We start from the raw sequence: 288,358 nt of genomic DNA, 5'->3' as shown, positions 1-288,358 counted from the left end.
ACGACGCACTGCACCGAATACCATTTCCTCGTTTTCTTTGTTTTATATCACGCTACAAAGCAGGACCTTAAAGCTCTTGACCTAAAGTTAGTAGGCAGCCATGTAGAAGCCCTGATTATCCCATAGTGATATCCACAAACAGAAAACAAAACAAGATTGCGTCTTTCTTTTACAGGGAGCGAGTCACTGCATGTTTCAGAGCATGCACACTCATGCGAATATAATTCAGGCGACGTGTGCATGCTTCTCTTGCGAGAATGTCGTGACCGTAAAAGCTTACTTACTTATTCTACATACTTAAAAAATGGATGAGTCAGCCTCGAATGAACGGTTCGGGAACTCTTGCCGTGAAGTCACTGGGTGAGCTCTTTGCGGATGGGTAAGCAGGCAACCTTACAAGAACTCGTCGCCGTACCCTGTACGTCTCACAGATTCATCCAACACGCATTCGCATACCCTCACTACACGCAGATAAGAGGTAGAGCCACGTGACATTCGTAGCATCATTGTTCGTATTTTTTTTCATCTCCTTCTTTTCTGGTGTTCGATCGCAGTGACCTGGCTTAAACTTGGGGGTGCGTTGCCGTCTGTATATCATTTATTTCACTCTGCATCACACCTTTCTTCCAAGCGTTGCAAGTTCTTCGGAATATGAATGATTTGCCGTAACGAGCAAGGAGGCAAGGTATTGTGCTCTTGCAGACGACACTTCTATCACAGATATACTTTCTTGGCACTTTGATTTATTTCAGGCACTAAGTATTCGCGGTGACGTTTACACTTGAATCAGCGCAGTTTAGCACATGGTGAACTTATTTGATTGCTTCGTTTTTTTTTTCAAAACAAAAAAAAAGAAATCTGCAGATTCCAAGGATGAATCTCAGCTTGCTGCAAACCTCACGTCACGTTCGTCATCTGCATCGCTTGAACGAGACAGGTAGTCCTGATGTTATCAGTCACTTTGGCACTACTGTGATAGGTCCGCTTAAAAAAAAAGGGGGGGGGGGGGACTGGAAACTGTTATTACCATGTTCAACTTGTGCTGCTTTACTGAAATCTAACCCTCGAAAATTCTTGTTCTCTGTCAACCACAATAGAACCGATACTTTTCTTTATTATAGATGGCGTGGCTGTTTCAGATCCGTTTGAGATAGCTAATGCGTTCAATATCTGTTTTCAATCATATTTCATGCGTGACAATAATGCCCTCCCTTTGTTCAGAAGTTCTAATTACGAGCTGTCAGTTGATGATCTGGTAATTAACACAGATGGTGTCCTGAACTTGATTCTTAAGATAGATACGAAAAAGTGTACTGGCCCAGATAGTATTTCAAATAGCTTTCTGGGGTGGTACGTTTTCTGGTCCTCACGTTATTTGACCATCATTTTAAACAAATCTTCGTCCTCATATACAGTGCCTGAGCCCTGGAAGTTAGCCAAGGTCCTGCCTCTGCATAAGTCAGGAAACAGACAGCTCCTCTTAAATTATACACCCAAATCACTCTCTTTAAATACCTGAAAGCTGCTCGAATACATCATTCATAAAGACATAACTAAGTTTCTTGAAGCAAATAACCATTTCACCAGCATATAACATGAATTTCGTCACGGCTTCAGCACAGTAACGCAGTTTGTAAAATTTTCACTTCATATTATCAGTAATTTAAACATTGGTTATCAGATTGATGCCTATATATATATATATTTGTCCAATGTGTTCAGAACCGTTATAGACAGCTATTTTTTGGATAAACTAGAACTAATTTGAAATAATCCACAATTCGTGGACTGGATACCAAGCTCTATAATGTCACGCTCTCAAATCATTTCATTCAGTTCCAAGCCGTTCTCAGCCGTAAAAGTCACATCTGGTGTCCCACAAGGCTTCATTTTGGGTCCTTTGTTACGTTTAATTTTTATAAATGATCTTCCCATCAATATTTGATCCGTAGTTTGTCTCTGCGCCAACGATTGTGTACTTTATCTGGTAATCACTACTCCTAATGATCATATGATACTTCAAGATTTTTTCTCGAATTTTTTTAGTGGTGCTTGAATTGGCAGATGCACATAAACGTAAAAACATAGTTTTGTCATTCACTAACCGCCATCTTTTCATCATAGATACCGCTTCAATATCGCCGTTCCCCGGGCCCAGCCACACAAATATCTTGGCGTTATGTTCAAACACAACATGCAAGGGCCGCACCACATAGACTACATTACATCTAAAGCTATAAAAATATAGGTTACTTAAGACGTACGTCAGCTACATCTCCAAAATCCACCAAATTACTAATGTACAAAACATTGATTCATCCCATATTAGAGAACGCTTCTTGCGCATAGAATCTATATGAAGTGTGTGATGTAGATAAAGTTGCTTCTGTGCAAAGAAATCTGTTCGTTTCATTTTTCATCGCTATGACTATGATTTTGCTACGTAATCTGCAATGAAACTTTTAAAGTTATCCCCATTGTGTACTAGGCGTGATATCCGCTCATCGAAGCTATTGCGCTCTTTCGTTCATTCATTATGCTGGTTATCTAATGACAATTACGTCGTGCATGCTAGTGCTCTTCCAATGAGAATCGGTAAGAATCTTAGCAGTAAGCCATTTTTTTACACGTACTTACATCTCCAAAGACAGTTATTTTTTTTTTTTTTGCAAGGGCACTTGTTTACTGGAACGATTCATCTGGTTCCGTTCGTAAAATGAATATATCAGATTTTATAGAGTCATATGAGTGGCGTTAATATTTCCCCTCTCATTCTATAGCCGGTTGTGCTTAAGAGGTGATGATACTTGCACCGTAAGGAACATGTTGTGATGTTGTTGTAATTTTTTACTGCTGTACTTCTGTACCCAACTCCTGCAGAGGCCCTAAATTTGACTGGAATGTTTTAAAATAAACATAAATAAGTACATAGATACATAAAACACAACTTAACACACATAACAGCCAAGAGTGGCATACTTTCGGAAACCGGTCTTCCACGCAGCAGCGCAGTGCACGCGAGCGCATTGTTATTTTTATTTTGAACATTTGGATGTGCGCTCGACAGCACATGCCATGGTAATAATAAGGAGTATATACCTGGGATTATTGTATTACAAGTAAAGAGGAAATTCGTGCGATGCCACTACGACCCCTTGCTCACCTGAACTTTTCTGTAGGGCCGCCTGAAATGGATTCGGTCAGGGTTTCATAAAGATGAAAAAAAAAAAACGAACGACCGCGGAAATGGGGACGACGCATTCTCGCGCAAACTCCCCTTGTTCGGCGGCGCGAACTCAAGCGTGAAAAAATAGAGACGCAGATATAGAGGATAGATCGCAGCTGTTGAACACCGCATGTGCCCGAACATTGCAGAAATACCATCATCACTCTGCCAATGCGAGATGCAACGCGTGCGCGTCCAGACGACTTACTATATGCGTTCGGCTCAACGAGCGAGCTTGACAAAGGAAATACGCGAACTTTTTGTGCACACATAATGAAGTGAAGTTGGTGCGGCACAGTTTTAGAATTTTGACAGAAGATTGTGAAATAATAAAGAAATTATAAACTAGGAGCCTAAACGTTCGTAGACGTGAACTCCATTGTTCGATTTAGGTGGAAGTTGCCTTGACAAAAATCTGTGTGCTGCACTTAAAATTACGGGCAACGTTACACAAGATGCTGAAGAAAAAAAACCACAATTGAAGAAGAATAACCACCATTGCCCGACGAGCGACGGGGACGGTGCTACAGTCTCGCACGCCCACACATATGCAACACACCTTTCCCTTCTTCCTTCCTCTTTTCTCTCTTTTATACTTCTACTTCTCTCTCCTCTTCCCAAAGCCTGTGGTAGAAAATCGGTTTCTGGTTAACCTCACAACCTTCTGCCTTTCCACTGTTTCCCTGTGCTCCTTTAGAGCGAAAGCTATTAATAATATCATGGGTATAACGTCTCAAACCTCGTATATGTGATTAAGAAGGACGTCATAGAGAGGGCTGCGGAAATTTCGACTATCTAGTATTTCTGAACGTGCACTGACATGACACCGTAAAGGTGCCTCCAACATTTCGGTCCTATTGAAATGCGACCGCCGCGGCGATTGATGGTGGAGGTAGCGACCTATGGGCTATCCTGGCCAAGCACACGCATTGTTACCCTGACATCCAGATGAAAGTACATGCCATTTGAGTAGATATATAAGATTGGAACTGTACGGTTTTGTTAACCAGTGTTATGTAGCTGCAGAGGAGCATAACATGGCTATAACGCTGAGTTGCTTCAAGTGCATTGGTCCTTGGCGTATATATTTCTGTCTCAGGCAAATGGGCATATTATTACGAATATCTGAGAACTATACCTTTAAGGCGCAGTTGACCTATTTTCTTTTGATGGTGTTACGCCTTATAAATGTTTTAAAAAAAACTATGGAATGGCTAGCTGCTTTAACGTGTTGCTAAAGCTAGTTGTGCAGGCCAATTGGTAAAGGTAACGACCTGAGCGATAAACAAGCAACCGGTTGAGGTGCCATACTTCGTTTTCTGCGCGGTACCTCGTAATTTACGGAAGTGATGGCAAGCATGAGGAATTCGGTCATCTGGTGACGTCGAAAAAAAAATACGTCATACCTCGAGGAAGGGTGAGAGAAATTCTCGAAAGAGCTCAAACGAGAATCGTAGAAAAAGCCCAAATGCCCACACAAGCTCAAGTATGTCAAAATGCCAAGAGATTTAGTCGGCGTTATCAGTGTTCATACGTTGTCTTTCGTACGCCTGCAATAAATAATTGGCACGTTCGCAGCACTGTGTTCACCGTGATTGTAAACCAGTCCGGATGGGGATAACCCGTTACGCGGCGGGAATCAAAATCGCGACCCCGAACGCTGGGCCGGCCAGTTGGCTGTATACACAAGCATTCTCCATCGTGGGCCCCGCCGCAGTGTTGCCGCGCGTGCAGTAAAGTGGTAAGCGCGTTTCGTGACGTCAGAAACGCCGCCATGACATACCCCCGGCCGATACCTCGCGCACGCAATGGCAGTGGTGTATCGAAGGGCACAGATGCGTCAACGTAGCAGCCGGGCCACCTTGGCGTCGGAGAGAAAAAAAGAAACAAACAAACAAAGAGTAAACAAGTGAAAGTCGGTGCATGGCCATGGCACAGAAAGAAATGAGTAGTCTTGGTGAGGCAGGAAAGCAAGAAAGCTTGCCGAGCAAGCTCCTAAAAACAAAAAAAAAAAACGCCGATGGTCCGCCCCCTGTGGCATCGTCAGGCAAACCGCGTTACGCCATGGGAAAAGTGAGCGCGTGTTTTGCGAGTTAATCTGCCACCTCGCGAAGCCGCCGGGGCTTTTTCACCCTTTCTTTTCCGGCTGAGGAGGAGTAGCGACTTCGCAGAAGCTGCCCCCTTGACGATGACGACTAGGGCGACGTCGACGTCGAGAAATCGCTAGACAACATTTCGCAACTCCCGCCGGGGGGAAACTGCCGGTCGCCAGCGCTGTACGCGCGATTTTTTAACGTCCCGTGCCAGAGGGCGCACACACGCACGCGTTAAAGAGTCTCGAAGTCAGCGTGGACGAACTGTACCGACGCGACGCGTCGCGCACCTTCGCTTATGTACAAGGTGTGAAGAAGAGCAGCGATTCTGCAGGATTAACTTTCCCGAGAAGAGGTGAGTGACAGCCTGTATATACGGTGTCACCCAAGTGATATTGAAAAGCGTGCGCTCTTGTGCTTCCTCCTCCGTGACTGTATTCTTCGCCGTTTTTATGATCACCTGCATTGTCCTTATTGTTACGTTTAGCCTTTTATTTTCACTATGGTTAGCCACTTATTAGCTTTTTCTCATAAAATTTGCTTGTCCATTCGGCATAAAATGTATGTTCTGACTGATTCCCATGAACCGTCCTCAGCATTCCTTATATAGCCACAGAAATCACTGATTTCCATTGGTTCTGACCCTTTCTTGTATCTATAGGCCATGTGAATGCATCTGTCTGGTTGATTGGTGCACAGGAAGATGAACACATAAATTTATCGGTAGTGTTTGATAAACAGATGGCTTATCCGTGACCACATATTTTTACCCGGGCAACTGTCAAGACGTTACGCTTGAGATGAAGCTTACTTTTTTTCGGTGAACACTGAAAACTCCCGGATAATATTTCTGTCCATCACACTTGGGGGCTTCGTCATCTTTGTGTGGAGGTTGTTGGCAAGCCTAAGGCACTCGGTTGCTGACCCGCAGGTCGCGGGATCGATACCCGGCTCCAGCGGATGCACTTTCGATGTAGGCGAAAATGCTGTAGGCCCATGTGCTCAGATTGGGGTGCACGTTAAAGAACCCCTGGTGGTCAAAAGTTCCGGAGCTCTTCACTACGGCGTCTCTCATAATCATACAGTGGTTTGGGGACGTTAAACCCCACATATCAGTCAATGAGGTCATTAGAAAGCACAATTAGCACACAGCTCACTCAGCTCGAAGCGCACTGCAAATTCTGGATATCTTGGAGCCAATCCTCGCAAGCCTTGTTTAACGTCATGGATTGCAGTGTACTTCGTCTAAGACAGTCGAAATCAACCCGTACTGGGTCACAGTTCACAGTTTCACGTCTTTCTGGACATGCGCTGTAAACGATGCTATAGGCATGCTTTACCTCTCTTTCCTTGCATGTTCTTTTTCTCCACTTTACCATTTTCCTCTTGTAGGGCAGCAAACCGGGTCCAACCTGGTTAACCCCCGAGCTTTTCTTTTGCTTTTTTTTCTCTCTCTCTGGGGCTGTTCATCTCTTTGTTCTATAAATGTGGGGCTAATGTCAGACGGGTCTGAAGATGCAAAGTTTGCCACGAGTACGGGATGAGAATCAATAGAGTATCTATTGCGTGATATTAGTACCAGGTTTTACGAGGAAGCTGTTGCGAAGTGCCTCTACACAACACACTCGAAGGAAAACGTGAACGTACAAGCCTCTTGGTGCTTCGCTGGAACACGCCTCCTGCTAGTTTCCGTCGCTTAGAACATGTGGAAGCAGTTGGATATTGCAGGATAGACTATTCTGCACAGGGGTACTGCTAGCTTTGTTTCGTAGAAGAAAAGAAAGACAAGTGGTCATCAGAACTCACGTACGTCTGCACGTTTGACGCGTGCTGCGAAAAAGTTCCAGGATGCTCTTGCTGTGAGTAAACTTGCAATAGTGTGATGGAAGTGATTTTCGGCTGATGTTTCGAGTAATGCTACCCAACGTTGCTCTGGTTGTTATAAAAGGAGCACCATTAGTTAGACGTTTCATTTCACTGAGTAAAGATTTCAGAGTTGGTATCTGAGGAAAACAAGACAGAAAAGGAAATTAGGCTATGAAACACAGAAATGAAAGTACACCTGATAACAGTAATGTGATCTGAAGTTTTATATGGCAAAATCGTGGTATGATTATGAGGCACATGAAGGGCTTAGGAAATTTGATCATCTGGTGTTCTTTACCGTAAACTAACAGTTAAAACGCTTGAACGGGAGACAGATAATTTGGTGGGCCGAAGAAATCGAGAAGTGTGTAGGTATAGCATGGCAACAGAAAGGAACAGAACCGGTTTGATTGGTAGAACATAACTGGTAGAACCCGCCAACTGCAGGTCTTCGCCCGGCAGTGGGTGTAGTTCAAATGCTATTGATGATAATGATGAGGATGACGTCTCGCAGTAGACAGACCTCTAGCATTTCATCTACATCAAAATACGACAAACGCGGCCGCGATCGAAGCCGTTAATTTCGCATCACTAGCTGCGGCCACAGAAAGCACTGTGCCACTGAAATGGACGAGTATACCTTCCTGCCACCTCACCCGAGTTTTATCGCTTGTAGACTAGTTCTCAGTGATCTAGACATAAATCTTCATTCCTATATAATACGATCAGTTCTCCACTATTACCGAATACCTCGCGAGGCTCTAAATTAGCGCTGTGTGCCAAAAAAATTACCAACAAATGGTGGACTTCATTTATACCGGCGAACGTCCAGTTTCGTCATCTTTGACGTCATTGTGTGCATAGTCCCTTTATGACGTTCTAAAATTAAAACTTAAGCAGGTAACGCGTAAAATAGAATTGAGTTACTCTAGTCGTTGGAACACATTTTTAAGACTGCATGCGTCCTGTTGTACTTCCACTTTAAAGTTCATTCTCGCCAGTGAACTCTATTGAATACGATTCATACTTTCTTTCATTCTTTTAGTGTTTAATTGTTAAAAATGTTGCTAAAGACTGAAATTGTTTTCTGCAACATCTAGAAACCCAAAGAATGGATAAGTACGGCTGGCACAGAAATTCCAATAGCGTCAGCGGCCTTCGCGGTAACCAGGTTTGTTTACAAGGACACGAACTTGGGCGCGTGAGCGGGTTTAACAAGTAGCTCTGAAAGTCTTTAACCTATGGCCGCATTTTATTCTCCTTACGCCGGGTACACTGATTGCTGGTTCTTTTCGCAAAGTGGTCCGCAGATGAGGCGACTAAAGCTGAAGTCTAAGGCACTGTACAGAGGTGAATGAGTCATAACTATCCAAGATTCTCTGAAACTCTTCAGGGAAAATCAAGGATAGCACCTTCTTTTGCTATTTAATTTTCCCTCTGCAATGCAAGATAAAGGACCTTATAAACTTGGAAATGTCATTGCGGCATAAAAGCGAAACTTCTACAAACACAGCTAATATTAGAGTATATTACTCGATAACCTTGTGGCCGAAGCTGAATATATCTGGGGTTTTACGTCTGTAAATCATAACGTGGATATGATACGCGCCGTAGTGTAGGTATTCGGAAATATCGACGACCTGGTGTTATTTAATTTGTACTGGAATCGCACAGTACGCAGATCGTTACGATTTAGCCTCCACCAAAATGTTACCACCACGGCCGGTATCGAAACAATGACGAGCAGCCGAGCACCCTAGCTACTGATCGCCGTGGCAGACGTAGCAAATGATGGAACCTTAAAATATGTTCACATATATTAAATAAGCTTTCAAAGGAATTCCGTCAGATTCTGACTTCACTCCTCGCGTGTTAGTACAATCAGGAATCTGTGCAGCATGCTTTGGAAAGTAGTAGACAAATCTGCACCCTTCGACGGTTAAGGCTTCTATACCTTGCGAAAAGAAAGAGTTCCAAGAAATACACGTGTCATAGTTTTAAAGGATGAAAAATCCTTGAACAGGGGGCGTCGCTTGAGCTAATGTTTCGGCAAGTATATTTGCCTGTGTCAAGGCAGGGCCTCACATAATTTACTTGCAGCGTTGATGGTTTCCAAGCGCTGCTATTGTCCACACACTGCGGAAACCTATATGCAAAGAGGTGCAAAGAAGGCACAGTACTGAGCTTGCTGACTTTTTTTAGCATTGTTTGATTTTTCTTCTATTTGGAAACGCTTATCGATATTCGCTGTTAGAAGCTCTAATTAACATACAACAATTCTCTTTTTATAGAAACTTAGAGAAAAACTTGCTGCTTCAATATTGAAGATTTCAGAGCTTCAGCTTTGACAGATTTTTTCCTTCGTCGGTAATGCCTGAAGAAGTGCAACCAACAATGGCCGAATTCCAGCACTAATAATTCATGAACTATCCATTAGAACGCAAAACAACTTCGCGTAGACATCACGTATACATTTTAACATTCAAACCAATTTATTACTGTTCTTCTAAAAAAACTAAAAAGTAATTTACTCATAAACTTACATTGTATTGCTCACTTTTATTAGAGCCTACATCTTGTTATAATTGCTCTACTTGCAATATCTCTTCACAGAAACCTTGCATAACGGTTCATTAGGAGTCTCGGCAAATTTTATTTGGTGATGAACACCTTTGCCGCACTGACAACGAGGGCTTGTACAGCAAAAACGCTATTTGTTGTTCATACTGTTTTTAGTGCTGTGCATACGGCTGCCAGCCAGGCTACAATACTAGCTGTCATTAGAAAGTGAACGAAGTAAGCTTTCTGATGCAATATTAGAGGAGCACAGTAAGCGTAGCGCGTCATCAAAGAATGACTAAAATGTGGTGCAGGTACCACCGGAGTGGGACCTCCACTCTAGGTTGAAAAGCTCAATGCACTCTTGAGCCTTAAAACTGCGTGTTAGATTACCTGAGACGCCAGTCAAACGAGCACTGCCGAGCATGATAGAAACAATGTAGCTCGGCGCCGTTAAAAACGCAACTTACAAGCAATCTGGATTTTTTTTATACTTTGTGCTCCAGCATGCATTTCTCGCTCGAAAGCTGCCTTTGTCTTCTCGAAAACTTGCCTGCCTATAGGTATCAAAATAAAGAAAGCCCACTCAATGGTTCGTTGGAATGTTTCTTGTTTCTGAATGCTAATTTCCGTGTAATGCCCATTCGTGAACTCTGGCTTCAACTGTAGCTGTAGTGAATAACAAGTAGGTATTTCTTCGCGTTCCCACCCGGCACCCTCACGAGTAAGTGAGACCCCGCTGTCTGTGTCAGATTTTATAGATTTCTCTACGACGTCAAATGTTTCTCACAGCATTCTTTTACAACTGGCTCATTTTACTTGATTTGCAAATAGATTATGGCAATCAAAACCACATACAATCCACCTCCTTTCGTTATTAATGTTCATTTGTTTTTTTAACTGTTCTTCTTAGTGGGTCTTTTAACTATATTCCTGGCAGCCTCTGACAAACGACTATCGAAGCATGCTTGGCACTTATGAGTCCTACCAGCGTTGTTAGTAATTAAACTTTTGTGGGGCCTCATGTGAGTGAGCCAAGACACTTGAGCTGAGATTGGTAAATAAAATAAAAAAATGTCACCACCATGACAAGTGCGCTTAATACCTAGCAAAAGTTGTGCTGACATAGCCGCTTAGATAACTGATTCTGGCAGAACTACTGCGTCTAAATCCAAGAACATCTGTTATGGTAATGTTACGTCCTTTCCTCGCCTCTTGCAGGGATCCTTTGCCTCTTTCAAGAATTCTAGAGTAATAACGTTCAGTCAATGAGTACGGAGGAGGTGAAGCACTACATGGATAGACAGAGATGCTATGGTCAGTAGAGTAAACTGGCGGCTACCATACGCTGGGAAAAAGAAGGAAATGAATAAAAGACATTATAGAAGGCGACACACACACACACACACAGAGAGAGAGAGAGAGAGAGAGAGAGAGAGAGCAAGAGAGAAGAACTGTACGAGGTATGAATGAATGTGTCGCACATGACACATTAATGTTTGTCCTGAAAGCCACTTGCCTGCAAAACGTGCCTGAACGCCCGCTTAATGCTGTTAGCACTCAGGAATGCTAGGGCCAGCATCTGGGTATTGGTTTTCTCAATAAACAGCGACTGTGAAGTTCATCTAAAGAACTTGAAATTTGTAGTATGCTTATAGATGTATAGCGTTAGCATATCTGCCTTCGCGAAGAAGCATGGCTGCTTTGTCTTTCTCTCTCTGTTTCTCTTTTTCTTTTTTGCAGTCCCCTTTCCGTTAGCAAAATAACACGCACGCACTATCAATGCGAAATCACTATTTGGGCAGGTTGCCAGCTGGCGTCCGCCGAATCCGTTTCCGTAAAGCATATGTCACCCATACCACAGGAACTTACGCCAACACCAACAGCTGCCGCAGCAGCCACTTGCAGCCGCGGAGTAGGAGAGGGTAATCTCGAAGAAGACAGGGTAGTCCGCAATCTAAAGGAGTACGTCCTTTTCCGCCGTATCAGTCGGCCTTCAACCTCTGCGAAGGCAGTGTCGCAGCAGCATGCATAGTGACGCAACAACTAGTTGTAATCCGTTGTCGACGTTGTTGATGCATACACAGTGCCTCAACTACGGAAAGGACGTGTAAAGCTTTGTTAAAACCGCTTCAATTGTACCGAATCCGGTAAGTTAACACAATCAGACCCCTCGCATTGCATGAGTCTCTATAGCGCGACTCGGCAGCACCAATGTGCATTGCATCTTCGGCACTGCTTTAACTCCGACACAAAAACCAAGCCAAAGAAAAGCTTTCGTGTACGTATAAAATAAAAAAATACTTAAGGAACCACTGTAACAGTTTCAACATCACATCAACTTTCTCATTTGTTATCCCCTCAACTGGCCGACCCATATAATTAAGTACATGGGTGATCTCCAAGCAACAGAGTTAATCAGCGATGCCCATATCTGTGAATAAGATGCCAAGTGTGCTACAACCAACAGTGTCAGCAGTCATTGTTCCATGACGACAGGATGAAAGTATCTAAAAGGTCAAAACTATTTTCCTGTGATCCATGAGGACATTCCAGTCGTTAACGGCCTTTTGTCACTCTTCCACGACTCCACCATAACAAACGTCCTTAGCGGCTGCAAAACGGGCTGCCTGTAAACACTACACTGTTGTATGCAAACGAGGCGGCAGCTTCGCTTATACGTTAAACACAGCCGCAACAATCGAAGAACACACGTGGCAGCAGGAGAACAGTCCTTGAGAGCGCGTTGATTGTTATCCTGTGCCGTGACGCGCTGGTGGCCGTAGGCCAAGGAGAAGCTGAGAATAACACATAGGATTTCACCTTGAAAACCAGCTCGCGAGTAGGTTCCTTTTTTACGCCGCACTATGCAGACGCGAGTTGCAGCGGCGCGCGTGATCTTTACTTAGTAGGAAAGAAAACGGCCTACAAAAACCAAAAAAAATACAGCAAACAATGCAAAATGTGCAAAATGAGACTGCGCTTCTGAACAGAGAGAAAAATGTAGGATGGATGATGATGATATGTGGGATTTAACGTCCCAAAACCAACATATGATTATGAGAGACGCCGTAGTGGAGGACTCCGGTAATTTCTACCACCCCTGGAGTTCTTTACCATGCACCCAAATCTGAGCACACGGGCCTACAGCATTTTCGCTTCCATCGCAAATGCAGCCGCTGCAGCCGGGATTCGATCCCGCGACCTGCGGGTCAGCAGCTGAGTACCTTAGCCACTAGACCACCACGACAGGGTGGTGTAGGATGGAATTGGATGAATTTACGGATGATAGCATTTGATTGGCTGCCGCAGGCTTGGACAAAAGATACCCCGGAGTCTTCCATTAACCGGAGTCTTCCACTACGGCGTCTCTCATAATCATATGGTGGTTTTAAGACGTGAAACCCCACATATCAATAAATCAATTGAAAAAGAGAGCACCGCCCTAGAAAGGAAAGACACAGAGTGAGTGAGTGATTGATTGATTCAGTGAGTGAGTGAGTGAGTGAGTGAGTGAGTGAACTGTGAAAGCATCACGGTGCAGTGATACAATATGCGCCTTTCTGGATGTTCAGAAATCAAAGGGTGTCATGATCATTCACGCTTAATCTGCGTATAGCTTGCGGGGCGAGGAGAAATTTTCCAAATGGAAATGCAGGATACAACGGCGACTATTTGTACCATATATAGTGCTCCCTGTTGAAGTAAAGGCAGTAATTCCCATGTCCAGGCACAACGAACAATAAATCACCTCAGATACACTGCGAAGTGTTCAGCTGTATTGTGTGACTATCATACACGAAGCGCTGACACCGTGAAATGAGAGCAGCAATAGAAGGAAAGACGCACACATTTCGTACATGAAAACACTGGTGGCGAAATCTAGGTGTGAAAGTATGTGAAAAAAACGAATAACCAGATTAGCGTACGTACGTTTCCTCGAAGGCTGCCACGCAGCGCCCAGCGTGCTACGCATAATCAAAGCGCTTTGTCCAGTGAAGTCAATGTGCCTCATCAATCACACGTTCCCTATTCCCAATGTGCAGGTACTAGAGCAACGAGCATGCGCACTGGGCTACTGGGCGCAGTGGTAGTGATCTCCCTTGCGAGCACAGCAACGGTCACTGGAGACAACTCGACCATTCTCGTGCGGTCCAAGAGGCAAGGTAAGCGAGGAAGATATACGCAGACGTCTATACCATGCAGTCAACTGCTTATGATAGAGGCTCGAATAAAGCGATGTTACGTTTACTGAAATTCAGCTTTGCGCGTTGAGCAAATGCACTAATGGTACGCTGCGGCATTTTGCCAAAGGAAGATCATTACGGCTCAGCCATTCCTCCTTGGGCTCACAATGTTCTGGTAGCAGGAATATCAATTCCCGAGAAAGACCATTTTTGAATAATTTCAGTCAGTACATCCAGAAAACACAGGTGACTATGCTGCGTTCTGATTGTTGAAAATAGTTGATACTAACCCGATGTTCTTGCAGATCTTGCTTCGCGAAAATTCCAGTGTCGGCCACACCGTCGGAGTCAGTGTCGTTGGTTGTGAGAGAAATGCTATTATTCCTTCCGCGACCAAAAGAAGCAAGAAAGCTGCAAATGAAACAATAAAACACCTACAGGTTATAATCGAACCCAGGCAACGTTCGTAGCCAACAGGTGTTGTACCACAGAGCCATGCTTAATGCTTCAATGTGCTCCGGAAAATAAAAGCATTGTGTGAACGGTCTTGTTGTGGAAGCAGTGCCCTTGAATGTAATACTATGTGCCGGAAGCGTATAATCACGCCATCACGCCAGACGCCATAACATGTGAATTGCGCAACGAATGAGTCCTTCGCTGATTCGCTAGCGAATGAAACACGGCATAGAATCCACTTAACAAGTGTACTTGTAGTAGGCAATGCTGTAGTGTAATTTGAAATGCCAATCTTATACGTGCACAGTCACTTGCTACCTTTCGGAACGCTAAGGTTTCGGTACGCTAAGTTTAGCTTTATCACCTCTTTTTCTTGCCGTATACGGCAAGAAAAACGCGGTGACAAACCCAAACTTCATTGCACTCACGTATGAAGTGCGGCTTCTGAAGGCGGAAACCTCCGGGTCGGGTGGTGCCCACGAGGTGGTGTCTACCGATTGCAAATACGTAGGTGAGGCATAAAGGGGGCCACACAAATAATAAAAAAAATCTCCGCATCTCTACGATGTGAATCATGGCGAATGAGCTAAGCTGTGGATATCCTATATATGTGAGCGACCGTACGTCACCCGAGCGTTGCCCCGCATAATGTAAATTAAGTGACATAAAGTATACATAGCAATGTTAATTTATTTCACCTTCATGTCGTCTTAGGCAATTCAATGAGGATTTAGAAAATTGCTGGAATGGATATGCCTCGAAATTTAATCCAAGAAACTGTGATTAAGATACCGTTTTATTTTGGGTAATTTGTTCGGACATATAGTGTTCGACGTGTGCCTTTGTGTTAAAGGTTTCGTTCAAAAGTCTCGATATTTAGGCACGTTTTAGGAGAGATCAGTTCATCAATGCTCTTCTTGAGGGATTATTTTCCCCGGGAACAGTGCTCTCTTACCTTGAAACTACCCTATGCCTACGTCTAGGTCTATTTTAAAACATCTATATGTGTGTGTCTCACACATGTTTCGACTATAGCAGCGGTTCTATACCATGACCTTAACGAAAGACAAGACTAGGTCTTAAAGAGCTTTGCCGCTAAAAAATAAAACAGCATCCAGTTCTCTCACTACCCTGCTCAAGGCATCCGTACAAACACTTTCTTTGTCCCTCGCTGCTACTGCACGTATCCCTGCTTACATTTTTGCTGTATCCGCGCAGCTGCACATTCAGTGGCAAACCACATATATACTTTTCGTACATACCCTCCTTAAATTACGTTTCATCAGGGAGTATTAGGTCAACGGTAAATGGCATTAGTCATATTTCATTCAACGCCCCGCCGCGGTGGTATAGTGGCTAAGGTACTCGGATGCTGCCCCGTAGGTCGCGGGATCGAATCCCAGCTGCGGCGGCTGCATTTCCGATGGAGGCAGAAATGTTGTAGGCCCGCGTGCTCAGATTTAGGTACATGTTAAAAAACACCAGGTGGTCGAAATTTGCTGAGCCCTTCACTACGGCCTGTCATAATCATATGGTGGTTTAGGGACCTTAAACCCCAGATATCAATCATGATTTAGTCCATACTAGTTAATTTTAGCCACGAATAGCCGGTATTTACTATTATTTACCGAACGCCAGTCAGCATTACTCACAATTTGTTCAACACTAACGAAAATTGGGCATAATCAGCAACATCTGAAATTCTTGTAAACCACCAATTTTTAGTTGCTCATATACTGTTACTTTGATTATAAGTATGCATAGTATTCTATGGATATCTAATAGAAATTTGTGGTTATAAGTTGTTGCTTTTTGTATAGAATATTATAGTAACGTACACAGTGTGTTGTTTTTCCCCCAACTGCATGATTCAGTAGGCAGCTGCAGTGGGCAGACGTGCTGTCCCTGAAACAAATCTGTCATGGGACGTGCGTAGCGATCTCCTCGCCATCCCAGCACTGCATTATCTCCGGGACTGGTGGCTCAGCGTTAAGGACGTAGGGAATAGTCACATTTTTTTTCTACGGGGAGCACGCCCTGTACATACAGCTTACGCATGAAAACACACACACACACACACACACACACACACACACACACACACACACACACACACACGCACACACACACACGCACACACACGCACACACACACACACACACACACACACACACACACACACACACACACACACACACACACACCAAGTTGGTCGACGTGCAGCTTCTCGACGAAAGCTGCTTCTCCCTTCTACCAGGCGCCAGAACGGTGGCGAACATCGGAAATGCGCACCATGATTCACTGGTAGCCTCCATGCTTGTGTTTTCAACGTGGCCTTCGTAGCAGGGAAAAACCTGGCGCATATGCATATAGAAGACGCGCCCGTATAGGCGGGTAGGCGACCTCACACATACAAGCACTCCACATACGCCAGAGAGATGCATTGGAAATCCATGCACGGCGACGGAATCTCCGGAGAATGTCAATGCTCTGCGGCTTGCATTCTACACGCCGCTGCTCCGCTACTGCGCTGTCACGTACAGCGCAAACGCAAATTGCACGTATTGCTTGTCTCTGTATGCGACATTTATTATCAGGTACTCGTTACGCTTTATAGAACCAAGCTTTTCTCCTTATCGAAGCGTAGTGCCTCCATCACAACGTTCCATAGCCTCAAAATACTTGGTGCTTGACAGTTCTTTGAATGATTAGTTCAAGAGGAAAGTTACGATGCTTTGATGAAAACGCAGTAAAATAAAAGAAGTGAATACGTGAAATAAGTTTGATGGAATGTTTGCCAAAAAGTTAGTTTCGCATATAAATAAGGTCGTTTGAATCGCTATGTTCTCGCATGAACATGTTATCATATTGTAATAATGGAACTCCCTTGCATAAACTCTTTTTTGATGAACTTATCCAACTATTCACACTGTATTTATGACGACACTTTTTATACAGGGTTTGTCATTTGCCTCCTGGAACGACCGTGATCTCCCTTAGTTGAATACGAAATAACCTGAGTCGTAAAATAATTTTTTTTCTAAACACACTTTCACATTTTCGCTCTCTTTACACCAGGTATTTTAGGATCACTGTTCAAGCCTGTTCTCGATGCTGGTAGGCCAAAGCGGCAGCAACAACCACCTCAGGGCACCGAGCACCCTCATGGAGCGCCTATTCAAGACAAGAATGTCGTGAACCAGTTCCTGGAGAATCTTCAGAGGTCAAAGTACAACTTCAACGTCCCGAGAAGGCGCTCTTCCTTCTTCGGGCCGGCTATCAATGCTCTCAGACAGTTTCAAATATGCACCACGCCACTCACAACGCCTGGGAAATGCCGATACGTCAGAGAATGTGTGCTTCCCGCGTTTCTGGAAAACTTTGACCTGTTTCTCAGTTACTCATGTGTAGTCAGCAATCGTCACCTCGGTGTGTGCTGTCCCGACGAGTTCTTCGGCAGTTTCCTGAGTCCACGCAAACCTTTGTTCCCCATCCTGAGTGGCATTCTTAACATCGGCAAGAAACCGCCTAGTCCGCCACCCGTGCAAAATCCCGACTACGAAGATGGCCCCGGTGGGCCCCAATTTCCCAACGTTGATCAGCCGCTAACGCCCAACGAGCCAGTGGACGGCCATGGAGGTGTACCTCCCCAAAACCAGCCCGTGCCGCCCCAGCCTCAGCCACCGGTGGAACCTCAGCCACAGCCACAGCCACAGCCGCAGCCACAGCCACAACCTAGTCCAGCGACAAGACCTCCTCCAGTACAACCCCCACCAGTGCAGCCTCCACCAGTGCAACCTCCACCTGTGCAACCTCCACCTGTGCAACCTCCACCGGCACTGCCTACACCATCGCGGCCACCCATCGTGCAGCCTCCGAGACCTCCGCCTAGCAACTCACCAACAGTCAATGCACCCATCCACTTTCCAGATGACGATGAGGAAGAGGCGGAAGCGCATGATGCGTCCGCGCATCCGCAGAGGCCTCCGTCTCAACCACAGCCTAGCGGTGGGCAGACTAGTAAACGGCAGAAGCCGCTTCCTCCAATGCCTCCTGGACTGGCTCAGTTAACGACATGTGAGTGACAGTTCTTGATTATAGAAGGCGTGCATTGATAGCCGACTGTTTTGACGACTGGGCACGTACTGCTGGGCTTTATTTTAGTTCATATTTCTATAATATGTAAGGATGCATCATAGTTGGACATTTTCATTAAATTTGTTTATTTGTATACGATCAGGGCAGAAGCAATAAACATGGGAGTGAGATTTCAATTATGGCGTTTACATGCAAGCCCTGCTCTTACGTGCTACTATAAGGGCTCATATAACCCGTCACGTTTAATTGCGGAAAGCTGTAGAGATAAAATAAATCCTAGCAGCAAATCATTGCAGTCGCCACTGACTTCGCTGGCAGTCGCTTGATTCGCTCATATTTACGGTGTCCGGTAGTTTGAGTGTAGGTGCGAACAAATAATAATGAAGGAAGTCGTTGAAGAATGTGCAGCGTTGAAGGAGCGAATGTCAGTTAAAAAAAAGTAAATAGTTACACTTTGTTGCTTTACCTAATTCCTTTCGTCTCTGTCACAAAAGGTGTTTTGTTTGTGCATGATGTGGTGACTTTCTTTGTGCAATGTTTATAGCTTGCGGCTTGAACTTCAAGACGAGAATTGTGGGAGGCACTATCGCCAAGCCGGATGACTGGACATGGATGGTGAGAACTTTTTTTCATTATCGTATTACTGATTCATTTGGGTTTCTATTTTGAAATTGAACAAAACAACAGTGAGCATAAGTAGCGCCGAGTCACTGGCGGTGTCGGGTCACACTATATACATGATCGTAAGTTATATCTATCTTGCACAATTTCTTTGACCTTCTGAATATGTTTTTCTGCGGCTTTCTCAATGGCATCTAATATCATTTTGTGCATGGGGGCTTGTCTTTTATCAAATCCCACTCGACTGATTTGGTAAATATCATTACGTAGCCAAATAACAAAACTTTAGTCTCGTTAGTATTGCTTCGAAATAACACTCAGGATTGATGCTCGTTGTGGTTGGACCAGCATAACAGCTGCCTACGGCGTCATTGGGTGACGAATGCTCAGCGGCCGCCTCAGCGAGGAAGTGGAAACAGTTATATTTTGGCTATAAAACTTAATACTCAAAGAACTTAATACTCATGAAAGACATAATTCTTAGCTTGCAATTTATGAGAATACCAAAAAAACTTCACGCTAACTATAATATTGTGCAGCCTCGAAAAGCGGAAGGGTCATTAGCACTTGTTCTTTTCCTCATTATCTTCATTATGGTGGTTATCGTCATATTCATGCTTTTCTTGCTTTGCGTACGCAAAAGCATCACCTTTGCTAATTTATTCGTTAGCACTTTAAGAATGGGTCCGTAGGCATGCGCCAAGGTTCGCTTCGGTGGCAGGGGAGGGGGAGGGGAAGTTCGTCGAATCAGCCTCTCTCAATTGTGTTAATGTATGGTGCTGAGTTCGCACCCCCTCTTCTTGAGTGACCAGGAGGGAGGTGGGCGTCCGCACGCCTATGAATTTGTCTGAGCTGAGCTGAAAAGGAAAAGCGTGTCTATATTAACGCGAATGCGTTAATTAGCTCGTTTCGCAGCAATTTCGGCGTTGGTGACGACGTGGGCTTCGTTGGTTTTGAGCGAAATATCCTCTTGTCCGCAACCGAAAAATTGAGAGAGATGCAAATAAAATAAATAATAAAATAATTCCGGGTCCGAAGGAGAATCGAACCAGAGTGTTTGCGTGGCAAGCAGGTGTTCCATCACACACTGACGCCTCTTCTTGGAAGTACAGTTGACTTAGCTTCATCTGGTTAGAATTGCAGTGAAAACAAGTCTTCTTCTTTATAGAGGCGCGCCTCTTGTGTACAGGCTTCACAATATAACATCTAACATCGCAGTAGTATTGCGGCACGTAATTTCAGCATGGCATGTTATTAATTTTTTCTGTGGAGTTAAGACATGTAAGCATGTGTGTGTTTGATTCGATTTTCATTGTATTTTTTAATAAGTGCCTATCTATAGAAACTAGCTGCAAGCTAATAAGTATGCATATCTGCAGGAAAAAATGTATTACTGTGTTATCTGTATTATATGATTGTTTTTTTGTTTTTTTATGTTGTTACCTCAGAGCTGACCTGTACACTTTTTTATGTTGCACATTGTATTGGACCGTCCACTAGCCACTTTAGGCCATCGGTCCAAATAATCCCTGTAATTGCATATATCTATTCATGAAAATAAAGTTTCATTGATTGATTGATTGATGGTCTTACAAGCGCACATTGTCATCGGGAGTCACAATACTGATTGTTGGCCTATACACACACACAAAGTAAAGGAATACTCCATGACAAGCACAAACCGCTTGTGCTTGTTGTTGAGTGTTCTTTTACTTTGTGTGTGTGTGTGTTATTTGTGCCCAAAGCATGTCATCGGGAGTAAAAACGTGAGATTATGATAAGGACTTCGTCGTTAAAAGCTGGTGTTCTATTCCAAAAGGCACAAGTGTTACTGCGCGCATTCACTTAAGACCGCGTAGTGACTCTATATGTCTATAATTAACAGTCGCTGGAGCATGCACTTTATACTTCCCAACATTTTGGCAATATCTCCGGTGGAAAGTTGAACTTTTCAAAAAGCCAATGTTTCTTCATTGTCAACCGCAGCAGTCGTATCAGCATCACGTCGCCTTTACAGTGGCCTCATAGCATTACTGGATGTCACTTTCACTATATTTGGTGTACACGACAGCATCTGGTCATCCGTTGTACAAACTCTTCAAAGCGATGTAAAAGCTGCCATGCACTTAGATTTCTCCCTATTTGAACGTAGGTTCTTATTTCGATCGTTTCACCTCAGGAAATTTCGGTATACTTGTCATACTGCAAAGCCCCCCTCCACGTCTCCAAGAGTGGTCAAGGCTGTGTCGGTTCATTTTCCTGTTCTGGTGACACAGAATTGTTATCTCGTCCGGCGCTGGCTCAGCCATGAAATCAAGGTGGTTTTGCATTCCCCTATGTTTCCGTCACGGCTTTCACCTTTTGCCCCGCACTTTATTGCATATACTAATACACCCGCTCAGACATTAGCTTGCTACCATCTGGGGTCATTACGTGTCTTGTCGGATAGCCAAATTACCCGTGATCCCCAATCAACTGAATGGCCTTCTTTGTATCAAGCTCTTCTGGCATTTCACCGACGCTTGGAGGCTACGCGCCTTGGTCAACGAATTTAAAGTGAAGGCCGCAATGACCACTCTTCTGCGGCCCTTGGTGTTCCAGAATCGTCAATTCTGGGGCACCAATTCGGGGGCACCCCACGATCCCACTCGGGATCGGTGGCAACAATGACAGGTGGTATGCTCATCCACTTGCCCGAATTGCGTCAAGGTTGAGACCAATCGACATGCGGCGATTGAATGTGTGGTCGCCCACCTTTTCAGACGTGTGGTTTATTCTGGTTTTCGTAAAGAGGGAGTGTGAACATTCGTGTCCGGCGGCTGACTTCCACGTGGGCGCTTCTCAGCTTTTTTATTAGTCAATGGAATGTTCAGCCTTTGGTGAAACCGATGCAAGGCTGTGGCTGGGAATTGCCGCCGGCATGTCTTGTGGCCGATAATTGGGCGAATAAAACGAGCGATCATCAAATTCTTCTCTGAGCAGCTTTTGTTCTTAGGGAAGCACGAGTTCTTGCGGAATCGGTCGTGCCCTTTTGTCAATGTTAAACACGGAAGGGTACAATTTCTCTTTCCACTAACGTGGTTCTAAACAGTGCCTTTCGAGTATTAGTACATGCTTTGTTTTCAACAATTCGTGTTTCATTGCATCTATTGTGCCGTTCTACTATTGTATTTATTGTGTCATGACATCCCATTCTGTTCTTTTGTACATGCATGCCACGTTTGCCATGTAACTTTGAGTAATAATTTGTTCACTACAACATAGCCATATTTGTCGTGGCACGTAGATGTGCCAACGTCTATGTGCCCCTTAATAATAGAATGTTATGAATTTTTTGTTTTTGTGGATATAATTATTATACTTTTTCTACACAGTGAGTGCATAGCAAGTGTGAAAACCTTTCCCGCTCGCAAGTGCTCGTGATTTAAAGCGTGCTACCTATTACACCGAATGCAGCCTCATGCAAAAGCTTCACTGACGCAGGCTATTTCGATTTGCCTTGTAGTGATCCACAGTTTTTTCTTCTCAAGCATACACCAAGAAAGTCCGTGACTTTTGTAATTACGTATTAGACACATGTTACTTTATTGATGACACGATGCTGAAAATTAGTGCTGTTGGGACTACAGAAAATAATAGCCCGACCATAATTTTTATTTTTCATTCATCCTGTCATTTATATCAAAACGAGCTGCGGGTATGCCAGGGTAAAGTAGTGTAAATAGCATTATGATTTCCACCATCACCGCAGCCACTATGTCTTAGCAACTGCCGCGCATTAAGAGTATCGCTTGTGCAGGAAACCGTATACGTAACTATTCCTAATAATGTGTAAATGACAAGCTCTTCCTCTTGCCAGTAATGTATGCTAAATTACGGCTGAATGTGAGGCTGACTTATTTTTTCTTAGCCCACTTCCTGGCTTTCTTCTGGCCACGTCACTTTGCTGTAAGTACAGCTGGAAGTGGTGCATATGCCACTTGCTTCTCTAAGTCTTATGTTTTTTTCCGTTGTAAACTAGCATTAATCACAATCTCTCCACACCCGAGTAAACGTCATTTTAGTTTTGATTAAATTTCGTATGTGTCCGGTTCGACTAGTGTTGCTCGTAAACGAAATTTTATAGATGCCACTAAAGAACAGTTTGAACGTACTCGCTTTAGCTCCAACATTTTGGTCAATATGAATTAATGAGTAGCTCGTTCAGAAACCTCCCATGCTCTTTTTGGTGCACTGTGCTCATTTCTCAAAACGGACGCTTTATAAATCTCTTTCATTTCGCAGGCTGCTCTCCTGCGGAAGGCGGATGATGACCAATTCTGTGGAGGTGCTTTGATCAGTGATCGATATGTGATTACAGCGGCTCATTGCACTCAGGGGTAAGACTTTATAACTATCTGCAAGTTTAGAGCTTTTACTGACATGCCCAATATATTATACATTTTATATGCTTACTTGTTTACTGCTTTGTTGTGTTTTCGTAGTTTTATAAATATATATGAAGAAGCTGACCGTAACTTTGAGAAAAGTTTCGTGCTTTGCAGCTTTTTTATAAAAAAAGTATTTATTTTAGTGAAAGAGCGTCCGGCGAAGAATATTTCTTGTACTATTTGTTTTCTTAAAGTCTTACCCACATATAAATTAGCTTAGTTTAGAGGTGTAACGCTAATCATGTCGCTTTGCTCTCGTCCGCTGAACTCAATATTCCATCATAGTTAATATTGCACCTTGGTTTACGCTACAAAACGAAAGTACTGCATATAGTGCACATTAGCTATACCTCACTGTTCAGGCACAGATGTATTCATTTGAGCTCCTTCGTTTTGTAGAGCATATTGTGGCTGCAAGAGCGACGGAAGCATGGCTGATTATAAATGTTTCTATAGCACCCTCGTCCAGGCAGCAATAAAATGACAAAGCATCGCAGATCCTTCTTTTACTACGTCAAATAATCAACAGCTATCATTGCATATTGTTGATAAACTTCCAATTAAAATATTTTAAATGATATCTTTTGGATTGTTTTTTCAAGAGGCTGGGCTTCGAGTAGACGGGGTACCAGCAAAGTTATTTTGGAAATTATTATGCCGCGGGCATTGAGTATACCATTGGCAGTACTGCTCCTCTTCTCACTGTACAAAGAACGTATTTCGGAAAATTACGCGTAAGCACTGTAGCCGGAGGAGTCAGTTACAAGCATTAACCGGACACATTACGCAAAACCTTAAAGATGTTAGAGATGCAGTCGCAACACTGCCTTCTTATGTGAAACATCCAAACAAGCGTCTCAAACACTTGTTGGACGCAAATATTCAAGAAATCAGGGGTCGGTAATGTTTTAATTTAAGGCAACTACCTAGGAGAGGCAAAAACATGCACGTGGTATCTGCCACGTATTGAGGGTTTTATAAGTGCGTACGTAGAAGTTTGGTATCTTGCGTGTACTCATTAAATATATATATATATATATATATATATATATATATATATATATATAGTCCAGTATATCCTCCGTGAGCGGTCACAACGTGGTTTATTTCCGACGTTTCGGCCTAGAGTCTGGCCTTCATCAGGGATCCTGATGAAGGCCAGACTCTAGGCCGAAACGTCGAAATAAACCACGTTGTGACCGCTCACAGAGGATGTACTGGACTATATGCAACGCTGCGGCCCCTCAACCATCATGCTGCCTATATATATATATATATATATATATATATATATATATATATATATATATATATATATATATTATGACGTGCGTACCACAGATTTTAGAGTACGAGGCGCGTTCAATGGCAACAAACGCTAATGCAAATCTTTGGAGGCCCAACTCTAAAACTCTCTATTCACATTTAGCGGCCCATAATTGAAGGGGCCCTGAAACGCATTTTGAAGTAACCTTGAAAGGGATTCACTCAAAGAGCATATTGCCTTACGAATTCAACACCGAAAAAAATTTTATAGAATTCATCCAGTACAAGAGCAGTTACAAATATTTGTCGCACGCTGCAATCGCATTCTCTCTTCTATCGTCCTGACGAAAGCGCTGGAAGTTAAGCAAGGGCGGGAAATGGCACGAGCCAAGAAAATACGTCACGCGCACCTCTTGACCTTGAGTATTTTTATTTGTTTTTTTTCTGTGAATACGTGAATTTTTCAGCGTGATTGCGCGTGCATGCGTGTACAGGTATTGGCTCGCTATGGCGACCTCTGTAACGGTGGAGCGCTGCTTGTTCAAATCAGCCAATGGTTGTTAGAAGGCCTTCTGCGAGTGGTTTTTGTGCTTTCTCCGTCATTTCTCGAGAGAAGAAAAAGCATTTTTTTATTTTACTTTCATAAGCGATTACAATTTTCAGGCCGCGTGCTGCTTTTTAATATATGGCTCACGTGTTCTCGGGTGCCTCTACTACCGATCCGCACTGTTTTCTGACCATGCTCAAAAATAGTTTCAGAGCTCATTTAAAGGGACACTAAAGTCCAATAACAATTCGCGTGAGAGTGAAAGCTCAACCTATGACAACGTGTAAAATGACAGTATTATCAACAGCAGTGCCCTACTGACCGAGAAATTAAGTGCACGAGAACATATGCCCTGCAGTAAGACATTCGCAAAATGATCCCTATAACGTCAGAGTTACAGCCTACCATTATTCCCTAGTAATCGAACTAGCTGCACTAAATAAAGAACCTTCCGTGCATCAAGAGGCGTTATAAAGGCCCCTTGCTTTTTTCTGTTGATGCATGGAAAAAGAAACCGCCGAACGTTACTATGCGGAATGGCGCGAGAGGTTCAAAAGTTCCGCCTGGTTAATGTTAATACTAGAGAACGCATTATAGGCAAATAAATCTTTTATTTCTTGCGTTCATATTGTGCCCCTTTGATATGAGTATGACATAGAAGTTAAGAAGGACTTTTAGAGTGTTTTTATAGGGCCTACAAATGCCTATTTCTGGCCGAACTAGACAGGTTGTGCCATCTAGCGGGGCCCGCTTGAATCAAGCACATCTGCCGTCTCGGAGCCAACGGCAAGACATTGTTCAATGGCCGTTGTTGCTGCTGTGACTCCTGCTGCTTTCTTTCTGCTGCTAATAGTGTCGGCAACCATGCTGTAATGCCGGGCAACGTTGTGAAGGGAGTAGTGACGTCATACGTTTTGGTTGAGGCGGGTAATATGATGTGCGCTAACCCTATGCGGGCCACTGAAACGTGATTTAATTTAAAGATAACCACTTCCTAGACAGAAAGTGACACTACGAGGTTTCTGGACCGCTATGTCAACAATAAACGTCGACTTATTAGTTACCTTTAGTGTCCCTTTAAGCATTTTTTCTACGCGAATAATTAATTTGCTTCGGTCATTTAGGGGTGGCTGATAGAAGTGGTGGGAAACAAGCTTCATGTGCAGTAAAAACACCTGTCACCATTGTGTTTGTGTACCTGTCTGATATCTACAGTTTATATAGGCAGAGAGCGTAGGTATTACAAACACCGAGCATAGCAAGAGTGGTGCGCTTTGTCAGAGCTTGCGTTTCATTGCTTTTGTGTGTGTGTGTGCTGTATTGCAGGCTTCGGCCGCAGAACATTACGGTGCGTCTGGGAGAGTACGACTTCAAGACGAACACGACCAGCCGGCTACCTCGAGATTTCAACGTGTCGCGCATTCGACAGCACCCAGAGTTCCGCAAAGACACGTACCAGAATGACATCTCCCTGCTGCGCATGAGTCGCCGAGTGCGCTTCACCGAGAACATCAGGCCCATCTGCCTGCCCAAGAGTCCCGAAGAGTCCTTCATCGGCAAACTGGCCACCGTCGTCGGCTGGGGAACGCTGTCTTTCGGTGAGTCTACGCACGACACGACACAGAGAGAGATACTCTTCATTAGAAAAATGGCGATTTTTGCCGGTGCATGTCTATACACCGCTTGCATGCTACTCTGCATAGGGATGGGGAACAGTACATGACACTGCAGGCTGTCATTTGCCGCCGTGGTTTGTAATTCTGGAATGAAGCGAGAAAAAGAAAAACCTGAAAGGCAGCTTCACATGACACTCTCTAGGCCTAGTCATAGAAAATTTAAAAAAGAAATTGGCCTTCAAAACTTTGCAGGCAAGCACTATTTTAGGTGGTTCGCTTTGGTTGCGTCTGCAGCACGCGCTGCTGTGACCAAATCCTGCCTATGTGGAACACGCGCATTCAGAAGGGTGGGCGTTATGGGAGGTTGGCTTTCCGAGGCTAGAAGAACCACGTGACACTCCCTCTTAGTATTTTCCTTTGTTCATGTGTCTGGACTCTGTCGCATTTCGCCAGGTTGTTCGTCGAATAGGCCGTAGTGGCTCTTTGGGCCACGGTGGTGCTTTGGTCAAATCAGTGTTGAGCAATGACGGAATTCGTCAAAATGGCGCAATTTGAAAGTGTTCACATTAGCACGCCTGCTTGGTCCGTTTGAGTGGCAGTGTTGGTTTAGCAACATGAAATGGCAAATAGTCTTCCTATTCGCTTCTGCGTAACTTTCAAAATATGTCTGAGGCATTCTAATGCAACATATTCTAGACACTGCTCTCAGCCATCCCAGATAACTTGCTGGAAACTCATTTTGAAGGACTTGATCACACGGTTCTTCTTCATGTACAGTCTTTTAATGCATTATTTGTTTCTGTATTTTACTTAGACGTGGATATCGCGGCGGGAAGCGACCTAAGCCTACGTTGCAGGAAAACATTTAAAAAATGCAATTATAGGCGGATAATTCATAACACCACTTGTTCTTGAAAAGAAACCAGGCTTGCGCCCTAGTCTCTTTATATTTCCTCACTGTGTGCCTTTTGTTCAAGTACAGAGCCAAGTTAGGCCGGTATTACTTCAATTTTTTTTGTAGCTGCATTTTTTCTGTGCACGTTGATCGTAAACTTTGGCAAGTAGAGTTTTGAAGTTTATGAGTTCAATAGTCTCGCAGTGGTGATGGCATTAAAACTATATACGTGCAATATTACTGATATCAAGCTACTAAGCTCTGAAGTAAAAATGTAAAGGACTTCATTTGGATGGGTTAAGAAATATATACTCCAGCTTTCATTTGGATAGAAATATGACATATAATGACCGCTGTAAGAACCAAGGCGCGGAGCAATAGGTACTGTTTTGTGGTGGAAGAATATTTCACAGCATTTTTGTTACCAAACGGCTCATATGTGTTAAAGAATGAGGTTTGTTTTGAGCTTGAACGGCTGGTTCGTTGTTTTCGTTATACCCACAAGAGATAAAACAAAACAAAAAAGGCAGAAGAGATTCGCAAACATGACACCGTCATTTCCGTATTCCGTGCCAACCGAAATCCATCACTGCACGCATGGTCGGGCTGCGCAAGGTCGACACTGTTTGTCTGGGACCGTGGAGCAAGGATACTGCAACTTCCTCCGACGCCAAAAAATTGCAATAGTTCGGAGTAGAGCTGAAATGTTAAAAGACGAAGAAAAACCTCGCTGTCAACTGAGGCGTCTGGCAGAGAATACTGCAACGCCTTTGTCTTGAGCCTCGAACATTCACTTCCCAGTAAATACGCTTCGTTTCAAAAGCGGGGTGTCGTGCGTGCTGCACTTTCCGTGCGTTGACTCAAGTGAGGGAGAGGGGGCTTATTTGTCTTGCCTAACGCTTTCCTCGCTCACGGCTGGGCAGAGAGGTGCTCGCCAACCAGGTAGCGCATCCGTGCGCATCTTCACTGTGTGCACATAAAACTGCACGTGCGAGCCAGCGAGAAAAACTGCTTCTTTCGTTTCTGCACCAGCAGCAATGCAGAGCGTTGGTGTGGTCTATGCGAGTCGGATACGCGGCGAAGGCTTTGTGTCTGCGGTGAGAAGGACGTTAGTACTATTTGCGCACATTCAAAAGTGCGACTACAGTCAACAAGGAAGAGAATTTTCACGGAAAGAGTTCCGCCACTCGGGTGACACACGTGAACAAGTTAGCATGAAACACACGCAGCAGCGAAGCTGGCATTGTTCACTCGATGCCAGTCATGTAGATTTCCAGGAGTCAAAATGCTCGTGATAGCTATGTAGATCCAGCATAAAAAAGAATGACATGCCTGGCATACGAACATAAAACAGTGAAACAATGAGAAACAAGCGTAACTGCTACAGAGACATAAATAACACCACCCGATATCTTTTGTCTGTCTTTGTTTCCGTCTGGTATTTATTGTACAATTTTACGACGTGTCTACTGGCTCGGATCAGTATTTTTTAGATTATGCCCAGTTCAGTCGCACTCCATGGGGCGTAATGTCCAATCAAATGATATGAACATGTACCTAATACGCTGGCGTTGCCTCTAACTTTTCGCTGAAATGAGTGCGCTGTTAAAATTTTGAGCATTTTCCAACAGCTTGTGGGTTAATAACAGGATTTTATATATTTCAACATATTTCCTCTGAGGCAATTTACAGTAAGGTACTGATGAACGTGCAAATGTTACTCTATTACGAGCTCCTGTAGGCAACGCTGAACAAAATGAGTCAAGGTGATGCAATTAGGGATAGAGTACTTCTTTTAACTGTGTGTTGGATGAGCAACCACAGTGTTAGTGTTGGTAGACAAGGTGAAGCGACAATTAATTTCTGACTGTTTTTTAAACGATTGCCATAAAAAAAGTTCTTCCCAGAAAACACATTTGACTCATTTGTAAAGTTAACAACGAGAAAACAGCGATGATTCCACAATAAAAATGTTTGTGCGCATCGCCAGAGACATTGTCGAGTGCTTTCATGCAGCTTTTCTCCCACGTCCCAAACACTTTCAGTGAAACTGCATACGGAAAACAAAACGACTAAATATAGCTGAAGTTCTTTTCGAATGCCACCTTTCCAAGACCGCAAGAGTGGAAGCAAGCATGTCAATGATCGCAAATAATTTGTACCATAAAAAAAAAATCACAGCATGTCCACGGAGCGAATGATGATGAGTGGGACAAAGCGCTGGAGGGTTTCATCACTAAACCATGAACTATCCATGAATATCACCCACTACAGCATCAAAGACGTGGAAACCACTGTATATATTTATAGAAGAAAATTTTGTCCCTCCCTATCCTTCCTCCTCCTTTATTGTTCGTTGGTAGCTATATGTCGCTTCCGTTCCCCTTCATTATAACGGCTTTATGGTCAGTGAAGTGGTGAGTTGGTGATGAGGCGTAGTGGGATGTTTGCAAGGACGAAGTAGTGGGCAGTTTGCACAGGTGGAACTATAGGCGGTCACGAACAAACAAGGGATGTAAACAGTGGGTCAATCTATGTTTCATAAACACGCACCGGGATACCAGTACGTGAACATTTAGCATTTTATATTCGGTACTTCTCAACATTATTTGCTTTATGGTCTGTGACGTGGTGGATCGCTGATGGGGCGTAGTGGGATGTTTGCAAGGATGAAGTAGTGGGCAGTTGGCAAATGTGGAACTACAGGCAGTGGTACATACAAACAAGGGATGGACAGACCCACGAATTTCGGTGCTTGGCCCCTAAAAAGCTTTACTTTCAGTCGCCAACACATGTAGATCTACATAAGCACTGATTAGCAGAGGAATCAGGTACCAGCCATGACAGGAAAAATATGGTAGACTGGTGAGTGCATACCATACGCTTACCAATCGCATAGTGCATCCGTTCACGCAACAAATCTAAGCGCCACGTGAAACATTCTTCGTGCGTGGTTTCTATTATACTGTTTATACTGTATAAGTCACTATACTGTTTGTTTTAATTGTATTGTGTGCCGTGCCTGATGTTTTTGCAGTATGTCATTCTTGTTATTGTAAAATAATGGACATGCTCATGTCTACTATGCATACAAGTACTTAGAGCAAGGCTGCTTCCATGCCTATTTTCGATTTCTTTTCATTTTTGGATATATGTAAAAGAAAACATGGTGAAGTGATATACAAAGTGATACACATATTCATTTCGTAAACGTACAGACACTGTTAGCTCATTTGGCTTGCTTTTTTCTTTTCCCACATTTCTAACCACTGCTTCTTATTTTGTTTTTTTTGTTGTTGTTGTCTAATGGTGAGGCCAGTCAAAATCGACTGACCCTTAGTATCCCTTCGATGCGAAGCCACACGGAAATACGCAAGGTAAAAAAAAATGCATGCGCTTTAAAGCTTATAACACAGGCGTGCGATAGCACATATCTCTTCGTGGTGCACTGCTTGCAGCAGCTTAGAGTTTTGTTAAACGATCACTCCACGGAACCACTAGTTTTGTTTGCCTCTTTAATGCGGTGGGGTATCAAGCAAATTTTCTTTTCGTGATTTCGTGAAAGCTTCATTTGTGCTTCATTAACACTCAGTCGTGAAAGAGCATGCGCTTGACAAAGAATCAAAAATAATTTTAAAAAGTATTTGAAAATGGCTTTTTCCCTGACCCTATATAAATTATTCAGCTGCTTCTATGGCACTGTTTGCGTGTTCCATCAATAGTTCACTTTCGATGCTTACGAAAATAAACACCATATCTGCAAAACCCAGACTGGTAAGCTATGATTGAGGCATAAATTGAGGGAAATCGCTCATTGTAACTTATACAGATGCTTTGGTATTTTATGTTTAAAAATCACAAGTAAATATCGGCTCTATTGAAGGAGAAAACACAAAAAGTGAATTTATATATATATATATATATATATATATATATATATATATATATATATATATATATATATATATATATATATATATGTATATATATATATGCACTGCAAACTGAATGCTCGTCACTGTCCCGGTAACGATCGAAAAACCAGAATAACAAAGCCGACAACATTCTTTTCCAAGCAAACACTGCATTTGTAATCCATGTTAACTTTCCACAAGAGCATTTCATGATGTCACGAAATCCTCTTAAGGGGAATGTAGCACCTCGCAGACCATCTCACGAACTTATCGATTCAATGCGGGTACTGCTTACACTTCGACAACATAAACAGAAATAAAATGTAGATATGAGTTTCATAATCTTTTCTTTACTTTGTTCTCGTAGACCACAAAGCAATGGCGAAGGACATCAACAAACGTAAAACTGTGCATTTCATTCTTCGTTTTTATTATGTGATTCTTAAAGAGAAAAAAAAGATAAAAGTGAGCCCCGTAACTCTCTACATCAAAGTGCGACACCTCAACAGTAGCTCACGAAGGGTGGGGGTAAGAAGGAATCAAAAGGATAGGTTTAAAGCTATAGAGATAGAGAGGGGGAAAGGAGAGAGCGTGGCGCAGGGACAGCGACACCCAGAAGATAGGAAAAATGGACACGGTCGCAGAAGTCCGAGTATGGGGCACCACTCAGCGAGATCTCTTGTCGGCGTTAGGAGATGACGTAGGGCGAGCCAGTCGGCCAGAGCTGCGTTGTCGTCAGAGATCGTGGGGGCACAACCGTTTGGCACGAAATCCAGAGAGCGAGTCCTTAGTTTTAGCAAGCTATCTACAGAAATGCACTCCGCAACGCGTGTGGCGGTAGCCTCTACAAAACCTCGTATGATGGTCCTTTATTTCTCTTTTGTTCTGATCACGAATCTCCCGCGAAAGTTTCATATGGGGACAAAAGTGGCCACCAGAGGTGCCACCGTAAGCAGGAAGGCATAGATCGGCCACGCTTGGCAGGACTGTAGCGCGTTCGCGGAAGCATTTGCCACCAAATACACTTCTTCAGATATTTTTGTTCTCTGTGTTCTCGCTGAAAACTCATATCAGCTATTAGTATTGTCTAAGTGGCACATTATGCGGAGGAGGAGGAGGAATAAATGAGGAAGGACAGGGAGATGCGAGTTGTCAAATTGCGTAAGTCCTTGATAGCTGGCAATGTTTTAACTGAGTCCGTCTATCAAGTGACGCGCAATCGTAGCGTTCCTAAATTTCTCAATTCCTGCATAGTTGCTTTCCGGCTTATACCGAACGCTGTGACTGGTTCTAGATGAATGAAAGGTTAACATAGTTTGCGCTGGAGATTGCGGAGCAGCCGTGCTCTTGCTGCGCGTAACGTTCATTTTCACAATAATTGTCACTCTATAATATACGACATCACGAAGCAGCCAATAGAAGGTCGAGTGCCAATAAACTAATCTGTATATCAAGGTCATTTGGTATAATAGCCTTGGAGTACCTCTTGAGGGATATTGTTACGGATAAAGCCAAAAAATTTAAAGCTCAGAATAAGACACCAAAAGACGGAGAGAGATGCTCAAGTTGTGTTCTCTTCTTTTTTTATTTGTTTTCCTAATTTGAGCCCTTGATTTTAAAGAGTATTGCTATTTCGAAACGAAAGATTTTGATTTTAGGCATGCAGATTTGATAACGGCGCCAAGTTTTGATATACGCGGCTTTTTTTTTTATATCCATTGCCATGTACTCTCCCAATGACCTCGGCTTCTAAGTCCACGTTCTAATTATCCACCTCCTACGCACACATTAAAATCAACCAGGATTTAGGCCCTCTATCTACGCCAGCGCCACGTCGCGTTGCGGGCGGCGTATGAAGCTCTCCCATTGAGTGACGCGCGAGTTTCATGACCACACAAAAAGTATTAGAGGACCGTGCTTGGATCTACGTCATCACGCAGACGATGCTGATGTAATCAGGTGCAGAAGCGAAACACAAACTAAACTAACAGTTGGCTTTTCTCTTTAACTGTTATTTGTACCTCTACTGCAGGCGGCCCATCCAGCTCCATTCTGCGTCAGGTATCACTACCGGTATGGGACAACACAGAGTGCAAGACCAAGTTTACGCAGCAAATCCCCAAAATCTTCCTGTGTGCCGGCACACGGGAAGGTGGTCAGGACGCCTGTCAGGTGAGAACCACGGCCTTGTCATTACATCATATATAATAAATGGTTCACTGTGAATAAGCAACAATTATTGTGCCAGCCGTTTGCACTTCCTAGCCTGCATTTAAAATATATATGAAGCATTAAGTAGTTTCGTTCTGCCACAGTTTTTTCAACTAGTTTTGTATTATTCTCTGTATATACACTAGCATGGGTGAGTGTTTTGTTTAGTATAAAAGCAGAGGGGAGCTGAATGTTATTTTGTGTTGTTGGGGCTCACCTATCATCTCAGCCTTCTCGAAACTAGGCAGGGCCTAACAAATAAACAGTTTTATATTCAGTATTGTGGATGCGAAATAGTGATGTCAAAATGAAGTGTCGAAGGCCTATTTAGTTGGCCACCTTTCGCGCATCAGGATTTAACTTTGGAATTGTCATGAAGAAGCGTGTAGTATGGGACGAGATGTGGGATACATAAGGAAAGCGAAATAAACACTCACATGCTAATCGCACGTAAATAACTCGGGACACAATGATAACCGCATTGTAAGGAAGCTTAAGAAGTAAAATAAAATAAATTAATAATTATTACCAAAGGAGGTGGAATAGGAGTTTGCCTGGTGCTGAAAATACGTTCATATCAAGAATTGTTCCAACTTGCCCAACTTTCCATTTTAACGAACATACCTTGAAAACAACAGGTCCATGTTTGTCTCGCAGACCTTCAACATTATGGTCCTACCCCGCATATTTTTATTTTCTACCACTTGGTTAATTATCCTATGAGAGCGCGAATCTATCAGGCAGAACTCTACTAGGTTCGCCATCTAATATAGCGAGCGCACTTTTACCTTTCATCGACATGTTGCCGAAATGTTCGGCACTCCTGAGCTGCGTTCACGTCCCAGCCCCTAAAGGATTTGCAAGGGTTCGTACCATGACCAAGAGGATATGTACCGAAAGAATTTGTACCATGACAGAGGAATACATTACTACGACTTCTGTAGAGATCAAAAGGTAATGAAAGGAAGGAGATCAAGAGTAAAGTTAAACGCTAAAGCAGTCTATATTCGAGAAAAACTAATGATTTTACCATCTTTGGTCACAAGAAATACGGCATCGTTGAAAAAGAAAACTTCATAAGGGGACCGGATGAAACCCCAACTAGACAGGCCTCCGAAACAACTAATAAAGTTGGAGGTAAAACACCAAAGCAATAACCAAGCAAACTCCACAAACTAAATAGACTTAAAGAAACGGCAATACATAAATGTGATCAACTCGCAATTTATTGGAATTTACTGCGTGAACAATCTTGATCAACAAAAAATGGCTGTGGCATAACTAACTACACGTAAAAGAGATTGAGGCCACAAAAGAAAAGGAAAGCAGCATCACAAGAGGTTAAAGGTATGCGTTTATTGCATCCAGAGGTGTGTACTATAAAATAAGCTGTGTGGTATAAGAAATTTCAATGTAGTGACCAAATTTACGAAAGCCTTCTACTAATAAGTAATTCATCCTCGAGTGAAATCACAGTCGAACAAGTAATTGAAGTTCAATAACTACCGATGTGATCAAAAAAGTGATGCCCCGATTGCCGGAGAAGAATGCATAACTGTCGTTTTGATCAGAGCGTAAGATGCTAATTATTTCAGCCTATACCAATCCACACGCAAAGGCTCGGACTGGCACTCGTGAGTCTATGTAGATGTGTTGCCGGAAATTGTGAAGGAATTGTCAAGACTCTTTCAGGTGATGAGGAGTCATTTCAAGTTTTCAAGAATAATAAAGACTAGAGGACAAGTCAAGAACTATGCAGCGTACACTAGAACAAACAAATAATAGGTGCGTAGTTTCTTAATTGGAATACTGCAGCATATTTCGGAGAGCAAACAGTGGAGCCCATATTGTGGTCGATATTAAGCAAATTAGATCACTCGGGGCAGGTCACCTAATGCGCAAGAGGGAAAAGAGAGCGGGGGGTCAGCTAATGCAACACCATCGATTCCAATAGAAGGGAAACAAGCATTGAGGCCACCGAGTTAGATGAATTTACAAAAGAGGTTTGTAGGCATATATACTGGGATCAATTCGCACAAAATACGGCAAACTGGAGGTCATGCTTCAGGCATAAAATAGGTTGACAATGATAGTGATAATTTGGATGCCGATGTTTAGAATAAATTGTGAACGCTTTAGAGCATTATACGCATTACACTATGAGAAGCTCATAGCATGTCCCGATTAAACATACTACCAGCTCAAAAGGAAGGTATATAACAGTTTATCTTGCCAGTAGTTACCTACAGAGCAGAAACCTGGAGGCCTACAAACAGGATTCAACTTAAAGTGAGGACAACGCAGCGAGTGATGAAAATGAAGATGATAGGTGTAACTTTAAGAGACAAAAAGAGAGCAGAGTGGGTTTATAGTTTCAATCGAGAACAAGAAATGGATATGGGCCGGGCACGTAGCACGTAGACAGGTTAACCGCTGGTCATTAAGGGCAACTAACTGCATCCCAAAAAAGGAAAACGCATGATGGTCAGACAGAAAGTCAGGTGGGCCAATGAGATTAAATTGTTTGCAGATAGAACGTAGTAACTGAAAGCACAAGACCGGGTTGATTGGCGTATCATGGGAGAAGCCTTTGCCCTGCAGCGGGCATAGTCAGGATGATGATGATGATGAGATGCTGATGATGATGATTATGACCAGCTATTGAGACATGACATGCGAATTGAACGTGTGTTTAGAAAACGTGTATAACGATTGAGAGTATTTGGTACTTTATTATGGAACGCATCCTCAGAAAAAGCAAAAGCAACAGCGGTGACGGTATGTGTTTATAAAAAGTGTTTAACGTTTAAGAGTACTTCTTCCTATACTATGGGAGAGTTAATGGCCGTCCCAGATGCTACACAGAAGACCAGATATTGTCTTCACGCAACAGTGCGTTTAGAAGAAAAATGAAAGCATATCCATGGAGTGAATGATGATGAGTGGGGCGAAGTGCTGGAGGGTTTTATCGTTAAACTGTGAACCATCTGCGAATATCGCCCACTACATCAAAAACGTGACAAGCACAGTATATATTTATACAAGAAATTTTATCATTCGTAAGTGGTAGCTGTACGTCGCTTCCGTTCCCCTTCATCATAATGGCTGTATAGTCGGTGAAGTGGTGGATCGGTGATGGAGCGTAGTGGGTGCAAGGACGAAGTAGTGCAAGGACGAAGTAGTGGGCAGTTTGCAAAGACGAAGTAGTGGGCAGTTTAGTGCAAGGACGAAGTTTAGTGCAAGGACGAAGTAGTGGGCAGTTTGCAAAGGTGCAACTATTGGTGGTCACTAATAAACAAGGAATGGACATTGTGCAACAATCTATGGTTCTTTAACCCGCTCCTGGATACAAGTACGCGACCATCTTGCATTCAATATTGGCTACTTCTCAAGAGCATTCGCTTTTTGGTCTGTGAAGTGGTAGATTGGCGATGGGGCGTAGTAAGATGTTTGCAAGGACGAAGTAGTAGGCAGTTGGTACATACATACGAGGAATGGGCAGACCCACCCCTTTAGGAGGCCATCGTAGTATATTTAAAAATGAGAAAGCTGACACACTCGCGCGAGCATCCCTTGATCTTCCGATTGTGCCAGTCATGCCTTTTACAGCTTATGTAACAGCAGCGAGGTTCAGAAAACAACTTTCCCTTCTTGAAGACTCATCAAATATTAGAATACCGAATCCAGATTTCGCGCACCTGCACTTCACATGGAATAATAAATAGTGTCCCACGCGTAAATCTAAAGTCTCTATAACAAAATTACGTTGCCGTGCACCACTTCTTAATTTTTACTTAAACAGGTCTGGTAAGGTGCCAAATCTCTGTGCTCAAGCTGTGATGAACTCGAACGTATCAACCATTTTCTTTTCAAAAATCACCGTTGCAAAAAATAGAAAAAGAATTGTTTCAAAATTCCATTAAAAAAACTAGGAACATCACTTACTACTTCTAATATTTTGTCTTTTGGGGCCGCTTCATGAGGACTCCCCTAGAGGAACATCTGCGGGGCTCTCTGCAAATTCCTATGTAACACAAGAAGATTACCTTGCTGAGCCATTGATCAGCTCTCGATTTTTACTAGCCAAACTAACATTTATTATTTAGCTATTACACTCTAATGATTTAACCTTCAGAAGAATTTCATATAACAGTTACACCTCAGATATTGAATAAATTCTAGTATTTCTCTTCTTTACCTTTTTTTCACATTGCGCCAAATTAATTTCCCAGTCAAAACGAAGTAATCCTATTTTCCTATAGCCTGGATAACCTAAAGGTATTGATTTGCATTAACCACCGGCTTCTTGGCCGATCCCCCTTAGTGGGTGAGAGCCACAAAAGAAAGGATCAAGCAAGCAAGCGAACAAGCAAGCAAGCAAGCCTCTCAAAGTGGGTAACTATTTAGAGTGCAAGGTACTAGGTATGGGAGAGCATAAAGCCGTCCCGCAGGTTTTACACTTGATAAGGCCCGGTTAACAAAAATAACGCCGTGAAAAGTCTCTACAGCCTCTGGCGTACAAGACAGAAAACTATTACAGATCACGAGGGTATATATTATTAACACGCGTAAGCTACCTTCTTAGATGAGCTGGTAGTGGACTCGCTTCTCAGAATGACTGCGCAGTATGACAATACAATATCTAGACACACTCTCCGCAACAAAATGTACTTTATTGGAAGTGCAAGCTAAGTAAACTAAGCCCATGTATGAATAATCTATCGCAACTTGTAGTTTTCTTACGTTGGGTTGGTCGGTCACTCGCCGCTTGGGTGCAGTTCAGTATATCGCTGCCTCCAGGATCTGCTATTTCTTTTTTTTTTGGCGGCCTCGTCAATTACTCATTCAGCGTCATGACAAAGGTCTGTCCACGCGTGTCACAGCATGTCTTGTTATGGCATAAAAGCACCTGACGACGGAACGACCGCCTTCTTAGTTGAAAGTATTCACCATGAACCATGCGTGCACCTGCAGCCGCAAGAATCGCATCATCGTTACTGGCTACAGCGATTGGCCTTCGCACCACCTCGATTCCTCCGAATTTCAGTCTCAATTGTTGCAAATACTCCTTTTGTTAAGGCGTTTAATAGCCGGTCCACAGCGAGCAAGCACAATGGCGACCGTAACGGCCAAGCACGGGCTCTCAGTGCGAGCGGCCTCCTTGTTGGGTAGCCCCACTAGAAGGTACTCAAGAGTTCGACCCATTTCATAGTTCGGAGGCTTCGCTACAATTACCCCGGGGTCGAAGAGGGAGCCGCCTGGCGACCTAACAGCTTGTTATTATGAGCGGGTCATAATAAGCCTTCAGGCGCTCCACGTTGACGATGTCTCGCCCACGGCGGCGCATGTCCGAAGATTGTTCAACGGGTTCGATCAGATAGTTGACGGGTGAGGTGCGCTCGATGACACGGTAGGGGCCTTCGTATTTGGGACGTAGTTTGGAAGAGAGGCCAGCGGCAGAGGTCGGGATCGAGAGCCATACAAGCGCGCCAGGAAGGAACGTGGGCTCAGAAGAGGTGCTGGCATCACAGATACTCTTCTGCCGCTCTTGCTCTTGCGTCGTAAAAGTCTTGGCAAGCTCGCGACACTCTTCAGCAAGCCTGGCTGTCTCGGAAATAGGTGTACACTCAGATGGATCCGGCGTGTACGGGAGTATCGTGTCCATGGTGTGCGACGGGTGCCTTCCGTACAGCAAGTAGAAAGGTGAAAAACCAGTCGTGCTCTGAGGGGCGGTGTTGTAGGCGTAGGTGACGAAGGGCAGTATATTATCCCAATTAGTGTGGTTGGCAGCGACGTACATAGAAAGAATGTCGCCGAGGGTGCGATTAAAGCGTTCGGTGAGGCCATTCGTCTGTGGGTGGTAAGCAGTAGTTTTGCGGTGGACAGAATGGCACTCCGTCAGAATGGCTTCGACGACTTCCGACAAGAAGACACGGCCTCGATCGCTGAGAAGCTCTTGGGGTGGTCCGTGGCGCAGTATAAATCGATGCAGCAGGAAGGACGCAACATCGCGCGCAGCAGCCGCAGGGAGAGCGGCGGTTTCGGCGTATCGCGTTAAATGGTCAACGGCAACAATGGCCCAGCGGTTACCAGCCGACGTCAGAGGAAGTGGTCCATACAAATCGATACCTACGCGCCCAAAGGGACGGTCAGGGCAAGGTAACGGTTGTAGACTGGCGTGCGACATGTGAGCTTACGGTTTACGGCGTTGGCAAGTGAGGCAAGAGCGAACGAACTGCTGCACATAGCGGTACATCCCGCGCCAGAAGTAGCGTTGTCGAATGCGATGGTAGGTTTTGAATACCCCAGAGTGCGCGCATTGCGGATCAGAATGGAAGGATTCACATATCTCTGACCGCAGACTGCGGGGTATCACGAGTAACCACTGCCGGCCGTCGGCGTCGTAATTGCGTCGGTGTAGAAGGCCGTCACGAATGGCGAAATGGCGAGCTTGACGACGCAATGCACGCGTGTATGGCGTTGCGGATGGATCAGAGAGCAAGTCGATCAGCGGGCCGATCCAATTATCCTTTCGCTGTTCGGTAGCGATTATGTCAACGTCAATGGCAGAAACAGCAGCCGAGGATACTGAGGAGAGCACATCACCTTCAGGCAGAGGAGAGCGCGAGAGGGCGTCGGCATCAGCATGCTGGCGTCCATTGCGGTACAGCACGCGGATGTCGTAGTCTTGTAAGCGAAGAGCCCAACGGGCGAGACGGCCTGAGGGATCCTTCAATGATGAAAGCCAGCATAGTGCATGATGGTCGGTGACGACATCGAATGGGCGACCATACAAATATGGTCGAAACTTTGTAAGAGCCCAGACGATCGCTAGGCACTCTTTCTCCGTGACGGTGTAGTTTGTCTCAGCTCTCGTGAGCGTACGGCTTGCATATGCTACGACATATTCAGGGAATCCGGGTTTGCGCTGCGCCAGGACAGCGCCGAGGCCTACACCGCTGGCGTCTGTGTGCACCTCCGTCGGGGCCGTAGGGTCGTAGTGGCGTAGAATGGGAGGAGATGTCAACACATGGCGGAGCTTCGCGAACGCGTCGTCGCACTCAGACGACCACGAATTGAGGGACCCGTTACTTCCAAGGAGCTTCGTCAGCGGTGATATGATCGTGGCAAAGTTTCGTATGAAGCGTCGGAAGTGCGAGCACAGGCCCACGAAACTACGCAGTTCTTTGACGGACGCAGGTTTGGGGAATTCGGCCACGGCCCGAAGCTTGGCTGGGTCAGGAAGAATGCCATCCTTGGACACGACGTACCCAAGGATGGTGAGTTGCCGTGCTGCAAAGCGGCACTTCTTCAGATTTAGTTGCAAGCCGGCATTGCTGACACGTGCAAAAACTTCTTTCAGACGTTGGAGGTGCGTAGAGAAATCTGGAGCGAACACCACAACGTCATCGAGGTAACACAAGCACGTGTGCCATTTCAAGTTGCGCAGAACGGTGTCCATCATGCGCTCAAAGGTCGCAGGTGCATTACATAGACCAAACGGCATGACGTTGAATTCGTACAAGCCGTCGGGTGTGATGAACGCAGTCTTCGGTCGAGCGTCATCAGCCATGGGTACTTGCCAGTACCCCGAGCGCAGATCTAGAGAAGAAAAAAATTCGGCTCCGTGAAGGCTGTCAATTGCGTCATCGATGCGCGGCAGTGGGTAAACATCCTTGCGAGTGATCTTATTGAGCCGTCTGTAGTCTACACAGAACCGCGCAGAACCATCTTTCTTCGCTACAAGAACAACAGGAGACGCCCATGGACTGTCCGAGGGCCGAATAACGTCGCGTCTGAGCATATCATCAACCTGATCGTTAATTTCCCGACGTTCAGCAGGCGACACGCGGTAGGGACGTTGCCGTAATGGTGGATGGGCACCAGTGTCGATACGATGCGTAACAGCGGACGCACGACCGAGAGAACTTCGCCCGACATCGAAAGAAGAACGATATTCTCGCAACAGGTTCAGAAGCTGGGAACGCTGTACCGACGTGAGGTTGTCATCAATGCAAGGGCCAAATACATCAGGAGATGACGAATCAGAAGTGGAAACAGCACTGATGGTACGCAAATTGGGACAACGCGAGTCATCAGGTACGTCCAGGACTTGTGCGTTATCCACTGGTTCCACTCTGCCGAGACATTCCCCTCGAACCAAGGTAACAGTGTACGGGGATGGGTTGGTCACGAAAATAGAGGCGTTGCCCTGGGTGATTTGCACGGTCGCGAAAGGTACTAGCAACCCTTTCCTTCGGCAAGCACGGTCGGATGGCGAAACGAGTGCAATTGTGTCGGAGAGTCCAGCGCAGTAGACAGATACACCCATCGTGGAGCTTGGAGGCACTATGGTATCGTCTTTCACGAGAATCTTGCTCACTTTCGAAGAACTGTCTTCCGGCGTCAAATGCGAGAAGGGGGAGAGTTCAATTTCGGCGGCGGCACAATGGATGACGGCGTCGTTGCGGGATAGAAAATCCCACCCCAGGATGACGTCATGAGAGCATGCGGGAATGATGATGAATTGGGCGACATACAGAACGTCCTGAACGACAACGCGAGCTGTGCACCCTGCTGTAGGATGGATACGATGCAAACCGGCGGTACGAAGGGACAATCCAGAAATTGGCGTCGTCACTTTACGAAGCAAGCGGCAAAACTTTTCGTCCATAACAGATACTGCAGCTCCTGTGTCAATAAGAGCAGATGCGTGAACACCGTCCACAAGCACGTCAATGACATTAGATGGGCGGCTCTGAGGGCTTTCACAATGCGATAGCATCGCAGTCCTTGCCTCGGGGACTGCGACGACTAGTTTTCCCGCTCGTGAGCAGCTGAACTTGGCCGCATGGGGGACGGGGAACGACGTCGTGGAGACGGTGACCTACGAGAAGATGAAGCTAGGCGAGTCGACGGTGGCATAGACGGCGTTTCCTCGTGATAGGTACGCCTAATCTGGCCAGCAACAGGCGACGAGATATGGGGCGTCTGTACGCGAGTGCAATAACGTGCTACGTGGCCGGCGTAACCGCAGGCAAAGCAAATGGGCCGGTTGTCGGATGTGCGCCATCGGTTCGCCGGGGTAGGTCTTGTCCATGACGCAAGAGCCGATGGACGGAACGGTGGCTGGAAAGGCTGCAGGGGGTGCTGGAGCTGAGTCTGAGAGGTCACGTCAACATACGTAGCCGGCATACCCGCTGCAAAGGATGGAGGTCGTGCGGCAGCTTCGGCATAAGTCAGTGGGGCGGGCGCTTGAACGACTGGAGGCGGCCTGGGGACCACTTGGGCGTAACTTGGGGGTACAGGAGCCGGAAGCTGTTGTGGGTGGTACGCAGGCATAACCTCCGCTATTTCCTGCTCAATCGCTCGGCGGATGGGGGGGAAAATGGTAGTGGCCGATTGTTGAGCAGCCGGTGGGTGGGCGAAGGGCAGGAGAGAGAACTGCCGTGCGATTTCCTCACGTATGAAGGACTTGAGGTCTGCCAGCAGTGCCACCTGGTCACAGCTCGCCTCCAAGCCTGCAAGCCCTGCATCTCGTGGTGTTGAGCGACGGGTCATCGAACGCTGCCGGCGGAGCTCCTCGTAGCTCTGGCACAGCGTGATGACCTCAGCTACTGTGCCTGGGTTTTTGGCCAGCAGCATCGTGAAGGCATCATCGGCAATGCCCTTCATGACGTTCCGGATCTTGTCTGATTCGGACATGCTGTCGTTGCATTTCTTGCATAGGTCCAAGACGTCTTCAATGTAGCTGGTGAATGATTCACCGGCCTGCTGAGCGCGTTCGCGTAAGCGCTGCTCGGCTTGCAGCTTACGAACGGCAGGGCGGCCAAAAACGTTGGTGATAGCGGTCTTAAAATCGGGCCAGGTTGCGAAATCAGACGCGTGGTTGTTATACCACATGCCGGCCACACCCGCGAGGTAGAAAACCAGGTTGCCGAGTTTACCTGCCTCGTCCCAATGATTGGGGACGCTGACGCGTTCGTACATGACGAGCCAGTCCTCGACGTCGGTGCCATCCGCGCCGGTGAAGACAGGTGGGTCGCGGATGCGGGGGACACCGGAACATGGCGTCGGCGCAGGAGGAAGCGTTTGCTGGGCGGCGTCTTGTTGCATGGTTGAAGGCACGGTACGGGATCTAAGCTCCAAGGGCATCGAATGTGAACTGAAGATGTTTGAAGGACACAGCACTCTCCACCAAAATGTTAAGGCGTTTAATAGCCGGTCCACAGCGAGCAAGCACAATGGCGACCGTAACGGCCAAGCACGGGCTCTCAGTGCGAGCGGCCTCCTTGTTGGGTAGCCCCACTAGAAGGTACTCAAGAGTTCGACCCATTTCATAGTTCGGAGGCTTCGCTATATTTCGGGTATATATTTCGAGTAAGCAAGACATTGAAAGGGGGATATAGGAGGCAAACATAGAAATCTGAGGTATCGTTTGAGGTTTGATTTTGTAATGATTTACTACTTCAACCTGTAATAGGCAATTATATTAGCGATTCAGCACGTCATTTATTCACTTTCTGAAGTCACATGGTCAATACAAGCCTGAAAAAAAAACACTGACAGTGCTGAAAGTCAATGCAGAATAAACCAGCAAGGTCTACAATGATTTGAAATGCAGAAATAATAAAAAAATACTCGCAGTAATTTACCTAAAATCACAAAAGACCCTTCTGAAACATGCGGCTGCTACCCGCGTCGTTCAAGATAGTGTGCTTCCACTTCTAGAAGCACACGACTGACAGGGCAGTGGAAATCGCTAAGGGAATCGCTGGGCTGGCCATGCTACGAAATTCCTCAAGTTTCGCGGTAGTGGAGCTGAATTAGGCACAATAATTAGGATGTACAAAACCTACGCAAGACTGAGAACACCTCACTTTTTTTCTCATAACGATTCAGCTTTTTAAGTGACTTCTTTGCATTTTGACCCACATGTTTAAATTAATCGGTCATGGTTTCAAAATGCCACAAAATTAGAAGCATATGCGTTTTCCACAACACTCACGACTCAGACTACCTTGATGGGGTCAACCACCACCACCTTCTGCAACAGCCGAGGCATACTTCTCCTCAGAACACTTTTTAGAATATTTTGAAGTATTTTTCACACAATGCTCAAGGTGAGCACTGTAAGGTTTTGCAGTCATAATTGAAGAGAGATAAAAAGCAAGCGATGAATTATTTCAGGTGTGCAATACAGTCTTGTACTCGATGTACTTTTCACACACGATAATTTTTTATTGGTTCACACAATTGTCGTTGACGCTGTTTAATTTATAAAATACATTAACCAAGCAATTTCTAAGCCATACTACTTGAAACTAACCCTTCGTAATTGTCCACGTCACACACCATACACGCTCACCAAAGTGATTTTGTCTAAGTTTTTAAAACACTAGTGTAACACGTTTGGAACTCTCCTCCTTGTGTTTTAATGGTGAAATTTGTTTTTAATTGCAATGAAAAGATATCGGTTTGCATATTGTCGCTGGTGAAAGCTGGTCTACAGTAGAGATTGGTGAGAATTGCCAGTGGGTGATTACATTTCATTTTCAAAATAATGAAAGAGGTATTAAATGTAGCATGCTTTATCGTGTGCATTTTTCAAAAGGTTTTGATATCAGATCGTTTCATAGCTTCTTGCTTGTTTCGTTTGAGCCGAAGAACAATTAGCAAGTTATTAAGACGTGGAAGGCTTAGGTAGGCACGTAGTTGAAACATAAAGTACAGAAGACTTCCAAGGATTCATGGTCGTTTGAGTAGCTCATACTGATAACTTCTGCCTCTTTTGCTTTTTCCAACATTATTTTCTCTGAACCCACTGAATATGATGTTAACGCTTTCTCAGCATTTTTGGGGTGATCGTGCGCCCTGCGGTCATTCGAATTCATTCTTTCTTTTAGTCACCGTAGTATGTTACAGCTTTATGAACCTACTTGCATAGCCATCAGTTCTACTCATGCATAGCAGGACCACAGTTGGTTTTTTTTTTTCAAATGTCACAATAATGGACGAACAGACTTCAGTGTCAGCGACGGTATCATGTTTGAAAATATATTGAAATAAATGAAGCAAAAAAAGGACGAAGACTTGGAGAAGCTGACTCCAACCCGTAACAATATTCTTCTCACAAAATAAGTGGGGCAAATACATTCACTGTGTGCGCATGCACTTTGATCTCAAGAAACTGCCGAGAAGCTGCTTTTAATTGTAGCTTTTTGATAGTCTCTATAAACCAAAGTGTGCTGCGTAAAGATGTATGTCATAAGGCCATTCAAACACAAACAAGGTGTGGATCTAACTGCTTGATCAAGCCATCGGGTGGAGCCAACCAAAATCGGTATCCCGTTCCGCTTATCCGGTATTTAGTACAAATGAGTACTGGTAATACATAACACAGTATCGGTGAAAGCTATTTGCGCAAATTGCATGTAACGTCAAAGTCGACATCTTCCCAGAAGCTGAAGAGAGCAGACGGCATTGGGGGACAGCTTCATTCGTAATCTTCGAAACCATGGAATGATTTGCAATGCTGGCCTTCGGGAGAGAAATCGCAGTTAAGGGTACACGTGCTCGGGATATTCCTTTGGCACATTTCGCAATGGACTACGCAATGATTATTTCCAACATAGCAGTGCGTAGTACCACGGTAAAAATTTATAAAAATATCAATGCAGAGGCTGAAGTATATTTCGAGTCGCAGCATGTGGCATACTGCCTTGTGATCACTTTGGAATGATCAATATGTCTCGCAATGCTTGCTTAAGCATTCCAGGTGAAGGCAACAGAATATACGGGGTTTGAGTGTATGATAATTTGCCTCTTGCTACATCAAACGGCTGCATAAATTGGAACTAGTAGTCTGGCGCATGATTGCCACGAAAACTGCAACACATATCCGTGCGCACATACTACACATATTTCATCAATATAAAAAATAATTCAATATTGTATAAAATGCTGCTTGATCATACTTCTCATGTTGGTCTTAAGGACAAAATATTGCTGTTTCTTTTCTCTCGTGTATTTATGACGATTTTGTGGTCTTTATGTTGCACCTAAATTTGGCAACATGAATTTTGCAGTTAGAATGCACTATTAGGGAGACCTTACTTAGAAGTCACAAATAAGATTATCTTTAGGGTAATATCTATGCTGTGCCAACATTTATGTTCCGGAACTCACATATTATGCGTGTAGATGCGTATACATTCGCCCTTTTCCCCCTTGATGCGTTTGTTGTAAACATCACGAAGAAAACAATGACGTCAGAAAACGTAAGCAGCAAACGCCACCCTGGAGCACCAAGCTCTTCTTGAACGACAATATTTCAAATAAATACATTGTCTCTTAGACTATGAGTAGCCGATTTGTAACGAGGTGTCTCTGCAGAAAGAATAAATGTCCTAATCAACGCTCTAATTTATTTAAATCATTTTGTTTTTGTTGCAGGGAGATTCCGGAGGACCCCTGATGGTCGAGGGGGACAGCACTCAGTGGACATTAATAGGAGTTGTGTCGTGGGGCATAAAGTGCGCCGAAAAGGGCCTGCCGGGTGTCTACACGAGGATCACAGAATTTCTCGGCTGGATTTACGAAAATGCTGTATGATAACAGATCGAAATATCGACGAAGACGCCACCATTCATAGGGAATCAACTCATGCTCAGTCATCCCCATACTTCTCATCTGCCAAGGAGGGAACCTAGGAAATAGTTTCAAGAGTGAAATACGGCGGGGCTCATTCATCGCACAGCTCATAAACTTTGTAACTTCTACTTTGTAATGTATTATCCCTTTCGAAAACTGTTTTCAAAGAATAAAAACAAGAAAAGAATTGAATGATATTATTGCTTGCCCTAATTTTTGGGAATACTAGAGGTATCCTTTTCCCTCGATAAAAACTGAATGAAGAACCCCAATAACCAACTATTGTGAACCAATCAACCCGACTTCAATAGTGCGGCAGCAAACTCTAGCTATAAATTTAGCAAATTCTATTGCGTGTTCCTAAGTACCGTGTTACAGAAGCACCGTTTCTTGAGACAACGGTGGCGTGGTTGTATAAGTGACAATGTATAAGTCGAAGAGGAAGAAAAAGTAAGAATAGTTCAGGTTTGGTTATTCAAAAAAAAAGGGGGCCACGTAACTACATGTTTCACTGCAAATGTCGTCAAAAGACGAAAGTCTTGCGCGTGGAGAGAGTGAACAAAACGTTTATTTGGAAGCGCTGCGTTAGAGAGTCTCAATCCGTGCAGCGAAGGCGAACGAGCGCATCATGCCCCACTAGACACGAGCGCCATCTGGCAGTTATCTTCGAAAACGAAGGAAAGCGTGCGCGCCTACGGAGAAAGATGCGTGCCCATCTCGGAGGCGATAAGATGTAGAACGCAAAGCGAAAGGCAGGTGCCACCACCGTGTCGTCTTAGCAAAACGTTAGAAACCCTTGCCTTTTTCAGCATCGCGTTGCACTGTCAGCGCAGCGTGATAAACGCTATGGTCTTTAGAATTACCTATGTGTACCTTCTCTAGTGTAAAGCACACATACAAAATATGCACGTGTTGTTATGGTACCTCAGATGTGCGCAATATTTGCTTTTAATTGACAATCGCACAACTATGAACGCTGAAACTTGAGCAATATCGGTGGGCGCTGCGGATGGGATTGCCCGTTAGAAGTACCGCTTGGTGCCGTTAGGGGTATCGTTACCGCGGGCAAACAGACAAACAAACAGACAGACAGACAGACCAAAACTGTGGTGTTGAAAGTCCCCAAGAAAGACTATCGTCTTTAAAAATATATTTACTCACCTTGACGAATCGGTCATAAATCGTGCGGCAGAGGGATTCAAAAAATGATAAAAACCGTTAAAAATACAAAAAATACCTTAACTGAATTATTAAAGAAACAAAGTAATAAGTTTTAATTTGGGTCACTAGCATGACCAATGCTTTCGTTCTTTTATATAAATAAATAACACCCCACATAAGTCTCTATTGCAATGACCCAGTGCCGACGTTTCTATAGGGAGAGTAATACCATTCCAGAACGCTCTAGCCCTGGTTTTTGGAACGAGTATGCGACAAATCTTTGCCCTGAATTTTGGTACTTGCGACATTTTTTAATGAAGTGCGCTAATGTTTCTGCTTGTTTACAATAGTAACATTAAGGGGAAGGAACAAAACCAGGTCCCTGCAAATAAAATTTCAGACGTGGAATTCTGCATCGTACTTAGTCTCTTTCATCTTCTCTTTGGCAAGCACTCTCAAATCATGACAGGTACATTGCCACTATCCCTTAAGAAGAATATATATAACAGATGCATCTTGCGGTACTTAGCTACGGAGCAGAAACCTGGAGACTTACAAAGAGGGTTCAGAATAAATTGAGGACGACGCAGCGAGCAATGGCAAGAAAAATGGTAGGTGTAACCTTAAAAGACAAAAAGAGAGCAGAGTGGGTCAGGGAACAAATCGGGGTTAAGGATATTATAGTTTAAATGAAGAAGAGGAAATGGACATGGACCGGGCATGTAGTGCGTAGGCAGGATAACCGCTGGTCATTAAAGGTAACTGGCGGATTCTCAGAGAAGGCAAGCCGGTTAGGCGAAGACAGAAACTTATGTGGTCAGAAGCGTTTACCAGGTTTGCGGGCTGAAAGCACAAGACTGAGTTGACTGGCGGAACATTGGAGAGGTCATTGACCTGCAGTGGGCGTAGTCAGGCTGATGATGATGATGATGATCCTCTCTTTCGCTTCCGGAACACGTGCGTCGATTTGGCAAAGAATGCAATAACTCTGATTGATTGATTGATATGTGGGGTTTAACGTCCCAAAACCACAATATGATTATGAGAGACGCCGTAGTGGAGGGCTCCGGAAATTTCGACCACCTGGGGTTCTTTAACGTGCACCCAAATCTGAGCACACGGGCCTACAACATTTCTGCCTCCATTGGAAATGCAGCCGCCGCAGCCGGGATTCGAACCCGTGACATGCGGGTCAGCAGCCGAGTACCTTAGCCACTAGACCACCGCGGCGGGGCAATGCAATTACTCTGATGGGCAAGAAAATGAGTACAGAGAGAAAGAGAGAGAGAAAAAACGAGGCACAGAAGCAAATAGGAAGAAAGAACTTCAGAATGAAAGAAAGGGAAAAAACAGAGAAGAAGATATACAGGGCGTTGCTTTAAACAACACACTTTTTTTTCTTAAAACTTATAACAGGTAGGCACTTGTCATGCTCGCAGCTAATTTCTAGGTTAAGGTGGAAAGACTTTGCCACTATAGTTAGTTCATTAGAAAATTTTGCCTTTAATTACTTAACCTAGGCGTGATTAATTCACAAAAATATTTGAATTAGCTTTCCTTAACAATTTCAGTGTGGTTGTTTATATGAAGAAGTTTTTCTATGCCACAAAATATGGCAAACCTCTATTTTGCGAATTGAAAATATAACGCGTGGTTTCAGAGGTCTATCTTGGACTATGCAGCCCGTGGTGCCGGAGAAACCGAAACTAACGACCACGGCGTTAGTTTCAGTTTCGGTTCGCCTAAATTACCGCGTGCGTCGAAACTAACGACCACGGCGTTAGTTTCGACGCACGCGGTAATTTAGGCGAACTTGGTGCGCTGTGCATGGCTTCCGAGATTGCGGGCACGCGGCGGGCAATCTGGAGGCCATGCGTTATGCTAATGAGATCTCTAGAAACCTGCATGGGGCGAAAGGGTGATTAAAGGGTAAAAGAAATGCGCAGCAAATGGTGTGGATCTTCCTGTTTACAGTAGTAGCTCAGTGAGTGGAAGCTGTGACGCTCTAGTTACGAGTTGCCGGGAAGCAGAGCTATTTGGCATTCCCTGTCATTCGCCCTGGAAGCTTTTCTCGAGGGAGATATGAGGAAGGAGAGTAGGCGATGAGCCAGCTGCAAGTTTCAAGTAGCTTCGATTCCATACTGCGCCATGACCAGTGCTTGGACGCTATTGCTGGAATTAATGATAAAGAAATATGGATTCTGCTCAATGAACAAATTGTGCGCAAATAAAATGCCGAATTTGGATCCCTCTATTGACTGTTTGGTTTTGTGTGCTTTATTCGATGCGCTATTAGTACAGCTTCTGCACGAAGCGTGCCTCAGAGTAACAGGAACACAAGTCATCGGGCTGTGTCTGTTTTGAATAATTCAGAAAAGTGTTGTTCCGCTTTTAATTCTGCTGTTATCAGAATCCTGAATGGTCTCTACCGTTATAGCCTGTGCAAAGCAATAACTCGGTCATTGCTGCCTTGGTCAATGCTTCGTTGACAGAACATGTTCGCCCAGCGCAGCGGCTCAGGCGCACGTGCTCAACCACTGCGCTGATTTGGGTGGCGTGTGGTTCAGATATTTCATAATGACGAGAGAATAAGTACAAGCAAAATGAAAAAAAAAACAGAACATACAAAAATTAGGGGAAAGGGACAAACAGGAAGAAAGAGAGGGAGCCAGAAAACGAAATACAGAAAGAGCGAAATGGTGAAAGATAGATACAAAGTTATATAACGAACAGAGAGCAAAGCAGAAAAAAAAAGATGAGAGAGAAATGGAAAAATAGTACGAGAGAGAGAGAGAGAGAAAACAAGGAAGAAAGAAAAGAAACAGATCAAAATAGAAATAAACAGAAAGAAATAAAAATAAACAGGTGCAAAAAAGTGCGAGAGCGGAAAAGAGAAATAAAATTATGTGAAATAGAAGACCACGCAGTTCTGATCTTCTTTACGGCTTGGTACCGCTTTTGCGAATCTAGGTTAATTCGCATTTTAAAATTACACGTGATGGCGAGCCAATTGTTCTAACTAGATGTTTGAAACAGGTATAACGTGCCGATATCTCGTTTCATGTATGCCTGAGACAACTATATCGGCTAGAAGCAGTACAGTGTTATTGTTCATTCGAATTTCCGGTTTCTTCGTGAAAGCTGATAACGCTAAGCTCACGATTCTTATCATATTAAGTTCACAACTCTACGACATCTAAACACACATTCAGTGTAGGTGACTGTCATGTGTTCACGCAAACAAAAAGTAATAAATACGTACGAAACGTAATAAATCGATGGGCCCATTTACTATAGTCCGATGATTCAGAAGCCGAGAAATACAAAGGAGTGTATAATGCGGAGCTGTATATAGCAAGGGAACCACAGAACTTTCGTGTACAATGCGGAGCTGTATATAGCAAGGGAACCACAGAACTTTCGTGTCTGCCGATGAAAGCTCCCAATGATTTCAGGCGTATAGGTGCCAGCCTCTATGAGGAGGTGGAGGAAAGAAATAATCGAGAAGACACGGAGGTTAGCTGTAGTTCTAAAACCATCTGGCTACCGTGTGCTGGGGAAAGGGTAGGTGAACAAAATATGATAGAAAGTAGATGTTACAAAGACACAGTGAGAGAGAACGCAAAATATGATGAAAGAGCAAAGCAAAATCAAAGAGCATGCCACACTACAGTCTGTCTCTAAAGCCACTTTTTCGCAAAAATCGTAATGAAGCTTTCAAAGTCTTTTGGGCTGAGGATGGACTCAGCCAAGGATGCATAATCGTTTGTTCTGATAAAAAGTGATCATATAGTCTATCTAGAGCCTTTGCAACTTCTTGTCCTGGGGGGGGGGGGGGGTAGGTGAAAACGGTACAGTGGCATAGAAGATGGACGATGGTTTCTTCAGAGCTGCAGTAATTGCACTTAGAGGTGCTGGCCATTCCATTAAGAAAGGAGTATGCGTTCGTGAAGGCCACACTAAGCCACAGGCGACACAGAAGTCTCCTCAGCTCGAGATATTCCTGAGGGAAGACGAAGCTTGCGATCGGGATCCAAGCTATTCAGGCGAGCGTTTGTGAATTTCTTCGAGTTTCTCTGTGCCACTGATAGGTAACGTGCCTGCGAACGAGACCCTGTAGCTGCGTCCGTTCATGAGAACGATATGGCCGTGTATTGCGTACCACCATGTCCAGATATAGCGGCCTCACCTGCGTTGTCGTTGCCATAAATACCGCATTGACCTGATCATTGCTGTATGCTGCGAGGTTTCTTGGTTGCTTTTTGGGGCAGTGGTCTTATAGAGGCAACTAACTGCTCAATAGGTCCATGAAAAAAGGGTCATATGAGACATTGAAAAGCTGCCTTCAAGTTGGAGTTCCAGTTGTTCAGCATTGCGCACTGCTTTCATGGCACTTCGCGCATGCAGCATGGCCGACGTTACCATTATTGTGCCTATACACACACAAAGCTCTTCTTACCATTCCTGGCATCCAAAAAAAGAAGCAGTCATCGCATCTAGCCGTAAAATATGCCGCACTAACTACTGTTCCTATACGAGAAGCACAAAGGACACCTGCACATTCACTTGAATGGTTCTGTATCTTGCGTAAGCTCAGGAGGGGCGGTGATTTTTCCAGCAAAGTTCATGACAATTAAATTCAGTACGTCCCATTTGGCGTCATCAACGGCTGCGGAACTCGCTGCCATACATGTAGCACTTGAGTTTATCGTTGAGGAACTTTCGCGAGCTCATATGAGGAGCCGGTGTAAAACCCTGCAGTAACGCGTTAGCACAAGCGTATCAAGAGGAAAGCTATAAGAAACCACCCACCAGTAATTGCTGTGGTGTCTCGAGTGTGTATTCTTTTGCCAGTGTCTTTAGCCAACGCCTACTCCAAAAAGATGTCCACCGTGGGAGCCAGGAACCAGAAGCCCTATCGTTTTCCTCCTTTTTTTTTATTTCTAATGAGGGTGGTATAGCTGGCGATCCTTGCAGTGGCCGCTTGCAACACGCATGTACGCTTGCGCATACTACCGCCTCTGATGCAGCACCACTACAACCCCATTGAAAACTAAACAGGAGAACGTGGCGCCATCCCTCGGCAGGAGACGGCAACTCAAGGCATCACGGCTACAATGGGACAGTGAACGCAAGCAGGCTTCTAGAGATTGATTGATATGTGGGGTTTAACATCCCAAAACCACTATATGATTATGAGAGACGCCGTAGTGGAGGGCTCCGGAAATTTAGACCACCTGGGGTTCTTTAACGTGCACCCAAATCTGAGCACACGGGCCTACAAAATTTCCGCCTCCATCGGAAATGCAGCCGCCGCAGCCGGGATTCGAACCTGCGCCCTGCGGAGGCTTCTAGAGAAGACTTTGCCTTAGCTCTGCACTACCATTATCACCCACCACTACATATGGTCACGTGGCTGTGACAGGTACAGATGTAGCAACGTTTCAAAACAATGAAGACTAGACTTTTTATCTGGGTGAAGCCCCTGAGGGCAAGTGATTCACATTGTAATCTGATAGCGGCGCGAACATTTGTTGACCGTCGAATAATTTGACTCGTGGGCAGGTGCGTCGGCATCTATGCACGCTGCACCGAGCATTCCAGCCTTATCACTAGTGGCCGCGTTAATTCGAGAATAAACTCAGTTGTTAGCGCGTGCGCGCTCAAGCCTAACGCATGGTCCTAAAATAATCTGGAAAGTTCCTAAACATTTCTGATGCTGTTTGCGCAATGCAGTAGCTACTCGTGCAATGGGACGGTAACATAAAACATAGGAGGAAATGAGCACTTGTGGCATCGTTCTCCACTGAAAAGGCATCGTTCTAAAGCCTAAACAGGAGACTGATACTATAATAAAGCAAGAAAGTGCAATAAGCAATAAGCACAAGCAAGCAAGTACAATATTAAATGAAAAAGCGCATTCCTCAGGCTCGCTAACGAGCATAAAACGGCTTAACCCGCATTACACGTACGACTACAGGTCATGCACGGCACCATTAGGAGTTCTTAAGGCCGTTCAGGATAACCGTGATACCATCCAATCTAAAGCACCGAGACGTCGAAGCACCTCATGTGTCTCAGGGTATCATCGAAGTCCGCTGCGGTGGTGTGTAGTGGAGAGTACTCGGCTGCTGTCCCGAAGGTGGCTGGTTTAATCCCGTTCGTGGCGATCGCATTTCGATAGAGGTGAAATGATAGAGGCACGTGTACTGTGCTATATCAGTGCACGCTAAGGAGCACCAGATGGTCGAAATTTTCGGAGCCCTCTACTGCGGCATCCCACATAATCTTGTCGTGGTTTTCGGACGTGAAACTGCATATAATATTACAAGTATCACCGTAGAAGCTTCTCGCTAAATCCCCGGCATCATGTATACGCGTCCAGACCCACACATGTTCACCGTGCTCAGCATTGCACTTCCGTGCCATCGGGGAAGGTCATAGTGACGGCTGTTGAGCCTGCATGCATTGGTTCTTGTTGCGCAAGCGGACTAGCTGTCAAGCTTCTTCGGTTCATCTCGAATAACCATTAACGTCGAGATTGTCTTTGTGAGTGGCAGTTGGCAGCATTGCGTCGAGCACTGTTTTTGATATCCTTCTGTATGTAGACCAACTTGAACACCCAGCCCCTCGACCAGATGCCATGTGGCTGTGACGCTAACGAAGGTAATAACTCTTTCTGAGGGAAGATGGTAACATTACTTTAGCTTAACGAATTTGAGAGCATTCTGAATCGCGCTGTTAGATTTATATTATCAGATTATCGCCGTACCGCTAGCGTAACATACATGAAATCAATTATTAACATTCCTTTACTCGCTACACACCGTAAGATATCCCGTCTCCTACTCTTCCACAAAATTTACAACAGCTCCCTTCTGCGTTCACTTTTAATAACCCCACCGTCATACATTTCAACTCGTACTGACCATGCGCAGAAGGTTGCTGTTCCTCGCTTCAAGACATCAACATATTCCCACTCATTCCTGCCTACAACTTGCAAGGATTGGAACAACCTCCCACAATAAGTTGCATCCATCACCTCGCCTTGCAGTTTTAAACCATCGCTCGATAACATACTTGGTGTTGGAAATGTAAACGTTTCATTTTGTTGTTAGTTTTCTTGTATAATCTACTGGCTGTATAACATAGTTGCAGTTGATAATAGTTGCTTTCCAGTGTTTAATGATGTTCTAGTGTCTTGTCTATGTATTCTTTTCTTTCAATTGTTCGTCAGTGCCCGCTCCCCTCTGCAATGCCGTAAAGCCCTGAGGGTACAATAAATAAATAAATAAAATAAATAAATAATAATGAAGGTGTTGAAGAAAAAAATCTTTATTTGGCGAACTTGTGCCCAAAAAATTAAACGACAGCGTGCAAACTATTCACCGTGTAAACCGATAGCGGCGTGAACAGTCGATTGCATTCGAGTAATAATTCATGGCAAGGAGCATCCACATTAATACATGCGGCATTGAACATTCCAGCGTGGTTGCCGGTGGCCGCATTAGTTGAAGAGTAAGCTCAGCTGTACGTGTTTCAACACTCAAGCCTGACTGGTGATCCTTAAATAATCTCGAATGCTTTCAGACGTCCCGCTGCGGTTTGCGCAAGGCAGTATAGCTACACGTGCAATGGGCCGGTAACATAAAACATAGAAGGAAATGAGCGTATGTGGCAATAACTTACACGTGCCGCTCTCTGCGAAAAGGCGGGGCGGTATGTCTCGTGGAAACTGCTGCGGCTCCTTAAAGAACCTAGTTGGGTGGAATCCAAGAGTCAATTTCGCTCTAAAGTCACGACCACACCAGAAACAAAGAAAGCACGGGATAATAGTGTGATTAGGTAGACGATGGCTCGAGCACATTGCGCATGCGGTCGAGAAAACTGTTATATATATATATATATATATATATATATATATATATATATATATATATATATATATATATATATATATATATATGTATATATATATATATATATATATATATATATATATATATATATATATATATATGCGGTCGAGAAAACTGTTATATATATATATATATATATATATATATATACATATATATATATATATACATATATATATATATATATATATATATATATATATAGAGAGAGAGAGAGAGAGAGAGAAAGAGAGAGAGACAGAGAGAGAGCACAGTGGGCCAGGGAGGGCACCGGGCCAAAGATATCATAGTTTCAGTCCAGAACAAGAAATGAACAAGCTCTGGGCATGTAGCATGTAGGCAGGATAACTGCTGGCCATTAAGGGTAACTGGCTGGATTCCCGGAGAAGGCAAACGCACGAAGGGGAGAAAGAAACTTAAGCGGGCTGATGAGATTAAAACGTTCGCAGCTATAACTTGGCAGCAGAAAGCACGAGACCGGGTTGATTGGCGGATCGTGAGAGGGGCCTTTACCCTGCAGCGGGCGAAGTTAGGATGATGATGATGATGATGATGATGCTGATGATGGAGATGATGATGATGATGATGATGATGATGATGATGATGATGATGATGATGGGTTTATATTAGCCTGTTTAGTAAATAAATAAACAGTTGCAAGTGGGCGCCCGTCCTGGCGATGGGTTTTCTTCATTTGCAGTGTGGCCGTTATTTTTTTTTTTTTTTTATTTATTTATTTTGTTACCCTCAATCGCCGAAGCTTTACAGAGGGGAGTGGGTTACAACATGAAAAATATACGTGCTATTTTATACATGAACAAAACTAAAAAAAAAAAAAAAAAAAACCTCTACTCAATGAGGCGCAACAAAAGTGAAACGTAAAAAATAAGGAAATCACAATGAGCAAATAGTGAATGTAGTAAAATTATACAGTACTAGCAAAAAAGTGTAAAAGTAAGGGAAATGACACGCACACACAAAAAATCAAGAATCCACTGGAAAACGCTGGCATCTTGACACGTGGAGACAGAACTTCGTAAGGAGGGGAATAGATCGGATGACTAAGGAGAGCTATCGCGAAATAGGTGAGCTGATAAAGAATGACGAAAGAGGGAGTGATCAGAGATGGAAACGATGTCACCTGGTAGCCGATTCCAATCGTTTGATGTGACCGGTATGAAGGAGCAAGAAAATGTGTTTGTGTAGCAGAAAGTACCTTTAACCTTGTGTATCGTTAAATTGACGATTGATTTCAGACACGCACCAAATCACAAGTTGGTTAGTACTGAGAACGAGAGGTGACGAAGACGTCACGCATGGCTACTACTCGTGAAGAGCAGTTCTACAGCATGGTTGCCATTGCAGAAACGATATCCCTGATCGAAATCTGCAGGACGAAGTGAGGTGCTTCAAGAACCATCGTTTACCGACTCTAACGAAGGCGTCTCTTTCGACTCTCCGGGAGCTACGTCTGCACACACTCGTGGCATCGAACATTCGTTCCCTTGGCTCTCACGGTGTCAGTCCCAACCACTGCCTTTCTCAATCAGAAATCCGCGTTGTGCTTCTCTGAAATGTGGACGAATGCGTCGTATCAAAGCGACTGTTACACCGGAGCCATGTGTGGTAGACACTTTGTCTGACCACCGGGGAGAGAGTCAACTTCCCGAGAAGTGCTGATATTTGCATGTGTGGGCGTGCAAGCCCACACACATATGTACGTGACCTTGCAATTTGTTTGGGAGAATGTTGAGAACGTGGGAAATGGCAGTGCCTAATTTTCTTAAATGGTAACAAGATCTGCGACTATATGCGAGTGCACAAAACAGACTGAATTGCGAACGCCGTCTGCTGCAATGACGCTCATGAAGAGCGAAATAAGTAGACGTGTCTCGGCCTCCTCAACACTGACGCTTTCTACGTGGATTTGTATGAAATTTGTGTCACAGTAGAAAAAAGAAAGGTGATCACAACAGCGGGCAGCGGTATGCAATGAGCCGAGCAAAATAGCACAGCCGACTACACTTGGGTTTGGCTAGAAGCACAACACGCATGCGCACACTCTTGATAATTTCTTCGATGTGTTCGTCACTGCTTAGTTGAATGTTATTTAAAACTACCTCGAAGGAGACATCACAGCAGACGACGCTTGAATTTAGGTGTACTTCGTGGCACCTACGCATAATCGGTAGACCTCTTCACCTTTGGAGAATATTAAATGCTATATACCGCATTTTGCGCTCAGCGCTCCCTCAATACTGACCAAAAACTGCAAGGACACATATAAAGAATGATTGAAGCCCGCTGTTTTATCTCTGGCCAAAAAAAAAAATAGCTACGCTCTGGTGGCAGACGTCCGACTAACCCGCTGAGTGATTGCGGTATAAGCAAAAAAAAAAAAAGCATGGTGTGACCGTAACGCCGGGTTAGAAGATGTTACTACCCTCTACAGCGAGTGTGCCTTACATATATGAAGAAAGGGAGTGGAATATCTGCCACTGTGTATCACCGAGTGCCTCTCATCACGAAGGTGAAAGGTTCGCGGCTGCTCCCTTTGCCTGGATGATTTATGTTCAAACTGCCACTGTAAACGCTGTCATTAATTTCGGTGTCAATGTGACGCATTTTTGTCGTTGGGTGGAATCGAAAACGCATTAGATCTAAAGCCAAATATAGCCAAAGTAGCCAAACAGAACAAGAGTTGCATTATGAATCTAGTATTTACGTTATATGTTGATTAATGAATAGAATCATTTTGAACAAGTGAAACCAAGAAGTTAAACGTAGCCAATAAATAGCCATGGCGCCAACTTTAAACTGTCGTCAACAAACGGGTCCAAAAGTATTCAATTTGGCGCAAAATAGCCACTAACGGCCACCCGCCGCAAACGAATGGCGATTGGTCAACGCATATCAAGTTGGAGACAGTTCTCTTGACATTCCACATTGATACCGCTCTGCTATAGCCACCCAGAAGCTCACGGGCATCAATTTTAACAGAGCGTGAGCCTGCTGCTGCGAGTATGCGAATGAGTGTATATCATTACAACCACAATGCCACTGCGAGCGTTGTTGCAAAGGGTGCCTCGATTCGCGCGCCCGCAGAGGATCACGCCCGCGGAGGAGCGGGCATCAAGGCACTCTATTGTTGCGAGGGGACGCAATGTTAACACAACTTTTCTCACCGGGGTGTTTGAAACTACGCTGGTCATCCTCCTTCCCTGGGCGTAATGGTATTGATTTTGAGATGCCGTTTTTTGTAATTAGAGGGAAGGTTAATTGCTCTATTCGTGGGAGATAAAGAGGGAAAAAGAAAAGTGATATGCCTAATGTGCGTGCTTCAGCCAGTGCCTCGCGTAGCCATGGGGGTGAATATGATTGTTCTTCTGTTTTGTTTCTTAATGACAACACCTCCAAGTGCGTAATGTTACAAACTGGCTTCTACCATTACACCCTTTGACGCGCTCCGTAGACGCATCATACCTGGCGCCGCCTAGGCACCAGCAGTACAATGAGCGAAAGGAGGAGAAAGCTGTCTGCACGCCCTTGAGCAACAATTCGTTGCTGACAGTGGAGCAATCCACGTTTCTCTCTCTTAGCCCACTGCCCAAGAAATAAAGAAACGAAAAATTGGCGTGTTATAAAAAGCGTGGAACAATCATATAACATTTATCGCGCGTCTCCGGCATACAGTCGTTGGGAAAGCCGTAGTGGTATTGATGATATCGTCACACGTGTTTGCGTCACACACACCAAGATTCCTTTGCGTTTGTCCACTTGGCAGAATCTCGGCAGAGCGTAAACGATGATTCATGTGAAGTTATTGGCCGAATGCTTCCATGAACTTCGATTACCGTACTTTTGGCCATGAGCCTATAGTATAATCAGTAGCGATTATTTTTTGTCATGCGAAGGTTCACTATAAATACGGTTGTGCGGATTCCTGACGTGATCAGGTAATTTACGTCAAGTATGCTTACAGCTATAAAAAATAAAATATTTGTGATGTACTCGTAGACGAGTTAAAACTAATCAATTAAGCTACTGTTTTGCGGGAATCCTAAATGAATTTCAGAGTTTCAAGTTGCTTTGAAGGGGAAGCCATGGAAAAAATGGCTACCGTAAGGCTGCAGCAAAGGAGAGGAATATCCGTCCAGAGGATTATCATTTTGATTGCGATAGCAACTATATAAGCATGCAACCGAGTTTGTATTTGTGCCATAACCGACATGCTTTGTAAAACGTCGAAACCAACAACATCACCACACGCACCATGCATATGTTTTATGTATGAGTGAAAACGTCGCAAAACTACACGCGGGCGTTGCTCTAACAGAGATGAAGCGCGCACCGGCCCCGTCGAGCGGGGGAGGAGAAAAAAGAGGAGGTTGCGTCGCTCGGGCCCGAACTGCGCACTTTGACCAAATGAACACGAAATGAAGGGGCTGTCAGAATGCTCTGAAGCGTTTTTTTTTTACTGTCGTGTCATTTTTTATTCTTGGCTGTATTTTTAGGCTTTGCTTGATTTGTTTGTTTGTTTGTTTGTTTGTTTATTTGTCACGCTGAAGAACGTCGGCTTCGAAGTTCAAACTGGCTTAACTTTCCGCTTTCAATTCTTTGTATTTAATCAAGTGCGCATATATAGTCGTACGATATTTCGAAAGCTATCGGTAGATGACTCACACTTTCCTACGTAATCTGCGCTCCCCGCTTATTTCACGTTGAAGTGATAGGCAGCAATAAAGCTGTTTTGGAGCCACCATAATTTCTTACACCGAATTTTCGTAGAGCTACACTACATGTGATCCTAAAGGATTGATTGATTGATATGTGGGGTTTCACGTCCCAAAACCACCAAATGAATATGAGAGACGCCGTAGTGGAGGGCTGCAGAAATTTCGGCCACCTAGGGTTCTTTAACGTGCACCCAAATCTGAGCACACGGGCCTACAACATTTCCACCTCCATCGGAAATGCAGCCGCCGCAGCCCGGATTCGATTTCGTGACCTGCAGGTCAGCAGCCGAGTACCTTAGCCACTAGACCACCGCGGCGGGGCATGATCTTAAAGGAGTCAGGTGCTAGGCGTACATTGTATAATAATTCTATTTGATGGTTTACTGTGCTGAGTGCGTCGCCCTTGACCCGAAACTGGCTCTTGTTTTAAGTTGTCGCTGCTGTGAACGCTTTGAATGTTCGTATTATGGTATTGGCGAGCCGAGTCAACATAATCGCGTTTGTGAATAATACTGAACGTGGTCAGCAAGCCCCAAGGGTGAATGAAATAACTGATGTGTATGTGTCCCTCGAGCAAAGAGAGAGAGAGAGCTAAAGATACAAGGAAAGGCAGGGAGGTTAACCAGACGCACATCCGGTTTGCTACCCTGCACTGGGGAAGGGATGAAGGGGAGAAAAGAGGTTGCACAAAGATGAGAAGGTACACACAATCACGAGCACACTCGGGGAGCACACACGGTCTACAGGCGGTCGCTCAGGTTTTTTGACTTTAGGTAAAGTAGAAGTGCTTTAGTTGCTTTCTGCGCAACTGAAGCAGATGCCCAAGGTCCTAGTATCTTCTGCACACAAAATGGTCCGGGGTCAAGTCGATTCAAAACCATCCGTAGCTGGCATCGCTGTGTGTCGTAGCAAGCGCAGCTGCACAGGACGTGTTCGATGGTCTCTTCACCTCCGCAGTAGTCGCATGTAGGAGTGTCTGCCATACCAATGCGAAAGGAGTACACCTTCGTGAATGCAACACCCAACCAAAGGCGGCATAACAGTGTCGCATCGGAGCGGGAAAGTTGTGATGGTAGCTTTAGCTTGAGCGAAGGATCCAGTTCATAATATTGAATTCACTCTGATGTCTCATGGTCATTCGCAGACTGAGGGCTTCAATAATTGTTCACACGTTGGTCAAACTCCTGTTTCTGGCCAGCTACAACTTTAACAAAATTATGAAAAGGAATTCGGAGCTCACTTCTGGCCTTGTTGGTACGACATGACTGAAGTAGACAAGCACACCGTTCGTGTGTGTGCCATTCGTTTTCTCCCGTATCGATAAATATAGGCTAAATAACTTCCGTTATGCAAAGTTAACAAGACAATAAACAATCAAATACCGCGGGTTTTACGTCCCAAAGCCACAATATGATCATGGAAGACACCGTAGTGGAGAGCTGTTGAAATTTTGACCATTTGGTGTTTTTTTTTAACGATCACTGGAATCGTATAGTACACGGGTCTCAACCATTTCACCTGCATAAAATGCGACTCCTGCGGCTGTGATCGAAACCACGACTTCCGTGTTAGCAGCCTAGACCCCCCTAACCACTGCTTCATCGCGGCAATAAATAGAAGGCAACGGCACACTTTCCATGTGAGTGACGTGATCCTGAGGCAAGCCGTGCAAAAAAAAAGAGAGGGGAAGGGGAACCAAAGTTTAATTTTCACCACTTGTGGTTTTATAGTATACGTTAGTAGATGTAGGCACACGTTTTAGGTTTTACCCCCATAGCAAAGAGACTATGGCGGGTGGTAATCAACCCTGGACAACCTGCTCAATTGCAGTTCCAAATCGTATGCACTGAGTGACCTCGGCGGCTTGGATAAGGAAATCCACAAGAATGAACTGGCATCCGTGGACACAAAACATACGCTCAAAAACAGATAAATACGACGAGAGGTTAGTCTATGCATGTAGATGGCCTTCAACGGGTACTAATAACAATCTGTTGAATTGCTAAGAAGAAATTTCATATCCATCGATCAGTACGTCGCTAAAAATGAGATTAAACCCTTTGCACAATGTAATACGTGAAAGATTGAGCCATGTATATAGCACCGAATGAGAGAGTGTCAACCCTTCATGCGGCCACGGTTTTCGGGTGACAGCACATGAGAGGACACGAAAGTGCAATGACATGACCTAGCAGTCTGCTTGTTGGAACGTGGCAGTCGCCACTTGCGTGTTTCCACGATCAAAAGCCGATGATGACGCGTACAGTTCAAGGATACGTCCAGCCGTCGGCGATGGTTTATTCCCGGATGGTAGCCCCAGAGATTGAAGGTCAACGTCCACTAGCCAAGGCCAGCGCATAGATGTGTAAAAGCACTAATTATAGTATTGTACGTCTAGAAACAGTCAACGAAAAAAATAGTACGCGAACACGTCATTGGCAGAGTTTTCGCTATTAGACGCCAATCAAGAAGGGAAACCTATTTTTTACCATGTGGTATTTGTCGCTGCTATACGAGGGAAACTACTTAAGACTTGGCCTGCGCCCACGCTGGATATAATGAGCAGAGAGCGACTCTTCTTTTAACGTTATATAGATATCTTATTTTACATTATCGTTTATACAACGAGCCACACCGAGGCCATGCGCGAAATTATCCAGACAGAAACGATTACCTTTTTATGAGATTGCCGCGTCAGTATACTCTTCTGTGGTGCTCACTGATAAAAAATATGTGCTTAGGTTTGTAGACGTGATGAATTCATGCAATATATTGGTACCCACTAGTACAATATCTGTTACAGCTGCCGTGTAAGGCTGCTGTACCAGTGGGGTAACTGTAAAAGCGGCGACTTTCCAAACAAATAAATCGTTGAGAGTTTAGCGCTCTTTGTCCTCCCTTCTGCCCCATCTTGTCGTTTGATATGACATGCACTCTTAATGATGTTGTACAAGCATGCCCAATCTTACAGCGTTCCAAATCATCAACATCTCTCAGCGCTTCGTATGCTCTACGTGCCAGTAAAGGTGCGCAAGCGCTATGGGTGGTGCGGCTGAAACAAAGATGAAACAAGCTGGCCAACCCCACTGCAAGGAGATAACTGATGCGATATGGCCGATGCATGGTGATGATCTATGCAGATCTGCGTTAACATCGCCCTGCGTGCGAGGCCTGGCATCGATGGCTTCTCAAGCATACAGGAGACGCCGCTATGGGGTGTAAGGACGCATTGGTGGTGGGTTGCGTCGCTGAAGCAGCAGCTGTGAACTTTTATAATAAAGGCTCGAGGGGGGGGGGGGGGGACCACTGGAGCTCACCGCAGGCTGCTCCCTTGTTGCAATCGTTCACGTCTCTGCGCTCCGTCACGGGCGCTATGGACGACCATTGACTAGATCTTTAGTTTGGTAGGGATGGCATCATCCTAGTCTTGTTCGCGGGTGAGTCACGTGTCCAGGATACTTGTAGAGCATCATTATATAGAGTGCCAAGCATGTGGATCAGTTTCTGTGTTAGTTATGCTTAGGAAACCGCGACGTATGACCTCGTTCGAAGCATCCCGAGTGTGTTTGCTTGAGATCTACAGTTTTGGGAGAGGAAGCACGAAGCTCCTGCGTTCCGCTCTATACTGGGAGGCGATCTCATGGAAGGTTAATAAGATTTGTTGATCTCGGACAAATCAATCAATTTCCACAGCCGTCGCAGAGCGTGAGTTCAAGCGCACGGCGATGAGCAATCTCATTTAGGTTTGGGCAACCCCGTAGCACGTAGTCACTCATGTGCAACATTGCATTCCATAATATAAGGCATAGCACCATAATAAGTTTCGGACCTCCTTTCAGACACAACATTGATCCCGTCAAATTACTCATACTCAGCAAGACTAACTGAATTAAAATCTCGCACTAATCATTTTTTTATAAAGGTGCCGTTTAGCTCATCTGTACCTGTTATTTAAGTTCTACCATGCATGCATCACCCCTTCTCCGGTCATCAAGCAAACCAACTATAATTTCGACTGCATTACCCATGGCAAGGCTATCTACCCGCCAACTGCGCACACCACTGCACACTTTTCCAGTCTTCGTGTGAAGGCTTCACAAAATTAGAATTACCTTCCTCCTGAGTACTGACATTGTGCGCCTCTCCAGTGTAATCAATTTCAAGACAATGATCAAGCATTTACACACTGAGACCTATTGTGGTAGCCCGCTTCTCATGTAAAAGATTTTCACAAAGGTAATTGAGGTATTGAGTTGATCTAATAATTAATACTCGTGAAAATCCTGTGAATTTTTGTACTTTGTTATAACATTACTATATTTGATTCGCATACACAGATACACAAGGACACAGAGGAAAGACGGAGAGAGCAAGCTGGCAACTGCCACCTGGAGGGGCACAACGCCTGCGTAAGTAAAAGCGTTATCAAGCAAACCACCAAACAACGCGTAATATTAGTAAAGTAGATAATTATTATCCGTCAACTTACTCTAATGGTTTGAATTTGAAAGCGTTTGAAAAGAAAAATTATACTTTTAACTTGTACTTTATCCACGGAATTCGAAATCGTGATGTGTATAAGGTAATTCATAAGGTTTATGCCACTCCAAGTTCTCTGACCGCCACTAAGTTAGCCGAAGCTCAGGAGACCGGTTCAGCACGAGGCTACAAGCGACACTTGAGTCGTGGTCAGGCTAAGCTGCAATGTCGTCTGAAAAAAACCCCTCGCTCTGTGCCGCCTCCCGTAGAGGCAAGTGTCGGTAGGTGCAGGCAAAACGAAGAAACGCTTCCTCTGTGACTCTTGCTGTCAGATCTGAGCGTACTGCTCCCAGCTCTCACGAGAACGCACGTTCCGACACTGTGCAATACAGCGCTGATTTCCGCTACAGCTCGAAATATGTCCGGTCTTTCCCACAATCTCCAAGTTCCGTTCGGGGGCATGGCACCCGACGCGGAAATGGTGCTCATTAAACCCACGTGCCCCTATCGCTATATACCCTAAGGCACGTCCGAATCCTCCTCTTTCTTCGCGACGAGGACGTAGGCCCGTGACGTACTTCCGCTCAAACTTGCGTTACACTCGTGCCAAGCTCGCACAAACCGACTCACACTGGTTGCGACAAAAAGGAGAAAAACATTTCGTTCTCGCGCGGTGAGCGCGTGCATGGGACAATTTCCCCGGCACCACGAGTCTGTCCGTACGGCTGAGAGAGGGAGGATCACCGAGACACAAACAAGCCCGGAACGATAAAAGAGGCGCCTCGAGCCACGTGGGGAAGGCACACCAGCAGCAAGTAGCGGCAGGCGGCAGCCACGCAGGAAGAGGTCTCCGTCAGAGGAAATCGTGCTCCCGGAGTGCGCAGCGTACATTTACAACGTACGGACGGGCGACAGCGCATCGGCGAGGGATATCCTTGGGCGACCTTGGCAGAAAGGCACCCTACCGAGTGCGAGAGGCTCGCCGGACTTGACCGGTCGGTCGCGTGTGCCATCCATACGGAGAGGCAGCGGCCCATGCCAGAGGCTGCAGGTCGCGCACCACGCCGAAACCAGGACTGCTCGCGCGCGCCGCCTAAGAAGATGCCGCGAAGTTCGGATGTGGACCGCTCGGCCGGATCCACGCCCAGCGCAACCAGGTGACGACTGTAGTCAGTGTTGCGGATAAACAAACCAAAGGTCGGCCCAGCGACGAGCCGATTGCGACTAGGACGACAGAAAGGGTTCGCTATGACCCGAGCTGCATTACTGGCCGTGTTCGCGTTGTGGGGACTCGTCGCGTGTGGACATTGTGCGTTAGGATACGTGTGGAACCGTTCGGAGAACGAGCCAACGTACACACACGGTAAGTTATTATGGTGATGACCTGCTATTCTGCCTTTTGATTGTTTGTTTCCTTACTCTCTCGTTAATTTCGTCACCGTTATGTTTGTTCACGTTACGAAAGAACACAGTGTTTTTTTTCTTTTTTGTCTTAGTTTGCGGTATTATAATATATTGTTACGGAGCTCGCAAACACACGGAAGAGAGGAATGAGCGTATTTCCTATATTTACATGCCAAAGTGACGCTTCAGAGCTGCCAGTCTCTCGCGCGGCGAGTCCACTTCTTTTTCATCGAACTGTTGTCCACGACGGTAGAGCCATGCCCACTGCCTCGTAATATCACCCCCGGCGAACAAAGCGCCGTCACGGCGCCCCTAAGTCAATCAGGACTGGCAGTATAGTAGGGCTTTAGGCGCGACACATGAACAACATCAGTAGATGGTGTAGCAGAGGATGAGTGCGGTTGAACGGGAGTGATGAGGTAGTCGACGTCGGTGACCTTGCGGAGAACTTTGTAGGGTCCTGTGTATCGTGGGAGGAGCTTCTCGCACAAACCTTCACGTCGATACGGCGTCCAGAGTAGGACAAGAGAGTCATCAGGGTAGTCAACGTCGCGGTGCGAGTCATCGTAGCGGACTTTTTGTGCGGCCTGAGAAGCACTGAGCCGAGTGTGCGCGATTTGGCGAGCGACGCGGGCTCGAGAAGCAGCGTCCTGCGCATACACCGTTGGTTGGATAGTAGCAGAAGGAAGGAGTGTGTCGAATGGCAACGCAGGGTTGCAGCCGTACAAAAGAAAGAATGGAGAGTAGCCGGCGGTGTCATGTCTTGACGAATTATATGCAAATGTAACGTAGGGGAGCATTGCGTCCCAGTCACGGTGGTCAGCAGAGACGTACATAGACAACATGTCTGTAAGAGTTCGGTTGAGACGCTCCGTGAGACCGTTAGTCTGGGGATGGTAGGCAGTAGTAAGGTGATGTTCGGTAGAGCAGCTCCGGAGGATTTCGTCGATAACTTTTGCGAGGAAGCAGCGGCCCCGATCCGTCAAAAGCTGGCGCGGAGCTCCATGCCGCAGAATGACGTCATTTAGGAGAAAGTCTGCGACGTCTGTAGCGCAGCTAGTTGGCAATGCACGAGTTATCGCGTATCTGGTCGCATAGTCGGTTGCGACAGCGATCCACTTGTTGCCTGACACGGACGTCGGGAAAGGTCCGAGCAAGTCGAGGCCGATGCGGAAGAATGGTTCCGGGGGAATGTCGATAGGTTGGAGCAGGCCAGCCGGACGGAGAGCAGGACGTTTCCGACGCTGGCAGCGCTCGCAAGCAGCGACATAACGGCGCACAAATTTATACATGCCAGGCCAAAAGAACCGTTGCCGCACGCGGTGATAGGTGCGTGAAAAACCCAGGTGTCCCGCCGTCGGTGCGTCATGCAGATGTTGAAGAATAGTGGCACGCATGTGTTGGGGAATAACTAACAAATATTCCGGGCCATCAGACTTCATGTTGCGACGATACAGAATGTCGTTGCGAAGGACATATTGACGGAGAGAAGGGTCGGAATGTCCTGAAGATACTCGCTGAATGACCTTCTTGAGGGTTGCGTCCCGGCGCTGCTCTGTGCCGATGTCGTGCAAATCAGATATGGCGAGCACACAAGAATCGCCTTCATGGACAGCGAGGCTAGCAGGGTCCACCGGATAACGCGAGAGACAATCAGCATCTTGGTGCAACCTGCCCGACTTATAAATTACGTCGAAGTTATACTCCTGGAGACGTAGAGCCCAGCGACCTAGGCGACCAGTTGGGTCCTTGAGCGACGACAGCCAACACAGAGCGTGGTGGTCCGTAATAACTGAAAACTCGCGGCCATACAAGTAGGGGCGAAATTTCGCTACAGCCCAGACCAACGCAAGACACTCGCGCTCTGTTATCGAATAGTTTCGCTCAGATGTGGAGAGAAGGCGGCTGGCATACGCAATAACACGCGTTTGGCCTCCCTGGTGAGAATTGAGCGGGGAGGTCGGGCGTCGTCGTAGAGGAGAAGGGGACGACGGGCGACGTCCTGGCGGCGAACGAGACTGGTGACGTCGAGGCGACGGTGAGCGGCTGTGCTGCGTATCAGGGGCATCGCAGGCGTAGGAATCGACGGGCAGAGGCCGGCGGTAGTTGTCGGCGATCGGCTCAGGAGGTTGGAAACGACGGTAGCTATCGGTGCGGCGAGCAGTGTTATACTGGTTTCGGGACGAAGACCAATGGTTGTGGCAATACCGTGCGACGTGACCTATGCGGCGGCAGTTAAAGCAGATCGGCCGATCATCCGCAGTTCTCCATTCGGCCGGATTGCGAGAGCGTGGATAAGACCTTTCTTGGGGTGGTGACCTGGGGCGAGGCGGCGACCTTGAACGGAAGCCAATTGGTCGAGACTGAGCAACGGCGCAGACATCGAAGCCCAAATTGCTCAGTTCTTCCCGCACAATCGACTGTACCAAGCAAACCTGAGGTACTTGCAAATCGACGTGGCCGTTGGCGGGAAGAGTAGGTGTAATTGCTTCGATTTCCCGCCGGACAATTCGCGTAATTTCAGACGCTGGTGAAGACTGCCGATGGGAGGACAGTCCATCTTCGCAGGAGGACGTCGCTGCGGTGTTCGGCAGTCGAGTAAATGATCTTGAAATCCGCCTGCTTTTGGCCAGTTCAAAACGCCGGCATTCCTCAATAATTTCGTCGACGGTCGCACAGTTCCGGCACATTAGCAGGTTGAACGCGTCGTCCGCTATGCCCTTGAGGACGTGGCCAACCTTGTCAGACTCCGACATGTCGTTGTCAACTTTACGACATAGAGCCAGCACGTCCTGTATATATGAGATATACGGCTCTGTGGACGTCTGAGCACGTATAGACAACTCCTTCTTTGCAGCCGCCTTTCGACCGATGGGCTTCCCAAATAAGTCGCGAAGCTTTTCCTTGAAGGTGTCCCAACTGCCGATCTCCTCCTCATGGTTCTCGTACCAGACTTTGGCCGTGCCTTTGAGGTAAAACAGCACATTGGCCAGCATAAGAGTCGGATCATACCGGTTGAGAGCACTGGTGCGTTCGTAGTCGGCTATCCAGTCGTCGACATCAACTTGGTCCGTACCGCAGAACGTTCCAGGATGCTTCGGATGCGTCAGCACGTACGTGGGTGGGGGTGGGGCCAGTGGAGGCGTTGCCGTGGATGGTGCGGGCGTCGCCGAAGCCGATGGAGAGGTGGCCGTGGGATCAGTCCCGTGTTCCATCACGGAAACTCCGATTTGACGACCACTGCGGAGCTCCGTTGTATGGCGCTTCGTTACCCAGCACTCCCACCAATTTGTTACGGAGCTCGCAAACACACGGAAGAGAGGAATGAGCGTATTTCCTATATTTACATGCCAAAGTGACGCTTCAGAGCTGCCAGTCTCTCGCGCGGCGAGTCCACTTCTTTTTCATCGAACTGTTGTCCACGACGGTAGAGCCATGCCCACTGCCTCGTAATAATATATATATATATATATATATATATATATATATATATATATATATATATATATATATATATATATATATATATATATATATATATATATATATATATATATATATTTCTTGAAAGTCTTCATGGATTCCGGTCGAGTTGCGAACGAGCAAACGAAAAAACGATGCTTTATTGCCAACGTTACCGCCGGGGACCGGCCTTCGTCAGGGCATACGTGCATATTACACTAACACGCACTTCTTAAGGACATAGCATGGGGGCCCCCAATAGGGCCCCCATGCTATGTCCATGTTTTGTGGGCCACTCACCATTAAGCGTTCAGATATTTCATTCATTACAACAGAAGTAAAGAGTTATTATTCTACTCCTCCTTCGTATAGATCGGAGTTCGACGTATATATTCACTGGTTAAGGTAGAGGCCCAACAAGACATCGTAAATGAGAGTGCGAGAGTGAGTCCATATATGCAGAATTCAGATAATCTGGAAATACTGATGACCTTCTCATATTGCGGGTCATTTTTTTTATTCAGCTCAGTAGTCGCGTCTTTAAAATGCTTATAGGCATTTTGATCGAAACAAAATCAAATTGTATTATTGCACACTGCTTGCATAGCAGGAGCAGTGACTTGTGTTCTTGCTGTTCCCCGAATCCACCATCATTTTTAAGATTTATGAAAGCAGTGAGAAGACAGAGGCACCTTCGCCAACAAGAATAGAAAAAACTAGTCATCTCAATTTTGTAGCTTTTTAGTTTGAAGTGGATAGTCATAAACAATCGCCGTTGTGCACTTGCATGCTCCTGAGTTGGTTAGTTGTAACTTCATTGCATTGTAGCACATGGCTTTAGGTGGCAAGGAGTTAGCTGAAATAATCGGGAAAAAACGAGGGCTTCATGTCACGGCATAACACAATGTAAGAGAACGACTGATTGTATTGAACCTATTTCATTTTGTCCATTTCGGTGCCCAACGCAATACAATGCAATGTGATCGGCTACAGCACTCGCGACATCTTTCGTGCAGGCAAGAAGTCAGCGTCTATTTTTGCGTACTTTACTACGAAGTACGCACATATCGGTAATGTATATAATTGTATATTGCAACTAGCATGTCGATAGAGTTTTTGTTATCCGTAACATCTGACAGATACCTAAATACACGCATTTTGCAATATGGTGCCATGACAGCGACGCCAGCCGGCAGGTTTCGAGCCGAATGTAGGCTAAGGCGAACGTCAATGTCTTGGCTTTGATTATTGTCGCTGTTGCGAAGGGCACGCCATGACCGCGCGCACCGAACCTACAAAGTGGAATCAATTTTAAGCTCGTGCGTTCGCCATCACGCTATAATATGAAGGACGAGCTGATGTTCTTATCCGTCACGTCTTATTTCTCCACGCACTCTACCTCTCCTGTCGACTCCTTCAAGAAGGCTCTGGGCGAAGTGGAAGAACGCAAGACGACCCAGAGCATTTGGAGCACCACGTCGAGATTGTTTCCAGCTGGCCTAAAGAAGGTTCGGAAGGTGCGTGCCAAATTACTCAACTATGCCTTCACTTAGGCTGCGACGCGTGGCCTAGATAAAAGTAGTTGGACGTGCAATCCACGATGTCTTTGAAGGGAAGGCGCGACAGGCGACAGCCCCTGTCACGGATGGTAAGTGGTCACCCCCTCGCAAAACAAAGTTGTAACAACTGCATTCCTGAAGACTCTTGCCGGTTCAGTTCAGGAGGGGCTAATGTCAGCGCGACGCCTCTTTTGTTTACGCACTGCGTACTGCGCGACGCGGCCACATCAACCAGAAAAGCTGGACGCGACTACTGACAGCTGATAAGGATGAGTGTCCTGGAGACTTTGGGGCGCCAGTCTAATGGACGGGTGGCCCTGCATTTTTCAATGGCAAAAGAAGAAAGAAATGTTCTCGGTGGCCGACACTTTCAAGTGTGCACTGCTGTGTTCACCGAATCGAATGAAACCTCTGCAAGCATTCCTATGTATTACCTTACACCGCTACGTCCTCACACTTTCCTACAACTAAAATATCTGAGCGATGTACTGCGTTTTCACCAGGCTACGTAGCTCTGCGTTTTGCTTATGTACACGCGACAACTAACTCTGCCACGTTCCTGTCGGCCTGTGCAGCTACGAAGTCTTGACCCTGCTGAAGTTAATTACAGGTGTTCTAATTTTATATTTAGTATTCATCACAAGAGATTACCTAGCTTCCCATCCACAGGAGTTCTGTAGCGTTCTTTCTTCATTGAAATGTGGCCGCGGGAACCTGGACTGAACCCGCCCCTTATAGCTCAGCACCACAACGCCAATAAGCTCACTGGGAGGCACTGCTTTAGAACTAATGTCGTTGGATACTTCGGGGCCGTCATTACGTATCAAGCCTGAATGCACCTATGAATGAGAACACAGTTACTTGCAACACACCCAGAAGGCCTGCGAGATTCATTGATAATTATATCTGATCTGCGTTAATGCAACGGTATATGATTCTCGTACCTAAATACCAGATTTTCAGTGGTGCCCTCGTCCTCTTCTCTTTACTCTCTATCTTCAGTCAATGCTTTCAATATCAGCGATATTTTTTCCATGCTTAAGCAGGAAAGCACTTACCAAGCCAAGCACACTAAAGACAACCCGCAAGACGTCAGAATTCAATGAGTGGTTCCTAAATTTTATGATGAGTTGGCGTGTAACAAAGTATATAGCTAGACAGTAAAGAGCGTAAGTCATGAAATGTTTTTAGGAATAAAAAACTGAGGTCTGTTTCAGCTCTAGGTCATGCTCTTTCGGGTTTTGTGGGCCACTCACCATTAAGCGTTCACATATTTTATTCATTAAAACAGAAGTAAAGAGTTAATATTCTACTCCTCCTTCGTATAGATCGGAGTTCGACGTCTGTGGATGACCCGGAGTCGGCAAGTTACGTGCGGCCTCCAAGCCGCCACAATACTGTCAACAGCCGCCGGCAGGGTCCAATCACAGAAAGTCACATCGTAGCAAAGTTCGTCGACAAGCTGCAGCGTTCTCTAGAGCGTTCAACGCAGTTCACAAGCCGTGCCGACTACCATGCCTGCCTGATGCCCAACGGAAGCAAGGGATGTTGCACTCCCGTCAGGTTGTGCGTGTTGCCCGTGTTCCTGGACAGCCTGGACGTGTTCCTTAAGTACACGTGTGCTATAGACAATGACCACATTGGTGTGTGCTGTCCCACAGATTTCGTTCCGAACACGAACATACCTCGGCGACCCGACGGCACCTTCGTCATTGCCACCGTCCTCAGTCCCAGTCCTCCGCGACCTACGAAGAACACGACAGTTCACGTCACCCCGACGCCTGGTCCCTGGCCTCCCGTGGTGCGCGACGAACCACGGTATCCCCTGGAATCAGGTCACGGCGGTGGCGACCATGTGAGTTTCGTGACAAGTCACTAAAAATAATTGTAGTGCAGAATCACCAGTTCCGGTTGATTCTGATTTCTTCCTCAGTGTCACGGTTGTAAATGGCCTTTGCAGAACACTAGCCCGGAAGAACTCTCTCCCTAGTGATTCCACTCTTTTCTTTTGCACCTCTTTTCGCTCCTTTATTTGTTCTTCAAATGCGGGGTAACAAACCGGATGTGCTTCTGCTTAATCTTCTTACCTGTTCTTCCTTCTTTCTCTCTCTCTCTCTCTCTCTCTCTCTCTCTCTCTCTCTTTCTCTCTCTCTATGGCTCCCTCTCTTGATATCTGACCCCCATCTGTGACTGAAACACTCGTAGTTTTGTTCACTGCTAAGGCCAATTGTTCCGATATAGAGGTTTCGCAGCCACGATGCAGATATCTATTCAGGACACAAAGTTACTGTTGAACGACGAGTGACATATTTAATTTATGGAAAGGATATCATTTTACGTTACCCAAACGTCATTTGCCTTGTTTACGAAGAGAAATAATTTCACGCAAAGATTATATATGTACCTTCCGCGGTCGTGCATTGTTTGCGTTTTCTGAGCTTTCCTTGACAGGACAAAACAGAACATCTATTCTAAAAATATTCATTTAAGCACGCAGTGTATATATCTACCTGCTTGATTTGCAAGGTATATAAGCAACTAAATCCTAACAATGCTCATCAAACAGCAGTTTGCCACGCTTGCAGAAACTTTACCATCACAAAAATCGATGCCGCCACGCAATCAGCACTCAATGAGAATGTAGCATTCAGACGCCCTCTTTTTTTACACTGAATATAGTCCACCATAAACCACCCACAGGTGCAGAATATGCTTTTTAAAAACAACTAATCTGCTTTTTTTATGAAGAGAACATTCAATAGCGTGTACAGGCGTAGCTGAAGGAAAAAAGGGGTGAACTTATTCTTTTTTGTTAGGTGTCACGACACATTGTGTTGTGTTTGTGAAGTTGTTGATAACTGCTTCAGCCAGACAACGTTCGAAATTCACCACAGACTCTTCAAGCAAATACAGCGGCTCTTACGAACGTAGTGAGCATCGGATTAAATACCTTAATTATGAAACTACCACAAGATTTACAACAGAAAAAAACCTTTCATCTATTTTTTTTCTTTCCTTCTCTCTTTTGGACAAACGAGACTTTGATAGTCTACAGGTTTCGAAATAGACCTAATTCTAGCAGTGCGAGGACAGCATCAGCGGCATATATAGATGTGATTGTCTCTTTGCATTACACTTGTAAACAGAACAGTCTAATTATAGACTAGCGTATGTAAACTAGAATAAAATAAGTCGTCGTTCGCAAGTTTTATCGTAGGTTCCTTCCCAGGTTTGACCATGTCTTTAAGTTTCATAATAATTCCGCAGTAGCACTTGATAGAGACTTCATTTGTAGGCCCGAGAATCAGTATATGTTGTTTGCTGCCTAAGCATTTCGTGCTTTTTTTTCGGCTTTTCATAGTGTGAGCTAACCTTACAGTGGCCATTGTTTTATTAATTACATCAGTAAACGAAAAACAAGATATGTAAATCCCTTTAGACTGTCCGCAAGTGCATTCTGCGCATTAACTGCCACCAGAGGGTAACCCTATAGTGTATTTTATGTCGAGCAAGATCTTTATGAGTTAACGCAGAAATTATCAAAAAGCTAAAACTATAACTGCGATAATGCACATCGTTTACCACTAGAGTCGAAATATAAAAACTGCTTGCGTGGAACAATCCAGCGTGTTCGAGTAGCAGAATGAGCTTGCGAACATACGTGTGCGCTTGTGTTTTTTCCTGCGCGCGCACACAAATCCTCTTGTTCTTCCGACGTTATAATACAGTTGCGTCAAACAATTTTCTTGCGGCGAAAGAGGCACGTGCCACCAACACGTGACAACGAGGGCAGACCAAGCAGCAATCCCGGTACCAAGCCGAGCGGCTATCCCAGTTCAAAGCCAGGCGAGTACCCGGACAGCAAGCCGAGCGACTACCCAGCCAGTCGGCCGGGTGACTATCCCGGCACCAAGCCAAGTGGGTATCCGGGTAACAGGCCCAGTGACTCTTCGGGCAGTAGACCGGGTGTCTACCCGAGCAACAGGCCGAGTGATTCTTCAGCCAGCAACCCGAGTGGCTACCCGAACAACAGGCCGAGTGATTCTTCGGGCAACAAACCGAGTGTTCATCCAAACAACAGGCCGAGTGACTCTTCGGGCAACAGGTCGAGCCACCGCCCCAGCAACACACCGCAAGACGGCACCAACACTAATCGAGCCACAAGCCGGCCTGCTGGCAGGCCGGACCCTGACGCGCACTCGCACATGAAGAGAAACCCGTCAAAGCCCATGCCACCGGAACTGGAGGAACTTAAACAGAGTAAGTAAATCGTCGAATAAGGAGCCGTTTCACATACCAGAGACCAGGGTTCTCGCCATAGTGGGCAGTGGCACAAATGCAGCCACCGCTACGCTTCGCCACCTAACGCTTTGTTTCACCGGCCACTGGTCCAATCTGACCACTTTCACTTGGGCGCCTGAGGAACGAATAAATTGCAATTGTGTGCGCGTCTTGCCAACTCCAGTGGCAGCGCAATAACATAGACGCCCTTCCACCTAGAAATTAAGCGTGGCTGCATGTAGAAAACGGAAAGTTTGAAAACATGAAATCATCAACCTAATACCTTTCCAACTCTCTTCCCTCTCCCCCTCCCTCCCGCCTAAGTGGACCCTGCCTCATACTCAATCCTGCAGTCGATAAAGTCTCGTACCCGTGTAAACGTCCAGTGTCCGAAAACTCGAACCACCAGAAATAACAAGGCCGCATTGTGGAAAACAAGGCCGCATTGTGGGCATGTAGCGCGTAGACAGGATAACCGCTGGTCATTAAGGGTAACTGACTGGATTCCCAGAGAAGGGAAGCGGGTCAGGGGGAGACAGAAGATTAGGTGGGCAGATGAGATTAAAAAGTTTGCGGGTATAAATTGGCAGCAGCAAGCACAGGACCGGGTTAACTGGCGGAACATGGGAGAGGCCTTTGTCCTGCAGTGGACGTAGTCAGGCTGATGATGATGATTGTGGAAAACACAGACACCAAATAAACCGCGTTGAATGTCAACAGTGATAACAAGCCGCGCACCCCGAAGGGTGCCACGCCACCTGCACCACGCCATAGAGGGGACGCGATAAGCTTGCACTTGAGGAATAAAACGCTTATTAACTGAAACATCAGCATGCCTACTATTGTGTGCAGTGATGTCGGTTAATTGCTTATTTCTTCTGTTTCTCAAACGGGGTGTTCTTACCTATTGTGTATAGGTTTCACAAATTACCGTACTTGTTGAGATGCTCGCATATACAGCTTATAGGAGGCTGATGTGGTACGCCTGCATGCACCTGTTATGTAATGGGCATCGCACGTCTTAGGAATGCATTATGCCAGTCTGAAGCTGTAATTGTGTGGAAAGTACAGGGTCGCCTTCATAATTGTCCCTTGGATAAGTATAACAAGACCATTATTGTAGGTCATAATTGTCCCTTGGATAAGTGTAACAAGACCATTATTGTAGGTTTTGTATGTTCTTGGAAATGTTTTTAATCGAGCGCATTTCTTACACTAGATTTAGCACTTTGCGTGTTTTTTTTCTTGTCTATGATATAGATGGAATACAGTGAAGGCTCTCTCGTTCGTGTTGACTGAGGTGCTGCGGTACGCAAATCATAATCACGAAAAAAAAATTACGGAGAAGTGTATGTTAAATGGCTGTCTTCTGCAAGAGTCGGCTTGTTTGTTAATTCAAATAAATTCTGGAGTTTCACGTACCAAACCCACTACATCAGTACGAGGCACACCGTATAGAGACAAGTACCTGGTTTCCTTATCATACCTTGTTTCAGTATGTGTCCTTCAGGGAAAATTCATACGTGGCTTCAATTCCGTGTCGGTTCCTTTCGATTTCTTCAGCATGAATGTCCTTTGAACAAAATTGTGTTTTAACCTTCTAACGCTACACAATTACTCGTTGTGCACACACTAAACAAATGGTGAGCCACAAACTAAAAAAAATCATGGCATATCCACGGAGTAAATGATGATGAGTGGCGCGAAGCAACCTTCCGTCCATTTGTTCGTGTGTCCATCTATCCGTGCATGCGTCCATGTGTCCAATCCCGTTCGAGAATGCAGAGGGCGTGCGGACAACACCAACGAGACGCCAGCCAAGGAAGCCGAGCGCAAGCGTCTTCAAAGCGTCCGCCACTCTGCTTCGTCCATGCCCCCCCAACGATCCGCCACGTACGGCGACTATCCAGGAGAGAGGCACTCGTTCTCCGTGCACTCAGGCAAAGCACAAGCAGCAGCCAATCTGCTGCTTGTGCAGATTGGCTGCTCTTCAGCACAAGCTGAAGTTCGGGCAGTTGCTAGACTTTTCGTATATGCTACCTTACAATAGCAGGGTTGTGCCAAGGTACGCAATATTGGGTTCAAATGTCTTGCGGGAAAGCCACTCACCACCCGAGTAGAAGTAGCACTCGCGCTTCAGGGTGCTAGCATTTTTTTTTTCAATTTTTCATGAAGGTATGAGCAAAACTCGGTTGCTCCGGTCACGCCTAGAAGCTCTGAATTTATGTCTACGTTCTTGGTATGTAATAGCAAATGAAATTGCTTCTCCAGTGAGATATATATTAAAAATTAGCCACGCATCGGCTTTGTCTCCTTTTCCGCTGTTTTTCCCGGTTACAGATATGAAATTATTTTTGCAGTTTATAGTCTTCAACTGAATCGAGCTGAATAGCCATTGAGAGTGACCGTGCGACGCCCATGTTACGCAGGCCTCTCGTATCATGCTTGTATTACAATCGCGGCTCACGACAGCTGAAGTGAATCGTAGTTAAACAGCCCTGTCGCGTCCAACATTCCTCTCGCTTAAGGTTTAAAAAGGTGAAATAAATTGACGCGCTAGCTGCGACACCTTGCCAATACGAATATTTCTAGTTTAACTACTCCCTTTATTTTTAGCGCTTTGCCCGTCAGACCAATTAGAACGCTGACCAGCTCTGTATGTATTACGTATTCACTGCATCTGTGGGTAAAACAAACAGAGCAAGTTTTGCACTGCCGTGGAGAGATAAAAAGAAGCCGAGCGTTGATTACTTCCTTACTTAACACTAATATTTCAATAGCAACACCCACTGCACCCGTATAATTGCATGGGCTCTACGTAGTAAAATTCAACACAGGATACATTTGCTACCACATTTCTCGCGACCAGCAGGCAACATGGCTTCAGTACCGAAAAAGCCTGGTAAGAATAACAAAAAAAAACCATGTCAACCATGCTTGATCTGCCCAGAATCTGCGAAGCATCGGCGTCATGTGCGTAGCGTTGGCTTCTCCGCTTTGCAAATGAACCACCCATGATCACGTGATGGCACTCGGCGAATAGGGGCTCTGAACTCCTGCAGGCGGAGTGAGCGGCGCCCGTAAGACAGTGGCGCAACTCAGCTACCTGAAGGGGGCATATACAGTAATTCTAGGAGTAGTGGCAGTATAACGTCGTCTAGGAAATGAGACGAGAAACGGTCCTCCATTTGTTTTGCCTTCTTTTTTCTTTCTCGTCTCCTTTCGATTACGCATGACAAAGTTAAACGAAGAGGAGCTTTGCCCCTATAAGAGCGATGAGGCAATCGGGTAAAAATAAATGCATTGCTTGCCACATTGACAGGCATTTCAACTTTTTTTTTCTTATTCTCGCTCAGAAAGTAAACACGTAAGATCTCTAACAAGTCTTGTACCTGTGCCACGCGGGCGTTTTGAAGGCCATTCAAAAGATAGTTAAGCATCGTGGGTCGTTTCGAAGGCACCTGAGTCAAAAGACTGTCGAGTCAACGGAGGGCCCGAAAACTCCATCAAAATTTCGATGGCCATTGAGCGACAAACGCGGAAACAGCGCCAACGTGTCCCTCGTTCATACTGAGCTCGTACTCAAGATTAGAGAAAGGAATCTAACCAGTATTTTTTGAGATCAGTATATGTAAGCTGTGAAATATTTAATATGGTGGTTTAATTACTTTAAAGGTGCGACCTGCACATGTTCTTGACAACAGCAACGCGCTTGTTCTCATTGTGCCATGTCGCCGTGCATCACTTGCCACAGTTTCACTGCACAAAACTAAAAGCAAAATATGAAGTAATAAACACTAATAAAGAATGTATTGAAAAAGTTTGAACATCAACAAATCTATTTGAGTTTTTAGGTGTATGGGTGACATGAATACGAAAATGAAGATCTGCAGCGCCACACAATTCTGCGACGAACACCTGAACCACATAAGGGCCGCTCAGAACTACAGTGTGGCAGTGCGACAGCTCCATCGAGTCGAGAGAGTTGCGGTGTTTCGATAGCCATCGAGTGGATGTCCTTTTAAAAGGGACCATGTCACAGATGTATTAATGATCATGGAAACCACACTCACGGAATCCACTAGTGGCTTTACGACTGATACAGCATAGTGAGGCACATGATAGTTTTTTTAATACACACGCATAACGAGGAAGTCGTAATGTGGTGTTGCTGGTATAGTATTAGCAAGTTAGCGTATCAGTAGGCGTACTTTTATGCCGAAACTTGGCACCAGGTTGTCATGTCGTTCCCCTGTCAAATTTACTATCACATTTTTTACTCTCTTGATATTATAGAAACTTTCAGACCTAACACCTATGCTACATTAATTCTACATACCGGAAACCTGCTATGAGCGCATGCAAAAGGCTTGCAATTTAGGGAACCTAATTTGCTCGCGAATTCATTTCTCCTAACGTGAGTCTGGGTGATAATTTCCTGATTTTGCACTTAAATGCATGTCTTATTCTTTCTAGTACAACGTCTTTAATTCCGTTACACGTACGTTGTACCATCTCAAAAGAAATTGGTTAATCTAACATGGTCTCTCTTTATTTCTTTCTTTAGTAACGCGCAGAGCTTTTTTTTGTGTCCTGCCTCCATGACTCACGTGCTAGCAGCGCAGCGCTTCTGTTGCTACAAGCAACAACGATGGTCATGCATGGAACAATTGAACGCTACATTGAACCACAGCGACGAAGTGTTCGGTCGTGAAACGACAAGAACCTTCGATAAAAGATAGAATTTCCGGATCAGAATCGGTGTGCCACCGACAATCACTTAAGTCAGAGAACACCAGTAATTTGGAAACGGTGCATACCAATACGCGTGTTGCCAATGCATCTTTGAGGGCCGCATTTCTGTTAGAGTCGCTTTCTGGTTGTGCCCCCCCGATCTCCGACGACAGCGCAGCTCTGGCCGACTGGCTCGCCCATCTCCTGACGCCGACAACAGCTCTCACTGAGTGGTGCCCCGTCCTCTGGCTCCTGCGACCATGTCCATCTTTCCTATCTCCTCTTCTGTCGTTCACTGCCGCTGAACTACGCTCTCTCCTTCTTCTCTATATAAATATATTTTAATTCTATCCTTTTAATCCCTCCTTTACTCCCACCCCTCCTGAGCAACTGTTGAGGTGTCCTCCCCCTGAGGGACAGTTACAGGGCTCACTTTTCTCTTCTTATCATTTGAAACAACTCACACTCACACGCATTTCTATACCCGCGTCCTTTGCACTGGACGGCACCGGGTTTAGTGCGTACAATGCCGCCACCGCCACTGAGACCTTTAACTCGTTACAAGATTGCGACCAAATTTATAAACTGCACTAAAGTGCTATTTTGCCGCGTCACGCCAAGCATAGAAACACAATGCGCAGCATGAAGAAAAACGTGTGGTGGAAGGGGTTTACCCCGGATGAGTCGAGGGATAAAAAACCCGTAGGAATAATAGTCGTAAGCGTTCTTTGAACGAATTATAATGGTCCGGAAGCGCAAGGGTTGGAAGAATGAAAATAAAAAAAAAATGCTTACAACGTCTAGGGGCATGCGGCGGACGTAAATGATGTGTGCCTATTCTGCTGTAAAACGCATTAAGTGCATTTTTGGCCACATTAGCCCATTTTTCTATTTCGAACCAATCACTTAACTTTGCGCCGTGTCTATTGTATTACTCAAACTACGGTTTAAACAGCACGCTGTGACTATTATTGACGTTTACGTTAATGCGTGATTTCTCTTGCCTAATAAGCGGAGTAAACTTTATTGTATTGTTAAAATGTACTCACGGATATTTTTCAGCTTGCGGAATCCCCGTGCTTCACAAGAGAATCATTGGTGGGAATGAAGCTAATCCCAACAAATGGGCGTGGATGGTAAGTGCTGCAGAAATTTTTTTTTCTTGTTGAAGCTAACACAACTCAATGGTTAGCGTCATTCCTTAAAATATTTGAAATCGGCGTTGTTTCCGAATTTAATTTTCCTACATTAGTATAAATAATCAGTCATGGGCGAAACATAGTTGGAATACATTATCGGGAACATTTCGGTGCGCAACAATACACGAAATGTTTCCAATAATGTCTTCAAACCAACTTTGTCAGCTCTCCATATACTATCAGAATAGTTAGAAGATTTGATTTCAGTTTCCTTAACAGACAAAGAGTTAATTTGAATGAAATATTTATACATATATTGTAACTGTCGCTGTAGTGAGGCCTGCGGGACGGCTGTATGCTCTCCCAAAGTAGAGTACTAAGTACTCTAAACTGATAAAAAAATTTCCTAAATACATAAGTGAACTCATAAACCAGTTTCGTGGCTCACCATATTTAGGCAAGTGAAAAATTCTTGGTTGTGTATCGGCCGCTCTATGATACTTTAATGATTGATTGTATATGTGGCATCACGGGCTCCATTGTTTGGAAGCAACAGGTATGCTGCAACAAGGGTTGTAGAGAAATTCTGGCAATGATTTGTTAAGTCAAGCTATTTATCACACCCACAAAGCGCCACTTAGGAGTAGTTGTGTAACCGACTGTGAAAGATTACGGCTGTTTAATTAGAAACCTTTGGTGTAGCCGTGATAGAAGCCGCAGTATGGTCCCGACAGCATAACGGCGCCGCCATTGGGTCTCTGAAGCGGTAACGCGAACTCTCTGTTTGCCAGGATATGTATGAATTGGAAGATAGGAAACCCATTTCCTCAGACTTTTTAGGGCCCTGTTCTCGAGTGATGCTTTTTACTGACTGCCCCGGAAGGTTGCTTTATTTTACAATACACATTTGCGCAGGCCGCCCTCCTGAGAAGCGACACCGGCGAGCACTACTGCGGTGGAGCCCTCATCAGCAACAGATACGTCATAACGGCAGCTCACTGCACAGATGGGTAAGTTGCGTGCATAAAACGCAATAGCCAAACAATAGTTCTGTACATGCGGCACTGTACTACGAAGTCGTGGGCAACAAGCTTTCGCGGTTTGTCTACTGGTTTCAAGTATCAGCTCGCGTTGCTAGCTTTGTGTCAGTCACTTGTGGCGCATACCCGCACACCAAGGCCCTTTCATTACAGGAATGCGCCACACCTTACTCGCGGTCTCTATGAAACCAGGAACAGTGTATATGGACAATGGATCTTGGCGTAGGATATGTGAAACAATGAGAGGAGAAAAAAAAGTGTTTGCGATATGAAAAATATTTTCATTTATATATAGCGTTGACAAGACTAATATCAAAGTTATATTGGCGCAGTGCATGCGAGGTATGAAACAACGAAACACAATTTAATGGGGAATAACAGATGCATAACTGATACCAGATACATAACTCTTGCAACTGATGCGAAGCCCTCAACTCTACCTAAAAATAATTGAAAAATCCACAATCCCCATTCAAGTCGTACACTCATATTAAGTGACAAAGTATCGTGTAACCAGACGTGAGCATAGAAGCCAAACTAACAAAAAAAAACCTAGTGTCTATATTCATTATTTAATGAAAATATGAAGCAAATATGTAGATAACGCAGAAACTTTCACTTGGACGCGAAAAGAAAAAAAATAATGCTCTGTCTGCTTGCGAACAGAGAAGGTTCACTTAGTGCATGACGGAAGCGCGCGTGTTGCATAATAATATAGAAGCTCGCGTAGTGTTGCCTTCCCTTCATGGCGATAGTTGAACACGCGGTAAGGGTCACGCATAAATAAGTTGACCTCCGATATAAGGGAGCGTTGAACTATTCCCAATGCGGGGTAGTGGTTAGAGAAACGACGTATAATAAAGAAAATGTACATTTACGTAACTGGGAAAGCCGCTCGCTTCCTCAATTAGCGTTAATCGCACCATCCTTATCTATAACGCTGCTGCCACAGCTCTCGTTTATCATTCTAACCCGCGGCAAAGCTGTTCGGCGGGTAGAACTAATAGAACCTGCTATATGTAACACGGCGTTGGTTCGCGTTGCGTGCCTGGCATGAAAAGAAGACGCGCCGGGGTGCACCCCCGATCCGGATGTGCAGATGCAGCCTGACGTCACTTCGTGACGCCGGCCTTCAGTGCGGAAAAATACCGGTGAGAGAGGCTGCGCACTCAGTTATGCCGGGGTGTCCGAAACGGGCTTAGAGCTCATTTGTTTGGCTCTGGAAGCGTGTAAACACGTTCCTCCGATCCTGACTGACCTTGGGCTAATCACGCACGCGGAAAGCGAACGAGAAAAAAGCGTCGCGAAAGAATGTAGACGCTAACAAAAAAAAGAAGGCAGAAAGAAATAACGACATGCAGCCCAACACGTTGTTTCGAGACGCACATTAAGAATGTTGTTCACCAGTCACACACTCAACGAAGCTCTTATACCTAATGTGCTGTTACTCACGGCTATCGTTCGCTCAAAAGGCGTCGCCTGACCACTTCAGGCGTCATTCCATGAGCAAGAGCAACTAAAGCACAGGATGCATTCTTGCAACTGTCGCTTTCACCTGGTCTTTGAGAATCGTGTGTTTACAAGACTGACTGCACAGATCAAATGTATACAGTAAGTGATACTGCATGTAGTGGGTGGCTTAGTTTTCGGAACCCTGAATCAGGTGTGCAATGGGCAAAAACGCGAGTTACATGGTGCAATCTAGTTAAGAATCGGAAACTCATTCTGCTTCAGCTTGTCCACCTTCACGCTTTATATGCGCATGACGGCATGGCCACTTCTTGTGAATTCCCAGGCCAGCGATGAATTCAAAGATGACGGAGCGTGCCCGACGAGTCAGCATCACACGACTACAACGACACATGAACAATGATTTTTTTTCCCCTTCGACGAAACGTTTGGAAAGGGGCTCTATATTTCGTCATCACTTCCGTTGCCGCTCAAGTACGTATATTAGCCATGTTGTAAAACACACACAATAGGGTGAAATACGACAGCAGGACGTATTTCTTCCACCTGCACGTGTTTTATTCAGGGGCTAAATTAGGCAATTAACACTAAATAGTTTTGCGTCAGCTGCGAACGGGCTAAGCAGTCTTCATACACCTACTGGCGTTGCTTTGATTACGCAAGCGTTCAATTATGATTACGCGAAATCGGAAAGGCTGTCTTCTTTCCCCATATAAAAGTGCTAGGGATGAATATTACAATTCCTACGGTGAGTGCGTTGTTATCGTCACATTGTATTGCGTACTTTTATTTCCTTAAACACCCTGCCAGAAGTATTACTGAAGTAACGGACACATGATGTGGGGAGATAAACGTTTACCGCAGTTTAATGTAGATAAAAAGTTGTTACTTCACTGAATTTCAATGAACGCATAATTGCAATGACGTAATGAGCAAGGCAGTTCCAGTTTTCATACTCGCAGATGCTCGGCAAAAGTACGAGGCTGAAGTTCTACGTCTTAAATGAAAGCAGAGCGCAAGAAGAAAAGACTGGGCAAAAGAGAGAAGAACAGCTCTTCCCTCTGTATTTCCTCTCGTGATTTTTGCTCTCTGCTTTTATTTCAGGCCAATGGACCAACTCATCCAGCAAAGCAATCTTTAGAATATTTCTGGCGTGCGTGAACGGCGTTGTGCTGCCTGTATACATCGGACGAGCCTGTACGTTGAAAATGACGCAGGGACAACGCATATATCTTATTAAGCGTCATATGGTAGAACATGCTAAAAAGAGAAGGGGTGACCAGTGAAGAAGACACAATATAAACTGTGAGAATTTTTTTTTACATTTAGGTATGATGCACTGGCTTCGTAAAAGCATGACCAATGAACATAGTTGATGGCGCAATTCGTAACTGCAACAGGAAGTTTGGCCCGATAAACTTGGTGCACATGCCGGATGTGTGATGAACATGGCAGACTAGTTTCGTTCTCCTTAGTGATTTAGAGGCTCTAAGCTATACATGGATTGGAGTGAAGGAAATGGGGTGTTTCGAAATGCGGATGCTTTGCTGTTTTTTGAGATGACAGTAATATTTTCGTTCATGGTTAGTTCCTTAGAGACGGCTCAGCCAAACCAATTAAAAGTTTCTATCAATCTTATGAACACGACGTTTATCTACAGGGAGTGCCACTGACGAGTAAAGGAACAGATTTCACTATTATTGCAACTGCACTTTCGCGCTTTCGGGGCAGTTTGGCAGCGTATACTGTAATGCTGCTAACAACTTCCTTTTGCAGTTTCAAGGCTTCCAACATAACCATCCGGCTGGGTGCCCACAACATCCAAGAACCGTCTGAAAACGTGCGAGATATCGAGGTGTCCCGCATCCGGGAGCACCCTGGCTTCCAAAAGGACACGTTCATGAACGACATCTCTGTACTGAGGCTCAAGCGTCCCGTTACGTTCAACGAGTACATCCGGCCCGTCTGTCTACCTGAGCGTGGCGACGAAACTTACTTCGGGAAGACCGCCATCGCCACCGGCTGGGGCACGCAGACTTTCGGTAAGTCGTCGTACCGGACGAAAACGAGCATAGCGTGAGTTGTGCATATAAGGGCGAGAGCATGTGACAGTGTGATAACTTGATTGATTTGTGGGGTTCAACGTCCCAAAACTACCATGTGATTATAAGAGACGCCGTAGTAAAGGGCTCCGGAAATTTCGACCACCTGGGCTTATTTAACGTGCACCCAAATCTCAGCACACGGGGCTACAGCGTTTTGGCCTACATCGAAAGTGCAGCCGCCACAGCCGGGATGCGATCCAGTGACCTGCGGGTCAGCAGCCGAGTATATCAGCCACTAGACCAACGCGGCGGGGCGACGTGTGACAACTTATGGCACCCTTTCCTCGTCACAATCACTCGTCATTTCACAAGGCATTACAGGCTTTAAAACTTGTAGCTGGGCGAGTTGATATGTATCTATGTTCTAAACTTTTTTTTTAGCACCCACAGAGGACAAGGACAAGATAGATGAAAGTCACGCGAGCGCTAGAGAGACAGAGATAACTAGCGCTCGTGTGCCTCTAACTTTCTTGTCCTCTCCTTGTGCGCGCACGGGAAAAAAAAAGTAATAATATGCGTTAAAGGCTCTCACCATGATTCCTCAGTACGATGAGCTTGATCGGATGCCTTTGAATAGCGGTGCAGTCCCGTATGCATCATCAAATTCGCCGTTAATTTTCTTCGTTTCTTCCTTCCCTCCCCTCTCCTAATATTCCATTCATCTGTCCCAATTTCTCCGCGTAGGGTATCCAACCAGATCACTTTGTGGTTAGACTTCCCGCTTTTTTATACGATTCCTTCATTCCGTCCTCATGTAAAACTGGAATTGAAATTCGCGGACGGGACAAAAACAAAGTAAGATTGCACTACAGCTACTAAACCGCCGCGGTGAGGCATAGGGGTGACAGCGAAAATGGTGGTATGCACCGTAATCTCGGAGCCCATGTAGTGTTTCCAAACAGCATTGTAGATGGCGCGACTGCACCATGCCGGCGACCGTCATGGTTGTCGCCAAGGGACGCGTTCTAGGCTTTAGCGCAACTTTGTCCATATTTGCATGAAGTCTTTACCATATTTATTTCTGGTTGCGTTGGAAGCAAAGAGATAGAGAGAGAGCCAAAGCGCGTCCATTATGGAGAAGTGTTCTGGACTGACAGACTCGAGTCTTTTAAACGTTACTATCGTGTTCCATTACAAGCAAATATTATTTGGCTTCTTGGCGGACTTTATTTTTAGTCAGTTATTTAGTTTGCTTCTGCTATTTTGTTTCAATATAATGATAATATGAAGCATCCTGTGGTAAAGGATTCGATTATTTTATAGACCACGTTCCTGCAAGGTTATATTTTTAACAAATGTACTTATTGACCCAATCATTCATTCCTCGAGCTAGTCAGAGCTTGGCTCATACATATTGAAATTACACCTGGCACACAATGTGACAGGTATGCAATCTCCAATGTAAAGGCATTTAACGACCAGGTGACTCGCATATTGCGCCGCCAAAGGGTGAATGTGACATGGAAGGACTCCGTGTAAGTATCGCGATGGATGCTGCCGCCATGCTTACTACCTTCTTAGACGATTTTTCCATCTTAATTTTTTTTGCAAGCCATATACCGCAACTGAAAAAAAAAGCGAAATCATACTTGCGAACAATAACTTAGGTACCATCGGAAAAACTCTACAGTTGCTTTCTGTGCAAATTCTGTGCAATTGAGAAAGTGTTGCTGTGAATTGATTCCAGGAGTGGCAAAAAATGCGGCGATTTTAGCTTTTGGTATAGCGGTGATTTTGTGAAATTCCGAGCAAATGTTCCCACCCGCACAAACGCCCTGTCCAATTTCACTACAAATTTCAAGTGAACACACTTTTCCATGAAGGATTCTCCTCCTTTCTTCCTTCCCACTTATGCACAGCGTCATTGGGTTTGCATTAAATCGCGTAAAACTTCAAATTGCGAAACTAGACGTTTCTCAAATCTAATATGGTTGCTTCTAGCCAGTATATTCTAGGCACTATAGTGATGCTAGGCTGTCGCGAGTCCAAGTAGTGCTAGGTTGTAACCTCGCCGTTACGTTACACCTCTGCCACAGAAACGCATTGAGCACTATAGTGGGTATACATCGCAAGAACACAGTGGTATATAAATTGAAGAAAGACTTGAACCACAGACGAATTACCTATGCGACTTGGACTCCAAATTATACAGGCACTAGAAACCCGAACCACCACTTATCTATGCCATTTGACCCCCAAAGAATATAGGCATTCGAAACTCGAACCTTCCATGAGTGTAGCTTATTGAACTCACCTTACAGACGTTTACGATCTGGAACCTTCGACATTCGAAGCGTACAGGTCATAGAACCACCGGCCTTCCAAGCATATAGATATAGAACCCTCGACATCCTGATAGGAATGCAAAATATCGACACAAATGTGAGTGGTGGTTAAGTGACAGTTGATCACTGATCAAGCGGTGGTTAGTGTTGATCCAACCATAATAAAGAGATGATCGGCAGCACACGACCGAGATTAGCAAGTGCCACAATGCTTGCGCACACACTGATGAATTTCCAGCAGCAAGTTGGCACCGTTATTGCAAATATGCATATAGCCGTAAGCTACGTAATTAAGCCACAAATTAAGTTGGAGCTTATCTGTCACTCAGATTTGATGTAGGAGACAGGATCTGTGAAGGTAGTTGTTCTCATATCGATGAGCCCGGGTTAACACAAGACCAATGGAATAAGCGTGCGCATGTCCCGACTTCAGTCCCCTGGAAATATCCAGGGGATATGGTCCCGGCTACTCTCGGTTTCCGCTGCCGTAATTCATCGATTAGGCATCAGATGGGAATGGACAACTCATCAAGGCGTTCAGCTTGCAATTTCTTTGTATCGTACATGCTTCGGAGATCGGATATTTATCTGAGAAGCGACCGAGGTGGCACAGATGAGTTCGTGGCGTCTTCGTTTATTTAATATAGAAGAACTCATGGTGGAATTCCTTCGATAGGTAAGTCTGTTTTGTTTTTTTACTCCAGCCCGGTTTCTCATTTCCTTCCCCGTATTTTCCTTTCCATTCTCCTGATTATCTACTCTAATGTCTCTTCTCTGACCTCGTTTCTATATTATATAGGCGGCTCTGTTAACCTCACATGAATGTCCTATCTTACATATAATATATTAGGTTTTATTGACAATGCACTTTTTTGCCTGCAGAGAGAGAGAGAAAGAACAGAAATGACAGAGAAGGAAATGCAGGGAGGTTACCCCATCAAGGATAACGGGTTTACTTCCCTACACATGGTAACAAGGAGGGGAGTTTGAAAAATGGGCATTATGAATAGATGGATGGATGCTACGAACATCCCCTATATAACGGGATGGGGAGAGGTGTCACCAGGCTCGACCGAAATTACCCTTTTTTTAAACATGGCCTAATGTCTCAATTTTATACATTGTATATAACTTTCTTACCATAAAAAAATGCAGAGTCATAGCCCAGTTATCTGTCCTTCACGCCAGAATGCCCTTAATTTCTGATCACTTATTTTTTTTTCATTTTGCTGCAGTTTACGAACACACCGAAGCTATAAATAAACTGGATGATCGGGATTTGTCGACACAAAGAATTCTGGGTCATTGGCCAAGTCCACCATCAGCCCATAAGGCCGTGAAAGCTTTATTACGTTTTTTTTTTTTTTTTTGCGGACAACTGATCTTATAGAGACAAATTTTAGATGCCTTATTCTCTTTATTCTGCTTTTCCTCTATGATTGTATTTTCTCGCTCTCTCTCACTTTGTAACAACTTTTTTTCTGGCACCTTTTAATCCTCTTACCTCCTTCCCCAGAACAGGGTAGCCAGCCGGTCTAAGAACTGGCTAACCTCCTTCTCGTTTCGCTTATCTCTTTCTTCCTCTTCCTATAGGAGCCACAGCCTTTCGAAAAGAGAATAAAGCCAAGAATGTTCAATGTATGCTTTTCACTGATCGCAGGTGGACCTTACAGCGAGGTTCTACGTGAAGTGAAGCTCGTCGTATGGAACAACACCGAATGCGACAACCGGTTCGTACAACCAATCACCGAGGTGTTTCTCTGCGCCGGACCGAAGAGAAGGGAAGGTGACGCCTGTCAGGTGAGGACGAAACTAACCAAAGTAAAACGGAAAAGTTAAGTTTCCGTAAGTGCCTTGATAATGTTGAGTGGATGCCATTGACACTCGATTTTGTATGTATTCCGCATCTGTCATTCATTTCAATACTTTGCAGTCATGAATGCAGATGCAGTTCTAAATATACGACGAACAAACGTATGATGGTAGAGTTCGGGGATACACCTTATACGTACAATCATTATTGAAAGAGCGTGGGCCGATCCCCCCCACAGCATAACATTGCCTTAGGCACTTTAAAAGGCTGCAGCATTGTGGCATAATTTTGCGAAGAAATACTGTGAACGCAATCGAAGTACGAAGCATATATATATATATATATATATATATATATATATATATATATATATATATATATATATATATATATGGTTCCCTCATTTCATTTAAACACTGTACAAATTGCTACATTTAATGCCTGCAAGACGCTGGTCTCCTTACTTTTTTCATTCTCTTTCTCGGTATGCCTCTGCGCATCCACATCTGTTGAGATTGAATAGCTAATGGTTCTTCTGTAGGCATCCGCGACGACTGTAGGCCCTAATCGGAGTTATTCCAGCAGGCGTACAATATACATACCTATAGCGTCTAATATAACGTCTACATATCGAGTATGAGCGATAAACATGCGAACACGACAAATGACAGCTACTTCTTACAAAACCCTTCAAAGTCTCAGCGCCGTGGAATGTGCACAATACGCGAACGCAGAACAGGTGTCACGAGTCCTCCTTCACATCGATCTTTTACCAATATTGATTGATTGATATGTGAGGTTTATCGTTCCGAAACCACCATATGATTATTAGAGACGCCGTAGTGGAGAGCTCTGGAAATTTTCACCACCTGGGGTTCTTTAACACCCAAATCTGAGCACACGGGCCTACAACACTTTCGCCTCCATCGGAAATGCAGCCGCCGCAGCCGGGATTCGATCCCGCGACCTGCGGGTCAGCAGCCGAGTACCTTAGCCATTAGCCCACCGTGCCGCGGCTTTTTACCAATATTGAGCGCCGGGAAATAAATGATAACCAAAAGCAAAATATGTCACAAAAGAATTAAGGAGTGGTCGTTTTAAATTCCCCAGAATTATTGTTTGAGTCCATGGTACAAAGAAACGGGGCTTTGCTCTAAACTGATGTATTATTCATAACAATGCAAAGCGTTAAATTGCAAAGCCTACTACGGGAGGTAGCCCACTACAGCCCAGGAAAGCCGGCAGGAATTCTAGCATTGCAATTTTATAGCTAGGCGGTCATACTGTTTCCCTCCATATAGTCTTCATGGTCGAAAAAGAAATGTGAGTGTTGCTAAGAATTGAACCATGTGGGGAACGTACACATTGTTGGCAATTGTTTTGTGGTTTCTTCCCAGCGTGGCTTTCTCTAAAGGTGTGCCTTAATTGATATTGTAGTTCCAACTACCTTTTACATTGAGATTTTGTGTTTTTGCATGGTACAAGTCGGCAATGTTGTGCAAAATATTATTGTGCCACACTAACACATGTTTAAAGAAAAGTACCAAGTGTTTGAATTGCGTATAATTAGTGGATATTGGCAAGTATGGGCACGTAGGTCCACGTGCATTTCTTTCTGCTTTGTGTGATTCCCCTGTTGCTTACAGAACTACTAAACTTCCACCTAAGACATACGACAATCATAAGACAGTCTCAACTTGTTTTCTGCCCAAGATTAAGGTTCTGGCCTGTTGTAGACAACGATGCATTCATGTGAACTATAGCAATATCTGAAGTCAGTAGTGTTGAATGTGTCAGTTTCGGTACACGCTTAATGCTCTGTATAGAAAGCTTAATGCTTGTTTGTGCTACTGCACAATTTCGCTAGGGGCATTTATCTTATCGTAATCTCGCATTTGGTGATGTTCATACAGTCGGACAAGCAATACTTGCTTTGTGTGAAATAAATCGCATGAATAGTATGAGATGCCGTTAGTAAATAAAAATTTATTTTATAGACAAAATGCCCCATCCTACCTTGAATGTTATCCTGCACCAATGTACATTAATGGCGCAAACCTTCAAAAAGAAAAACTACTGCCTAAATATGAGCAGCCCAAATGGATTTCCTATTTTAATGAACTACAAGTCTTTTTTTTTTCAAAACGAACACAATAGAAAGCTCTCATCAACTTAAACATGTCACCACTCTGCTTTATCTTCACTGGTTAAGTTTTGCTCCCCCAAACACTTTTTCTATCATGCACTAGCAACCTATACAGTCCCATTTCTTTACTAACCTGTCTGTCATAAGCTTTTCTGTGTATCGCTCCAGTCTGTTGCTAAGGAAGGCAATAAAGTTACATTACCACGTTGGCATTAAGAAACATGAGCCCCCAAATGTGAGTACCTTTCACTTTACCTCACCAACTCATTCACGAGAGTTCATCTTCATTAACCTATGTTCAAAACACACACACACACACACACACACACACACACACACACACGCACACACACACACGTTTGCTTTATGGCAGCTCCGCGACAGTAATCATGCAATACATTGCAATGTATACCTTTCCTAAGGACCATACACATTCATTTAAACCGGGCTACAAAACTGCGACAGTTCGCACTCCTAACTGCAAACATTACCGATTATGACTGACGAAATCATTAACAATCAACTCAACTGCTTCTACTGCAGGGAGACTCCGGCGGCCCACTGATGGTGCAGTCGAGGTCGAAGCAGTGGACCTTAGTCGGCGTCATTTCCTGGGGCATCAAATGCGGAGAGCCAGGAGTCCCAGGGATCTACACTCGCATACCTCACTTCCTGGACTATATTTATGAACACGCCGTCAATCAGTAATCACAGACTTCACGCGCATTTATTAAACTCACTTCATAATCAGCATTGTCATATTATCGGTGAGAACGCCAAGATGTTAGGATGGCGTTTCACGTTTGCCACATTAGGAATTCTCTTGACTGACTGACAAGCCATGTGAGCAGTGGAGTGCTACTTAATGAACAGAGAAAACTGCTACCATTTTTTTTTCCTTTTGTTTAGGAATGGTTGGTTGCCGACGAGCCCACGATCAAGGCAGCCTCGAGGGTTAGAAAACTCTCTCGTTTCGCTTCAGGAAGCACAGGGCCAAAGCGCGTCGCCACGTAAACTGCCCGAAAAGGCATGCCATTGCTTAGAGGCGAAAAGAAACTCTTTTTTATTTGACGATATAGAACGAACGAAAACCGCAGCCACTTTTTCAGACCGACGTATTCAAGTTTTTCAGGACACCTTTCGACTTAAAGCGTTGCAGCCGCATGCCACGCGAGTTGGAGGTCACCGGTCGACGACCTAAGACCGATGTAATCAGTAATAGCCCCAGAACGAGTTGAGGGAAGGCCCAAACAAACGCCCGTCACTTCCACTGCATGTAAAAAGAGTATAAATAAAAGGAGATGCCAGCACTGTTCTGCGAGTCTGAGGCCTGATCGCAGAGCTGCTAAATCGAATCGACGCGGAAATACCATCGCAACGTCATCTGCAGCCCCGAAGTAAACTTTCAATAAACTTCAAAGGTAACTGCCGCCACACGATTTCTCAGAGCACAGGGAGCAAGGTGCTTTCTGGAACGCGGTACATTTTTCTTTCTTCCATTTGAACTTTCACTAGCATTTCTTGTCATTTGCAACTACGCTGGCAACGCATTCTTTACGCTGCTTTCTCAAAGTTGTAGAGTCAAGTGGCAGGTAGCAACGACTTGCAAGAGATTGGTCTGCGTTTTCACTACTTTGTTTTGTTAGCCTTCCTTTATATATTGAATCAAGAACTTTCAAGTTTTCTTACATGGATACACAAATGCAGGTAAATGAAATCACTGGTGTTGTCACTTTTCACTTATCTAAACAGCTACTATTTTTGTTTCGGACCTTTATAGGAAATCTGAAACACTCTTTTGAGTAACCATGGAATTAATTCACTGGAAAAGCGTATTACCTCACAAATTGAACGCCACAAAAATTTAGGAATCCTTCCAGCACAAGCGAAGTTATAAAGATTTGTCACACGCTGCAATCGCATTATCTCTTCTCTCGTCCCTAGGTAAGCGCAGGAAGCTGAGCAGGGAGGGACGGGAAGGGCAAACAAAAAATGTCCGTCGCGTCTCATGACCTTGAGCGATTGAATTGTTTTCTTTATTTTTTACTACGAATACGTGACTTTTTCAGTGCGATTACACGCGCACACGTGGACAATTAAGTGACAGCCTCTCGCAGCAACCTCTGTAACAACTGAGCACGCCATGTTCAAATCAGTCAATGGCTGATAGATGGGCTAACTGGGCTTACTTCCCGTGATTGGTTGAGAGAAAAGCAAGCTATTTTAGCTGACTTTGATAATTTATTCTGAATTCCAGGCCGTGTGCTGCTCTATAATATTTGGCTCGCGTGTTGTCGAGAGCCTCAATTACCGATCAGCAGCGTTTTCTGACCGTGCTCAAGAAGTGTTGAGGGGCCCCTTTAAAATATATTGATACAGGAGTTACCTAAGTTCTCCAACGTTGCTAAATGTTTTGATCTCGCCGATCTCCTGCTCACACAGTTTATTGCAAGGAAGTAATTATCAACATCGCTTCATTTTTTTACACGTTTATTGACCGCTAGTCATGTAACTTTTAATAACCAAAGCTCCTCGAATTTTCGCTGCGAGTTTATTCCTGTATTGTGTCATTTGTGACATGTGCACTGCTGCATTACTGGCTAAAAAGTTTCGAAATTTTACTAACTGGAAATGTATCTACGGTACACGACATAAAACATGCTAAATTTATTGGGACAATACTTATAGAAACGCCAGCTGAATGAAGGCTCCTTCCAATATTCTGTCAAAAATGAGGCTGATCCCCCTCTAAATAGTACTGGATATAGCACAAAAGTGAAACGCTTCCTTATATAGGCAGTTGAAGGTTTATTGTGCATTGTTTCAGCAACCACAACAAATTAAAAAGTCTCCTTAGGAACGGCAAGCAGCACGAAACTTGCAGCGCATACCTTAAGGAGAAAGAACGCACGAAATTAACATACACATGAAGAGCCTGGGCTAACAACTGCCACACCTCGACACTTAAAGCACTCTATTCAAAAAGAGAGAGAGACGCACGAAACGAGTGCACAAGTACACACAAGGCAAGCGCGAACAACTGTCACAACTCTTCTTGCGTCGTGTGTCAACAGCGCGCTCCTTTCGTAAACGTGGCCGTGGCAGCGTGCGAAGTGACCTTCGTTCTTTCCCGAATTACGAGTCTGATAAGCACGTGCGCCGGACAGACCATGCTCCGTGGAGGCAGTGCTTCGTGGAGGCGACGACCTTAAGAGCGCGCCCAACGTGAGCCTGTCGCGCCATCTCACCACTGATAACAAAAACGCGCTGATGTATGGAATCTCTGAGGACTTCTAAACGGTGCATGGTGCACATAAATGGCTTGCCGCTAGCAATGCGGCACAGAAGGCTTTGTGGCTTTGTGGTTAGCGCCGTGCGCTGGAAATCAAGTGGCTGCTGTTTTCATTCCGCGCGACATATACTTGCTTCCTGTTTTTTTTCTTCTCCAGTCTATTTGTATAAAATTTTCAACGTCACTTCCGTGACGGAAGTACATTAGTGGTGCTGTGGTGAACCCCGGCATAAAATACTCTTGTAGTAATATGTACCTTAGTCAGTCAAGCCTCCTCTTATGTGGTTCATAAAATAATTGAAAAAGTGGTGAATCCAATACGGCCATAGGTGGCAGTGCAGAGTTGGTCGATGCTATAGGTCTCTTTTTCGTGAACTCTCTTAAGAGAGTACGTCCCCATGTTTCATTGAGGTGCACAAAAAAGTCACAGTTTCGCCGAAAGGTAAAACAATGAATGCGATAGCAACATACTCGAACGTTTTACGAAGAAACGCTAGCATCTTTAGGAGCAATAATAATTGTAGTAAACATGCCCTTGATAAGTAACCAAGTTTTCTGCTGCATGGATACAGTAAGTGAGCACAACACGGCTCGTGCATTTTGACGGCGTTGATGATAAGCGCCTCCCGTGGGCAGTGCATGTTATACTGAAGGCTATACGTCGTGTGTCGCCACTGATGGCATGTCATGTGTAGAGCGCATCTATATCTGTTGAAGCCCTCCCTCGGGTGTACTCAGAATAATAGTAATTCAAGACCAACGTACATGGTGAAATAAATTACTCAATTGATTATATGTATGAATAAAGGCAGCGAATATAGTATTCGATAAGAACAGCACTGAATATAATTGAAACTCAGTTCACTCAATGACAGCGACAACCACCTTGTGGTCGCTGAAGTATGTTGGCAATCATCCGTGAGTGCAACGTCCGTTTTGCACTCACGGAATCAATAGTCGACTCATGATTCCGTGAGTGTTGGTGTTGGTGAGGTTGAGTTCAAGTGTGTCCGGTCGAGGAAAATGTTGGTGAGTCGGAGTCTAAATGAGCCCCAACAGCTAAATTGATTTCTTGAGAGAGTCTCAGTGAGCTGACCTTGTATTGCCGACACATGGTCGCAGGACACTTCTTTTGGGGTACTTTTCAGTGACAGCATTAGCATATTTACTCGAGTCTCTTCCCAGGAACCACCTTTCAGTGTTTGGTTACTATGGTTAGCATGTGCGCGAAAAGAGCCGTCTGATGACGAAGGCAAGTTGATACTGTCGACACCGAAATCGGCTTTGCTGTAACCTTAGAACGCCATAAACCATTCACGAAATCTGGAAACTATAGCAATACGTGTATAGCCGCTACTACCGCATCATTGCTAAGAAGCGCAATTGTGTAATTAAAAATAAGCAATAGGAAAGAGTAGTTGAGACAAAGCTAAAATGCGATATCTAGCGATCATTGCCACTGCTGGGAAATTACGAGTTTTGTAGGTCGTAAATCTATGTTAATGTGAAAGCACTCGAATAAACAAAAAATTAATTAAAATGAAGTACAACACTTGAAACACATAGTATATGTGAACTTAAAATTGCCAAGTAGCAGAACGAGTGCTTTATAGACATAGAGATCACTTCCTAAAGGCTTTGTAATGTTTGTGACAATCTATGTGGCGAAATTGCTCGGCGAGAAGCATAGCTGTACTATACCTATATGCTATACGATATCCGATTTCCCGCGTGAATGGTTTTCTTGGACCTGCATGTGCGTGCGCCCATTTAGATTAAAACACTTCATTTTCATCGTAAAGACGGCAGCCCATGCCAAGGCGCTCAGTCATAGTTAATCAATAAAAGACACAGCACGCACAATCTCTAGAGCTGTGCATGTTCGCCTATTACCTGGACACGCCCGGACACATAGTGGGGGCTTTGTTGCTTCTCAAACGAATGAATTATGGTGTAGTTGGCAACTTTGTGACTTTACTTCGAGATAGCATTCAAAGAGAGTTTATTTTTTGTGGATGTTACGCACACAATAAGAAATGTTAGTGCTTAACTTCCCAAAACCATGATATGACTGTGAGGGAGACCGGTGTGGAGTGCTCCGCAGATTTCGACCACCGGAGGTTCTTTAACGCGCACATAAATCAATAGGTACGTGGGCTTCAAGCTTTCTCGCGTGCATAGGAAATGCGGCCGCCGCGGCGGGGAATCAATCAGGGGACTTTCGGGTGAGCAGCCGAACACCCCTGGACCATCGTGTTGGTCAATGTTACGCACACAAATCCCATCCTCACGGTATACTTGAGGTGTCCACCAAGAAGTGAACTACGGCCAGTGAATGAAAAGGTGATGCTAACGAGATCCGGTTGCGCTGTCACGTTTGATTCTCTAAGGCGAAAGTTAAGCGTTCTCCAAATTTGGTATAGAAATTTAAAGATTTCAAGCCATGAACTGAAAATATATCACCGTTACTTGTCTTCAGGCAAGAGTTACCAGTGTTTCCGAAGTGAAGCTAACTTTTTTTATAAACGTCCTCACAACATGCAAATAAAGATGGACGCTAAAGCGAGCTTATTTCGTGCAGTTATTACTTCGCCAATGCACAAGCGCCTCAGTTTCACACTCTTCCTTAATTTTTTTAGTGAAATTCTCGCGCGTATAAAGTGTGTGCACAAGTATACGAGGCATAGGATCTTGCGGCTCGGCAATCCCTGCTGTATCGGCGAACTTGCTAGTCACGCATCTGCGCGTCGTGCCACGAGCAGTGAACCTGGAAGCGAGAGCGGTGCTCACAAAGCGAGTCTGCTGCGGTGCCTTTGAGACGCCTCCGAACAAACAGGCGCTGCTCGGCGCGCAAGATGGGATGTCGCCGTCGTCGACCAGCCACGCGTACAAGAGCCGCTGCCGAGGCGGCGGTGGCTCGCTGCTTACCCTCGGTCACACCGCACGAGATCGGTGAATAGACAACAAGGACAAACACAACAAATGTCTGAATAGTGCGTCGAAGAAAAACGTGCGACAGAGGAGGTACGGGCTACGCAAGGTGCTCAAAGTGAACTCAAAGTGTTCCAGCGTTCGCAGGAGGTTTTTTCCGCCGTCGCGGAGAAGTGCCCATCGATGTCCCTTTCTCGACAGCCGGCGCATATCCTGCTCGTTTCGGCGGCTAGTGCTCAGCGAAGCCTCCCGTGCCTCCGCGACTTCTCGGCGAGAAGGAAAATCCGCGTCAGATGACGAACCGTACAGTGTGGCGCCGACTGGATTGCGTGTCCAGCTCGTGTATCATTGTACACTCCTGTCGGGCTCGCGCGCTGCACAAAATGGAACAGCAGCGGCGGCGGCGGGACCATGCATGCATTACGTGTACGCACAAACATGGCGCCTGCCTGAGGCGTGCATCGCTTGCGTAGCCTAGCGTGCCGCGCGCGGGGAGGGGCCGACGACAAACGCGCAGAGTCGACAGCGTTTTTCTTTCCGCTCCAAATGCGAGACGAAAACAATGGAAGGGAAGAAAAAAAATGAGGCCACGGAATAGAGACAATGTCAACGGTGATGAGAGCCGAAGACGATTGCCTCCCCCGGGGGACACTAAATGCGAGCGGAACCCTTTCAGACGATGCTTCGGGGGGTGTTGTGGTTGCGGGGAACCGACACGTTTGGTTGGGTGCTCGAATCGAAAAAGAGCGTACATCGAGCGTCTTTCGTTTCTTCGGTGGTCATCTTCTTCCTTTTCTAGACGCCTTTCGAGTGCGACTGTTGCAGGCGATGGCCCTTTCACGGATGATTGCGGTCCAGGAATTTCGGCACCGTGTCGGCAGCACTTGCTCTTTTTTGTGTATCTACATTTAATATCAACCGCTTCGCAGCACTCACTTTGAGCTGGTCAAGGTTGCTTACTCTGATCTGGTCTAAGGACTCTTGTGAGCGAATGATGGTCGGAAACTGGTTCGGCACTCTTTTGTCCGCTAGGTGTTTTTTTTTTTTTTTTGTTCTTCCGAAGCGAACTCGTTCCAGATGACTTTAGGCGGTGAAATGCGGAGGCTTTGTCGGCGGTTGAAACACGCGAGTAGAAATGGTGTGACAGCCGTGGGGAAGATGGCAGGTGGAATGCCGCTTCGCCCTACATAACCACTGAAAAAGTTTATTTACTTGTCTTTGTGCGGAAAGAGTCTCATTTTAGCTCTTTTAGGTGTTCGCTTTTGGAGAACAGCGCCGTTCACTCGATGGACTAGATTTTGATCTAACGCAGTTAATCTCTTGAAAGCAGCATGCGTTAGATTAGCATGCTCTAAAGAAGTTACTTCTAACGAGCCTCAGCCTAAAGGAGTTTTTAAACTTCCCTTGAAAATATTCACAGACAAAGAGAGAGAGGGACATTTGTTACCCACTCCTGCTTGGGCCCGAACAGGACCTGCAGTATTTGTATATAAGTAAAATAACGTTTATTTTGTTCGCCAGCAGATCAAGAAAGGGGGAAAACCCGCCAGAAGCAATTGTATTCTGGCGGCATTCTCGACCGGCTGGACAGCCAGGAGCTGGTCTTTAGGGGCTGCCTCAAAGCCTCCTACTGCACCCCCCCCCCCCATTCAGAATATTTGAGCCTCGCCGGAGAGCTTGTGGGTAGGCCCGGGTGGCCACAACTCTAGAATTGGCATACGTAACATAATTCGCATAAATTTGTCAGGAAAGGGCCGGAGTTGATAAAATATTCGCTAACACATTTTCACATTATCGCTTCCTCAACCAAGCAAGAAACAGGATCGGGTAGAGTCGCAGAAAGTGTACGCAGAGGAAAAATCGGAGCATACAGTTTCATGGTAAGAGTGAAGCAAAGAATGTGACAGCAATACATGGGTATGGTATAAGTAGTAAGGCCAGCAACTAAGTCATTTAGCGACAATCCTGTCGTAACTCATTAAAACGTGGGCGTAAGCAAACGCGCCCGATGCCACATGCAAAGCGACTTTCCTGTTGTACTTCGTATGAACGTGAACAGCATGTTCAAGTTAAGATTCGAGCCACCTTCTGATCTCTGTCGAGATAAAGCGCATGTAACCTCACCCAGTGGATCAAGTGCGCAGTTGATGCTGAAGTCCCTATTCTTTTTCTCAATCCTGTCATTCGCGACGACGGTCAGTGCGTTTCACCTCGGCTTTATCTGCGATCATCGGCTGCATCGCGCGCTACCACTAGCACATGGAGCGTACGATGCGAGGAGTGCTAGTACCACCTTTAGCCTCTTCAGACCCCAGGAAAAAGAAGGCCAGGTTACCTCATACAAACCACCCTGCCGCGGTGGTCTAGTGGATAAGGTACTCGGCTGCTGACCTGCAGGTCGCGGGTTCGAATCCCGGCTGCGGCGGCTGCATTTCCGATGGAGGCGAAAATGTTGTAGGCCCGTGTGCTCAGATTTGGGTGCACGTTAAAGAACCCCAGGTGGTCGAAATTTCTGGAGCCCTCCAATACAGTGTCTCTCATAATGATATGGTGGTTTTGGGACGTTAGACCCCACATATCAATCAATCAATCATCAACTCATACAAACCCTTTATTTAGGGCATTTTGGTGTCACAAGGCGTTTCTCGGAAGAAGAAAAAACGAAAATTGCAGTTTTAGAGGAGAAAATACATGTACCCATTAGAGTACATCAGGCCTAAGCAGAGTAAAAGTTAAGAAAGCATTAAGAAAGAATTAAGAAAGAAATTAAGAAATTAAGAAAAAATAAGAAAGCGATTTTCGTGCAGAAGGCGAACAAACCGCTCACACGCAGTGCATATAACGCAGTGTTTTGTGCCGTTATCTTGATTGCAGCACGCTATTTGAAACTTTAGAGGCACACGTCCTGAAAAATATCCTTTCATGTCAAATTGGACCTGATTAGCTGGTATTGAAGTCACTGTGCTAAGATTTCAGACTCACAGACACAAGCCTATTGGAACATCCAGCTCTGCTGCAATGGGGAATTTTCGTATTTGCTTGACGTGTGTGCGGAGCGGTGTTTTCGCCACTATGTTCTTAAAGGGCCACGTGCACCCCGCGTTGGAAAACGAGGGGGTGATTTTCTTCTCTCCCTCATACGCACGATGCGTCCTCACCCCTTAGCTTTTGAATGCACGTGAACAATATCAGTACTAAACGCCAGAGCCTATGAGGCTTTCGCGCTTCTAGGCTGCACGCTGTTATCACCGCTTGCAAAGTTGTAAACACAAAAAAATGAAGCTTGATTGGTAGATTGTGCATGATTTTTAGGCGACACAGAGAAGAACGGATGGGTGGCTGTACGGTAAAGCAGCGCGGGAGACAAATCACATGTGATATTTCACGTATATCAACCAATCCAGAGCATGTACGCTGTAGACGTCACGGATATTGTCTACGTCACAGTAGTTCGCCAAGAAGGACTAGAAATATCAGAAAATAATATTGCGTTCTTTTTTGTGTTTTGGGAGCCTTTTGTGTACCCTTTAAACTTGAACTCGCCGAGAATGTTTTTGCTGCATCATCTATGAGCTTGCCGTTATTCCTGTATTTGATCCTTCAATTTATCGCAGTTAGGTCCTCAAAGGGGGCGACTAAACTGATGGGCCATTTATTTGTATGGATGTTTCACATGAATTAAGGCACTTACACGTCCGCAAGATCCACGGTACCCATACTCTTTCTATGTGCTGTGATGCAATGGGGCCATGATACATCTCCTTTGACCTATACGTACCGGCATGTGTTTTATCCCTTTACAATTGGACCTAATCTGCCTCTTTCTTAATCGAGCCACAACGTTCAACTTGGAAGCTTACTGTTGTATCATTATCTTCATCATTATCATCATCACTGCTATCTGACCATTCATTCACTGCTGCTGTTGAGCTCGTCCATATTGTCGCCTTCGTTAGACAAGTCAATACGCTCTGAAATAGCGACTCTTGTATTTTCTAGACACTGGAAAATCTGCCTTCGACACAAAACAAAATTGAATGTATTTTCAATGCATAATGAAATAATTGGAACCGCGAACCAATGGGACACAAGAGAAGACACAAACAAGCGCGTTGGTTTGCGCTTCCAATTATTTCATTATGAATTTCTACTAACTAGCCCGCCTGTCAACCCTTCTGTATTTTCAATGCAATGACCTCAAGCACGTGATCGGGTGCATTTGCAAGTAATTGCGGCTATCTCAGACGCAACTCAAAGCAACAAGTCCGAACTTTTTATGCACCTTCTCTAGCCTATCGTGATCGTATATATTATCTGGATCTGGCTTGCAATATATATATATATATATATATATATATATATATATATATATATATATATATATATATATATATATATATCATTTCGTTATTCAGAAAAATGTAACCTCTCCTTGTCAACTGCGCGCTCTTTTTTATCGCGTGACGACGCCATACTGATTTGTACTGCAAGCGCGTACATGGACATACAGTGACAAGTTGTGGCCATTTTTGTTTGCTGATGCTTCCGCTCACAGAAACATCAATTTTCACCAAGCGGTCTTCAAATATAGCAGTAGTAAAGCACGCGTTTTTCAAATATGCCCATTTGGATACCGACGAGCTGAAGAGGTTAAACTATGTATGAAAACTCGCGGAGACGCTGACGGGGACGATATTCGTCAAACACTCACTCACACTGGGAGGTGATTTTAGGTTTATTACAATCACCAGACAGTTGTTGGGAGCCTTTCGGGAGTCCTGTAATTTGTAGATATATAGACCCTGTCGTTAAGCCCATATCACAAAGCAAAGCTGTGGGCCGGTCCTCTGAAAGCGATGGGGGATGGTGGGCTGTGGTATGATCAAAGCGTATCATGAATACGCGATAATAGCATCTGCAAAGTAATATGAATTGTGGCTTGATAATCCTCGTCAGTAGCGGTGGTCTTCATTGTTGATATGCAGCTCGTCAAATAGAAACCAGCTCTGAGTGCATTAGCATTAGAACTTACGGGTGTACTTATAATACTTTTGCTTGGTTTTATTCGTACCGGTACAATGCACCACAGGTATCGGAGGTACGATTCCCTGTATAATTGCAGCATCTCGTGCACTGACGTGTCCCTCCGGCTAATTCGCAGAGTTGTGAGGTGGCTGTTAGACCGTTCTAATGGGTACGCCAGCAAAGACTTCAGTCGATAATGTCAATGACGAAGTGATTCCTGTGCAGGACACTCTTTTAAGTCTCTCAAATTTTCAAATTTTTTTTTGTTTATTTGCGGGCGACACCTTTCCCGAGACTGCGCACAAAGATGTCGAATCAACTGGACTTTAGTGCGAACCTTCAACGCCGTGTACAACCGCTCTGAGAAGGCGCACGCACTGACTAGTCGAGTGATGCCTACACTGAGCACACGCTGATTTACTCTACGACTGGTAGAAAAAAAAACTATGTACCAAGAGGCAAACAACACACTCGGGAAATTGAGCTCATAAGTCTGTCAAATCAGAGACAATTGTCTTACAGACTAATCCCTTATTTCTTCGCCTTTGACCACGCATTAAGCTGTGAGTGGTTCACCTGACATGTGCATCACCAAAATTTTATGTATATATAGGCTGTCCTCTCTTCCAATAAACCCATTACTTGTCAGTAAGCACAGGCCCAGTTGCTGCACTTTTCTGTTCGTATTTCGCATTACTATTTTACTGTTATACAAAGCTTCTATTTTCTCTGCACACGTTTGGAATAACGATGTGCTACAATACAGTACATGCTGTCTTTCTGTGAGTCAGTTGACTTATCGGAGATTTGCGGAGCGAAACTCACGCATTCGTTTTGTCTTGCTTAATCTAGATATAATACGACAAAATTAAGGTAGCTTTGCATACTGGTTCCAATCCTGAAGCAAGTGCGGAACAGGGCGGCTTTCCTTCTTTCTTTGTCTCCTCTTTATTTCGTCCTTTTTCTTTTTCTTTTTTTTTGTTTTCTATCGGACTTTTGCATCTTTGTCTTGGCTCTGTCTATTGAAATTCCTTTCTCTCTCCTACTATTTCTTCCTCTTCCCAGCTTTATTTTTTATGGTCCCGTCCTTTCCCTCTTTATTTTACTCTCTCTTCCTTTGATTATAATTGCTTCTACCTTCCTTTTTTTTCTTTTTGTCTTACCAGTTTTTATCCCTTTTTTGTATGTTTCTTTCTCTTGTCTTTCTTCCCTTGCTTTCCCCCCAGTCATTTTTATTTTTTTCTCCCCATGTCTCTCTCTTTTCCCAACATTTTTTTTTCTCTTCATCTTTCTCTAAGCAATCCGAAGTCTGTACTTGCTTCATATTGATGGTGGCACAACAATTAAAAACGCCAGTTTCATCTCTAGGTTACTGTAAGAAACTTGGGGTGTGTTCCAATACTCATCTTAGACGACTAAATAGACAGGTAAGTGGACGGCGGCTGTCTTAAGTCCAATTACAATTCTCGCGTAGTCGGCAAAAAGACAGTTTCGAGAATACAGCATCGTAGAGGAATACATTGCAAGCTATACTTTGCTGTCCAAACAAGATGACGGCTCTGCAAACTGCTCGGATAGCTCGGATCTTAGAGCTCGGAGAGCTCGGATAGCTCGAATACTCGTCTGCGCACAAACAAACGCTTCTCCAGATACTCAATGTAAGTAGAGTTTAATATTTCTTAAACTTTAACTTGAAATAAGCTAAGAAGTCAACAGTTACGTTTGTTTATTTCAGCTTTCTCTTCTCGACGCGAGGTGGCGACTTGTCGCGTAGAAGCAGTCCAGGTGTATTTTATTTCTCTGACAACATGGGCTCGGTGCTGTCTGATAAGCTCTCTGCGTAGACTGTCTACAATGGTGTCTTAGAATTGTAACACAGCCTCTATCACCACCCGTATGCTCTTTTCTTCATGTCTTAGTAAACTGGTAGTCAGCTGTAGAATTCGCCCAATTTCTGTGGCACGCACGTGGCATTCCTTTGTGGCATTCTTGTTGGCGCATAGGACGGGCGCACGGAATCACAGGCATACACGTGCAGCTTCTTGTAAAAAAAAAAACGCGCAGCCAGTCTCGGAACCGCGAGCACCATAAACCGACATAACTACCCTCTAAAACGCGCATCGACCGCTAAAACGAACCACGATGTTCGAGTTTCGCACTGTTCTACCAAGCCATTCGGTGCACTCACGTAGCAAATATTCACGGCACGCCACGCACATCTCTCGTTCAATTCGCCTTCGGTGTCGCGTGAGAGCCCGTCATGACAGGTGCGCATTCAGAGCACGACCAAGGTGCAGTGAACGCAGCAGGGACTGCAGCCGCGCTTTCGCCGCTTTCAGTTCGAACACGAGAATCCTTTTTCTTGCGCGTATACTCTCGCTTATCGCACCTCCGCGACTACGCACGGTACTGTAGAGCGAGAATTCTCGATAGAGGCAGCAAAGAGAAGCTAGAAAGCTAGAAATCAACACAGGCGAGCATACTGCACAAACGCATCTTCGAAATCCTCGTACGGTAGATACCCAAGTTTCTTGGAAGGTGAGTGATAGCGAGCCCAGAGCTGCCGCTACACAGAAGCTTGGCGGACACGCTTTTTATCAGCTCACCTTCGAGACTAACTCCCTCCTCGAGAGCAAGGAAGCGTGTCGGAGAACGGATGATTTCACGCTACAGATGCCCAGCACAATGCATCACAGTCGTATGACGCCGAGCTTTTTTATTTCTTCAGACTCTTCTGCCTGTTCGGAGCAGCACACACTTCGCACGCTGCTGCGAAGGCGCGCGTTGGCGTGCTCTCGCATCATTCCGTGCCTCAGAGCCGAGCGCGTGGTGACCGCGCTGTAATTGACCCGTCTTCATCGGATGCGGGCCATTTAAGCCACGTGCCCGTTGGCTCTTATGCCAAATATGCTACGGTCGCTGCATCTGCGTGCGGTGGTGGCCACGGTGGTCACGTTAATTGTGGCTCGAGAAAGATAAAAAAGATTGTGCACATACTTGCTAACGCAACATTCTTGCGCCTCAACTAGGCGACCGAAACAAATGAAACCTATGAAATGAGCGTTGGCGACATATATATGTTAGAACTATAGTTCTAACAGACAATGCAGCCAACACTCATTTCATAAGTTTTTTTTTTGTTGTTGTTGTTGTGTCTGTCGTCGGCCAAACATGACCATATACGGTCGCGTTCGGCAATTGGTAGTCCAGTACTTTGATTAAAGTGAAAAAAAAACATTATGTTGTCAAACTTAAACTGTAGCCCAGTCTGCTACATCCAACCTAGCCTGCTCTGTAAAATACTTTCTATTCTAGCAATCTACGGCTTCCTCGAAAAACGCGTCCGGTCAACTGCTCCTCTTTGGTTCCCTGAGGTTGGCAGACGGTGTGCTTACTTCGCACTGCATCTTAACATTAGTTCAATTCTTATAAAACTAAATAATTATATCTACTGAACTGAACACTTCGTTATATCCGACCACTGAATATCATGTTCCTGGCGGAATTGGTAAGTGATATTTTACTAAAAGGCAGACGCCGCAGCCGGGCTTCGATCCCTCAACCTGCGGGTCAGCAGCCGAGTACCTTAGCCATTTGACAACCGCAGTGGGGCGAAAGGCGAAAGACATTTAGTGCTGAGGCCAGTAAGATTTTACATGCAGCCGACGTTACGCCGAGGTCACGTGTACATAACCTTCGGTGTTTCGTCACGGACGACGTCATGATTGCAAAGCTGTGCATGCACGTGTAATACCCCGAGTAGTAAATAAAATGAGATGAATTAAACGAGTGTTCATGATTCCTCAGTGTAAGTTTATTCATTTTTCATCTGAAGTGTGCATATGAATCGATAAATCAGTGTGTTGTTAATTGAGATTCACATTCGAATTCGTTAGTTGATGGCAAAGTTAAGCTGCAGATCATGCACATCTTCGCAAGACAGAGCACATGCTTCAGCTCTTGGAGCTACCAGTGCAGCCAACACTGAGATGTACGATGATCTCACCTTCACATACAAGACATTACCTTGATTACTACAGGGTTCAGGGAAATCTGCGTAATGCTCATCATTTTCATGTATGACCCCCCCCCCCCGCCCCCCTTCCTCTCGTCCTGTGACGAATGGTAGCAGTCACGAAAGCTTCTCTTGAACCAATCTTCGAATAAGTCACCCACAATCCTGCCGGAAAGCCGGCTTCCGCTACGAACTCTACTCTGCTGTTTCCGTAGCAAAAGAAACGGAAGCCTATGTCGTTATCACAACGACTTCATTCTGAAAGCTGTTTCCGCGCAGTGTGCTGGGTTTGTTCACTCTCATTCTCTAGCCAAAGAAATAAATGTGTTACCAAAAATTAGGGGTCCCAAAAGCTTCGCCTTTAGGAGTTGAGCGCGAGAGCGACATCCTGTTTTTTTTTTTCGATTCGCTACGCACCAGCTGTACGTGTCATCGAAGGAATGGTTGCAGTAGCGTGTATGCCTTTTGTTGGGGGGTGCCGGCTTTCAACCACTCAGCTTTATGAGAATCACATATTCGGGCGCCTATTGGCAATGAACGCTTGACCACACATTATTACTGCCATATTTCATGTTACATTGAGAAGCGTGCATGCAGGACGCGTGTGTTTGTGAAGCATGAAAGCGGCTTTCACCGCCTTTCCAAGAAAAGGAAGTTATTTTCACGGTTTCCACAAGCAGAGGCGTGGCCGCGTGCTAGAGTATCCGCTTGCCACGCAAACGACCCATGTTCGATCCCCACTCGGACTCTAACGACCCTGGTTCAGTACCCACTCTGCTCCAGGATTTTTGTTATTGCTTTATTTTACTTACGACGTTCTCGATTTTTCGGTGACGAATAATATGATGAATATTCGCTCACAACCAACACCGCCTATGCCGGAATTTCCGCGAAACGAGCTCTTTAACGCTATCGCGTTCATATCAAAGAATACTATAGAATATCCGCAAAAAAAATGGCAGCATATCCACGGAGTGAATGATAGAGAGTGGGGCGAAGCATCCATTCGTTCTTGCTTCCGTCCGTCCATGCGTGCGTCTGTGTGGCCGCCCGTGCGTCCATCCGCCCGTCTGTTCGTGCGTCCGCACGTCCATCTGTGCGTTCGTCCATGCGTCCGTTCATCCGCCCGTGCAGCCATCCGTGCGTCCGTCCATGCATCTGTCTGGGTGTCCATTCGTCCACCTATTCAACGCTCCAAGTACCACCATCTCGCATTTTTTAATCATATATTCCTCATATAGAAGCACCGCCATCCAGCGGACATTCTAAGGGCTAAACGAGGGGTGGCTTGCACACGCACACTTTCTTACGGCTTGCGCTTCGTGTCTACTTCCCACCTTTAACCCCCTCGAGTTCATGGTATATACTAGTTCACTGTATTCAGGGCACTGCGGCCCAACGCTCGCTTAACCTTTCTAAAGCCAAAGAGGTTACGCCCAGCGAGTATAACGTAGCAACCCTTTCTTGTCAGATAGTGCTCAATCTACATGCCAATGGCTGCTAAGGGGGGAGTGAGAGACAGAAGTCGGCTTTTAGCTAACGCGCACGCTGCGAATTTTTTATTGTTCTATAACGCACAGAAGAAATCTCCCACCGGCACCACCCTGGAGGTCAAAATGTAAGACTGGTTACACACTACTACTACGACTACAAGGGACGAACGGGTGCTGCGATGTGGAGCTTCGCCCCTAAAAATGTGAGAGATCCTCGAGCTTCGCTTTGAAGTGGCGAACACGATCACATAATCGCATCGCCCCCTTAATCACTGTCCTTGCTTCGCTTTGTGACGGAAATTTAAAGAATGCCGCAATGAAAGGAACGCCTGCATGCTTGTAAACTGGCTGTTTCGAACTGTCCTACAATGTCTACTGCAAATCCTTTTGCAAATTGGCGAGTTGAACACTGCACGTCCGTGAGGCATCGCGCGCGCCTACACAGCTGCACACGTTGTTGATTGTGTGACTGATAATGAAAACTGGTTATGGTACATGCTGTCAAAATGGTGGGCCTTTAAGCCAACCACTCATACGCAATCCTCTTGTTTCGACAAATGGTGTCAATATACGCTTCTGCGATGCCATATCGCATGCATTATCCACTCCTCGCATTGCATTGCATTGACACAAGGTGCTTTTTTTAATGTGAATGCATTTTCTAGTTGGGCTATGTCAAGCATCCGGCGTTGTCCGCGGTGGTGTGACCGCGCCGGCAGGTGTTATACCTCCACTCTCACTCCCTCTCCCACAGCTATTGCTGCGGGCGCGCGCGCTTATCCTCGACCCTAGCAACAGAAGCCTGTGGTGCGAGAGAGCGTAGGAGAGGTTGGTGTTGTGCTTCGCCGCTCCTTTTCTCGCCATTCACTTTCTTTCCTCTCTGCACTCCACTCTCCCGTACGTTCGCACCTCACTCTCGGCCATTCGCTGGAGGGGCTCCACGCAAGAACATTAGGAAATGAGTGCTCGAGATACCGCTATGAACCGCCAACGCCGATCTGAGAACGCTCGCGCCCAACTTCCCCGCCCGCGCACTCCTCAATCTCGACCGTTCAATGACTGGGCGCCTCTCAAGGTCATGGCAGAAGTCGGTGAAGGCCAAGGAGGTTATAATAAATCTAATATAACCTCCTTGGTGAAGGCGAATATCTGACGGCAACGGTACCCTCTCTAGGCGCAAGAAATGCATGCGCATTTCCTCACGATTCTCTTCGTGGAGGTGGGGGAATCGTTTGTTTGTTTTTATTTTGCCGAAGAAATCTTGAGCAATGCTCTGGTGATACACTTGGTTGTGACGCAGAGGTCCTAAGTTCAATTTACACTTGAAGCAAATATTTTTATTATTTATTTATTTGCATAATAAATCTTCAATTTTTGCTACCAGAAAACGCTCAGAACCAATATTGCTGACACCTGAAATTTACATGAAACAAGTCCTGTCGCACTAATATTCTGTGATCATGGTAGGGACAAATTTTTGCGACTCGAAACTTCATCTCCGGTGGTAGAGCTTACGGCTCTGCATTGTGCTCTAGAATACATCAATTCTGAGAGACCAAGCTGATGGGCTGTTTTCTCCGACTCAAAACCGGTGTTACAGTGTGTGCGGTAAGCTCTCCGACATGAATGCCATGAAGGCTTGCAAAACATTATTTGGAGTGACCTACAGTGCGACATGCCAGGTGTGTGGCACCGAGGAAGACATTGACCACCTGTTATGCCGCTGTCCGCGATTTTTGTTCTCTGATGAGTTGCTACAATTGAACGATCGGCCGCTCTCCGCGCAGGTGCGGTTGGAGCACCGTCTCCGCCGCTCGACGGCCAACAAGGCAGTTAAAGCGCTATTGTGTTTATTAAGTACCACGGACCTTTCTGAACTTATGTGTGTATTGTGCAGTGCCAACGCCACGTAAAACATGATGGAGAATTTTTACAGCGCGTGAACACCTGGAAAAAAACGGAAAGAGGAGAAAAGACCCCTGACTTCCAACTGGTGCTTATTTGCAAAGTGGCAAAATATATTGCCATGAGCATGGAACGAGGTTTAGCCATGATTGATTTGTGGTGTTTAACGTCCCAAAACAACCATATGATTATGAGAGACGCCGTAGTGAAGGGCTCCAGAAATTTCGACCACCTGGGGTTCTTTAACGTGCGCCCAAATCTGAGCACACGGGCCTACAACATTTCCGCCTCCATCGGAAATGCAGCCGCCGCAGCCCAGAATCGAACCCGCGACCTGCGGGTCAGCAGCCGAGTACCTTAGCCACTAGACCACCGCGGTGGGGCGAGGTTTAACCATGCTAATGTGAGTATGTGCCATGGCGTGAAAGAAGAAGAGGACGGTTGGTGGGCTCTTGCTCTAACGTGTGGTTCGGCTCAACGTTCAGTGCTGCTCCTGAGAACAGACGTTGTGGTCGTTCTGTGATCACGTGACATTTTCTGGTGTAGGTGCGGGGTAGTGTTGTATGCACTGCAATCAGCAGCAAGGTCCCGACACTAGTCGCGACTTGGAAGAACCAGCTGACCTACGGCGTAGCAGGCGACAACTAGGCCTACCTTCTGAATTCGGGCCATTTCCACAACTCGGCAGTACTATGGCTAGTGCGAGAACGCAAACCCAAGAAACATCAACGCTGCCTCCTCCATGGTTCTTCAACGTCCCGCGAACTCCGAAGCCGTTCCACGGCGACCCTTACGAGGACGTCGATGACTGGCTTGACGACTGCAACCGTTGCGGCAGCGTCAACGAGTGGAACGAGCAGTGAAAGCTTCGGTATGTCTACTTTTATCTCGAGGACTCTGCGCGCACTTGGTTCGAAAACCATGAAGCCACTATGACAACCTGGCCAGAGTTTTGCAACCAGTTGCGAAATACCTTCCGAAGCTCTGACCGAAAGGAGCAAGCGGAACGGCTCCTCGATTCCCGAAACCAGCGTCCGAACGAGAGTATTGCCATGTTCGTTGAGGACATGTCGCGGCTGTTCAGGCGAGCCGACTCCTCAATGACGGAAGAGAAGACGGTGCGCCTCCTAATGCGGGGAGTGAAAGAGCAGCTGTTCGTGGTACTAGTGCGGAACCCTCCCAGCACTGTAGAGGATTTCCTCCGCGAAGCCACGACAATGGAGAGAATGCTAAGGCAGCGTTCGTACCAGTATGAGCGTCCTGGCAGTCTTTCGTCAGTGTCCTCGGCCCTGCCAACACCTGACGTCATGACTGTAAAAGACCTGACGGAGCTCATGCGTAGTATTGTGCGCAAGGAGCTGCAAAAGCTGCACGTGGTGTCTTCTCCGCCCCATGTTGCTGCTCTAAGGATGTCGTTCGCGAAGAGGTCCAGCAGCTGGTGCACCCCATGACGACTCGGCGTGCAGCCGAAGTACAACCCATGACGGCCCCGCGTCCAGCCGAAGCTCCGCTATTAACGTACGCGGAAGCACTACGTACTCCTGCACCGGCTGTTGGCTATCCGTCCCGTCCGTCCACCCTGCAGACGGCACCGTCGTTCTGTGATCACGTGACAATATGTGTGTTTTGTTCACACGCTGTGAAATTCACAATCATGAACGCCGACCAACTAGACCAAGCTTCTATACTTGTCAGGCACATAACCACCAGAGTGCTAAATGTGAACGCATTTCTTAGCCGGGGCATGTCAGGCATCCGTCGGTGTCCGCGCGCCGGCAGGTGTTCTCTCCGCTCTCACTCCCTTTCCCACAGAAACAGCTGCAGACGCGTGCACTTATATTCGCCCTTACTGACCGGAGCCGGTGTTGCCGGCGCATTACAAGAGAGTGAGTGGAGAGGGGGATTGCGCCCTGTCGTGTGAGCGCGCTCGTATTGTGGGTGCTCGACAGAGCTGCCGCGTGTGTGAAGGGTGTGTAAATAGGGTAGGTGCAGTGCTTCGCCGCTCCTTCTATGGCCGTTCGCTCTCTCCTTCCTTCACCTCACTCTCCCATCTGCTCGCTCATACGTATATATAAATGGAGTGAAGCACGCGCCTCCCACTCGCCTGTGCCTGGCTAATGAATGTGTAAATAAATGACTACAGTGAAACCCGTCATATTGTAAATAATTTACGCCTTTAAAATTACTACGCCGTGTACTCTCGGTGCAAGAAATGCATTCGAATTTCCTCACGATTCCTTTCGGGGAGGGGGAGGGGCAATTTTTTGTTGGTAACTTTATTCTTGTTGTTCCTTCATGCTCTCCTTTTTGTATCTCTTTTTTATGATTTTGTACTCTCATTTTGCTCTCTACCCTGCGTAGGGTAGCCAACCAGATTACTGTCTGGTTAACCTCACTGCCTTCTTCCTTTCTTATTAGTTCCTTCTTTCCTTCCTCTATCCCTTCTTTTCTCCCTTCTTCCCTTTCTCTTTTCTTCCTTCAGTAGGGCACACGCTCTTCCGTGTCTGTGCATTGATACGCTGTCAAACAAACGTGGACTTGTGCACTTAGAGAATTGTCGATAGAATTTAGGTACACCGCCTTACTCTTTGGTGGTTTGTTAAAAGTGGCGGTACACTACACGTTCGTGAAGGCATATATATTCATACTGCGGTTTAGGTGCGTAATACCATGAAATTTAATCAATTTGAAACGAAGAACAACAGGTTTGTTCATGCTTGTTTTTAATGCATTTCTCTACCCTATCCTGCCATGTGTTACGTGCTTTGCGTGGCTAAGCTGTCTCAGATACCGAGGGGGCTCTCAAGCAAATTGAAGCATTGCTCTGCACTGCTGAGAAGTTTACGTAATAAGTGACGAAACTCGTATTCATGGAAAAACATCGCACCACTGCTTACTTTCATTGGATGTAAACGGCAGCGCAAGAATGACACAGTCATCAACTACTGCGGCGGAAAAAAATACATCATAAGTGTGGCCCCCAGCGAAAACCCTTGCACATAATAAAATGACGATGCGCCCAATTAATATAATTGTGCACAAATATACTGAGTATTCATGTCTTGGGTGCAGTAGAAGACGGAGGTGCAGTCATCAGACAGAACACAGGCAAACTCTTCCAGCAGACAAAAAAAAAATCTCATCAAGATACGTCAAAGCATGAAAGCCGGAAATACAGCAGACAAAAATAGCAGTGGCAGAGTTTCCGAATGTAACCAATAGGTGCAAGGTAGCCCACATAAAATGGTGTGATAGGGAGAGGAGTGAACATGCTCTAAAGATTCAGCGAAGCCTGAAAGTTGTGAAGCAAAAAAATGAGCCTCACAGAAACTAGATGTATGCACTAAATGACAATGAAGATATCGTGCCTGCAAATGTGGACTGGCCCGTTAAAGTAGCTGAGCACTTTTACAGAGATCTGCCCAGTAGCTGGGACCACCAACACGACAATGTAAGAAATTGTAGTGGCGCACAAGAATTGTACATCTCATCGGGAAAAGCAGTTTTAGCAAAGTAGGCCTTGGCGGGAATGCAGAGGCAATATCGCTAGAAAATATCCAGTAACATCAGATCTATTGAAAGACCGTGGACAGATTGTGGTGGAAAAACTGACCACGCCATATACGAAATGTCTATTTACGGTGAGAGCACCGTACTTTTTGAAGAATGCTGCAATCATCTTAGTCCATATTAAAAGGGACATCAAGGACTAGAAAGATTACAGGTTGATCAGCTCACTGTCTCTTACCTACAAGCTATGTACAAAGATAATAGCTAATAGAATTAAGACCACCTTCGAATTCAATGAACCAAAGGATAAAGCAGGGTTTCAGTAAAGAAACTGCTACGGCGTATCTGTATACAATTGTCATGCATGTCGTGTGTTATTTCATATACACTCATTCGCAAGTATGATGCTGCACAATCATCCAGTGTGGTTTTTTGCTTAAGAAAATTTGCTTTAATTCTGTTCTTTTTTTTTCTTTATACCTTTTTACTTTCAATTGCTGTAACTATTGCATAATGCTTGTAACTATTGCTTGTATGCCCTGTTGTTTCTAATCTTGTATGCACGTTGTTGTTTTTTTGTCTTATCATACCTCTTAGGCCATGAAATACAATCTTGTAACGCGTCCGGTTTGCTTTGCTGTCTGCCAGGCTCTGCTACTCATGCCACCAATTGGCTTTGGCAGGCCTAGTCACGTGTACTGTTTTATTTGAAGAAATAAAAGGTATTATTATTACTATTAATATTATTTATGCAAGGTACTAGACAGTAGATCACATTTAGCCTGTCAACGAAGTGATAAGGATCTGCGCAGAATATAACCAACTCCAAAATTTCTGTAGCAAAATGGAAAGTCGGACTTTCCATTGAAAGTTCAAGCAAAACTGTGGACGACCCAGCGAGCAATTGAAATGAAAATAATATGTGTAACATTATGGGACAAGAAGAGAGAAGAGCGGGTAAGGGAACAAGCAGGTGTTCAGAACATATGAGTCGATATCAGAGAGAAGAAATGGGTCTGGGCAAGATATGTAGCTTGAAGGCGCGGTAAGCACAGGTCATTAAGCGTAACAGGCGAGATTCTACTAAAAAGTAAACGCACGAGGGGGAAGCTTCTCAATCTACGTGAGCCGAGTAGATTGAGAAGCTTGCGGGTACAACGTGTCTCAGCAAGAAGACGACTGGATTGATCGGTGGAATATGGGAGAGGCAGTGAACGCATACAGATGCTGATGGTGATGGTGATGATGATTAGAATGAATATCGAAGTCACAGGCCAACACTCAATAACCTGTTTCTATAAATAAAACATTGCCTGATCTTTTGCGCACATTTGAGAAATTCACTTTAGCCTTATGCATTCCCTATTGCGTTTGTTTCATGTCATGTCGACCTACCTTTTTTGGTAATATTAAGGGAAAAAAACTTCGCACATATAAATGTGGATGCACGTTAATGAACCTCATGGAGTTTAAGTTATTCCGGAGCTGTTGGCTCTAGTGTCTATGCAGAACTAGGCATTAGTTTCGTACATCTATATGACGCAGTTGAATATTACACTTACATTAGAGGCTTTAAAACATGTTGCAGGAATGTGATTGATATGCTTAAGCATTCTAGGGTTAATACACAAATACTCTCAAGGCTTTTTTTATAGTGTGGAAGTAGGCTACGATTTTATTGCAGCTGAAAATGAAAACAATTGTAATATCGGCAATGCTGCACGGAAGACGCCGCACAGTGCCTGAAACGACTGTTGAGCTGCACTATTTAGTGAACATAAACGTTGTTTTGGGCCACCGATGGCAATGATGAAATGTGGCGCACGCTATTGCACTGCACCACTACCATTACAACTTTGTCGGACAGTTATCAAGATATTATGGCTATAAAACTACTTTCAAGGTGAGGCCAATTTTATTATTTAATCGCAACTGAAAGATCATCAAACAAGTAATCTTGTTACAGCTAAATCTTCACCGACGTGATTTTTTACGACATGCATATAGGTATACTTTAGCTTTTGTCAAAGCGTTGGCTCCAGAGATATTTCTTTTTCGAAGAAATATCTATGGTGCCAACGCTTTTACATATTGTTCGAACATTGCTACAAAAAATAGACATCATGTAACATTTCAATGGATACCTGCTCATTGTGACATAATGGGCAATGAAGAGGCGGACGCTGAAGCTAAGAGAGCTTTAAATAGTGCCCCGGAAGTGTGCATCGCATTTTCTCGACAAGATACTAACATCCTACTTCGTCGCGTAATACGCAACTCCATCTTAGAGCACTGGCAGAAACAAGGACACCATCACAAGCGGCTGCACAAATGGGACCCGGAAACGAAGTTCCCTATGCCTCAAAAGTTAAAGCGAACCATCTCATGCATTATCCACCGCATTCGCCTCGGTGTGGCTTACACGAGACGTTACACCCACTTGATTGGCTGTAATGACACAGGTCCCAATTGTGGTCACTGTCGGTTGCCAGAAATGCTCGAACGTATATTTTGCGACTGTCCAGCATATGCAAGTGAACGTCAGCAACTGATATCTTCGATTGGCCGATATATTAGTCGACCATTAACCGATGGGGTTGTGTTAGGTCCTTGGCCTGACGCCAGCAGCACGCATGTGGTTATACGAGCCGTCATCGCTTTCTTAGGAGCCACTGGACTGGATGCACGTCTGTAGAGTTACCCAGCCCAATAAGAACATATCATCTTTCTACCTTATCATCATCATTCATCCCTCTTTCACTCCCCAGCACCCTTCCCCAGTGTAGAGTAGCAGGCAAGAGCTCAGGCCGACCTCTCTGCCTTTCTGTAAATAAATTCTCTCTCCCTCTCTCTCTCTCTCTCTTGTTCGAAGATTTGCCGTCAATTATATCAAGCATCCATCTTCTTACGAAGCTGAATCTCTTTTACATCCCTGTATTGAAGAAACTTGCAAGCTTTTGTATAATAGTCCATTTCTACGGTTAAAACAGTGAAAGAAAACGTTTAAATCATCAAAAGGTTTAAACCATCAAATGTAAAAAAAGTCCTTGATCCATTTTTGATAGGGATCGGTCAAACACGAATATAAAATGTGTCCTTAGAACGCAGTTTAATTTTGACTCTATATACTGATATAAAAGAGCTTTCGCAATGTACATTGCTGTTTGACAGCTATAACACCACTTAAGGTAGATGCATCAACATTGACGCTTAGGACCGTTTTTACACCTATCGATCAGAATACGGTATCTACGGAGTGAATGATGATGAGTGGGGTGAAGCGTCCGTCTGTGCGTTCATGTGTACTTCCGCCCATGCTTCCGTGCATCCATGCGTGCGTTCATGCATCCGTCCAGTCGTCCGTGTGTCTGTCTGTCCATCCATCTATCCGTCTGTGCGCCCACCTGTCTGTCTGTTTGTCTGTTCTTCCATCCGTCTGTGCACCCGCCTGTCTCTCCGTTCGTCCATGCATCCATTCATGCATCCGTCCGTGCATACGGCCGTCTTTGCGTCCGTCTGTCCGTTTGTCTGTCTGTCCGTCTGTCTATACGTTCATCTGTGCGTTTGCCTGTCCATCCATCCATCCGTACATCTAGTGAACACTTCAAGTACCGCCATCTCACATGTTTTCCTCATATATTCATCATATACAAGTATCGCCATCCAGCGGACATTCCAAGGACTAAACGAAAGGTGGCTTCTTACCACTACAACTACTACTACTATTACTACTACTGACACATACAACGTGGACGCACGACCCAGGGCATAAGGAGCTTTGCCCATAAAGGGCTAGACTGGGTGTGGGCTTCATATCTGAAATCAATCTCTTGCAAGGACAGTCGCTCTGCTCTACCAGATCAACTAATCAGAAGACAATCAAATTGAACGAATATCAAAATTCTGCTTTACCTCTGTCATTGTTTTTCCAGTTTAATGCTGTTGTACACTCGGTTGTGTCTTGACAAACTAGCTCGTATCATCCATTTTTCCGCTCGCTAGAAAAAATTGTTGTCCACTCAAATGAAGCACAATCCGTAAAATAAAACTAGTATTTACGGCTATGTGGTCCACATAGGATCGATACCCGGTATGTAGTGCGCGGTATGGGCCGCAGTTTTTTGTTTAAACGTTCATGTGTGTATAAAACGTGATTCCTTTCATTATTTACTTCTCCGTCGTATTCATCATTAAGAAAGCAAAGCTTTACAACATTCTCATCATTTTCATGAAGAATTCCTCCTACGTGCTTTAAAGAAAGTAGAGATAAAGATAGCTGTGTGTGTGTGTGTGTGTGTGTGTGTGTGTGTGTGTGTGTGTGTGTGTGTGTGTGTGTGTGTGTGTGTGTGTGTGTGTGTGTGTATGTGTGTGTGTGTGTGCAAGCACAAGGTTATGAAAGATTTATTTGACATAATTTCTTTATGCAGTTTTATTGTATATAGTGACACTTCGTCTTGGCTGGCACGCGTCGACGCTTCCACTTCGCAAGCGACTATTTTGTTCTCGCCAAAAGCAAAAAAAATGGCAGCATATCAACGGGGTGAATAATGGAGAGTGGGGCAAAGCATCTGTCCGTCCATTCGTTCTTGCTTTCGTCCGTCCATGCGTCCGTCTGTGTGACCGTCTGTGTATCCATCCACCCGTCCGCGCGTGCGTCTGTTCGTGCGTCCGCACGTCCATCCGTGCATCCGCTCCTGCGTTCATCCATGCATCCGCCCCTGCGTCCATCCATGCGTCCATCCGACCGTGCAGCCATCCGTGCGTCCGTCCATGCATTTGTCTGTGGGTCCGTTCGTCCATCTAGTCAACATTCCAAGTACCACCATCTCGCATCTTTTCATCATATATTCCGCATATAGAAGCACCGCCATCCAGCTGACATTCCGCTGGATAAACCTTTCTAAAACCAAGAAGGTTACGCCCAGCGGGTAGAACGTAGCAACCCTTTCTTGTCAGACAGTGCTCAATGTACATGCTAATGGCGGTTATCGTTATTGTTCAACAACGCACAGGAGGAATCTCCCACTGGCCCCACCTTGCAGGTCAATGCCTAAGACATGGTACGCACTACTACAAGGGACGAACGGGTGCCGCTTTAAGGAGCTGTGTCCCTTAAAAATTAAAGAGCTGGTAGCCGCCTCTCACTTTTGGCAACCGCCTGATACTTCGTCACCTTCGTACGTGCGAACGTGCCACAGCTGTTTGATAACTTCGTGTGCGCGACCTCAACGGGAATTCGGTGAACATCACACAATTATAGTGTCTCTTAGCCTTTGTAAGTTCGTTTTATTAAAAGACGCCATTTTTACCACTAACCAGTAGCAATTCTATATTTAGGAGGGATAGAAAATTTTTATTGAAATAAATCAGTCAATCCCGTCAATCACCGCCCTTAACCCCTTAGCCGTCGGCCGGAATCCGGCAGCAGCAAGGGCTTGGCTGATGATGTCTTGCTCGACGTTGAATTAGATACGGAAAATTTGGCGCAGCTCCACTCGATCTGAAAATTGCTGTGAGGGCGCCGCAGTGTTTCACCCGTCCTTCAGCGACGCCGGCAAAACGGGCAAGTGCGTGCTCACGTACCAGACAGCAAGTCTGCTCGGCGTCCATGGAGGAAAAGGCAACTTTAATTTGTGATACAGTGGCGTGCTGCTTTTCCTGCTTTCTCGCAAGCACATCAGCAAACTCCTGCTTGGAAAGCAACTCCTGCTTTTCCTCCTCCTCACAAGCACATCAGTCCTCGATCATCACCCTCGCTACCCTTCTGCAGCCCCTTGAAATACTATGTACAATATACGGCTATTCTACAGCTGCTTTACCCTCCCCGCTTGCTTTCGCCTCCTCCCACCCATTTTTGTCCTCGCCCTCAATTTTTTCCTACACTGTTCTTGAACTATATATATATATATGATCATCACTCTGACTACGTCCACTGCAGGAAAAAGGCCTCTCCAATGTTCCGCCAGTTAACTCGGTCTTGTGCTTGCCGCTGCCAATTTATACCCGCAAACTTCCTAATCTCATCTGCCCATCTAACCTTCTGTCTCCCCCTAACCCGCTTGCCTTCTCTGGGAATCCAGTCAGTTACCCTTAATGACCAGCGGTTACCCTGTCTACGCGCAACATGCCCGGCTCATGTCAATTTCCCCTTCTCGATTTTGACTATGATATCCTTAACCCCCATTTGTTCCCCAATCCACTCTGCTCTTTCTTCACATTTACCTTACAATTCGGTCTAATAACATCCTCTATACTTTTCTTGGTAATATTGTCTGTTAGATTTCATAAATATTGTGTCAAAACACGGATAAACGAGCCCTTAAATATACACTCCTTTCCCTATATATATATATATATATATATATATATATATATATATATATATATATATATATATATATATATATATATATATATATATTGTAAGGACGAGAAATAAGACACAACGCCTTTGCTGCAGGCCGGCTGTTCTTATTCTGCTTCGTCTTCCTCCTCTTCCTTCCTAGCATGCGAGTCTGTGCCAGAGAGAGTTCCAGTTTCGGTTTTCGTCATTACACTCGGCCATGACTGCTAGCATTGTCGTTGGGCCAAACGACAATGTTCTGGTAGGTAAGGCTAGCTGCAGCAGTTGACAGTGCTTCAGGTGGGCGAGGTTGGCTACATCGTCGTGGTCGGTCTCGACCACGCTGGAAGTTTGTCGAAATTGGCTCCGGCGGCCGACACTGGCTATGTCGTCTGGGTCGTTCACCGTGTCGTGATGGAGACTGGGTCCTGTGCGCGCGCGGAGCTGGCGGTAAAGTTTTTGGTGGGTGGGCTTGACTTTGTCGCCGTGGTCGAACTCGTCCATGATGCAACGTTTCCTGACAACTCGTAGAATGCAGTTCAGGTGGACGGCCCTGACTGTTCCGGCAAGGTCGCAGAGTAACCTGGAAACGCTGGTGTTTGTCCCACCGTCGCTGGTGGACTGAACTGCAGCGGGATGCCCTGCGAGGCAGCCATGATGACGTTTGGGCCATTTCTTGAAATGAGATGGGACGCAGCTCATGGTTGGGCATAAATACCACAGCAGAACTCCCAGACGTAGTCGAGCCGGTGGCTTCTGGCGAACTGTCATGTGCAAACATCGTATGCTGGGAGGAAACAGCAGGAGGGCTGGTCCTCGGCAAGTTCTCGATGGCAGTGGCCTCAGCGTAGCTAGGTATCTGGGCTTTCTCGAAGGAAACGTTCCTTGGTAGCCGAGTGTCTGCGTGGCTGAGCATGATCGTGGTCTGGTAGGGTTCAGTTGTGTCTAATACAATAGGATTGAGTGCCTCGATGTCCTCAGACGACGAGCGCGAGGGCCGTATCTCCGGACGAAGGTCTGGTGGGGGTATTTTCAGGTCGAATACCGATGCAGAGTCCGGGACCTGTAGTGTAGGATTCCAGCCACTTCGGTCAGGGTCAGCAGCAGGGAACTCCTGGCAGCATTCCGTTGACGAGCTGCAACGAACGATTGCAGCCTCGAGGCGGGGCGCTGCCTGGGCTCCATCCTCGGCCTCGGGGAAGATCGAGCTGAACTTGCTGGAGTCACAGGAAATCCGTCCGAAAGCGGCAATCAGGGCTGCACTCCATTCTGCCCAGGACTGCTGCCTGACGCCTTCGTACCTGTGCCATGCTGCGGCAGCATCCCGCAGGCGATCTATGGCCATGTCCCACTTCTGCTCTTCAGTCGTTCCGAGAGCGTTGACGGTTGCCACCCATTCCTCGGCGTCGTCCTGGAAGCCGCGAAATTCCGGTAGCGCGAAGGAAATCGGCGATGGCGGGACGGCGGGCAGAACTCCGAAATGTGCCCCCGCCAAGCAGTTCACTTGCTCCGATACCTCCGCGAGAGAACGCCGGAGATTGCGACGGTTCTCGGGCGAGCTTACCTCGAAGTTTTGTGCGGCGGCCGCAGCCAACATGGCATTGAGTGCGCACAATGTTGGCAAGATGGCAGGACATAGCTTGGAACTCGACGCTATGAGGGCGTTGGTCGTGACACGGAGTTGCGCGATGGTATGCTGCAGCTCCGCTGCGCTGTCGTGTGATCCGCACGAAGAGCCAAGGCCCGCCTCTGCGGAGGATACAGTGACTGCGGTATTCGAGGTGGTACAATTCTTGACCAAGGACGCGTGGACGGCGTCCCTTGGAAATCCAGCTGTGGTCGGATTCGTGGACATGGGTTCCAAGGCGCTGGAAGCGTCAACGACGTTCCCAGGCAAGCGGAACCCGTGTGATGAGTTGTGACCTGGTACTGTGGCGTAGATGAAGCGGTCTTGCGCCGCCGGGTAGGCCTCGACGCCGTACACGGTGGGTGCTTGAAGCGCCGACAGGTTGCCAGGTATGGAGGAGGCATGTACGCCATCCCTAGGTGAGAGAGGCCCGTGCGCATGGTTGCCGCGACGTGTCGCGTCCCAGGACAAGTTTCCCGGAACCACAACGGAGGCCTGGACGCCATCCGTCGGTGCTGGGATCGATGCTGGCCGCGACGGACGCCTTGCGGGTCCCATCAGCGAAGAAGCGTGACGGCGAGGAGGCCTTGACGCCGTCCCCGAACGGTGGTGTCAGTAAACAGCTGCCGAGGAGGGCTTGACGCCGTCCTCAAGCGACGCTTACCGCGGCTGCACGTCGGCGGGCGTTCTGGATGACGAAACCGAGACGTAAGCCGTTTTCTTCGTCGACTGCGCCATTGTAAGGACGAGAAATAAGACACAACGCCTTTGCTGCAGGCCGGCTGTTCTTATTCTGCTTCGTCTTCCTCCTCTTCCTTCCTAGCATGCGAGTCTGTGCCAGAGAGAGTTCCAGTTTCGGTTTTCGTCATTACACTATATATATATATATATATATATATATATATATATATATATATATATAACAAGAGAGAGAGAAAGAGAAAGCGAGTGCCTAGTAGGCGGCACATAAGCGAAACGCGTACAAACAACACAGCACAAGCGCGATTTAGTAAGAAAGCGCACAGTCAGCTAGCCAGGGCGAGCTTGACTGACTATAGCAATAGTAACGTTGCGTGGCCTTCGTGCGTCGATTCGGCAGAGAGGAGCGTAAATATTACCAGTTAACTGCAGTCAATGCAGTTCATTCGCCGACACTCGGTTCAAGCCACACACAGCGAAGCGCCGCTGCGCGTATTTGTATACGCGCCGCCCACCGCCTATCCACACTTTAGCGGGGATGGTGCTGCCACCTATAGCCCAATCTCGTCGCGAATATGCTTTACCTTTTTGCCACCTCATTTTCATACTCTCTAACCTCCTCACCTTCACTACCTTTTTCCGCTCACTTGCTATACTAAATATACATGGATATGCTGTGTTTGGTTTGGCCTGTGTGACGCCAAGCGACGACTGAGAAGACGGCATACTATGGCAGCATACGACAGTCTGTGGCCCTCGAGTACTTGAAAATCATATATAAGGCCGCCATCATCGACTTTAGTGAACATGCGCAGAAAGTATTGGCAATTAGCTAGAAGGACGTCAGTTGTTGCACTTGTCAATTACTTTAACATTTTTATTGGGAACGAATGGCCTGAGAAATTGAGTTATTTGTCGACCTGCTTTTGCCACGCTTGATTTACTGTTGTGGAGCAAATGTTTTGTCTGCTCTTCAGCGATGCAGACTAGACAGATGTTGAACAGAGTCGCATAATAACACGTTTGACCACTTTTTTCCTCTGCGGTTTGAGGATTATGTCACACGTGCGCCAATGCAAGGCCCGAGAGAAACGGTCCATGAGCGACAACGCGGTACTCCTGTTTACAAGTGCCGTAAACGTCCTCGCATTGTGGGACATCTACAAGTCAACATAAAACTACACGGCTTTATCGCGGCTACAGTTAAAACTTCAATATACGCGCGAACCAGTAACTCACATAGTGTGCGGCATCTAGCTAGAAACCGGAAAACACATATAAGTGCCCACGCCCTTCCTGGGACTCGCAGACATACCAAGAGGTGCTCCGGCTGCCCAAACACGAACGCATGTCTGGTCGATCGCTTCCGCACCATTTCCGAAGTCACCCGCAGGCTGCGAGGTAACAGATAGCATAAATTTTACTGAACGGAGATACAACGCCGAGTTGAGAGCGCAGCAAAGCCACCTATCCAGCGTGGAGCTCCGATAAGCGTGGCTTGACGACCGGCCCGGTCGCGAAAGTACCCTGCCCGGTGAGAGGACCGCTTTTTTTTTTGGGTGGGAAGTCGTGGTAGGAAATACAGCCGTCAGCCAGCAGCCAGGTCGCCGCCTATCAGTGGTCGGGAAGAGGGCTATACGTCGCAGAAGAAGCAGCAGAAGCAGCAGCTGTAACAGCACTACCCCCGATGACATTCGGGCACCATTGGCCGTCCTGACCTGATGAGAGACCCCGTACCTGCGCATACGCTGCAACTGTTCGGGTACAGTTGTGTTGTCGTTTCGACATCAACAAGACAGGCCGATTTCCGGCTATTGCCGACTGTGCCACCTGTACGTTTTGCTCTATGTTGCCGTGATGAGTATATCAGCGACGCTCACAAAGGTAGACTTCTTGTGCCCAAGCGCACTAAGGGATATGTGAATGCTACATACAACAACACGTGAGGCACGGGATTTCTCCTGTGTTCTCGTCTGGTTGGACACTGTTAATTATGTCTTAGAAGCACGCCTAAAGAGCCACGTTAACGAGCGAAGGTCGAGCGTATGTCTGGTTTTTGTTGCGCAACTCCCATTTCATTACAGAAATATATACGATACAAAAAAGACTGTGCGCACTTGTTTTATTAGTCCATGTCCATTGCACCGAGACACGTCGATTATGTGAGGCAATGTGGAATGTCACTTCAGTGATAGGATGTGCAAGACACTGGGGGTTTCAGCGTGGCAGAACTGTAAAAGACAAGGTACCGCTCGCATGAAATTATTCGTCGCGTACACCCTCTTACGGCGGAGCTGCTGAGCCTTCCATTATGTCATATGTGTACACCCGACAGCCGTCATCGTCATGCGCCGGCGTGCGCTCACTTCGTTCTCTGCTTCATGTGCATTGCTTTCAGAACACGTGGACCAATTTGTGCAGCGGGGGCGAAGAAATAACTCTGATAGGTGAAAGAACAACTACAAAGAGAGAAAGCAGGACAACAGAAACAGAAAAAAATAAAGAGCGAGAAAGAAAAGGGAAAAGAAAAGAAAGGTGAGAGGACAAGGTCAAAGGGAAAGAGCGAGAGAGGGAAGAACGGAATAGAAAGAAATAAAAAAAATACAGATAAGAAAGACAGAAAGTAGAAATAGAAATAGAAAGAAAGAGACCGAAATAAATAGAAAAGGAGCAACCTTGCTACGTATAATAGTATATCAACGTGTGGAAAAGGGAAGGGAAAGTAGAGGAAAAGAAAAATGAGAAATTGAGAGGGTAAAGCATAGCATAGACTAGCATAGACTCTGACAAGCATAAGAATGATGAACAGATTTCCCAGTACTCCGACATATTTTCATAATGTGTATGCAGAGGTGTCCTGCGTAAGGCAATCTGTCATCTGCGGCATTTCTTTTTCATTTCTTAATTTAAGAGTCAAAACTGGGCTGAATTTCAAGAGAACGTACAGCGTGCTTAAATATCTTTCACCTTTAAAACAGCTGTCATCAAAAAAGAGTGACTCGTAATTGAAACGTGAATTCAAAAAAAAAAATAGTTTTGAATTTTAAGAATTAGCCATATTTTGAGTGAAGCGAAGCCATACTTATTCCACTAACACTGCGTCAACAATAGCGATCAAACAACCATCATGTCCGCATTCAATATGTTTGATTTGTGCTTGACATAGCTGCTTTCCGATCGTGCTTTTGTTCCACCACTAGTTTTTCTTAGGCGAGTAGGCTCGTATCGAGGAACTTGTTGTCGTAGGGCAAAACCAGAGTATGAAGAGTAAGCGGCCGACTTTCCTACTTTTTGTTTCTCCTCGGGTTTCCCGCGGCACTATCATGTCCTTATCTTTCATTCCAAAATCATACACTCGAAATAAGTTTTGACTGAAATAAAGATATTGGACACCGATCTATACCTTTAAGAAGTAGAAGTGATCCGGAACTTCACGGCATAAACCGAGCTAAAAAGTAGAAAAGCTGAAGAATCGTTTGAAGGCCTTCCATAAGTGCCAAGAACGAAAAAAATACTGCCAGTAGTTTTTTTTTAAGCGTGCTTTTTTCCAGGAAAAATACTATTTCTACAAGCCAAGCCATCGCAACTACGCTCATGCAACAAAGAATGGCCCCGACGGAAGCACAAGAATGGTGGTATACCGGCAGCGAAATATTTCTATGTAGTTAAATAACTTCAATTTAAACTTCTTTAACGAGCTAATTTAATTCTAGGTGACATGTTACAACCTATGAGAGCGAAATCCAAGTTTTACATCTGAATACCGAGGACAATGTGTTATTTATATTCCAGCGACAATATAGATATGAGGTAGTTTGGGGACATAAACACATTGGCAAAAAAATAGAAAAAAGTATTTTAGCAAGCTTGACCATGTCAATACAAAACTGCGTGTTTTATCAGTTTATACTGTAGTGGACTTTCATTCATTCATTCACTGTTTATTCAGACAAAAACAATGATTACCTAGGTTGAAGGGACTAAAGGCAGATTTCCTCTGCCTGACTAAGGTCCCTCCACCCATACATTTGCTCAGGTGAAGTGGAACAAAGGATACGAATTTCATTCTGCTTTTGAAGGAGGGGACACAAAATTCAAATTCAACAGGTATAACAGATGGTAACTTGGCCCTTTGTCAGAAAAAAAGCCACATCTCTGTACTGGTTGCGGTTTTCATATCCATGACCAATCGCTCTTACAAAGCGAGCGTGGGTCCCGTGCTGGGTTCATCAAGCCTACAGGAACATTTCTTTTGTTATCGTCAGATCTGTGATTTTATATTAGAGTACCGAAACGGCCTGTATGCCCTGTCTGCAGTGAACAGTCTCCCGCTCACGTTTTCGCAGCACTCCTTCGATGACGCAATCGTAGCGCCTTGGAGAAAATATGAATTGGTAAGGTATAGTTGGACGTGTACAGAGTGCGTGGAAACAAAAAGACATTCAGGCGTCACTGCTTTTTTTTTCTCAGATGCTCTTGTTTGCAGTGACTGGCATATTCTCCTGGAACAAAAAGACACGATGACTGTAACGTGTAACATAGTGTGTAAAGCAGTACAATCATGCACTTCCGGACTGAAGGTGTGACTACATGTGCAACGCGACAGGTCGCCTTTCGCACTATTGGCGCTCGCGCTTAGAGGCAGCGGGTGACTGATTCTTAAATGCAGTTCGTCGTTCAAGAATCTCGGGGCGGTGCCGTTACACTCGGATACAGAGAAAGGCCTCGGGACGAGTGCCGCCGTCTTCCGTTACACCGTGGCGCCTGCTGCCGCGTGCAATGCTCTTCACCGCGCCGTTGAGCCTCTTACGTCAACGTGGCCACGCGAGTGGCATTCCTTCGCAACGAGCTCGGCGCGGGATAAGACTAGCGTCCAGCGCGCCCGGTTCTCGAGCAGTGTATACGTTTTCGGAAATCCCGTGCCGCTCTCGGAGACAGCGGAAGTGGGTCAGATGCGGCGGCGGGGGGAGTCGCCGTCCGGACCGGTTGCCGCAGCGCGGCGACGCCGACGACGTCGAGTCAATTGAACTCGATTCCAGGGTCGCCTCGCGCGCACAGACGCACGCACGCCAGCCACGGCGGCGAATGAATCCCCAGCGCCTCCGCACGGCGATATACACGGTGGGCCGGCGCGCCAGTGTGCCGAAAGGGGCCACCGGGTGTTTGCGTGTCACTCGAGCAGCGTCCGACTTTCAGCGTGCCCGTTTTGTGGCCACTCGCGCGGCCCAGCTAGAACAAGGAGCCTTGCGCCGTTCGTTCGAATTACCTCCTCCGGCGATCGAACCCGCGTCCTTCCTTATACCCTCGCAATGTCGTGAAGCGGTAACCTGGATGCAAAGCCGCGCGTGTAACTCTTCTCCGCGCAGGTCAACGAGTCGGAAACGGAGGAGCCTCTTGGGAAGCGCCGACATTGAATTAAGGGGCGAGGACCCGCACCCGTTGTGGTACGCGGAATCGCTTCTGTTCTGTTATTGTGCGCACCCTTGAACTTCCAGGAAGGCGGCTGCAGGGAGTACCCCGGCCGCCGACCTATCTTTTCGCGTTGGAGACAATCGCGCGTGAGTGTTTCGAGAACGTGGAAGACGGTCGCTTTAGCGGAGATCGTACGTAAGGATAAATGACATAATGTCTTTTTTTTCTTTTTTTGCAGGCGTTGGTTTGGGGTGATCGAAGGCAGGCTCGTATATTACGAGTGGCCTCCGGAGCTGTGGTTGATTCCGAGAATTTTGGACTACCTGAACATTTCAAAGAATAAATGCGAAAGATACACAACTAGGGATGCACGAAAAAATATTGCGGAAAAACAAACTGTGATAGTACCGAACGCCCGATATCCTGTACTTACACTATGGGAGCATTTTTTTTTGCCAGAGAACCCTGTGCTGAAATTGTATTCGATGTGTCACAAAATGTTTTTAAGCCTACAACCAATGAAACTGTTCGTCATCTACCTTCCCTGTATGATTACAGATACTGAGCACTGATGACACATGTTCTTTGGCGATTTCATATCATTGTTCACTTAAGAGAACGTGTCAATACGCCCTCAGCTTTCAAGCGCCTTATAAAATCATCTCATTATATCTAATTCACGTCTTCGGGCTCTGGAAGTAAGGCGTAAAACGAAGTGAGAGACGCGTAGGAAAGCCACCGCAGTCGATTACACAACGTAAATCAGAGGGGCAGGAAAAGAGTTATGAAAGGCAGAAGGGTTGGCGACGATTTTGTGCTAGCGCGAAATGCAATTAAACAAACAAGAGAAAAGGGCAAAAAATAGGTTGGTGTGCCAGAGCTAACATCATAAAATTCGCCAGAACACAACTGCTGTGCGTTGTACATTTATTTTTCACACTTCTGTTCAGGAAGATGCCCTGCATGAGATCAAAGTTGAAAGTTGTCAACCATGCCGCACAGTATTCTTCATTCTACGCCGAAAAAAAATGGTGTTCTAAAGGCAAATTGCTCTGGCAGACTTTCGATGTGGAAGACGCTTAATTTTTCGTACACTTTAGAAAATATTGAACTCCCTAAAAGTCATCAGGTGAAATACCTTGGTGTCACGCTTTCAGCAAACTTAAGTTGGGAACCTCATATCGACTCCGTCTGCAAAAAAGCGGTAGGGAAGCTATCCTTTCTTAGAAGAAGGTTGCGAAATGCTCCGGCCCAAGTCAAATTGAATGCATGCAAGACTCTTATTCGCCCTGCCTTAGAATATGCCGACATAATATGGAGTCCTCACCAACAACACCTAATAGACAAAATTGAACGCATTAAGAAATTAGCTGCACGGTTGATCTACTCTAACTATTCGCGGCATTCAAGCGTCACTGACCTAATTAATAGAGCGAATCTTCAGCCACTTTCCAAACGAAGAATAATTTCTAGGTTAAAGTTCCTATACTTACTCTATCACGGTCATTTTAAGATACCGCGCAATTTGCACTTACGGGACTTATTTAAACACTCACTCAGGAAAAACCATAATAAGGTCATCTTTCAACCTGCTAGCTGTGTCAATACACTAAAGTATTCTTTATTCCCAATGGCCATTAGCTTTTGGAATAGGCTGCCAGTCAATGCTGTGAATTGTTCTACGCTGGAATCTTTTGTCAACTGTCTAGAAGAGATTGATTTTTCTAAAAATGTATACATGTGAATCATGAAGTATCCTATGTGTATCAATACTTTCTTTCTTTTCTTTTTGTGGAGCGTTATTATGCCTCATGTTGCCTCTATGTATCCATTCCTGCATGGGCCCGATTAGGGCCTGCAGTATGTACAAATAAATAAAAATAAACATGTGAGGCATCTGGCCATTCCAATGAGGGTAGTATTCGCAGATGCAGCCCACAGTTAAAGTCTACACAAACCTGATCGTAATAATAACAGTGTAAGCCATACGGGTGACATACAGTTATTTATGGGACACCAGATAACACTATAGAGCTGGACAGACAAACGTGTAATCAGCAATCAATTGTCCTGAAAAATGACTTGCTACACTCCCAACAACTGCGTAGGGGCTTTCGAACGGGGCAAAGTTTCATCGGCAAGTGTTCTGGGAACGAACGCGCCGCCGGTTCCCAGAGAGGGCAGAGCGTCAGTCGCCAGCGGGAAGAATTCATCTTCGTCAAAACTTTCGACGACACGAGTGACGACGTGTTAACGAACCCTCGATATTCGCAACAAGCCACGAACGAACAAATCTGTGCCAGCTGTCGGAACTGTAAATGAAGAGGAAGGAGAAGAGTAGGAGGAAGAAGAAGGCGTACCGTTGGCGCCGCTGTGACAAGCGCGGCCCGTAACGCCGGGAAAGGAACTCGACAGCGGCGCTTGCTCCGGAACCAAAGAGTGGCAAAGCGTCAAGGCCATTTGAGAACGCCGGAGTAGTCTGCCGTACGGCGCTGGCGCGGCCGTTGACATCGGTTGTTGGGCCACTTAGTAGTTCTAAACGGAGATCAGGCAGCGTTGCCGTCGAGATGTATCTTGCTTGAAAGCGAATTAGCTCTTCTTAGAAATACTGAACGTAAGGACGCACGCACAAATTTTAATGGGGGGGGGGGGGGCAGGGCACCACTTTGATTTTAGGGGGTGGGGGCAATGGAAGGACAGCTTTTTGAAATAGTCTTTTTTTCGCTTTGTATGCCATGGCAAGAAATTTCGGGGTGGGGTGAGGGGGAATGCGCTTGGTGTGGTACCCCCTAATTAATCGAAATGTTCACTGAACTAGAAAACCAAATCTGCGGAAAATCGAATGTTCGAATTTGGCGCAAGCATTCTAAACGAAATAAACATATAAATTATTCGAGTTTGACTGCATATGGTTTTCTTTAAGAGAAGGCAAAAAAAAAAGCGTGCTAGTCTACTTGAGAGATGCCCTTACGTTCAAGCCTTTCTACATGAGCCATCATAAACAGCCGAGCTGTACTGAATTGAAGGTGCAGACACCAAGCTTAGCATGCTCTTGTAGTACTTGCTTATTTCGCATTAACCAAGTGCAATAACTCCAAGTTCAGCTGTACCTCAGCTACCCGAAATTTCAGCGCGTATGGACGACCCAGGGCTTCCGACATTGACCTGATTTTGTTTATGATCTGAAGCAACTACTTGCAAATATACGTCTAAAAATGCTACATACCAACCTTTTATTTTCAGAAGACTAATATGTGACGCTATGCAAGTGTTGACAGGGTTCTACGTTTATCCTGCAATGAATTTAGCTATGGTAGTCGTGAAAGAGAATCATCTACAATCTTATCAATTTCAGAATGAAAGTTGTGTTGCCAGATTTGAGCGCATCGTTTAGCATCTTTCGCAGCTAGTATGCAATGTCTCATATATGTCTCATATAGGCAGATCACGTTGCATAATAAGTGATACTTGTCAATATTCATGGGTCAGTGCATGGTTCGACACGTATGAGTCACTGAGACGAAATTTCGGCTCTTATCGGCGACGTGTCCTATCATGGCGGCGATCGTACTAAAGCAGTAGTCATTGTCATCACAAAAGCCTTTTAAACAATAAATTTTCATCTCTCTTCAATAGCCTTTTTAGATTATGCTTTTATGCGCTTATGTTGCCGTAGTTTACCCTTTACTCGATGCCATTTATATGTCCACAAATAAAATTCAATCAAATATATTTCGCTGATGCCTTCGATGGATAGGCTGTCGCTGTTTTGGTAGGTAGGAACTGCGTTAGTTGTGCTTGCTTCCCGTTGTTATATTTTACAGCGAACGCTGTATATGGCCGCCCCACCGCGGTGGTCTAGTGGCTAAGGTACTCGGCTGCTGACCCGCATGTCGCGGGTTCAAATCCCGGCTGTGGCGGCTGCATTTCCGATGGAGGCGGAAATGTCGTAGGCCCGTGTACTCAGATTTGGGTGCACGTTAAAGAACCCCAGGTGGTCGAAATTTCCGGAGCCCTCCACTACGGCGTCTCTCAAAATCATATGGTGGGTTTGGGACGTTAAACTCCACAAATCTATCGCTGTATATGGCCAGGAGAAACGAAAAGCCGTCCGGCAACGGTTTCTCGAGCGGTCTCCGGTGGTTGTCTTATCAGTTACGTCATTCGCAGCGTCGAAGCCAAACACGTGCGCCATTGGCTGCGTTGCGAGTGACGTCGTTCATCCCGTCGCGGCCACGGCCTTGAACACGCGCACGAGTTTCTCCTGAAACCTTCCACATGGGTATGGCACGGACAAATCTAGAAGAGTGCCGACAGGGGAGACGTGACAGAGCTAGCATTCGCGAGGCCGATGGTGCTGTCCTGGCACAAGAACTTCTAAAGAACAGGCCTCGGAAGCAGAGTGCTGGCAGCAACTGCGCACCGATGATCCGGCAGCACTTCAAAGCCACGCTATATCGCGAAAGGGAATGCATAGCTGGTGGTGGGTGGATGCTGCAAACCACTCCGTCAAGTCAGCTCACGATGTCAAACGCCTGCAACAACGCGGCGTGGCGGCGTCAATTTGATGATTGCGGGAGTGCGTTCAGCGGGCCGAACGCCCACTTTCGGTGGTACTTTCTGGAGCGCCACATTGGCTTCGGCGGCGACGTCTCCGACCTCATGTGGTTCGAGAACAACCACCATGATTAACGCATTGCAAAATGCATGTAGTCGCCCATTGCACCCTTCCATGACCATGACCATGCGAGGCAGAATGTGCGGCATGCGAAATAAAGACTGTGCAGGGTAAACATAAGCCAAACGTGTGCCTGACATCATTATTATGCACGAGCATGTAACCAATAATTGCGAAACGCTTCAGTGCCACGTCTGGTCGAACCCACTGCTAAACACCGGGGCCACACGATTAAACCATTGTTCGGAGTGCTCGGGCAGTGATTTTTTTTTTCACTAGTATTTCTCAGTAAGTCCGACACAAAACTTTCATTACTCATCACTCGGACGAAAGCGCCGGCAACCTAATAGCAAATAAGCACGGAAGTGTTTTCACCTTGCTTTATTTCATAACTTATATTACTACAATTCCTACCTGCGTGAAAACCTTTTATCATCATCTTCCTACATTTCTTATCGCATTGATCATGTCAATAAGGTTGGGATAATGCACTGCCGTACCAGAACCTGTCACGAATCATTTATTCCCAGGACGTCTCAAGAATGGAAGCACCTTCCCGGCACTATCGTTTCTATCAAGGACCACTCAAAGTTTCGCTTGGCCATTACGGACATCATCCCTTCAGGACTAAACTGGCCAATTATTTCTTGTATTACCTAACCCCTTTTGCTGCTTTGTTTTTGTTTTACTTTTGTATGTATCGTTAACCACTCCCCCGGGTAATACATCGGTCCTGAGGGTAAAATAAAATGAAAAGAAATACTGTATCACCTACGCAATCGGGCATTTTCATTTTAACTGGAACACTTATTAGGGAAGAACTACAAACCAGGATATTTAATCGACACGATATCAAAGAAAACCATGTCTATACGAGCATTGCCCACGCCAAAAAATATTTAATATATAAATGACGGCATTTTCATTTTAAGTGCAAACGGGAGCCATGTTTGTTGGTGTGTGCAGCCAATCTTGAAAAAGATAGGATCTTACTTCATCTCTTTCTGTTTCGATTTAAATACAGTCCTTTGTTCCTGGAATAAGGGACCCTCCAACCTTTACTTACAAGCTTAATTCAATAAATGTTTCTCTCTTTCTCTCTCTCTTTCTTACGTCGTTCGCAGGGTGCCACGTGCTAAAATTCATGGCACCACGCAAGCCTTCGATAGCAAACGCATTCCAGTTGGAAACTCACGACGGAGCCAGCAAAAATCAATAAACAGAAAGAACTCCAAAAACACGACGTCATCGGTATCAAACAGGAATCAAGGTCAACGGTCTCCTTCGCCGTGTGAGTGAAGAGGCCGGATAGCATAAACAAAAAAAAAAAATAGAGCTCACTTAGAAAGCTCATTGGTTCGTGTGGAACGTACTATAACGCATTTCTCGCAACACTGCAACACGTGCACTCGCTGGCACTCCTGTAGCATTCTTGCCACACCGGCTGTGCGCTTGGGGCGGTGGCAGTTGGCCGTTGCGAGGTTCCGCTGTCCTGCAAACGCAATAAAAAAAAAAGAGGGGGACCACCGGAAAAGAAAAAAGAAAATGCAAGGAGAGCCCGGTTTCTTCTTTTCGCGTCGTTCCCGTCGACAGACACTTTGACCCAGTTCTCCCTTTATGACCCGCAAAAGGCGCGCGCCGCCGAGGTGTGCTTTTCACCACGTGCCCGACAGGCAGTGCCGTCTACCAGCGCGAGGTTATCAATCAGTTCGATGCGTCCTCCTCCTTGCAGACACTGACAGAGGGACGCGTTCGATTTGCCCAGATGATGACGGTTCGGAGAGTCCCGAGCCGGCGCACATCTGATCAGCCGTTCCGGGCACTGGGCGAAATTGGTGGTAAGATGAAGAAGACACCCCTTTTGTGATGATGGATGGCCCGACCGGATTACATTCGTCATATGTATGTCACGCGAACAGACGTTTAGTTCTCGCTCTATCTCCTTCTTATTCGTCTTCATTACTCGAAGGCCCCGGATAGAAACAAGGCCGACGCATTGCTGGAATGACACCACTGGCACTTCCTTCGACGCCGATGGAAGGCGTGGACGACCACTTACAATTTGACGAGTCCGGTGGCGGTCGTTCTATTTAGTTGCACGCCAAAAGGTCAGCACCACGGTCGGAATCTTATTTCAACGGCACGGACGATTTCTGATCTTGGGAGAGGAGAAGGAGAGAAACTAGGCCTATTGGAATTGGATGACGGACAGCTTAATGTAAGAGGCCACGCACCGAATTCAATTGGCCGCTTTACACTAGTCGCAACTCTAGTACTTATGAAGTAAGCACTGTTACAGTCCATCAAAGTATGTCGGCTCACCGCGTTAGGTATACAGTTGTAGCTGCCACGGAATGTAGGTGCGTGAACAGGTTGGAAGCAGGCATGTGTTGACAAGAGGTATTACAGAAGCTCGTAAAATACCCAGCAGTCGGATAACGGCTGGGTGTTGACCGCGCATTGGATTGACTTTATTCTATAGGTGCTCACACATTTCTGTGTTTGTCTGAAATATTGTGTGCTATAAAGTCGAAGTAATTACGCAATAACGCTATTAGTGAGAACATTAAATAATTTTCAAATGCACCTGCCTATGTAATCGCATAGTGCGCAGACCAATACAATGATAATAACACATATAACGAAACATTTACTCACATATCACGCGTGAGTTTCCTTCTAGATTTTTCCTGCCTAAAGTCAACTCTCGGGTCAAAATCACACACGGAAATTCTTTTCCCTTCCTGGACACAACGGAAAGTGACATCTTCGCGTTACAATCAAGTACGAGAAAATGACGAAGTGGGGCAATTACGACCAGAAATCACTCGAGAGCACAGCCGGGGACCGTTACATAAAAAGTTTTTTTTTTTTTAAATGGGATAAGACTCACTCAAAGCGGACCAAGAGACAATGGTATCGACAGTTCACAAATCAGCGAAAGCAAAAGGAAAGTGTTTAAAGTATCCTCGACGTTTTGACCATCTCTGCATGATGTAGCACGTGTTATCGTGCTGCTGTGACATTTCTGCAACATGCATCGGGATTTGGGCGCACAAGCTTGTTACCATCAACAAGAAAAAAAAAAAACATAGGGAAGGTCGAATAAATTTTGCACCATTTTACGAGATGAAGTCACCCCTTTCCGTGCGAGGATCTTTTTAAAAGCACCCTGGCTGCAGATATTCCTAAAACGACAGCACGCAGAGCTTGTATGAAAGTAGAAAACATTAAACGCGGAAGGGGTTGAGGAGGAAGAGGAAAGAGACGCCATCGGCGGAAACTACATTGGCAGGGTGCGAAGCGCGAGCGTTAAATATAGAAAAAAAAAAAACACCCGCCGACGCTCTCTCGCATCCGCATGCGAATAGCACGTGCAATTTGCCGCCGAGCGTGTCTCCGCGGCGCAGCCGATGACAGGCGAGCACAGGAATGCACGCTCGTATCCGACGAAGTTGACGTTGGGAAAAGCGTAGATGGAGCGCCGAGAGATGACGGCAACAAACACAAACAACGCAGCAAGCGGCCAGGATGAGCGCCAGTTTGGAACTAAAAGCACAAAGACATGTGGAAAGCGTCGAAACAGGAGGGGAAAACCACGCCACCACGCCGAATGCGGCGTGGTGTGGAAGATGAGACAGCAGTGACGACTTGGATCAGGCGGTTTGTTGCCGCAGCGGCAAGACGTGCGGAACGCAGCGGCCGAGAACGGGTCTCCGGCTTCGGGATGATAGTATTCACTGTGTTCACAACCTCGTTGCCTCTGTTTCTCCTCGCAGCAGTAACAGCAGTGTCCACGCTCGCGCGCACCGTTCGTTTCTTTCTCCCTTTTTCTTCCACGCGGGCAAAGCAGTGGTCCACAACACGTGGAGAAAAAGGGAAGGAGGACGGATTAGAAAGAAGGGAGAGGTGCTCGAGAGAGGCGCTACGGACCACAGAGCCGAGGGGCAAACGAAGCAGAGAAAGAAACATGTAATAACAGACCTACGGGCGAGAGATGGAGAGAGAGAGGGGGTGGGGAGAAGGAGGCAGGTGAGGAGAGGATCTACCGGAGAACTCACCAAGCCGGCCGCATCTCGACAGAGTCAAAATGCTCGCCGCACACCTCTGGCGCTGTGCCGTGCCGGCGGTCGTAGAAGTCTCGTAACGGGACTCGCGCACGCATTGAGACCTTACAGCGTGTGTGTGTTTGCGCGCGCGCCGGTGTCCGTGCCGGTTGCAACGGGTCTCACTTACTTTCGTTTTCGTGCAGTGCTTTATATATAGCAAGCCCCAACGCAAGCGCTCGCAGCCCGTTCTCGCCTAGCTAGCCTGTCTCTCAGCATCCCAAGGCTCCCGGTCTTCCCGAGACGAAGACGCCCTGTGCGATGCAACTGCGGTCGACGTCGTGCGACCACACCTGCCGACCGCGTGTGCCGCAGTTCGTGGTTGTCGTGGGCACGGTCGTCTGAAGTCGTCCGAGTCCTTCCTGATTTGCCGAGCGTACGCGCTCGCCGCCGGGGGCGTGTGTGCGCTTGGATTGTCACGACGACGACGCGGTCGCTGATCGTCAGATGACGCCTGAAGGACAGCGTTGCCCCGATGCGACGAGCCAGGGCCCCGAGCACACTGGATACGAGCCCTCGCGCCGGCTGACGGCCAGGAAACCTAAGGTGGGTGAGCCACAATGTCCTGGCGGAACGCGTCATCGCGTAAGGGCATCGTTCCGAACTCTAACATAACCGCCGAGGGATGTCATTCGCTTTTGCAGCTGTGGTTCTAAAGCGTGCCAACTTTTCAATCTTTCATGACTCTGCAGGACCTTTTCTTGGAAGATAGGAAGGATGTGGGCTTCCTTTTTTACAGCAATATGAAACTAATCACAGTGATCATGTACACTCTCAGCTTGAGCTGAGTCGTTATAAGACTAGAGGCAGCCTTTTTTAAAGTTTGTTGGTGGCAAACTAAATATCTCTTCATATAATAATAGTTTCTTTTGAAGTGAAGTGGCTGCAAACAATACGTTGCAGTAGTCGGCTTGCTTGGACAAGATAGTTTCACTGAAGAATGGTTGGCTGTCGGCATCTCTACGAGTACACATCTATGATGGAAGAATCATTGAGCAACGAAAAAATTGTTGGCACAAAAGGCACTGTCCCGCGCATTGTAGTACAGACCTTTCACGCGATTTTCGTGTTTTACTGGCTAACACGGAAACAATGTTGCGTACCACGAATTCTAACTACCACTTCATTTGAGAGCTAGTTTCTACATCATACGCTGTGACCTAGAACTTCTACGCACAGTTCCCAGTACCGGCGCAAAAAAGAAGTAATTCCTGAACTCCGAAAGATGTGGCAATGAAACTGTGACAAAAGTTGTTACAAAAGCTGTGACAATTAATATAAGTGTGTTGTGGCATCTATAAGTGATCGTCACTTAGCACTGTTATCATACTTACGATGCAAAGGGTGTTAGGTGAACATGCAGTGCTTCATTCAGTATTGCCCAACAAATTATTCGCGACTGCTTATACCGAACATACCACGCCACTTCAATTTCTGGCCTCGCAAAAATGTATGCCGTTGAGAGAACATGTTCCCTTCACCACCAAGTGCTTCTAATCGAGCAAATCAAAGCACACGAGTACTTCAGCTAATAAAGCTCTCAATAAATTTATAAAACGTGCCTTCATTTATCGAGTACGATCTATCGAAAAGGGAATGTCACTGAACCCATCATTTGCCCGAGGGATCTAACCTTCGCTAAAGCATCTTGACAGTCAGTCAGTCAAGAACTTTAATATATGGTCCTGAGGAGTTTAAGCCACCAGGGTGCCCACGTGGGACATCCTAGCAGCCGCTACCGTAGGCGACGCCCGAGTCGGGGCGGGAACGTGGTGGCGTTCCGCCAGTTCTTGGGCCCTCTGGACTGCCTTAAGTTGGTTTCGGAGATTGGGGCTCCTGAGTGCCTCCTCCCAGTCGGACTCACTGGTGAGAGGTCCCTGAGGTAACGCGGGACATTGCCAGAGCATGTGCGCGAGTGAACAGTACACTTCTGTGCAATCTGGGCACTGTGAATTTATGTCTGAGTTATAATGGCTGAGTCGGCCCCGTGATGGGTACGATCTCGTTTGTAACATTCTAAAGGCTACTTCTTGCGCGCGTTCTAGTTTTGAATGGGGTAAAGGGTATCGGCTTCTGTTGTGTCGGTAGTGGGAGGTAATTTCATGGAAGGTGAGTAGTGGGTCATTAAACTGCACGTCTGGGCCCAGCTCTTCGGTGGCTGATTGATCGTCACGGCGGGTCAGTTCTCGTGCTCGATCATGAGCCATTTCGTTGAGGTTGGGTTGTTGTGGGTGAACGTCTTTGCCCATGTGGGCAGGGAACCAAGAGAGGTAGTGCGAGCCCGTATATTTCCGTGTTTGTAAAATGCGGGCTGCTTCTGGAGCGATGTTGCCGGTTTCGTAAGCCCGAATGGCGGCGCGAGAGTCTGTGAAGACATTAGTGAGTGAGGGGTCGGTCATCGCTAAAGCTATAGCAACTTGTTCGGCTATGGCGCTTGTTGATAGCCTAACCGAGGCGGCTGAGCGTAGGGCTCCGTCGCCATCTACTACCGCGAGTGCGAAAGAGGAGGAGTTACCGTATTGCGCTGCGTCGACGAATGCGGTAGAGTTGCGATTCGCGGCGGTACGGTTTAGGATCGCGCGAGCGCGGGCCAGCCGTCTGCCTTCGTTGTGTTGTGGGTGGACATTTCGCGGAAATGGGGTTACCATGTAAGTAGCTCGGACAACTCTGGGGAGGGTTACTGCGCGTTCAAGGCAGGGGTGTGGGGACATGCCGGCCTCGCTTAGAAGTCGGCGGCCTGCCTTGGAGGAGGAGAGGCGGATCACTTGGGCCGTGGTCTGGGCCTCGATCACTTCATCGATGCCGTTGTGCATGCCTAGTTGGTCGAGACGGGAAGTGCTCGTGTTTTGAGGCAAACCAAGGACTTGTTTAATGCTTTTGCGCATGAGTGTGTTTAGTTTCGTCTTTTCTACCTTCGTCCAGTTGTGGGCAGAGGCGACGTAATTGATGTGACTCATTAGGAACGCGTGGTATATGCGCAGAAGGTTGGCCTCTCCAAGGCCTCGTCTACGACCCGAGACTCGCTGAATGAGTCGGAGCATGTTCTCTGTTTTTGCTGTGATATGTTTAATTGTTCTTGCATGACAGCCAGTGGCCTCGACGAGGAGGCCGAGAATGCGTATGGAGTCCACTCGGGGTATTCGCTGCCCATCTTTGGCGTGTAGCGCTATGGGTAGATCACCTAAGGGTGTTAAGTTACGAACGCCTTGGCGAGATTGCCGGTACAGTAGCAACTCTGATTTTGTGGGCGACAAACGAAGTCCAGTGTTTTTTAAGTAGGCTTCTGTGGTATCGAGAGCAGTTTGAAGGGCTTGCTCCAACTCCGCCAATGAGCCTCCTGGGCACCAGATGGTGATGTCATCTGCGTATATAGCATGGTTTATGTTTGGGATGTCGCGGAGTTTGTCAGATAGTCCCTTCATTACTTCATTACATCTTGACAAAGACAAGAATTGCTATTTCCAAGCAGTGACTCTTGAGATTAAGGTTGTTGTTCGACTAGTTGTGATCTGTTCAATTTTAGGGGCGAAGCACCTTAATGGCGAGGCTTGTCCGGTGTCAGTTGTGATGGCTACATTATATGGGGCAACCCTCGGGTACCGTGCAGCATAGTTGAAACATATGTGAGACAAAGAAAAAAAAGGTTTGAAAGTCTACTAAAGTCAATCATATTTGTGGCAAAACAATAGGAAGTACCAACAAGCACAAAACCTTTATACTGCAGTCGGCGACTTCGACATAGACATTTTGAACCATACGGCCTCGCTTCAACCATTCGTCTAGATTTCCTTCGTGGAGATGCGGGCATTTTATTTTTGCCTTGTGTCTTGTTCAAACTTTTTTTATCTAGCTAATACAAAATATCGTTGCTGTCATTCTATTTAAGCATAAAATGGTACTGGCCGAAGGCACCTTTCTTCCTGAAGCTATCAGTGAGTGGCCCACGATTACCAGTCAAAAATAGAAGTTCAGTTTCCTGCGAACGTCCTCTAAAGACAAACCATGACACTACATCATACGACGCACTGTTGGCGTGGCTCAGACACTCACCCTTGTCCAATATATTTAGTCTACCAACGTTAACTCCAGAGCGTAGTAGTGGTAGTGGTGGTAGTGGTAGCAGCAGTAGTAGTGGCGGTAGTAGTAGTAGTAGTAGTAGTAGTAGTAGTAGTAGTAGTAGTAGTAAGAACAGTTAGCAGGGGTAGTGGGAGTACTAGTAGTAGCACAGTCTTGAATATGTTAGCATTTGCACAGTACCAATTAAATCAGTTGTCAGCTCGCTTTTCTAATGAATCTAGTCACAAGTCTAAATCGTCATTTTCGTTAGTAGTGAGTAACGCGTCTTTATTTTTCCTCTGTCCTTGTGAAAAAATGGGCTTATTGACCATACGATATGATTATCTTTTTTGGAATTTCATTGTCTCTCTGCTTGTGTTCGCTTACTTGACCGACTCAAGGAAACGTATACTGCATTGCTGATGAAAGGCTCTACAGTCGATTGGTTCTAAAGGTCTCCGAAGATGTCGAAATGTCCCACCATGTGTGGCAGGTGCGCAGCGCGCCGTGTTTTTTATCGCTTTATCGCCCGTAGAAAGAAAATGCGCGAGTAATGAGCATACACCCCCAATCTAAGTACCAACTTGCTCAGAAGTTCTTCAGGCGTGTTGCTTCTTTATTCCATTTCATTCACCGGACCATGTTTTGAAAGGCCGAACGCCGCGCTTCGAGCAGTCGGAGCGAATCCGGAGTCTCAAACGCTGAGAAACCTTTAAGAAAGTAATATAGAAAACAGTCATCGAGGTGGTCCGAGGTCTGGCTGTCAAGAGTGCCTACGAAGCGCGGCAAAAGAAACAAGCAATGCCATCAACACCGTGCTCACGTCACGCGGGCCACAAAACGAGGAGGAGGGGCATCCAAGACGACCGCAGCAGGCGAGACGAAGGAGAAGCTCGGGTGAAGTTGTCTCCGGAAGGACACCTTCATTTGCGTTCTCACCCGCAAGCCCTTCTCACCCCGAGGCGTGTGTGACGCGACACGGAGGCAGGTCGCACGCACACGACCTGCGGAAACGCCCTGCGGCATTCAGACGCCCGACACTCGGCGGCTTCTTCCTGCCGAGGGCTTCTGCCGCTCGCGGGTGACACGTCCGCGGCCCGGCACTTCGTCGCACGTTGCGTGTCGACCGCGGCCTGTCTTCTCGCTAATTACAGGCCCCGTCGCGATGCGACCGCTCGGCCGTCGGTCCCTGCCTCTGCGTTGATCGGTGTCCGCGTCTGCTTGGGTTAGAGTGTAACAAACCTCCGCGGTATAGGCTAGGCTTTAAAATGGGTGGTAGGAGCGGGTTGAAGGTTACGTTGAGTGAGCTCTTTCTTGAGCTCCTGACAAGTTGTTCGCTTTAATTTTAGGCGTCGTCTAGGTCAAGTATATAGCTTTCAGTCAGTGCGCAACAACCATGCAGTTAGTGCGCAACAGCCATGCACAGTATAGAGACCCAGTGAATGGTTGTCACCACTTTGCTATAATTGAACTGATGCCATGAAATTAGGTATGCGCAAACTGATGACAGGTTTCGTGAACGGCAGCGCCATTTTTCATGTGGCCTCAGTATAATTAAGTGACGTGGAAATGCATAACTTGATAAGCCATAGTCCTAAGTGTTTCGTGGGACCCCAGCCATAGTGTGTAGTGCTAACAAGCCACACAACCACAACAAAAATAACAAGAGCCAGATTAGAAGCCGCAATCAAACCTAGTTATTCTGGGTGGCAGTCAAGCATTTCACGACAGTGGTCCATATACACTCGTCATGTCGGGCAAGGAGTCGCGTCAAAAGATGCGGTATAGAGTGCCAGAAGCATGGAACTCCCCTGGCATCACACCGCGTGAATTGCACAATGAGTGGTTGATTGAAAGCAACTAAGCTATTTCAATGATTGATGATTTATGGGGTTTAACGTCCCAAAACCACCACTTGATTATGAGAGACGCCGTAGTGGAGGGCTCCGGAAATTTTGACCACCTGGGGTTCTTTAACGTGCACCCAAATCTGAGTACACGGAAGCTATTTCAATGAGCTGAGCTATAATTCACCAGCCGCAGAAACAGAAGCATCGCCTAATTAATTGATATGTGTGGTTGAACGTCCCCAAACCACCATGTGATTAAGAGAGACGGCGTAGTGGAGGGCTCCGGAAATTTCGACCACCTGGGTTTTTTTAATGTGCACCGAAATCTGAGCACACGGGCCTACAACATTCCTGCTTCCATAAGAAATGCAGCCGCCGCAGCCGGGATTCAATCCCGCGACCTGTGGGTCAGCGGCCGAGTACCTTAGCCACTAGACCACCGCGGCGGGGCAGCATCGCCTAAGCAAAGTCGTTCGATTCATTTGACAACAAGTCAAGTGACGATCTGTGTGGCTCGTGGAGAATGAAAAACACAAGAACATTCAGAAAATAATTCAATGAGCGGTAAGGGAAGCATCGAAGAAAACTGTCAACGAAGGAGGGAGGAAGGTGTTAAGGCTTCTTCCTTATCTCTCTAGGAAGTGCACAAGAAGCTCGGAAACTCTTAAACGACTATTGTGGACATGCTTCCAGCGAAATGTAGCCCAGATTGAGATCTTACGTCATAAGAAGTTGTGATAACATGAAGTGCTATTAATCATGAAAAGAAAGTGCAGCTAAATAAACGCGTAACAAGTAATATGTTGCACAATTCGCGTAAAAATGCCATTTATGTGTAACGTGGACAAAGTGGTTTTGTTATACGGGATGCTGGCGAGTGTGGAAAAATTCCCGTCGAGGACAGTTTCCTTAAGTGAACACCCGAAATCACTGGAGGATTAGGTTTGTGTGCCTGGCATTTCTCTTTAGAGTGTGTACTAAAGAAGACCAAACAAAAATATACACCAATGCAGGGCTTACTCCCAGATATTCGGTTTATATGTCCCTGTGTAAGCGGGCCCTCTTCAATCGGTTTAGCGTTGTTTGAGCTATTTTGATTCTCAATTGTGTAGCATATCACTATATTTAACTTCAGCGTGATGCAGGTCGCCGGTAATATTAGTTGCTGTCTCCCACCTGGTACTTTCATTGTTTATTTACGAGAATCGTGCAATCTCCTACACAGAGGACCGGCACGAAGGACTCAAAAGAAGCACATCCACAAAAGAGTCTTTCTGAGCGCACGCATCAATTTCAATGTCACCATTGTACCACTCACCCAGATTATCGCACGTGCTTTCTAATCCGTGCCTGCGTTAAGGTCATCCTAAAGCTGATTCACTGCCTTTCTTTTAATCCTGATGTATCATTTGCATAATGCTAATTTTACTTAGTTGTATTGCTTCAACTGTGCCAAATATTGCTATTCATAACGCAGCTTCATTTCTCGCATATTCTTTTCAGTATGAGTGGCATGCATTGGCCTTGCATTGCTCTAAATTTTTATCTCGTTCTATAGCACGACTGCTTTATTCCATCGTACACCGACTCTGTTATTGTTATGCAGACTTTCGTGTAGAACCAATTGTTTGAACTGAATTGCTTTTTTCAATGCACGGCTTTCTGCCTATTTGTTGGTGCGTTATAAGTCGTGTACGTTGCCTTTTTTCAACTTTTCGTTCCTGTCATGATAATGATGCCTAAATGTTTTCTTCAAGCTGTCAAGATTGTAAATTTTTATGGTCAGTTTCGTATATTTCCATTGAGTCGACTTTGTAAATTTCCACTGTAGAAAAAGAGTCAGAGGACACACAGGCATAATGGAATTGCATATTATTTGTTTCCAAGCGAAATGCTCACGTCGGTGTTATGTAATTAACGCAGCAGCATACTTCTTTCTTGCACTCAACTATTCTTTCTTGCAGTAATTCTTCGTTGTTCCTGGTAGGTTTTGACAATATACAAGAGAGTTTATTCGCAACGTACGTATTTCTTGTTGTATAATACCCCCCCCCCCCCCTTCATTACTGAATACATCTCTGGGTCTGTAGAGGTAAAATGCGAAAACAGCATTAAAAAGCCGTGCTTTAGGGACAACGAAAAGGGCGTGGACAGGCAAAGGATCTTAATCGTTACGCAGCGCCAAGTCATACATGAAACAGTCGTAACACACATACAACGCACAACAATCGTTAAGCCTATATTTAAACATAATTTCGCTGGAGTTCACGACTAGTGGAAACTGACAAGCAATCTGAATAAAATGTCGATGACCAAAGAAATTGCAGAGACGAACTGACTACTGAAAAGTATTTCAGAGCAGCCATTGTGAAGACACGAGACCAGTGAGCGCTGATTCAAAATTTGTATTGTTAAGCCCAGTACCGTTGTGCGCCTTTAGGAATGTGCTACCATTCACGCAGAATCACGAAAGCCGTTGAACTCGTAGTGCACCCTGCAGATCGGGAGCATCGGTGCGTGCTTATCTCACCCGCTTCACTGTTGGCGGTCTTCGTTCATTCGACGGGAGAAAGCTGCTAGAAATGTCAGGCTCTCACACGTGACAGGTATCACGTCATGCGTGTAATCTGAGAACACCGGCCACATCGCCAGGCAGGAGTCGACAATGGAGGCATTGTTTATCGGCGCTTAACGTGTCCTCGTTAACACCCTTGGGAAGTGCAGTGCTCTAATTAACCCGTCAATGATGAGCCAACGCTTGTAAGGTGGAATTCACCAGTAAAAAGAACGCATATTCTCGGCTAATAATCCATATATCACATCCGGGACACCTGTTCGCCTACGGTGTCGCCTTCCTTCATGTTGGCCTCTTGTGGCATTCAAAGAGAGAACGGTTATGGGTTGCTTGAGCCAATAAAAAATTACGACCTGCAGAATGCGTGTTTAGAAAGTGTTCAACGCTTTAGAGTACTTGGTACTCAATGATGGGAGAGCCATCCCAACAGAAGAACAGCACTGAAATATTCGTCAGTCATAAAACGTGATTAACGATTTGAAGTTCTTTGTACTTTACTTTGGGAGAGCTGAAAGCCGTCCCTTGGACCTCACACTCGATCAACAGCATCGAAACAATGGAAAACCACAAATAGAAGGCCGACGAAGAAATGAAGCAGTGTGCATTCGATCATAAATAGTGGTCTGTCTTCTATTTTGTTTTGGTTGAGAGCGTGTTTTGTTCTTGTTAACCTTTTGTTCTGGCATACTCTTTAATTGATCGAAGATTAAATGTCGATGTTTTCACGAAGGTGTGGTTTTTTTTTACTTTTTTAAAACGCATATGTGCTATGTACACTCTTTAGACGGTTTGGCGCACATAATTTCCACCTATGCTTTGATTGTGCACTGTGCCCGGACAGACTGAAGCCGGATGGACATCATAAGTTCCTATGGAGCTTCGTCCCTTAAAATAAAATAAAACAGTTAGAAAAGAAGATATTCACACGACACATTTTGTCGCCACCTGTGATGGGCAAAATACTGGGGGAAAACAAAAAAAATCACAGCATATCCACGGAGTGCATTATGGTGAGTGGGGCCATCAGTCCATCCGCCCTTCCGTCCGTCCATTCGTTCTTGCTCCCGTCGGTCCGTGCGTCCGTCTGTGCAACCGTTCATGCGTCCGTTCATGTGTAAGTCCATGGTTCTGTCCATACATCCATCCGTCCCTCTGTATGTATGTCCACCCGTCCGTCCGTCGGTGTGTTCAACCGTTTGTCCATCTAGTGAACACACTACCACTATCTCGCATCATTTCATCATATATTCATTATATAGAAGCACCGTAATCCAGCGGATACTCCAAGGTTTAAACGAGAGGTGGCACGGCCGGACTAGAAGAGCGGCACGCGCACACTCTCTTACGGCCTGCGCTTCGTGTTTAGTTCCCAGCTTTCACCGCTGCTAGTTCATGGCACTGTGGGCCAACCCTCGCTAATATTTGCTAAAACCAAGTGGGTTACGCCCAGCGAGTTTAACGTGGCAATCTTTTCTGGTCAGATCGTGGTTAAAGTGCATCCTTCTGAAACTATTTTTTCTAGTGTAAGGATCAAATTCAAGGCAAATTTCATTGAAGATTAAGTCAGCGATACTCGTCTCTGTAGGTTATTTCATCATAAACAACTATAATCTATTTATGATTAACATGCGGGGGTTTCCTCCTCAATGAAAAAGGGTGCGCGCGGGCCACTCCTCTAGTCCGGCGGTGGAGGTGGCTACCTACTACTACTACGATGACGACCACTACGACAACCACTACTACTATATACATCGCGGACGCACGACCCAAGGCTTAAGGAGCTTTGCCCCTGAAAGATAGGGCATGACTCATCTCCAACAGCACGTGTAACACGCCATAGACGTCGTTTTTCTTTCCCGGGCCTCTATTGCGTTATATCCAAGAAGTAAAGCGAAACCTCGGCTGCGACACAAAGGCGCCAACTTCGACGCTTTCTCGGGGAATCGCAGAATCGTGAAACGACGAGCCCGTCCCGTGGATGCGTACACACGCACGCCCGCACGCACAGTTCCACAACATGCGTTGACCGGCAACGTTCACTTTAGTGCGCGCGCTCAGCAGTCACGACCCAGCAGGCAAATGATGGGGGAAACCGTGGTTGGATGCAGGAAACGGCTGTCCCGCGGCTTGGTAACGGACCAGAGGATTTCCCTGGCCGCCCGGGGCGCACTGTCTGTGGACTGTCTGTCTGCTGCAGCATTGCGCGGCTCCCACGGCCGCGCGCACGGATACGGCAGACGCACGTGCGCACCCGCGGTGCTTTGCCGCTTGACTTGCCGTGGAAACATTCCGCGGGGGCCGCTGCCACAGCGCTGCCGACTGAAACGGCTTCCGATATGGGAGGGCCGTTTCATTCGTGGCTTTAGAAGTAAGATTGAAAGTTGGGCTAGTTGGTGATACATTCTGGGCAGAAACAGCGCACAAACTCACGGGACGAAGAGAAGAGACACAAACAAGCGCTTTAGAAGTCCTTGCGCACCTCTTGAAAAATCCTTGTGTGGTGGTGCTACAACAATAACAAGGAGAACTGAAAACTGGGCATTGCCCCACCGCGGTGGTCTAGTGACTAAGGTACTCGGCTGTTGACCCGCAGGTCGCGGGATGGAATCCCGGCTGCAGCGGCTGCATTTCTGATGGAGGCGGAAATGTCGTAGGCTCGTGTACTCAGATTTGGGTGCATGTTAAAGAACCCTAGGTGGTCGAAATTTCCGTAGCTCTCCACTACGGCGTCTCTCATAATCATATGGTGGTTTTGGGGACGTTAAACCCCACATATCAATCAAAACTGGGCCAAAACATGAGAGGCAGACACAAGAGGGCAATGTATCATAGAATTGCGTATCTACTTTGCTACCCATCCAGAGGGGAAGGGTATTTAAGGCATCATGAATACAACTTAGTGGATGCTTGAGATTCGGCCTTTAAAAGAGTAAGACGCGATAGCGTGATGGGGCCCCGTTGGCATCGCCTCCTCAAACACTAGCCCAGCTTCGTTTTTCAGTGCGCACGTCAACCATGCCGCTCAGAAACGCACACATTCGTCACCTGCCGAACGGACGTGAATGCACGTAAGATGGGCCGTTTCATGACATCCCAGAAGGCCTATACCGCAATACAGTTGTGAAGTGCCCACTACGCCATGACTCTTCCTTATGAAGATTGTCGAAGTGCCCTCTACGTGTCCGTAAGGTGCCATATGCACCCGCGTAGCAGCCCTTTTTTTGCTGCTCCTGTTTCCGATAATGATGAGTAATTATGATTGTTTTGTAATGGGTGCGCTTTGCAACCTTCACTTGTTGCGCAGTTCACATGTTCGGATGCTTCGGGCGACTCCACGATTCGGCCGTGCAATATTACATGCGTTGAGAGATCGCCTACCACTGCATGACAGGTTTCTCTCTCTCTCTCTCTATTCAGAAGTGTATTAAAAAAAACGGCGCGCTTCTGCCCCAGAACACTTGCTGGCCACGCAGAATGCCTGGATTCGATTCTCACTCAAAGTGAAGATTTTTATTATTTCTTTTTTTATTTGCGCCTATCTCTATTTTTCACTCACGGGCAATGCTGATTTTTTTGCTCACAAACGATGTCGATGCCGATGCTCACACCAGAATGTTTGTGGAATGAGCTCTTTATCGCAATTGCTTTAAAAGGAATACGTGATGACTGTGAGCCAAATTTGTGCTGATTGAGTCACATAAGTGTAAAGACAAGAAGGTTGATCAGGGTGAATCTGGTTGGCTACCTAACCCTGGCAATAATGAAAAGGGCAATGAAAGATTACGAGGCGGAGATAAGTGGTTACTTTGCGCTACTACACACGAAATTGCGCTGAAAGCATCACAAGCGTGCGGCTGGCACACCTCAAGAAAAGAAACACACCTGGGAACAATATTCATTATCGTGCCACATCTTCCAAGCCCTTCTGATGAGATATGAGCTCAGGAAGAGGGGCGTCGCCAGGAGGGGGGGTTGAAAAAAAGACACTTGCGTTCCCCCCTCCCCCTCAAGCTACACCATTGTTCCACACTACCCCAGCGGCGAAGCAACACTGGTTCACACACACCCCCTCCCCTAGATGAAATCCTGCCGTCGCCCATGATCAAAACACGCGTTAGTGATTTATACAAGCTTATGCTGGCGGTTAGCGCCTTTGGGTCAACCGTCATTACAAACGTGACTACTACAACATCAGTAGGGTGGAAAGCTGGACTAGATGATACGCTTCCGTAGGTTCCAACGCTGTATCCACAAAACTGTTTGTCTGCAAATACTAACTGGTATTATATATCCGCTATTGCTAGACGCCTCCGAAATAATCAACTCGCTCATTCTTTTAAGGGCATATTTAGTGTGATAATTTCTCAGTTAATGGGGCTGTGTAATTTTATGCAGAAATAAACCCCGATAACAGTTACCAAGGGAAACGACGTTCGCCCTAAGTCCATCTGTGCAGACGGCATTTTTTTTTCGTGGAGTCCACAAAAGTAGCGTTATAAACTCCAACTGCAATAAACTTTTAGCTGTTCGCAATAACTTTGTAATAGCGATTCAAAACAGCTACTGCTACTTTCTTTCTTTCCCTCTCTATGTTCACAGGTTGCCAGATATAGTGATGATATGCGCTTGGGTACGACTTCTCGTCGGCGCATTCCTTTTTTTCAACAATTTCCACGTGTCGTTCCTACTTGAAAACCAGCAATAGGACCACGTTCCCTCGTATTAACGACCCAACATATTGCAGTGTATACTTTAGAGCTTGATCCAGCATGATTAGAGTGGCATCTTCGGACACGACATCTGAGACAACCGTACGCGGGGCTTTAACTGTGCCGGTCGTCTTCGATGCCGTTCTTTTCCGTCACCGGTGGCCTCCCATCGCCACGGGGCTTCCTGGGCTCCCTGCGGCACCGTTACGTCCCTCAAAAGAGCCGAGAAAGCGACGCAATATACCCCCGCACGCAGCAAAGAAGAGACGTGAAGTTGTTACGGGCGGGCTGCCGGCCCGAGCGAGTGGTGGCGCGCGTTGCTTAGTGTAATTGCCTCCATCGCTTTTTTTTTTTTTCCCACGCCGCTGGGATTCGGCTCGCCTGTCGACTAGCCAACCAAGGAACCAACCTTCAAGGTATCCTCCCCACCGACCGACCACGGGGTTATACACTCTCGAGGCGCAGCCATCCGCCGCGGAACGGCCGCAGAGAATGAGTGCGGCCCACGAGACGAAAGAAATAAGTAAACAAGCAGGCCGCAGAACTACGCGGAGGGTTGGAATCACTAATGCACGCGCGAGTTGCTCCTGAGACGGCGAAGCTTGGCCATCCGGCAACCCCTTCCGTACGCTTTCTGATTGCCAGGCGTGGGGGCGCGCGCGTGCTCGCGGTGCAATTACAAAGCTCGCCCGCTGTGCGGCGCCACCTTTTGAAAAACGATGCAGAAGACGTGGATGCGCATAATGAAGAAGCAGCTTTGCAAAGCGCGCGTACAGGCTGCGATTGAACCGGCCGGGAGCAACGGTGCTGCCAGAGCCGTCCGCAAAGTCCTCGGAGGTCCAAGTACAGGATCGAGTTGCGCGCGGGCAATATATTAGAACTGAAGGAAGCGCGGTGGAAAGACGCCGTGTCTGGCTGTTCTTACGGGAGTGCATCATACGCCTAGACGGACCGACATGACCTAAAGAGGAACATACTCTTAGGGGGCAGGCCATATTAAATTTGTAGTGGTGTATATCTTAACTGGGGTCGACGTATTCAATTTAGATCGACGCTTGTGGCGCAACTTCCGGTCAGCTGCATCTTGTTTCTGTCTTCTAGGCCTTCGTGCAACGCACGGGCGTAGTGTATCGTGTCAAACACGTTGCGAAGCAGTTTTCGTTCTCTTCCGTACGCTAGTAGATTATTTGATTCAAGGCTGTCAACAAAACAGCTATATTTCAGCATTAAATTAAGCATGAAACCCCGGTGGATCATGCGCTCTTTAAAATAATTCAGAGAGCATTTTTTGCGCAGTCAGAAATCCTATTATATGATGCAAAGTGCCGAGTGTAATTACTAATTGGACTCGCTTAAATGTCGAGGACGTGAGAATTGTGAAAACTGTACTTATAAGTCAAAATGAGACCTTAGAAGACCCAATAACAACAGCGAAAAGGGTTGATGCCGAACGAGTGAACGCAAACGTGGGGCCAACAGTTAGACGACAATGAATACTTTAAATGTTTTCAGAAACATATAACCATTCGGTATAAGATGACATCTTTTATATGTCATAGCAACTACAAACAGCGTTTGTCGCAACTACTTTCGTTTTCATTTTCCTGCAAGCTGCACGACATTGTCTTTCGTTAATGTTTCTATAGTGTTGTTGCCATTTGTAACGACGTGTTTCTTGTTCTTACACAGGTGTAGATGCTTGTATATAACGGGGTACCGAGATAAAGAAAAAAAAAACACCTCACATAACCCGTGTCAAACGTTCCTTGCCAAGATTGCACATAATGCCGAGACAGAAAACAGTAAATCGATTCTCCTCAAGTCGAGCGGCACACCGAATATATGATGCAGTAAAAAAAAAGCACATCTAATTGGCACGATGCACGTTTCACGCCATTTAATTCTCCTTCAACGATTTGATCTCGGCACACTTATTCTTCCCATTTAACAAGTTAGCGCGCAAGCGTTCAGTCGTATACAAGTATAGTTAAATAATTACGCGTCACCGACCGTCTCGCGAAACGCCTAAAGTCACCAGTAATAGTGACCGATATTTTCTTCGATGGAGGTCAGATATATATGCCTTGTTGCTCGCGCTAACATCAACAGTGGCTGACCGGCACACTTTCGTGGTGAAGATGAAGCGGGGATGCACTCGTTTTTTCGACTATTCAGCGAAAACGACTCGCAATAGGACGCCAGAGGGGCCCGTTACGGCAGCGGCGCTCTGACGGCTTCCACCGCCTAAGGAGAGTGATTCCGCTGGAGGCGATCGCTGCTGGACTTGACCAGTTTACACTCGCGAAAATGGGTTAATTGGCGTTTTAAAAAAGCAGCAGGTAACTCAAAGCGACATTTAAGCACGCGAGCACATTTACAGATACGTGAAATAATTCCACACACAGAAGAAAAAGAAGGCATCTTTAAACAACAACAACAAAAAAAGATGTGAAGATGACGCAAATCGACATGGTTCAACGGCAATTGGCTCAACATCAGGAACCGGAGTTCTCATTATATGACGCAGTCGACTATGGAAAACAAACCTAGCAATGTGTCAGTGGCATCCCTTCCCCAATAAACAGGCACGTTTGCAAGGAAGAGAAACGTTTTAAACACGAAACAGGTTTCGGAGATGTTAGCCACAGGCGATGACAGAAACAGTGGGAGTGTTTCGATCTTTTCAACCCATTGACCTCCATTTAAAGCACGCTCTCATAAATACAACGCCCCAAATTATTTTTTTATTGTGGTTCCACGAGACCCTAATAAGACGAAGGCATGCTGCTAGCGGCTGTGCAGCGTATAGACGTCTAAAAATTGGCAACGTTATGAGGTCCCACACAAAGTGCATAAAACTCCCGAACAGATTGCAGTCATTTCGCATAAATATATGACTGATTGGTGATCAAGAGAGATGAAAAGCAGCGAGCCCTGAGCGGTAATTTAAGTCTTGCTCTCCGCAGCCACGTTCCGATGCCTTCTGATTTACGGCAAAGCCCATCTTACCCAAATCCGTGTCAGCAATTTTCGGAAGCTCCGCCATGGAATGAACGCCGAGATGAACGCCTTATTTTGAGTTGTGGCGCTCAAGTAACCGCGCGGGTTTTTTCAAGGTATACGTTCAAATGAGTTAAATGCCACGCGAACAGTGGGTTCCAAGCCCGAAGAGGGAGTGGAAATGGCCTCAAAGTGGCGCTTATAACTCTATAGGGAGCACGTTTGTGTATCGTTGTACTCGCGTGGAACTCCGCTCACTGCTTGCAATGAACGCATTACTGTTCGCATACCTTGTTGTGTGTACAATGTGCTTCGTGAAATACTATCGCGTTTAAACCGCCCCAAGTCCTCACCCTAGAATTAAAGAGGCTGAAATTTACGAGCTTGAAAACACTCGGGCGGCACCGTTAATGACGGGGTAGCGGTACACTGACCTTCTCCGGATGCGCGGAGACTGTAGCTTGGCACGTGCACAGCGAAACATCCAAAATTAGGAGTTGTACAAGATTTATGTTTCTGGTTTTTTTTTTTTGTTTCGTGTCTGAAACGAGTGACCTCGGCTGCCCTTGAAGGCATTTTCAAGAGATGCTGATTGAAATGTTTCAAACCATCCACCTTTTTTTTTTCAAAGTACGGAGAAATTTACGAAAGCTTTTTGTTCTTACATGCTCTTTCTCGTTGAGCTGCCGCCTTCACTGATGACATGTAAAGGGCCAGGATTTGAAATTAGAACTGACGGACAAATCTGGAGAGACACAAAACAGCAACTAATGATGGCACTCCACAATTCCGCAAACGTAACCGGGAAATGACGTAGGCCGATTTGGAAAGAGCTTTCTGATGAGGGGTTAAGAAAGGATCCAACTAAACAACTGAAATAACCAGTCGACTTACTCGAGTCATTGAGTCGACGCCTGATGTATGTAACCTAAATATATAGGCATCTCTGCCTTTTGTAGCAACTCGTTACATATATACAACGCAGAATGGGGTTACATGGTTTATTCCAAATGTCGGGCTGTATCTTGTCGAAAAGAATTCATTGATGGGGTATCGCTAGCTAAGCCTTCGCAAGATACGACAAGTCTTACGATTGGTTAAAATAAACATTTTGGAAGTTTTACAACCCAAAACCACGAAATGATTATACGAGAGACGCCGTAGTGGAGGGCTATACAGGAGTTTAAACCTTCTGAGGAATTCTTAATGGTGCACTAACAAAAAAAAAACGATTTTTTGTGTATTAGTAAAGTATAATTTCACGATCCTGTAAATACCACTCTTTTTGCGACATGATGCTTGGTAAACAAGAAAATGTGCGATAAGAAAATGAGAGTCGGAACGTCCCTGTGGGATCTTTGCACCAAACACCGTGAAGTAGTAAATATTGAAGGCGTCTACTGGATCCTAAATTGCTTCTACTCAATAAAAGTGGGGTATATTATCATTTGTTTGTGTCATAACTAGCGTATGAGGTGCGGTAAAATTTCCTTCAGCCGATGTCACAAAAATACGAAAAATTGACTTTGAAATTTGCTACGTAACGCACTGAGATTTCGGCGCAAATTTTAAAATGAAACTTTAACCTTGCCTTTCTCCACGACTCATAAACTTGTGACAGTGAATCTTATGACGTTAGAGTTCTCACTTCTCAGAGTGCAAGTTAACAATCCAATGTGGGTACCGTTCTGTATTATTCTTTTTTTTTTTACTGCAGAACTTCGTGATATGGAGTAGCCGAGGCAATATGCACCTCAACCTCTCCACAGCAAAACAGTTAAAACAGAACAGAACAGAAACCAAGCCATTGTTTCTCTTTAGCATCCCTTTAAATGAAAGCACATGGTCCTCTGGCTTTTTGTTTCCATTGAGATGAGGCTGCAGCAGCCAGGATTCGATCCCACGACTGCGATTGGTTGCAGCAACAATACGGAGGCTGATGTGCCCAGCAGACTGGCGCAAACGGCTCATGAAATCCAGGAGGCGAGTCGCGCGCTCACTGAGTTGCTGTTTGGCCGGTCTTATACTGGCAATTTTTCGTGGAGAGGGGAGGCAGGGGAAAACATGGAAACGCGCGTTGCCTTATTTATGTTTGGTGTGTTCCCATCAACCGTTGCCGTCAAGGATGCGTACGAACCGTTCAAGTTCGCGGTAACAGACGGGCGTCATCACCGAAACGCCACGCCGCTGCCAAGTGAAGCCGCTTCCGCCTCATCCTTGGGCCTCGCCGTGGATATACGGCTTGTCACTTGCGCGGATCCTCGAACGTCAACCGGCAATGGAGTGGCCGTAGCTTACATCGCGTGTGACGATCCGCAGACTCATGTAAGACCGCATGCTTTCACAGGGCTCATTCAGCATACGTGTTGGGTGGTGCTCAGATTGGGTGCACTTAAAGAATCCCAGGTGGTCGAAATTTCCGGAGCCCTCCACTACGGCGTCTCTCATAATCATATGCTGGTTTTGGGACGTTAAAACTCACATATCAATCAATCAAGACTTTGTTATGACTACCAGACTTTCAACGCCTTTAGTCACTGGAACAAATACCGAGGTTAAAAGCCTACTTTACGGAGACAGTTACTGGCTGCCTCAGAGGGTTTCGTCTACAAGCTATTAATTCGTGCTGGGTCCCAAAAAGAATGGGCATATTTCCGTCATGGTTATGACGCAAGTAAATGACCACACTTGATTTGATACTTCCTCAAAGTCGAAACTATGGCACGCTGTTGCGTTGTGAATAAACGGTTTTGAGTACTAGATACTCTACTATTGGATAACATAAAGCCATTCCGTGGGCTCATTAAACTCTCGTACGCCACTGCGGGTGGTATTTGTTTAGATGATTGGGTAACGGCTTGAAGTACGACGTACTCTTCTATAAGAGAACGTAAAGCCGTCCGGCCTCTAGACACTCGAATATGGACAAGCACTGCTTTGTTGGATATAACTTGAAGCGCCCGTTTTCTAAGCAGCACTCTGTGCACTCTTAATAAGTGTGATAGCAATTCATGTAGATTTTTGATAGCATCTTAAGTCGAATAACTAGCTGATTTTGTTTTATCAAGCTATTTCAAGATTGTTTTCGCCCGTGCATATGACTTTTATCTAATACTGCATATAGTTTGAGGTGGAAACGAATCGAAACAAGTATTGGCTTTACAATTTCGGAAAACTCTGCACTGGGTATGGTTCCGTATATGAGGGCCCCGATCACGATAGTATTAAATGCGAAGCATTTCTTCGCGAACTTCGGCGACTTTGAATCTATCTATCTATCTATCTATCTATCTATCTATCTATCTATCTATTTATCTATCTATCTATCTATCTATCTATCTATCTATCTATCTATCTATCTATCTATTCGCCTACGACATTTAGCTCTCCTGGCCGTTTCGATATTGGTATCAATACCAAACTTGGTATGGGATACCATGACTATATGAGGAACATATTTGACTAGTCGTAACATGAAAATCTTGACATGCATGTTATGAATGCTATGATTTACATTTCATGGTCCTCCAGCTCTCGCGGTAGTTTCGTTCACATGGCATGTTGCAAAACTGGCATGGTATGGCATGATTGCATGGCAAACACAAGCGAAAGACCCTAACATGAAAATCATGACATGAGTGTCATGTAACAACATGACCACATGTCCCACTCATGATGCGCTCACGGCCATTTCGCGAGCGTCACATATACCAAATTTGGTATTACGGTATACGTGAACGGATGACGCAGGCGACATACTTGTGCAAACATGATAATCACGACATGCGTGTCATGTAGCAATATGACTACATGCCACACTTATGACGCGCTCGTGGCCATTTCGCTAGCTTCACATATGCCAAGCTTGGTATTACACAACGCCAATGGATGACGAAGGTATGTGACTGGTGCAAACATGATAATCAGGAGATGCGTGCCATATGAGAACATGACTTCATGCCACAGCCAAGGCACCAATACACTTCGGAGTGACGCGGTGCGCGTGCTCGCCGGCGTTCATTACGTAGCGTCATGCCAGCGTTGCCACGCCAGGCGCCGGTTCTGCCATATATTCGCAGGCGCGCGCCACGCTGCGTTGCTTTGACGCATGCGCGTTTAAGCGCGTCCGGCGTCCTTCCGTCACGAAAACAGGGAGATGCAGTGTTGTCCGGGTGACGCATCGGTGCGAAATGCGGCATGTCGCAATCCGCACCAGTTGCCATCGGGCCGTGCCGACGGACGCTGGTCGCGCCGGTCGCGCCAGGCGTTAGACTATAGAGTGCTCGCGTTTTCCTATACCGTAGCGACGTTGTGCCCAGCGTGCGCGTGCGTCAACGCTACAATGGGGTATATTGGGCCCTTCATGAGGCGCTTGCAGCCGTTTTCCTAGTTCCACATATACCAAATTTGTTGTTACGTGTCGTCAATGGATGACAAAACTGATGCAAACTTGATAATCATGAAACGCGTGTCATGTAAGAACATCACAACATACCACGCTCATAGCGTGCTCGCGGCAGCTTCGCTAGCTCCACATATACTAAATTTAGTAACACGTGACGTGAATAGATGACGAAGGTAAACAATACATCCAGACACGATAATCATGTCTGAATGTATTTATCTACGTGTGAGGGTTATTCTGACTTGACAGCCTGTTACGTATCCAAGACAAGATCTGTAAAATCGGCACACTCACATATACGTCAGTTCCGGGCTTCACTAAAAGGTTGCAGATTAGCCTGCGGAGCAAATAACAATATAACTGAGCTTGCGGATCAAATAACACCGTCCTGACGGCTGCCGACGAGTAACAAACTGCAGGAAACAAATGCAATCAGTGGTTCAAGTCAAACATTGTGCAGTAATGACGTCTTTGATGTCTAGACAAAATAGCGAGATTTTATTGAAGTGAGTAATCTATGACACATATGAAATATTTAATTGAGTCTGTCTGTCAAACTGGTCACTACAGTTAGTACTGAATACATGAAAACAAGCGCATGAGTTCGAATTCACGTGCTTGTTTGCTTGCAAGGGCTCTTTCCGATTGGCGGGCTTCCTTCCCTAATCATATACACTGTAACATGACTGGCTAGCGTTTACTTTCCCGAATTCTTCAAAGACAAACTCCTTTCCCACGTATCTGACAGCCTAGTTTCAAAATGCAAAGCATATCTTTGCGTACTGCAGGTACATAGCACGTTTCAATCTGCGTATATATCACTCTATAGCCGCCTACGTCTGAGTGCAGTCGTGATGGTTGGTCTTCCTAGCTTGGTAGACCAAAACTAGCTTGGGAGAGCAAGAAGGCTTGACGACTATCCCTGGGTGGTTATATGACATAAATAACATATGAATCCTGTCACGTACGCCATTGAACATTTCTTTAGCAGACACATGAGGCATATACCATCGTTAAGCCATATATGTCATGGTATGCACCACAGGTGGTGGACAATATATATGTACCATAGAACGGCAAGAACAGAATCTGCAAATGGAACTACGAGAGCATTAAGAAATCGGCAGCGTTGAATCGACGAATGTGAATAGTAAAAATGAAGGTCCCAACAGAAATCAAAGCCTAGCATTCTTCGTGGCAATCAAGTATATATTCTACCACAGATCCACGCAAAGTCTCGAAACTGCGTCAGAAGAAAAGACCTTATGCAGTGCTGGACATCCACCTTTACAACTGTCACATATTTGATCCTGTTATAAATACGTCTCTTCGGGTTAACGTCCATTGCACACTTAGATCAATACACTGAAAGCGGTGTACGTAGCATTAGCCAGGCCTAGAGCATCTTTGTAAGCACAAGCGGCACATACCAGCTTACCCATTTTGTCATAAAACTTCATTAGGGCCGAGTTGGCACACCGTGCTGAGGTAAAAAGTAACACCGCAAACACACTTGTCGCTCCACATAAAAAAAGACTCAACACACGCGAGCGCTTATGATTACCGCTTCAGGTGTTGGCAATACCCATGTTGTTGTTACCCCGCAGTGGTGGTTTAGTGACTCCGCTGCTGACCCGCATGTCGCGGGATCGAATCCCGGATGCGGCGGCTGCATTTCCTATGGAGGCGGAAATGTTGTAGACCCGCGTGCTCAGATTTGGGTGAACGCTAGTGAACCCCAGCTGGTCGAAATTTTCGGAGCCGTCAACTACGGCGTCTCTCATAACCATATGGTGGTTTTAGGACATCACACGCAGCATATCAATCAATCAATCATGTTGTTATTGATATCATTAAGCAACAGTAAACCACTGACTATATAAATACACGTGACTGTTCAACAGATGTATGCGAGTATAAAGTTTGAACGTTCCTTTAGCGTCCTTTCGTAGTGCATCCCTCAATAAATAAGCCACAGCAAGCCAACGCGCACAAAGACAAAGCACACACGAAGTTTTCACATTGAGGATGCTTTTGTGGCATCCAGCCACTCCAGTTGTTCGATCCCTCCCGTCCCACCGGTTTTCGAGCGGAGCTATATATGCGACTCGATTATGCATTCCTTTCGCGCATGGAAAGGCACCGCGCAGGAAAAGGGGCAGCAAATAAACAAACAACGACCTGCGGACGGCGCGTGGCGACTCGTCCAGGTGACTTGTGACTGGTGCTGACGGGATGGCCTGCCGCCGCTTTACATCGGCTCGTGCCTTCCGCTGATGCAAGCCCGTTCGGCGCTGAGGAAGAGGCCCCTCGAGTTGATTCATGGAAGCGCTTTATTATAATCGAGGGGGAAAAGGGACCATGGTCGTCAAACAAGTCGGCTACGCTGCGAAGGGCAATTGGCACGCCAAATTTAAAGCCCTTCTACAAAAGATTGTGGTTGCGTTGAAAGGCGCCTAGGACCTGCACTTTTCAGATATATTGCGGGCCTGAACTTTAAGTGGAGGAAGCCCTAGTGAAGAACTCTTATACAGAAAGCAGTATATCTCGCTTGACATAACGTCATCGATCTTAAGATGTAAGGATGGCGTATGTTGGCGTGTTGTTTGGACCATGTGCGAGAGTGGGACTAATGGGGTCCTGTTTGAAGGACTGGAGGACCTGTGGTGTCAAGATCATTAAAAACAACACCAATACACAAAGCATCACTGAAAAAAAAATTTTTTAATTAAAGTTGCAACAGGAAGTCGTGTTTTAGACATGCATACGTTCAACTCGTTTATTCAGTTCAAATAACATCTCTCCACAAAATATGAACAATAAGCAAACGTCTATCTGCTGACTGAAATAAAAGGCAACGCCAATTAGCTCTCATGAACGAGCAGAACGAAATGCAAGTGAAGCGAACACGAACGTGAACACACAAAGAACCGCTCGCTCATACCATCTAAACTCAATGTAACAAAACCCGTTTTTTACGAAGTTGCCTATACAAGGGAGAAATACACATTCTCCGAAAGGCCCCAAGCGTTCAATGTTGCCATCCGTTCAAATAGAAAAAAGCTGACTTGACACCAAACCCAAGTTAACGAAGCTTGTCGTGCAATAAATACGCAAAAATGCGTTAACGTCTTTTCTATTTTGGCATATACAGGTTTTTCTTCAACCATGCGCTCTCACGCTGTCGAACTAGCACGTGTAGCCAGCCACACATGGTCAAGACAAAATGACATTTTTTTTATTTATTTATTATCTTTTTTACATAGATGAAGCCGCCCGTATGCACGGGATATCGGACAGGGACATTTGGCAGCGCGCTTACATATGAGACGGTGCTATGTGCGGCGGTACTTAATTATCTTGTGAATGCTCCCACAGCATTAATACCATGGTTGCTTTCTTTATTAAATAGTGTATGCGACAGATGAAACTGATCGTCTCCTCGCAAATCTCTCCTTTTTTTTTTGTCGGCCGACTCACACAATCATTGCTATCGTTTCCCTCAACTTCGTCTGTCGGCAGCCTGTCACAACTAAATGTGACCGTCTTGAAGTTTGGCCTCACCCGGTCATGGGAGGCTCAGAGTCTTTAACACACTCCCTGCAATTGTAGATCTTTAAGAATTCAGAAATCCCATTGCTGACCTTGTGAGTAATATATAGCTTACGGGATTCCCGATTTAACGAAGTAATACTTGGTTATATCGAGCTTTAACAGTAATCACAGTAACTGGCGTGACAGCGACAAGAACGATGGGGATTGAGCACTGAACTCGCGCTAACTTCGCCATCCCTTGACACGTTGACACGTTAACACACACAAAAAAAAATGGTTGATGCCTAGTCATGAAAGAGAAATTCTCAATCGGTCAAGGACAACACTTTATAATAGGCCCTACAGAATAACTTGCATGAAACGAGACATCGTGCATATATTTAACCACACTGATTTATGTATATTACGCTGCGTGGTAATCCAAGAGTTGAATTTGTTCTAATTATTGTCGACTAACGTACACGTTTCCCAAACCGTTATAACAGTTTTATCGTATTATTTATTGTCCGCGTTGCGAAAATTTTCAGAAGATAACGTGATATTTTAGTGTTGAACACATAACTAAGTCAGAACATATGTAGGCCTCATGTGCTCGAGAAATATTTTTTCGAACCCTGTTTCAATTTTTTGTGCGTTAGGTCAGCTATAGCACAATGAACGGCCGCGAAATTTTTTCCCGCTCATTTCATCCCCTGATGCTGTGTCATCATTTATCGCTCCTTGATAGAGAGAGAGAGAGATTGACTTTATTTAAACATATCCTGAGGAGGCTGAGAAAGGGCCATTCCGACCCTTAATTCAACCTAGAGGCTCCGCCCAGGATTGCGCTGGCAGCCGAAGGCTTGTAGCGATGTCCCGGGCCCTCTGGACCGCCTGTAGTTGCAGCTTGTATTGATTGCTCTTGAGGGCTTCCTGCCAAGCCTCTTGGGTATTCAGTTGCGCTGCGCTATGGGTAGGGCACAGCCAGAGCATGTGTTCGAAATTGCAATAGGGATGGTTGCAAAGGGAGCATGTGGGTGGTGTGTCGGGGTCGACTCTGTGTAAGGTGGATGGTGTTATGTACGTACCTGTTTGCGATCTTCTTAGAGTTAGAGGTTGTGCTTTGTTAAGTTTCGGGTGCGATGCTGGGAAGGCACGTCTTTATCCCCGGTAACGCGAAGTGATCTCGTGGTATGTGAGTGCTTTGTCCTGGCTGCAGAGATTCTCGTACTACTCACTCGCCGACGGGTCGTTGTCCACGGCGTGGCGTGTCAGCTCACGCGCCAGGCCTAATAGACTTGGAATCCGTTCTTCCTTTCATAAAGACACTGCGGCTTGGGTGTCCTTAAAACACATTATTTCTTCCTCCACGTACGCCGTATGTACATGCTCATGAAATGGTTTCCACGTGAGGAGCCACTGACTACTCCCTTATAGTAAGGCTACCAATCAGCTGGTTGCTTAATAGGCAGTACATTGAAAAGTGGGGTGTCATGGTGCTAAACAGGCATTGAATCGTCGTCACAAGTTAGATAATGTTTTAACACGAGATCGTTAAAGAGCTCGTTTCGCGAAAATTTTGGCGACGGTGTCGGCGCCGTATGTTCTGAGAGAGAAATCATCATTGGCGGGGCCGAAAAAATTGAGAATGATGCAAAACTTAATAACGAACGAAAATTTGAGTCCGAGTGGAGATCGAACCCGGGTCGTTTGCGTGGCAAGCGAGTTTTCTACCACACGGCCACGCACCTGCCTTCATCTTTCATCTTCCTCGTTCCCCTCCCATGCGCAGGGTATCAAACCGGCTGCCAATAGGCTGGTTGACCTCGCTGCCGTCCTTTTCGTCCTATTTTTCTTCCTCGTGAATACATTGAAAATAACTTCCTCTGCTTGCAAATGCAGTGATAGTAACTTTCATGCATTACAAACACACGTGTCTTGTATACACGCCTCAGTATACAACATGTAATATTGCAGTTATAATTCATGGTAGAAGTGTACACCGTGATTGGACGTCAGAACATGGGATTATCATCATCACTTCATGGGTTGAAGCCTGTCACCCACTACATAAGGCCTACATGTTACTGCCCCACTTAAGGCCACGTCGTGGGTGCATAGCAAGTTCGAAAACATTTCATACACTAACTGTTTGAAGTATGCACCAGTGACAGGATATGGTTATCGGGTTCAACTCTTAAAGGCAGAGCTTAAGAGTCTCCATTTTTTTCTATGTCCTTGACAATTGATAATAGAACAAACATTGTTATTAAAAAATAATTTGCGTTAATTCTCAATGATCTCATAATTGTTTCATACATGTACTCACACAAACGGATAGAGGAAAAAAATGTGTTTCACAGAGCTCGTAGAGATATATACGGTGGCTATTACCTAAATATTTAAAGCATAGATTATGTCAAAATTTTAGACAAAACGTTACAACTCGAGGAAGCCCGCTAAAATATTTTCTTCTTCGTGTCGTGTTCCAGCATTGCTTAAGCACCTAACGCCTTACAAACAAACACACAAAAAAGGTCAGGAATTCATACCCCACTGGAAAAGCGGAGGCAAGCAAAGCCATGCACATCCGTGTTTTACTTTCTTCCTTTCTTTTTATCACATTTCGCAGTGCTCCCTTTTCATTGTTTACTTCCACGATAATAATACTATTGGTATGCGGAGTTTTACGTACCAAAACCACAATATGACTTTGAGAGACGCCGCAGTGCAGGACTCCAGAAATTTCGACCATCTGGTGTTCCTTAGCGTGCACTGACATCACACAGTACATGGACATCTACCATTTCACCTCCATCAAAATGCGAGCGAAGCGGCCAGGATCAAACCCGTGAACTTCTGGACAGCAGCCCAGAACCTCGGCCACTCATCCACCAAAGTGAACGTGGACCTTAACGTCTATGCATAGTAATGCAACACTTCCGTTACTACAGGCGACAACAATAGCTGTGCATTTATACTTAGGCAACGAATAAATGTGGTAGCGTGATGTGACTAGGTACATTCATAAAAGATAATATTCGATATTCAGACTGTGGAAATGCAGGGGAGCCAATACCGAAATAGTACTCAGACATACTTGCGCACTACCGGAAGCAACGGCACCGCTATCAACCTGCTAACAGCACGTTAAAGAACCCCAGGTGGTCGAAATTTCCTGAGCCCTCCACTACGGCATCTCTCATAATCATATCGCGATTTTGGGACGTTAAACCCACAAATAAATAAATCACCTGCTAACAAAAGGCTGAGTAGAGAGCAAGCGGTGACCTGGAGAAGGTTATCAGGCAGTATCCGCACGGTACACTAATACACGCAATGTGCCTCGGCAACTACAACAGGAACTGTCAATACTGCCCGGACTCTGCAAACACCCTGTACCACATGGTATGGCGCTGTCGAAACAACCCGAGTGTCCCAACCACGGGAGAACAGAGCATACAAGCAACTCTAGGAGACCATGAGAGGCGTTACCGACATCGCTAAACCCAGAAAACCAGCTCCGGCTGGCGGAAAGGGCTCGGGGGTCACCGGCTAGCCATGGCACGGCTACCTAGAATGAGAAAGTCAGCCACCCCCTAGGAAAAGAGAGCGTGCTTGTGGTCGCAAAACAAGGTTTATTCTTCTCCCTATATCAAAATCGAAATCAGCTGATCGCCGACAAATCCACGATGGAATACCAATGATTGAAAACCGGTGCTCACAAATACATACGTGACCGGCACACCTCCAAGGGCCGCACTTCTGTGCGCTTGTTAATGCCAGCTTTCTCGCGCATGACGCCACCAACGAAATCTGTTACAAAGTCTCCGCTTCAAATCACAGCAACCTTAAAGAGAGAGAACGCCGAATTGAGGCGTGAGACAAGTTTCCTCGTACGCCCGCGTGAACTGATGCCATCTCGGTCGATACCTGCCGCGACCCGTGACGCATCGCCGATTTGGCCGAGAAATTTACGCGACCGGCACTTATTGCCCGGGAAGATTGGTAACCGTGCTCCCTTCCCCGATTCCGGTGCCATTCTTACGGGGAAGCCGAGTGAGGTATTTCTCACGCTAATTTAGATTGCGTCATTGATAGGTCTACAGGTAGGTTGCGTTTCGAAGAGGAAACTTCCGAAGACGTGTAGTGCCGACATTACCGCCATCTTTTTTATTGTTACTGCTATTACCACTGTCAAACTAAAAAAGAACAGAGGTGGGGGGGATGTCAGTGTTGTCAGTGTTAGACCTCTAGACTCTCTAGTGAGACTAGTTGTTGGGCTGGTTAGGGCATGCTACACAAAAATTAGACGACGTAGACCACGGGGGAAGAATAGGCAAAAAAAAAAGAGTGTCAGGCTCACATAGGGGTAGTATTGCTGTGATTTTCAGTACACTTTTTTTTGCTGCGAGTGTTGACTTTTTCACGCGCATTTATTGATACCCTTCGTTATAAACCTGTAACAGAATTGATTGCCTTCGGTGACCAAGCGTTGAAGCACGACAAAAAATAAGTGGTCATTAGCAACGCCATCCTGCTTTACTTAGTAGAGTTGAACAATTAAAACAAGATCATAAAGATATCAACTGATTTCCAAACAATCTCGACTAAAATGTATAGTTTCGATCATTTATTTACAGCCGTGCGTTGCACGGCTGTAGGCTTTTGTGAAAGGCGGGAGGCTCACTGCGGTTTCCGTGTTACATGTTGTCAACTGCCAACAGGAGTTGTTTTTCGAAGCTTTCAATGCTAATTGTTCAACGTTCCCTCGTTAAGAGGTCAGCTGCTGCACATAACACTCTATAAAAGCATGCGCTGGAGCCTGGAGGTGGAGGGGGAGGAGGCGGTATTATAACGGAGGAACATTTCGCGCACCACCCCGTGGTTGTTCAGAACTTCAATGCCATAGTTCATGTCCTTTGTGAAACATCGCGATTCGCTGTTGCTGGCGTTCGGTTGAGGCGTTACAGGAAAGGCCAAAGAAATGTCTAAATAAACGATTCTCTAAAAAAGTATTGGGGACGTTATTAAAAGTAATTGTATTGTACATGTGAAGAAAGAAAAGTGGACGAAGAGATAACCTCCCACCAGCAGGGTTGGTACTTGCGACCATCGAAGAACGCCTACAATGCTCTATCACAGAGCTACGCCGATGGTCGTCCATCCGTGCACATCATGTTGGTATATCTGTGCATTTAACCGTACTGGCCGACTTGATGCCTTCGGGTAGTATGCGAGTGATTATTACTCAGCTGCCAGCTCGTAATAAGATTACGTGCTACGTGACGCCTACAGGCAGGAAACGAGTGTTCCAGACTGACCGCAATGAATGACGCTCCTACGTTTACATGCACACATATGCCATATGAAGTAGACGGACGAATGACCGCCGTCGTAGCTCAGCGGTAGAGCATCAGACGTGCTAATCAAAGGTTGCAAGTTCGGTGCCTGCCAGCGGGATTGATCTTTTCCGTCACTTTTCTTTCTTCGCAAGCACATTACAATTAGTTCTAATACCATCCCGTATACTTTCCCTGGCATTATCGTCTGTCAGTTCTCAATATTATGATTCAGCAAGCTATATATTCAACTGTTGCTAGGCCACGAAGGAATACGCTAAGAAATGGTACGTATGATATTGACACCATCGCAACGTAAAGTGCACTTGATTTCTATAATACTGACGTCTGTGGTTTATTGTGAACGCTTACGTTACGTAAGAGAATAATTTGCCCTTTAAATGCCAGCGTAGTCGTCGTTCTGGCTAATCCTACGAAGTGCACACAACTGCTATACACTTATAAAAACAGGTCAAGCCCCATCGTAAATCTTGGCTCAAAGCCAAAAAATGAAGCAAAGAGAGTTTACTCGCTAACGCCTTCGCATAAAATCGCTCCTCACAAGGCATAAAATCTGCTGTTTTAAACATGAAAGTGTTTGTTTCATGCTGGTGTACGTCACGGCTCCAGAGACGTATTTCTGTCTTGGGTATAACGTTGTAAAATATACCATTAAAGATGACGCAGAAAATTAAAAACAGGATTCAAAAGTCCCATTTGGGGTCATCGAACCAGCGACCTCTTACTCCTTAGCGCGTCCACGATAAGCACTAGGCCACGCAACTTAGGTTGCTCACCTTGTTAATGGCGAGCCAATTATATACACCAGGTACCGCTGGCGATCCTCAGAGCTCAGAAACTTCAGTGTGTTTTCGTCGTCAGTAGCGATATGGCGCGAGGAGCGAGCGTCTTGGGAACGATGTGTCGCTTTTGACCACCTCGCACGCTGCTGTGCGCGCCCGCCTTCAGGTGGCGCGGTCAAAGTGCGTACAGATTTTCTCTAGCATAGTCGCTCATTCGCGCAGGCGCTTATCTTGTGATTCGGGCGTTTTGCGCCTTTTTTCTTCCAACGAAAGTTTGCTTTTTAGTTACAGTGGTTAAAGAGAGCACGGAGATGACTTTTCTCGCTGCCGCAGCGGCATTTACGAAAGGAGTACGCTGCTCGTACATGAACAATTTGAACTGTCTTTCTGCCTTCCGCAAACTATGTCTTCTTAAATATAAACTTCGAAGTACTCCCATGAATATCAAACTACTTTGTTACCCTGCACTTGTGTGACCAAAACTGGAGTACGCCAGCATATTATGGGACCCTATACAAAACGTAAATACACTCTTGAGCGTAATCAAAGAAAATCTGTTAGATTTATATTCAAGAAGTGCTCCAAGTTAGACACCCTCAGATTTAATGCTAGCCAACAACATTTCCTTACTGCTGACGCGAAGACAAAAAGCTAGATTAGAATTTCTTTATCAACGTTTGAAGAAAAAACTAGCTCTAGACCCATCCCCGTATTTGACACCCCTTAGTAGCCGGCCCGCCCGACACCACCACCCAAAGGCCTTGATCCCATATTTTGCTGGCACAGACCTAGTGAAGTCTTCGTACTTTCCTAGAAGCATATGTGAATGGAACTGGCTTACTAATACATATGATGAATTAATTACCCTACCAGTCAACCTTCTTCGCCCTGTATTGTTTCGTTTCGCAATTATTTTATTTATATTTTTATATGTATTGTCACCCTGGTTGGACCTTGAGTCTTCAGTATTGAATAAATAAATAAACTTGTGACAGTTGGTCACGATCGTCCTGTGTATACTTGTGCGTTCATTTGGTACTTCTGTCTTTCTCTTTGAGCAGCATGCCTTAAGTATTGAGCTGTGGCATGCAATTGTTTATCCGAGTTCGTCCTGGTACTCCCATCACGTGCGTGCCGTTACCGTTGGATGTGCGTGCTGTAAGTTTTGAGCTGCCTGCCGTTCTTCGCATGAAATTGAAATTTGTTGCTCCAGCATTCATCCCTTCACCCTTGGAGCAAAACATTGCGAAATAAACACCGAACTACCTCGGTGATGGCACGTTTCCCTTTCATGCTATACCGGTTCTTAAAAAAATATTGGCTCACAATAACAAGCAAGTGAGACTGGGCTCGCCATCATCGTTGGTGCCACTAAAGAATATGCTATTAAGGAGAGCTATAAGCCATTTTATGAGCATTACCTATACTCAAAATACTAAAGTTATGTACTCACGCGGTATCTGTGCAATAATCTGTTGCACAATACACTGCAGACGTATTTACTCTGCTAGAACCCAGACGATGACTGATAACGTGTCCCATAAGCGCACGCAGAGAAACCTCACCACACAGCACTTACACGTAAACCTGACAACGATCTTTCGTTCCGCAACATTCCCGCTCTATAGCACCCGTCATACGGGTCACAATCGGAGAACACCGTACGAGGGTTACAAAGGCTTTTATTGTTTCGAATACGGCACCGTCTGCCACATAGACCTCGGCAAACGGAACCGCAGTGCGTGCAAGGGGCGCGTTGTCGGCCGTAACTGTCGAAGGCGTCAACACTGAGATTGTTGCACCAATACGCTCACGGCTTTGCTTTGCAACAATACCAGGTGAATGTGAAAAAGAATGGGTAGTTCTTATTCCCCAAGTCTCCACAGCACCCTCTATTTCATTTTTGTGAACGCGCGCTTTTGTATCCAAATCGGTGCCATCCTGAGGCACCGTAGTGAATAACGAGCTAAAAAAAATCTGCTACATCGAACTAAATACTTGCAGAAAAAAAGACAGGGGCCCCACGAAATGAAGGAAATTGATTGATTGATTGATTGATTGATTGATTGATTGATTGATTGATTGATTGATTGATTGATTGATTGATTGATTGATATGTGGGGTTTAACGTCCCAAAACCACCATATGATTGTGAGAGAGGCCGTAGTGGAGGGCTCCGGAAATTGGACCACCTGGGGTTCTTTAACGTGCACCCAAATCTGAGCACACGGGCTTAAAACACGTCCGCCTCCATCGGAAATGCAGCTGCTACAGCCGGAATTCGATCCCGCGACTTGCGGGTCAGCAGCCGAGTACCTCAGTCACGAGACCACCGCGGCGGGGCCAAAAAATGAAGTAAAGAAGTATGTTCCAGTCACTACAGCCTTATTCGTGAATACAAGGCTGGCGCACCACCATATCAGGCCATTTTAAACATATGCGGCAGAAAAAAAAGTAACACTGAAACTAGCAAAAGCTGTGTGACGTCTTCGTCCTCAAAAACTCGTGGTCATTACAGAATAAAGAACTTCATTGTTTCGTGTCAGTATAGAAACAGACCGCACCGCGTGGCATGATGGCCCCTCACGAAAAATGGTGGGCAGCTTCGAGTTGAGTGGCATGGTGTACAAGTCGTGGCTATTGTTTTTCTGTCTCCCGAGAACAAAACTTGTTGCCATTTCTTGTTGAGCTAAATTGTGCTTGCCAACCTAACTTTGTACTCGAAGCATTCCGTAGGGACACAAAATTAAACCGGCGGCCAAATACAGTTCTCTTGCTTTGATTGCTTGGGTGGAAGTGTGTGTCAGTAGAACGGTAGATCCTTTTACAGAAAAGTGACGTAAGAATATATTAGGAGAACAACATCAAATTTACGACTCGTGAAAAAACATAAAAAGCCAGCACAGGAGTAAATAAAAGGTGGTACACGAATGCTGGTACATGTAGATGAGGGACGACTCGGGAAAAAAAAGCAGTTTCCCCCCTGGTGTATGCTGGCCGCAACGAATAACTTTTTCCGGCCGATAAGAGACCACTTCAGTATTGTCGGCAAAAGTCTCTGGCAAAAAAGAAACTTCATTCCACTGCATTCGCAGTGAGCTGCGAGCAAAATAAAATGAAATAAAGTAAAATATACACGTGATCGCGGAAGAAAAAAATAAGCGCTCTCTGAAGCCGCCGCGGACATGTTATGTTCACCGGGAGAGCGCCTCTCGATCACCATAATAATGACATTCGCTTGCGCTTTCACAAACCACCGCGGCAGCGGCAAGGACCACGAAGGCCACGCGTGCGGTGCGTTCAAGGGTCCGGCTTCGCCGTTCCTCTTAGCGGCCGATCCGCGATGCGACGCGCGGTCACTGAACTTGAGAGGGACGACAACACGGATCGAGTGTGTGTGTGTTTGTCGTCCGCGGTGGGCTGGCGTTCGGGGACACCACTCTCTTCTTTCTTCCCACCATGCCGCGCGCGAATGCGTGTCCGACATGCTGCGCGCACACGGTGCTGAGAAAGCAACTGGAGCACCCACCACGAAGAGAGAGCGCATGGCTGTCACCGCTTCGAAGAGCCGGGACCAGCCCATCGTCTCGCACGGAGACGATCATCTTTTGTCCCAGGATGAACGGGTTGAATGCGAGCCAGTGTGTTAGCCTCATCTGCAGTGCGGTGCAGCTTGCTGTCCCTCTCGCCTTTCGAGACACCCTCTGCGCCCAAGCCTCAAGGACGCTGACTCATACACTTTCTTGGGTCGTTCCCAATGGGTCAACGGCCTCGGACTCGATTACGCTGCAGTCCTTCAGGGTCACAGAAGCTGGTCTGTGATTGCAGCAAACAAAACGGATGTGTCCAGGCTACTACGGGATGTGCGGTTCGTCGTTCTTTATGTTCTCGCTGTTTTTCTTCTTTTTTTGTTTTTGTTTTCGGTTTTCCGATCGTTCACATCTGCAGTACCCGAGAGTAAGGCGAAAGCGAGATGCGTACTTGTGGCTGCATCTTCCGAAAGATAATGGAGATTGTCGATGAACAGCACGCGTAGCCCACTTGATCCGATCATACTTTTAATGGGTCGACGTGACCCCTCCAGAGGTTGACAATAATGAGACTTCAGTAAAATGAAAGCCGGCTATTCCAGTACTGCCAATGTCCGATGCTACCTAGCTATTTCCATTTGCATATCTCCAAATTTGCATATCCACATTTGCATATCCCCAAAATTCTTCCCACATCCTATTTTGAAAGGGTGTCGAATGCTCTGCGAGGAGCTTTCTGTAAGTTGTGAGTCAAAAAAAAAAAATTGAGTTTTGGCTCATTCCCTAACCTAAACATTTCCACGGTCCAGCGTTGATTATTGTTTCAACCGGTGCTAGCGTCTACATTATGCGTTTTATGTTCTATCCGCGTTCTATTCCACACCTTGCGCACTACACTGACCTCCATTTTTCTTTGTCAAATAAAGAATACAAGTGTTCTCCCAGTGAGATCAATCAGTCACATTTGTAAAACGGTAACAGCTGTTAGATACTCTATAAATGGTTTCTCGTTTCCTGTTGGCAATCAAGGTGTTGACAACTTCCAATGCCCTAACGCTGCACTGAAACGTCCATACAAGGGTTCCTCAGACCATATGGAATCTACTAAAAATTGAACGTAGCTCATAACAAGAGCATGGAAGAGAGCCTGCTTCTGTGCAGACAACCGTACCAACAAGATGCGAGATACCCGAAAGCTTCACTTAGTCATCATCTTGTTTGGACAGCAAAGTAGCCGGCATCGCTTTTGTCTCCGATGACGTCATCTCGATGCTGTCTATTTGGTCAGCCACATGAAAATCGGAATGGGACTTAAGAAGGCCACCATCCACTTGGCTGTATATTTATCCCTCTATGGTGAGTATTAGAGAACAGGCAGCCGCCCCTTCGGCTAAGCACGCTGGATCACGTTGGTAATCCCGTGCTGGAGCCCGACGAGCTGAGTAGCAACCAGCTTTACTGTGCCAAGCTTTGCGCAACTTAGTGTAAACTGCGGGCACTTGTGTTTGTAACTTGTGATGTTAGGCTAAAATATCGGTGCTTTGAACAGAATATTCAGCATCCACAATGATTTAATGTTGTTTTGTAAAAAATTTTATTAATATTGCTCAACGAACACGCTACTAACCCGTTTGCCCGTGATGAACTGGAGAATGGAAGCACAATATTTGCTGGTTGAGCCCCAAACCTGTTGCTCACAATTCCAGATTATCACCAGCATTTTCCTAACGTCGTAGATCCTCCAGCACTTCTTCAAAAGAACTGCTGATTACAACCATGACCACTGAATAAAGAAACAAGTTTTTTTTAATCCAGCGGCCGCTTTAGAACGCACTGTATTTTTCAAAACAAATATCGTTCAAATTTCAAGTGAAACGTGCGTTACCTTGTCAGTACGTGCTTCCGAAAACGCGAATGGTAACAGCTCTCTCAATCTTGGTGATTTAGTCAGACCAGCCACAAACGTCACCTTCTTTGAACCCACGCACACGTTTACACAACGCTAAACGCTTGTTGTGCCTGCCTTAGTTCTTTGCTGTTTGCATACCTTCAATTCAGAACGGAACTCCGCCAACAAGCCATGCTGTCAACCTTGCAGCGCTTAATGGTCCCACAATGCTAAGCGCGGACGAAACTGCGCGCCTACGACACACAGCTGCGTTGCCGCCGTCTCATCGAATAGATCATTCGACCCAGTTCCAGTGTGTGCTCACGTGTTCTAAGGTATTTTATTTTTCATGCCTCGAACAAAAAAAAAATGTGGTGCTCCAGCGAGCGGTCGAGAGTGCGATGACCCACATGCAGCATCGCTCTTGAATCCCAGAGGGTCCGGAAGTCGGACGGTGCAGTAGGCCACGGTCTCCGCCACCGAGATGTTTATACACGCCGGAGCACTTTATCAGGCGAGCTCACGGTACAGCCCACTGTTCCGCAAAGAAACATATTCGTCGCTCCTTCCTTCTTCGTTGTTTTTTATACCGAGGAGCATATTGTGCGCGCAGGCACGCGTCTTGCTCGTGCGTCGACAAGACAGGCCGCCTCGTGATGACCGCCGGGGGTGTAGCTGGTCGGCGCGGAAAGACAGACCGTTTGTTAAACGGAGGGCGTTCGCATAATTAATTAGAGAGTGCCAGGCGGTCGCTCCGCCCTGCGATGCCCGCGCTATCCGTGCCAGGGCGAGAGGATTACATTTTGGGTGAATATGCTGGCGCGTCTGTGGCCACCTTGCGTGCCAGGAACATTCTCCGAGGTTCGCCAGAAGCCGTGTGGCAGTCATAGACGTTGAGTAAAGTCGTGGAATATTTCGAGATGCTATAGACAAACACTTCTTTGCCATAAAATATTAATCACGGGAATAGAATGCTTGATCGCTTGTGGTGTGGAAGAAACGAAGCATCGACCTTGCAGTGACCTTCACAAAGACTTAGTCTTACTGCAGTGGTGCATTGGCCATGCCGTTCTTCTGCTCCCACCTGTGAATATGATTTCTGGTCTCGGCAGCCGCACAGCGATGGGAGAAGACAAAGATTGATTGATATGTAGGGTTTAAAGTCCCAAAACAACCATATGATTATGAGAGACGCCGTAGTGGAGGGCTCCGGAAATTTTGACTACCTGGGGTTCTTTAACGTGCACCCAAATCTGAGCACACGGGCCTACAACATTTCCGCCTCCATCGGAAATGCAGCCGCCGCAGCCGGGATTTGATCCCGTGACCTGCGGGTCAGCAGCCGAGTACCTTAGCCACTAGACCACCGCGGCGGGGCGAGAAGACAAAGAAGGCTGTCATGTAGACGTCATGCAACTCCTTTGTTTTTGTTTCCCTGTTACTTTCATCTAACATATTCAAGTTTGCTGTGCGCATCGAAAGATTTTTAACGATTGCTTGAGAGTTTACGTTTATCGCTCCGTTGTATCTTCCCAGTACCAAAAAAAACTGTGCAATAGTAATATTTGTGATTAATTCAAATGCTTAATGAAGTTTTTGTTAACGTATTACATAAATGCAAGCTCTTTCATTGCAAATAGTCTGGTAACGTGTATTATCAAGGTTTCCTTAAGCGAAACATCGTTACGTAGAGGACACCAGGCTTGACTTCCACTATGCTGAGGCCCCAGGGGCAATTTTGTTGCAACTACCCTTTTTCTTTAGGATTGTTTGACTGAAAGCACGCCAGGATCACAGTTTATGGTCCCGGTCTTCTAAAGCAATGTCTGACGCTTCATGATTCGTGTTATAGTGTGATAAAAATGACTTACCTATAATAGTAAAAGCATAGCCCTTAGCGTGGTGTATTTGCGCTAGCACGACCAAGCTATTAAGAAAGGTCAATATTCGACGTTAGCTGTAAGCAACAAAACACATAGATACACATTGCAGTCTCTTTCTTTATAATTGAAGCACAACCTTGTCAACGCTTAATATAACAAAGTTTACAAGGGTGTTATAAAATGCTCGACAATCCGCTGCAAGCACACTGTAAAATCAAAAAGTGAGCAGGGCAGGACAGCACATTCTCACACGTTTTCTGTCGTGTTTTGATGCAACAAATGACATGGGTTCTTCGTCATTCGTATATAGTCCAAGTACCCCCTTATGATTTTGTGTAAGTCCAATAAGGGATTACGCCGCATGATTTGTACACGGAATAGGAGCTATAAAAGCGAGAAAGACAGGGAAGTTTATTGCAAACTAGTAACGACATTTCAGGTGAGTACAACTGTCTGGTGTAACAAATCACTTCAGTGGCGTGTACAAACTAGATAACATAGACAGAGTGCAACACACAGCACTTCAATATTCTCACAGATCAGGAACCACTCAAGAAAACAAACAGAGAAAGAAATACAAAAAAGCAATAAGTTGGAACAGATTCACATATCACGTGCGACGAGGAGCAATTTTTTCCCCGAGTTAAAACAGCAGTAAAGAAAACGCAATATTCTAATTCTGAACTAAAAAAAAACAAATACGTGTATGCCACCTTCTGATGAAGGCTTCTTCACCCTGAGTTTCATTCTGTTCGGTAAGGTACCGAAAAATGATCATTCTAATCTTCTGTAACGCTGGGTATGCAGCTCGTTCGGGTCGTCGCCGTGCTTCGGCCATACAGCGGCGACGCCACAAGACGAACATTGTGACGTAGTATCTTCGGCTACGTTAGCTGCAGGTGATTATCAGCAGTCAGTCATTAATCTATGTTTTTTTTAGCACGACCGGGTGCTCTCGTCATTCTTCCGACTCAAAGGCACGTGAACACGGGCACGTCATCGTCCTTATCAACGAAGAGAAACATGGCGGCCAAACAAAAAAGGGGTCGTCTACCTGTTATCTAAGACAGTACATCGTCTTACATAACAGGAACCTGTTGGCATGCGACACCTACGCATCGCTGCCAGAAACAAAGCACGGTCAAGGCTGCACGTGCACCCTCTCAGCAACGAGAAACGCGGTTCGTCTTTTACGACCCTTTGTTCCACACGAGCGACCCACGCAAGGAAAAGGGGGTCGGCCGGCGGCGTAAGATTGGGTTTGATTCATTACCCCGATCCGCGGCGCCAGCTGACATGCATCAAATCTTCGACCGCCGGGACAAGCGACGCGGCCGTGAAAAGATGGCCCCGTCGCTGACCTTGGCAGACCGCACACGGCGACCGAGCGACGGGAGGACCCTTGGCCGTGAGCCGACCATCGTCTCGGCCACTACCTATGCCGCGAGTCGCGTTCGTGTGTACTGTAATACTGGCTGCCAAGCTTGTACGCATAGCACGTCCAGACCTTTGACGGTGGGAGGAATCAGGCTGTGTGACGTGTGACGATGCCAAGGAGGCGGCATCACGCGCAGCGTAGAAGAGGCAATCAAGCCAGCGAGCGGCTGAGCCTCTGTCCCGTTCTGATGGCGTTCTTCGTACCGCTGTTGACGCCTGTCTCTCGGGTGATATTCGATGCGATCGACTGACTGGTCGAGCAGTGGGGGACGTTGTATTGTGAAAGGCACCTACCTTTGTATTTTATATGCGTGTCGTGTGGTTTGGATTCGCTCGTATATTTTGGAGAAACAGCACAGTGCCCAGTTGAGCTCTTGCACGCGAGGTACGTGTGACCCCTACAAAACGGGTCCTACTAAGCACCACGTCAATCAAGAACTAAGATCAGGGATGGGATATGATTATATCACTTTGAATAAGAATAGTTTAGTGTTATTCATATGAGTACATTTCCATTATAGATGTCATGGCAGTTAACTGTGTCAGAATCTTGAAAATAAAGTATACATTTCACAGCTATAGACAGCGATATTACGTGCTCAACAAACACAAATAACTACCAAAAAATGCATATTGATATGGAATTTTTTTCGACTAAAGCTAATTGCCCACATTGCGTATAATATTTCAGGGCCCTAAGAAATGGCCCTGACAGCAATTTTGCTGGCTATTTCATTAAATCGTCTCTAAAGGAACGCATGTACCGGGGACACAAAAGATCCACGCAATGGGACTGGTTAAACTAGAACAAAGTAGCTCGATCTATTTGCAGTCGGCTTCTGTTTAAAAGTGTACAACGACATTTTTTTCCCGTACACATGCGGTTTCCACCAAGCCATGGCTCTTACACCGGCTGTCCAGATGCGGTATTTCAGTGAGGGGAGACACAAGACCGTCAGAAGCGATTGGTCCTTCATGATACCCATAAAAAGGCAACAAAGGCGGATATCAAGAGAAACCGTGAACATTGTTAATTTAGTTTGTTAAAATATAGCCCCTAGAGAAACGAGTGTTAAGTTTCGGGAAATTCTTCGCATAATACTGAAATCAATAAGGCAGAACATACAATGTCGCTCAAAGGAAGTCAAACACACAACGTTCGAATGACTCACGCGGTGCTCTTCCATTACTGGCACTAGCTTGGCCAAATTCCTCAGCCATTTGATTAGATGCATGAAGTCTAGCTCTGCCACTATGCGCCGACATGACTAACCACCATGACAACAGTCTTTAAAGGCACGACGGTGGCGTGTCACCATCGCGAGAGGTGCCGTGAGAAAAGACACGTCACCTCGCGGTGTGGTTTGGGCTTTTTTATTGCCTGGTTCTTTGCGCTGTTACGCAATCAGGCTAGTCCAACCAGCCGCATGTGCCTTACACCAACGTTTCCAGCCATGTGAGAACCAGCCGACGGATCGCTGTCCCACAAGATTCCCGCTATGCGTCACTGTGGTCGATTGGTGGCACACATCACTGTTCTTAATCACCTATTTTGCAGAATGTCGCACGAGGCTAATCGCATGAGCTAATATCTGAACGTAGAAAAAAAATAAAGATATAGTTTTGCTCGGCATTCTCTATACCGATGCATAATATTATGTTGAATTATACTTGCGGAATCAAAGTGGCGGATTAGTTTGTTCAAATAACAAAGTGAGAGCGGGAGTCAAGTGTTTCGTGGAAAAGTGCGCATTCAGAACAGGAGTCACTCCATAAATCAGGGAAAGTGGCTCTGACAGAATTGGCGCAGAGGGCCGGAACTCGGCGTGATGTACGCTCTAAAACATGTTTGCCTGCTTGCGTGCACCACCAGTAGTCACCTGGTAGCCGACATAGACGAGTCTACAAACTGCGCGGCATTGCTTCAGCTGTTCGAGAGTGACAGCTGTGAGTGAGAAATTGTTCCTGCACGAACGATTCACCAGATTGTGAAAGCGACGCTGATCGTGCCACGTGCGAGCGAGAATTTGACAGAATTCCGAGAGTTATTTCATTCCACTATTGAATTCATGTACGCGCGGGAATTTGACAGCACAATGAAAAAAAAACTGTATGCAAGGCACTATGGTAAACTTGTCACTCGAAATACAGGCCTTCCACCTCCGCCTTGTTCCAGCAGCATGCATAGTGTTCCAGCCGTCGGTCTGGAGGCATCGCTCTGCGCCAGATTTGAGTGCTTGCTCGTGGCGTCCATCGGCTGCTCAGACATAGCCGTAGGAATTCAGCAGTAGATTTCTTGAATACAAAGGATAGAGTTGCGTTTTTCTGACGTGTTATCTCTGTATCAACTTTGAATATCTTCCAAGGGAGTTTAATAGCGACGCCAGGTAGTAGGCAGGCAGCCGGTATGGGCTCGAGCAGTCCAGCGTCTACAGCTCGCGCACCCACTCGCGCTTCGCACTCCGAGATAGATGGTCCCACTATTCAGTGCCTTGCGAATTCCCCACTAAAATACCCCGGCGACGAAGACGAGCCATCCTGGTGACTCAAGGTGGCGAGAGAACAGGAGGGTCGTAGCAGGGCTTGAGGCGACTGACGTGGACCATCTCACGACCAAGGCGGCGCTTGTCCGTGGATGGCTTGAGCGGTTCAATCACATAGGTTACAGAAAAAGGGTGCTGTATGACGTGGTAAGGGCCCGTATACTTCGATGCAAACTTGGGAGTGAGTCCAGGAGAGTGGAAGGGCAGTCGGAGCCGCACGAGAGAACCGACGGGGAATGTGTCCTAAACAAGATCACAGCCGTGGCGATCTTTTTGGAGGGCTTGATTATCGGCTGTGAAGGACTGTGCAAGCTGACGACACTCTTCGGCATGTTCTGCCATTTCAGAAACAGGGCTGAACTCGGAGGCATCAGGATTGTATGGCAGAATTGTGTCAAGTGTGCTGCATGGGTCACGACCATATAAAAGAAAAAATGGAGAAAATCCCGTTGTTGATTGAATCGCCGTATTGTAGGCATACGTCACGAAAGGAAGGACAACGTCCCAATTGGAGTGGTTCGAATCAATATACATAGCAAGCATGTCTCCGAGGGTTCTATTGAAACGTTCCGTTAGGCCGTTCGTCTGAGGGTGGTAGGCTGTTGATGTGCGGTGTACCGTGCGGCATGAATGTAAGAGTTGCTGCAGAACTTCGGACAAGAATACACGGCCCCTGTCACTCAGGAGCTCCCGCAGTGCACCATGACGAAGAACAAACCGATGCAAGATGAAGGTTGCAACGTCACGAGCACCAGCCGAAGGTAGCGCTGCCGTTTCGGCGTACCTTGTCAGATGGTTGGCAGCCAAAATCACCCATCGATTACCACCAACAGAGCACGGTAGCGGGCCGTATAGGTCAATCCCAACACGGTCAAATGGGCGTGCAGGACATGGTAAAGGCTGCAGTTGACCGGGTGAATGAGGGAATGTCTTGCGCTGCTGACACAGGGAACATGAGCGAATGTGTTTCCGTACAAACGTGTACATACCCCGCCAGTAGTAACGTTGATGGATCCGTTCATACGTCTTTAGCGCTCCGGCGTGTGCGTGTGGCGGCTCAGCATGAAAATATTCGCAGATATCAGAGCGCATATGGCTGGGTATGACTAGCAGCCATTTACGACCCACCGCTTGATAGTTGCGACGGCATAACAGGCCATCTCGTATGGCGAAATGCGTTGCTTGGCGGCGAAGAGCATGCAGGTAACCGGAAGTTGATGTATGAGAAAGCATATTCAAGAGCGAGACAATCCAAGGGTCTTTCCGCTGTTCGGATGACATGTCTGTGACGCTGACGGAGGAGAGGGGAAGGTCAAGGGCTGATATTTCCGTATCATCAGATTTCCCGGGTGATCGTGAAAGCGCATCTCCGTCAGAGTGCTTTCGCCCCGATCGGTAGACGACGCGTATGTCGAATTCCTGGAGGCGTAGTGCCCAACGTCCGAGGCGACCAGAAGGATCTTTCATGAAGCCAACCAACAGAGTGCGTGGTGGTCTGTTACCACGTCAAAAGTTTTGCCGTACAAATAGGGGCGAAATTTGTTTAACGCCCACACAATCGCCAGGCACTCTTTTTCAGTATCAGAATAGTTGGCTTCTGCTTTAGTGAGGGCGCGGCTGGCATAGGCGACCACATACTCCGTAAAACCCGGTTTGCGTTGCGCGAGTACTGCACCAAGGCCGACGCCACTTGCATCCGTGTGTACTTCGGTCGGCGCAGTAGGGTCGTAATGACGCAGTACGGGTGGTGAGGTAAGGAGTTGGCGCAGTGTTGTGAAGGATTCGTCACAGGCTTCTTCTGTCCGATTCGAAAGATCTGCAGGGCCAGCAAGGAGTTTGGTGAGCAGAGCGATGATGGAAGCAAAGTTCCGGACAAACTGACGAAGATAGGAGCACAGGCCCACAAAGCTCCGTAATTCTTTCACTGTAGTAGGCTTAGGAAATTCGGCAACAGCACGAAGCTTGTCAGGGTCTGGAAGGATGCCGGCTTTCGAGACGACCTGACCAAGTATAGTGAGTTGTTTAGCCCCGAAGTGACATTTCTTCAGGTTACGCTGAAGCCTGGCGTTTGTAAGGCACTGTAGAATTTTACGCAGACGAGTGAGATGCGAAGTGAAATCGGGTGAAAATACCACAACGTCATCAAGATAGCACAAGCAGATGTTCCATTTGAGACCGCGTAAAATGCTGTCCATCGTTCGCTCGAATGTGGCGGGCGCATTGCAGAGTCCGAATGGCATTACGGTGAATTCATAGATACCATCTGGTGTGACGAACGCCGTTTTTAAACGATCAGACTCAGCCATTGGGACCTGCCAATAACCTGAGCTAAGGTCAAGCGAGGAAAAGAATACTGCACCTTGGAGACAATCGAGAGCGTCGTCTATGCGGGGAAGAGGGTAAACATCTTTTCTCGTAATGTTGTTCAGGTGCCTATAGTCTACGCAGAACCGGATCGAACCATCCTTTTTTTTTTGACGAGTACAACTGGTGAAGACCAAGGACTACAAGAAGGCTTGATGGCTCTACGCTGTAGCATGTCGTCTAATTGTTCTGCAATTACGCGACGCTCCACCAGAGACACACGATAGGGACGCTGGCGCAAAGGAGTACTCTTTCCTGTGTCAATTGTGTGCACAACGACGTTCGTTCTTCCTAGAACCACTTGGGGAAAGTCGAACGAACGCCTGAATTCGTGCAACAGGGTAAGAAGCTGCTCTCGTTGAGCCGGGGCTAGATGGCAGTCAATAGAATGATGAAATGCATCGGACGACACACTGTTCGAGCCAAAGTGAGGAACCAACGCGTTCAGCTCCGTATTCGGCTTGGTGTCGAAGAAATCGGCAGGCTCGATAGTACCTTCATCGATAAGCTGGATGTGGCGGAGCGTCTCGTTGAGGTGCAAACTGAGGGGGCACGAGTTCGGATTGGAAATAAATATACCGATAGTGTCTTCACAAAGCGCAAGCGATGTGGGTTGGCGGCTACCGAAGATGTGAGATGGCGTGAATAGGACGGTAGCGTCAGAAAGTGAAGTGCAGCAGGCAGGGACGAACTGGGCGCTGAAAGGAGGAAGGTCTATGTCCGTAGCGACGACAAGGTTAGACACACTAGATACGGCCGCATAAGTCAGTGGCGCGGCAACAGGTGTTGATGGAGAGGCAGGCGTAGGTGATGGCAACGCTTCGGAGACCTGCTCCTGAATAGCCTGTCTGATTGTCGGCGTTAGACGGTTCGTTGGTGCTTCGGTGGTCGGCAGATACGAGAGACACGAAAGCTGTCGTCCGACCTTTTCACGTACAAATACTTTTATCTGCTGCAGCAGAGTGCTGTCACCACTGACGGCCAGGGAAGCGAGGGAGTCGTCTGCTGTCGTTGACCTCCGAACTAATGCACGTTGCTTGCGAATCTCTTCCAAGTTCTGGCACAAGGTCACAAGTTCGGATACGGTACTTGGGCCCTTTGCCAGCAACATTTTAAAGGTATCATCGTCTATTCTTTTCAATATATGCCTGATCTTGTCTTGCTCGGTCATCTCAGGGTTAAAGCGCCGGCATAAATCGATAACATCTTCAATATAGCTAGTGAAGTTTTCGCCCTGCCTTTGCGCTCGTCCGCGTAGGCGCGTTCAGCACGCAGCTTGCACACTGCGGGGCGATCGAACACAGCTGCAAGGGTGGTCTTGAAAGCGGCCCAAGTGGTAAATTCAGTACGGTGGTTTCTGAACCACAGGCTGGCGACGTCTTTGAGATACAATGGGACGTACTCCAATTTCGAGGGGTCGTCCTACTTGTTGGCGGCGCTCACCTTTTCAAACAGCTGCAACCAGTCTTCCACATCTTGGTCCTCGGTACCGCTGAAGAAGGGGGGATCCCGTCGGCGCAGGGTGGTAGGTACGATGACCAGTTGAGATTGGGCCGTGCTCTGCAGGGGGGTGCCTTGCTCGGTCGTCTTATCAGGCATTGCTGATGCAGTGGGCAGCTTCCGGCTTCGAAGTTCCAGGTTTGCGTACCCAGCACAGTTCCACCACTTTGCAAGGGAGTTTAATAGCGACGCCAGGCAGTAGGCAGGCAGCCGGTACGGACAGAAATGCTCGAGCAGTCCAGCGTCTACAGCTCGTGCACCCACTCGCGCTTCGCACTCCGAGAGAGATGGTTCCAATAGCCAGTGCCTTGCGAATTTCACACTACAATCTGTTTTTTCGCAAATATTAAAGAAAGTTCTATAGCTTGAAAGAATACTCAAAAGCTTGCATATCAATGGGCATTGTGGTGAGCTCCCAAATACTGTGCTTAGTCGCAACGCTTGGGGATCTTTGTATTACGGGCTTTATGTGGTTCTGGACCCTGAAGTTTTCAGTACTCTGACGAGCAAAGAGTCAAAGACGCCAATGTTTGAAGTAAGCATGCAGGGTTTGGGCGGTTGATTTCATTTGTGGGATTTAACGTCCCAAAACCACCCCACGAATATGAGAGTCACCGTGGTGGAGGGCCCCGAAAACTTTGACCACCTGGAGTCCATTAGGCGCACCTGAGTCTGAGCTCACAGGCCTTCATAATTTTCGCCTCCACCGAAAGTGCGGCCGCCACAGCCGGGATTCGATCCCGTGACATGCAGGTCAGCAGCCGAGTACCTTAGCCACTAGACCACCACGGCAGGGCAGGGTTACACCGGACCGAGTATAATCCTTTTAGGGAGATTTGCAAACTATGCGTGCAACATTTGTGTTAGTTTTTGTTGAGCGTTAATCAACTCGTGATTTTTACAGCCGCTGAGATAAGTGCCAGCTGCAGCGAGTTTTGTAAAGCCATTGCCTTTTTAGGATGCATCGACAAAGACACCGGAGATCTTCGCCCACCACCAAATGGCGGTGTCCGAAGGTTTCAAATACAAGCAAACGAAAGAGACGTATTTGGGGCATATTTTTTTGATACACCAATGATTGTTATCTCGTGCGCTTTTCTAGCGATATCATTACGTACTTGGCATTTCCTAGTTACATACGCCGTGCAGCTATCACCGTGCACAACACTATCAATAACAAAAAGCGAGTGCACAGCTTCTGATTGATGATTTATTTGTGAGGTTTAACGTCCCAAAACCACCACATGATTATGAGAGACGTCGTAGTGGAGGGCTCCGGAAATTTCGCCCACTTGGGGTTCTTTAACGTGCACCCAATTCTGAGCATACGGGCCTACAACATTTCCGCGTCCATCGTAAATGCAGCCGCCGTAGTCGGGATTTGATCCCGCGACCTGCGATTCAGCAACCAAGTACCTTAGTCACTAGACCGCCGCGGCGGGGCAGCGCAAAGCTCCTGAAAAGGGAAACGCAAACAAATCAGATGACAATTGCTGTTCGTTGGCATAAGGACCGCTTAAAAAAGGCCCTTTGGTTCACTAAGCCTTTCAAATTAACCACGCCTAAGAACTTTGAACAGCGATATTTTGTAAGAGCACTGTCAATGAAGTACGCTAAATGATCTTTAGCGTAAAATCTTTTGGCATACTTAGGCGCTATATTGCCAGTCGTCATAGGCAAAACTAACACTGTTCTCAAGCACGAATATTTAAGGCGCCCACTTTCCTAAACAAATCTAAGATGAGACATCAATAAAGAGCGTTAAAGACAATGTGCTTCACCAACCTTTTTGACAGAAGACAGTCCATGACTGAGACGAGAAAGCTGTTGTCATGTGGACGTGACTCAGTACAACCGTTCTGGCAAAGTTTGTTTCACCTCAGCAATAGAATGCGTGTGGCAAAGCCCGCTTTACGCAACTGCTGTAGAACTTTGTTTTTGAAATATTTGCCAGCTATATTGAAAGTTATTTGTTTTTGTGTGACCCATATCTATATAGACCATGACGCGCCATCGTGTCAGAATGTGTCCATACGTAGTAGCGCTGCTATCAATGAGGGATCGTGTTGTATATCCTGCTATACGGTGGGCGCATTTCGAATGAGGAGAAAAGGTTAGCACACGTATTTGGAGTTTGTAAGTGCGTATTTGAAGTCTCTAGGTGATCAAACTTAATCTAGAGCACCTCGCCAAAGCATTCCCTATCACAAAAAATGGCTTTAGCCCGTCATAGTAAAATAATTTAAAATTTCATATGTCGTCACTTAGAACATCTACCGTAGAAGAACTAGCCTGCGTCTCTCGAGCTGTCCACTTTGATGCCGTAAGCGCAGCAACGGAGTGAACAGATAACATTTCGTTACCATAAATAACCTGCGGGGACACTAACACATTGTTTTTTCCCATGTGACTATTATTTACTGTCTTACAATATTACGGAAACAAATTGCCGCCATCACTTCCGGCATCAGGTGAGCGAATTTGCAGCGCACTAATAGTGCTTTAATATCGAAAGAGCTGCGTACAGAGCTTTTGTCGTTTAGTAGTTGATCAAATCTAGATGTTAATGTAGGCTAGATTAGAGCCACCTCTACCAACATGGAGTGATGATACTTTCGCATATATACAATTCCTCACTGCTGCAACAAACGATACATTGAGTCACTAGTTGTTTTTTTTTCTCAGCTTATTGGAGCATAATTACAGCACGTGCAGTAGGATAATATGTTTATAGGACTCCCCGACACCATTTACATTATGATCATCACCCGTCGTAGTGGTCTAGTGGCAAAGGTACTCGGCTGCTGACCCGCAGGTCTCGGGATCGAATCCCTGCTGCAGCAGCTGCATTTCCGATGGAGGCGAAAACGTTGTAGGCCCATGGGCTCAGATTTTGGTGCACGTTAAAGAAACCCCAGGTAATCAATACTTTCAGAGCTCGCCACAACGGTGGAGGTCTCCGGAAAGGCATTAAATTTGGGTTCAAACACCGGACAAGGACCAATTTTTCAGCAACTGAGAAGCTTTTCTCTTTGAGTAATCCGTACGATTTTCCTTGTGACTTCGTGCTACAAACTTGTGGTTGTCTTCGATTTTTCAACCATTTCGTCATCTCGCGGTTTTCCGTAGAACTCATTTACATTCACCCAACGAGACAAGAAAAACAGCACATGAGTACGCACTAACAGCTGGTTACCGAACGCTTACTGGCTTCAGGATCGGAGGCATTGCAAGCTTTGTGCTCATCGTTTTAAATTGCGAAGCATTTCTTAGCGAGCTTCGGCGACTTTGAGCGTATCTATCTATCTATCTATCTATCTATCTATCTATCTATCTATCTATCTATCTATCTATCTATCTATCTATCTATCTATCTATCTATCTATCTATCTATCTATCTATCTATCTATCTATCTATCTATCTATCTATCCGGCTACGATTTTTAGCTCTCCAGGCCATTTCGATAATGGAATCTATGTCAAAACTGATATGACACAACATGACTGTATTATGAGCCTAAGTGACTAGTTATAACATGAAAATCATAATATTTATGTCATGAAGTCATGGTCTTGCTGTCTTTGCGCTGGTTTCATTCACATGCCATGCTGCAAAACTGGTATGGTATGACATGAATGCATGGCGAACATAAGTGGCAGACCCTAACATGAAAATCATGACATGCTTGTCATATAATATTGTTACAGAAAAGAAGAGACGCCGTATTGACAAGGCTGGGGATGAGATGTATTCAAAACCAGCGGTAATGGCGTGACCGCTCATAGTACGCTCGTGGCTGTTTCGGTAGCTTCACGTATACAAAATTTCGTGGTAAGTGACGTGAATGGATGACAAAGGTATATGACTGGTGCACATATGATAATCAGGGTGTGATATGTAAGAACATGGCTACCTACCATGCTCATGAAGCACTCGCAGTTGTTTCGCTAGCTTCACATATGCCATATTGGGTATTAGGTGGCGTGAATGGACGAAGAACGTAAGTGACATGTCCAAACGTAATGATCATGACATGCGTGTAATCTAAAGCATAACTGCATGCTACGCTCATAGCGTGCTCACGACCGTTTCGATAGCTTCACATATACCAAATTCGGATTAAGTGACATGAATGGACTACGAACACAAATGCCTGGCGCAGACATGATAATCATGACATGAAAGTCATGTACCGCATAATTTACGTCCGTCTAGTAACCATTTTAAAAGTCCGTCCAGTAACCATTTAGTGATCATTTTAAAGTCACACATCAACCTTTCTCATTCGTGCTTTGCATATAATCGATAACCACTTTACGTGGGATCTGCCAATTTTTTGCTGCCAGTGCTGTAGTGAACATTGCAATATCTGGTAGACCCAGACCACTACGCTCTGTTGGCAGAATAAAGCAAGTAGTATTTTGACCTTGACCGGGTGTTGCTTCCATATCAACGCTACAAAGACGGTCCTCAGGTGAGGTGCAGTGCAAAACTGCTCAGCAGCAGTGCAATGTATTGAGCATACGCCCAGGCCTGCGTTTTTCTCACAACTGTGTTTAGAAAAAAAAGTGTTAAGCGATTTAGAACACTCTGTATTGTACTACGGGAGAGCAGTGAGCCGTCCCAGATCCTGTTTTGACGAAGCTTATATACTGTGTACAGAAAACATGGATTTTAATACTTCAGTAATAAAGGGCACGTACACATCGGTACATCCATGTGAGTAAACAAACATCACTACGTTGTAGTGAAGACGTCATTGCTCTGATATACAATGTTGGCATGCATGTACAAAAGAACTCAATGCGATATCTTGCTACAATTTGTTTAGAAAAAAAATGTACACTTGTGCTTAGAAAAAAGTGTTTAACAAGTATAAGTACTTCGTACTCAACAATGGGGGAGCAATCAGTCGTTCCTAAAGCAATAAGATCGTACTGGACATGTTCGCTTCTTGAGGACATGTTTAGAAAAAGTAGTTAACGATTTAGAATACTTCGTACTCTTCTGTGGGTTAACGTAAAGCCGTCTCGCGGGAAACGCACTTCATGAGGTTGTGTTGACAAAATTCACGCCGTATGAGAATCTGAGATATCGTACACGGTGCGTGCCCCAATGAAGCGTTTAGCATGAATTGTGAATGCTTTAGAGCATTATATGCAGTGTACTATGGGGAGCTCTAAGCTGTCCCGGTATAAACTTAATGATAACCGAAGGAGTTTGTGTTTAGGAAGAGTAGTTAATGATTTAGAGAACAGAAAACTTTACTATGGGAGCACATAAAGCCGTCCCGTGACACTGCAAGTCATAAGAAGTTCTTGAGCAGCATGTTTAAGAGAATTTTATTTTTGAAAGAAGCTTACATAGACAGAAGACATTTACACGTTACATTTGCCGTTTTCAGGACATTGCTAATATATCTCAGTATACATTCAAACGCACAACAGAAGTGTTTGTACCTGTAAACAGAGATTCTACTGTGCGCAAAGAAAACTATGCGCAGCGCTGTGTGTGTTTAGAAAAAAAAATCTTTAACGATTTCGAGTACTTCGTACTCAACTCTGGGAGAGCACTGAGCCGTCCCTAAAAACCCTCTTGGGAAAACGGTACTATAACTTTGCAAAAATGTGTTTTTAGAGAAATTTATTCTCACGAAGAGTGAAAATTAATTACAATCCAACAGAACATCGCGACGTAACACAACATCCTCAGACGCACCGAAAATTGTTACAAAAAGTTATGTTTACGTATGTACACGGAACACGATATACACAAATAATCAAGAATTGTTACAAAAACATATGTTTACATATGTACAATACATGGTAAACCAAGAACACACAAATGAAATGTAAAGATATATTTGTTCGGTGTTTAAAAAATATTTACGAGGTATTTGTGCAAGTAATGAACAAAGATTAACCTACCAAAACCAGGCAGGCCTTAAAACAAGCTTTACACGTCTCTCACAGACGAAGACAAAAGGGCAGAACCTGTTTCGACGGAATTCCTCCTCACCCAGATAAAAGAGTTCTTCCGACAAAACAGATAGTATTTCTTTGTACAGTCACTCCAAAATCGGGAAGAGAGCACGACGGCGACAACCTGCTGCAACAGCCTCACAGCGATTGTGCCAAAGACAGTAGGCACCAGCAACAATGAGAAGGCATGCGAAGCGGCCTAGAGAACAACGTCCAGAAGAAACAAGATGGTTTACTCCGAAGCCGCGAAATCCGGCATGCACGGCCCTCTAGAAAACACGAGGAACGACGCATTGTCTTAAAACATGCTGATTCGTTTCCCGTAGGGAGTAGTTCAGGCATGTTGCTGACCGGACCATTCTTCACCTTTCGAGGTGGTCAAGGGTAGAAAGAACGCTCTACCCCAGCCGCCACATGAAGTCCCGAAGGTGGTCAGGCAGAAATGATGTCATCAGCGTGCTCCAAGATGCACGACTAGAACGGGTGCGGCGTGCCGGCGGAGCTAACGGGAGCAACAAAGCGGTGGTTGTGTCAATCTTGCCGTGTTTAGAAAGAAATTTTCGATGATTCAGAGTACGACGTAATCTACTAGGGGAGAGCATTAAGCCGTCCCGGTAAGTCGCCTGACTTGGAAGGAGGACGTGTTTAGAAAAAATGTTTAACGATTTCCAGTACTTGGTACTCAACTATGGGATAGCACTGAGCCGTCCCGCTAAAGAAGCGACGATGGATATTCGAAAACTAACACGATGTTGCCGTGTGTTTAAAAAAATGTTTAACAATTTCGAGTACTTCATCCTCAACCGTGGGAGAGCACTGGGCCGTCCCACTAAAAGTCTAGAACTGCTGCAGATTTTAGGAGAAGCACATGCACCTGACACTCGGCTTTTTGGCTAATATCAGGGGGGAGGGGGTTTAGAAAAAAGTGGGTAACGATTTATAGTACAGGGTACTCTACTATGGGAGAGCATAAAGCCGTCCCTTGAGCGGGCATATGTCACGCTGATATGTGTGATAGAAATTTCAAGTACTAGGTACTCTACTATGGGATAGGGTTAGAAAAAATGGGTAACAATTTAGAGCACAGGGTAGCTACTATAAGACCAATTCATAAAAAACCATATTTCGCATCCCCGGAGGCTTCTGTATTACTTCTCCTAATGTACCATCTGAGAACCTTGTCCCATGCTCAAGCAGCCTGTTCTACTTTTATGGAGATATTTCTTGAATGCACAAAATAAAACCTAATTTTTCAACGCCGCAACACTGATAGTCCTTGAGCGAGTGGTCCTTCTAGTCCTAATATAATAAATGAACTGCTGTATTGATACTTTTCTAATGCAAATAGACATTGATACAATGGTACAGACTGTGCAAATAGGGGGTGGCTCGGCTAATTGTGGTTATTTGGAGGACGGAAGAAAGGAAGAAAAAATGGGTAGATCCCACGTACAGTGGGAATGGATGATACGCGAAGCACAAATGAGAAATGTTGATATGTCACTTTAAAATCAGCACAATGTTACGAGGTGGAGGTAAATGATGCCGTACATGACTTCCGTGTCATGATTATCATGTTTGGATGTGTCGTCATCTATTCTCCTCACGTGATGCCAAATTTAGTATATGTGGAGCTAGCGAAACGATCGCGAGCACGCTATGATCGTGGTATGTTGTCATGCTCTTACTTGACATGCGTGTCAGGATTATCATGTTTGCACCAGTCATATACAAAGTCATTCATTCACGTCACGTAACAAACAATTTGGTATATGTGGAGCTAGCAAAACGGCAACGAGCGGATCATAAAGGGCCCAATATACTACGGTGTAGCGGTCACGCACGCGCACGCTGGGCACAGCGACGCTACATTAGCAAAACGCGAGAACTCTATGGTCTGACACCAGGCGCGACCGGCGTCCGTCAGCGCCACACGACAGCAACCGGCGCGAAATGCGACATGCTGCATTTCCCACCGCTGCGTTACCCATACAACAGTGCATCTCCCTGTTTTTGTGACGGAAGAACGCCGGACGCGCTGAAACGCACATGCGTCAAAGCAATGCAGCGCGACGTGTGCCTGCGAGTATATATGGCAGGACCGGCGCCTGGCGTGGGAACGCCGGCGTGACGCGAAGATATCAATGCCGGCGAGCACGCGCAGCTCGTCACGCCGAAATGTATTGCGCCTTGACTGTGGCATGTAGTCATTGTCACACATGACACGCATTGCATGATTATTATGTTTGCACCAGTCACGTACTTTCGACATCCATTGGCGTCACGTAATACCAAATTCGGCATACATGAAGCTAGCGAAACGGCCGAGAGCGAATCAACAATGTGGCATGTATTCACGTTGTTACATGACACGCATGTCGTCATTATCATGTTTGGATGTGTCATTTACATGTATGTCGTTCGTTCGCGTCGCGTAATACCAAGGTTTCTACATGTGAACCTAGCGAAACGGCCGTGGGCGCAGCATGACCGTAGCATGTAGTGATGAAGTCAAACTTGGTGTTACGTGACATCAATAGATGATGAAATGAATGACTTGTGCAATCATGATAATCCTGGCACGCATGTCATGTAAGAACATGACGACATGCCACGCTCATAGCGTGCTCGCGGCCGTTTCGCTATCTGCACATATACCAAATTTGGTATCAGGTGGCGTGAATAGATGATGAAAATAAATGAAACATCGATACATAACAATTATGACATGAACGTTATGTACGGCATAAATTACCTCCGCCTAGCAACGTTGTCCACATCTTCAACTGACATATAAACCTTCCTCATTCACGCTTCGCATGTCATCGATTCCCACTGTACGTGGGATCTGCCTTTTTTTTTTTTTGTCTGAGCGGTGCAATCACATTCCACTGGCGGATTAAGAGCGTGAATTGTGTGTTCTAACGGCAGATTGAGAGCAACAGCAGATGACGAAGTGCTCCGTGGAGCAAGAATTCTTGCTCCACCGAAATCAGCGGACTTGACCGGAAGTGCAAGTGACGTATTCTGTGCACCCGCCTTTCATCCCACCACCGGTGGATGTCCAGAAAACGCTTTGCACTTTTAGGCGCGAAGCTCCATATAGCGGCACCCGATCGTCCCTCGTAGCCGTTGTAGTAGTGTGTAACGAGTATAACATTTTGACCTCCAAGGTGGTGCCGGTGAGAGACTTCTCCTGTGCGTTGTTGAACAATAAAAAAGAGAGTGCTCATTGTACATGCCGATGGCTGCTAATGGGGAATGAGAGACAAGAGTATTCGGCTTCTAGTTAACGCGCACGCTGCGATCCCCATTAGCAGCCATTGGCATGTACATTGAGCACTATCTGACAAGAAAGGGTTGCTACGTTATACTCACTGGGTGTAACCTCCTTAGCATTAGAAAGGTTTATCGAGCGTTGGGCCGCAGTGCCATAAATACAGTGAACTAGCATATACCATGAACTCGAGGTGGTTAAAGGTGGGAAGTAGACCAGAAGCGCAAGCCGTAAGAAAGTGTACGTGTGCCACCTCTCGTTTAGTTCTTGGAATGTCCGCTGGATGGCGGTGCTTTTATATGGGGAATATATGATGAAAAGATGCAAGATGGTGGTACTTAGAGTGTTGAATAGACGAACGAACGGACACACAGACAGATGCATGGATGGATGCATGAACGGACGCAGGGGCGGATGCATGGACGAACGCAGGGACGGACGCACGAACAGACGCACGCACGGACGGGCAGATGGACGCATGGACGGTCACACAGATGGACGCATGGACGGACGGAAGCAAGAACGAATGGACGGACGAATGCTTCGCCCCCCTCTCCATTTGTCGCCCCACTCTCCGTCAAATAAGGAGGTTACACCCAGCGAGATAACGTAGCAACCCTTTCTTGTCACATAGTGCTGAATGTACATGCCAATGGCTGTTAATGGGGAATGAGAGACAGGAGCATTCGGCTTTTTGTTAACGCGTCCGCCGCGAACTTTTTATTGTTCAACAAAGCACAGGAGAAATCTCCCACCGGCACCATCTTGCAGGTCAAAATGTAACACTGGTAGCACACTACGACTACGACGACGAGGGATGAACGGGTGCCGCTTTAAGGAGCTTCGCCCCTAAAGAATTGGCAGATCCTACGTACAGTGGGAATCGATGATATGCGAAGCACGAACGAGAAATGTTGATATGGCACTTTGAGATCAGCACAACGTTACGAGGTGGAGGTAAATGATGCCGTACATGACTTCCGTGTCATGATTATCATGTTTGGATGTGTCGTCATCTATTCTCCTCACGTGATGCCAAATTTAGTATATGTGGAGCTAGCGAAACGATCGCGAGCACGCTATGATCGTGGTATGTTGTCATGCTCTTACTTGACACGCGTGTCAGGATTATCATGTTTGCACCAGTCATATACATAGTCATTCATTCACGTCACGTAACACCAAATTTGGTATATGTGGAGCTAGCAAAACGGCAACGAGCGGATCATAAAGGGCCCAATATACTACGGTGTAGCGGTCACGCACGCGCACGCTGGGCACAGCGACGCTACATTAGCAAAACGCGTTAACTCTATAGTCTGACACCAGGCCCGACCGGCGTCCGTCAGCGCCACACGACAGCAACCGGCGCGAAATGCGACATGCTGCATTTCGCACCGATGCGTTACCCATACAACAGTGCATCTCCCTGTTTTTGTGACGGAAGAACGCCGGACGCGCTGAAACGCGCATGCGTCAAAGGAATGCAGCGCGACGTGTGCCTTCGAGTATATGGCAGGACCGGCGCCTGGCGTGGGAACGCCGGCGTGACGCTAAGATATCAACGCCGGCGAGCACGCGCACCGCGTCACGCCGAAATGTATTGCGCCTTGACTGTGGCATGTAGTCATGTTCACACATGACACGCATTGCGTGATTATTATGTTTGCACCAGTCACGTACTTTCGACATCCATTGGCGTCACGTAATACCAAATTCGGCACACGTGAAGCTAGCGAAACGGCCGTGAGCGAATCAACAGTGTGGCATGCATTCATGTTGTTACATGACACGCATGTCGTGATTATCATGTTTGGATGGGTCATTTACATATATGTCGTTCGTTCGCGTCCCGTAATACCAAGTTTTGTACATGTGAACCTAGCAAAGCGGCCGCGGGCGCATCATTACCGTAGCATGTAGTCATGAAGTCAAACTTGGTGTTACGTGACATCAATAGGTGATGAAATGAATGACTGGTGCAAACATGATAATCCTGACCCACATGTCATGTAAGAACATGACGACATGCCACGCTCTTGCGTGCTCGCGGTCGTTTCGCTATGTGCACATATACCAAATTTGGTATCAGGTGGCGTGAATAGATGATGAAAGTAAATGAAACGTCGTGACATAATAATTATGACATGAACGTTATGTACGGCATAAATTACCTCCGCCTTGTAACGTTGTTCTAATCTTCAACTGACATATAAACCTTCCTCAGTCGCGCTTCGCATATCATCGATTCCCACTCTACGTGGGATCTGCCAACCTTTTTTTTTTTTTGTCTGAGCGGAGCAATCAAATTCCACTTGCGGATTGGGAGCGTGAATTGTGTGTTCTAACGGCAGATTGAGAGCAACCGCAGATGGCGAATTGCTCCGTGGAGCAAGAACTCTTGCTCCACCGAAATCAGGGGATTTGACCGGAAGTGCAAGTGACGTATTCTGTTCACCCGCCTTTCATCCCACCACCGGTGGATGTCCAGAAAACGCTTTGCACTTTTAGGGGCGAAGCTCCATATAGCGGCACCCGATCGTCCCTCGTAGCCGTTGTAGTAGTGTGTAACGAGCATAACATTTTGACCTCCAAGGTGGTGCCGGTGAGAGATTTCTCCTGTGCGTTGTTGAACAATAAAAAAGAGAGTGCTCATTGTACATGCCGATGGCTGCTAATGGGGAATGAGAGACAAGAGTATTCGGCTTCTAGTTAACGCGCACGCTGCGATCCCCATTAGCAGCCATTGGCATGTACATTGAGCACTATCTGACAAGAAAGGGTTGCTACGTTATACTCACTGGGTGTAACCTCCTTAGCATTAGAAAGGTTTATCGAGCGTTGGGCCGCAGTGCCATAAATACAGTGAACTAGCATATACCATGAACTCGAGGTGGTTAAAGGTGGGAAGTAGACCAGAAGCGCAAGCCGTAAGAAAGTGTACGTGTGCCACCTCTCGTTTAGTTCTTGGAATGTCCGCTGGATGGCGGTGCTTTTATATGGGGAATATATGATGAAAAGATGCAAGATGGTGGTACTTAGAGTGTTGAATAGATGAACGAACGGACACACAGACAGATGCATGGATGGATGCATGAACGGACGCAGGGGCGGATGCATGGACGAACGCAGGGACGGACGCACGAACAGATGCACGCACGGACGGGCGGATGGATGCATGGACGGTCACACAGATGGACGCATGGACGGACGGAAGCAAGAACGAATGGACGGACGAATGCTTCGCCCCCCTCTCCATTTGTCGCCTCACTCTCCGTCAAATAAGGAGGTAACACCCAGCGAGATAACGTAGCAACCCTTTCTTGTCACATAGTGCTGAATGTACATGCCAATGGCTGTTAATGGGGAATGAGACACAGGAGCATTCGGCTTTTTGTTAACGCGTCCGCCGCGAACTTTTTATTGTTCAACAAAGCACAGGAGAAATCTCCCACCGGCACCATCTTGCAGGTCAAAATGTAACACTGGTAGCACACTACGACTACGACGACGAGGGATGAACGGGTGCCGCTTTAAGGAGCTTCGCCCCTAAAGAATTGGCAGATCCTACGTACAGTGGGAATCGATGATATGCGAAGCACGAGCGAGAAATGTTGATATGGCACTTTGAGATCAGCACAACGTTACGAGGTGGAGGTAAATGATGCCGTACATGACTTCCGTGTCATGATTATCATGTTTGGATGTGTCGTTTACCTTCGTCATCTATTCACGTCACGGGATGCCAAATTTAGTACAGGTGGAGCTAGCACACTATGAGCATGGTATATTGCAGTGTTTTTATATAACACGCGTGTCAGGATTTTCATGTTCGCACAAGTCATATATTTAGTCATCCAATGACTTCATGTAACATCAAATTTGGTGTATGTGGAGCTAGCAAAACGGCCGCGAGGGCATCATGAAGGGCCCATATACTTCAATGTAGCATTGACGCGCGCGCACGCTGGGCACAGCGACGCTACCTTAGCAAAACGCGAGCACTCTATAGTCTGACGCCAGGCGCGACCAGCGTCCGTCGGCGCGCCAATGCGTTACCCAAACAACACTGCGTCTCCCTTTTTTCATGACGAATTGACGCCGGACGCGCTGAAACGCGCATGCGTCAAAGCAACGCAGCGCGGAACGCGTCTGCGAATATATGGCAAGACCGGCACCTGGCGTGGCTACGCCGGCGTGACGCGACGAAATGAACACCGACAAACACGCGCACCTTGTACGTCGAAATGTTTCGGCGCCCTGACTGTGGCATGTAGTCATGTTCTCACGTAACACGCATCTCATGATTATCACGTTTGCACCAGTCACACACCTTCGCAATCCATTAGCGTAACGTAATACCAAACTTGGCATATAAAAAGTCAGTGAAATGCCCGCGTGCACTTCATGTGTAGTCATATAGTCATGTTGTTACATGACAAGCATGTCGTGATTATCATGTTTGGATGTGTCATTTATCTATGTCCTCCGTTCACGTCGCGTTATACCGAGATTGGTACATGTGAAGCTGGCGAAACGGCCGCGAGCGCATCATCAGCGTGGCATGTTGTCATATGTTACATGACACGCATGTAATAATATTCATGTTAGTATCAGTCGCTTTTGTTTGCCATGCAATCATTCCATACCATACCAGTTTTTAATATGCCACGTGAACGAAACCACCGCAAGAGCCGCCGGACCATGATGTGTATATCATGACATTCATGATATACACATCATTATTTTCATGAGATGACTGGTCAAATATGTTCTTCATGCAGCCATATGTTCTTCATGTGCCATACCAAGTTTGGTATCGATACCATTATCGGAACGACCAGCAGAGCTAAGTGTCGTAGGTGAATAGATAGATAGATAGATAGATAGATAGATAGATAGATAGATAGATAGATAGATAGATAGATAGATAGATAGATAGATAGATAGATAGATAGATAGATAGATAGATAGATAGATAGATAGATAGATAGATAGATAGATAGATAGATAGATAGATAGATAGATAGATAGATAGATAGATAGATAGATAGATAGATAGATAGATAGATAGATAGATAGATAGATAGATAGATAGATAGATAGATAGATAGATAATCTCAAAGTAGCCGAAGGTCGCTATGAAATGCTTCGCAATTAAAAGCGGTCATGTAGGCTCCCTAATTGGTAGATTCCGTTCTGTCGCAAAGTTCATCGGCCCAAAGGCATTGGTCAGCCACTTAGAATCTGCCAATCGGTGACACCATTAGTCGCACGATGTCACGCTACAGCGTCAGTAATGGCGCCGTCCACACACACCCAGGGCACGCTTGCGTTTTGCGTTTCGCGCCGGCCCAAGTAGACACCCGATCAACTATCGCTCCACTCCTATCTCTCGCCTCGCAAGGCCAATGTAGGCAGCGTCTGCTAGTAAAAAAAAATGGCAGCATATCCACGGAGTGAATGATGGAGAGTGGGGCGAAGAATTGACCATTTGCGGAAAAGTGAGCGCCCCCTGTCGTGTAAACAGGAAAGCTTCGCTTTTGGTTGGAAAACAAAACGCTTGTTTTGTTGCTTTAGGACCAAAAACGCATGCCCGTTACTGAAACAAGAAGGTAAAGGAGAAAAATATTCTGTTGACGTTTGTATACACGGTGTAAAACAAGAATTTCTCGCGTTTCAGCCTGAGAAATAACCAAGTGAGGTGATACCTGCACTCCGCTACCTCGACGGTTCGCCAGGCTCATTACGCCTGCTCTTTTAAGAAAAACATTATGTTATACATTTGAAGTTGAACCTTGAAATGTCTGTCGATTAACTATAGGTTCAGTGAGGACGGCTTGTGCACCGTCTGTGAGGTACGGTGTTTGCGTGAAAACGGCAGTGTTCGCCGTTACTACGGGTCATATTGATGGAACGCCAGGCTGATGTTTTTCAACCAAAACCAAAACGCCTGTACAGGAACGCTACCTGTGCGGTTACTGCTCATGCGCAGTGGTTTTCCCGCAAATGGTCAATTCGTCCGTCCGTTCGTTCTTGCTTCCATCCGTTCATGCGTCCGTCAGTGTGACCGTCCATGCGTCCATCAGCCCGTCCGTGCATGCGTCTGTTCGTGCGTCCGTCCCTGCGTTCGTCCATGCAGCCGCCCCTGCGTCCGTTCACGCGTCCATCCATGCATCTGTCTATGTGTCCGTTCGTCCATCTATTCAACACTCCAAGTACCACGATCTCGCATCTTTTCATCATATATTCCCCAAATAGAAGCACCACCATCCAGCGGACATTCCAAGGGCTAAACGAGAGGTGGCACACGCACACTTTCTTACGGCTTGCGCTTCGGGTGCACTTGCCACCTTTAACCACCTCGAGTTCATGGTATATACTAGTTCACTGTATTCATGGCACTGCGGCCGAACGCTCGCTAAACCTTTCGAAAACCAAGGAGGTTACGCCCAGCGAGTATGACGTAGCAAACTTTTTCAGTCAGATAGTGTTCAATGTACATGCCAATGGCTGCTATTGGGAAATAAGAGGCGGTGAATTCGGCTTTTACTTTCTTACGGCTTGCGCTTCGTATCTACTTCCCATTTTTAACCACCTTGAGTTCATTCATGGTATATACAAGTTCATTGTATTCATGGCACGGCGGCTCAACGCTCGCTAAACCTTTCTAAAGCTAAGGAGGTTACACCCAGCGAGTATAACGTAGCAACCCTTTCTTGTCAGATAGTGCTCAATGTACATGCCAATGGCTGCTAATGGTGATCGCAGCCGGCGCTTTAGATAAAAGCCGAATGCTCCTGTCTCTCATTCCCAATTAGCAGCCATTGAGGTGTACATTGAGCACTATTTTTTATTGTTCAACAACGCACAGAAGAAGTCTCTCACCAGCACCACCTTGGAGGTCATAATGTGATACTAGTTACATACTACGGGGGACGAACGGGTGCCGTTATAAAGAGTTTCGCTTCTAAAAATCACAGCATGTCCACGTATGTGTATGACGATGAGTGGGGCGAAGCGTCCATGAATGCGTCCGTGCCTCCGGCCGTTCGTTCATTCTTTACTTCCGTACGTCCGTGTGCCCTTCTGTGCGGTCATCCGTGCGCCCATCCGTACATTCGTGCGTCTCTTTATGCGTCCGTCCGTCCATCCATACATTCGTACCTGTGTTCGTCCGTCCATCCATCCTTGCGTCCGTCCATCTACGCGTCCATGTGTCCGTCCGCGCATCAATGCATCCGTCCATGCGTCCGTGCATCTGTCTGTCCGTGTGTGCGTGCGTCTGTCCATCCATTCGTCCATCTAGTTAACACTCAAGCACCGCCATCTTGCATCTTTTCATCATATTGTAATGACGTAATGCATTTATTTACAAGGTGAAAAGTGAGAAGAGCGTCGCGCAGCGCAAGGGACAGTACGGTCAGCCCCACAACTGCTCGCTGCTCGCGCGCGTCTCTTCCTCCTCTTTTTTTGCTTCCGTGAACTCCTGTTGCGTGGCAATGTATTCATCATGTAGGAGTACCGCCATCCAGCGGACATTCCAAGAACTAAACGAGAGGTGGCATATGGCCGGACTAGAGGAGCGGTACGCGCTAACTCTCTTACGGATAGTTCCCGCCTTTCACCACTGCTTGTTCATGGTACTGAGACCCAACCTCGCTAAACTTTGCTAAAACTAAGGAGGTTATATTCAGCGAGTTTAACGTGGCAACCTTTTATGGTCAGATAGCGCGTCCTTCTGTTACTATTTTTTAGTACGCATCAAATTGAAGGCAAATTTTATTGGAGATTAGGTCACTGATACATGTCTCTGTAGATTAGTTCATCAGAAACAACTATCTTTATATTTATGGTAACAAGCACGTTTTCCCTCCCCAATTCAAAATAGTGCGCGCGTGCCGCTTCTCTAGACCGGCTGTGGAAGTGGCTAGTTACTACTACTACTACGAAAACTACTACAACTATATTACATACATGCATCGAGGACGCACGAGCCACGGCTTAGTAAGATTCACCCCTAAAAACGGGTGCTCGTGCTGCACAACCGTTCACTGGCCACCTGTATATGTAGACACTGGATCATTTATTCGTAATTTAGTCATGGGAGTCTTTACTTGGCTTTCGCTAGACGCTGAAGGAAACACTTCTCCTTCAATAAGAATACTAAAGACGAAATAACGATTCGGAATTCCAAAACCATACCCCATTACGCAACATTAACGCCACACCCCCACCACTCTGCGACGTGTTTACTCAAGCTCCTTTTTTTTTTGCGCACTGGGAGCACTTTTCTTCGCGTACAGTGAGCACTTTTGACGTCTATCTATCTATCTATCTATCTATCTATCTATCTATCTATCTATCTATCTATCTATCTATCTATCTATCTATCTATCTATCTATCTATCTATCTATCTATCTATCTATCTATCTATCCACTCAAGCCTGCGTGCTCTCGTTAATACCCCTATAACTTGGCATGAACCAAAATTAGAATAGGAGGGTAAGATGGTATGATGAATTTGACCCCCTGGTCAACGCATCAATAATGTCACAATTCCCTCGCGTGTCTCGTCAAACAGTTCCCGTCAAGCAGTGGCACATTCCCGTTAGCGGGTATGTGCCACTGGTACATGGGTATGTGCAACAGGTGACTGAAGCTTAGCATCTACCCAGTAATGACGAGAACACAGATGCAAATAATAATTGCCAATGTTCCAACAAAAATGAAATGAACCCAAGCATTCTGCGTGTCAATCAAGCATTCTACCACAGAGCCACCCTAGGACTCGGAACTGCTTTTGAAATATACCATAGTGTTCGTGAAACGTCAATTGTGGTTGCCCTGCTGGCTATCTAATTTGATGAATAATACATATGTACTCCTGCGATACAGTCGTGACGTTGGTTTAAGGTCAATTCTAGTTGGGTGTCATGAGTTGAAGTTGATATATGTAACAGCGATCACTAGCGCTTCATATTAGCATATCGCTTCTGGTCTTGCTAATACTCATGTTTCTGTTGGCATTGTTGCGAAAGTAGAAACTACTTATATAAACTTCTGCAATAATTCAACACATATCTGGGCGTGCAACAGTTATACATGTATTTAGCGCCTTTTCATGACCTGTCACTCAATAAGAAATTTGCAACGTGATCGCCTTCTCTCCACATGCTTCTCATAACGACCATTCCCAAGGTACGTGAGATCTGCCGAATTTATATACTTTACAGTAACGGGAGTGCTAATCTCTTTGTTGTACACCGTGATTGGTTCCACGACCATTTCCACCAAGGCAGATTTGTTCCTTTCGTACAGCATTGTACTCACGCTGTTCTTGCACTGAATTGGATTTCCGTGTTCTAGCCATGACAGTCTTAGAATAAACTGAACGAGTTGCTGGACGGGTCACCCTTTTATATATAAAGGCAAAAAAAAAAACACACGGATGATAGGAAAATGGCGTAGCCATGGGTGCCACACCGGGGCCCGTTCCTCTCGTAATATTTTAGGGGCGAAGCACCTTCGGACGAGGCTTGTCCACCCGTTTGGCGCTCGAGTGCACCGCATGCCACAGTGTGAATGGTTAACAAAATGTTAACCAGTACCAAACTAACGAGAACGAAAATGGTTCTGTCCGTACAACTGGCTCGGCTGGGGACATCCGGGTTATAATTGGAATTAAATATCTGCACTCGACAACAACTTAAGCATCTTGAGTCATTACTGCAGGAACTTACCTTAACACGCAAATGTTTAAAAATGACTGGCGTGCGGTTAATACTTATTAAATCAATGTGCCATTAGGTGATAAAAATGAACGGTGAAATGCACAAAACGAAGACGAAGTAAGATGTTTCTAACTAGATACGCAATAGGTACGCAACAAAAACCAAGAAGGTTTCAACCGGTGAACCCTTACAGTGTTCACAGACCCATGTCGATGAAAGACCATCTCCCGCTAAAAGAAACTATGTGTAGATGCGAAGCAGCGGGCGCTAACGCTTACAGTTGCGGCGGCGTTGACGCTGAAGCTCACCGTGACGTACGTCACGCAGGAGAGTAACTTGGGGGAGGCGCAAAGCACGCAGTGATGGACCGGTGTTTTCTACTCGAACATGTAAGTCGCTGCTACTGAGCAATAATAGAGGGAGGACTCCGATTGGACAGATTTGTCAGTCACTTTCGTCAGTTCTGCCAAACAACAAGCCAATAGGTACGCAACAAAAATAGGTACGCAACAAATAAATGCAACAAATGTTGCATTTATTAGGCCAAATAACGAAGCACTCTGAAACGTGCGCGACGCACGCAGTATCGATGAGCTGCTTAGAAGCCCGTTCGTTTGATATCCAGGCCGATACAGTTAGAGTCAACCCATAGACTGACGCAAGATGCATGAAGTCACGTGACTCACTCACGTGACCTGATGTCCGCGAGACACGGGCCATCTCTAAGCCCTCACAATTTGTTTTCGTTTGATGCCCATCTAGGCATAGTTGCGAATTACTCATGGAAGTCGAGAAAGTTGCACATAGTCTCCTGACTTCCTTTTTGTCGATGTCTGACGTGCACGAGGCGCGTACTATCGAAGAGGTGCTTAAAAGCCCGTTCGTTTGATATCCTTGTCAATATGCTTGGGGACCTGCCATGGACTGTTGCACAAACTCACGTGACACACTCACGTGAACTGATGTCCGCGAAACATGCGCCATCGCAAAGTACTCGCGATCTCCTTTCGTTTGATACCCATGCCGACATAGTTTGGAGTTACTCATGGAGGTGGTGGTGATAGTAGCATTTATCTAGTAGTATCTATATCGTCCACTCTCTATACACTAATCTAAACCCTAATCCACCATTTAATCTATCCTAACCTTATCGCTCTTCAGTACTCTACACTTCATTACACGTCAAGCCACTGTGACTCCAAAAAACATTGATGTAGAAGCATCGCCCCTCTCTGGGAGGATGTTGAACCACGAGCTCCTGGAGTGTGGCTTCACCGCATCCTTATAAAGACATCACTGTAACTGAAATACGAACTAACGAACAAGTTTAGTTTCTTTGCATATTATTGAAAGACAACCCTTTAAATTCGATGTTACTTGAAACTTCTTGTAACTCGGCTGATATATTTAGATACAGCGTATTTTTTTTTTTTTTTTTTAGAACGCCTTCCTTTCAGTTAAGTTGGTGTACTGCAGTGAAGCTCCGAAAATGCTGAAGGGGAAATGTTGCAGATCTCTGCACATGGTAAATGTGACGTGTTTTACAAAAAAAAAATGACAGCATATCCATGGAGTGAATGATGGATAGTGGGGCGAAGCATCCATCCGTCCATTCATTCTTGCTTCCGTCCATCCATGCGTGCACCTGTGTGGCCGCCCGTGCGTCCATCCGCCCGTCCATGCGTACGTTTGTTCGTGCGTCCGTACGTTCATCTGTGCGTCCGTCCCTGCTTTCGTCCATGCATCTGCTCCTGCGTCCGTCCATGCGTCCATACGTCCGTACAGCCATCCATGCGTCCGTCCATGCATCTGTCTGTGTGTCCATTCGTCCATCTATCCAACACTGCAAGTACCACCATCTCGCATCTTTTCATCATATATTCCTCATATAGAAGCACCGCCATCCAGCGGACATTCCAAGGACTGAACGAGAGGAGGCACACGCACACTTTCTTAAGGCTTGCGCTTCGTGTCTACTTCCCACCTTTAACCATCTCGAGTTCATTCATGTTATATACTAGTTCACTGTATTCATGGCACTGCGGCCCAACGCTCTCTAAACCTTTCTAAAACCTAGGAGGTTATGCCCAGCGAGTATAACGAAGCAACCCTTCCTTGTCTTCTGTGCGTTGTTGAACAATAAAAAATTCGAAGCGTGCGCGTTAACTAAAGGCCGAATTATCCTGTCTCTCATTCCCTCTTAGCAGCCATTGGCATTCACATTGAGCACTATCTTTATTGTTCAACAACGTACAGAAGAAATCTCTCACCGGCACCATCTTGGAGGTCAAAATGTTATACTTGTTACACACTACTACAACGGCTACGAGGGACGAACGGGTGCCGCTATAAGGAGCTTTGCCCCTAAAACATGTCCGCATTTCGTCTATTACCTGCTCAAAGTGTCTCTGCACTTTTAGCAGGTAATACATATCTTGTCGGTAGCCACAATGTTAACACCATACCCACTTCCCACTTTCTCCAATCTGTGCGATAAGGAATGGATTAATGGGGTACATACGACCATTCGTAAGTACGAACGGGGCTTGTGAAAGTGCTTCACTCCCCCCCCCCCCCCCAACCCCAACCCCCTGTCTTTTCTTGCCATACGCACCCTTCGTATGGTGGCCGTTATGTGAGAAGAAATTGATGCAGCTACTGATAGCGACCGATAATGGTTTATATACTAAAGTAGGGGTAACAGTAAGTTCATAAATAAAGAGCCCCGTGCCCTTCCCCTCGCCTGGTTTTGCTTCGGTGGCATTTCTAACGATTGCATCAAACACAAGAGCGTACGAAAATGGAGCAGCAGCCAATTAGTGATAAACCCATATTTTTTAGGAATGCCCGGTGTACATCGGCGCGTTAAACGTTTTGAGATAAAAATAGTTGATCCCTCTCACCGCAGCCCATTATAACACAAGTGACGTATAGGTGAGATGCATCCTTCTCGGACGTTAAGAAATATTGCATGCCCCGAAATTCACGAAGTGTCTACTGAAAAATAGGAAGTAGCCGTTTTCCTACGTGAAATTCGATGACCAACGAAGCTTTTTAGCACATGACAATGAGGTCACAGGGAATTTGGGAACCTAGGCGATCAAGCACCCTGAAGCTGATTCCGACATATCTGTCCAGAAAGTCCCTTTTGTATTTAGCTCATGCTGCTTTTAAGGTTTTCCAACTTATTTGAACGTGTCATTTTTTCCTCGACCTGTGTCATGTTCTCCGGTTTGCCGCGTGCGCTTAGCGTTTCGTGCACGATCACGAGGAGCCGTTGGCATAGAATTCGTCTTTTTTTACCGCGATCTCCGTTTCACGACGTGCGTCGTCTAGTCTGGCTTGCCGTATGCGTTTGACGTTTTCTGCGTGGGACGTCCAGTGGTGTTTTCAGCTCGTGTGTTGCTTCATTTTTACTGCAGCAGGGGCGTATAGTGCGCTTCGCCCAATTTCCGTGGCACACACCTGCACGAGTGGGTTTTCGAACGCGCACAGACACACAGTTAGTCACACACAGCTTCTCTGCAGCGAGCAACAAATTCATTGCGCAGTCCTGGAGGCTAAACACACAGAGCCTGCTTCGCCTGTTGAATCAAGGCTTGGATGCACGTGATATGACGTGTTGATATGACGTGGATGCACGTGTTTCTGGGCACCTTCCAACCTCCGTCTGTAACGGGCTACGACGTCCATGTTATTGAAGTTAGTTTTTGACAAAACTAGAGAATATATTTCCGAGGCCTTAACGAGTGGTACAGTGGAAAGCGGAAGTGAATCAGGAGACTGGGTGTGAGAACCGGAAAGGAATTAGGAGACAACTATCACGTGTGCTCTAAAAGTACCCTGCTCATTTAGTAACGTTGTTTTCACGACGAAAATCACGTCATTTAAAAGTTGATGGAGTCCGACAAAATGAAAATTGGCTGCGTATCTGCGTGCTATCCTGCAAAGGATGTCGAAAGACGTTGTCTTCCGTCTGGATAGAAAGAATAAAGCGTTTGTTTGACGTTCTGCGTGAGAACATTGTCGAGTGTTACGTGGGATATAGCACCATGTGAAGAAACTAAAGTTTTTTTTTTTTCTTTAGAACGGAGACCTACTGGTAGGTGGCAGCACCTTGTCGTTTTGGTGAAGTGTAGGAAACACCCACTGTTTCGTTCATAGTGTTGCGTTTCCTGCGCAGTGTAATAAATAAACACTGCGGTTTTGAGAATTACGTCTCTAAGTAATTTAAGAATAAAGAAACACATTGTCTGATATTTAACTGTTGATAAGGCATCTCGAATATGCGTAGTATGTGCTTTTTGATTGACAATGTTTACCTATGTGAACGTTGCTACCAAAACAAGATGGGTGGTCGTTGAGCATGGGCTCATGTTTTCACCGGGTGGCTGAATTGTTGGACACACAGACCGATGGACAGACTGACCGACGGCAGACAGACCAATATTTCAGTGTTGAAGTATCCCAAAAAAAAAGACTTATTTATTAAAAAGACTTATCTTATTTTGCCGTCCGAAAAACAGGCTGCAGTAAACTTCGGCTGCTGCCTAAAAACTGCTCAGCAAAGCAGGCATTGTGATATGGTTACAAGCATTTACTGAAGAGGCCTGCAGTCTGCGACAATTTTCTCGAAATACTTGCGTTGAGAATTGTTGGTGTAAAAGTACTCAGGGCGGAAATGACCGGACCACATCGCCTATTGAAAAGAAAAACGGGGGGGGGGGGGGGCAGTCTTCGATATATGATTCGCCTTACAGTCGGACAAACTTGCTCAACCAACATATTAAATTCGAAGCATTTCTTAGCGAACTTCGGCCACCTTGAGCGTATCTATCTATCTATCTATCTATCTATCTATCTATCTATCTATCTATCTATCTATCTATCTATCTATCTATCTATCTATCTATCTATCTAGCCGCTTACATTTGGCTGCTCTCATGGTCACCCACTTAACTTGGCCTGAACCAGAACTAGCATGGGAGGGTAAGATGATTTGACGAATATGACGCGCTAGCCAAGACACGAATAATGTCACCATCCCGTCGCGTACTTTGTCAAACGCTCCCCGCCAAACAGCGGCTCATACCCACGGGTGGGTGTGTGCCGCTGGTGTACGGGTATGTGCCAGAGGTGATTGACACTTAGTATCTACCCAGGAACGGCGAGAAGACACATCGGCAATTTTAACGCGCGAGCGTTAAGAAATACCCGACATCTGTAGCGCCGACCCGACGAATGCAAAGAACAAATAAATGCCAAGGTCCCAGCTTAAATTTAACCCAAGCATTCTGAGTGGCAATGAAGCATTTTACCACAAAGCTACGCCAGGTCTCGGAACTACTTTCCAAATAGACGCTAATCTTCGTGAAAGGTCAATAGTAGTTGCAGTGCTGCCTACCCAATTTTCAAAACATTTCTAATGTGCTCCTTTGATACAGCTGTCACGTCAGGTTACCGTCAATTGTGGTTAGTTGCCATGCGCTGAAGTTGATTATGTAGCAATGTCCAGGGCGAGCACCCTCGCGAGCATCGGCGCTTCATATAAGCTTCTGGGGTTGCTAGTACGCATGTTCCAGTTGACATCGTTGATCAAGTGCGTGCTGGTTATATTGCAACACGGTCACTTTCCTCTATATTCTTCGCATAACATCGATTCCCAGGTACGTGGGATCTGCCGAATGTTTTTTATTTAGCAGCCAACGAGTGTGGTCGGTCCACCGCTTCAGCAATTTTCATCTTTCGAGCAAGGGTTGACACTAGCTACGTTGCTGGTTTCAATGTTCACTGGACGGCTTTACACTCTCCCATATTATAGCACCTAGTACTCTAAATCGTTGCCCCCTTTTTCTAAACTCCACACTAGTACCAAGCACTCTAAACTGTTGAACACTTTTTCTAAACACACAACCATGGGGCATCTACTACTGTCACTTTTCAGCTTTTGAGCAAAGGTCGACACTAGCTACCTCGCTGGTTGGAATGTTGTGTGCGACAGTATAGAGTGAGCACCACGAGACAGCTTTAACCTCTCCCATAATAGACTACCTAGTACTCTAAATTGTTGCCCCCTTTTTCTAAGCTTTACAGCAGTACCAAATACTCTAAATTGTTGAACACTTTTTCTAAGCACACAACCGTGAGGCGTCTACCTGTGTGTTCACGTGTGCGCGTGTAGGCAATTCAGAATAGAAGACCCTTTGAAAATTCTGACGTGCCATGAAGTGCGCTCCCACTCTCGACGTGTTTTCCAAATAACTGATGGTTGCGTAAAGAGTTTTTCTGGAGCAAATCAGCGCATTGAGGCGCCGAGGAAACGTATATGGTAGTCACACACAAAAAAAGGCGCATGTGGAGGCCATAATAAGGACACTTATTGGTCATAAAACTATCGCTTATTGATCCAACAGAGTGAGAACTCGGCACTATTCTTCACCACCTTCTATGGTTAGTTACAACCTACAAAAATTATACGTTCCGTCCACAGCCGTTGATTTCTCACCCAGGGGAAATTTCAGTGTGTGTTTAAAAGAAAAATAAGCGCTACGGCTCATAGTACTATATGGTCGGCTGTATAGGAGAGTGGTGAGCTGTCCCTTACAATGATGAAAAACTTAGGGAAAAATAACACATGATTTGCAGTAGTATACACCGTCCTACAAGACAGAGGTAGTACACTACAGTGAGACAACTAAGCCGAAGACTATGTTCTTTTTGCCTTCTTCTAGCTTTTACGGTCCTATATTGATATGCTTTGTAAACGCATATATATATATATATATATATATATATATATATATATATATATATATATATATATATATATATATATATATATATATATATATATATGTGTGTGTGTGTGTGTGTGTGTGTGTTTCTGTTGACGGATATTGTTTGCGACGCGTTTTGTGTTGTCTCTGTCAAATAAAAAATAAAAACAAAACACCGAGTAACGATGAAATCTCTGGCATATAAATAATGATCATTGCATATGTGATGAGACACCTTCTTGCAGGTCACGGGATTGAATCCCGGCTGCAGTGGCTGTAATTTTGATGGAGGCGAAAATGCTGTAGGCCCGTGTGCTCAGATTTGGGTGCACGTTAAAGAACCCCAGGTGGTCGAAATTTACAGGGCCCTCTACCATGGCATCTCTCATAGTCATATGCTGGTTTTGGGACGTTAAACCCTACGTATCAGTCAATAAATGAATAAATAAATAAATATATAAATAAATAAATAAATAAATAAATCCTTCTTGCGCGAATATTTGTTGTTCCTTCGACTACAACTACAACCCATCGCCCTAGCTTCCATCTGCAGTCGAAAAGAATGAACGAATAAATCAGTAAATATAATATACTTTCTGTCATGCTCATACTTGTTCCTCGTAAAAACAGGGTCTTTCATTTGCGAAGGCGTCTTCTTCCTGCGCTCATTATAGAAGCAGCATTGCAATGAGTAGCGATTTCACCATTTAATATATCTATTGCTTAATAATTTGAAGATATATCCAGGCTTATAACTGATCGCCAATAGACACTTCTTTTGTGTATTGGCATGACTCAGTGATTATAAACGATTGATATGTGGGGCTTAACGTCCCGAAACCACCATATGATTATGAGAGACGCCATAGTGGAAGGATCCGGAAATTTTGACTACCTGAGGTTCTTTAACGTGCACCCGAATCTGAGCACACGGGCCTACAACAATTCCGCCTCCATCTGAAATGCAGCCGCCACAGCCGGGATTCGATCCCGCGACCTGCGGGTCAGCAGCGGAGTACCTTAGCAACTCGACCGCCGTGGCGGGGCAGAATATAAACGAATATCCGCAAACCTGTTGCCTCGAAAATGGTAAAAGTTCAAATGCCAACTGCCGCAACAAAATCGCACATTTCCCAATTCGAGTTCTTAAAACATTAATCACGACATGGCTCTACGAATGAATGAGAAAGTGCGTCTCCGTGATTGTATTCGCTAAACCTGCTCTTGCTTTCACCGTATAGTTACAGCATTCTCTAATGGCTCTCGTCGTTTTTCTCTTGCAGGGTATCAGATGGCGATTAGCAGAAGCGAGCGGTGCCACTCCTATTCTTCCAGTCTTAGTATTCACATTTTCAGTCATTTCACTCGCCAAAGGTACGTGATTTTTCTTCAATTGCCTCTTGCAGCGTGTTGGCTCCCACTTGAGCCTTGCACGTAGTTTATGTCTCTATAAAAGCATTCACTTATAAATCTATAGCCAATCTTTCTTCAATAAAACTTTCGCAATACCACATATACCAAAAACTCTCTGAAATGCAACAGTTTTAAAAAAAAGGTTTGCCTAATAATATTTTCATTCATATTGTTTAATAATATTTCAAGGATATTACATCCTGAATTATTTAAATGTTGTTATGTTCGCATAAAACAACAAAAAAAGTGTGGTTTAACCCTTCTTTCACTCTTGTACTCATTTACTATGATGTCGAGATTCATTCGCAGTCAAGTCCTTTATCGGAATTCACTAAAATATTTTTGACAGCGAGTTCACAAACAGCAACAGCAACAACAACAACAACAACAACAACAACAAAAACAGGAGGTATTATAAATGAAAGTTTAATGGCGGTAGTCACGACAAAGGTGTGCCCTAAAGCATTTTAATTTGCTAATATCGTTACTGCCAATTCGTGCTATCTTCATTGCCCTTTAGCTGTTTTGCGCTTTCTTTCGGAGAGGTGAACCGGTTCGCAAAATGAATTATCGATCGGGCCTGAGGGCGCCTTGCTCGAAGCAATAAGGAAGGTCTGGCTTTCCTGTTCCGCAGTGCGTGCTCTTAAATAGCAGTGCGTTTCAAAACGAAGGTGTTGCACATGATAAATAGCAGGCATCTGTTGGACATCAAAAATACGAGTCTGGCTCTTTGTTGCAATCCAGTTTTCCAAGCTCTCTCCAGTAGCTTCATGTAGACAGGATAAAGCACAAAAGGCTATTCAATGGATTTTTATGAATATTGTACCTTCATTTAAATAGATAATAAGACACAATACGTACGTGCCACTTACTGCAGAAGGGAGGCACTTGGTAAACATGTGTTGATTACCAATCTCCCACCGTACTCACACTCCCACAACATCTGCAATTCTCACCTAAGGTATCTCGCAGGTCTCAAGATCAGTCCAAAGTCATGCGAGAATGCAATCGGCGAACGGGGTACGTGCATGTTCGTGTGGGAGTGCATCAAACTAGACGGAAAGCACCTGGGCACGTGCACGGATGGTTTCCTGTACGGTTCCTGCTGCGAGTACGATGACAGTGAGAACAGCGTCGCGGGTGGGCTGGCGCCGGAGCCACCGTCTTCGTCGACTACGACGACGACGACGACCACAAAGCCACCGTCGTCACCGCCACAACCTCAAAAGCAGCGTCCCAAGCCTCCGCAGCACGCGAAGCCAACACCGGGCAGGCCTGGCGTGAGCGCGAGCTTCAGCACTATTGCCGTCCCCAGTTATCCGCAGAGAAACTTTACGCTCATTTATCTGACGCCCACGTCGCCAACGCCTACGATGACCAGGAGGCCCTCGACGCCGACGACAAGAAGGACGTACAGACCTTCGACGAAGCCCAGCACGGCGTCCTCGTCTACGAGGAGACCCGTGGTAACGACCGCTACAACAGCTGCATCCAGCAGCACTCCTACGGTGGCCAGTGTGGTGGTCACGGCCACCCGGTGGCCGCCGACGTTCCGGCCTCCCGGCATCACGACCTTCTGGTCACTGTTCAGACCACGACCGACCCTAGTGCCCATCATCACGTTCCGGCCCGGCCTCCGGCCTCCGACGAGGCCACCCACGACGACCCAGGAGACTACTCTGAAAACGACCACGACCACTACGAGTACGACCAAGAGGCCGGCCCGACCTCCGAGTCCACAGCGGCCGCAGCGGCCACAACGGCCGCAACACGGCACGCATGGCACACACAGCAGGCCAACGACAACGCGAAAACCGCCCGCCACGTCGGCGGCTCAGAGTGGTAGCGCGTCCACGCCCTCGGGTTCCAAGAAACCGGTGCCACCGAGCCAGCTGCTGAACAAGAGACCCAAAGGTGAGAGGAAGGGCGGCGGTGAGAGCTTGTATTCAGTGCGGTGTCTGTTGCAATGAACAACGATACGTAAGGAGGACTCGGGAGGTCGAATACTTGTTCGGCTGAGCCGAAATGATCTGTAGCAATTGGAAACTATAATGTTCCGTAATAAACCACACATTTCACGCATAAAACTTACATTTGTCTGCAAATGATACGTAGGAATTCGTTTCCGCTACCCTCTTACGTAGAACTTGATTTATCGGCTCTGTGCGTTTATACAATATTATCAAAACTGTTTCAGCATCCCTTCAAGCTTGCAATATATACGATGCAGATAGTGCAATGTACTTTTTAAATGAATCACACTGAAAGACAAATTAGTTGCTACGTATACACCGTAATAATTATCTAGCGCAGACTTGGACTGCGCTGGTGTTGTTTCCTCTCTTAGTCCGTCTGTCAGTCATCGCTAGAATTAAGTTATTACGTAGTATTTTAAAACGATGCGGAACACTGTTTATTCGCTTAATCCATAATGGTCACCTTGCTTATTCACCACAATTACCCTGTTCACAATATACTGCAGATAAGGCATCGCCTTAGCAAATACACTTGACAGAATAGCTTTGTGCTTGTACATCATCATCGTCATCATCATCGCCGTCATCACCATCATCATCATCATCAAAATCAGCCTTTTTATGTGCTTCTACAGGGCAAATATCTTTCCCACTGGTCCCCAATTTGCCCTGTCTTGCGCAAGCTGGTTCCATTTTGTACTTGTTTATTTTCTATTTCCTTCACCCTGCCTAACTTTATATCGTCCTTCTTTCCCTTACTCTATTCGTCTCTTTATCTCTCGCTCTTTTCAAGTCTGTTGCACCTCCCATTCACTGGTGACAGTTCCGTCGCTCTGACCTCCGGAAATCTGTCCCGCTTATACGTGGGCTCCCCTGCTCCATTCCTTTTTCTCAATGTAAAAGGCGCGGACCAAACAAGTGATCGAATTGATTGGTGGTACATAAGAGGCGCTTTGCCTTCAGTGAGAACACTCAGGCTGGTGAGGATGATGATGACGATGATATTATTGGCTACTTCTGTTTTCTCTCTAATCCAATCCACTGGCTTCTTGTCTCTTCTTCTCGCACCCGTCGTACTCCATTCCTTTTCGCTATGTGAAGCCGTGAACTTCATTCTGTGTTTTGTATATGCTTGTTACGTATTGGAAGCACAACGATATTTCAGCATCTTGAATGATACACCGTGGTAAAAAAATATTGCAATACCAGCACTTTGAATATGGTAAGAAAACACACCACAAAAACAAAGCATTTAGTATGTTGCTATGTCTCAGGTGCTTAATTTTTCTTACATTGTTAAGACATGAAGAACAATTCCGAGAAACCATGACGTACGGCCGAAGCACAGCATTCTTTCTGTAACGTCACGAAACTTTCACAAGGTACCAGCAGACAGTTAGGTCAGCTAGAAAAGTCTTAAAGATTGCGTCAGTGAACACAATGAATAATGCACCAACTTCTAGTTTTTCGGGCTATCCCACTCTGCTCCTGCTCTGCTGCTGTAAGCCCCGAAGTGCTCCATCTTTCCCCAGCCATTACTTTTGCACTTCCTATTCAGCTGAACGATTACACGTACCATCGCATTTAACCTTGATTCTTTGCTCAAGCTCGTATCTGAAAAAGTTATGCTTAAAATACATTCGTTTGAAGAACCATCAAATTAAAATGTTTGGTTTAATTTATTCCCAATATTCAATGGAGGAACTATCGAAGCTATCTTTCCTATGTAGTATACTGTACCCTACCCACGTAAATTATGCTGCCATCAACAAGAATTTTTCTTCGTATGGTTTTTTCAAGTTTCGTTGTCCTCTACTGGCACCTCAACCATCTATGACAGTAATTCTTCTTATGTCACCGCACATTTCAAGACAATGTCATCTTCAACCGCTTTCGTCTTTCTTTAGTACTCATTCAACTGTCAGAGACAGTCCCTGTCAGCAGTGTTTACACACTTCGACGACCAGCCGCTTTCCGAAAAATTACATTTAGAATGCCAAAAGATCGAGCTCTCACGCTGAAAGGCGACGAAGACCCTCCTGAAGCTTCTGCGATCGACCCGCCTCATCGAACGTTTATAATATTCTAGTGTTTGTATCTGTGTGTTTTCGCTTACCTCCCGCTCTCTTCCCTTTATTCCACTTTTCTTACTTTTCTGTCTGCCATTCTCTCTTTCCCAGTGCAGGGTAGCAAACCAGAAACTCGCTTTGCGGTTTACTTCCCTGCCTTTCTTCATACCGTATATATATATATACCTCTCTCTTAAACATGCAGGCCAACGAGCACCTTCTCTGCATACAGCCCGACGTACCCTACTGCACTATTTCATCTAATCTTATCAGCTGCGTCCGGGTGCTGTGCCATCAGGAGCGAACTCTTGTTATCTCTTTATATTACCCTATAATCTTCTTCACGATCCCCGGTTTCGTGGCCATCTAACATTTCCAAGTTTCCCTTTGTTGTCGTATACACAATCATGACCACTAGACTTAAATGGGGGCAATAAACGTGCAGTGTGAACTGAAATGCGTGCTCAGACATAGCTCGCTGCCTTGCTTAACAAGAGGGCACGATATATTCTTCTGCGATCACAGAAGCATGGCCTATAGTTGCAAAGATGCTTCATGGGAAATGACCGCTGGATGTTCCTAATAGGACAGACAGAAAAACGAATAAGCTGAAACAACAACTTCTAATGGGACTCGAATAAAGTAACAGAAAATACCGCAGTCGGCAACGGTCTATTTACGACAGCCAGATTGCGGCGGTAGTGGTTTCTGCTTTAGAAGATGCGTTCCCGTTATGCCCTCCCAAGCGTAACGAAAAGCACTTAGACACGGCAAAAACTGTAAGTACGTAAGAGCAGAGCTCTAAAGCAGAAATTGCGTACTACTGCTCAAAAGCACGATATGAGGAAAAACGCAATGAGCTGCTGGGAGTAGATGATATATGGAAACTGTGTGCAACACAGCGCGAAAAATAGGAGCTATCTGTGGATTCCGCAAGTAAATTCCATGCCGCCGGGCCGCATGATCGTGCGAATTATGCGTTCACAAGATTCTTCTGGAGTCTTGCTTCAGCGACAACAAAATATCACATTGGGATTTCAAAAAAATAAATAGGTTGGTGAGAAACATTGGCCTGTTTACAATATAATATCGTATATATAACATTTTGGCAGCAGCTGAAGGCCGTAGACTAGCTTAAATATTCGAGCACTCATCGAGGGAGTTTTGGCTGCTTATTTTAACCCAATACCTGCAATTTCACCCTTTATTGACCAAGCTCAAATTATTATTTAGAGTAAATGAAAATTTCTTGATTGACAACTTTGTGGTTATATCAACGACTGGTGGTTTAGTAGCTATCCCTGTGAAACGCGTTTGGCATGGAAACACTGCAGTGGCATCTTTTTGAGAACAACAAAAGAAAGAGTGAATAAAAAAAAAGCTTTCAACATGCATTTATTTGAATTTTATAGCGTTTTCTGAAGGTACATTCCTGGGTCGCAGGAAATATCCGTATTATCTCAAAGCGAAAGTGTTTTAGTAAAGATAAAACATAGCCATTCATAAAAAGACAGAGACGTAGGCCAGAGGTTTCTGGCTTGTTAGTTTGCACAAGGTAAAGGAAAAGAGGGTTATAAAAAAAACAAATAAATGTGATGATGGCAACAGAAAGCAAATATTGGTATATGCCACCACTACGCGAAACCCTGGTTCCCCCCACAACTAGCGCACTTTTCTAGCATGTATGATTGCCAAGCTAAACTGGCCGCGGTGGACTCCCCGTCCGGCTTACCATTCTCTCACTGTAAACCAGTTCGTGCCCTTAAAGGGGTGGTACCACCAAATTTCGAGGCTGTCCCAAGCCTGACGCTTCCTGAAGCTGAAGCAAACGCTTACAGCAAAAGCACGCATGCGACAAACTTGGTTGCACTACCCCTTTAAGGGTGCTCTCCGTGTCTATAACACTCTACGACGAGGATGTTTCGACGAACCGAAACATCCGTGACATACGTGTTTTGCTTTATTAAAACACACTTATTGTAGGGTGTTGGTTAGCACCCTTAATGGTGGAAAGTGGCTTACAGCTCTGCTGGTAGCCTTCCCACATAGTTCAGGAGTTTTCACAGCATTTAATTCTCTGGGATTTCAGTCAAGCCTTGAAAGAGGAGTAAGTGATGTGCCCACGCTGCCTTTGCAGACAGGCCTACTTCGGTGACGAGCGTTGGAGTTAACGCGTGCTTGTAATCATGTCCGTGTTAGGGTCAGTTCACGTTAGCGGCAAGCCTGCCGGAACGGCGCAGTGCCGTAGACCATCGGCCGCCGCCGTCCGCGGAAGAGCTGTTCAAAGTGCACGGCATGCTTCACCGGCGAGGCATTTCAGGCTCTCACAAACACGGCTGCCCTTCCAAATGCAGTTGTCGACTGCCTCGAATCTCTGTAAAGCGGCCGCCGTGCACTCTGTAGATCGTAAGCTTCGAACTGATGCTTCCATTTGCTTCAGACCATGTCCTTTAGCTTCGACAACACAGTATTTGAATCGATTCGATACCGTTTTTGAGAGCAATACTCAAATAATTGATACTCTAGGCTTAAACAAGCCTTCGCAAATCTCCGAGGGCGTACATTACACGTTTGTTAGTTGTTGCTAACGCTGGATAGCTGGCGCTACTTGTCCAAACGTCTGCTTTGTGGACGTCATTTTGAATTGCTGTGCGCTTTTTTTGAATATCGGGCAGCCTAAAATGCTCTATTCAGAGCTGGAACGTAGTCCAGGAACAACGCGTGAAAATCGCGGAGCAAGGAGCAAGCAGCTCGAAGTGTCCCGTGGCAGACGCAGACGGTGCGGAGAGTCGAAAGCAGACGACGCGGCACAGCCATTGTCGCTCCTTCGTCGATGATTGGCTACGTCGCTCTCCGGCAAACGGCAAACGTCGCAACAACGAATCTCGGACCCATCCTCCGAACGGCAAAGAACGACAGACGTGCGCGAACGAAACAGCCGGGCGTGGCTGCCTGAGAACGTCATGGTTACCGCTAGCATGGTTGCCGCTAGCGTGAACCAGCCCTTATATGTTCAGCGGTAACTGGCCAGCTAACATGATTTGCATGACGCTGTAAAGTAATCGTTTTTGCCTTACGTACTTGCTTACTCGCGTGCCGGCCCGATTACTGAAAAGCAAGGAGCCCACTGCTGAGGCCACGCTTGAGAAAAAAATTGAACAAAATTAAAAAAAGCCTTTGTACTTATTCTCATCATTTGTGGCACCTATTACCTCGTTTCTCAAACGCCTGAAGCGCCAGGACACTCCTAGCTCTGATCCCGGTAAACCCCGCTTATCCCTAAAGCTGACCGGCGGACGCGTCGCTATCTCTCACGACGTGAGAAGGCGATCATGATGAAACGAGGTTATTCCCCAGGTGTTGCTTTTTATTGACGGTGATAACGAGTTATGGCTACCACGTATATGGGAAGGTGCTCAGAGGATGAAACGGGCTGCAAAACAGTAGGTTGTAAACGAAAATGCTTTTACTGGCAGTCTCTCGCCTGCGTCCGGATTCTATAAAGTATTTTTATTTAACAGCTTCGTTCATCGGAGACCTATGCAAGAATCAGCCCGGGCTGCTCTTCACATTAGATGCCTTTTGAAATTGTTGCAGTGGCATTGCCAGTGGGTGCCGCACCAGGCCCGTGCCCTCATTTTCTCCCCTAAATGTTTTCACCATGGCATACACAGCGAAAAATGACCCTTTACCTGCCCAGCACCCGCCCCAACCCACGCGAAAAAATTTCTGCCTACGTCCGTGCATTGTGGCGCGTATACTTTCTCCCATCGAACTAAGTGGGCACAATATGTCGATGAAGAAAAAAAAACTGGTTTACCTAAAGGAAGATGTAGGAGTGCACGACAAATGTAAGAGAACGTACAAAATGAATTCAAAGTAATCTAGAGCAAATAGACAAAGGTTTTATTACGCGTGACGCACGGCACCTGAAAGGAATGAACTCAGAGCGACCTAGTCGCTACAGTGAGCTTCTCCTGTCGGCAGTCCTACGTTGCGGGCAGCTCACCAACGTGAACTAATGTCTACAGCGAAACGGTGAAAATGCGCTTGTTCCAGTAGTTGACGCATTGAATTACGTGACGTTGTGACAATTTACGTAAGTTGGCCACATGTCATGCACTTAAAAAAAAGCTTTCCTGAATAGCAGAACGATGAAAATCATCACTGAGCAATTCGAACGCCCACCCTGCTTTTCCTGTTTTTGAGGTGGTGACTGCAGTGCAACCAGTGCATTGCTTTTATTTTTTTATGTATACCTTGAACTCTTCGGATAGGTGTCTCACATGAAAAGATCTATAGTGACCGGAAATCGTTCGCATGAATATGGAATTTGGATAACGGGAAAGGCACGTGCACTTTGACGCAAGGTAGCAAATATATATGAAGGGCTACGTGTGTGTGTGTGTGTGTGTGTGTGTGTGTGTGTGTGTGTGTGTGTGTGTGTGTGTGTGTGTGTGTGTGTGTGTGTGTGTGCGTGCGTGTTTGCTTTTTAAAGCGAAGCATTTTCTGGCGTACTGCAAGCACTTCTAGTATCTATCTATCTATCTATCTATCTATCTATCTATCTATCTATCTATCTATCTATCTATCTATCCGCCCATGTCCAGGTGCTCTCATGATGACTCCCTTAACTTGGGGTACACCAAATTTAGTACTGGATAGTAGGATGATTTGATGAATACGACTCGCTGGCCATGACATGAATAATGCCACAATCTCGTCACGTACGTCATCAAACACTTTCCAAGAAACAGTGGCACATACCCAGGTGTGGGTATGGGCCGCTGGTATGCGGGTATTTGCCACAGGTGATAGACATATTACATCTGCCCGGGAACAGTAAGAACACATGTGCAAATGTAACGTTTGAGCCTTAAAAGGGCCCTGCAACACTTTTTCAGCATGGTCAGAAAACGCTTGCTGATCGGCTGTAGAGGCTCCCGGCAAGACGCGAGCCAAATATTATACTGCAGCACGTGGCCTGGGATTTGCAATAAAAATATGAAAGTCAGCTAAACTTGTTTTCTCTTCTCCCGACAAATCACGGAATATGCCCAAAAATCACATAGTAGCAAGCCCATATATCAGCCATTGGCTGATTTGAACATGGCGCGCTTCCTCGTTACAGAGATCGCCGTGGGAGGACGCTACTTGTCCACGCGTGCGCGCGCAATCACATGGAAGAAGCCACGCATTTGAAGAAAAAATAATAATAAAAAGTGCTCAATTTCACGAGGCGTGCGTGACGTTTTTCTGTGGTCCTGCCATCCCTCCCTGCTTAGCTTCAAGCGCTTTCGTCGGGACGAGAGAAGAGAGAATGCGATTGCAGCATGCGACAAACCTTTGTAACTCCACTCACACTGAACAGATGCTTAAAATTTTTGCGGCGTTGAATTCGTAAGACAATAAGCTTTTCGAATGAATGAATTCCATGGTGCCGTAAAAAAAGTGTTTCAGGGCCACTTTAAGAAAAAGCTGCCATAGACAGCTTTCACCGTAAGAATGCAAACAATCAATGTCAGTGTCCCAGGCGGGATCCAACCCAAGCTTTCTGCGTGACAATGAAGCATTTTACCACATAGCCATGCCAGGCGTCATATCTGGTTAACGTAAATCGTAGTTAGGCGCCATGCGCTCAGGTTGGCTTGTGTAGCAATGCTGCAAGCTACCATCCTCGTGAGGCACAGCGCTAACACGAGCGCACCATATCAGCCTACAGCTTCTGGTGTTGTTAGTATATCCACGTTGCTGTTGGCATCGTTACGCAAATGGAAACGACTGCGAATATAAAACATACATGGCTGTTTATATATGTGTGTAGATTTGTACACACATATAGCGTTATTTCATAACGCCTCGCTAAATGATAAATAAAAAATAATAAAACATATTCACTTTCCATCCGCATGCTTCGCATAGCATCGAGTTCCAAGGTACGGGTATCTGCTGAATTATTAGAGAGTTTTAGTACTGCGGAATGGTGCTACGTACGCATCACGCAAGCACCTTGCGTTACGTGGCGTCCTTTGCCACTAATCGGCTTTTAGTACGCCGTAGTACCCGCGTGCGTAACGAGCGTGAAGAGTGTTGCGTCACCTGGTAGATCAAAATAGAAGTACGTGTAGTTGACAGCCAATGTGAGCCAATCCAAGTGTTATAGCCAGATTATGGCCATATTTTAAGCCACAGAGCCGGTCGGTGCTTGCCTTCGATGCCGCCATTTAGCGAAACGAAGTCTCGCGCTGTCGCGAACTTGTTCGAGAGCGGCGCGATCACCTCATACGTACGCACGCACGCATCTCATGCGTGCGTACGTCGCGGCTGCGTACGTAATGCAATACGTGCGCGTTGCGGTCTGCGCATGCGCACTACGCAGAACGTGGCATCCTTACGTACGCAACGCTGCCACGTACGCAGCGTACGCAGTACTAAAACTCTCTATTATATTTTTTTAACAGTGGAGCTGTTTAAAAGTCCGTTAGTCGCGAACAAAACATATCACAAGAAACTGCGTGCGCTCCCTTAGTTCTCTTCTTCGTGCTGCGTCTCGCTCCCAGAACACGTCCACCACTTTGGCATTGCACAACTGGGACGGGTGACAAAAACGAGTGAGGAGAAACAAAAGAAATGGAAGTGGGAAAGAGGGAGAAATGAACAGATAGAAATAAAAAATATAGAAGGAAATGCAAAGCATTAAATTAAGAGATGAAGAGAAAGAAAAAGAAATGAACAACAAACGATGCAGAGTATTGCCTAGCAAAGAGGGGCAAAGGAAAGGGAGGATGAGGAGTAGGGAGAGGAAGGAGTACGGTGAAGCATAGCACAGCCCCGTATAGGATGATATACGATTGGGTAGGCAAGTGATGTTGCGCAGACGAGTTGCGAAGGTGATGAGTAGTGATATGAGGAACGAAAAAAAATGAAGACTGTTTACAAACACGCGCCCTTGGTGACATCCGGTTTTTTTCCACAGATGTGCCTTAATAGCATCGGTGAGAAATAAGAGCTTTAGAGAATAGCCCGCTCATTTTCTACACTTTTCTTCCCTTATTTGGCAAAATATATTTCAATACATGTTCTTTTGAGTTACCTAAAAATTATAAGAGATGCCCTTGAACCTAACGTGTGTTACTTTATGCGAAAAACTAATGAGACGATTTCCTTTTCCATGAAAAAAAAAACACTCGAAAACGTGCTTTTAGTTCCGACGTTAGGAGCTAGTACGAGTGACCAGAAGTTTTCTGGGGTACAACGCTTGTGACCTTGAAACCGTCTATAGTACAGAAAGTGGTGGAAAAGTGAGGTGAGAGTGAGGAGCGGAAAGGAGGTGAGGAGTATTTGCGGCTGCGCTGCTTCACCAGTATCTGCATCACTAGGGCGTAGCTAACCCAACTTTTTCCGTTATTTTTGCACATTTACCAAGTATATGAGAACCAATGTGGAGTATTGCAGTATCGGCATTCAAAAGTTATGAGTCCTAAAGCTCCTATATCTGAAAGGTGCTTCTTTTTCGTGTGTTATGTTTATGTCATATTTTATAAGAATAACATGAAGGTATAAATAGTTATTCTCTAATAGCTAAGCGCAAAACTCATACTCTTGTGCCCTTGATATATCCTTCAGTTTGGTCCAAAGCTTGTCTGACAGGTGTTTTGCCATGTTCCAGATTTGAATGAGAAATAGAGAGAAATTAGACATTAGCTGAGCTACCGTTTCAACGCAGGAACCGTACCACATTTCATAAATATACAGAGTAAAAGGCATCAATTAAGTGCGTTACATAATTCAGCGTTATGACTTGCAGTTATGTTTTTTTTTAATTAAGAGTAAAAAAGTACCAGTATATTTTAACGTGTTCGATATTCTTGCTTGTGCGTGTGATAATATTTGAACATCAATTCCTCTTACTGCAGATTAGAGTGGGTTGGCAGTTCCCGGCAACGTATATAAGCACGCGCGAAGCAGCAATGACAGGGCTATATAGAGAATGCTGCGCTATGCCGAAAATATTCCGTTTCAGCCATACTCGTTTACAATCACCGTTTAAACGTCTTCCCTTTCGATTTGTCGTATACAGAGACGAAACATTTTGTTCCCATAGTTATACCTCACCCTGTGATGAAACTTATATAATGCGTCGCGCATAACCCATCGTTCCCTGTAACAAAAATTAGATGTGACCGCAATCCTTGATTCAGGTATTTGGTAGTGGTCCTCATACCACGCTGTTCGCGTTCTTTGGTGTATTCCTTGGGTTATGTTTATATTTTATTTCATTGCACTGCCGCAGACGTGGCCTCAGAGACCACGTCGAAAGAAGCGCGTGGTTTAGATCTGCTCCGGCAGGTGCCGCAACAATTCCAGCTACCGACTGGGAAACCGCCTGTTCTGTCAATGAGTTCATTCGAATGATTTTTCCTAACTATCCTCACAACCACTTGGCCCTTATCTTAATTGAACTTATCATCTTGTATCACATGTATGCCATAAGCCTCTCAAGCCGCAACTTTTGATTTCGCGCCAGATTTATTTTTAAGCACATTTCCTGTGTATTGCAAAAGCTGAAAGTAAGTGCTTGTAAGGAGAATTGGAGTCTTATTTGTTGCTCGTGCCGCTAGTGAATCCACACTGACCCATTTCCGGGGAAGTGGGTGACATGATTAGTAACGAGCACGCTATAGGAGTAAAGCAGAGCGCATAAGAACCATCATTTACCACTTGCTCGTCTAGAGGTTATCAGTTAGTTTAAGTAACTTGCGCGCCAAGTCAACTGCTCTGCTATAAAGTACGTACAAGCTTTTTGACGATGTCATCCCGTTTGAACAGTGAAAATAATTGTATTTTACCTTGTACTGACTCTTTCTTTCTCCACTCGAACAGGGGAGTGCGGGGTGCCGTCCATTGTGCCGCAAACCAAGGTCGTGGGAGGAAAGAGTGCAGCGTTCGGAGCTTGGCCATGGCAGGTATGCAAATTCTGGCTAGGAGGCAAAGCGAAAGAGGGAAGTAATTTTCTTAGCGAGAACAAATAAACATGGGTAACTCCATCAATGACTGCTTAGCCACAGCTTGGGCATTCAACATTATTGTAGGTTCTATGACCAACCCTCCTAATATTATTCGCAGCATTTTTTAACCAACGTGTGGCATAGACAATAAAAAATTGCCACAAGCATTTGAGACACAAACTCTCTAGCAACTTTTATCACACAACTTGAGTTGACAGCGACCTATATTATACTCATCAGATTTGATTCAAACTGACATTAGACGCACTACACCACGGAGCCTGCCTCTAAAGGGACATGAAGTTGCTTCAACGGTGGTCAACGTAGTATTGGGATAAGTTGAACCTATTTTACAGAGCCCTGGCAAAAGTTACTTTCAAAGCTTGGAAAGTACTCTGCAGGATACCGAATACGTAAAAAAGGGGATATCACATAAAATTTCTTTTCGATACTTTAGGAATATCGTTCATTTTCTATAGTGTATTCTCATTCACCTTCACATAGTGAACATGATCTCTCTAGATCTACCACAGTCTATACTGCCTGAGCTTCAGGTTGCGCAACTTGGTGATGCTGACTACCGAGAAGAGGCTCATTTAATTTAAAGAAAAGGAAGCTCTAAGTTGCCTCGGCACAGCACTGGCCTTGAGAAACTTGCTAAGATAGCGGATCAGAGGTGGTACGTGAAGCACTAAATTTAGACGCTATGCGGTCATTTGTCGATAACTTTCACGTATCTATCGAGCATGCAGGATAAGCTATACTCCTATCGTCCAACTATATCGCTTGAATACTTCAACTGGACCATTGTGATACTACATCGCGACATGGCATAAAATATCCGTAGTTCAACGTACGTACATACACTGGAGTGTTCATAACTGAATATTCTCGTGTTCCTTATATATATAGAGGTGGCATTCAGAAAAACATTTTATTTGATTTATTTAGAGATACTGCAGGCCCTCCTCAGGCCTATGCACGCAGGAGTGAAATACAAGAATACAATCAGACCGTGTTTAGTTATACACTGAATAGCTTGGCATAATTCAAATAATTTACCTTTGTTGTCCACATGAACTGAACAAGTAGTGCCAACCGGGCATCTATCTACCCAAGAGGTTATGGCTTTTTGTCACGATACCTTACAAGGATAAGAAAAAATTGGATGTATGCACTAGGGGACAAACAAGGCAAAATAACTACTAATATGGATAGGATAGTTAAAATAGCGGAGGAGTTCTACAGAGATCTGTACAGTAGCCGGGACAACCACGACCCTAATACTATGAGAACTAGCAGTAACCCAGATGACACCCCACCAGTAATGATAGAAGAAGTCAGAAAAGCTTTGGAGAGCATCCAAGGAGGCAAAGCTGCTGGTGAGGATCAGGTAACATCAGATCTGCTGAAAGATGGAGGACAGATTGAGTTAGAAAAACTAGCCACCCTATTTACGAGGTGTCTCCTGACGGGAAGAGTACCAGAGTCTTGGAAGAATGCTAACATCATCTTAATACATAAGAAAGGAGATGACAAGGACTTGAAGAATTACAGGCCGGTTAGCTTGCTCTCTGTAGTATACAAGCTATTTACAAAGGTAATTGCTAACAGAGTAAAGCAAACATTAGAATTCAATCAACCAAAGAAACAAGCAGGATTTCTAACAGGCTACTCAACAATTGACCACATACTGTCAATAAGGTAATAGAGAAATGCTCAGAATATACCCAACCACTACACATAGCCTTCATAGATTACGAGAAGGCGTTTGATTCAGTAGAAAGATCAGCCATCATGCAGACACTGCGGAATCAGGGTGTAGATGAAGTATATATAAACATTCTGGATGAAATCTACAGGGGATCAACTGCTACCATAGTGCTTCATAAAAAAAAGCAACAGAATACCAATCAAAAAGGGTGTAAGGCAGGGGGACACAATCTCCCCAATGCTATTTACCGCGTGCTTACAGGAGGTTTTCAGAAGCCTAGAATGGGAACAGTTAGGGATAAGAGTTAATGGAGAATACCTTAGTAACCTGCGCTTCGCCGATGACATTGCATTGCTGAGTAACTCAGGGGACGAATCGCAACTCATTATGACGGAGTTAGACTAGGAGAGCAGAAAGGTGGGTCTTAAAATAATCTTCAGAAAACGAAAGTAATGTACATCAACCTCGGAAAAGAGCAGCGCTTCGAGATAGGTAATAGTGCACTTCAAGTTGTAAAAGACTATGTCTACTTAGGGCAAGTAATAACCGCAGAGCCTAACCACGAGATTGAAGTAACCAGAAGAATAAGAATGGGGTGGAGCACATTCGGCAAGCACTCTCAAATTATGACAGGTAGATTGCCACTATCCCTCAAGAGGAAGGTATATAAGAGCTGTATCTTGCCGGTACTTAGCTACGGAGCAGAAACCTGGAGACTTACATAGAGGGTTCAGCTTAAATTGAGGACGACGCAGCGAGAAATGGCAAGAAAAATGGTAGGTGTAACCTTAAGAGACAAGAAGAGAGCAGAGTGGATCAGGGGACAAACGGGGCTAAAGGATATCATAGTTTAAATAAAGAAGAAGAAATGGACATGGGCCAGGCATGTAGCACGTAGACAGGATAACCGCTGGTCATTAAGGGTAACAAACTGGATTCTTAGAGAAGGGAAGCGGGTAAGGGGAGACAGAAGGTTAGGTGGGCAGATGAAGGATATGAAGAAGTTCGCGGGTATAAATTGGCAGCAGCAAGCACAGGACCGGGTTAACTGGCGGAACATGGGAGAGGCCTTTGTCCTGCAGTGGACGTAGTCAGGCTGATGATGATGATGATGATCTTCCAAGGATCAACAGCCAATGTTTAGGTACTTTTATTTAGCGCAACGAAGAGCCTACCAACCAGTGTCCAATTACAGTATGATAACGGAGAAATCGCCGGGACACATTTGTAGTCAAACTTTCTCGATCTGCAGGCTAATATGAATGTATACGCACGTGAAAGCACATACTACAAAAAAGTGAGCGCGACAGCGGTTCGTGTTCGAGCGCAGCTGTTTAGTGCACATGCGTGTACTCCCCACACATGAGCCACGGCTCGACATGTTTCACTGGCTGCTCATATTGTAGATCATTTTACCTGGTAAGCCGCACCGATTAGATTGGGAATGAATAGTGCTCTACGTTCTCTAATTTTGATGACTAATGATAACGCACATCACAGTATGAGACGACGTGACTACGTGTAGCAAAGTGATTGGATCCAGATTGAAAGCTTTCCCACTAAGCTGTGTGTCACGACATTTTCGTTTTATTTTTGAATGCGATTACAAATATAAAATTCTAAAGACTCACAATGCGAAATGGACGCTGGAATATGTTACTGTATTTCTCGGTATTTCAGTTCTACCTAAATTTAATCACAAGTCTGGCCAGTTTAACACCATACCGTGACGAAATTGAGCATGCGCATGCATAACTCGTTCAAACTTATTCCGTGCAGGCCTCAGTGAACAACGAGTTACTCAGTGCCTTTCTTTAAACGACTGCACACTTTGTTCGGCACATTACTTACCTACAGCTTTATTACAGTTCATCAATACGGATATTGGGACCAGACATCCCAAACAAAAGGAATATAGAAGGACGATACTGCATATACTTATAAGTCATGCACTTTTATAACTGAAACAGCGTGCCAAAATAATGTAGTAAAAAAAACGCTTTTGTCACGTATGTGACTGACGTTTAGTGAGCCGTAAGTGTTCAGAGCTCTCACATCAACGACGCATTGTTACAACGTTCCTCTGCTTCACGAGAGACAGAAGTTACAGAAATACATCGTTCTGAGTTGTTAATGTCATCGTATGCGTCTCAAGAACAACTGCTGTAAACAAGAAATGTCAGATAGCCGACCTGTCCCCTTTCTGTTGGCCCTAAATTAGACAAGTGTCGAAGTGAAACAAATGCAAGCTGATTGGCCTTTCATTATCGATTATAATTTCATCTGAATACTTGTGTCTGATTCAAGGAGTGCTAGAGACATTTTACACAGATTACGTTGCCACACTATGTACTACACCCGCGAGCCAAAGCATACGCACCACAAGAGCGCGTGTCGAAATCACCACCTGCGCCCTCTGGTGCGCCATCTACTGTCCAGAGCATTGCTCTGGCTCACGAATGGCTACTTCCGATCCCCTCCACTGCAGGTGGTACAGTGGCTAGAATTCTAGCCATTGTACAGGTGGCGAGCCACGAGACAGTGCAGCCGGTAATTTTGACGCACTATCTCGAGGTGCGCATGCTTTGACTCACCGGTGTTACCTCTAAACATACAAAAATATTCCCAAAATAGTGTAGTTGGTTTCTTTTGTAAGTTGACTTGCTGTAATAACCATGGAGTTTTGTTAGTCAGGATTGATTGATTGATTGATTGATTGATTGATTGATTGATTGATTGATTGGTATGTGGGGTTTAACGTCCCAAAACCACCATATGAATATGAGAGACGCCGTACTGGTGGGCTCCGGATATTTGGACCACCTGGGGTTCTTTAACGTGCACTATAGACCACCGCCGCGGGACTTGTTAGTCAGGCGGCTTCCTGAAAATTTAGTTTTAAGCTTTTTTTTTTTATTTACGGCAACTAAAGCTGCTCAGTCAGATTGCTATTTTATAAAAGAATTGTCCTTAATCGATCTTTTCTCGTCTCGTCGAATCACTCAATCAGCTAGCTGACAAAAAAGTAACATACCTCAACAACATTCATATCATCATTACAATGTCACAACCTTCTATTACCATACGCAATAAATGCGAAGTTGAGAGGCACGCAAATGTAAGTGGCGTTTCCCTAAGGGAAATCCTCCTCTGATATTTTAGGAATTCACCGATGTCGTAAATCATTGTGCAGTAAGCACCCCCTGCTTCCTTCCCTATTAAGGCGTTTATAATCAGATATCCCCCCACTCTTCTAGCCTCTCTTTTAACACCATCAAGAGAAAATCCTAGCGCGAATCGACACGCGTGTTCAGCGGAAGTTCCGTGAAAGCAAAGTACATTGCAGGTCATTATAGAGAACCCTTGTGCATTCAGAACACTTGCCGTTTGTTAGGGTGACGTAACTGTGGGTGTGTAATTAGACCTAATGTTAATTCATTATGACTAGCGCAGCTTCGCGTACCTTCGTATGCACTTGTTTCTTGCCAATACAACTGTCTCTCATGTTTTTGTGTGTGTGTTTTTCCTGTGTAATGCCATAAAAACAAATAACCACTGCCATCTAAACACTCTAAATGCCTCCTAAACACAGCACATATATTACTGCTTTATTTTTGCCCCAATTCTATTCAAGAAGGTCATTTCACTTAAATCAGTCAATTGTTTTAGATAAGCGCCGTAAACGTGCAGGGACTACTAACACGCTACTTAATTATCCGGGAAAAAAACCTAAGAGGTCCTTAAATGGCACTAGGTAATGCGTATAAACACGATGCTTGATGCTATAAAGTATACCAGAAGCAGCACATTCAGAATGCATTGCAGTTATTGGCGTACTATAGCACCGGAAAAAATTAAAGGCATACAAGGACATAGGCGTCATATTCGTGCTACTATGGCAAAACAAGTAGCATGAACGTTTCATAAAAGAAAATACAAAACAAAAATGAGCAGTCATATACAAAATAGGCGCAACTAACAATATCTATATCGGTGCAACTAACATGCATATATATTGCAAGAAGGACCCGAAACAATGAAACAAAAGATAACATCGCATGTAGCCATGCAAGCTGACTGCAATTACACTAAAAACAAAGCGGTTGGCCATAGCTAATTTTGTGGGTCCTGCCTCGCTACATGTACAGCTCTCTTTAAATGCACGCCTTATCTCTCTTTTGGCACCGCCGCGATGGTCTAGTGGCTAAGGTACTCGGCTGCTGACCCGCAGGTCGCGGGATCAAATCCCGGCTGCGGCGGCTGCTTTTCCGATGAAGGCGGAAATGATGTAGGCCTGTGTGCTCAGATGTGGGTGCACGTTAAAGAACCCCAGGTGGTCAAAATTTCCGGAGCCCTCCACTACGGCGTCTCTCATAATCATATGGTGGCTTTGGGACGTTAAACACCATATATTAATCAATTAGCTCTCTTTTGAAGTGATATGTCTTTTCTAGGCGTTACTCCCTCTCACGAAGCAGTTAACGCATGTATTCAAATCAAGTTAAATTTCAAGTATTCAATTAAGTTAAATTAAGTTTGGTGATACCAGTTAAGTTTGGTACCACCAAAACTAGAAAAGGGGCTAAGTTTTTTTTTTCTCATTATTATTGTTGAGTGCATTGTGCGACGTTCCCAGCTGACTGCACATCACACGCAGGAGCACTCGTTGCTTTGATTCTGGCCTTAGAAATGGGTGATGGACGCCAGTTGAAGAAGAAAACTAAATGCAGGTTTCCCGATAACGTATTTCACGATGACTGCAGGTGTCCGTACGGAGGACGTCTTTCTTCGGCTTTTCAAGCACCCATCGCTGTGGAGGCGCCATCCTGAACAAATACTGGATCGCCACGGCGGGCCATTGCGTGGATGAGTACAGTGACCTTTATGACCTTCTATAATGCGAACGTGTTCATGACATTGCGATAAACTGTGAGCATCTTCCAGCTTATTTTTGAAATGTGCTGAATACTGATGACACGTGGGAAGCGCACATCGGAAGAAGGACAAGACAGATGAACAGACAAATATTGCTTATTCTTTGTTGTCAATCCTGTTTGCATAAACACCCTCATATCCCCGTTATCGCGAGCCAATGAGCGCACCAGTGTGTCCCGTCCTAACTAATACCGTTTAGCTTAGTTAAGCATTCCAGGCGATTATGCAGCATTGCCCCATCTCAATAGGGCGGGTTCCACCAACAAGCGTCAATTAATAAAAAAACTCTAAAGGTGTGTTGTAACACCACTCAAAAGTAAACTGCGGCGTAATTTTTTTCAAGTGTATGTACTTCATACTCAAAACCATCATGGCCACTGTGCGAAATTATCAAAATAAGAGAGCGTCAGCAGCACACGGTGCACGACCCTATACGGTTGCTCGATCACGTGACCCCTTCGTCGCATGTGCAGCTTGCGACAGCGTACGCTCTTCTGGCGTGCGGCAGCGCATTGCAGTAGCGGTCAGGATCGTACAACGATAAAAATTAAACCGCAAGGGGCACTGCAGAGGCCACTTCACACTTTTCTCACGTACGCAGCGCAGCCATGTTTTCGTTTGTTTTTTGTTTTGTTTTTCTGAAGGGGGCGGGGCGAGACAGGTTTACAGAGTTGCGCGTAAACGATAGAATAAAAAAGTTCTCAAATGTCGGAGGGCGCGGAAGCAAAGCTCGACGTTTCGTTACTGCAGTGACGTCATCTCACGAAGCACCCCGCCAGCCACTGCACCCCGTCGAGAGACCAACGACCTCATGCACGAAGGGGTCTGGATTACATCCATTACTCGTTATCGCGGTAGCTCGCGTTTTTTTTTTTTTTTTACACTTTGTCGCGCTGCTTCCTTGGATGACACGAACGCGAAGGAACGAGCAGATTTGAATCGCCGCTCCAACCCGGCTTGCGTTCAAACGCCGCCGAAAGTAGCGCCACCGCACGTACGTCCCCGCTACCACCGGCAAAGTTTGAACGGGCCGGGCCCGAAACGAAACCAGTTTGTCTTCTTTCTGCTGCGGAATCAGTTCTCTGGACTGCCGCGAGATAGCGGCACCTTTCAAAGAGCGGCTCTGATTTGCAAGATGAGACCCGCAGCCGAGAGACGCGCGTAATATAAAACGCGTTAGTGCTAAGGTAGGAGAGAAAGTAATGATAAAAAGCGATAACTCATTTATCTCTGCAAGTAGCATTGGTGTGTGCGCGAAGGCATCGCGGGTACGTCGAGTTTGTGGAAGTCGTTTTCTCCGAACACTCCTGATGCAATGCGACGAAGCTCCTGAAAAGGCGGGGCTTGCATCTCGCGATTGGTGGGCAGGCACCGAAACGTGCGCACGCAAACGCACGCAAACAAATGAAAGATTCAAAGGAAAACAAAAACAAGGTATAATCTTAGTCTCACACACAATACTATATTAGGTACTTATTTGGACCGGTTGGTAGATGCTGAACGAAGCGACAAACAGATCTAAACACGTGACAGTGAAAGACACGATACAGTGCTTCGTCTCTTTCACTGTCCCATGTTTAGCGCTTTTTTTTTTTTGGGGGGGGGGGGGAGGGAGGGAGCGGGTTCGTTGCTCACGCACTAGTTTTCTTGTTTTTTATGTTTTATTGTTATTTTTTTAGTTTGGCTACACACATTATATTTAGGGTTTAAGGTCCCAAAACCACAATATGAATATGAGAGACGCCGTAGTGGAGGGCTCCGGAAATTTCGACCACCCGGGATTCCTTAGCGTCCACCCCAATCTGAGCCCATGGGTCTAAAAAAAAAAAAAACAACTGCTAACTTTATTACGCAGTATATTTATAAGCGCTAGCTGCAAATGAGAGCATATGTTGAGTGAGAATTTTGGCACTGTTTAACAAGCACCAGTGCAGTAGTTTTTAAACAAAAAAGTGAAGAAACATGGTACTGATACAAGTTATTTCGGCGTGTATTACGAAATAATTGCTGTGATCGACTACAAGGATAAGACACGGCAGCAAGTTGGGCAAGTAGGCCGTTCAGTGCCGCGCTTTTCAAATGCTTAGGTATTGTTATTCCGACTCAGTGGTAAAACTGTTCGTTCGCTCGTTCCTTTATAAATAAAAAGAAATCGCCATACGAAACCATCTCGATGAAGTGAAGTTATTTCTTTATTGACAGGGCTCGTTCTCGAACCCACACCCCCGCCCTCTTATTCGCATAGCTCTACACCCTCTTTCTTGCCTTCTCTCTACGGTATTTCCTCGAAAAGGGAATGAGACTTAAGATTTCTCTTTTGTAACGTATTACTCAGCTTGGGGTGTGACACCTCGTCAGAGCTTGTTGATATCACGACCTACTGTACTCCTGACCTGCCCAGCTGGGGGCAACCCATGGTTGGAAATGCACGGGTTGCCGCCGGTCAGAGAAGAGTTGCATCACGCATTGAGTAAATGTGACGGCTATCTTGAATCATTTTATTTCATGTGACTTTGAGAATCTTCTTTTGCATGTTAGTTGGCATTTCAGTCCATTATTTTTCAAATCGCAAATCAGGTACAAACACATGTATCAGCGTGCAAAACGAGAAAGAATGGCGACGTAGACAGGTTGTAAAAAGCGCTGGCCACCCAATGTTTACTTAACTCATAATACCAGCTATATGTGTATACGATGGTGCACTTGTTGCCGTTGGATTAGACTCAGCTTGCTTGCATTTACTGCATGGGCAAGAAAGGGCAAGGACTTTGACACTTGACAGTGTCCGCGGCATCCGGCGCGCATAGAAAACAACCCAATACAGATAATAGTGCGCATAAATACCTTCGTCTCAAATGAAAAATGTAGACGCAGGTACATGAATAATCAATTAAAGACACTCTGCAGTTGTTTCGAAACGAAACAGCACTTAAAATAACTTATTCAACGCTAATTCTTCACACATTGGTGTGTTTCAAAACCTAGTTGCATAACCACATGTAGTGACATGGTTTCCATATGTGCACTAATGTCATCTTTCCTTTTTTTTTTTTGTTTGTTAATAAGCAGTTGGGAGTATAGCGCGTCGTCGCTTACTTTTTTGAGGTTGTCGGTTTATTATTTTTTTGCGCTAATATGCGTTTCAGTCTGTCATGCCCCACCAACCAGCCCAGCAACTCACTCTTTTAGAGACACGTAGTCCTTTACAACACAGAAATCAACTTAGTCCATTTTTCATGAACCTCGGTCACTGGAAACTCATGAATAGTCACATCAGGAGTCTTCCCTTGCCTTGATTCGCAGAAAAGCACGCAGCACACCACCATCGTGATGGTTAATTTGCACCAAGAAACCTTGCTTCGTTGGTGTACAAACTGCACCGACCTGCACGCTTCTGTCGCAGCTCGGCACGAGCTGCGACAGGTAGCGAAAGATCGTCATTATACTTTTAAGTTTATTCAAAAAGAGGTTTTTATTCATTTTAATTGTCCAGAGTGTATGCACGCATAAACATTGCTGCTTTTCTCCCAGCGTCACGCGAGTAGACTAAAAAAAAAAAAAAGCGCGGCGACACATGTTTTGGCCGCCAGCAACCGGTGCGGTGCGGATGAGGTAAGTTGCAGCGCCACAGGGCGCATAGCGGCAGGTACCAATACCAGAAAGGGCGTGCTGGCGCTTCGCTCGCTGGGCAGGTCAGTAAAATACAGAAGGTCGTGGTTGATATATACTAGGTTTTTCAACGTATAAAAATAGTTTTTCAAATCTTACCCTTCATAACACTCTAAAACACAGTAAAACCTGAGAAGGTTCACATACACAAGTCAGAAATACTGCAGTGCACCAAATATATCTGGATCTATATAATCGCTTTTATATTTGTCAGTTTTAAATGTTCATTCTAACGCTATCAAAGATAGGACAAAACATTATCCACTACAGTGCTTTTCTACACTCCTTCTTTCCGAGAACTATTAGTGAAATGGAATGCACTGTCTTCAAATATTTTTCCTGAACGTGGCATTCCCGACCTTGAAAACTACATGCATCTTTTTGTGTAATCAACACTTTTGATATTTCAATGCTAGATTACCTCATCTTATTATTTCAACTGTGTAGCCTTACTTTTTTGTGCTTGAAACTGCTTCTAGAAGTTTGTTCGCTTTTTTTTTCTAGATATGTATAACTAAGCATCCTATTTATTATGACTTGTTTTTCAGTAGCTTTGTGTATTCTAACTTGCTGTATAACTTGTTCGCTTTTTTCGCTATGCTCTCTTTTTGTGCCCCTCCTGCTTGGTCTACGGACGGCAGTATGTAATAGATAAAAATAAAAATAATACTGGTAACGCTGCAGTATTGGCAAACATATATATAAATAAAAGATATAGGAGCATATCGTTTGTCATGATCTAAGAACATCTGAATTATGTTTTCAAACATATAGGGAGACATGCAAACACATTCATCTATGTTTTTGGTGTACTGCATTTTGTGCAACGTTAGTTCTATACTATACCGATAGAGTTTCGGCCGTTTAAAGGTTTTATGTGGACTACCGCGGCGGTGCAGTTGTTACTATAGTTGTATACGGTGCTCGGCTGCTATCAGAAAGGTCAGAGAGGCGAGGTGTTATAGAGGCCAGTGGACTGTACGATTTTCAGAGGACGTCAATGAAATCCTGGTGGTGAAAATTATCCAGAGCCATCCACTATGGCATTCCTAATAATGCTATCACGGTTGTAATACCCCTGAAGTTGTGATTGTAAACATTATATGGGAGGAAAACAAAGAATAGAAAGCTGAGAGGCTGGCCTCAATAGCGTCCAGTTTTTTTTTCCACCCTACACTGGGAAAGTGTACAGATATAGCAAAGTGGCCGTGAGAGAGAGGGGGGGGTGAAAGTGGAGGGAGGGTGGGTGGAATCAGCTTATTAGTGTGACACGGCAGCATATAGTCGAAGTCGTCCGCGAAAGCTGGTCGTCATGTTATCTGTCGCAATCTTTATCACAAAGTGACACTTAGCCAACGGAACACCGTTTGAGGCACGCCGTGATAGTTTCAATCCTCCTATGAAAACAGCAATGTGATTGTCATACTGCAGATAAGCGCTTTCCGTGAAAACCGCGAACTAACAATGCGCTACGTGGCAGTAGAAAACTGAAAGGCCAGTGAATAAGAATACGACCCTTTTCCCGCCCAGAACTGCAGTTGACGGTACATGGCACTCTGCTAGGTGGCACGGACAGGCAGTTTGGTACGCACTCGCATGACCCGCAAACTTTTATGGTCGACTGTACATACGTTTTGGCATTCCAAATGCAGGAAATGACTTTAATGTACGCGGCACGCAACAGCAGAAGTGCCACTCCCCGATCAGGTTGTATAGTCTTAAGGCAATATGTGTTTTGGCTGGTTTAAGAAGCATGGTACCTTTTGCATAGAAATTTCTGGGTACCTGCCACCTCCACTCTCGTCTCTTCGGCCTCCAAGAACAACAGCACATATGTCGCCCTAACACAAGTGTACCTGGTACGAAAACAGTCTTCGTAGTTTGCGTTTCAATCCTGCGGACTCAAAATCACCTCGGCCAATTCCACTACTACGAAATACCCTAGGAGAAGCAGGAATTATACTCAGGGACAACTTTTTGTGGCAATGAAGGGAAGGCTACGAAACCAAATTGGGCGTGTGCCACCGTTAAATAATATGGCCCCGCAAATACGTTTGTTTTCGGCGCGAAAATCATAAAAAAAAAACGGCATTACTTTTTTCTTATAGGATCCTGTTTATAAAGAGACCTGACCCGCAGGGCGCGGGTTCAAATCCCGGCTGTGGCGGCTGCATTTCCGATGGAGGCGGAAATGTTGTAGGCCCATGTACTCAGATTTGGGTGCACGTTAAAGAACCCCAGGTGGTCGAAATTTCCGGAGCCCTCCACTACGGCGTCTCTCATAAACATATAGTGGTTTTGGGACGTTAAACCCCACATATCAATCAATGTTTATAAAGAGACGCTGAACGAACCAGGGAGAGATAATTATTTGTTTTGCTTTATAAAGTGTAAATTTGCGTTTTGAACGCCTGAAAACGTCACACTTCTTAGGTTCACCTCATAGTCAAAAGGGGAGCTTCACCTTGAGAGCGTTGTTGCGCTTTCTGCGGGCAAGTGGTCTTAGAGACAGACAGTAAACAGCGTCGTGGATCGTCTGATGACCTTCTCTCTCTTTTTTTTTACAACGTCTCTTTTCTCTCATCCTTTATCCCCCTTACCCCCTTCCCCAGTACAGGGTAGCCAGCCGGTCTGAGAACTGGCTAACCTCCCTGTCCTTCCTCATTTATTCCTCCTCCTCCTTCTCACCTTTAGGGGCGCACGTTGCCCTGCAGCTAGCCCGACTACTCGCCAAAGAAGTTTGTGTAGAATTTCACTCACAAATGGCTGCGTAATCAGACGTAGCAAGTTCTATGCTGTGGTATTATTCGCGTACGGCCGTCATTCGAAAAGCGAGTCTATACCCAGACTACTTCGCGCAGAAGTACAGGAGCAGTAGCTCCACTCCCGTAGCTTTCCCTTCATTGCCACAGAAAGTTGTCCCTGATTATAGTCTCAATTGCATACAATGGCTGTCGGGTTGTACACAAAGTTTCTCACTCATGGTTCATATTTGGACCTAAATAGCTGGTCATCCACATTGCATTGGGGTCACTGTGCTGCTGATGTAACGCTCCTAATCACAGAGCGTGCGAAACATTGGCAGTGTATGTTTCATGCCTCGTTATGATTTCCTGTACTATGAATAGACTGGGAGTCAGCAATTTGCTCAGAGCTCAGCTGCCAGTTTCACAGGACGCGGTAATCGAGAGGCAAGGGACATGCCTGTAAACGCTTTTCGTCTTGACCGTGCAAGCTAAAGCGATATCGCGACCATATTATAACTCAAAAGTATACGTCACGCTCCCTTAGGTCTCTTGAACTTATCTTTATTATCAACATGTAAGGCCAGTTCAAAAGAAGGAAAAACGGTGAGAGAAAAGCACGACAGCTTTTGAAATAGCAGGAAGCAGCGTATACACCTGACTGATCGACAATGTCGCTACAGCGCCTCATCATAAAATCTTAACAGCTCTTTTTATTCTGCATTCACGCCTTCCTGTATCTACAAGTGCAAGGCCAGGGCCGTACCGAAGAATGTTTTGGTGGGTGTTTATGTGTAGAATGGTAATTTTGGCAGCTGGTGGGCAATGTGATGGCATGTCAATACTTTAGTATCCTGCGAAAAGTTGTTAGAGCACGAGAAAATTTCGGGGGGAGGGTGTCAGAACCCCCTCAACTCCCCGTTACAGTTACGGTCCTAAAGTAAGGCAACTGGTCGAACTGTGCAGTTGTTAGCGCACTAGCTCAGCAATTTCACTAAGACACTGGATCTGAGCATATGTTGAAAATATATTAGCTTCCGTTTACGGGGCGCTAACAGTTTGCTTCTTTATATTGCAGCACCTCCAGCATCCAATGTTTGTGTATGTGAAACTGTTTTCTCACACCCGAATAGACCATAAAAAAGAGCGCCGTGTTTCCATACCCTGAAGAGCGCATAGCACAACTACCATTCACCGTCATATGTGGGAGAGTTCAGTGCGGACGTCACACATGAAGGGATACCAAGGCCATGAAACATGAACGAAGCGGAAGGTTCAGCCTTTATGTCATTGCAGAAGCATAGCTACTTTTGCAATGTAGGTGTTTGGCTAGTGCTATTGAGCTTTCATTATTTTGTATACCAGCCTCACGGCCACAAGCAGAGCCAACAGCGACGTGCTGTTTCACCAATGACGTCCCAAGTGACATTTTTATTCTGGTCACGTGACTTCTCCGCGTGCAATGGTGATCACAAGGTCCATTGTTGCACTATGTATGGAAACGCGCTATTGGGTAATAAAGTGCCACAGTGTGTATGCTTACAGCTGATCGGTGTCGATTGCTGGTTTCACTCGGCTGAAACACAATGTTCACCTCTCGCAGCCTGCTTCTGAGCCAGATTCGGATCCGAGTGGGCGAGTACGACTTCTCGAGCGTGCTCGAGCCGTACCCGTACGCCGAACGCAGCGCGAAAAAGAAGGTGGTGCACCCCAAGTACAACTTCTTCACCTACGAGAACGACCTGGCGCTGGTCAAGGTGGACGAGCCATTCGAGTTCATGCCACACATCGCGCCCATCTGCCTGCCACCCGACAACGAGTCCGACGATCTCATTGGTCGGAACGCCACCGTCACTGGATGGGGACGCCTAAGTGAAGGTACGCCATACAGAGGTTACACGGTGTGGTTGAGAACTTTTCTGGTTGACAGTCTGCAAAAGGGCAACTGCGGCTTCTACACCCAATCTCAGTTGTCACTGACAACCGATGACTGAGTTATCGAAAATCTAGCAGGCCAGATTCCTACGAGCACCTTAACTATCTTCATCTTCTTTTAGTTTGAGAAAACAAGTGCAGCACAAAATACCTGATTAGCAGAGGAGGTGACCTTTCTCCATATATATTAACGTTCCCCCATTCATTTTCTTCATTCCACTACTGTTCACACACGGTAGCCAACCAGACGTTTTACTAGTTATCGCTGCTTTATCTCTCTTTCTATATTCTTTTCACAAATCTGTTGTCTTTTTTGTTGTTTGTATATAGAAATATGCAGAACTTTCAGAAAATAATCTCTATTTTTGTTTAGGTTATGTTCTTCATAGCACGCATGCCTATCTTCTTCCGCAAAGGCATGTTACTGCAGTCACGCCACTTCTAAAATGTGTGCGCTGTTGTTGTTCGGTTGAACATAGAAGGGCTCTGAGTCACTTTTTACTCCTTCATTTCTTCTATAATGCTCGCTACATGGCGGGCTTACTGAAGTAAATGGATTGCTTACACGTTAGTTGTATTACTCAAATGTTATGTAACCCGTGTCTACTAAGCATCGACAATGCACCTTCATAAGTGTTTAGCATGCCGCGAGATACACTGTATATAGCTGTAAAATCATAGGTACCTGATGAACGAATTGGTCTCAAGAGGCGGCACCGGCAATAGAATCACCTGCATCAAGATTAAATGCAATTACTTTCATGGGCGTCCGAGGAGGAGGGGGGGGGGGTTCAAAGGGGAAGCTGCACTTCTGTAGAACTCCGGATAATATTTACTTATTGCATGAAGGAGAGAAGTGTAAATTTAAGAGCTCCTTTTCTTAGTTAGGCACAGTATTAGTGAGAACTAACAAACAATGATGTCAAGGAAAGTATAGGGGATGTTACTAGAAGTAATTGTATTGTAAATGTGAAAAACAAAAAAGAGGACAAAAAGATAACTTGCCTCGGGCTAGTTATCTTTTCTTTCTTCGAAATAATGCTACTATCACTTCTAATAACATCCCCTATATTTTTGTTGTCATCATTGTATGTTAGTTATCATCAATATTTTTCTATGCAGTAGCAACGTGCGCACCTGCGTTAGTCAGCACACTCATGTTTCACATATCCATGTAAAGCAGCCTTTGGAATTTCCGACCAACTCTGCACGATATTACACACAATTGACTAATTTCGCCGGTCTTGACACTCCACTAAATACACCTCCCCTCCCCCCTCGCCCTGTGCCTGGATGCCCTTGAGTTCATAATTAATGTTTTTGGAATCCTGGAGAAGTGAAGAAGCGTGCACAGTGCTGACAAATTGGTACTTTGTTTCTAAAGACTCTCTGACAAGCGAGGGTATAGCGTGAGGTTCTTAATTCATAAAGATAGCGCTACAAAGTTTAAGAACCTTAGAGCATGAAGGGTTGCGCAAAGCAAGGGCAGGAATGTTTTATGGATTTCGCAGCACCAAGGGTTGCAGTTGTGGTAAAACTAAACAGGAGATATAAATTGAAAATCATGCAAGAGTACTCTTCAACAACGCAAAGCCATGATGAGTAGAAAATAGGACAATTCTGTGAGGATATGAATCTAGCGCACTATTATCTCTGATAGTAGTAACGAAGCAAAAGAATGGGAGAAACCATTGGTTACTATGGCAACGACTTTATGAATTATTGGCGAGATGTTAGTAGAATTTTCAGAGCGAAAGTATCCACATAAAGAAACCATGATTTAAAAACCGCACAAATAGCGATTGCACATAAAACTGTATTTACAATAAACAAAGAAACAAGTAGATTTCATAATGAGCGGGGATCTCAGAATAACTTGGGATACAGAAGTAAAAAGCGAAATAAAAAAAAGCAGTGATCATAAACTGGTGATGGCGAAGATCGTACTCCACTTAAAAACAGCAGAACGAAAAATAATCACTGAAAACAGGCTAACTTGGATGTTGTATGCGTAAAAACGGACGAATTTATAATTGCGCTTGAGAACAGGTACAAGCCCCCAGAACAAAAAGAAAATGAAGGCGATCATATGAATGAACACGTAACTGAAACTATTCCTGAAGAAAAAAAAAACACGTGAAATAGAAGGCAGAACACTAAGTCAAGAATTAAGTAAGCTATGTCAAATTACTATATGCACGACAAAGGATCAAAGAACCTACATCAAGAAATAAAAGAGAACTTTTTCACCTGTCACAACAAATTCACAGTGCAAAATTGGTAATATAATAAACTAACGTGAGTGAGGTATACAGGCTGTTAAAAGAAACCTTCGTATGGGAAACACCGCAAAGCATATTATCCAAGATAAATTGCAGCTTTAGAGCACAGAATAAAAGTCCTCTTACGTTATCATCCCCCCTTCGCAATAGTTCCTATTATGACATAGCGATTGTGCAAGAGACCTTTTGTTTTGTGCTGTAAAACTGAAATATAAAGCCCTGCTTTGAGTAAAAGCAAAGTCGAACAATACACCGAAGTCCCTAATGTAACTACCAACGAGGGTAAAAAAGTCCAACGCGGCATGCTTACCATTATGTGGGCAAAGAAGGTGGCATAATACCCGAATTTCTCATTCAAGAAGCTTGCGCTAATCTACACATTTTGGTCTAAATCTTCTATAGTACCCGGTACTACGAACCAATTCCAACAGTTTACTAATACACAACACTGTAGATGTGAAAGATGGTTTACAGCCTGAACAGCCTTCTTTCGGCAGTGCACAATATAATCACGCAAAAAAATTTTAGATAGGACAAGGGCCACGTTTCCCTTTTTAGTCAACATGGAGAGCAAGTAGTATGGGAGCTTGCGGCTGGTTTCGGTTGACGCATACAGAAACATATATGCACGAAAATGCGAATAGAAGAAGCCTTTCGATAGTTAAGCGTAAATTTTAGTGCCATATTAACAGCACCTCTTTCTTGGAGAACTAAACAGAGCATCTGCGGTCGCACACTGACCCACTACTTCACGAACGCCATTTTACTTTGGAAAAAGGGTGTGCTGGAAAAGTGGTGCTGTCTAGGAAATGGATAAACGAAAGAATTCTCGTAAATTTAACAATCACTGTATTTAACTTACGACTTCCCACATGTGTTTGAGTGTAATATTAAATAAAAAGGTGTTTATTCCAGCAATGCAAATGAGAAAGTTATCAGTATACGCAAGTACTAACATCTGGCGCAGTAGCAGGCAGCGACTTCGTTACGGTAGCTTCCATACTGCTATGAATAACGGTTGTCACTGAATATAGCAGTTTAAGGCTGAAAGATGACATCGTACTCTTCAGCAATCAATGCGAGTAACTGCAAAAAAAGATATAGAAGACCTAGACTGAGAAATTGTCATGTAGGCTTGACCATGAATATGCCTATGACAAATGTAGTGATAGGTGACCCGGCGAAAGGTAATAGATTTGTGACAGACAACTACAACATTGAATAAAACTGTATGTCTGTGCAGGTAAAACAAATAGACGAGCCTACTGATGTGAAGTAAGTTCACCGAATAGGAAGGATGGGCTGATGCTCACGCAGTACAAATTTTTATATGATATTCCCAATCTCTTTTACGACTGCCACTAATGTGGAAAGTTTACTATCATTGTATTTTGTCGTTTCTATCGTGTGGCACAAAAACCTTACGAATAACTACGAAACTGGTGAAGAACATAAAGGCCACACAACGTTAGACGCAGCGAAAAAGAATGAGATACTCGCAAGAGACGGGAAGAGGGCAGAATGAATCAGATAACAGGCAGGGGTAGCTCATAACTTAGTTGATAGTAAGAGAAAAAAAAATCTGTAGCTCGGCTGATGACGACTTGAGAAGAACAAAAAGTGATAGTCTAGCAGAGCGTCTGTACTAATATTGAAGGTTGGAAAGCACGGTTGAACACCGTAAAAGGTAAGGTAAAGCTACTAAAATACGAAATTCGTAGGCATTGAACTGAATCAGCTAGCGCAGAATAGGATGGATGGAGACCATTGGGAGATGATTGCGTACAGCAGCGAACATGCGTTCTGCGGACGATTGTGATGATGATGAGGAATTACGACCACGATGTTGGAAATGATATTTAAGCGCACTTAGTATGCGTTGAAACTAAAAAGGAGTAAATGACACCTCATAAGAGCCTGTTAGTATCTTAGTGAAACGTTGTAGTTAAGAGCCTGTTACGAATCGCTTCTCTACTCACAGCCTTTGCGCAATTTCTTTTGCGCAATTTGTTCTCACTACATACACCCCAGAAGTTGAGGCCCTATGCGCAACTGGAGTGGTGTGTGTTACAGTCTTCCGGGATGAAAATACTGGTCAACTGGAGGCCACTCCATCGTATATCTAACAAATATAACTAAAGAAAGAAACAAACACGATGCTTCGTGCTGTGCAGTTGATTCAAAGCTTCAATAGTAATGTCAGGTAGTATTAGATGGTATAGCACCAGCTTGGTTCTGCTTTATTGCTCCAAATAATGTTATAGTGTAGAGGGACACATTATATGATTTTTGTATAAATATAATAATGGTAATATCATTGACTTCAGACTCTTCAAGTAGATTACTCAGAAATACAGACATTACGTCGCTGGAAATCATAGTTTCAAGTTGGCATATGTTCACTAGATTGTATTAAATGTAGTGAGAATTTTTAATACTATTACTGAATCTTTATGGAAATGCATAAAATGTTACTGAGCGGTATTCGCAAAAGTCACTCGACTTACTGCTAACCATCATCTAACGTGGCCTAACCATCATCTATCCACTTCAAAAGCGAAACTTAAAACAAAAAAATCTTCAAGCTCTTTAAGCCCTTAAAAAAACGTACTACAATGCCACCGCCTGAAGGCCCACGAAGCAGTCCGTTGACCTAAATTTTACTGGGATGTTGCTGACAGACGAAACAGTGGGCCAGTGCCTCCGGAATATAGGTATCGTACAGACGTAGTGAATTCCGCGTAAAGTTCGCCTTCTACTGGTGGTTCTAAAACATTGAAAAATAGAAAAAAAAAACGTTGTCATCCATTCGTTTTGAAGATACTGAGTATAGAATACATAACTCAGTTGAGACCAAAGCCAAAAATTGCCAAAAGCTGGTCATGTCGCCATTCGATTCTTGGTCGCCACGCACCTCTCAATTTCACCGATTTGGTGAAAAGTAGCCACCAGTGGCAACACTAGATGCCACCGTCCCGAAACCTTGACCTCGCCGTACGAATACGGCCTAGTGTACGGAAAGTGCGCGCATGTAATTCTTTCTGACTCTGCGACGTCGATATGTGTAGCCTTCAGGATTTCTTTCAGACGCGGGCAGGCTATCTGATCCTTTCCGGGACGAGAAACAGGAGGAGAAATTAAGGAAAAGAGCCATTCCCATATATGACACTGGTCGTGTTGTTCGCGACACCCCGGCGGCTTCCTTGATGTGCAACGTACTTTCGAGAAAGAAACAGTGGTAAACATCACTTTGGTTTGCCCTTAAAGCATTGTGCGTTGTCAAACGTGCGCACCAGTTGCCCCTCGGAGCCGGCACGTTCTTTGAAGATGGAAAGCGCGTAGTTTACAATTGTTAGCCGCCTCCTTGGTTCAGGCCGCTCGGTACACCACAGAGACGCAAAACACTCGGCATCGGCGCTTTCTACCAACTTCCTACGCGCTCAAGATCGCCCCTCATCAACCCCCTTAGGATTCGCCCGAAGTTGACGATCTGCGAGATTGTAGTGTTCGTCCTCATAAGTGCCGCCATCACTGACTTTGTGGGGACGGGCACTCATTCAGGCCTCCCCACTTTCAATTTTTTTTTTTCACTCAGCGGTTACCTAGGTCCTTCGTGTCGGCGTCGCATTCACCAAGCCTCGGGGAGGAAGTTGATGGGCCCTTTGGCGCAGCGACGTTGCCGCCACGTGCCTGCGGCTTCCATTGTAAAGCGTCGTATATCGGTGTCCTGTTCTTGACGGCAGCCAGCTTGCAAGAAGGATAGAAAGAAGTTCACGTCTTGAACGTATGGGATTATCCCTCCCTGGATAATCTCATACATTAGGACCAGGAGGTAAATCCTTTTAACCCTGTCATGGGCGTACTGGACATGACAATGGTTATAGCGCGAAAACAAAACGACGACACAGAGACAAGAAGGACACGAAAGACATGAGTGCTTCTGTCGTGTCCTTCTTGTCTCAGTGTCGTCGTTTTGTTCTCGCGCTATAACTATCGTCATGCCATACCAACTAGCCCAAGCTGCCACACGTACTGGACAGCCAGCAATCGGCGGATGCGCCCGTTTGGCTTGATCATCTCCACAACCCGTTCGCGGGAAATGCCAGGGCTAAGCAATCCACAGCTCCGGAGCATTCGCTCAAGCGCGCATACTTCTTTCTTGCATGCCATGCAAATTGCATCCATGTTTTTTATGTCTAAGAGTAAGACTCATCTTTTCTTCCCTCTTTTCTTTTCTTTTCTCCTCTCCCATTTTGCTTTTTTCACTCTCTTCCCAACTGATTGAGCGGGCATTGTGTCAACCAAGGTGGCAGTTGCCCGCTTGCTCTCTCCATTTTTTATTTTTGTCTTTGTGTATATGCAAATCACATAAATAAATAAATGTGATAATTTTCTGTGTTGATAGGTAACAAATCTATGTTTAAGTGCCACCGCTTCCGCTCTGTTTAGTACAAAGTGAGGAGGTGTGAACTCTCTTCTTCCCAGGTAATAGTGTTTGATGATTTCATTGTATGTCGTGCGGGTATCACTTTGTAGATCATTTAATCTGGCAGAATCAAAACGGCAGAATCAAAAAGCAAAGGCGGCCGCCATGGAGTGGCACGTGACACATGAACCCAAAGTAAAAGTAGTATCAACAACAACAACAACAACAACAACAAGAAGAAGAAGAAGAAGAAGAAGAAGAAGAAGAAGAAGAAGAAGAAGAAGAAGAAGAAGAAGAAGAAGAAGAAGAAGAAGAAGAAGAAGAAGAAGAAGAAGAAGAAGAAGAAGAAGAAGAAGAAGAAGAAGAAGAAGACATTTCTGGGGTTTCACACTCCGAAACTACGACATCATATTGAGGTACTCTATAGTAAGAATATTAAAAAATCAAAACCCAAAAATGGCCACAGGGGCACGTCTGCTCAGCTGCTCTACTTTGGAGGCGCAACGCTCCTCAGTGGCGCGCGCCCGGGCAGCGGTCATCTCCAATAATGTGCTGGTTTTTTTTTATTTACAGATACTGCAGGCCCTACCCGGGCCCATGCAGGAGTGGGATACAAACAATACATTCCAGCAATAACTAGTAATACACTGGAGTACCGGGCATAATTGAAAGAATACATGACTATCAAGTACAGAAAAGTCAAATATATTTTCTCGCTGTTCAACAGAACTGCGCTCAACTAAGAATATTTTCAACATTTGTAGCCGGATGAATTGCACTCAAATGACACTATTCTCAGCATACATCACTTATATGGTGAAATTAATCTTTTCTATCTGTTGAGTGAATGAAGCCGTCGAAGCAGCATTCACTACTTCCGCAGGTAATGCGTTCCAATGAAAAATTGCGCGAGGAAAGAGAGCGAACTTGTGGGCATTAATGTGGCTGGGTGGCTGCCTCAACGTTTTGTTGTGATTTGTCCTAGCTGAAAGTTTAGAAGGCTGCTGAAGGTATCGTTCACGTGATAATTTAAAGTTCCCGTGATCAAGTTGGTAGACGAATTTTAATCTGGATATTATCCTGCGCTGTTCTAGTATTTGTAGGCTTGCCCTATTACGTAGATTAGTTACGCTATGTTGTCGGGAGTAAGCGGAATATATAAAGCGCAGAGCTAAATTTTGGACCCTTTCCATTTTCTTAATCAAATATTGTTGCCAAGGGCTCCAAATAATGTCGGCATACTACAATTTTGGTCGCACGAGTGCTTTATACGCTTTTAGTTTTAACGTGGGAGGAGTGTTACGCAGTTTTCTTTTCAAAAAGGATAATTTCTTCAGTGCACCCGAACACACATTTTCAACGTGCGTTTCTCAACTGAGGTTACTGGTAAGTGTAACTCCCAGATATATAACCCGATCAGCTCTCGTGATTGCAGCATTTCCTGTGAAATATGTGAAATGAAGGGGTAACGTTTTGTTGGTAAACGTGACGGAATTTGTTTTTGAACGATTTATTTTTAGTCCCCACCTTATACACCATTCGTTAATTGAGCGCAAGGCATCATTAAGTTTAATTTGGTCTTCTTGGTTATTTATGGATGTGTACACTACGCAGTCGTCCGCAAATAGTTTAATCTGGATCGGTGGCTTGACACAAAAATAAATATCATTAATATAAACCAAAAAAAGAAGAGGTCCGAGGACTGAGCCCTGCGGAACTCCCGAATGCACTGCTAACTCTTTCGAGAGACAGCCATTTATGGTAACACACTGTCTTCTGTTACTCAAGTAGCTCGCGATCCATGCTGCAACCTTCTGCTCAATGCCTATAGCTAATAATTTTGTTATTAAATTCTGATGGGGTACGACGTCAAAGGCCTTAGAAAAATCCAAAAAGATGGCATCGGTTTGACCTTTCAAATTAAGCGTTCGAATTAAATCATCAGTTATTTCAGCCAGTTGGGTGACGGTCGACAAATCAGACAAACCAGGGGCTGTTACTCATGCGCACAGGATCTCTCAGTGCATTTGAGAATAAAATGTTTAATATCACCACCATCACCAAGAATAGTCTTGAGACAATAGCGTTACAGCGTCCTTTCACTCCTCAAAAGCGTCGCAGAGGCCGTCCAGCGCCGTCTGGCGTACGCCTGCGAAGACGGAGCTAGGAAACCCTTCAATATTAACCACGCGGCTCGTATTCAAGCACCACGCTCAACTTCAAGCTTAGCTGAAAGTGTGAGCGGCCTCCGGTCGTTGATATGAAAGTATGCATATGTCCACTAGACGCTCGCAGCTAGGACTTTACAGTCTAATTTGGTCGTTATACGCATACAACTTTACACAACAGTATGCGCATAACAACGTTATACAACGTTATACGCATATAACTTTAGAGACGCCGAAGCAGTCTTCACGAGAGCCGTATACAGTGACTCCACGTTCAACATCCATTTCTGCAAAGTATAAGGGCATATACCTAAGACGAAAACCCCACTACCATTATACAAAGAACACTGAAGAAAAAAGCGATTTCTCTCGTATTAGTTAATGAGTATTTCATATTTCCAGATTCATCACGCTTGCTGCGAGGAGAAGTTTTGTAATCGAGAAAACGCGCTAAATTAAATGCGCGCGGCGACGTTATTTTGAAGTTGCCAAACTGCTCTGACGCCATTGATCTCTAAGGCGTCCACTGTCCGCTCGTTCAAATCAACAATAATGTTTTCTGAGGGACCCAAACACTTTCCGTTTATTCATTGCGGCCAAAATACGAAAGGACACATTATAATCCGCAACACGCGAAGACCCAAGCGAAATTTAAAATGAAACAGTAACCTTGATTTTTATGATGGTTATATTCGTTAGAATGGCGTCTTCAAAGCTCAATTTATCTGTCTTAAGCAATTACTTTTTCCCCTTTAGTTTTATTATAGTTGTTCTTGTCTTCTTGGAGACGAATTGACTGCGCTGTTCGTTTGTGCGCTATAAGCGTAGACTGAATACGTAAAACAATAACAATTTTCGTAGTGCCAAGTGCCTGTGTACAAAGCGGGAACATTGGCAGCATTAACCGCCAGTCTCGCTCGACAACGTCAACTTGTTTCAACATAAGTGCTATAAACTGGAAATGCCTCCTCATTATTACAGATAACGATGGTGCTTATATAGAGGCTGCCTTCGTTGGTCTTCATCTTACATGGAGCTGCTAGCAAGTATATCAGCCACTTTATCAACCATACCACTTTCCTTTTCTCTCTCCCCCTTGTGTAGGATAGCAAACCATATGTTTTAGTTCCTATACTTGTTTTCTCTGCATTTGTAATCTCTATTTCCTTCATCACTTACTTGCTATAACATGTACGTTCGAGACACTGTGTGCCAGCCAAATTTAACATCTAGATCAAGCTATCAATCAATCCATGTTAAGCCTCTGTGTGCCACCAGAGTGCCTTAGAGTATATTTGAAAGGCTGGCACTTCACTTCATGCTGGAGTAATGTGCCAGCACGTCCACGCAAGTGTATAGAGCATCACAGGACATATTAACAGAATTGCATTAAAGCTCGCCATCGACATGCGTTAAAAACTATTTGAAAAATCGGCATTACTACATACTGGAGTAATGTCACCATTTGAAGTCAATTCTATGGCAAGGAACTGACTTCGCCGGTATGCGTTGCACATGTGGGGTTGCTGGGATACAATAGGTTACAAAGAATATATTTTATGCACATTGCTCATTTCAGTTCTTTTGAATTTCATGTGATTGTGAACATCGGCCATTGCCGACGTTTCAGCTAGGCAAAGTACAGGTTGTTAGCTTGGATATACTTTGCAATCGTCATGACTTTTGACGGGCACACGTTTGCTTGTTGGACTGAGTGAAACTTATAAATCGGTCTGTTTTGATCATTATCAACGTATACAAGGTAATTTGACGATATCGTGATTGAAGAGACCAGTCACTTTCATTCTGGCTTAAGACATTCAAGATTTCAGTGTTCGCGAAACATGTGTGGGAACGCGAGTACCAAGCACAGAACTCCACTCTGTTTAGTACATAGAATGTGACGACACTATAATGCATATTTGTACACGTTACTGCTACAACAATGGCAATGATTTTTCACTGTCTTGTGCAATAACATGAAATATTGTAGACCACTTCGCGGGCTGAAACAACATAACCATGAAACGCAAAGCCTTCCAAAAAAAAACAAAAAAAATCTTGCAGTACAGGTGTGAATGCACGTCCCCTTTTAGATTGTCATAAATGTATTTCGAACCAAAAAGCCAGCCGCTACCGAATGAAGTTTTGATGGAAATTAAAAAAAGTACAAATAAGCTGTTCCATATGCTGGTAACTGTTACCCTTTAACACGCAGCCGTTGTAACTAAAACTGCTTATCAACAGAGAAATATTTTTATAACCATTTTTATTTATTATTTACGATGAGAATACCATTCAGCCTCACCTCTACTTTGGTTTCAGATTTGATGCGCTAAGTGCCCTTCGCGGTTGCTTTGGTCTATACATCCTCTCTGAGTATGTTTTAAGATATGCCTATTGGCAGCATTATGTCGAATTCAGATAAGCTTCATCGGCTTTAGTAATGCTCTCCTTCATGTTAGCATTGCAGGGGGAAAGGACTAGTCGACATTATATTACATGGTAAGCGTCTTATTTCATGTAAAAGCAAAATAAGACATTAGGTTTCTCAGTTTCTATATCAGACGTGGATGTGACAAACGCAGCTTTATGAACAAATAAAATTGGACCATCTTTCCAAAGGGAACCCTGATGAGAAGCGAGGCGGCAGCGTCGTGCACTGGTGGCGTTGCGGGTTGAACGGCGCTAACGCGTGTGCTGCGGCGAGCGCTGCATGGTTCGTTTGAAGAGACGGCTGGCGTAAGGCTTGTATGTGACACGTACATACATGCTTCAGCGCGTACATTGGGCGTGCGTCAGGGATATCGTCCGTGCACCGACGAGTCGGTGGTGTAACGAGCGGCAGTCAAAGCGAGTGTTGCAGGCGAACGAACGAGGCGGCCGCTGCGGGTGCCATGGTGAATGTGAGGCAGGCGAGGGAGAGACTGACGTCAGCGCGCACTGTGAGGGAGCACGACGTAAACGCGCAGTTGCACTGGGACCTACTTCGCACCGCGCCAACACCTGTGGCGCGTGGCGCGATCATACCTAGGGACAGCGTTGCACAGGCTAGTCAAAGGTCTGCTTCGCATCTAAATGAATGTTAATATCAGACGCTGTTATAGGTGTTTTTTATCTCGTTTAAAGAGATGCTCACTGTAATAATATTTATAACCTGTAGTAATCCTATTCGGGTCGTTGCCCCATTTCGCATGTTCATACTAAGCTACGCCATTCTTTCTGCAGGTGGCGTGCTCCCGTCTGTGCTGCAGGAAGTCAAGGTGCCGATCGTCAGCAACGAAAAGTGCAAGAACATGTTCCTTGCAGCTGGGAGGCACGAATACATACCCAACATCTTCATGTGTGCTGGCTTTGAAGAAGGCGGCAGGGACTCATGCCAGGTAAGCGGTCATCGTGAGACACACTAGAATCTTTTGTTTTTGTTAGCCGCACACTTACAACCCGTCACCAACCCAACAGACTAATCAACTGTTGAGTTTTCTAGACAGCCTGCAAGGAGCTGATTATTTGGACTTAAGAACCGAGTGAATCAACTTAAGCAATCCGTTTAATTATCCTGCCGTGTATTTAGGTCTATGTGAACGGTTGTGAAATATTGATGTATATGTCGTTCGTTCACCTACGAAAAGCCCGGACAAGTGCTGCTACACATATTGAATAACGGTATTAACATTGTCATTTTGACGTACCATTGACTCACTTACATGTTTTTTTTTTTTTTTTTTGCATACCTACCCTTCGTTTCAGGGCAGTTGCTTCAAAAGAAATTTCTGGATTATTCGCTCCTATGTCCGAGACACTGGTTGTTAAGTCAGACAATTAAATTCTGAAACCCCAAACGCCTTATACAAACCCAGCTGCCTTTTTAATGCAAATGGTACCAATACACCACCACAGGGAGAACTGGGGAAAGGGCCACAATGTTTTATTTTTTAGGCTGACGTTTTTCTCCTGCCTTCAATTACCTTTGAGGGTTTACCAGAACAATTCTTCATCAAGTTTCTTTTGTAGCATCATTGCCTATTCGGAAGCCTATACAAGAAGCTTGTTATTGCATGTGGTCTATTGCATCTTGGTTAATCTGAATCATCCGTCATTTGCATGTGTGCCCCGCCGTGATGGTTTAGTGGCTAAGGTACTCGGCTGCTGACCCGTAGGTCGCGGGATCAAACCTCGGCTGCGGCTGCTGCATTATTGATGGGGGAGAAAACGCTGTAGGCCCGTGGGCTCAGATTTGGGCAAACGGTAAACAGCAGGTGGTCAAAATTTGCGAAGTTTTGCACAACGGCGTCTCTCATACTCAAATGGTGGTTTTGGGACGTTATACACCACATATTATTCAATCAATCATTTGCATGCTGACATAGCTTGTGTGTATTTTGTTTCGACATCAAAACACACATTTTTAGAATCGCATGCTTCGTCGTTTTAAAGCATTGCCGGCGTATCGTAAGTTAGCCAGCTTTGTAGCGCTAATTTTCGTCCATTCACTTTGGTTTTCTTTATCACAATTTCTGAGTACGTATTTGCTGTATCACAACTCTGAATTCCGTGTATACCCTGCATGAACTATAGAAAAAGATTTAAATATTGTCTCACATATTTTCGAATAATAATAGATGGCCTGTGCTGTGACATGTGCCTTAAGGTTGTAGGCCACCTTCAAAAGTCTTTTTTTTTTTCGCGAAATGAATTTTTAGGGTTTTGTTTTTCTCGCATGCCCAAACATTCACATATATGTTGCAACAAACATTATCCTCCCAGCGTCATTAGTTTGCGAGTTACAGCAAGTTTTCTATACCCTATGCTCTAATAGCAAAACCGAAACCACATTTCCAACTGTGGTTTCAGTTTCGAAAAATCGCTTTCAAAAGCAAGTGTTGTTTCGTCTATCTATTCAAAATACTTTATGAATTTTATTGTGACTGTTATATAAAATGATGTCATTACATACAACTTTGTGTTTAAAAGTCTTCGTTCATCTCTAACAACAGCCACAAGGGGGACGCACAATTCTCGTCGGAATTTTTGTTGTTTGCCTTGGTAAGGCTACGTCAGGCTTCGTTCTGCATTTTTTCCACGTGTCAACGCTACTAGGGCTGTATCCTTAGGCCACCTGGACCATATTATGACCAGCATATTACGACCAAAAAACTGGTGCGGATACCAAAGGGTCGAAGCACTCGGCCAAGGGAAATTTATGTACACAAAGGAGGACTTCAAATGACGTGTTCAACAAAGTTAAAACTGTCTACAGTGATCTGTGCCCTGATGAACTTCTAATGAAGTGCCTTCATGGAAAGACTCAAAATGCTAATGAGTGTTTCATTGGTCTAATATGGCAGCGGGCACCCAAAGAGGACTACGTAAGCTTGCCTACAGTAATGTTTGCCTTGCATGATGCTGTGGCAAACTTTAATAATGACAGTGTAAGCACCCTTGATATCCTGAGGCAAGCTGGCATAGAACCAGGGTACCACACGACGAAAGCTTGCATCGCCAGGGATCACCTGCGCATGCAGAATGCTAAACGCAAGTCAGCGGATAGGACAAAACAGGCTAGGAAAAAAAGACGAGCGGCCACCCGAACAAAAAGAGACAATAATGCTTCCGCAGAAGGACCCAGCTATTAGTCTGGTGCATTTTAGGCCTACATGCGAAAATTGTGACCCTTTTTACAAGCTCGGAAATCTTTAAGTTTTTCTGAAAATAACAATTTGCTCCAAATGTTGCGACGCAAACTTTCATAACGTATTTCTCAGTGTATACTTTGAACTGAAATTTTGCACAATGATTTACAACATACATATCTGTGCAGTGAACTAGAATAAAAGAAATCTATCGAATATTTTTCAGTTCACAGCTGAATTCTCCAACAGGTTCAGTCTAAATTGGCTCTTTTTCCTCGTTTTTTTTGTTTTTTAGCATTACTTCCTTGATATTCACTGCATAATATTTATTCTAGTTGACTGCATAGCTCCAGTCATTAGTTAAACAAATGTCAAAGCTTTACAGAATAAAGCCACCCATTAGTCACTTATCACAGCTGGCATGGCTAGCAACTTTAACGCAATGTTTGACAAAGATCCCCTCCCAATAAATAAATATTCAATATTTTGCACTGTAAATAGCTAGGTAAATTAAATAAGACATGCTGGTATTGAGGAAAAAGTTATTTCAACGCTACCTGCCCTTAAAAAAATTTTGTTTTTGAGTGGCCTACCACCTTAAAGGAGTACAGACATAATTTGAAGACACTGCGATACGGACATTTTTCGTTTGCTTGGTACACAGTGTCAACGCTCTCCGCACACCGGAGTCAGAGAACGCATATGAAATATTTTAATTTTATTTTAAAGTTTTCACAACTGAGCATCTGAAACCAGCTCCAATGCAATATAAGTTATCCGGATGAGTGAAGACCGTTTCTGAATTAGCGATCTCTGCGTCCTGTGCGCAGTCACAATTCAAAAATTGCTGTCAGAGGGACTGGATGACAATGCCTTCGTTGTTTACAGATGACCGATTTGCCGCTAGTACGTTGCCACTTGCTATCTTCCAATGACGTCACACTGCTTTAACACGTTGCAGAGAAGCTGTTCCTTTAATAGTGGAACAGAACGTGTATTGTTCAGGCGGCGAAAATAAAATATATGCAATGCTTTTTCAAGCACCACATTACTCGTTTTAGGTTTCTCGACACCAGTGCTTTTGTTTCGAGCAACAATCCAAAGATTTTAAAAATCATGCCAGTACTCCTTGAAGCACTTTTCACACAATGTCTGCGGTTTCTTTTAATTGTCTTGTTTTAGTAAAATTGTGCGGTATTCGAGAATGGGACGTTTTGTGAGATATACCCAGAGCTTGGAGTCGAAAGCTCGGCTATAGCTCATTAAACAAAAGCAGAAATGTTTTTGCTCATGTCCAATTTTTTATGAATCATGTCATGTTTTGAATGGTAGCTTTTACCAATTTCTTTTCTAAACGCTGCTTTTTCTGTTCTGATGTATTGTTCTAGCCTTTTTTTACTTTAATTTTGAGAAGTGATTTCCTAATGCGACATTAGAAGAAATATTTTGCGTCTCTAATTTTGTGTAGATATGTAAAAATGAATAATGTTCAGTTCATTGAACATGGTGCTGACCTCCAAATTCGTTGTCATAATATAATAATACCTTCTCTTGACCTTGATCTAAAATTTTAGTTATTTTAATTACTTCATTAAAGGATATCACACGTGTCAAGCAGGGATTTGCTCGTTCTATATAGCTATTGATTTTATGTTTCGAACAAGTGCTCAGAAAGTGAGATAAAGAAAACCTACATGAAATTTCGAAGCAATCTCACGCACTTTCGCATTCTCTTTTACATATAATAGGCGTTCGCGTGAAGCGATGGCATGAACGAATCCGTTAAGTAACCTCAATTATTGTTTTAGTAGTTCGCATGAAATCAAATCAAATATCTTACGCGCATAAGCGTGCTCAGGGTTTCCCTTGAAAGGGTGGGCAGGAGGGGGGAGCTGAGGTTTGTCGCAGCGCTGCCCTACTGCCATGTTAATGTATGATGGCTGGCTTTGCACCCCCCTCTCTCCCTCTGCCTCCCCCACCTCCCGGTACGCTCACCTATGCTCACGCACTAAGTCATATGTATGGCTGAAATTAAATATTTCATTTGGTCCGGTAACCAAAAGCAAACGCGTGGATCTGTACAAGCGTAGGAAGCTTGATGAACTACAACAATTTTTTGAAGGTGGTGAAATCCATCAGAAATATATCAAGTCATAGATGAACGACAAGATCTTCTGTAAAAGTAGCCGTTACAGATCATAGCACGACACAGGGTTCTTACAAATTTGGCAAGGAAGCCTCCCAATTGTGTCAAAGCCTTCTACACTGTACAAAATGGCTTGCACATTTTCTAGAATTTAATTCAGTATGGTGTCCATCTCATAAAAGGCCTATAGATCTGCACTGGTGTGTGACCAATCTACTGCTTCAGCTTTCCAGATCAAAACAAAGAAAAAAACAGGTTCTGAACACATACGAAACACTCCCAAAATCAACCGTAAACCAAAGCAATCGTCACCTAAATTTATCTCAAGTTTTATTTATACAGTCGCGCTCAGTATAGCTTGCAGCATGGAAAGGCATGACCCCACGTGATTAATGATTGCGTACGGCTTAAACTTCCCCTCATTTTAGCAACAATTGACATTTTTTCTATCTGGGAACATGCTGAAGTGAGGGCGCTGCTTAGTTGTGAAAATAAGGTAGTCGAGCATTATACTGTAGCACGTGAGGCTTCCCGCTCCCGTGTTGCAAGTCTTAGCCAGTGGGACTGTACTTTTTGTTATTATAGCTGTCTACAAAAGAATGACCGTGAACGATGTCAACATGTACATTAGCATTCGTATCGTGCACAAATTCGCGCCGACGCAGATCACATGCAGAGTCCCACTATTGTTGTGATTTATGGTTCTAACCACTAATTGGTTTTATAGCTATGAACTTATGCTAAATATATTGCTCTTACTATGGATGCGCACTGACACCTCTGGCAAAGGCCTTTCTTTTTTTCTGCACGAGCGTGAATGTTTCTTTGCACGGGTGTGACATTTTCTTATGAAGGCTTGGCGCTTTTCTTTATTCAACAACACACATAAAGTCGGCAGAGCTTCAGCTTGTATGTAAAAGTGATTCCCTTTGTGAAATACCATCAAGTAAAAATGGTTTGCCGTAGCTACTTCTATTGACTGTTAATTTAGCCGTTCAGTACATAAAACTAGTGCGTAGCGGCCTGCAATATTGAATACTGCAGTGATAGTAGCGAGTGACGCTAGAGCATAATCGCCAACATGCAAGCATTTCAAAATATTGCTTCGGAATAAATCACTAACACAAAAATATTGTAAACCTAGATTAATTGGACAATGTAAGCGCAAGATGTAGTTTCCCGTTTTGCAAGTGTTTGCTCAAGGGTCCGATAACCCTGAAACACGAATTTTCACACGTCAAAAAGGAGAAAAATAAGCTAGAGCTCTTAAATATATCCGAATAGATGGCAATATTAGCTTCTCTTAATGTCATAGTCTCCAATTCCATTTGCCAAGTCATGCACACTCGGCCGGCACCAGTGCAGTGTCCTCATGCTCAGCAGAGTAGCACCATTGCCTCTGGGTTGCTGCGAAGAGCTATAGTGACTTACATATTCTTGTGAACATTCATATAGCGTAGGGTTCACATTCCCGTTACTTGTCAAAATGCTTGTGACAGTTTATAAGTGTCCTCTCAATATGGCCATCGAAAGAACATGAAAATTACGAAAAAGACACGTGGATGCATCGTAGTGACATTCCTTTTGGCTAGATATTTGTTTTGGCCTTACATGGCATTTCATTTAGAATAAACATATAAAGTTGCTACCAGGGCACGTTGTGGAGTTCTAAGCACTTATTAATTCTAAAAAAACAGCCGTGTATATGAACATATCTGAGTAGTGTCATTTCTTCATTCAGTAGAAATCAAGCAATGATCATTATTCTAAGAAAACGCTGCTGCACTCTGAAGTCATGCGCATGTTCTTAGCGAGATCTTCCGAATTTGCATAAAATGATATAGCCATCCCAATTTCTGCGATTCTAAATAAATTCGATGCCACACTTACTCCTAATAATTTTGTACTTTAAACCTCTAGCATATCATATACAGCTTCTGATGCTCACAGCTACACTCTGTTTCTCGGCTCAATCTTGCAGGGGGATTCCGGGGGCCCACTGCAGATACAAGCCAAGGACGGCCGATGGTTCTTGGCTGGCATCATATCGTGGGGTATCGGATGCGCCGAGCCCAACCTGCCGGGAGTCTGCACTCGGATATCCAGGTTCAAGGAGTGGATCATCAAGAGCACCACCTGACCTCTCACAACGCGACAGTCGTGGTCGTTTCACAGTTTCAGTGCATCACCCATCGTATCCGCTATCGAGGCGGAAGTTTTGTCATGCGCCGCAGGACGACGTCGGGCATCATTTCCGGTCTGCAGCGTTGAATGGACAACTTGACGTCGTCAAGAGGCGCAGGCACTGCTAGTTTGTTTTGCGTCACCCAAGAGCGTGGTGAAACAGACCGCCCTACACAAGTCAGAATGCAATGCACCGCCTGTTCTGTTTTTTTTCTGTTTCTTTTTTAAATCTCGTTACATTACGCAGACCACTTGCCGTGACATTCGTGAATGGCTCTGTGAAGTGACTGGAAGACGTGTGCAATGCTGCCCAGAAAACTGCTTCGCTTCTATTTCCACGCATTTCTTTGTGCTGTGACCCACATAGTTATTCAACAACTGAAGCTTCACGCCTCATCCGCACTGTCGGATATGCACAAAGTTGTAAGTAATACACCCGCGAAGTGCTTCGTTAAGTTAAACAATCAACATCGTGAGTAATGAACCTAATATAATAAAGGAAATATGTCGCACGGAGTTAAAGAGTTGATACACGTAGTTATAGTGTATGAAAAATCAAAACTGACGTGATTGGACGCGTTCAAACAAAGGGAGGAGTAGAAAATGTTACGGTGGTTCGAGGAAAAAGCAGTAAATTGTCATCAAATTAATGTTGAACACCAGCAGACCATAATCATGCGTACCTCAGGCTAGCTGGAAACATATACGTGCAAAAACTCCCGAAATGCATATATAGGATTACTCTCGACAAAAATTATGAATGAATGAAATGCCACCAGTGCGACGGGAAGAAAAAAATAATCATATCAGCACGAAAGCTGTACAGGAAGCGGGGATCAGTTATTCGCCCACCCTGTATAGTGACGCTCGAATTGACGGGTGGATAAGCGCTATAGCGTACTAAGCATGCAACCTGCACGATGTCTTTGAAGAGAAAGGAAATAGCCGTTTGAAAATGCAATGGCACCCCTCCCCTCCTCCTATCGCTTCCTTCTCACCCATTCATTTCTCTTGCTTGCCCTCGCTTCCCTTTTTTAGCTCCTTGCTATATTATACAACACACGTTGATGTCATGCTTCACCTCGTCCGTCGTCTTTTTTATCCGCCTCAATTCTCATTCCTACCCCTAGCTGTACTGTCCTGCACACGGCTATGCTACACTTCCTCCATTCCCCCTGACCCTCTTTTTCCTTTACTCTTGCTATACTGCACTACGCATGGCCACGCTGCGCTTTACCCTCCCCTCATATTTCCTCTTAACCGACCCCTCTCCCCATCACTGCCTGCTCTTCACTCTCACTTTTACTCATCTTGCTATACAGCAGTACACGCGACTATGCTATACTGTATACTTCCGTCCTCCCTCCCGACCCTCTTATCTATCCACACGATGCTATATTATACTGCGTACGGGTGCATGCTTTACCCTCCCCTGCACTGAACGTTGCACTGAACTCATTCAGAATTATTCGTTACATATTCTTGCTTGTTAAAGACGTGTTTTCAATACGCGCTTTGGCTTGGGTTTACCGCAGTGCTTATTTCACGTGTCACACACTGGCGTCGCAGCCGAAGCCAAGCCGCCACTAGATAAACCCCCACCGAAAGCAGGCGTTCGCTCCGGTGAACGCGCTCGCGCGATCACCACATTGACCCCAATGTCAACACAACGCCGCTTGTTCGGCTCGCAGTTGTTGCAAATGTTCGCCAGCGTTTGCAGGGTCCTCCCACTACGGGCACTTGTATTCCTGTTCACAATATAGCACGGCTTGGTCGGCTGCCGGAACATCGATATGCAGTGGCTGCTGGCACTCGGCCTCCCGGGCCTGTTTTTGTGCCCGGACCACAGCGTCAGCCGGCATGGCTAAAGCGAGCTCTCTCCCGTTTCCACTGTGGACACTCTTGTACGCTGTACGGGATTTTATAGGATCTGTGGCATGTGGAAGCTCTCGATAGAAAGTGATGCGCGTGTTCTCGGCGCCACGACTATAGCGGTATGGATGACGTCACTCACAGAGCAACCAATGGTGCACGTGCTTGGGTACGACGCTGTGAACGATGTAACTGCTAGCACAACCAACGGAGAGTGCTCGTGACATGTATGCCAAATGGTTTTTCATTTCTCCAAAACTCGGCGCTGGCCACTTTCCTATCAAGAATGCAATGTAACTCTGATAATGGGCATGTCGATCGTGACCGGAATGTACCGGAAACGGGGCGATAGCGCAAGGATGAAACGCAATATAGATGACGATTATTGTTGTGGGACAAAAAGACATCCTTTTTACTCGCTCTTTTTTTAGAGTGTAGCCACATACAGCTTTCTATGCAAAACAAAAAAGAGAAAAACGAACCTAAGGTGTTATACCGCTGTAGTGAACCCCCATGACGCCTCCCGGAAGTTTCACTTGATCCGAGAAGGTCTTTAAGAAACTACGAGAGGCGCACTTGACAAACCAATATACTAGGCTCTCTGCTCCATCGGGTTGCCGCCTCCTTGCCCAACTACACATCAGTCACAGTTCGCCTACGGGTTCCCAGAATTTCGAAATATTTCCTGCATCTGCGTCTTCTTCCGATTAACATGACCCGAGACGACAACAGTGGCAGACACCTCGCACGGGCGGAAGCCTTGGCTCGACGAATTCGGAGTATTCTATGTACACGCTTCCGGCCCTGACCACGGGAGTTGGTACACGGCCGCGGTCATTCACCAATCCACCACTCACCTTCCGGGAACAAAACATGGAGATCGCCATCACGCTTGCCGCCGCCTATCTCGACTCGAGGGTCATTATCACTAACTCAAAGAGTGCCGGCCGCAATATAGAACAGAGCTACATTCCGTACTTAGCGTACACAATGTTCAAAACAGTCAGTATTTATAGATGCCCCCTCTCACGGAATGGTCTCATACGGGCCTCCATGGTAATGAGTCGGCCGACGCCACTGTCAGTGCGCCTACTCCCCGGGCACCATGCTCGTCCTCTTACGATTTGGACCTCGAACCCAATCCCGCTAAACATTTAAAGAAGTCACTGAGTTTTATCAATTCGTCCATCAGATCTATATCCCAAACCCGGTAAGGGTCTCACAAAGGTGGAGGAGTGAACCCCCCTTCACCTTTACACCAAAACTTTATTGTGCCCAGCAGTCCTGAAACACTTCGACCCCGCTTGCACGGGAAAGTGCCTGCACTGTGAGGAAAATTCCTGTGGTATTTTGTGGGCGTGTAGAAGTAGTCCCAACTTCACCCGTCTACCTAACCCTTCCCGGGAGGACTGCAGAGGCAGCCCTGCTCGGCTGATCTGACCTGATGGCCCAACAATCCTTGGTTGAGCATGCCCGAGCCATGGCTGGCGACAGGGGCCTCCGTAAAGGAGTGTCCAGCAAGTGTTGGTACGAGGCGGCCAGTTAAGAACCACTCCCCACCCTCCTTGTACGTAACTTCCAGAATTAAAAAAAAAAACAAAATCTCATCATCATCATCATCCGAAAGAGTCTCGGTAGCGATGACATATTCGTCACAGCCCGTAAAATGTGTGCTTAGTCATGAGTGATTGCATCGCCACACGCAAGCAGCTTGCAAGCACCAACATCCACCAGCAATACTGTGATGTGCCTGTTGGCTCCAATTTGTATGACAGTGCTGGAACCTAAAGTCTTCTTCCCAATGCCTGTCCATTGCCTCAGGTAGGTGCAAAATTTATTGTGCAGGTGCAGTTTACGATGCCACCTTTAGCTTTGATGATGGGTTTTAAATGTTTGGCATGGTCATCTACCCAAAGCTTCTTTCCAGTGGTACGTAATTTTTTCACCATGCTAAGAGTACAAAAAGTTAAATAATCTATTTTGGCATTGCTCCATCTACGTGACACAACACAATTAAGCCACAGGCTTCTAGGCTGACAAGGGTCATGGTGAAAACTGTAGGCGAAACAAGTATACTCTGCACAGTGTTCCAGAACATCATCAGCAACTGCTACAAGAACAGTCGTGGATTTTGTCACGAATACTGGACCTAGTGCACGTGTCCGAGGGTACTCGGCGCGTTACGGGGCTATTTTAATACGCATTCCTTCGTCCTATCCGAAAAATACTAATTCAGCATTATTATTTTCCTTTTTATTTTCGCCCTGCGCATAATGGCAGGCAAGAGGTCGCTCTATATAGCTCAGGCCAATCTTTCCGCCTTCTTCTAATAAACACTCTCTCTATTTCGATGCACTATTCTGCACTTTTTCTGAAGCTCATTGCTAAAGCATTGCTGCGTAATACTATTCGTTAGGGCTAAACTTTTCTCATTCTGAGGCATCTCTCAGGTATTACTACATCAAGGCAACCTGCAGAACATTATGTAGTAGATATCAGGGTGAATATACCAAAATCATGCTATTAGGACTGTTGTGAGCGTGCTTGTGGTGAGCTTATGCTTTTAGCAGCTAAAAATATATTTGCAATAAATTTACTCCACAGTTTTAAACGGTGGTGAAGATGTCACTGATTCTTTTATTTATTTTATTTCAAGGTATCTAAATGTCCCAGGGGAGCATTGAGTAAGGGTGGGGAGACATCATATAAAATGCATCTATATAAGCATTACACACTTGAAAACAAACAAAAACGATTGCAGAACAACATACTGAGCAGTCCAATAAGCACTAAATGTACAAGTAATTGAAGTCGAAAGAAAAAGGTGCCTTGCTTGAGCACAAGAAAATGAACGGTAAGAAGGGCACATTCCTCGACCACATAATTCAGTAATTCACATTTCTTGGCCACGACATCACAGTCTATGAAGTGTCAGGGAGAATTAACACAGTCCACGCATCACAACAGCGAATCAACACGACTTACACAATATATACGAGGTGCCCTATGTAGGCATATCTGTAGGCTATTATACCTCTGAACGCATGAAACGGTGAAACCTACTCAGGCAGTAGAGCTATACCAAGATTTTTGATTGATTGATGGGGTTTAACGTCCCAAAACCAACATATGATAATGAGAGACGCCGTAGTGGAGGGCTCCGGAAATTTGGACCACCTGCGGTTCTTCAACGTGCACCCAAATCATACCAAGATGTTTGCCTTAAAAATATGAATCAGACAAAAAGGACCATGACACCTAACCTTAGATCATAATCTGTCTTACGCTGGTTAATCATTTGAGCATTCACAAATAAATTGATCAAACACTACAGCAATTTGGCAATAACTTAATTTATTCTTGAATATTTTAACGAACACATGAGACGCCAGAGAGTCGGGCAACACAGTCACACTCCCGAGCCATTACGTAAGCAGCTTAATGTTCAAGCGTCTACATTCTGGCGAACGATATTGTTCCATTGAGCTGCGCTTGATATCAAGATAAATTCACTTTATTCTGGTTTGCGCTGCAATCGAACAAGTTGCAGTGACGGAAGTTGTGGTATAAGACGACGGCACCACTCACTGCTGCATGAGATGTCACTGGCGCCATGGCAAAATGGCGGTCACCGGCAGAGGGTGGTATTCACGGTCATTGTCTTCTCGGGCCTGTTTTGTACTGAAATATTTTTTACGGTGCACTTTTCATATCTGTGTAGGCATAATATACCCTCTACTTCTGGGTTTTGCTCAAAAACGCAAATGATTGGGAACCCTTTCATGACCCGTCTAAGTTGGCTCACCAGCCCATCCGTTCAAACCGTTAAAATAATGACACATTGTTCTGTCGATGAGGCCCACATAAGAGTAAAGCAGTGTCATTTTGCCACATTTAAAAATGAGCCTAGGTGGATCGATTCCTTTATTAAAATAAAAACATTAGGAATTTCTATAAAAAAACAGAGAGTGCCGCATGCAGGTTTGGCGACAAAAGCATTTCTGTAAAGATGAATTTGGTTTAAACTCGTTTACAATTGAGGGAAAAGAAGTATCTATTAAGTAAGGTTGGTGTTCCAGCTATCGACCTGTTGATTGATTGATATGTGGGGTTTAACGTCCCAAAACCACTATATGATTATGAGAGACGCCGTAATGGAGGGCTCCGGAAATTTAGACCACCTGGGGTTCTTTAACGTGCACCCAAATCTGAGCACACGGGCCTACAACATTTCCGCCTCCATCGGAAATGCAGCCGCCGCAGCCGGGATTCGAACCCGCGCCCTGCGCGTCAGCAGCCGAGTACCTTAGCCACTAGACCACCGCGGCGGGGCCAGCTATCGACCTGTAAACTGCGGGAACATGGCCAGGTCACGTGTTATCGTTTGCTGTCTTCATCATTGAGGGGGTGTTCTTTCGTGCTTTTTCCAACAGAAGCAATGCGTTTCTATAGGAGTATGCGTCGATGTGCACGTCACGTCCTTCATAAAAATCCCACTTAAAATACTTTGTTATTTCACAGTTTTTTTTGTTTTTTATCACGTGTGTACCTAGAAAGTAAACTAGAATCCATCGATTTTAAAAATACCTTAGAGGTCACTATTGAGTCACTGTGTAAGAGGGGCAGTAGACAAAAGCGAACTTCCGTAGTACTTCGACACAGAAAGTGCTCAACAGCGGAAACGACAGGAGGGGATAGAAGAGACGAGAACAGAGCTCTGTTCTCGTCTCTTCTATCCCCTCCTGTCGTTAGCGCTGTTAATCACTTTCTTCGTCTACCATGCAGCACCAACCAGCCCAATCAAGCACCTTGTTAAACTTCGACACAGTATGCATGAACAGCAGTATGTAGCAGATCACATAATAGGAAAATATCAGTACCATAATTAGTAATTAATGCCGCATAAGTAACAGCAAAAAAGTCATCAACAGCAAAGATAAAGCAAAATAGAAAGTAATTACAATCTATAAAGTCACGTAGTCCATGCAACTTAGTACGTATACAGTATTACGGTTCACAGAAGAGAAACAGGTAAGAAAAAGCACCCCCGGTGCTTCATTTTACGATAATATTCAACAGTCTGCTATGAAGATGATGTGCAAATAAGGGCTTGCACAACACTTCGTCGCAACGGCATGGCCTTTATTTATCTTTTTTTCAATCTTTCTATCCTCTGTATGATTTAATGCATCGAAATTACATTCCACCGATATCTTTAGTTTCTTTTTCTCGAGTGTCGTTGTTCTGCGACGCACTTTACGAGTGATCCACTCTGTCGTCCCTAGAAAATGATCGGCAACTATGTACAAGTACCGCAGTAGAAAATGGTGACGATAACGCAATGCGGCAGTATAATAATTTTTCTAGTGTTCTACTGCTTGCTTCCAGCTCACACAATAGTGTCCTGTAGAGCTAAATTTTCAATATTAAGTCCGAGTTCATGGCTGAGCGAGGGCATTTCCATTACATGCTGGGTAGATAGACGTCGAGTAGCTAGGCTCGACTTTTCTGTATACTAATTATTGAAGCTGTTTTCTTTCTTTTTTTGCTATGGGAGATAAATTCACCGACTGATAATACAACGTTGGTGTCTAAGAATGACGTATATTATGAGTAGAACTATTGTGACCCCGTAGTGCTATGATAACTGGTCACGCCAAGGCCGTTCGATACAGTGTCCCTTTCTTTTAAATGCGAAGCATTCCTTAGCGAACTTCGGCGATTTTGAGCATATCTCTCTACCTATCTAGCCGCCTACGACTTTGAGCTCTCCTGGCTGTTTGAATAACGGTATCGATACCAAACTTGGTACAGCATAACAAGACTGTATGACGACCATATAGTCATAACATCAAAATAATGATATATATGTCATGATTTACATTTCATGGTCTTGCGACTCTTGCGGTGGTTTCGTTCACATGACTTGTTGCGAAAATGGTATGGTATGACATGATTGCATGGCGAATACAAGCGACAGATCCTAACATGAAAATCATGACATGCGTGTAATGTACCAACATGACTACATGCCACACTCATGATGAGATCGGGGCTGTTTTGCTAGCTTCACATATGTTAAATTTGGCATTTCGTGACGTCAATGGATGACGAATGTAGATGACTGGTGCAAACATGATAATCATGAGATACTTGTCATGTGACAACATGACTGCATGCCACAGTAAAAGCGCCAATACACTTCGACGTGACACGGCGTACGTGCGCGCCGGCGTTCGTTTCGTCGCGTCACGCTGACGTTGCCACGCCAGTCGCCGGTCCTGCCACATACTCGCAGGCGCACGCTGCACTGCGTTGCTTTGACGCATGCGCGTTTCAGCGTGTCTGGCGTCCCTCCGTCACAAAAAGAGGCAGACGCAGTGCTTTCTGGGTAACATAGTGGGTGTGAAATGCAGCATGTCGCAGCATGTCGACTCTGGTCGCGCTGGTCTCGCCTGACGTCAGACTATTGAGTTCTCACGTTTTGCTTACAGTGATAACGTCGCTGTGCACAGCGTGCGTGCGCGTCAACGTTACGCTGCACTTTATTGGGCCCATCATGATGCACTCGCAGCCGTTTTGCCAGCTCCGCACATACCAAATTTGGTGTTACGTGACGTCAAAGGGATGACGAAGGTATATGACTTGTGCAAACATGATAATCATGCCACGCGTGTCAGGTAAGAGCATGACAACATACCACGTTCATAGAGTGCTCGCGGCCATTTCGTTAAGTTCACATATACTAAACTTGGCATCACGTGACGTGGATAGATGACGAAGGTAAACGACACATCCAAACATGAAAATCATGACACGGAAGTCGGGTGCGACACAATTTATCTCCACCTCGTAACGTTGTAGTGATTTTAAATTGACATATCAACCTTCCTCATTCGTTCTTCGCTTACCACCGATTCCTATACTGTACGTGGGATCTGCTCTTTTTTATCATCAGCAAAATATTCATCTCTGTATTATCGACAGATCCTAATTTCATTTCTGACATCGCTTCGAGGTTCTTTTTTATTTTAAAAGGCACTACAACTTCTACTACCATCTCCATAAAAAATAATAGTGTTCCCACAAGTCCTGACGGCAGAGTTGCGCAGTCTTTTGGTTGCACGTGCGTGCAATGCAAAACTCACTTGCACACGAAGTTGAACTTCCGTGTGCTTCCCGACAACGTCACCACGCAAACCGTCAATGCTTGATCTGTACAAAAATGATCAACACTAAGCAACGCACTGCTATAGACCGACGTGTAGTTCTAGCACCCAAATCAATAAGATCATCATCCAATTGAAAAGGGAATTTGGGTTGCTTGTCAAAGCCCTATAATGTTACTAACGTTACAGGTTAATGTACTCTAACACCCAAAATATTTACTACGTAGCGGTAAGCAAATGCTTGGACAATGTGACCATTTCATTGCGAACTCCTTAGTATTCGGTTTTCCGTGTTACTGCCGTTGGACTTCAGTGCTTATTCCAGAGTGCCTTGCTTAGCCATTCAAATTTTACACTAAGAATGATGCATGCGCATCAAAATATTCTTTTTTGTTTACTGCGACTTTTTAAAGCTTTCACCGATTATGGATCGCATATGGACCTACATCGCGCAGTTGGCGTGTACAACATAAGATGTTTTTTTAATCATACAAAATTTGCGTTCAGTGCTACTATGACCCGCGCACACGTGAGCCGGAACGCGAAACCCCTGTTATGCTAGCGAGTCCTCGTCAAACGTCCGTGCCTCTGAAAAAGGCAATCTGGGTCAAGGCCAGCCCGCAGTCCGCCTGACGCGAACTCAACGGCGTGAACACGCGCGGCGCCTCTCTGGCCCACGTGCATTGAGTCAGCAGCGCACGTGACAGCGAGCCGGCGTCCTCGTGTCTGGTGGTCTGACGCATTGCGCGGCGACCCCATTGGAGGAATCTGCCCTGACGACCAGCGGCGCTTCTAATTGGACATTTTGGTTGGACCCGGTGCCTATAAAAGAAGCCCTGCGGCGCGTCGCGATCGGCGGTCCTATGAGAGAGGAGTCCCCAGGTCGGAGAGCCGACATGTGTGTGAGTCGGCGGTCTTAGGCGAAAAGTTGACCTATGTGTTAAAGAGGAGAGCTCGGCTCTTCGAGTCTCTGTCGGCCCCAGTGCCGAATTTGTAATGCCTCTGTATATATGCTGTACATAAACCTTGTTTAACTCACCGTCGTCTCGTCCGCTCGTCTTATCAGCTCTGCGCAGAAGCGGTCGCGAGCTGATAAACATACGCTACCAAACGGCTGGTGACCTTCCCGGCGGAGTTGAAAGCAGTGGCGCCTTCGGGACCGTGTTGGCGTCGCCGTCTTTCGCAACAGCGGTGGCACCGGCGGGATCGGTCCGTCTTTCGCAACAGTGGTTGGCAGCTGCGGGATCGGCCAGCGTCAGCGACATCGATGCGGTGAGTGCCTGATGTTTTCCCCTCAGTTCACCAGACTACTCTAGCTCAGGTTGTAGTAGTTTAGAGAAGGGCTGTGTGAAGCATTAGAGTGAGCTTTGATCGTTTCAAGCAAAGTCGAAGTGCTTTGAAACCAAAGTTAATGCGGAGGGGGTAAACACGGGAGAGTGAAAAATTGCTTGCGCGTCTTGCTAGTTGACTTATAGTGGGTACGGCAAGTAAATTGTTAACAGGGGCAAACAGCAAGAGGCTAGTGTGAACGATGGAGAACCTTAAAGTGAAGGAACTCATCGAAATTTGTGAGGAACTCGGCATTACTTTGGGCCGTGCGAAACGAAAGCAAGCGATCCTGGAGATCATGAAGGATGAGGGAGTGTCGGCTGAGGAAATCGATGAGGCCTGGGTGGATATTAAAGCACGCCGTGAGGAGGCTGAAAGGCGAGAAGTAGAAGCTCGCGAAGAAGCTGAAAGGCGCGAAGCTCGCGAACGTGAAGAAGCTGAAAGGCGCGAAGCTCGCGAAGAAGCTGAAAGGCGCGAAGCTCGCGAACGTGAAGAAGCTGAAAGGCGCGAACGTCGCGAGGAGGCCGAGAGACAGGAGCGTCTCGAGTTGAAACGACTAGAATTGGCAATCCTACAGTGTTCGCAGGCGCCTAGCGTAGCTTCTCCAACAGCTCAGGTCAGCGGTTTAAGAATTCGGGACCAACTGCCACCGTTCGTAGTAGGCGAGGACATGGCGAAGTATCTCGTCAAGTTTGAACACGTCTGTGAGCGAAACGCTTTGGAGCGGCCTCTTTGGGCGCGGAACCTGCTAGCTCTTCTTCCCGGCGAAGTGTCCGACGCGATAACTTGCTTGTCGAGGGAAGCGTTTGAGAGCTATGACGAGGTTAAGGAAGATATAAGTTGTCACCCGAGGCTTTCAGGCAAAGGTTCCGGTATGCTAAAAAGGGGAATGAGTCACACGTTGACTTCGCGTTTCGTCTTAAAGCCGATTTGATTGAATGGCTCAAGGGCGAAGGTGTTTATGACGACCGCGATAAAGTGGTGGAATGCGTTGCATTGGAGCAATTCTACCGCTGCATCGAGGAGGATGTCCAACTTTGGCTGCAGGACAGACTTGGGGACGTACAGTTAAACAAGGCAGCTGAGTTAGCTGAGGAGTATTATACTCGCCGAAAGTTGCATAGCAGGGCTGTGCGCGTTGAAAAGGATGAAAGGAAAGAGGGCTTTTCAAAGAAACCTGATCAACGGAGACCCGATCCGCACCGTAATTTCAAGAAGGACCCGTCTCTTACGAAGGACAGTGTAGGGGAAGGGCAAACAGAAGCGGAGAAATCGAGTGAGGTTTCTACCACACAGGCATTTGAATCGGAAAACAAACGGAAGCCGCTAATCTGCTACAACTGCAAAAAGGAAGGGCACATCGCGAGAAACTGTCAGGAAAAGTTTGCTTTCGCAACGATCCGAGAATCAGAAAAAAACATTCGGTTGTTGGAGCCGTATCTCCAAGAAATTAGGATGAATGAGAAAACGTGCCGAGCACTTAGAGACTCAGCGGCAACCATGGACGTTGTCCATCCTTCATTGGTGTCTCCGGATGACTTCACAGGAGAATGCGCGTGGATCAGGCAGGTCGCCGAGGAGCAGAGTGTTCGCTTACCAATCGCCACGGTTGTCATTAAAGGCCCGTTCGGTGAGCTTCGCACCGAAGCGGCTGTGTCTGCCGCGCTAAATGATCGTTTTCCTTATCTCTTCTCCAACAACTCAGAGCAGCTTCTCAAAGAGCAGGGCAAATCGTTCTTCCCCAACTTAGCGTGCATGGCTCTCACGCGATCGCAAGCGCGGAAGCTATCACGGCAGCTTGATCTGGTTCAATGCGGTGAACTCTCAAGTGACCTTGTCGGCGGGTCGACGGAACCCCAGAAAAGAAAGTTTCCGCATGAGTCATGTGAGCAGTCACGCGAGCGGCCCGTCGCCGAACCGACCGGCGTGGTTTCCGTAGAAAGGGGAGACGACATGGCGCCATTGAGTCAGAGCGAGAGGGTTGCAACGCTCTCGCCTGTAGCGGACAGTTGGAGCGAGCTGCCGAGAGTTGATCGAGAGACGCTCATTCGAGAGCAGCGTGAGGATCTCTCGATTGAAGCGCTCGTGGAAAGCCAAATTGAAGCGCTAGTGGAAAGCCAGAAAAACGCGGCAAAAGTGCTGTCGAAGGAGCACTACGAGGAATCGGTGAAGAAGCGTGCTTTTGAAGTAGGGAGTCAGGTAATGCTGCTGCAGCCGTTCAAAAAGAACAAGCTTGAGGTTGATTGGGAAGGGCCCGCCAAAGTATTATCGAAGCCTTGCGATACAAATTATGAAGTGAAATTAGGAAGGCGGCCGGACAAAATTTACAACTTGATGAAACCATACGTTCAACATCAAGCGGTCGTAAATCTGTTGTTGAATGCTTCAAAGGAAGAGGAAGCAGAAATTTTGAGTTCTAGTGAGGTAATTGAAGGGGGATCGAAAGTAATCCGGGAGCAGATAAACCTAGAGCCTAGCTTAAGTGAAGGAGGACCTCAGAAAGAGGACCTGAGAAAGATTGGTTCCGAGTTTGAAGACGTGTTTTCGGACCGCCCCGGAAACACGAGGGTGATCGAACACGATATCGAGCTAAGCGGTGAGGAGTCAATCCGTAGCAAGCCGTATTGTTGTTCCCCTGTGCAACGTCGAAAGTGTGAGCCGCTCTTGGTGCCGCATAGGTATCGTCGCCTAAAAGTGGCCGGTTACTGAAGTGGAGCATGTTGCTCCACAGCGCAACTTTGACGTTCGCTATCAAAAAAAAATAAAAATAAAGGAAAGGTAAACGCTAATGCAGGTGCATTGAGCAGTGTGTTCCAACTAGTAACTTCTCAACCTTTCGGTTTCTGGCTGGCGATTCGGGGCAACATTTTGACCTCATCACGACCTAGGCTGAGCGCTCTCGTTCAGAGTGATCTCAAGGGGCCAACTTTGTGGTATTCTAATTCGTTACGTTGTTGTACGTGGGAAAAAAAATTGAGTTGTCATTTTAAGAGTCTTGTGTCCCACATGTGCCTCTTGATGTAGAGGGAACAAAATTTCGATAGACACGTAGATAGGTATATGTTGTACTATACTTTGTCTGGTGTTCTGTCGGGTGACCGAAGGCACTTGCGTGTGTCGTGTGTTGTCTGTTGTCGATCCGTTCTTGGCAAGTTGCAGAACCATCGACAAGTGCTGAAACCGAAGATGGTCAGACGTGACGAGTGAAGCTGGTCGACAAGTTGTGGCGACAAGCCAGTGGAGCTGGGATCCGTCGTCAAAAATGGGATGTGTTCCCGGAACAGTCTGGAGCTGTATTCTCCCCATGGCCCTGGAGGCGAACCTGGAGGGACCTGGCGAACGAGCGCACCTGACATCCGAGCCCCGTGGAAGCAGCTCGTCTTTCCGGTGCATTGTCTGGCGGCGGGGGTGCTGTTATGCCAGCGAGTCCTCGTCAAACGTCCGTGCCTCTGAAAAAGGCAATCTGGGTCAAGGCCAGCCCGCAGTCCGCCTGACGCGAACTCAACGGCGTGAACACGCGCGGCGCCTCTCTGGCCCACGTGCATTGAGTCAGCAGCGCACGTGACAGCGAGCCGGCGTCCTCGTGTCTGTTGGTCTGACGCATTGCGCGGCGACCCCATTGGAGGAATCTGCCCTGACGACCAGCGGCGCTTCTAATTGGACATTTTGGTTGGACCCGGTGCCTATAAAAGAAGCCCTGCGGCGCGTCGCGATCGGTGGTCCTATGAGAGAGGAGTCCCCAGGTCGGAGAGCCGACATGTGTGTGAGTCGGCGGTCTTAGGCGAAAAGTTGACCTATGTGTTAAAGAGGAGAGCTCGGCTCTTCGAGTCTCTGTCGGCCCCAGGCCGAATTTGTAATGCCTCTGTATATATGCTGTACATAAACCTTGTTTAACTCACCGTCGTCTCGTCCGCTCGTCTTATCAGCTCTGTGCAGAAGCGGTCGCGAGCTGATAAACATACGCTACCAAACGGCTGGTGACCTTCCCGGCGGAGTTGAAAGCAGTGGCGCCTTCGGGACCGTGTTGGCGTCGCCGTCTTTCGCAACAGCGGTGGCACCGGCGGGATCGGTCCGTATTTCGCAACACCCCTCAACTGACACTGATTTCGCCTCATTAGGGAGTTTTAGAATACCGTTTGCAAGCGCTGCAGGCGTTGCGGGCGTAGCGGGCGCCATATGAGCTTTAAAATAGCGTTTGCCCTGCTGCGATCCGCAACGCACGATCGCAGCGACACCGTAACCTCGAAAGCAGCGCTTGCGGGCCACATGCGGGCCGCCATTGCCACACGCAATTTTGGATTTTTTGCGTGCGGCCCACGAACGCGAACGCCGACTTGCGTCACGACGCATGCGCAGGGGCAGCAACCGCACCGCAAGGGCTCACGGTGCGCTATTCTGAAACTCCCTATTAACTTGAATATATTGCACGTAAAGTTGACAGTGAGATCGTATGACCAGGATGACACGGTAGACTACAGCGACTCAATTATGGCCACAATCGCATTTTTCATCGTCACGAGATGAACCTACAGATACATGAAGCGTGGTTTCAAACCGCAGCGCCGCGGCGCTCTCGTGTTATGTTTGATGGCTTGGTGAAATACGGCTGACCCCAACATGGACACAATGAATGACCAGAACGCGCGATTGCTAGAATAAACGAAAGAACGGTGAACTTAAAGGGCTCATTCTTTCTTTGTTAGACACAACCAGAATGTGAACCAACAGATAACGGAGTCAAGGAAAGTACACCATACTTGCCATATATACGAAAACTACTTGAAGTAGTTATAGCACAGCATTTGAAAAATAAATTGGATGAAAAGGCTACCGATAACCGACAGGGACCGAATCTGGAACCTTGTAATAGCACGTCCAATGCTCCACCAATGCACCTAAGGCGGTAGTCATCGTCCCGCTCATTTGGTCGGGAGCATATAAGTGTTCGGGTTTAAAGTCATAAAAGCATCATATCTTTATCAGAGACGCCGTAGTGGACGACTCCGGAAATGTCGACCACCCGGGTTACTTTAACGTGCACCCAAATCTAAGTACATGGTTCTCAAGCATTTTCGCCTCCACCGAAAATGCGGACGCCGCGGCTGGAATTCGATCTTGTGACCTGCGGGACCGCAGCCGAGTGCCTCGACCACTTGACCACCGTGGCGGGTTCGGGCACATCTGTGCAGTGTAACCTATTAGTGTTAGTCAGTGCTGCTCATAACCATGACGGTGAATGTGGAGCACTTTTTCTTATTATTACTACATTTCTTTTCTGCCAGATGGCCTGACGTAGCATCAGTCTTTATACGAGCTGGGAGCTGACCAGTTATCCATCGCTTACTACCTGAAGGCATCAGGTCTGCCAGAATGAGACCCTCGCTATGAGTGAAGGAAAGAAGTGGAAATTCGTGCCGGGTGTTTTACGTACCTTGATGAAAATACTACAAAAAGAAGTGGTTAATCACAACTAAATCAATCCAGGATATCGATCTTTCGTCGTGTAGCCTCATTACAATATTATATATATTGCGCCTAATGAACCTACACATTAGGATAAATTATAACTCTTTTTATATCCCTTTGGAGCAAAGTACATTTTGTTACGTTGTGGAAAGTATTTAAAAACGATCAATCAATATAACTGTGCTAGGGTGAGTGATGCATGGTGATTTCTTCTGCCGTTTAAGTTTAAAGACGTGGCTGCGCTTGAGCTATCGTAGAGCAGCACTCTCAGCCATGCTTTGAGCGAAACAATCGACACGTGGACCACGAGGTGAAACTATCACTTATCAAGGACGACCGCCCTTCCATGCCACGTGCAGCCGTCAGATATGCTTCGACACTGAGAAAGCCTATGTGCGGAGGCCACTAATTTCACCCTGGTTTCGCCAGGCCTGATGAGGCATCACTTGGCGTGTCCAAATGCATGCGTTGTGATGATCAATTTTTTTTAGACACGGCAAAGGTTTCATAGGTATTCGTGACGTCTTTTGCGTTATCGATAATATTATTACCGGTTGGTGTTTAACACCCAAGGAACCACGACAGGATTACGAAGGATGTCATATGTAAAGGTCTCGGTAAATTTCGACCACCTTCAGGTCATTGACGATTTGGGTGCACGTTAAAGAACCCCAGGTGGTCAAAATTTCCGGAGCCCTCTACTACGGCGTCTCTCATAATCATATGGTGGTTTTGGGACGCTAAACCCCACAAACAACAACAGGTCATTGACGTGCACCTAAACCTAAGAACATGGGCCTCGTTTAGTGCTATCGAAGGACAGGACGTTCGAAGCAGGAAAGTGCGCATGATACAATATGCCTTGCTGTTTAATTACGACTACAATGTTTTTAAATTCTCGTTTATATGTTTATAGGCATTGATAAAAATGTCATGAAGTCTACTTGAGAAATAAAACAATGATCCAATAAAAATAAAAAAGAACTTGGCTCCATTTGCCTGGCATCTATACACAGTAAGCACGCCCATAAAAACGATCTTTACTAACGTACGTTTTCTAAAGAAGGAAGTGGAGACTATTTGCATGTGGCACTGCAATTAGACAACGGGGAAGAGGAACAGAAAGGATAACAATGTGAAGAATAAGATGGTGGTGAAGATGTAACGAAGCCCCGCTTATCACGATACGCCGACGATCGTCGGAAAACAATCGTCAATCCGGATGCACAGGTTAGCCCAGATGCGTGCCAATAACGGCGCTCGAGGTGGTTCTGCGCTAACGGAAAATGATGCCTTCCGCTCCGCGGGAGCGCCCCCGGGTGCTCTCCTCCGAAATCAGGTCAGTGTCGTCCATTACGCTTGCAGGAAACAAACAAGGCGCCCAGACATCCGCGTGTAACAACAGGCTCGACACGAGGTGCCGAGCCAAATCCGACCTCACCGATAGGAAGTAGTCGGTGCGTGCGTCTATGGATGGGAGTCCCATTGAAATTACAGCCGCTCTGCAAAGACGCCGACCAAGAAGACGCCGGCGGCAACCGTGTCACGGCTGACCTGGCGCGCTCCGAACGCGCCTCGGGCCAAAACAACCGGTTTTCCAACAATGAATCAGTTATTGCCGTTCCCGCGGACCCCAGATGAGACAGTCGGACGCCCCGGTGCTGCACGTGATCGGGAACGAAACCTTTGTTTCGCGCCGCTGACCGGATCAGCAGCGAGAAGAATGCGAACGAAATTCGGGGACACATTTTGCGGACGGAATGCTTGGTTAGTATAACTACGCAGTACAGCGTGATTTCCTCACCCGGCACGTGTTGCAGTTGCACGTATACCTGCGAGCAAGCATTCGCTCGTCTTCTCTGCGAGTGTTCAGGACTCAGAAGCGAGCTTTCAGGATTGGGAGATGGACATGACCACCGTTTATTGACGAAAAAAAAAAACGGTCTCGGGAAACTGACCAATACCTTCCTCCACAGACAAGGCTTTCAAATCATTATTGGATTTCGTGAGAGCAGCCGGTTTTAGGGCAGACTTATGCAGTACCGAATTCTGTTTCCTTATCTTATCTTTGTTTTCCGCCTTTCCATCTTAAGGAAAAGAAAGAACACTTCAAGCATGAAAGCAGTCTGCCGGGCTGCTTTTATGATGCTGGTACATCAAGGCTGTATCAGGGCTGCGTCAACACAGATGCCCACGCAGCTGCAAACATGCAACTAGCAAAAACTAGTTACGTTATAACCAGGAGCGGTACCATCCTTGCACTTTTACGCAACATGGCGCAAAATTACGAGACATTTTTCGGATGTAATGCTCGAAGGTTCTGGTTTACTTCCTTTTGATAACTACACCATTTCTTGCTGTGCACCTCTACGGCTTGCTAATAGCCGTGTGTGATAGAAAAGGAAGTTGAACAAAAAATATTCGAGGCTATGAGGCAAACTATGTAGTTGCTATATGCTGCAAAATTTTTCAAGATAAAAAATACTATGGTGATACAACGGCTCACCATCATGATGTAGAACAAGAGTTCAAATACTCACGTTGCCTATTCAAGCAAAACCACTGGAGCGATACACCAGCCGAAAAAGCATCGGGTTGGAAGCCTTGCACCGTGCGACGTTTCTCCGTATAGCATGCCGTATTCACCATCACGAAGTGGCAAAGGCAGTGCGTTAGAGAAAGCAGTCTTCGGTCACAGGAATGATAATATGCAGCTTATGAGAGCAAGTTTAGTTTAGTTTAGTGGCATACCTGTACACAAAACATACACAAATAAACAGGTTTTGACCGCATACGTGCAAAACCACTGCACACAATTGGACGATGCCTTGTTAACCCTATGCACTGCTCCGAAATAAACAAATGTAGCAGACTGCTTGCATTGCATACGCCCCCTATTTCTCGTGGTCAAGGACAAAGTTTAGAAATGGAGTAGTAGTGAAATATTTAACCTGACGCCAGCTATACCGTGCACTAAATTACTAATTCATTTCGTCACATTTATATTTAAAATTAACAAAAAGCCTATTGTGGTTTCGGTTTTCATTTGTCATTCCTTACCTAGACGCGCATCGAACCTATGCCACGCTTTGATGTCTTTGGTGATAGGCTTTCCACGGCTTTTCGTTTTAATTGTTACAACCAATACGAACTGGACCTTGTTGGCCGTCCAGTGAGTGCTTACTGTGATAGAGTTAAACTCCTTTATGAGAGACACGCTCCGGGCAGCGATTCTTGTCTTATATACGAGATGTCGGTTATAAGCAGGGGACCTCGTATGCATTTTTCTATCCCCCGTGTTTTACTGTAGACACACTGTTGCTTTTTATACCCTTTTTTTCTCTTATATCAGTGTCAGTTATAAAGGGGTTCGACTTTGTATATAGCTACAGTGCTTGCATTTTAGGGGCGAAGCTCCTTAGTGTGTGGGTCTATCCATCGTCCGGTGGTGTATGTAGCCACCGGTGGCACATATCCGAAAAAGCGGTCCTTAGAATGTCCACTGAATGGCGCCACTTGTATATGAAAAATACATGATGAAAAGGTGTGACATGGCTGTACTTGGAGTGTTCACTAGATAGACGGACGGATGGACGGACGGATATACAGATGGACTGATGGACGCACAGACAGAGGGGCAGTCGCACGAACAGATGAACGGACGGACAGATGGAAGAACGGACATGCGGAGGGACGCACGGAAGGACGGATGCACCGACGGTCACGCGGATGGACGGACGCATGGACGGACGGAAGCAAGAAGGAATGGGCGGACGAAAGCACAGACGGACTCACGAACGCTTTGCCCCACCAATCATCATTCACTCTGTATATATGCTGCGATTTTTTTTCTTGGGGTCTAAACGGCGGTACAGTGGTTTCTGCACTCAGGTGCTGACCTGACGCTCTACGATTCAATGCCGTTTGTGGCGGTCGCATTTTGATGGGCACGAAATGATGGAGGACCAAGTACTGAGCGATGTCGGCGCACTTTAAAGAACACCAAATGGTCGAAATTTACGGAATCCTCTATTTCGGTGCTCATAATGATATACGGGCGTGCAGACGTAAAAGAAATATCGTCATTATTGTTGTTTTGTGTGAGATAGGCAGTGACGAATCACCCTCCACCGCATAAGCGTCGTAGGCCAGCTGCGATAGAAGTCAAGTGCATATCCCGACCTTGTTTATGTTATCGCCAAACAGTCTAGCTTCTATAGCAAATGCCTGAAAAGCAATATAGCACCAGGCTACCCTGTCGTAGCGCCATAGTGCCAGTGCACACTGCTTACGAGATCCTAGAAACAGCAACAGAGTTATGAAGCAAAGGGATTCTTTCGCCAGAATCACTGATTTTGATTGATTGAAATAACCTTATGTGGATAAATACTGCCGTACAAAACAAATGGTTTGTCTGTTTCGTATGACACTATATTCTGGCAAATTCACCCACTGCTTGCGAAATTATTCTCAATTCGACTGACCGGCTGCATAGTGGGAAAGTTTAGCGCTGGGTAACACGTGCACATAAAATGATGTCGTCATGAGCGTGCGTGTGTGGTCGGGGGGAGGGGGGCTGTCCAATGAAATCCCCCTTAAATAGTGACCTCACTTTGAATTCTTTTCGTGCCGGGCGTAAAGCATGTGTGTGACCCTAACCCCATTACATTCTCACGGGCCATGATTCAAGACTGTTTCGTTTTCCTCATCCTGACGATGTCACTCAAGGGCCTGGCCAGAATTTTCTTTTTTTCTTCTTTTTTGGGGGGGGGTGGGGGGGGGGTTCAACCAACTTAATGTATGTTCGCACGTGTATTCTAAAAATATTATCCGTAGGGCATGTGAGTGCCGCCATCTTAGGTTGTTAAGTCGACGTTTTCTTGTTTCTTTATATCACGGCGTGAATCGATAAGGCCATGAAACATCTTACGCATCAACCAAGCCGATTGAATGCGTACGTGTCAACATTGTTCCTTTAGTTGTTAAAGATACAAAACACAAAGGTTAACAGCCCAATATGATCGCACTAAAACCCATCTGTAGAGTAGTGTATATATACAAATGTGTAATGGAAAATTTGCAAGGCAGATAGTGGGGACACCTGCCTCAAACACCACTCCCCGGATTCTGCAATAGGAAAAAAGAACCAGCGAAAAACCACACGAAGACAGCAAAGAAGAACAACTACACAGGACTGCAATGACGTCAACAACCACACAATACTGCAATGACGTCATTGTACAGGTCTTGCGAAACACACCGGAGTGTGTATGTCGAGCCCGGTAACTATGCCGCCGGATACACGCACACACCATTAGAAAAGGATGGTACGCAGCCGACCAATGCAGTAAGGGCAATTGATCTAGCACTGTGGCGTCGTTCACTACAGGATGCCACAAGTGCCGAGCTCTGAAACAGCAGGGGTCACATAGGTCCGCTCAAAGCTCTCCGTAATTTAGGGCACTTGTGCACGACTATTTGTACAATCCGGTACTATCGGGCGAAAGAAGAACGTTAGAGAGATAATAAAAGCGCGCCTCGATGGCATGCACGGTAAAGTGGAAAAGAAGAAAGCGAGAGCACCAGGTCATGGGCTCCAGTGGCACAGGTGAGCGACCGGGACCTTCCTTTCTAGCCGCCACTGGACGACCACAGCCGAGGCGCTTGCTGAAAACGTCCAGGAAGAGGAGGAGAGAAAACGATCGCCCAACAAATCGCCCCGAGTAACGGCGCACGCACAAAAGCAATGAACCAAAGCACGACCAGCCAGCTCACTTGGGCGCGGAAAATCCCTCCGAGTAGCGTCGTGACGCCACAAGTGGAGACTTGGAAGACTGAGAGAGCACGGTGGGGGGCGTTACTGCGAGCCCTGAAGCTGGGCAACCAGAGGTCATTTTCCCACTGATGCGTAGCCAATGTCCTCGGAAGGTTGCCGAGAAGTCCCTGTTGTGGTCCCTGGTTTAGGCGCGAGCAAAGAAGGCATTGCGTACGTATGAAAGCACTGCTGAGCCCGCCGATTACCTACCTGCACTGCGATGCTACGAGTTCGGTCGGAATTTCTTCTCTTTCAGTTTTTTTTTTTTGTTCCTCTTCGCCGCGCTCATTGTGGCGGAAAAGAAGACACGTAAGGCGGAAGTGGCTTTGCCTGACCTTGGGAAACGCATTGTGGACACAGGAACCATTTCTCGGGAATGCTTTCTTACTCTTTTTGTCTTTAGTCTTCAGGGTAATGTAACCGGCTTTAGTATGTTTCTCTGCGTGGTAAAACGGCGGCAGCACTGCCACTGAGATTGGAATGTTGGTGTTCTTGTAAGACGGGTGCAGGGCAGATTCACTTCTGCGCAATCGCTTTATTCACAGATGCATGATTGAGTTCCGCACGTATGAATTTAAACCAACCACGAGAGTTTGTTACTCACTTTATTATCTCCTACTCGCTTTCGTTTAGTGTATATTTCTGTTATAATGGAAACAAAAGCACGTGACAATTCATGTCCGAGTGAAAGGCCAGTTCTTGAGAACGTCAGGAAAGTCAGTATTTTACACAGCGTTGCTTCTGCAATGGAGAAAATAAGGTAAGCGTAAGACACGATTTGCAGCCCCAAGGGGACATTCTAGCAAAATAGCCGGATGACGTAGAGGGTCGTGAGAACATATAAAATAATTACAAGTACTCATATTTGCCATAATAAAAAATACCACTTCACTGAATCGCAAAACGGAACAAAATTCAGCTTGTTCATAGGTGTTTCATTCATAGAAAAAACAAACTTGGCGCTAACTTTGAAAGAGACGTGACTGTTTAAAAAGATTCGTTTTCATCGGTGTGTGGTATACGCTTAGCCACAGCGTCCTCTGTCGGGCACTAAAAGGCCATAGTATCTATCTATCTATCTATCTATCTATCTCTCTATCTATCTATCTATCTATCTATCTATCTATCTATCTATCTATCTATCTATCTATCTATCTATCTATCTATCTATCTATCTATCTATCTATCTGTCTGTCTGTCTGTCTGTCTGTCTGTCTGTCTGTCTGTCTGTCTGTCTGTCTGTCTGTCTGTCTGTCTGTCTGTCTGTCTGTCTGTCTGTCTATCTATCTATCTATCTATCTATCTATCTATCTATCTATCTATCTATCTATCTATCTATCTATCTAGCCGCTTACGTTTGGGTGCTCTTGTGCACACCTTCTTAACTTGGCGTGAACCAAAATTAGCATGGGAGGGTAAGATGGTTTGATGAATATGACGCGCTAGTCAAGACATGAATAATGTTACAATCCCATCACGTACTGTCGTCAAACACATCCCGCCAGACAGTGGCACATACTCGCGGGCGGGTATGTGCTGCTGGTATGTGGATATGTGTTACATGGTATTGACATTTAGTATCTGCCCAGGAACGACGAGAACACACATGGGCGATTTTAATTCGCGAGCTTTAAGAAGTACCCGACATCGGTGGCGTCGACCCCACAAATGCAAAGAATAAATCTCAGTGTCCCAGATGGAATCAAACCCGAGCATTTTGCGTGGCAATAAAGAATTTTACCAGACAGCTGCGCCAGGTCTTGGAACTACTGTTTAAATTTTTAAATCTTCGTGAAACATCAATAGTGGTTGCAATGCTGCCTACCAATTTTATAAACAGTACATATGTACTCCTTTGATAAAGCCATGCGCTGAAGTTGATTTACGTAGCAGTGTCCGGCGACAGCCTCCTCACGAGCATCAGCTTTTCATATCAGCTTCTGGTGTTGCCAATACGCATGTTGCAGTTGGCATATTTGCGCAAGTGAGAACAACTGGTTCTATAAACATCTGCAACTCTTCAACATATGTATGTAAGTGCAATCTTTTTACATATATTTCCCGTGATTTCATAACGTGTCGCTCAATAAAAAAATTACAACATGGTCTTACCTTCCCTTCGCATAACGTCGATTCCCAGGTACGTGTTATCTTCCAATTTTTTTTTTGCAGAAGGATTGATTACAATTAAAACCAATACATGGAAACAATTGCAGCAGCGATAGCAATACACTCAGAAAGAATTTTTACGTGTACATTATTATTCTTAGTAATATTGTTTTATTTGGATGCACAGAGACACAGATGAAATAAGGAGGGAGCAAGCCCACATATTTCACATATAGATGGGCATAATGATTTCACCTCTTCGGGCAGAGGAATAGGTGCCTTCTGAGCCCCTAAGTTTTAGTTGCAGTTAAAATACAGTGGGAGCTGCTCATCAAAAAACATGGTTCACTAGACTTCGAGCCTTGATGATTGCCTCTATCTGGAAAGACGTGCTACTCAACATGATTCATTGAGCCTTTCTCACTTCTAATAACAAAATGTGCTTGGCTTCACGCTAATCGACAGTTTTCCGCGGAGATTTTCTTGTAATTGTGTGTGCGTATGTGCTACTTGTGCTTCTTTTTTTCCCCTTTCTTCTTATATACCATTCCTATTTTTCCCCCTTCCTGAAAGGACAGGGCGGTGTTGCGCACTTCTATGTAGTAGTTGCAAGCTTGTTCTCTCCGCAATGAACACCTTTACAATAACAATGCTCAGCATGATCCATCGAGCCCATCTAGTTCTCGTGAACAAGCTGTTCAACCTCACGTTTGTATCAAAACGGCGACTTTGCGCGTATCTATCTATCTATCTATCTATCTATCTATCTATCTATCTATCTATCTATCTATCTATCTATCTATCTATCTATCTATCTATCTATCTATCTATCTATCTATCTATCTATCTATCTATCTATCTATCTATCTATCTATCTATCTATCTATCTATCTATCTATCTATCTATCTATCTATCTATCTATCTGTCTATCTATCTATCTATCTATCTATCTATCTATCCATCCATCTATCTATCTATCTATCTATCTATCTATCTATCTATCTATCTATCTATCTATCTATCTATCTATCTATCTATCTATCTATCTATCTATCTAGCCGCTTACGTTTGGGTGCTATCGTGGTCACCGCCTTGAATTGGTGGGAACCAAAATTAGCATGGGAGGGTAGGATCGTTTGCCGAATATCATGCGCTAGTCAAGGCGTGAATAATGTCACAATGACGACGCGTACGTCGTCAAACACTACCTGCCAGACAGTGGAACATACCCATGAGCGGGTATGTGCCACAGGTAATTGACAGTATCGAGCCAGGAACAAGGAGAACACACATGGGCAATTTCAACGCGCGAGCATTAAGAAATACTCGACATCGGTAGGGTCAACCTGACGAATGCAAAGAAATGTCAGGGTCCCAGCTGAAATCAAACCCAAGCATTCTGCTTGGCAGTGAAAAATTTTACCACAGAGCTATGCCAGGTCTCGGAACTACTTTTCGACCAGAACGTTATCTCCGTGAAACGTCAATAGTGGTTGCAGTGCTGCCTACCAATTTTGTGAACATTACATAAGTACTGCTTTGATACAGCCGTCACGTCAGGTTAACGTCAATTGTAGTTAGTTGCCATGCACTGAAGTTGATTTAGGCAGCAGTGTCGAGGGCCAGTATCCTCGCGAGCATCAGCGCTTCGTATCAGCTTCTGCGTGGCTTTGCTAATACGCATATCCCAGTTGGTATCGTTGCCCAAGTGCAAAGAACTGGTTATATAAACATCTGCCACTCTTCAACATATGTCTGTGCGTGCACCATTTGTACATATGTTTAGCCTCAATTCAGGCTGTGTCACTCAATAGAAAAAAAGTACAACAGTATCCTCTCCGCATTCTTCGCACAATGTCGATTTCCTGGTACGTGGATCTGCTAAATTTTTTACAGACATAATTTTTGTGTAACTTCTCATTTTTTTACCGCCTGTATAATTTGTTGACTTCCTTACTCTATTTCTTGTTCATGTGTTTTTGCAATAGGTGACAAGGCGTACACCAACTCCCTAGTGCGTTGAATCATGTGACTGTTGGGTGTGCAAATAACAAAAAGCTAAGCCAATCCCTCTGCCCCTTTCTCCCTCAGCGCTCTTTACTCGAGATGAAGGCGAAGCCGGCTCTCGAGCATGACACTTTGCCGCAAGGTGGAGTGAAGGGATGGCAGCATACTAAGAAGCGACCTCCGGCCAGGAGTTTGCCTGATGCGTCTCTTCCGTAAGCAGGTTTGCCGGTGTCTAGTCGGAAGGGCTTCCGAACAGAAGTTGCGTAGACAGAAAAGAAGCACGTGCAATATACAAAAAAAGGGCCAGGCGAAGGGCCGATCTTGTCTGCCTCTGACGCCAAGTGGTGTACACTGGACGCAACGAGCGTATCGTTCACTGCATTTGTTTATTTCTTCTCTATCTCTCTCCCTCTCTTTATCATGGTCGCCTTGCAACGGGGGTTTTCGGTTGCCGAGCGCGTTTGCTCGGGGTCGCGTGTTTTCTTCGCATGCCCTTTCTTCGTGCGCTGTGTTTCGATAAACGCTTTTACTTCAAACGAAAGTCTCAAGATCCCGATCGTGAGTCTTAAAAGAAAGTTACCATCGTCTCCGTTTTCGCTGTGCCGCGGAGGAGAAGAGCCAGACGAAAAGTACACCCCCTGCTTTACGGCGCCAGTTTGTTGAAGGGTCGCCTTTCTCCTGCACTTGCTTGTCGCAAATGTCCGTGTAACGGTGTTCAACTTTTTGTTTTTTTGTTTTTCAGGGGCGCGACAACGAGTGACCCTCTTGTTTCTTATCCAAACTCTTTCGGTCAAGCACTTATTTTCGATTTTTTTAATAACCTCAAAATCTGCGTTCAGACATATGACTGGTACGTAATTGATAATTTTTGTTTAAGTCAGGAGTTATGCTTGATACAAATGAAACCGGAGCTGTATAAGGTTGTCAAGTGGATTTGTTAAGTTAAGGGATGTTACGTTGAGGAGCAGGAGGAAGAGGATCCAGGAAACACAGGGAGGTTAGCAGTCCTCAGACCGGCTGGCTACCCTGTGCTGGGGAAGGGGGTAAGGGGAATAAAATATGACAGTAAAGAGACGTTAAAAAACAAAAAAAAAGCACAGGGAAGTTCGAGTACGTCTTGTCACATATTGCGATAACGCATGAACAAGAAATAAAGAGAAGATATACAGGGTGTCTTATGTAACTTTAGCCAGAGTTTAAAAATATGCCGGGACACGCAATCACGACGCGACCAAATGCATGTTGCTCAGCGTCGCCTGGAGTTAGACCATTTTTGTGTTGTCAAATATTGTTTAATTATATGCGTTTAATTAACTAACTTTTCAAGAAACGAAGATAGATAAAAACTTCAATGAGAAAGTTGTAGATCGGTTTGCAAAACGTCTGATTAGACAGTTTTGAACTCTATATCTGTTAGGTATTAGTGTTTTTCTGCTAATTACAAATGCCCGCGAATCACGAAAAACACCACGTGACAAACCCGCTCGTGCGCCAGTGCGCGCAATGATTCTAGTGCTCCCTAACGTTTCGCGTACGAACGACCATAGCATTTGTGCTGTCTCGGCAGGGCCGCAACGATGGTGGTGACTTTACGATGAACATGTTTTGCTATCGGCCACAAAAACGATAACCGCTGCGACTGCTTATCGCTTTCATGAACCGGTGCGAAAGCAGCGTGTCGTTTGTACGCGGAACATTAGAGAGCAACTATAGAACCATCGTGCGCACTGACGCGCGTGCGGGTTTGTCAGGTGATATTTTTTTTGTATTTCGGGGGCATTCGCAATTAACCAAAAAACACTACTACCTAACAGATATAAAGTTCAAAACTGTCTAATCGGATGTTTTGCGAACCAATGTACAACTTTCTAATTTAAATTTTTTATCTATCTTCGTTTCTTGAAAAGTTAGTTAATTGAACAAATCTAATTAAACAATATCTGAGAACACAAAAAAATAGTCTAACTCCAGGCAAAGGTGAGTTACATGCATTTGGTCGCGTCGTGATTACGTGCTCCGGCATATTTTTAAACGCTGGCCAAAGTTACGTGGGACACCCTGTGTGTAATAGTCAACAAATAATACTTGTGAAAAAAAAAAGAGAAAAGTAACACGAAAATTAATGCCGACAAATACAAACGCGAGGTCGAACAACTTGTTCCCGAAGACCAGATGGCCTCGATGAATTATGCTGAGCATTATTGTTGTAAAGGTGTTCATTGGGGAAGCATGTTAAGTCAAGGCACTATACCATTGCTAAGGCTTGCGTTTTTTGAGTTTCATTTGACGCGACGCAATAGCGAACAAAATACTCAAGGGCGCATCTGCAAGCGTACATAAGGCGTTGCACAATAAAAGTTTCAATTAGCAATGTCTTTTAAGAGGGACACAAAGTGGTGCATGTCATGAACAGTGTACACTGTTGCTAGAAAGAGTATTGAAAAAAAACGCTAATGAATGTAATGCCGTGAGAGGGGTCTCTTTAACGCATGTAATATTGCGTGGCGGAAGCGTGAAATCGCACCATGGGCGTCGAAACAGACGAACTGCGCAAAGAGTGGGCGTTTTGCATGTCGCACCCTTTACAAAGCGCTCAGACATATTCGATCATCATCGCAGCATCAAAAGCATCAGCAAAGTGAGCGGCTGTGTAGGTTCGCGTGTTGATTGCCCTGCGCCCGCGTTTTTTGGCCCTTCGATGATTTGATAAAAGGAGAATTGTGGTGTTGTGGACACTGCACAGCTGAACTTGCAGTAGGCATGAGGTGATTGATATGTGGGGTTCAAGGTCCCAAAACCACCATATGGTTATGAGACGCACCGTAGTGTAGTGCTCCGGAAATTTCGACCACCTGGGGTTCTTTAACGTGCACCCAAATCTGAGCACACGGGCCTACAACATTTCCGCCTCCATCGGATATGCAACCGCCGCAGCCGGGATTTGATCCCGTGACTTGTGGGTCAGCAGCCGAGTACCTTAACCACTAAACCACTGCGGCGGGGCCGTGGACATGAGGTATACACGTGTATATTTTTACGTGGTCACCACTCGTGACACATATAAATGGTTGTTCATAATGTGAATAACACGAAAATTCGATCTTCTACGTCCTTAAGCCCTTTCTTCCAGTCATGTGAACTTGAACTTTATTTCCAATGCAAACAAGATGGGGGTCCATGATATTCGAGGCACATACCCGGATATCGTGGGTTATGGTAAGCACCACAGGTGATTCACAAATCAACTCTACCGAGGAAGATGGGAGCAGTCATGCTAATTTAAACGCGCAAGTGTTAAAGGGGAAGTGCCACCAAACCTTGAGGCTTTCAAACATCTGCCGTAGGCTTCATCTGTATACAAAAGCACTCAGCACGAATTGTTGGACACTGCGAAACGTTTAGAGTGTAGTTTAACTCGCTTCCGAACTTTGTCAAAATGTTCATTCTCGCGATGGAGACCCACCGATTGCGCGACTGAGATCGACGTCACTACGTAGGAAGTTTAACGAAATCTTCAGTGATGCCAAAAGATATAAGAATGACGTTCAGTGAGCGATGACCCACAGCCCTGCTGCACAAGGCAACCGAAGAGATCTTCAATTGCGGACTTCTTTACCGTGCTGCTAAGGTAGCCAACGTTGCACCCATTTTGCAAAAGATTTCTCATCGTCACGCGATCGTGAGAAGGTGACCTCAGAGATGTTCGCACACTTCTTTACTCAACCATACCGTGTTACCGTAGCCAAAAACTTGAGACCCGATAGGTGGGACCACCTGGCGGGGCTAAGATGAACCAGGGGAGCAAATATTTGCAGTTGCAGAAAATTTAATGCATTCTCCTTTTCTGCCGGTGTAAATTGTCGGCAACGGCTTAGTTTTGAATGCTTTGCCTCTTTAAACATTTTGATATGGTCACTCAGCGAGAACATGGAAATGCAGCTTTAATTGTCGTCGCACGAAGTGACTTAAGATGCTCTACCATCAGCCGGTGACCCAGTATTCCGCAAGGATTTCTGCATACGTCGAAATGCCGAACACGCTAATATTCTCTATTAAATATTTTTAGCGCGTATTGAAGGCCTCCAGGTGGTTGAACGCGCACTTGTTTGTGCGGGCCTTGTCTTAGTACGGACGCCTTTTCCCGAGTGACGAAGGTGAGTGTAATCACGTTTTTCGTATTTAATACAACTGGATACAATATTACGTTAAGATATCGGGTGTTACGTCATTATTTTGTAAGTAGATATGATTATGAATGACGCTGTAGTGGCGTTCTTTATCGTGCACGGGCCTCTACCACTCCGCCGCAACCGATATAAGACCGCCGCGGTCAGGATCAAATACGCGACCATTGCGTCAGCAGCCGGGCACTGCAACCATTGATCCACACGTGGCGCATACGGGTCACATGCAAGGCAGCAGAATCACAGCCAGAACCGCATCACTTCATTGAAAAACAAATGAAACATGCCAGCCATCGTTCACTGATTGCATAGCGACCGAATGCAGACTGAATAAACTACGCACCCACACTAATACGAAATAACATATGAGAAGTACCCGAGGGACGGCTTCATGAACATTGTAGTTCTAGAAACCTTGAGATTACGAAGTCGTCTAGTGAGCGGAACCACCTGCACTGACTGGTTCCTGGTATTGGAGTGACAGCCGTCCGACGGTCAGTCGTCAAGT

At 45.5% G+C, this 288,358-nt stretch overlaps 2 protein-coding genes across 2 annotated transcripts; both read left to right on the top strand.

Moving 5' to 3' along the window:
* Positions 1 to 5,380: 5,380 nt before the first annotated feature.
* On the top strand, positions 5,381 to 94,121 carry LOC119172855 (ovochymase-2). Its single transcript, XM_075893170.1, has 17 exons — positions 5,381 to 5,674; positions 13,791 to 13,910; positions 17,466 to 18,464; positions 19,030 to 19,100; positions 23,391 to 23,485; positions 26,676 to 26,947; positions 33,807 to 33,946; positions 47,441 to 47,593; positions 67,104 to 67,296; positions 72,221 to 72,316; positions 73,687 to 74,213; positions 76,087 to 76,618; positions 82,436 to 82,509; positions 83,428 to 83,522; positions 86,799 to 87,064; positions 91,073 to 91,212; positions 93,915 to 94,121. The coding sequence occupies exons 2-17, from the start codon at positions 13,808 to 13,810 to the stop codon at positions 94,077 to 94,079; spliced, it is 3,921 nt and encodes a 1,306-aa protein (XP_075749285.1). The 5' UTR covers positions 5,381 to 5,674; positions 13,791 to 13,807; the 3' UTR covers positions 94,080 to 94,121.
* Positions 94,122 to 138,569: 44,448 nt separating this feature from the next.
* On the top strand, positions 138,570 to 258,414 carry LOC119172344 (uncharacterized). The gene is made up of 8 exons (XM_075893621.1): positions 138,570 to 138,953; positions 210,880 to 210,970; positions 211,982 to 212,923; positions 223,938 to 224,020; positions 230,540 to 230,646; positions 238,728 to 239,002; positions 251,164 to 251,318; positions 257,696 to 258,414. The coding sequence occupies exons 1-8, from the start codon at positions 138,855 to 138,857 to the stop codon at positions 257,852 to 257,854; spliced, it is 1,911 nt and encodes a 636-aa protein (XP_075749736.1). The 5' UTR covers positions 138,570 to 138,854; the 3' UTR covers positions 257,855 to 258,414.
* Positions 258,415 to 288,358: the final 29,944 nt, after the last annotated feature.

Source organism: Rhipicephalus microplus, chromosome 4 (genome assembly GCF_043290135.1).
Source record: "Rhipicephalus microplus isolate Deutch F79 chromosome 4, USDA_Rmic, whole genome shotgun sequence".
NCBI classification, from domain to species: domain Eukaryota; kingdom Metazoa; phylum Arthropoda; class Arachnida; order Ixodida; family Ixodidae; genus Rhipicephalus; species Rhipicephalus microplus.
This window is presented reverse-complemented; position numbering and strand designations above follow the sequence as displayed.

Coding starts and splice junctions, on each gene's coding strand:
- LOC119172344 (XM_075893621.1), top strand. CDS start 138,855: ATGACGCCTGAAGGACAGCGTTGCCCCGATGCGACGAGCCAGGGCCCC. Junction 224,021..230,539: donor TCGGAGCTTGGCCATGGCAG/GTATGCAAATTC, acceptor CGATGACTGCAG/GTGTCCGTACGGAGGACGTC. Junction 239,003..251,163: donor ATGGGGACGCCTAAGTGAAG/GTACGCCATACA, acceptor TTCTTTCTGCAG/GTGGCGTGCTCCCGTCTGTG.
- LOC119172855 (XM_075893170.1), top strand. CDS start 13,808: ATGCGCACTGGGCTACTGGGCGCAGTGGTAGTGATCTCCCTTGCGAGC. Junction 82,510..83,427: donor CCAACAAATGGGCGTGGATG/GTAAGTGCTGCA, acceptor ACATTTGCGCAG/GCCGCCCTCCTGAGAAGCGA. Junction 87,065..91,072: donor CTGGGGCACGCAGACTTTCG/GTAAGTCGTCGT, acceptor CACTGATCGCAG/GTGGACCTTACAGCGAGGTT.